The 281,427-nt window shown below is 54.8% G+C and overlaps 4 protein-coding genes across 5 annotated transcripts; 2 read left to right on the top strand and 2 right to left on the bottom strand.

Annotated features, from left to right (window-relative positions):
• Window positions 1-63,529: 63,529 nt before the first annotated feature.
• ADCY1 (adenylate cyclase 1) lies at window positions 63,530-180,326 on the top strand. The gene is made up of 20 exons (XM_064575510.1): window positions 63,530-64,165; window positions 82,462-82,611; window positions 99,595-99,713; window positions 103,791-103,902; window positions 113,116-113,243; window positions 117,134-117,292; window positions 117,960-118,101; window positions 120,075-120,230; window positions 136,871-137,065; window positions 137,238-137,335; window positions 138,156-138,240; window positions 145,729-145,818; window positions 146,815-147,071; window positions 147,349-147,475; window positions 162,918-163,034; window positions 164,629-164,775; window positions 165,291-165,389; window positions 171,878-171,992; window positions 174,061-174,185; window positions 176,367-180,326. Exons 1-20 carry the CDS (start codon window positions 63,530-63,532, stop codon window positions 176,703-176,705), a joined length of 3,396 nt encoding a protein of 1,131 aa, XP_064431580.1. The 3' UTR covers window positions 176,706-180,326.
• A 5,669-nt stretch (window positions 180,327-185,995) lies between these two features.
• CCDC201 (coiled-coil domain containing 201) lies at window positions 185,996-192,212 on the bottom strand. Its single transcript, XM_045865160.2, has 3 exons — window positions 192,051-192,212; window positions 188,456-188,932; window positions 185,996-186,766 (listed from the first exon to the last, which is right to left on the bottom strand). Exons 1-3 carry the CDS (start codon window positions 192,177-192,179, stop codon window positions 186,680-186,682), a joined length of 693 nt encoding a protein of 230 aa, XP_045721116.1. The 5' UTR covers window positions 192,180-192,212; the 3' UTR covers window positions 185,996-186,679.
• A 13,794-nt stretch (window positions 192,213-206,006) lies between these two features.
• On the top strand, window positions 206,007-208,390 carry IGFBP1 (insulin like growth factor binding protein 1). Its single transcript, XM_045865158.2, has 2 exons — window positions 206,007-206,479; window positions 207,639-208,390. The coding sequence occupies exons 1-2, from the start codon at window positions 206,026-206,028 to the stop codon at window positions 208,106-208,108; spliced, it is 924 nt and encodes a 307-aa protein (XP_045721114.2). The 5' UTR covers window positions 206,007-206,025; the 3' UTR covers window positions 208,109-208,390.
• A 12,285-nt stretch (window positions 208,391-220,675) lies between these two features.
• On the bottom strand, window positions 220,676-228,144 carry IGFBP3 (insulin like growth factor binding protein 3). Of its 2 annotated transcripts, none has more exons than XM_045864976.3 (5): window positions 227,610-228,144; window positions 224,251-224,477; window positions 223,814-223,933; window positions 222,995-223,134; window positions 220,676-222,008 (listed from the first exon to the last, which is right to left on the bottom strand). In XM_045864976.3, the coding sequence occupies exons 1-4, from the start codon at window positions 228,022-228,024 to the stop codon at window positions 223,009-223,011; spliced, it is 888 nt and encodes a 295-aa protein (XP_045720932.1). In that variant the 5' UTR covers window positions 228,025-228,144; the 3' UTR covers window positions 220,676-222,008; window positions 222,995-223,008. The 2 variants fall into 2 exon arrangements, with proteins under 2 accessions (XP_045720932.1, XP_045720933.1); XM_045864977.3 differs by lacking the exon at window positions 220,676-222,008 and adding an exon at window positions 222,590-222,737.
• Between the last annotated feature and the right edge of the window lie 53,283 nt (window positions 228,145-281,427).

Raw genomic sequence — 281,427 nt, 5'->3', positions numbered from 1 at the left:
TGATTCTGTAATTTTGTTAATTCTGTCATTTGTGGTACTTAATCTATTATTCCACTGGAATCAAAATTCAGATTCCTCTTTAATCCCTACATCCAGGGCCTGTCTTGGTTTTTATAGAAAAATCACACGAAATTCTACAAATGTGCATTTCTCTTGGTGGCCACTCACTGGAACTCTAAACAGATGCAAATCTCCCGTGCGTCCCTGAGGTTGAAATTACTCGCTTGGAGAGAGAAGGCTTTATGATGACTGTCACTTTAAGCTGGTCAAGAATTTCACTTGTGATATTCGTATTTTTTACATTTAAATCACTAAGGATGTTGCTGCATGATTATTAATGCCGTTTGTTCAAATCTGGTGAACGTGCAGCTGTATATGCTTGAGTCGTTTGGGTTCGGACTTTTCCAGTAAGTAGACTTGAGACTTACGTCACCGCCGCTCTTCCTGATCGAGGGAGATAAGTTTTCATTGGCATGGTGACACGCGACTTCGACTCTAGCTCCCCCTTCAGGGGAAATCGGGCCCTGGGGGCGACAGCTCCATTTGTCAGTAGAGACTCTGCGGGGAGGAAGGGCAGAGATGCCGCATCTGGTGACCCCGGTTCCGATTCGGGGTGCACATGGGCCTGTGCACCGTCGAGGAGCCATCTGCGCCTTGCTGGACGGCAACCAGAGCCCACACGCTCCGCTCCTGAACGTGCGTCTATGTGCTCCACACTGACATGGGGACATGCGTATCTGCTCAAGCCCCCGGCGTCTGCCCTTCACGCGTCGGTGACCCAGCCCCAGCCAGACTGGCGAGGACAGTGAGGGGAAGCAATGTGGATCGTGTCGCAGGGGCCCAGCCAGGTGCAGACCCCCGTCCGTGAAATCCCAGCAGAGCCCGGCCTGGGCAACGGCTGTCCGAGCACACGGCCCGGACGCTGGTGGACCTCGGGCCCAGGTCCCAGTTCCTGGAGGAGCCAGATCTGATGCACGTTTATGGATGCTGGCATGTGTCCATGGCTTCAGACCGACAGAGTGCCCGAGGTGTCCACCCTCCCTTCTCTTTCCGGTTTCTTCCCACACTCGCGGGGGGCCCTCCCGAACCACAGAGCAGTTTACGGGAGCTGAGTCTGCAAACCCTGTCCTCACTCCCCGGAATGCCCACTCACCCATGTGCCTGAGTCTCCTTTCCAGTTCCCATTTATGGTGCAGCCTGCCCATGTTCCAGAACCTTCCGCCGCTCGTGCCATTCCCACCCCTTCCTCCCCACCCCGCCCCCACTCTGCACCGCCGTGTAGGCACGTTTTGCCCCCCGGGTCCCACAAGCGGCGGGCTTCTTCAGGGCGAGGGCCGTCCCCGAGGCCCATGAAGTCCAGCACCAGCAGCGCCTGTCAGAGGACGTGCTCAGTGGTGTTTGTTTGGTGTGGTTGAATCCGAGTTCTTGCCCCGGAACAGGCATGGTGAATTTGACGGGTCTGTGCTGACGCGCACCCTTAGGCAGGGCTGGAATGCGCGCGGTGGTCAGGCGGGTGGGAGCTCCTGAAGCCGAGCCAGCACCATCTCCTTTGGTGACACCGACCGTCACAGTGGGGCTTTCACACTTTCCAGCCACCAGCCCGGACCCTCCTAAAGCCAGAGAATCGGCGATCGATTGGATCTGTACTTCCTGACACATGCTGGTTCCAGGTCTCCCCGACTTCATGTTCGTGGACACCGACCCCACGGAACTTGAGAACAAAGTGGCGTGAGACGCGGTGACTTTCCCGTGCCGCATTCGTCAAACAGCTGTGTCACGAGGAACCAACGGATGATGAACCGGGAAACTCCCCCCAATAACGTGCGCATGAATTTTAATGGGTGCTGGAAAGCGACGGCAGCTTGCAGGCGCCCTTACAAGCTCACGAGGCATTAACGTCCCATTAAAGATGCATGTCTTCTTTCAGAAACCTCTCGGAAGTGGAGGTTCCTGCTGAGCATGGTGACATCTGCCACCGCGGGACAAGTTCTGTGCAGGACCCATGTGCGTGCGCGGCGGGTGCCTCGCGTCTGGGGGCCACCCCACCCCGGGGAGCACTAATGGCAGATGACTCAAGCTGTGAGAGCAGCAAACACCATCAATGATGGAACGAGCTCAGGTCCATGGGCACAATCCGCTTTGACAGACGCGAGGCATGCAACCAACCGAGAGCGCACCCTGAAAACCACCGACTGGGTCCCTTTACTCCCTGTTGACACCGACACTGTCCTCGCAAGCCTGGAGAAGGCCGTGTGAAGCTCTCTTAGTGCAGACAGTGCCCAGAAATGAATGGCCAGGTCCACGATGTTGGGGACGCAGTGTATTTTCAAGGCTTGAGCCCTAGAAGGGGGGTGAGGAAGCAGAGACCCGCCTGTGGGACAGGGATGGAGGCGACGCTGAAGCTTGAGCAAAAGCCTGCCAACCTCATCCTCACAGTAACAGCAAAGTGTTTAAATCGAGTGAGGGCACGTCCCAAATTTCCCAAGACGATCCTATTGCCCTGGAGTCCCATGTAGCTCTTTATTGATCCTGGTGTTTTTTTGTTTTTTGTTTTTTTTTTAGAGAGAGAGAGAGACCAGGAGCAGGGGGGAGGGGCAGAGGGAGAAGCAGGCTCCCCGCTGAGCAGGGAGCCTGATGCAGGGCTCCATCCCAGGACCCTGAGATCATGACCTGAGCTGAAGGCAGACGCTCAACCCACCGAGCCACCCAGGCGCTCATATTCACCTTGGTTTTTAATTTAATTAATTAATTAATTAATTAATTAATTTTTAAAGATTTTTATATATTTATTTGAGAGAGAGAGAATGAGAGACAGAGAGCATGAGAGGGGGGAGGGTCAGAGGGAGAAGCAGACTCCCTGCCGAGCAGGGAGACCGATGTGGGACTCGATCCCGGGACTCCAGGATCATGACCTGAGCCGAAGGCAGTCGCTTAACCGACTGAGCCACCCAGGCGCCCCTCACCTTGGTTTTTAATTTCAATTGCTTTATTATAAATAAGCATGTCACAACATGCTGGGATAGCTCAGTGGGCCACCCTGTGCGGGTGTGTGGGGATGCAGGATGAAGTCCGAGGTCGGGCAGGACAGACCGCCAGTCTCCATGAGCACAAGTCTGCTGAGAAACCATCCGCTTGTGCCTCAAAAGTTAGCAGTTATTTTAAGAACCATAATGCGCAAAGGTGAGAAATTAAGATGTACGATGTCAGAGGCTGCTTTTAGAAATTGCTTTGAGAGGCATGACTTTTTCGATCAAATGGCTGTCATTGTACATTAATTTTTTCACTTCTATTTCTGGATTTTCTGCCTGTATCAAAAGCAAAGCCATATCTGTTAATATGTGGCCTCCGTTTCCAAAAATAAAACTTCAAAATCAGTTGAACGATGTCAATTTTGTCAGAGTCATTAGATCCTTTAAACTAGAAAATAACTTCATAAAAATTACTTCAATTTCTTCATCTAATTCATGGGGTCAAAAAAAAGCTTTCACAAGTTTATCTCATGGACAATGAAACATCTGACATGATTCTGAATGCTATCCTAGATTTAGTTTAAAAGTCAATGTTGAAGATAAAATGAGTTCTGTGGTGCTCATGTAAACCCATCTTCGTCACGTGCACACCGTGGAAAAATAGTGCCCGCGCTGAATGATGAGACCACAGCCTGGAATGTTCTTACTGGAGCCCATGACCCGTCGTCCAGGAAACGGAGTCTCTGCACAGACTCACGGAGGGAGCGGGTGCAGGTGCGGCTTGGCCCAGCGCCCGCGGCCCACCAGGACTCCCTGCCGATGCATCAACCCAGGCCACGTCAGTGCCCCACGCGGGTGGGAGCAGGACTTGCTGTGATAATGACAGAAAGACCCCAGAACAGAGACAACCGCTAGGGGCAGAGAGGGACGGAGCCAATAAAAGGCGTGAGAACCCGACATAGCGCACGACGCACGTTATGGGGACACATGACAGAAGGTGCCTGTGATGGAGGGGAATGCCACCTTCCCGCCCTGGAGGCTGGGACGTCGTGGAAATGTCAGCGCCCTCCAAATGAATCTGCTGGTTCTCCAATGAGGACACCTGTGGTTAGTGTTTATGGAAAACAAGCCGATTCTAGACTTCCCACGGAAATGTAAAGGGTCGGTAAAAACCAAGACACTTTCGAGGAAGCAGAGCACGTGACACACAGAATAAAAATACTCTAAACGGACTCACATGTATAGGGCCGCTAGATCGATGACAAAAGAGGAAAGGAAATGATTTTTAATACATCACTCTGGATCGATCTTCCATTCTATTGGAAGCTATGCGAGCGATATTGTGGAGCTAATAAGAGTGTTTCTTGCACAGAATAAAGGCGGGGAGCAAGGGTGCTCCTCTCAGGCTGGTCGGGTTACAGGTAAGTTCCCGTCCTTCGTCTTTCCGTGTATTTCGAGATCCACCACACAAGTATGACTTTTTATTTTTAAAAAATTTACATGTTCTCTTTCCGAAAAAGAATGACAATTTTATCATTCACATTTTTTCCCTAACTGATAAAGTTCCATGTGTTTTTTTCTTTTTCTGCCAATCCCCAATTTTTTTGGTGTCTCTGCAGGATACTTGCTGGCATAGAGATTACTTCTGAAATTTGAGTTTAAAATGCATTATGAAACATTCTACATAAATTCTGGAAAGAGAAACTGCATCTCATTCAAATAAACATCCCCATTTCTGTGCTGTAATTCAGAATAATAAAAAAAGTCTCATCATGCAAATGAGAAGAAAATTGCCCCAGGCGTCCAGCCGATGAAAAATAAGTGATGATAAACATCACGATATCCAGCAGAATCGATCGATTGATGTTGTGCACGCAGCTGGGGCTTTACTCTAATATAGCATTGGCAATAAATATTTTGTCTTGTGTCCTTGAAGAGACAGAAAAGAAAGGTGATAATACGAAAATCAGATTTTGACAATTCAGACTCATTCGTTTCTTCTCCGTTGCTGTAAGAGCGCTGAGTGGAGTAATTCAGTGGGGCCAAGATCAAATCCTCAAATGTTGGGGCTTGAATTGCAGCATCGAGATACCTGACTTTCACGGGCCTCCTGTGAGATCCCCCGACAGTCTGGGCATGTGCCGGACAGGCGGGACCCAGGGCTTCCTGAAGAGGGGCGGAACCCAGGGCTCCCCAAAGAAGGGCGGGACCCAGGGGTCCCTGAGGATGAGAGGGACCCAGGGCTCCCTGAAGAGGGGAGGGACCCAGGGGTCCCCGAGGATGAGAGGGACCAGAGCTCCCTAAGAGGGGTGGGACCCAGGGGTCCCCGAGGATGAGAGGGACCCAGGGCTCTCTGAAGAGGGGAGGGATCCAGGGCTCCCCAAAGACGGGTGGGACCCTCGGCTCCCCGAAGCTGGAACTTGACTGGAGGCTTCTTTCCCATGCTCCTGACTGACTCACGGGGGTGAAGGTGAGGCTGCTAAGGGCCCCTTGCAGCTGGAAGGGGCTCACGGGCCAGGTTATTGTGTCTCAGGGGCGCAGCTGAGGTTCCAGGACTCCATGGGGCATGGGGCAGGCGCTCACTCCAACCTCAGGCACTTCTCAGGGCAGACGTGCAAACCAAGAAGGTGGTGGCGGGGGGTGGGCTGCCAAGAGAGGTTTTCCCACCCCTGCCACCAGCTGCTCTGCCCCTCAGACCAGCAGCCCCTCCCCATCTCTCCAGGATGCTCAGGATCACAGGGAACCACATTTCACCACTGCCCGCTGAGGTCCAGGCTGGGGCTGACCCCGGGGCTCTGCTTCTGATGCTAACGCCCAGCCTGCTCTCCCGCACTGCTGAGGCCCCAGCTTGGATCCGCTTCCACCCCGTTTGGGTGCGGGGAGATTTTACCTATTTGGCCTCCAATCCATTCCTGGACAGTGCACGCCAGGGACATGCCCTTCACTCCCACGCAGCCAACGCAGGTCAGATGGGCTAATTCCTTCCCCCCCACCTGCCCGGGGCTGCCTGCCAGGCTCCCCTCCTCCCCCCGCATTGACCTGCGCCCTGGGCCAGCTTGGGGACGCTCCTCCTGGCTTCCACGGGCTGCTCCCCAACCTCATCATCCCTGGCTTGGCTCCCTCCTGAGTCTGCGCCCCAGCACCTAGTCCCCGTGGATTGTCCATCGGTCCAATTACGTGTGCATTTATTGAGCGCCGAGTGCATCATGCCAGGTGAGCCCCGGAGAGGGATGAGGCTCCCCCGGCATATATGGTTAATCGCTGTGTGGCCTGTGACTTTCTGTTTCCGGTAGTGACAATCCCTCGAAGGGCCCTCAGTGGACGCTGGCAGCTGCCGCCGGCATCCCCAGCCGTCCCTGCAACCAGTTCTTAGCACTAAGCTCTCACCCGGGAGATGGGAGGCAGTGAGTGTGCAACCCTCACTCCTGGTCCTCCTGTGTGCCCCTTACTACCCCACCGTGGGCAGGGTCTGCAAAGCCCCATACAGGGTTGGAGAGCAAGAGAGCCATACGGCTCCTGTCACACCTTCCCACTCTACCGCCTCAGCCGGGAGTCGGCACAGAGGACGCGAAGTCCCCAGTGTCTCTGTGCCAATAAAACTTGGTTCACGTTCGCGGAAATCCGAAACCCATGTGATGCTCATGTGCCGGGAACAGTCTTCTCTTTGGATTTTCTTCAACCATCTGAAAACGTAGAAACACTCTTCATTTACAGGGCTGCACAAGACAGGTGGTGGTGGAGTTGGGCCAGGGGCTGTCCTGTGCTGACCCCCAGCCGCACGGCCGACCTTGTGGAGGTCCCGAGGGTGGCCCTGGGCCACTGCTCCAGGAGCCTGCTCAAACCTCATGTCGGAGCCCCCTGCTCAAACCTCACTGCAGCCCCCGGAGCAAACCCTGAGTCCCTTACAGAGTGGGGGCGCTGGATGAGTTCAGTTATGCATCCCATCCCCCAACCCCAAGTCCCCGTGTCACCTCCTTCGCACAGCCCAGTGTGACCCGGCTCCTGACTCCTCTTCAGAGGCCCAATTGTCCCCCCCAACCAGCAGTCCTTCATGTTAGGGCAGAGGTTACCACTTTCTCATCAAGATCTTGGAAAGCAGCGATGCAGAACAGAAGATCCTCGCTCTCCAGCAAGCTGTCCCTGGTCCTCTGGGCAGGACGCCTGCCCCCAGTCGGGGGCTCTGTGCCCGCTCCCATGGGACCCCAGGCTCCAAGGCGGCAGGGCCCGTCGTCCTGCAGTCACGCCCGGAGCTGGAGCGACCAGTGACTGGGCCTCAGGATCAGATGAGACCCGTTGCATGGCACCGGAAGGAGCTGACAACCCTGTCATTCCAGTGGTTGGTTTGACATTCATTCAACGAACCTTCATCGTATGCCTGCTATTACCCATCCTAGGGCCATAAACTGGTGAAGCAAACAAACGTCTCTGCCCTCACAGAGTTTGTGTTCTAGAATCTTCTTCCACATCCTGGCAGGAAAACCTGGCTGCTGGAGGCAGCGAGAGCCTAAGGCGGTCCTCATTCAGTCCCTCACCCGCCCACCCAGCTGCAGAGGAGTTCCGGGCTCAACCCCCTCCCCGGGACACTGTTCGGGTCTCCTTGCAGGGTCCTGGAGTGCCAGCCCGTCGCTCTGTCCCTCCTCCAGCCAACCCCCATCCCTCCCGCCATCCCCCACGCTGGACTGCGTCCCTGCTCCCGCCTGCCTCCTTCCACAACAGATCCTAGTATGATTAACCAGGCAGAGTGCAGTCAGCCGCCAAAGCCCTCCCCGTGCAGTGCTGCACCCCTGCTCCCCGCTTTGTCCTCGCTGTGTGGGCAGACATCTGGGCAGACCCCAGCGTTTGTGGTTGGTGACGGCCACCCTGCAAGACCCTGTGAGTTATTTCCCTTCCAATGCTGGGGCTTCTCAGAAATTCACTCCTGCAGAGCTCCGAGAGCTCTGTTTTTCCTTGGTTGATAATAAATACTGAACTTATTTAAATCAAATCAAACTGTGTGAATGTGTATGGAGCTTCATTAGTGCCCAGGTGACTTCCTAGGATGGTGGGAGCTGAGAAGATAAATAAGTCGTGGTTACTGATCTCAGAAGACTAGCAGCCAGGCTGCCAGCTGGTTACTCAGGGACTAGTAATAATGCAAAGGCAACAGTGACAGGTGGTGCCTGGAGCCAGGCTGATGGGAGTGTGTCTGCACACAGGAGATGAGGAGCGCCATCTCTGCACCAACGGACCCCGTGTGGTTCTCAGAGGTTCCCAGCATGTCTCGGGGCCAGGTCTGGAGGAGCCATGGGGCAGAATGTACATTTGGAAAAGCACATATCCTTCTGATTATAAGAATAGAAAATAAAGGGAAAAAAATCTGAGGAATAACATTTAAACTGTCGATAATACTTCTACCCAGAGATAACCATAGTTACCAGTTTCCTAGAAATTTTATGTAATGTGTAGAATTTTCACATATTGAAGCCTACCCTAAAGCAGAACCTTACCGACCACACGGTATGCGTGGCTGGTGTGCCACAGTGCCTTTGCACATCCATCTGCTGTTGGGCATTTACATTGTTGAATTTTATTCCTACAACTCACACTTGTGAGAACTTCCTCCTACAGGAACATTTCCCCTTGCTTTCTCTATCTCCTCGAATAGACTCCCAGGAGTGGGATTACCTATCAAAGTTTACAGTCATGGCAAAGCTCTTTTCCATATTGTACTTGCTTCCCACGAAGGGAATGCTACGTTCCTCCTCCAAACAGGTGTGGAGGACCCTTCTCATTGTAATCACCAGTGTTGAACATCAGCACCTGCATGTGTGTGTGTGTGAAAGCATGTGCATGTGAGTTCCTGAGTGTGTGTGTGTTTGTGAATGTGTACATGTGAGCATGCGTGTATGCATGTGTGAGAGTGTGTGCATGAGTGTGCGTGCATGTGAGCACGTGCATGCAAGCATGTGCATGTGATCATGTGTGGGTGACTGTGCACGTGTGTGGGAACATGTATGGGTGTGCATGTGTGTGAGTGTGCGTGTGCGTGTGAATGTGTACATGTGAGCATGCGTGTATGCATGTGTGAGAGCATGTGCATGAGTGTGCGTGCATGTGAGCACGTGCGTGCAAGCATGTGCATGTGATCATGTGTGGGTGACTGTGCACGTGTGTGGGAACATGTATGGGTATGCATGTGTGTGAGTGTGTGTGTGAGTGTGTGCATGTGTGTGAGCATGTGAGCGTGTGCATGTGAGCATGTGCACGTGTGAGTGTGCATGAGTGTGTGCATGTCCATGCGTGTGCGCGAGTGTGTGCGTGTGAGTGCATGGGAATGTGTGTGCAAGCATGTGCATGAATGTGTGCATGAGTGTGTGCATGTGGGTGTGAGCATGTGAGCATGTCTGAGTGTGTGCATGTGTGCGTGTGTGAGTATGTGAGCATGTGCATGTGAGTGTGTGCACGCGTGAGAGAGCATGTGCACATGACTTTGCACAAGTGTGTGCATGTGCATGCATATGAGCATGTGCATGAGTGTGTGCGTGCACATGAGCGTGTGCATCCGAGTGTGTACATGTGAGCATGTGCATGTGAGTGTGTGCATGAGCGTATGAGTGAGGAAAGATGAGTTGCAGGAAAGTGGAAACATGACCCAGCTCTGCAGAGACCACTGCTGACTGAGCTGCTCTGTGCTTCTGTCCCACCGCAAAGTACGCCTCCCCTCTCTCCGCCGGTTCGTCACAGTCACATGACGCCAACGCCGCTGGTATAAAGGTGAGGACTTGGCTCACTCACATCTCGCACCTCTACCTCCTCCTTGCTGCTCCCGAAGTTTGGTAGAAATAGCGTAGCTCGTGTTAGCAATCTGATCTCGCCTGCTCACCCCGACCCGCGTGTCCTTTGCCTTCCTCCTCCCCCGCGTCTCTGGACTCAACTCCGCTCTGCTGTCACCTTCGTGGGGTCTCAGTTGGTAACATGACAGTCTTTTCTGTAACTGAGTTGAGTGCTGCGTGCGTTATTTCTAATAGGTTATGACATTTAAAAACCAGGCAGCAAGTACCTGTAGATCAACACGGTCAAGGAAATTTGAACTTTAAAACCCTCTCTGTTCCTGCGACAGAAAAAACAAGAGGGAAAGTAAGAAGAACGAGTAAGAGGGAGAGTAAGAAGAGGAAGAGTAAGAAGAACGAGCCAAAATACAAGATGTGTGTATCTCTGTCGACAAGGAGAGAGCACGATGGGATTTCTAGTGGCTGCTGAATCCGTGGGTCACTGGGCTCCAGTCGGGGAGGAGCCGGGCCGGCCGGGGCTCAGCCTCCCTCTGATTGTGGGTGAGAAGGGGCTCCACCAAGCTCCCGGGGCCTGTGTTGGGGGACGTGACACCACCTGCCCGCAGGGAGCCATGTTGTTACCAGGAACTGCGGGCCGTGGGGACTGGGGGACCAGCTGGCGGCCAGAACCACGAGATCCCCACGTGGGCTGGAGGAGGCGGCTGAGGGCAGGTGTTCACAGAAGGAGAGAGAAAAACACCCGCCCTCACCAACTGTGCCTGAAAACCCAAATTCCAAAGCATGTGAAGGGACCAACCGTCACAAATGTGGCAGCAAGTGCTTTAAAATACAGGCCTCGGGGTGTTTGGCGTCCAGATGGGCTCTCTCTTCTCACACTCACCGGTTGTGCAAAATCAGGCCATGCTGCAATTCGCGCTGTACATTCTGTTCTTCCCAGTGATGACATTCTAGTACATGTTGGGGCTGAACTGTGTCCCCCCAGGACCCACATGTGGAAGCCCTAGCCCCTCGGACCTCAGAGTGTGGCTGTGTTTGGAAATGGGGTCAGTGATTGAGGTAAAATGAGGTCACTAGGGTGGGCTGTCATTCCACAGGACGGGTGTCCTTGTGGGAAGGGAACATCAGGACACAGACCCGCACAGAGGACAGCCACGTGAGGACACAGGGAGGAGATGGGCCCAGAAGAGGCCTCAGGAGCCCAGCCCAGCCATGTCTGGATCTTGGGTGTCCACCTCCAGGACGTGAGGAGTGACTGTCTTGGATCGTGCACAGACCTGGTGTTCTGTTACTGTGGCCCCCGATGACTGCTGTGGTCTGGATGTCTCCCCTGGAGACTTTGCTCATGTTCTGGAAGCAGAGTGGTGTGCTTTCGTCCCGAGAACCTGCCCTCCCCACCTGCCCCAGGAACTGGGAGAGGTGGCCTGGGACACGTGGGGACATGGCCAAGGGCAGCCGAGAGCCTCGGGTCCTTGCTTTCTCTCCTTGGCTTTTCTTCTGTTGCTACAGCACATTTTCAAGTCACTTCCACGAAAGGTGTAAACCCAGATACTTCTGGAAGCTTCTGTGCGTCTGGTGGTCCCATGGCGGGCCCTCGGCGTGGCTCCTGCCTGGGTACAGAGCTTGGGCTGGGCCTCCCTGGGAGTCTGGAATTTCTGGCGACCCCTCGCATGCCTGCTCGGTTCTGGTCCCTCTGCCGGTGACCTGCTTATTTTCTGTGGCAGCTCCTAGAATTCTGCCTTTATCCTTGGCATCCGCCCAGTCTAACAAGAGGCTGGCTTGGTGGGCCCGTTCCCATCAGTGCGGTCACCTCCTGGTGGCCTCCAGGACTGAAGCTTCTCCGTGTTATTTCAGGGGTGGACCAGAAACCCTTTCCTGTCCAGCACCGACTTTCCATCTGGCTTCAGCCTCTCCTACTCTCTGTACCGGCTCTCAGCCCCGTTTTTCCCCAAACAGTTGGTTTTGTTTCTGAAAGGTCGCTCTTGTTCTCCGAGTGTCCCTTTCTCGTGGTATCCGATTTTTATGTTTGTTCTATCTTCCTGAATAGCTCTGAAAACACAAACTCAAATACTCTGGAAAGAGCCCTTCTGTTGCAGAACAGTTGACTCTTCTGAGGAGGTGGGTGTTGGTGGGTCTCTCTTGGCTTTGCCCTCGTGCTGTGGGCTCTCCCCTGGGGTTGCCTCCTGGGCCCGGGGTGGCCTCTTTTGGGCCCTGATGGCGGGGGCCCATCTTCCAGAAGCTCTGGAGCTCCCCACCAGCTCCATTCTTCAGAGGGAGCCCTCTGGTTCTGCCTTTTGGTGAGTGGCTTGTGCAGGCCCATCCCGTCAGAGTGACCGGGTGACAGGGCAGGGAGACGTCGAGGGGCCTGACCGCACACCGGAGCTGGCGCTGGTCCTGGGTGTCTCCGCCATCCCACACCCAGCCTCACTATTTGTGCTGCCCTTGACCTCAGTGCACTGCCCTTGACCTCAGCACATTGACCCTGAGCTCAGCGCCCTTGGGCAGACCTCCGGGTGCTCCTGCCTGTGACTTTCCTCGCTCTGTTCCCGCGTCCACACATGCCTGTCTGCCTGCCTCAGGTTGCCCACTCGCCTGGGCGCACCTTTCCCTCCTTCTTTGTGCTGTGTGTGCGTTCTTTTCTGTGCTTCTAAGGGGCCATTCAGTGTGGTCTCCAGAGGAATGAAGCGAAGACAATATCATCGGCTTTTACTGCTACAGGTAGAGATGATAAGAAGGCATCTCTTCGGGGCATTTCTTGGCTTACTTTTCTTCCGAGATGTGCTAGTCACTCGTATTCCCTTGGGACATGGCTCTTTGCATCCTCGACAAATATTTCGGTCTTCATGTTTTTCTTGACTTATATGAGCTCTTTATATATAAAAAGTTGTTCACCCCTGTTGTAATTTTTGCTTAATGGTGTTCACAGTGTGACTTAGGAATATGAAGGAGAGTAAAACCATGGCGAAAACTGCATCCTGACAAGTCCCCGCCTTATTTGTGCCTTAGCTAGGATCCCAAAGCCGATCATGGATCCCCTTGAATTTAACCCGGACATCTCCTGCACACCATATTGAGAGCCCCCAGAGTAGGACAGAAGCCAGGTGGATCCTGGGGAGTCCGGGTTGCCCGAGGAGAATGTCATATGTTCCCTGTAATTACTTGTGACTTGAAAATTTGATGTTTTTATATTTGTTAGAATCAGGTGGTGCCAGTCTGGTTCAAGAAAAAGCCACTTGATGGCATTCCATGTGGTTGCATATGGGCTAATTACATAAATCGGCTATTTGTGTTCCAAATTGAGCTTTGAAAGCTGTTCTGACTCCTTCAATTGTTCCCCACAAGCAAACAGAATTATGCCCAGAAAGCCAAACTGCCTAAAATACTCAAGAAGTCACCAGATCATGATGGTTGGCTTTCTGCCCCAAGAGTCCACTCCTGAGTGTCGTCATCCTGTCCGTCAAGTGGGTTTGTACCACCTCCCTCCCAGAGTTACCAGGCAGATCCACCCAGGCGGCCTCCGCATCTGTCAGCTCGGGCATCCATCACAAAGCACCACAGACACGGCCTGAACAACACACATGTACTCTGCTTGTCCTGGAGGCTGGAGGTCCAAGATCCAGGTGTGGCAGGGCTGGCCCCTCCCGAGGCCTCTCCTGGGCATGCAGATGGCCGTCTCCTCCCTGTGTCCTCGTGAGGTCGTCCCTCCGCGTGTCTGAGTCCTAACCTCTTCTTATAAGGACCCCAGTCACATTGGAGTAGAGCCTATCCTAGTGACCTTGCTTTATTTCAATCACCTCTTTAAAGACTCCTCTCCAAGTACAGACCTGTTCTGAGGTCTTGGGGGTGGGAGGAGACACAATCCAGCCCACCTCACCTGTGTGTGCCTACTGGGATTTGGTGTGCAGTGTGTGCCCCCTACCTGTCTGCAGATATTTGGAAAGTGTCCCTTAAAGGGGTGATGTAAGGGACACAGATGATCCTGGTCCCTCTCCCAAGAACTAGTGATCACTAGAACAATGGCTGCTGTTGGGCCCAGGAGCCAGGCCTGTGGCATCTGGCTACATGGTCCCCCCCTTCTTCATAATGCTTGGCATCAAAATTTGCTGATGATAAATCATCATGGCGGCCATGGTGGCCTTTGAAGCAAATTTCCCCGATCTTCCCTAAAACAGCAGTAGGCTGGTGACCATGGAGGACGATGTCATTGACTCATGAAATTTTATAAGCAGATGGCTTGTAAAGTCCTCAGGACGTAAAGCTCTCCAGCTTGAGGTGGGAGGTGATCCGATGTGTTGGTCCACACGCTTAGACGGAGTGGGGCCTCCTGCGCACCCAGCTCATCGTTCGGCTCCCCGAAGCCTCGTTCATCTGGTCTGTGTTGTGGGAAACTCTTGCTGTGTTGGCTGCCATGAGACTCACAACACAACCGTTCTCAAGAAGGAATTCTGGCCTCCACTCCCCGTCATCTTGCCGTGTGACCTCAGGGGAGTCCCCTGCAGCACGAGCCTTGGTGTTCCCATCTGGAAAATGGGGATGTTGGCCTCTGAGGGCTTTTGGGTTTCCTGGGTCAGGAGAGAGGCGTTTGCGCCAGTCCTCCGTCGGTCCCTCCTACCTGCATCCCTGCCCCTCCCCCGCAGGCAGAAGCGGGGCTGGGGGTGATGCTGGGTCTCACGACAGGATAGGTCCCCTTCCTATCAGGAGCTTGGCCTTAAAACTTTGAAATCATTGGGGAAACTCCTTTTGAATGAATGACTTTACTTCCTTTCCAATTTTATTTAGTGGGAAGGGAATACTTTTCCTGATGCATCTAGAACTAGGTTTTAGAAGGGTCTGTCTACTCCACCTACAAACGGGAAATCCTGATTTTTCCTAGAAAAGCAGCATTCTGTACCTGACAACATGAGAGCAGGATTGCTAGATCATGTGATTGTTCTAATGTTAACTATTTGAAGACCCTCCATACTGTTTGCCAAAGTGGCTGCACCAGCCTGCATTCCCACCAACAGGGCACGAGGGGTCCCCTTTCTCTGCATCCTCGCCGGCACCTGCTGTTTCTTGTCTTGTTGATTTTAGCCATTCCGACAGGTGTGAGGTGGTATCTCATTGTGGTTTTGATGTGCATTTCCCTGATGATGAGTGATGTGGAGCATCTTTTCATGTGTCTGTTGGCATCTGGATGTCTTCTTTGGAATAAATGTCTTTCTAGGTACTTTGCCCATTTTTAAATGTTTTCTGTTTGTTTGTTTGTTTGCTATTGAATTATATAATTTCCTTATATATTCTAGATATTGTCCTCTTATTAGATGTACGGTTTGCAAATATTCTCGCCTCTTCCACAGCCTGCCTTTTCATTCTGTTCCCTTCGCTGTGCAGAAGCTTTTTCGTGTGATGTTGTCCCACTTGTTTATTTTTGCTTTCGTTGCCTTTGCTTTTGGTGTCGAATCCAAGAAATCATGGCCAAGACCGATGGCGAGGCGTTTTTCCCGATATGTTCTTCTAGGAGTTTTATGGTTCCAGGTTTCACGTTCAAGTCTTTAATCCATTTTGAATTGATTTTTGTGTTTGTTATAGCGTCCTTCACAATCGATCAAGATGTGGAAACAGCCTGAGTGTCTGTAGACAGGTGGATGGATAAGGAGACTGTGATTTATATACTAAATATCATAGAAAAAATACATATGATGGAGTATATATATCCATAAAAAGAAGGAACTGCTGTCATTTGCAACAACGTGGATGAACCCGGGGGGCATTACCCTGAGTGTAATAAGCCAGACAGAGAAGGGTAAACCCTGTGTGGTATCACTCCTATGTAGGATCTAAATAAAACAGTGGAACTAACAGAAGTAGAGTGTAATTGTGGTTGCCTGGGGCTGGGGGCGGTGGGGGGGACATTGGTCACAGGAGACCGACCTCCAGCCACGAGGTAAGTGTGGGGAGTGACCGTGCAGCCCGGCGACCTGGCTAGCAGCATAAGCTACATACTGGAAATGGCAGAGAGACTCGATCTGAGATGTTCGCATCAAAAGAAAATAAAAGGAAACTAGGAGAGGTGACGTGTTAATTAACTCGCTTGTTGCGATTATTTCAGTGTGTGTGTCTATCAAATCATCAGAGTGCACCTTGACATAGATTACAGTTTTGTCAATTACACCTCAATAACGCTGGAAAAAACAGCAAAGTCAGCAGACACTCAAACTTCATCACTTTCTAGTTATTTTATTACATCTTACTATTTTCTCGAGGTTGCATCTGTGTGGTGGACATACTCTTCAAGGGCGCATGATGTGCATTCCTTTATTGCTGTTATTTTTCTGAGAAGTGGTTGTTAAGCTTTTACTAGCACACGACTGATTATACTCTTAAAACGCCTTAGGTCGCTTTCTTGCTTGGGAATTGTCCTTGGCCTTTCCCTGCTAAGAGGGGAGACGTTAATCTCAGTGGATCATCCAGGAATCGGTCTGTGTTGGCTCTAACTTCCTGCCCTCCACTACCATCCCTAAATGTCTTCTTCCTCGGGTATACATTCATTCCAGTCCCATGAAACTCTGATTGACGATAACTTCCAACTCCGACCCCCCACTCAGGGGCGAATTGCCAAAGTACAGTTGCTACTCTCTTAAGTTGGATATTAAGAACATGTGTGTGGGTGCCACGTGGTGAGGGTTAATTTTATGTCAGTGGGCTAGGCTATGATGCCCAGTTTTTTGGTCAAACAAATGTTGCTGTGAAGATATTTTTTAGATGTGGTTAACATTTACATAATGTACTCCAACCTTGAGTAAAGCAACTAACTGTCTGCGATGTGGGTGGGCCTTGTCCAGTCAGGTGAAGGTGCTCAGAGCACAGACTGGGGTTTCCTGCAGAAGAAGTCCTGCCTGAGGTTCCAGCTCGCTGACCTGCTCTGCAGACTCGGGTGGCCCTATCCTCACATGAGCCAGTTCCTTAAATTCTCTCTCTTGCTGCCAACATCCTGTTAGTTCTGCTTCTCTGGAGAACCCTGACAAATACATCAAGCAGAGATCATTGAGCTAAAACACAAAGAAAAAGATGAAGGAAGGAAGAGGCAGAACTGCTGGGCAGTGCCAGATGTGTGATGTGTGTGGACCTGGAATACCAAAAACGCAGAATTCCATCGCTGGAGAAATAATCCTTTAAAAAGGAAGGAGAAGTAAGTAATTTTTTTTTTTAGATTTTATTTATTTATTTGACAGAGAGAGACAGAGATAGTGAGAGAGAGCGCAAGTGGGGAGGAGAGGGAGAAGCAGGCTCCCCGCAGAGCAAGGAGCTTGGTGCCAGACTCGACCCCAGGACCCCGGGATCATGACCTGAGCCGAAGGCAGATGCTTAACCGACTGAGCCACCCAGGCGCCCAGAAGCAAGTAATTTCTAAGACAAAACTGAGGGAACTCATTGCCACCAGCCACGCCACAGGAGAGTGTCAGAAGGGATTCTCCAGGTAGAAGGGAAGTCACATAGAGCAGACGCTCGCCTCCTCACGGTGATGAGAAGGCTGCTGGACAGGGTGTGGTTGAAGGAGAGACACAGCCTTTACTGGTCTTGCTCTTAGTTGATCTGAAGAGTCATTATTTTTCAAACCAATAGCAACAAGGTATAGGGTGACTAAGTGGAAGAAATGATAACAAGGCAAAGGGACAGTTTGGGGACAGGCAGCACCTCTGTGCGTGTGGAGCGGTAGGGTATCACCTCAAAGGTCAGCTAGGATTAGTTAAAACTGTACAGTGTAATCTCTAAGACAACAACTAAAATCCTAAAAAGATGTATAAATGTTATGCTAAGAAAATACAACACCCAATCATATAAAATGCTCAATCAAACCCACAAACACACCAAAAGAAGGGGAAAAAAGAGCAAATAAACAAATAATATGAATAGAAAACTGTTACGAAGGTAGTAGATGTCAATCCAACCATGTCGATAATCACTTTGACTGGGACAATTAAGAGCCAGATTCACAGGGTGAACCGCCAGAACCCAACAGTATGCTGTCTACAATGAGCCCATGTTGAATGTAGATATTTAGGTAGATTTAAAGAAAGACACGGAGAAAGAACTGCCATGTTGCTAGTCAGAGACGAATCAAAAGAAAGTTGGAGGAACTGTATTAATTTCAGACAACATTGACTTCAGAGCAAGAAAGAGGATCAGGGATGAAGAGCAACATAAGGATAAAGGGGCTGATTCTCCCAGAAGCCACAGTAGCACCAAACACATATGCACCTAACAACCTGTGAAAAGTACATCAAAACACATAAGTCAAACAGAACTGCGTGGAGAGGCCTGCACACCCACACCTGCAGTTGGAGACTCGACGCCCTCTGTCAGTAAGTGACGCACCAGGCAGACCAAGGTGCATTCAGTGCAGATGACCTGCAGAACAGTAGTGATCACCTGGGTCCAGGGGACACCTATGGAGTTCTCCACCCAACAGCAGAACATGCGGAGCATTCACCACGACAGACCGCATTATGGGGCCATACAACACACCTTAGCCAATTTAAAAGAATATAAATCATACAAAGTATGTGCTCAGACAACAGAGGAATTAAACTTGAAGTGAATAACAGGACGATGGATGGAAAATCCCCGAATATATGGAGAGTAAGGAACACACTTCTAAATAATCCATAAATCAAAGAAGACTCCAGAGAAACTGCAGAATATTTCAAACCAAATGAAAATGAGAAGTATCAAAATTTGTTGGAAGCAGAGAGAACAGTGCTTACTATGAAATTTTTCATACAGAAGAGAAGAAAAATCTTAAATCAATAATCTGAGCTATAAGAACCAAGCTCAAGAACCTACAAAAGAAGAGCAAAATAAATTGAGAGCCAGCAGAAGGAAGGAAGTAGAAAAGACAAGAAGAGAAGTCAGTGAAATTAAAACTACAAAAGCAACAGGGAAGACACCCCTCACATCCACACACACACACACACACACACACACACACACGTGCACACACAAACCCCTGAACATCCTGCTCTCCTCCGGCCTTCCAAGAGCTGGGGTTCCTCACCGTCCTCTCGCATCTCCCCTTCCCACCAGGGGGAGGCTCTGCTTGGAAGGATCAGGGTATTCTCTATCCTCTGGGAGCTGGGGGGATGGCCATGTCCTCTAGGCCGGGCTCGGGATGTGCAGAACTCACAAACAAGCCGGCCTCCTCCTCGTGGGTATTCACATGTCACTAGGGGCATTTTCCACATCAACTCCAAACCTCGACTCCTTTTCTGTTAAATCCACTGGGTAGAGACTCTAATTTCACCTCCCTAACCCCTCCCATCCCGGGTGCTGTGGGTCCACAAAGCCCAGATTTCAGAAACACAGGAGGGATCACCGGCCCGTAGCTCAAGCGCTTCCCGCTGACCTGAGCACCGTCCAGGAAGACGTGTGGTGGGACTGCCATTTCCGGCTGGGCACCGAGTGGGGGCCTTCCCCACGTCCCTTCCATCTCAGAGGCAGGACACCTAGCTCTGGGGTGTGCCAGGCTGCGCCGTCTCGCTGGCCCACACCCGTCCCCCACCTCGCAGGACACAGAGCGACCTCGCCTTCCGTCTGGCGGCCGCTGTGAAGTCAGCCACGTCCCTTAGTCTCACCTTTGTTTTTACTTTTTGTTATGAAATTGTCCAGACGTGCATTGCCGTGACTATTCATTGGCCCCTCATGCCCTCATCACGTAGATTTCTTTGTTAGCGTGCTATTCTCTGCTACATGAAGCGCGTCACACACGGTGGCAGCCGCCCACCTTGCTTTGGCGTTGTCCCCTCAAAATTAAGGACATTTCCTATCATCCCAATCCATTGTCACACCTGATAAAGTTAACAATGGTGTGGAGTATATGGTTTGCGCAGATCAAGGACAGAGTTTGGATTTTGTGTTTCTGACATCCTTCTTCATCACCGTGACTTGTTGGCAGGCTGGTCGGTCCCCAAGGCGCACTGTCCTGACCCCTGTGTTTCCTGTAGACCGGGAGGGTCTCCCAAGGCCCTGGGGCGGCTCTGGGGGAGCAGGTCAGGCAGGAAGGCTGCATGGGGATGCCCGGACGCCTGGCTATTGCTGGAGCTGAAGCAGCTGTCTGGGCTCGGGAGCTGAGACGTGCAGGTACGCGTCTGGAACCCCAGGCGCCCCCTGCCTCAGCGCCCCTGGCTGAGCCTCACCTGGGTCAGGTGCTCATCAGGGGACAGGAAGGGCGATCTTCTCATCAGCCGCCTCTGGTTATGGTCTGGCCTCATTCTGAACAGAAGGATTTTTTTGTCCTCTAGGCAGGTGAGGTGGGCGCTTCATTGTTCCCCGCTGAGCCGTGTGTTTCCAGAGGAAGCAGTGGGAATAACTCTTGTTTCCAACACAGACAAATTAGGGCCGCTTTTGTTCTCTTTCTTTCTCTCTGAGAGTTACTATGGACTCATGGATTTTATACAGACAGCACGTGTCTGAGTCAACCAGTCGTTTTTCTTGCTGACGTCCTGGTCGTCCCTGCTTCGATCAGTGGGAGCCCTGTGAAGCTCACTTCTGCATCCTTAGTCCTCATTTGGGATTTGTCACGTCGGACACTTTTGGGGAGCAAATCTTAAGACTTTGCATTTATTCCAATTAGACATGATCTGTTGTTCAAGGCTGTTAAGGTAGCGTTTTCGGTCCAGGGCAAGTGCCGTGGCCCACGCCCCACACCCTCCAGCCGATGGCACCTACCATCTCGGTGAGCGGCTTCACAGCAGCCCCACAGGGGACACATGTCCGCTCACCCCGATGGGGCACCTCGGGGTCCGTGGCACCATTCGCCTTCAGCCTCATGGAGCGTGAGATTTCCCCGTGGGCTGGAGGAATTTCCTCCTGGCCGGCATGAGGAGCTGCAGTGAGGGGGTCCAGGTGAGTCCTAGCCAAGGGAATTATAAGCCAATGTCACACCAGAGTCACCCCCGTGTCCCCCGGGAGTGATGGGTTAGGTGTGTGGCCCAGGAGCCTGGGGGACAGGCTGTGGCCAGGCTGCCCGTAATGGGGGTCCGGGGCAGTGCCGCTGGTGGGCTGCTCGGCATCACTGCGACCCCGTGTGACAGGGACGGCAAAGAAGCAGGAGCGGGAAGATGGTGGACGCGCTGGTGTGTGGGCCGCGATGTGGAGGCGGAAGCACGCACCATGCACCAGGCCCCGAAGCCTCGTCCTCCACTTCCAAGGGAGGAGACGGGGGCCCAGGCAGGAGGGAGAGGTGGGGCCCACACCTGCCACCTGCTCTGACCCTCCCCATGGAGCCAGAGCCCGCGGGGTGGCCGCCATACAGGGAGCTCTTTCTGCGGTCACCCCCCAGCACCGTGACGAGGGGGGCGCTGTTTCTGCAAGTTACACCCAGAAGCACCTGCACTGAAGTCTGCGAGTGCATGCTGTCACCCGGTGTCTGCATGCCATCACCCAGTGTCCTGCATGCCGTCACCTGGTATCCTACACGCCATCACGCGGTGTCATGCATGCTGTCACCTGGTGTCCTGCGTGCTGTCACCCTGTGTCTTGCACGCTGTCACCTGGTGTCCCGCATGCCGTCACCTGGTGTCCCGCATGCCGTCACCTGGTGTCCTGCATGCCGTCACCTGGTATCCTACACGCCATCACGCGGCGTCATGCATGCCGTCACCTGGTGTCCTGCGCGCCGTCACCCAGTATCTTGCACACTGTCACCCGGTGTCACGCATGCCGTCACCCAGTGTCTGCACATCGTCACCCTGTGTCCCGCACATCGTCACCCTGTGTCCCACACGCTGTTACCTGGTGTCACGCATGCCATCACCCTGTGTCTGCACGTTGTCACCTGGTGTCCCACACACTGTCACCTGGTGTCACTCACGCCGTCACCCAGTGTCCCGCACGCCATCACCCAGTGTCTGCACATCATCACCCTGTGTCCCGCACATCGTCACCCTGTGTCCGCACCTTGTCACCTGGTGTCCCACACGCTGTCACCTGGTGTCACTCACGCCGTCACCCAGTGTCCCGCACGCCATCACCCAGTGTCTGCACATCGTCACCCTGTGTCCCGCACATCGTCACCCTGTGTCCGCACCTTGTCACCTGGTGTCCCACACACTGTCACCTGGTGTCACACACACCATCACCTGGTGTCATGCACACTGTCTCCTGGTGTCTTGCATGCCATCACCCTATGTCCTGTATGCTGTCACCCAGTGTCTGCATGCCGTCACCCTGTGTCCCGCACATCGTCACCCTGTGTCCCACACGCTATTACCTGGTGTCACGCACGCCGTCACCCTGTGTCCTGCACGCTGTCACCTGGTGTCCTGTGTGCCGTCACCCTGTGTCCTGCATGCCATCACCCTGTGTCCACACGTTGTCACCTGGTGTCCCACATGCTGTCACCTGGTGTCCCACATGCTGTCACCCTGTGTCCCGCACATCATCACCCTGTGTCCCACATGCTGTCACCCGGTGCCCGTATGCTCAGCGACCTGCACAGAAAGCCGTCCAGCAGTCAGCTGTCCTACTGCCCGCAGGGACTCAGAGGTGCTTCCTCTTGGTGGCTCAATGTTGTCTGCAGCTTTGCAGCACATGGGCACTCTTTCTTCTCTTTCTCTCTCTCCACAAAGAGAATTAGGAGGTTCGTCATTTCGTGTGATGTGCCCAAATATGCCCATTAGCTTCGGCAGGCTGCGAGTGGCGGGCACACACATCGGCCCAGGGGCTGCATTTATAAACCTCAGAACGTTTGTGTTCTCAAGTGTGGCCTGAATTCACCTCTACGGACACAGTCATGCAGTTTTCACTTAGTTTTTATTTTGTAATGTCAGTTTAAGATTTTCTTTTTTTTTTTTTTAAAGATTTTATTTATTTATTTTAGAGACAGAGCACAAGAGGGGGGAGAGCGGGAGAGGGAGAAGCAGACTCCCTGCCGAGCAGGGAGCCCGATGTGGGACTCGATCCCGGGACTCCAGGATCATGACCTGAGCCGAAGGCAGTCGCTTAACCAACTGAGCCACCCAGGCGCCCCTGGTTTAAGATTTTCAAAGTGGAACACAAAATGGTTTCAAACATATTTTAAAACATGGTTGTTTCCGTTTAGATGAATACACTTTGTTTTTTTTAAAAACAAAAAGGGTGTGTGTTTTCTAGGATTCCAGTCCCTGTGGAATTTATCCAGAACTCTCCAGGGTCTTTGCTATCTGCCCTTGTTCTGTATCCCCCACACAGGATGTGCTGGGCACCGCCGTCACCTGGACCTGCGACACCATCACTGTTCGTAGGCTCTGGGATGTTTGCAGCTGAAGCTAACACAACAGCAGCTCTAGAACTTCAAATAAATCAAGAGGTCGGGGTTCGGCTCAGCAGCCCTACCGGGTTGGCGAGGTTGTCCTAGCAAGCCCCTGGTCTGCTCCTCATCGCCACAGGGTGGCCACTTGGGCTCCAGCCATCACATCACCTTCCTGGCAGGAATGCATGGCTGACTTCTGCTCACCTCTCAGCGCTCTTCATTGAAGGGGGGAATTTAGAAAAAGGCAGTGAACCATTTGACTTTTTAATTGTTTTGGAAAAAATTATATTTTTCAAAACCCTTCTGAAATGTTCTGAAGGATAAAAGAAGGGAAAAGCTCTGCACATAAATCTCAGGCAACAGTCTGACTATCAAATCTTTTATTCATTTTTCCTAAATTGGAGACCTTAAGAATAATTTATGAGGTTGGTCAACAAGTCCTGCTTAAGGTGAGATTTAGCTACTATTTATTATTTTTTTCTGTATCAAGGCCATCCTGCCTCTGGAGCATATGGTGTTGGGCGAGAAGTAGGATCAGGGAGCACAAGCTCCGGGCATCGGTACCCCAAGGCCTCCAGGTGAAGGGCCCCCGACAAACAGTAACCTGGGAGGGAAGAAGGTCACCCCCCGCCCCCGCACACTTCCTAAGGCTTTAGTGAAGTCAGGGCTTATGGAGAATGCACAGATTACAGAAAAGACACGACTACTTTTTTGAGTAAAATCTGGGAAGAAGTAAGAGACCGTATAGATTTTTCCTAACAGCTGCTGTGTCTACTCGGGGTGACAAAGCCATGATCACCGCAGGCCAGGATGTGTCTGCATGGACAGGAACCTCGGCTCCCCACCCGCAAATGAGGAAATACACTCCATCCACACAGTGGACTATCATCAGAAGGAAGGGAATTCTGGTAGCCGCTTCGACGTGGGTGGGCCTGGAGGGCATGGCGCTCAGAGACAAGCCCGTCACAAGAGGACAGATCCCACATGGTTCCACTTCTGTGAGGCCCCTGCTTTCCAAGCCATAGACACAGAGAGTCGGGCTGAGTGAGGCGAGCCAGCTCCCGGGCTCTGCTGGACTCGGCCACTGCCAGGTCGGCACCCCCGAACCTGACACAGAAACATCTGCTAGGAGGAGGGCCTCACGTGAAGCGTTCCTGTCACGATAAAAGTGAAAGTTGGAAAGATGAGAGAGAAAGATGAAAGCCCTCCAGGCCTAATTCTGAGGCCGGGGTGCTCTGTCCGTCCTGTCGCCCGTGGGGCACCCCCGGGGGTGGGTTAAGGAGCCGGACACTTCCATCCTGCCCCCTGTGGCCAGGCCCTGGGGACCTCCCCCGGCCCAGTTCTGTGATGTCTCAGCGGTGGTGCTGAGGCCCTGAATCCCATCAGGGGTAGGGTGGGGGGGCTGCCAGAGTGTCACAGGAAACACTCTCTAATTACCCAGGTGCGTGCGCCCTGAGATCAAAGAACATTGCCAGGGACGTACCTAGACTCAAATTATCCGTTGCTTATCTGACATAAATGGAGAGTGTCTAAGTTTCGCACCTTTTAAGTTACATCTCCACGATGACTCGGCTCTCCTCGTCAGTGCTTTGAGCTTGCAGAATTCCTTGCATTGCGCCTTCCACTTCCGGGGTCACGCACCTGCTGCAGGGTCACACGCCCCCGCTTTCCTTCCTGTGCCCGTTGACCTGGCACTGACGAGAATACACGCTTTGCTTCAGCACTGGGAGCTGGTCTACTGCACACGTCCTGGCGTCATGCAGGCAGGGGCTGCCCCGGGTTGGGTTTCTGCAGGCGCACACTGCCCCCTTCTATGGAGTAACTCACTTCTCTGTTCTCCAGGACTGCATTGCATCTCCTGTTCAATACATTTTTATTTTTTATTATTTAGGTTTTATTTATTTGAGAGAGCATGAGTGAGAGAGTGCACGAGTTGGGGGGAGGAGGAGGGGGAGGGAGAAGCAGACTCCCCGCTGAGCAGGGAGCCCTATGTGGGGCTCGATCCCAGGACGCTGGGATGATGACCTGAGCCGAAGGCAGACGCTTCACGGACTGAGCCTCCCAGGCGCCCCTCAATGACTTCTTAACATGCTGTTCACGGACACGCACAGAAAGTGAGCACTATGGTCAATTTTTATCCCTTTGCCCTCAGCACTACACTGATGCTCTACTCGTCCCCGTGTGGGAGGGGTATTTAGTGATATCCACGCACAAGGAAAGAATCATCAAAGAGGTGAAATCCATTTCAAACGTAGTCACGGCAAATGCTGTAATGATGATCTGTTTCAAGTCAGAATTTCCTTTTCTGCTCATAATTAATGTTGTTTCTTCACAGAACAGCCTTGACACTTAAAGGAATAAATATTTCTTCCATTATTTCTTTAATGTATTCAGCGAGTTCCTTTAAGGGGTGGAGCGTTTCAATAGCGCTCTGGGAGCTTCTGTCAATTTGCATAATCCCATTGCTAACGGGGATATTGAAAACTGCACTAGAAATAAGTAGGCTTCACTCAGTGAATTATTTATAAAATCAACGTGAATTTTGGGGCTGTTCTTCAAATGGAAGTATGATTTCGGGGCCTCAGATAAAGTGAGCGTGTTTTTGACTGCACCCAGAGAACCCACCATTTCCGAATGTGAGAAGAGGACACGAAATGCCAACAAGGTCACCAAAGTCCTTCCGTTGCTCGGTTGGAAGAGCGCCACTGCATGAGGATGACTTTGACGGCAGCGGGAAGCACCAGATGCCACGGGAGCAGGATCCCACGGAATCCGGGAAGCGTGGCCGCCCATGCATAAACACCTGTTGTTTGCACCTTTATGCAAATTCCCAACCAAATTTGTATTTGTATTGTCTTCACCCAAAGCAGGACAATTTTCCACATTAGCTCCTAACTCAGTGAGACCATCTGCAAAAATTCACGGTGATGACCCGAGTCACCTCTGGAAGAGCTTTTACTCACAACAGCTTTTTTTTTTTTTTTTAAAGATTTTATTTATTTATTTGAGAGAGAGAGAATGAGAGACAGAGAGCATGAGAGGGAGGAGGGTCAGAGGGAGAAGCAGACTCCCTGCCGAGCAGGGAGCCCGATGCGGGACTCGATCCCGGGACTCCAGGATCATGACCCGAGCCGAAGGCAGTCGCTTAACCAACTGAGCCACCCAGGCGCCCTCACAACAGCTTTTTAAGCAAGGCCTTTCCGGGAGAAGAATCATGCACAAGCGAAGGGGAAACATTTCCGTGGCATGTTTGTGTCCGTGGCTGCGGCGTCCACGGTGAGCAGGAGCGATCTGCTGTCCTCTCCATGACGGTACGTGGAGCGTTATGCTTTCATCATTGCGGGAGTCTGTTTTGGCGCCTGAGCACCTCCTTCGAGGCTGGAGTTGGAAGACACTCGGGCCGTGGTGGGCGGGGGCGGTCGTTCGGGTGAGAAGACGGACGGCGACACACAGCGCGGAAGTCAGTTCAACGTCCGCTGCAGGCATTTGGTCTTCATGTGCATTTCTTTTTTTTTTTTTTTTAAAGATTTTATTTATTCATTTATTTGAGACAGAGAGAATGAGATACAGAGAGCATGAGAGGGAGGAGGGTCAGAGGGAGAAGCAGACTCCCCGCTGAGCAGGGAGCCCGATGCGGGACTCGATCCCGGGACTCCAGGATCATGACCTGAGCCGAAGGCAGTCGCTTAACCAACTGAGCCACCCAGGCGCCCCATGTGCATTTCTGTTAAGCAAAATAACCAAAAGTTATTTTATGACTTTTGTTGGTACTCATCAAGGGAATCATCCATGTTTTGACTTAACTGCTGGTCTACGATGGCTTACGTCGGACTCTCCACCATTTGCATATGGGATGGGCCATGTGTCCTGAACAAAGAGCTTCAAAGAACTTTTTTTTCTGCTTAGCAGATGTTCACTGTTCAACAAACTTGTCGTGGTATTTACACTTGCATTCTGGTATCTGGGGCTCAAATATGCAAACTAAATACAGGTAATAGGGAGCACAGCAAGAATGGAAAAGACCAAGTGGGATTATCACATGGCTGCCTGGGACTGGTGGCCTTGGGCAGCCCCGGGCTTGGGACTGGTTCCAGGACAGGGCCGGTGTGGACGGTCAGGGAGGGGGTCCATCCTTGGCTGCCCCTCGGAGGCTGCAGCATCAGCGACCTGCTTGCTTCCAGATGTGGGTCATGGGGGGGTGGGGGCAGCTCAGAGCGCATGGGCCGGTCTGAAGTTGGCTCTTGTTGGAGGCGGTGACGTGTTTGTGGCTTGGGGCTTGGCCCATACCACAGCCGTCCTTTCTGGAGTACGAGAAACAAGTGAACGCAGTTCAGCACTCCGGGGTCCCACCCTCGGGAGGGGCCCCGAGGGACGGCCGGACCCTCACCTGTAGAGGTCTGGCTTTCTGTGTGTGGTGCCCCTACGCGATTCAGGCCTCGAGTGCTGAGCTCGCAAAATAGGTCCACTGCAGAATTTTGGTCATGTGTTGAAAGTATGGAATATGGGGCAATTCGGGTGTCCTGAGAAAGGCAGAATGGGAGTTGGGACACAGCCAGGAAATACGGGTCGTATCTTGTATCCTCGGGGTGTCTGGCTACCCCAGGTTAGGGCTCTCTGGTGTGAGCGGGTCATAGCACTTCCCCTCACTATGGTGACATAAATGTAAGGTTTAACAACAAGGCAGGCTATGCTTCAGATCCTTGGCCTCTTGTCAGACAGGATGGACGGCTTGGTGTCCCCACCTAGAAGGTGGACCTTTCTGGACCTGTGGGGCGCAGGGGCTGAGGCTGCAAAGCAGGACTTGGGGTCTCCTTCCCCGACTGCACACACCCCCCCTCCCCCGGGGGCTGGTGTGGCCACCAGGGCTCCTCTGGACAGCGTGTGCCCAGGGAGTTCTGGGGCTCCGTCCGAGGATGCCGTGTGGCAGGTGCCCACCACAGTCCTACAGAAACAATCAGACTCTGTGAAAGGGCCGAGCGAGAAGAATAGCTTCACGGCAAATACGCTAAATAAGAAGCATTCTCTTCCCCAGGAACACTTGTCAGGGCGTGATGAGAAAAGGCATCCGGTTGGGACTAGAAACAAAAACCACACTAAGCATGAAATAACAAGGTTAATGAGAGCTGTCCCGGCCCCCAGCGCCTCCCAGAACACATCAGAGGACACAGAGCCCTGGGCAGGTTCCCTGACAAGCAGGCCGAATATTGCAAGACGTGACGGCTTGCTTCAAACTCATCTGCGTCTTTAATGCAAAGCCAACTCTTTCAATGTCTTAAAAGGATTTGGGAATGGATGAAATATTCGAGAAAAGAGCCTAAAGACACAGGCGAAACATACGTGCGAGGTTATCAAAGCTTCTGAAGCAAAATAGATAAGATCAGGAACTCAGTCCTGGAAGATGGTGCTGCCAAGTTAAAATTTATAAGAGAAGGTCTAGACAGAGGTGTAGGCACGCAGAGCAAAGGAAGACCAAGGAAACAGGCCCCATCTGAGACTCCGAGATGGAGTTTCCAAGGAAGGACTTGTTAATGAATGTTCTCAGAACAAGTGGGTAGCAGCCTTGAGAGGGAACATATTGGATCCGTACCTTCTATCCCTGAAATTAGATTCAGCTAAATTTAGAATAAAGAATTGCATGGGGAAAAAAATGACTTTAAAAACTAGCAGAAAGCATAAAATTATATTATCATGGAAGACGATTTCTTCAGCTCTGAAGCAATGGGAGAAATCACGGAGGAAAAACTAGATTTTTAACATAAAGACGTTAAATTAGAGTATCATTGGAAAGAGCTGAAGGCAGAGGGAGGAAAGCTGATTGTGGAAGTTTCCGTTCCTGGGATCGTGGAGGACATGAACACAGTGATGGACAGAAAGCATCTGGAGCGCAGACGCTAGCAGAGCTCCCGGCCATGGCCACGCTCGGGGTCTGTGGCACATGGAGCTGTCACCGACCTGTTTGTGGGAAACACCATAACCCCATAGAAAAACGGGGCAAGGGCTCGAAGGGACGAAACTGTCCTTTCCCTGTTTATCCTTCTATTTGAATTCTTTGTCTTCGGTCTAAAAAGAGAAATACAGTAAACAACCATCTGATAAATCGGTCGACTCCTTTAGGGTTTCTTTTCTTTTTTTTTTTTTTAAGATTTTATTTATTTATTTGAGAGAGAGAGAATGAGAGAGAGAGAGCATGAGAGGGAGGAGGGTCAGAGGGAGAAGCAGACTCCCTGCCGAGCAGGGAGCCCAATGTGGGACTCGATCCCGGGACTCCAGGATCATGACCTGAGCCGAGGGTAGTCGCTTAACCGACTGAGCCACCCAGGCGCCCCTCCTTTAGGGTTTCTTAACGGACAAATGAAAGCTTCTTTGGTTCTTTCAAGCCAGTTCAAGTATTGTGTAGAAGTATAAGGAAGGAGACAGATGAATGCTCAATGCTTGCATTGAAGCGGATGCACACCCAGACTGCCGTCCATTCCTACAAACCATCGGAAGCAAAGGGCAGAGTGTCGCAGCCCAGAGAGCCCCGGGGACAGGGACGTGTCATCCCGACCCTGGAGGATGGTGTCTGGTGGGCACTGCAACATAAGAACCAACTTAATTCTTTAGAAGAGGCTTCATCCTGCCCATAAAAACAAGGGAGAGACACCCTCCTCCCATTCCCTAGAGCTTGTGCTTGAGAAAACTTGCAATTGTAAGTTCTTTCTCTGCCCTTGGAAATGTATGGAAATCCTTTTTCAAGCAAAATAAGCCTCTTGCCAACTCCACGAACCAGGGGTATCTTTCTCAAGGACCTGGGGCAACCTCTTTGGGTTGTAAACACCCAAGAGAGACCGCACCCGGCATCCCAGTGTCGGTGGGAGGCTGACTACGGTGGGCACCGTGCAATCTCTACGTTGAAATCTCCGCTCCGTCATAAAAACAGGAGGTGTTTACTTGTGCGGCTCCCCTCTAAAGGAGTCGGGACACCTGCAGGAAGCAGGCGGCTCTGGATAGGACCAGAGCTGCAGATGGCGTGGGCGCCTGCCTGGCGGGGCCATGGGGGCTATGGTGCTGAGGAGTGCGTGGCTCCCGGGCCCTGGGGAGGCCTGGCTCGGCACAGTGGGGACCCACAGCCTTTAGATGCACCTGGGCCCACTGCACAAACATTGCTCTGAGCGGTCAGTGCTGGAGAGAAGACACACAGGGCCCTGCACAGGGCGGGGAGGGTGGGTGGTTTCGTTCCAGACCCAGATGGCTCCTCCGAGGGGGGTGAGGAACCACCAGAGGCTTGCCAGCAGGGAAGAGACTCCATCTCCTTTTATGTTTTCGGGAACATCTGTTGGGTAAGGTGGCCATGGGGTGCAGGTGTGGTGCGCTCAGGGCGGGGAGCGGGTGTGGGTGGACAGGTGAGGGGCTGCTACAGCGTGCTTTCAGGGGTTAGCACAGGGAGCCCCATGCCGTCCTCTGCGGCCTCGCATCAGTGTGAGGCTGGTCCGCCCCTGTCTGTCCAGAGGGGCCTGGAGGACATGCACCGTATTTAAGTCAAGTGGAGAATATCCGTAGGTCAGGCGTCCGCAAGAAGCCAGGCTGGGAGGGCGAGGGAGTGTCCTGCTGACAGCGCCCGGCACCTTCTCTGGGGGGGCGGGGGGGAACGTCTGTGCTCGGCAGACCCACCTCCTCCAGGAAGCCCACCAGCCCAGGGACAGAGGGCCTGAAGCTGCTCCCTCTGCTCCCCGTCTCCTGGGTTCTCCACGGGGTCGGACCCCCTTCCGCCTCCCACGGCCTCCCAGAGCCCCCGGCTCACAGGAGGAACATGGCACATTTTCGTCAAATTGGGTTGAGCCCAGCAGAGATTTAACTGAGTCCCCAGGAACCCTGTCTCCAAAAGCCCTTCTGCCCCTTGGGTCCCAGAGACAACTATTTTTAGTGACTATTTTCGTTTTGTTTCCTAAGATGAATGAATGTGGTAAAGGCCCGCTGAGGGTCTATCTGATCACGATGCTCTTGGAAGTGTTCCCTCCAATCCCTGCAACCGCTATTTGGTGGGGGGTCTGGCAGATCCTTCTTCTTGCCCCCCCTTCCCCCCGGGGGAAAGCCGGTGCCCGGCCTGCAGAAGGCACTGCCTGCTGGGGCATCCCTGGTCCTACCCTGTGCCTCCCCTTCCTTTAGAGAAACCCTCCCGGGGAGTCCTGGCCCCAGAGCCCCCCAACACGCTCATGCACCCCACCACACATCTTACACGCTTTCATGAACCGTGGTCCCTTGCGTGGCACAGAGGTGATCCGTGGACCCGTGCACACAGAGGTGATGGCATCATTTAATGTTGCTGACTGCAGACCGGGACAAGGACCCTCTCCCCTCACCCTGCTGCCCCCCCTCTCCCACCCCTGCTCCCCACCTGACCAGGCTGGGTTCAGAGCCTGTCCTGAGGGCTCCTTTCCCCGTGGCAATGATGCTGGAGTAAAATCCGCCTTCACCACTTTAACCACCTGGCCCTGGTTCTCTTCAGCAGACGCGGGCACAGAGGTTCTTCCCCTGGAGCAAACGCCAAGATGCTTCTTGGCTCCAGGAGGCTTGTGTGTTCAGACAGGATTCTCTGACCGCAGTGTGTGTGTGTGTGTGTGTGTTGGGGGGGGGGTCCCGTGCTTCGGGTACGACCTGACGTGACCTCCCCAAGTTCGCCAAGACCCCACAGGTTAGGGGCAAGGTCCCCAGGGAGTTGGCCCCCAGCTCTGACACCGGGTCCCCACCTCGGCCCGCCGACTACGAATTCAGGGGTCCCACCACCCCTGCCCAGGTTTGATGATTTGCTAAAATAACTCACAGAACTTGGGAGGCACTGTACTTGCCATCATGGCTTTGTCGAGAAGGCCACGGGGGGCAGCGGGAGGGGTGGGGAGCCTCTGTCGGGGCCACGTGTGTCCTCACCCAGCCCGGAGCTCCCAGCCTCTTCAGTGTGAGCGGCCTGAGGATCTAAGCGCTGTCCTTGGCGCCCCTGACCACGCCTGGTCTTTCCCACCGGCAGCGCCGTCCGTGGCTGCGTGACATTCCGGTGACAAAGGGAATTGCCGGGGCTCCTGAAGCGCGGGGCGCCCCCCCAGGGACAGAGGCCAGGCGTAGCCTGGATGGGGCGAAGTCTCTAGAAACATGAGAGATGCACACCACCTGCTCGACACCCATCCACGGAGGTGGTGGTGGTCCTGCCTCAGTGATATTGGTTGGTCCATGTCCCCCAAAGCCCGTGAGGCCCTGACCCCAGGACCTCGGACGGGCCTGTATCTGGAGACAGATTCTTACCAAGAGGTAATTAAGGTCAACGAGGCCACTAGGACGGGCCCTGCTCCGCTCTGGCTGGGGTCTTGCAAGAAGAGGACATCAGGACGCAGACACGCACGGAGGACGATGAGAGGACCCGGGGAGGAGGCGGACGGCCGTCTGCACGCCCAGGAGAGTCCTCGGGAGGGACCGGCCCTGCCACACCTGGATCTCGGGGAGAAGGGATGTCCCCAACTGTGGGACTCATTAAGGTCAGCCTGGGAGACAATAGGAAATGTGACACTGAGCTCCGCCCCTGGCTCCAGCACAGAGTTCCCTAGTCCTTGGGATTTCCTGGGTGACCCCGTCATGTTTTTTTCTAAGGAGGTGACTCTGCGTGGGCCCCTGGACGGCCTCAGGTCAGGGCCTGCTCGCCAGAAAGACTGAGGCAGGATGAGAAGCCCAGAACGTACCTGTTTGGGTACCTGCAGGGTTAATAACGGATCCCGCCTCCCTGAGACCCTAAGTCCAAGGCTTGCAGAGATTCTGGGCTGGCGCATCCAGCCGCCTACTGGAGGGTGCGGCCCCCCAACCGCCACTCGGAGGCGGCACGTGCGGCCGCCACTCAGGTGCTGATGGTGCGGTCTGTGCTTGTTGGGAGACACGGTGAGCAGGTGCAAGGCGCTGAGGCCCCGGCTGGCTGGCGAGGACCGCCAGGAGAGAGCGCGGGCCCGGGGGCAGGGGGATGTGAGGGCCGAAGCCACAGGGGACAGCTCTGTCCGGGTGTGGGAACAACTTCTCTCAAGCGGACGTGGTCTCCGAGGCCTGGCCCTGGAGGCCGGGTGCCCCTGGGGCCGCGAGTGCAGGAAAGTTTCAGTGACCGTCAGCCAGCGGCAGGGAGGTGTTCTGCGTTCAGAGTGGTCATTCCGCTCGGGGACCTGCGCGGTGACCGTTGGACAGCCTTGCCCCGAGCGGACTCACAGACCTGGTTCCCGGCGTCTCACGCTCAGGGATCATGTCAGGTCTCCGTGAGTTTCCACTGACTTTTATCCTCAAGAGTTTTAACGTTCCGAAACTTGACATTAACCTTAATGTTTAAGTTTCCCCGACATCCAGCAAACTACGCAGATTCTGTAAACACGGAGGGCCACACCCACGATGCTCATGCTCAGGGGGCTCCTTGTTCCCGGGCACCGTCCTCTCCCATGACCCGTCCCTGCCTCGGGAACGGTGGGACCACGCTTCAGCGTGCAGGACGCCCGCGGTGCCTGCTTCCCAGTCACGGCCGAGAGGGGTCTGCACCTTCACATGCTGTCATCGCACATTTGCGTCCCTTCATCACGTGTCCAGCAGGAGGCCGGGCCTGTCGCTGGTGATCAGTTTTATCCTGACTTCCCTCCTGGCCGAGCAAAGATGTGGGCATCTCCCCTCGACCTCGGGCGTTGGGTCCGGGGACGATGGAGGGACGTTAGCAGAGAGGGGCCACCCCAGGGCCTTCGCTTCCAGCCCAGCCCTGTGACCTGCAGGTGATGAGTCGTGTGTCCTAATCCTCGGCATGTGCCGGCAAGCCGGCCACTCAGGCCGCACACAGCACCTCTCCTTCTAGGTCTGGGAGGGGGCTGCGCACGGACACCTTCTCTCTCCTACCTTTGCCGCCACTCCATCCCCCTGCTGCTCCACCAGCCTGAGCAGCACCTTCACGTCGTCCCGAGAGCCCGCCTGCTCCGCCGTCCACACTCATTCTGCCTCGAAAATGTCTGGGCGTTGTGGTTACTTACTCATCTGCGTAAACTTTTAGATGACCTTGCCAGTGACTTAAAAAAAGGTATTGCGTTGTAATTTTCTGAGACATTTGCTCAGCTTCCAGATGAAGTGTGTGCGCGGAGGAACGTGTGGAGAGACAGCACGTGTGTGCTCCGCGTGCAGGGACATGGGCTCGTGGGAGTGCGGAATCACGTCTTACTCCTAACCCCGAGACTAACGTCATCAGGATAAAGATCGAGTGTAATAAGAAAGCCCAACAGGCATAAGAACCTTCCGCCGGCGTCTCTGCTGAATGAAGACGTGAGGTCCGCGGAGCGGGGACGTGAGACTGTGAAGAGCCGTGATGGTGGCCAGCCCGTGGAGGGGACAGGACGCTGGAGCACCATAAACCAGCACTAGGTTCCTGGTCACCTCCCTCCCTCACTGTCCCCACCTGGGCCCCGGCGGCCCCAACCTAGGTGGGGATGCCAACAGAGAGAGCTTCAGGGGAGCTGGCTTGGAGAGAAAACAGACAGGAGGGGCAAACTCTCCCTCTCTCTTCCTTTCCTCTCTTTGCCTGCGACCCCCAGCATCGGAGTCTGCAGGTGCTTAAAATGCCAGAGAAAGGGCCCTTCCTTCAGGAGCACAGGGTGTCTGCTCTGCTTCTCGGCTCCCATTGCCCTCCATCCTTGGTGCAGGATGCAGGTGCTGGCTGGGGAGGGACAGGATGGAGCGGGTAACTGGAGGGCGCAGACCCACAACGGGATCCGTAGGACGTGCCAGGGAGATCATGGGAGGGAGGGGAAGCCGTACGGTCGTCTGTGAGCTTTGTGAACCCTCACCGCCCACAGTGTGCCCAAGCACTCGAGACCCGGGAGGGCCACGGAGCAGAGCCTCGGAAAATGGAGCGCACATGGAGGCCACAGGGCACGGCCTGGAGCTTACAGCCGGAACCCGACCGGATTTCACGGGTTCAGGACACAACCCCAGCTGCTCAGCACGCAGGACAGGGGGCAGCGTGAGACCGCCCATGGGAGCAAGTGCCACGGTGACAGAGGCCGTGGGGTCGCCAGACCTTGAGGCTGTCGGCAGGGACACGCCCCAGAGGGTGCCAGGCTCCAGACACAGGGACATAGAAAGGCTCAGAGAAGCTACCGGAAACACGAAGGACAGCTAGTGGGGAGCGCAAGCCCGGGAAACACACATCCACGGGGGCAGATGCAGCGCCAGCAGAGGCTGGAGAAGGAGCCCTTCGTGCTGGGGATGGACGGATGGACGGAGAGGGGACGGAGCCCAAGCCTCAGTGACGCACGTCAGGACTGAAGGGACCAACGTTTTCGTCAGGACCCCCAGAAGGGGACACGGAAGACTTGGCGGGCCAAAGATAGACATGGCAGGTGGCCTGAACCTCGAGGTTTAGGAAGTGAAGCAAAGCTCGGGCCGGATAAACCACAGGAACTCTAGGGAGACGTAAGACAGGAACGACAGAGGAGAAGGTCGCGGTGGCAGCCCCTGAAGACGATGCCACACCGACAGATGCCACGCGGATGGACCGACCCCAATGGACGCCATGCGTATAGACCCCACGCGGACGGGCCCCACCCCAATGGACGCCATGCGGATGGACCCCACGCGGACGGACCCCACGCCGATGTATGCCACGCGATGGACCCCATGCAGGCAGACCCCACGTGGGCGGACGCCATGCTGACAGACCCCATGCGGGTAGACCCCACGCGGACGGACCTCACGCCGATGTATGCCACGTGGATGGACACCACGCAGGAGGACCCCACAAGGACAGACCCCACGCGGACGGACCGACCCCAGTGGACGCCATGCTGATGGACCCCACATGGATGGACCCCACAAGGACAGACCCCACGCCGATGGACCCCACGCCTGAACTGATCTAGGCCCAGAGCCAGACAGAAGTGGGGAGCAGTTCTGAAAGGAAAAAACCGTGGACCCACGAGTCTGCAGGGTCGGAACGTCCTTCAGCAGTGACAGTGACAGAGACGTCCCAGTGATGGGAGACCAGAGCCGGGGCTGGCCGCGGGCGCTTCTGGAACAGTCTGCAGCCTCGGCCATGAGCAGGACGAAGAGATACCAGCGATAGGGGCAAATAGACTAACCGGCTACTCCTCTCTCGAAGTCTGACCACGGGCCACTGCCGAGAGCAGGAGTTACCACGGCTCGACAGGGCCGTTGGGGTTCACACTTGTCATTTATAGACGATGGTGAAGGGGGCAGGGGTTTCGGTGGCAGCAGGGATTTGATATTCCCTCGGAGGGGATCCGAGTGGTCCAGGAGAAGGGAGGTGTGTGCTGTGTTCCCCAGAGCGGTCGGCGGCAGCCTCTAGGGACAGGCATGCTGAAGAGCATTGTTAAAAATGCTCCAATAACCGGGGCGCCTGAGTGGCTCAGATGGTTAAGTGTCTGCCTTCGGATCAGGTCATGGTCTCAGGGTCCTGGGATCGAGTCCCGCATCGGGCTCCCTGCTCTGCGGGAAGCCTGCTTCTCCCTCTGCCTCTCTCTGTCTCTAATGAATAAATAAATAAAATCTTTTAAAAAAAATGCTTCAATAACCGACGGGAGGAGGAAAGGGGAAACCGAGGGAGAGAAGCAGAGGGACAGAGAGAACACAAGTAACGAGATGGTCGTGGCGTCGGGGCCGCGTGTGTGAGCGGCTTATGCATGTCAGTGGAAGCACCGTGGGAACGGGCGGGACCGGGGCCGGCCCGCGCCGTCCGGAGACGTGCTTCCCGAGCCGAGACAGGCTGGCGGACACGCGGGAGGCAGAGCATCTGGAAGCGATGGAGCACGCAGGCACCGGTCCAGAGAGACGGAGCAGCGGTGCTATTTTCAGGCAGGGTGGACTTCAGGGCAGAGAACGGTACTGGCGATGATAAAGGGTCAGCAATCCTAAAGCACGTGCATCCCAACCAGAGGTCACAAGCATGTGGAACAAAACTGCAAGCTCTCATTACGACTAGTACATCCTATCAAACGTTCCCTGTTCAACACGCAGTTATATGCGGGGCGAGAGCGGACACAGCCGGGCAGACAGACAGATCCGCGATGGTAGTCAGAGGCTCCTGCACTCCCTGTGCGGTGGTCTATGGAACGGGGACGAGGGGGGTCAGCAGGAACATGGCCTGGACAACGCAGTCCCCCTGGGAGCCCGGAGTGGCCGACTCACATCAGCTATTCCACGCCCGCCACGCAGGACAGTCACGGCGCTCGGCCACACCCCGAGTCACAGAGACCCCGCACAGCTGCGGGACCACTGGAATCACACCAGGAAGACCGTCTCTGTATGACGGGTCTGAACAGAAATCAAAAACAGACAGGAAAGAGGAGAAGCCCCAAATGCTTGGAAAGGGAGCAGCTTAGTTTAAAATCATCCGTGATCACAAGGAAATCTTCAAGGGAGCTAGGAAAATATTTAAGACCGAACAAAAAGGAAAATATACAGTATTTGTAGGAAGCGGCTAAGGCCGTGCTGGGAGGAAGAACAGACCATTAAAGGCTTGAGTTAAAGAAGGAGAAAGTTGAATCCGTAACCCAGGCATTCACGGTGGAAAACCAGAAAAAGACGAGCCGAGTGACCCAGGGAAAACCTGTTCTGAGTCGGTATTTACATCATTGCAAAAATGCTGATTTCTCCTTTACCACATTTGTACTCTGTCACCTCTGTCCGTCCTTTCAGATGGCAGTGGTCAGGCTGCCCAGGAAAAATCCCACACGTGTTAGGGATGGGAAATATTCTTGTTGTCTCCCAGACCCTTAGTGGGTCACCATCAAGTGAAATGTGAGAAGATCTCTTGGAATGGATTACCCTTTATCATGTTAAGTGATGCCTTTCTTCGATTACTAGTTCAATAGAGTTTTTAAAAATTAAGAATGGATATTGAATTTAATTTTATTTGTGTATTGCTGATCTTGGAAGGAAATAGGTGTGGATGGGCACAGAGGGGTGGCTCAGTCAGTTATGCGTTTGCCTTCGGCTCAGGTCATGATCTCGGGGTCCTGGGATCGAGTCCCGCATCGGGCTCCCTGCTCAGCGGGGAGCCTACTTTTCCCTCTGTCCCTCCCCCTGCTTGTGATCTCTCTTCCTCAAATAAATAAATAAAATCTTAAAAACAGGAGAAAGAACGTATAGAAAAATCTCCAAGAAATCTGAGATCGAGCCCTTCGTCAGGCCCCACGCTCAGCGAGGAGTCTGCTCCTTCCTCTCACTCTCCCTCTGTGCTCTCCCTGACTTTCTCAAATAAATAAAATCTTTAAAAAAAAAAGGAGAGAGAACGTATAGAAAAGTCTCCAAGAAATGTACAATTTCCTTTAGAGGAACTTTGAAACCAAAAGAATAATTTATACAATAATGTGTAGAGACAGTAATTGAAAGTCCATTCATAAAATCTGTTGCAGTTGCCTAATCTACATATTATAATCTGCATATTCTTAGTATTTCAAGAGGGACTCTTCAATCCCGGTCATCATCTCAAGTTATTTCTCTGGAACTGTTCTTACAGTGGACACCAGTTAGGTTCCAAACAGAATCAGGAGTGAAGTAATTTAGGACGTTAGCAGGTGGTGCAGCCCGGCTGAGCCTGGCTCCACCCCGGGGTGCAGTCTGCTCAGCCACACCCCGTTGTCAGGAGCCGGAAGGGCTCAGATGAGCGCAGCGTGCTCACTGTAGAGTGCTGAGTCACGCTGCCCACACTTACCGTGAACGTCAGGCTGATGGGTGCTGGCCACGGGGCCGGTGCCTCCAGGGGCCGTGGTGGGCGGTCTTCAGCTGGGGCAGCCACGGACCCGGGTTTCTTGCAGCTCTGGAGGCTGGACATCCCTGATGGAGCTGCCAGCCAGTCGGGTTCCTGGTGAGGGCCTCTTCCTGGCTTGCGGACGGCCGCCTTCCCACCGTGTCCTCATGTGGTGGAAAGCGTGATCTCCTCTCCTGCCGGGGCACTAATATCCCACCATGGGGGCCCCGTTCTCAGGGCCTCTTCCAACCTGGACCGCCTCCCACACCATCTCACCGGGGTTAGGGTTAAATGCACGAATCTGGCCCAGAGCCCTGGGCGAGCCGGAATTGAGGTGCACGAGGAGCACAGGTGTGGCTCACACCCAGCTGCAGTCTGCGGGTCCGGCCCCGGCTGAGCGCTGAGCACGGGGGGCCTGGGTCCTTGCCGCGCACCCGCTGCTTGTCTAAGTGCTGGGCTCCGTACACCTGCCGGGCCTCCTGTCTGCCCACGACGGCCCACATACGGGGGGCCGTATTGTGCTTTGTGGGACATTCTGTCGAATCCAGACCCGGGACTGGCTGATTTTGAGTCCATGGCTGGACGTGCACAATCCTCCATTCCTGGGGCTGCCAGAGCCAATGAACACAGATTTGGTGGTGAAGGCAACAGAAAACTGTTCCCTCACCATCGGGAGGATGGAGATCCAGGTCTTCCTGCGTCCTCCTCATAAGGACCCCAGTGTGGATTGGGGCCGCCCTAAATGCAGCATGGCCTCGTCTCAAGGTCCTTAATTACACCTGTTTCCAGATACAGCCCTGCTCTGCGGTTCCAGGTGGATGTGAGTTTGGGGCGACACGGCCCACAGATACTTGGGGCATCTTTCTTTCTGCCGTTGTCCTTAGGCTCCCCCACCGTTTACCTCCACACTGAACGAGGGGATGTAAGGTCGGTTCTTGCGTTTACGCTCTGGTTTTCGCGTGCATCCCTCTCCTTACTCCGAATGACTCTTCTGCTCTTTTCCTTGTCCGTCTTCCTGTCTCCTAGTCTAGCTCCACCACGAGGGCTGCCGCGGGCCTTGGGGCAGTGATATTGCTGGGAAGGGGTGAGCAGGGGACCATGGGCCCCGGGAGGGTAGGGGTCTGCCAGGCCAGCCTGATGTGGCGAAGCCTCGTCTGGGAAGAGTCCACGTGGCCGTGGCCGGGGAGCAGGAGGGCGTCGGTGAAGGGGAGGCCGAAGCAGAAGGCTGGGTGTGGCTCACGCGTCTGGGCGGCGGGAAGCCCGGCTTTCCCGAGAAGAGTCCTAATGCCGTGGTGCTACACCGTGGACACGGTGGCCGGCCCGCAGTGGGAGAGGCTGGGGCCTGAGAGAAGTGCTCTCTGCTCAGGCCTGGCTTTCTGAGTCTCACAAGAGCTGTCGGGCGTGTGGAGCACGGCGATGTCGGTAGAACGAGAAATGAGGGTGAGGGACAGCAGGCAGGCAGGGAGCGCAGCCTCGTGGGGCTGGCCAGGGTTCGAGCATGGGGGAAGGGGCGTGGGGACAGGTCAGACGTGAGGGAGATGCAGAGGGGTGCCGCCCGAGGAGGCAGGGCTGGCTGCCGGCCACGCTTTCCCACGCTTCCCCCCATCCCCGGTGGGTGGCCCCCAGCTGCGTCCCTCCCCCAGCCGAGACACCTGCGGGCTAAGCTCCACCTGCTGCCCTCTCCCTGTGCAGAAGTCCCCGCCCCAGAGTCCACTCCAGGCCGCCCAGCCTACAGCAGGGCCTGGCAATGAAAGCATCTTGGGGCGGGGGTGTTGTGAGGACCAAAGCCAGGTGTGGATGGAATATGAACGCCCCCACCCCACAGGTTGTCTTCCGGGGCAGCTCTAGGGGAGGCAAGTGGATGTTGAGCGGGGGGCCAAGGACTGAGGGCGAGATCCCCCTTCGTTAGCTGAGAGGCGGCTGGGGGCTGCGCCTCTCCTCCCTGGCGGCAAGGAAAACAGTGTCCCGGTCCCTCTGTTGGCCACGGCTTTGCAGCTCCGGGATGCGGCCGGCCGTGGGGCGCAGGCCCTAATTAGACCCCACGCAGGTGGTCACAGAGCAGGAGGCCGGCGGGAGTTGAGTGCCGGGTGGCGTGTGGGGACGGTAAAACCACACACTTAATCGCTCCAGAAAGCGCTGTGAGCGTCAGATCTATATTTGGATTGGAATGGCTTATTGGCAAAATATTGGAGCAGATGCTGGGAGGGAGAGGCTTAATTGGGGGAGTCTGCCTGCTCAGTCTCCAGACTTTCTGAGTTCGATGCAATTTAATTTTTATGAAATATAACATCTTTTAAAAGGTCGAGAGCTACAATATAAGCCATTTGTAGCTGTTAGAATGGTATTTTTCTTTTCAAAATAATTTAAAGTGATCTGTAAGGACTGGAAAAGACAGCGTGGTTTCTGGGAGCCCGGGGAAGGACACACTGCAGCCGGTATGTCTGCCCCACGATTTAATTTGCCCTTCACACTAAGCCCCCCAAAATTGAATAATGTTCTTGCTCCTTTCAAAATGAATCAGGCATCATAGAGAGCCAGTGAAGAAAATTGATTCTATCATGTCTAATGCACCTGAAAGCCACAGGATTTTCGAGGCACATTTGCAAACATTTCCCAGGATGTGCAGTGAATGTCAGGTGGTCTCCCCAGCCTTCTTCTCTAGGAGCTGCCTCGGCCGTCTCGAGGCTGGCTCCCCTTTGCTTTCTGACCCCCATCCCGGCTGCAGTTGGACACAGAGGGATGCCTGACAGACTGAAATCTGGTTTTCTCTGCTGGGCGGAGCAAGAATAGACAAGGAGAGGCCACGAGCCGGGCAGCGATCTTGCAGAGAGGACATGTTTGTTCCGGGCTGAGGGGGCCTGCATGCCCTGCATGCAGCGTGAGAAGGAGAGAGTCTAGATCAGAGGTCCTCAGATGTCACAGAGCCACCCGGATGGCGTGTGGCTGGGCCCAGCTCCACGTGTCTGATTCAGCAGGTCTAGCTTCGGCGTTTCTGGTAAGTTCCCCGATGATGCTGATGCTGCTGGCCTGGGAACCACATCGGAGATCCATATTCCCGACAAATACGATGACGCTTCCCATTCAAATATAGCAACACGCACGATGAACACAGAGATGCAATCTGGAACAGGGGACATTCTGGGAGGGAAGAGACAAAGTCATTCCTCTGCCCTGAAGTCAGGATCCTGACGCAGAACCGGGGCAGGACCCATGAGGGAGTGAGAATGAGCTGCCCTCAGGTACGGCCCACTCTGGCTGCTCAGAAGTTCGTAAAACAAGCTAAGATGAGGTTTCCAACTTCAAAAAAAGAAAATATCATAAACACACATGCTTCTCTTAAGTCTTCCAACTTTTTCAAAGATTTCATTTATATATTCGAGAGAGAGAGAGAGAGAGAGAGAGAGCACAGTGGGGGAAGTAGAGGGAGGAGCAGAGCTGAGCAGGGAGGCTGATGTGGGGCTCGATCCCACGACCGGGGGATCATGACCTGAGCTGAGATGGAGTCGGATGCTTAACTGACTGAGCCACGCAGATGCCCCCTTACTGACTTTTTTAACCTTTGCACCCCGTGATACCACCCTCGTGAAGAGCAACTGAACATTTTCATCACCTTGTACATCATCTTCCTTCCCCGTCCGTCTCTCCAAAATGGAGGCAGCTGTTGTCTGATTTAAATCTCCGTCGATGCGTGTGATGCTTCTTGAACTTCCCCAAAACGGAAAGCCTGCGGCTGGCACCCGGCCTGGCTTCATAACCTCCCGAGATCCAGCCACGTGGTGCCAGTGACAGCAGTTTGATCTCTTTAAAGGTGTGCAGCGTTGGCTTTTAAAAAAACTTTCCACTTTGAAATAACTGTAGATTGGCAAGAAGTGGCAAAAATAGTACAGAGAGGTCTTGTGTGCCCCGCAGCTGGTTTCCCTGGTTACAGCCTGCCTAATGGTGCAGGGGCGGCCGCTGGAGGCTGATGTGGGTGCTGTGTGCACGTGGTTAGAGTTCTGTCCTTTATGTCGTGTGTGGACCCCCGTGAACACCCCTGCAAGCACATCACAGAGCCGCTGTGCATGGGCGCGGCCCTCCCCGTGACCCCCCCTCGTGGTCACACCTGCCTGACCTGTGGAACCCACCAACCTCCTCCGCATCGGTGCAATGTCGTCCTTTCGCGAATTACTGATCATACACCGTAATGACGCATTATATAAATGGAATAGCGCGATCTGGGCCTGCCTTTCTCCCCGCGGCTTAGTGCCCTTCGGATCTCTCCCGTTCTTGTGTTTCAATCCCTCAAACTTTCCACGACTGAGTGCTGTTCCACGTCCTGCTGAGGGACGTGTTGGTTGTTTCCGTTTGCGGGGATCACCAGCGAAGCTGATATTTGCGTACAAGCCTTGGTGTGGATCGAAGTGTCCGTTTCTCCGGAATACGTACCCGGAGGTGAGATTGTGCAGGAGGTCCTGAGTGTGTGTCCAGTCCTCTGAGAAGCTACCAGGCCGATTTTCAGAGTGGCTGCCCTATTTGTGAATTCCCATCAGCAGCACGGGAGACCCAGGTTCTCCGTAGCCCTTGCTAGCCTTTAGCAGTAGCTGCATTAACAGGTGCGAATGGGTAGAGCATTGTGGGTTTTGTCTGCACGTCCGCGAATGGCTAAAGATACCAAGCTTCGTCCTACGTGCTCTCAGCTCTAGAACATCCTCGCTCTCGATTTCATATGTTTGTTTACTGCCGAGTTTGAGGGGCTCTTTGTATATTCTAGGTGCTTGTCAGATACGCTTCATTGCAAATATTTTCCTACAAGTTTGTAGCTGGTCTTTTAATCCTTTTGATGGCTTTTTTTTTTTGCAGAGCTAAGGTTTTGAATTTTGATTCAGTTCAACGGATCAATTTCTTTCTGTTACGGATCGTGTTTGTGGTGTCAACTCTGAGAACTCTACAAGAAACTCTGGATCCCGAGGATTTTCTTTTCTTTTTTTTTTTTTTTAAAGATTTTATTTATTTATTTGAGAGAGAGAGAATGAGAGACAGAGAGCATGAGAGGGAAGAGGGCAGAGGGAGAAGCAGACTCCCCGCCGAGCAGGGAGCCCGATGCGGGACTCGATCCCGGGACTCCAGGATCCTGACCTGAGCCGAAGGCAGTCGCTTAACCGACTGAGCCACTCAGGCACCCCCACACTGAGGATTTCTTTTCTTTTTTTTTTTTTTTTAAGATTTTATTTATTTATTTGAGAGAGAGAGAATGAGAGACAGAGAGCATGAGAGGGAAGAGGGCAGAGGGAGAAGCAGACTCCCCGCCGAGCAGGGAGCCTGATGCAGGACTTGATCCAGGGACTCCAGGATCATGACCTGAGCCGAAGGCAGTCGCTTAACCAACTGAGCCACCCAGGCGCCCTCTTTCTCTTCTTTATAATTAAGTCATCTCTATGCCCAACGTGGGGCTCGAACTTATGACCCTGAGATCAAGAGTTGCATGCTCTACTGACTAAGCCAACCAGGCACCCCCAGAAGACTCAGTTCTTTTTTTTTTATAATTTATTTTTTTAAAGATTTTTAAGATTTTTTTTTAATTTTTTTTTTAAGATTTTTTATTTATTTATTTGAGACAGAGAATGAGATAGAGCATGAGAGGGTCAGAGGGAGAAGCAGACTCCCTGCCGAGCAGGGAGCCCGACGCGGGACTCGATCCAGGGACTCCAGGATCATGACCTGAGCCGAAGGCAGTCGCTTAACCAACTGAGCCACCCAGGCGCCCTCTTTCTCTTCTTTATAATTAAGTCATCTCTATGCCCAACGTGGGGCTCGAACTTATGACCCTGAGATCAAGAGTTGCATGCTCTACTGACTAAGCCAACCAGGCACCCCCAGAAGACTCAGTTCTTTTTTTTTTATAATTTATTTTTTTAAAGATTTTTAAGATTTTTTTTAAATTTTTTTTTTAAGATTTTTTATTTATTTATTTGAGACAGAGAATGAGATAGAGCATGAGAGGGTCAGAGGGAGAAGCAGACTCCCTGCCGAGCAGGGAGCCCGACGCGGGACTCGATCCAGGGACTCCAGGATCATGACCTGAGCCGAAGGCAGTCGCTTAACCAACTGAGCCACCCAGGCGCCCCTCCCGAGGATTTTCTACTGTTTTCTTCCAAAGGTCTGGAGTTCATAGTCTTACATTTTACACTTAAGTCCACAGTCTGTTTTGAGTGAGGCTGAAGTCAAGGCTCATTTTGTTTCTCTTTGCTGGTGAAGTGTAACTGCTCTGGGAGCACGTTGGAAACACCATCCTCCCTCCGTGGAATTGCTTCTGTTACTGATCTTAGAAGCCACGGGGCTGCACCGAGTGGGTCTGTTTGTGGCATCTCTGGTCTGGTCCACTGTTGTCCGCTCTCCCTGCACCCCACAGTCCTTGTCCCCAGGGCTGTACCCGAAACCTTACAGCCAGGCAGAGTGATTTCTCACACTTCCTTCTTATCAAAATCGTCCTTCTATTTGAGTTTTTGTGCCTTTCTATGTAATTTTTAAATTCGTCCTCTTCCCCTCCTCGTCCTCCTCCTCCTCCAACTTCTTCTTCCTCTTCTCCTTCTCCTCCTTCTTCTCCTCCACCGTCTTCTTCTTCTTCTTCCTCCTCTTCTTCTTCTTCCTCTTCTCCTTCTTCAGAGAGAGTGAGAGAGCACACCCAAGAGAGGCAGAGGGAGAGCGAATCTCAAGCAGACTCCCCCCTGAGCACGGAGCCCAACGCAGTGCTTGATCTTATGACCCCGAGATCGCGACCTGAACTGAAACGAAGAGTCAGCCACTTAACCGACTGAGCCACCCAGGTGCCCCACTATGTAAATTTTAGAATAATCTTGTCCAAATCTTTGAGAGGTCTTGCTGGGATTTGGGTAGAATAACAGCAAACCTGTATCTCAGTTTGGGAGACAATAACCTCTTTCTGTGCTGGGTTTTCCAACACAAAACACCGTGTTTTGCTAGCAGAGAGAACACAGTTGCATTTCCACGTTGGTCTTGCATCCTATGACCTTGTTGAACGCCGTCCTTGGTTCTAGGAATTTATAGATTCCTTGGGTTTTCCTCGCAGTCATGTCATCTGCAGATAGGGATGCCCTCATCCCTTCGTTCGATGTCTCTGCTGTTTCCTTCCTCTCTCACCGTATGGCCCCAGAGTGTCTGCGCTTCATAGAGAGTGAGCGGTGGGGACTCATGTCTTCGGGTTGGTTTCCACCTCAGGGGGAAGCGCTCCCGATTCCCCTGTGAACTACAATGTAGGTTTTTATAAATCCTGATTATGACGTTGAGAAAAGTTCCCTCTATTCTTAGTTTTGTGAGTTTTTTTTTGTTTTTTTTTAGTTTTGAGTTTTTTGAGGGTTTTTTTTTGAGTTTTGAATGTTGTCAAATGCCTTTTTCTGCATCAGTTGATACGATCTAGTGACGTGTCTTCATTAGTTTATTAATACTGTGGTTACATTGGTTGATGGTCTTTTGAATATCGAACCACCTTTGGAAACCCGGATTGAACCCCACTTGGTCATGGTGTGTACCTTTAAAAACAGAAAAAAATATTTACTGGTCTTGGTGATTTGCGGCTGCTTCTGTTTTGTCACGGGTTTTGCATCTACCCCCATGAGGATGCTGGTTTATTGTCTTGTCTTCGGGGGAGTGCTTGTCTGACTTTGGTGTCAGCATGATTCTGGCCACACGGATGAACTGGGGAGAGCTCACGCTACTCGTTCTCCAAAACCTACATCAGCTGTCACATTGGAGCCGGATTGGTGGACCCTTGTGCAGACGTCTCTGCAGCAGATCCCCGTAAGACCCCCCCAGACACTGAGCTCCCCTAGGACGGCGCCAGTCCCGAGGCATCGAGGTAAGCAGACAAGCTTTTGTACCGAATAGGGGAGCAAACACACACCGGATTACAAACTGGAATGTGGCTGGGCCCGAACTAGAACCCAAATATTATACTGGGTTCTGCGTCTGGCCCAGGTAAGGTGGAGAGGCTGTGCTGGGGGCGAGGGCTTGGTCGTCAGGTCACCCTGAGCGGGTGCGGGTGAAGAAGCCACTTCCAGCAGAGGAGGACCCAGACAGAGAAGAGGAGGTGCCCGACGCTCACCCGCGGAGGCAGGGCTGGCCTCGTTTTTCATCGGGGGTCCCAGGAAGTGGGGCTGTTACAGGTGAGGGGGGCCCTTTCAGCCGCTGCGGCTCCAGCCCTGGAAGGGGTCTTTGGGGCTTTGGGGCCCAAGCACATGAGGACGCCGGCCGGCTCTCAGGCTGCAGGCCTTCTGGGTTCTTCTGGGAACTTGACAGGACTGCAGAGGATATTTGGGGCCGGCTCTAGGGACAACACTCCTCTTCGTTGTAGCCTCCAGAGAACATTTCACGAGCAGACTTGTTCAGGGCCACTTTCTGTGCCCTGTGGTTTTCCCTTTATCATGGGAATAAGTTTAATTCTGCACGAAGTCCTGCCTCAGTCAGGGGACTTCATTATTCCTGCAGCTGGCAGCTGACGGAGAGGAGCAGAGATGACAGACCCAGTCCGGGTGTTGGAGCAGGAACATCGGAACCGGCTGCAAACAGAACCCTCGCTCGTCTGGGTTATGCAAGACGTTCAGACCAACACCAGCTCTGGAGTTCCCGGACCGCCGGCCCAAAGTGGGCATTCCTGACGTCCAAGCTTCTGTGGGATTCCCGGTGCAGCCCAGGCCCGAGAGCCCGCGGAGCCACGGGGTGCTGAAGTTAGGGAGGGTCATCCCCGAGGCCCCTGACACTGTTCTTCCTCCGTCTCTGCGGCGTGTGGGACACAGCCTGGCGTCCCGGCTAGGGTGACAGCGGGGTGAACACAGTGGGGCTCTTTACTGTGACTTCATGTGTCATCCCCCCAAGGGGCCTGGAGGGGTGGTCAACACAGTTCTCGCTCTTGGGAATGGGGACACTGCTCCAGCCTGGGAACAACTTCATAAAACATGAGAACGGGGGCCCTGGGGGGCTCAGTCGGTTAGGTGTCCGACTCTTGATTTCAGCTCAGGTCACGATCTCAGGGTCCCGGGATCAAGCCCTGCGTCTGGCTCCGCGCTCAGCAGGGCGTCTGCTTGAGATTCTCTCTCTGCCCCTCCCTACCCTGCTCTCCCTCTCTCTGTTAAATAAAAAAATAAATAAATCTTTAAAAAATGATGAATTTTATGGTATGTGAATCATACCTCAGAAAAGTAAACACAAAGTAAAATTCAAGGTAAAGAGCCAGAAATTATTTGCCACATTTACAACAAACAAAAAGTTCATATCCTTAACATACATAAAGGGCTGCTGAAATCCATTTTTTTTTTAAACAGCACTAGAATCATCAGCAAAGGACACGAAAAGACAGCCTCGCGTAAAAATAAGGCAGGACATAGATGGAGAGACTTCTGTTTCACTAGTAAATGAAAAGGAGATACACATCACTGATCTGTTCTCATAGTTCTCTGTATTTCTTTTTTTTTTTTTTACATCTTCTGCAGCGTGTGTTAGTTTTCTATTTTAGAACCAGGAAATTAATCTTTTAACATGCGTGGTGCCGTTAACTCCGGCCTTGGGGACGGGGCAGGGAGCTGGAGCAGCTGTGGAGGGCGGGGCCTGCCTGTGCCCATTTCTGGACGACGCCTGCCTGCCAGGTCCCATGTACAGGGGGCCGCACGCAGCCCTACAGCAGTATGGTCACCCTTGTGCACGGGGTGGGGGAGCTGAGGCCCCACGTACACGATGTGACACGATGTGACTTGTCTTGGCCATGCAGTGGACACCTGTGTGGGAAAGCGGATCGCCAGGGTCACGCTCCTTCTCATGCTGTTTCTGTCCCCGTTCTCCTAGACACAGAGACTCCTGTCATCGGCCACCCCTGAATCGGCCGTCGCAGGGGCACCCGGGCTGAGGGGAGGGGCTGGTGCCCAGGCGGGTGCAGGAGGGTGTCAGGTAGAGGGAACCTGCACCCCACAGTGGTGGAGACCGCACGGCCCCTCACGGGAGTGAACGCAAGGACGGAAAAGGCAGCACATCACGGGGTGGCAGTGGCTGTGGGGCCAGGAGAGCCCAGGAGAGCCCTGGGGATGAGTTACCCAGAACCCGGGAAGACCGAGCAACAGAGAGGTGACAGACAGCCGGAGCACCCACCTCCGGCTGGGAGCAGGGACAGAACCGTAGCAAAGATTGAAGGCCTGTTAAGGTGCAGCGGGGTGGCCTTCCAGGGAATGCGGGTGCATGAGAGGGGTGTGGCTTCTGGGCCGTCCTGCTCCTGGCGCTGGCCCGGCCCACATGTGTGTGCACGTGTGTGTGTGTTTGTGCTTGGGTGTGCATGCATGCATGTGCATACCTGGGTGCACACATGTGCCCGTTTGAGAATGTGTGTACCCATGTGCGTGTGTGTGTGCCTGCCAGAGACGCACCTGGGCCGGGGGGAAGGCCCTCACTGGGAACATGTTCTCTCACTGCCCGCGTAGCCGGGGCCAGGCTGCATCCCCCAGCCTCAACTCCCGACCCCAAAGTGGAGCTAACGATCCCCCACCCTGAAATGATTGAGTGTGGGTCTCTGGGGCAGGGGCCCCCTGCAAAGGGCTGCTCCCATGTGAAGGACCCCCGCGCAAGGCCAGGAGGCCGAGGGGCCCCTTCCCGGCTCTCCGCGATCTGGCCCAGAGAAAGGCCCCCTTGGTGGTGCCTGAGCGCGGGCGGGGCTGAGCCAGCTGGGCGCAGCGGGAGCATCCGTCACTGCCCTCTGCACTGGGCAAGTTCTCCCTCCGTGCTTCCTTCTTCCCAGTTCCCTAAATCAGGAAGGGGCTGGTGCAGGATGGGGCCCTGACTGCTGCTGTGGGACTGCGGGCAAACCCCTTGCCCTTCAGTGTCCTTGCCTGTCCTCGCTCGGGGATCCTGGGGAGGACGCGATGGGTGGGGATCGGGATCCATGCACCGTAGACAGTGCGACAGTGGATGCAGGGAGCTGTAACTCCCGTACAGGGAAGGGTTCCACTGCCCTCAGAGTCGCCCTGAACGCACACGTCTGACCTTTATGTTTCCCCACTTACCATGCGATCACGAGAGCCCGTCGTGCCATTAATAATTTTATGGCTGTAGATGCGCCGAGAGCTTTCTGTTTCTACTTGTACGAAGGTCTGACCTAGAAACGGGGGAGACCTGTGTGTCCTCCCGTACCTCTTCCTGAAGACTTCAAGGTGAGCAAGCGCATTTGGGCAACACAGAAATTCTTGCTCTGGCTCCCGCCCCGCTGTGCTGGGTGCAGTGGGGTCAGCTGGGTCCTCTGCGCCCTGGCGGCCACGCTGTGTGCTGGTGAGCGGACAGGAAACGCACAGCCCCCTCGACATCGCGATGCTCCTATCATTGTATGTCTAGAACACGCCTTGTCTGGCAGGTAAGATGCTTAATTTCTACTCCTGTTCAGACCACAGCAAATGCGTATTTGAAGGATGAAAAATATTTTCCCAACTGTCCAGAGGTCAGTCCTTTTATTTAATAGTCTGGTTGAGGAAGCATAGATGCACAGCGTCCTCGGGCAGAAAGACATATACACTGGCAGCTCTGGGAAATTGGTTAAAATTCGCTCTCTGGCCCCTGCCCAGACCTACTAAATCAGAAAGTGGGCTGGCAGAGGGGACCCTCCGGGGCACGTGGGGCAGGCGCGAGTTTCCCAGGCACTGAGTTACAGCACGGAACTGGGGATGAAACTCCCGCTTACATAATTCAGCAGCACATACACGCACATACACACGTGGAAGGCTCTGCGTGACCGCAGCTAAAAGCAGCGAGCAGGTTGTCTGCGAACGAGGGACAGCCTGAACTTTGCTGCCCCTTGCTTCCCCCACCCCTGATCTTGTGAAATAGGTTGTTTTGTTTGTTTCTCACATGTGTGTGCATCCCTCTCAATACTATATAGTCTCAATGGACTTGTTTTCAAGTTGTGTGAAAATGGTGTCATCATTCTTCTGACACACCCATGCTGTGGTGTGAAACTGTAATGATTTTCTTTTCTTTTTTCCTTGTTAAGATTTTTTTATTTATGAGAGAGAGAGAGAGAGAGAGAGCGCAAGAGCACAAGAGCAGGGGGAGGGACAGAGGCAGAGGGAGAAGCAGACTCCCCGCTGAGCAGGGAGCCCGACTCGGGGCTTGATCCCAGGACCCTGAGATTTTAACCTGAGCCGAAGGCAGACGCTTAATGACTGAGCCACCCAGGCTCCCTCCTTGATGTTCTTTAAAAAGCGCTAAAACATTGCCTTTCATGTTCATCTTTATTCTAAAGAGACTGAGTTTTGGGGGTGCTGTAGACAGCATAAGAACCAATTTTTTATTTCCTAGCTATTGAATATCTTAGTTATTGATACTGAATGTGTTAGTTATTAAATATCTACCGTTTTCCTAGCGATCAATCACGCTGCCTTTGTCACATGGCTGGCTTCCATAGTCACATGGGTCTGTTTCTAGGTCACATTGTTCCTTCCCGCGCCTTGTTGCCCCATCTTTGTCTGGAGCATCTGAGCTCCCCGTCGTGCTCTGCCCTTGCATGAAATTTAGAATCAGCTCGCCAATTTATTTTTAAAAACTCGTTGGGACTTTCATTGGCATTGCAATAGGTTTATAGGCTAATTTGGGGAGAGTGGACATTGGGTGTGGGGTTTTCTTACCCACGCATGTAGCATATCTCTATCCATTCATCTGGGTACTCAGAAATTTCCATAAAGTTTCGTAATTTTTCCTTGCGGGACTCACGCCTCTTTTGTTAGATTTAGTCCTTTTTAATTTTTGCTTTTATTGTAAATGGGCTCATTTGGAAATTTTTGTCTCTCCATTTCAGAGACAGAATAAATATATTGTTACATTTTTAGGTTGATCATTTATCCAGTCATATGATTATAGGCTGATCACTTCCAGTAATTTAGGTCTAGAAATTACTGCATTTTCTTTGTGGAATATCAGATAATATTCAAAGAATAACAGTCTGGTTCCTTACAATTTTCCAGTGCTTCAGACATCTGTTTTTCAGAGTTGTTTTCTATTCATTACACTTTGCAAGGACCTCCAGTAAATTCTGAATGTAAGCTATGAGACAGCATTCCTTGTGTTCTTCCTGATTTTCAAAGAAAGTGTTTCTAAGATTTTATCATAAAGAATAATGATTTCTGAACATTTTTGTTAGGCACACATTACCAGGTTAGGATGCTTCCTTCCATTTGTGTTTAATTAGGTTGATTGTGAATGTGTGATGAATTTTATCAAAAGCTTTTGCTGTATTAATTAAGATGATCATATGGTTTTCCCCTTATTAATCTGTTTATTTGGAGAATGATATTAGCAGATTTTGCTCATCTTGGCAGGCAGAAGAGCCCACAGAAGAAACTGGCGGGCGTGTCTTCTTTGTGGTCTGGAAGAGTGTGTGAGTCTGGGGGGGGCTGACCGCCCACGCCCTGGCCTCCTGGCCCCTCAGCTACCGACCCAGCCATCGGCTCAACACCAGTGATGCTTGTTTCCTCGGGAGAGGTCCGCAGGTCACATCTTTCCAGGACCGGTTTGGTGTGCTTTCACATCTATTGGCACTAATTTACTCCTGGTAGCATCTTAATTTTCTCTGAGCTGCGGTTTCTGTGATTAGGGCCTTTTTTACATTCCTGATGGCCCCTTAAAGACCGTTCATCTCTGCAAAGGATTCTCAGTGTTTAGTGGTCTTTTTAAAGAACTCATTTGGCTTTGTTGATTCTTAAGATTGAGTACTTGCTTTCTATTTAATTTTAGACTTTTTTTTGAGTTTATGCTATAGTTCTTTTTTTAAAAAAGGATTTATTTATCTTGGGGGGGAGGGCCTGAGGGGGAGGGAGAGAGAGAAACCGAAGCAGACTCCATGCTGAGCATAGAGCCTGATGCGGGGCTCGATCCCAAGACCCTGAGATCATGACCTGAGCTGAAACCAAGAGTTGGAGGCTTGACCGACTGCGCCCCCCAGGGTCCCCTATTCTATAGTTCTGTATCCAGCCTCTTAAGTGGAGTTCTCAGCTTTTTATTTTCAGCCTCAATTTCCCATTAAATACTGTGTCCACCATATCTCTGAGGTGTTGGTAGGCAGTATTTTTTATTATTTATGTATTTATTATTATTTTAAGTATTTAATTGTTTCTGTTATTTCATTTTGAGTCATGAGTTACTTAGACATTTGGGGACATCTTAACAACCTTTTTCTATTTGCATCTGTTTTCCTTTTATTGGGGCTGGATGACCGGTCTGGGATCATTGAGGTTTGCTCTATGTTGGGTTTTTGCCAATGGGGCGTGTGTGCCCAGAACCATGTATAAGGAATCAAACAGGACGGTTCACGGTGTTGTTCAAATCTCCTCTATCTTTACAGACTTCCTGTCACCTTGATAATGGAAACAGGTGGATCGGCAGGTGGATGATAAGTTCCTCGATCTCTCCTGATAGTTCTGTCAATTCTTACTTCACATATTTGGATCCCCTCTCTGTGGGTAAGCTTAGGGTGATTACATTGTATGGACTGAATGCTTGTGTCCCTCCCCCAAATTCATGTGTTGAAAGGGGACCCCCAGCGAGCCAGTGTCAGGAGGTGGGGCCCCTCGATGGGGTCAGCGCCCTAGCAGGAGGGGCCCCCGAGAGCCAGTGTCACCTGTTCTTACCCAAGGTGGAGGTGGCGGCCCAGAAGGGGCTCTCAGCAGACCCCAAATCTGCCGGCACCCTGCTTGGCGGCTGCGGTGTGTGGGTCCGTGGGGATCAGCCTCTGTCTTCTTGGTCTGTGTCCGAGCTGAGCCGACCCAGACCCGGATCTCCCCGGTGAGTCAGAGCGGCTGTCCCTGTGTGTGAGCGTGTCCAGTCTCCCCAGCGCTTGTCGTATTAAAGGTCATCTTGGTTGGAGCTTCTCGTCGTTGTCCTCTGAAAGGCCTGCTCTTGGTCCCCTGTGGTTCCGCTGTCGGTGGCCCTGCTTGCGTCCGGCCCCCCTAAGATGCAGTGCCTTCAACAGCTCAGCTGCCTGCTCACTTTCTAGCGACACCTCTGATTCCTTGGAAAACGCGCTCACCGCCGGTTTGTGCTCCCTGTGAGATCCTCACGAAATCCCAGGTCCCTCAGGCTGCAAAGCCACGTTTGCTTCTCCTGCTGACGTCAGCCTCCGTCGTTGTCTCCCTTCTGCCGTTTGTGTGGACGCAGGCCGGCTTGTGTCCATCTGAGGACACCCAGGGCCACCTGAGAAGCCGGCTCCCGGGGCCTGCGTCCCTTCCCTGGCTGCTGGTGTCAAACATGCAGGAAAGGGGAGGGAGGTCGTCGCTGATGGAAGCACTTCAGTGAAAGCTGCAGGTGCTGCGTCCCGAGCACGTGGGCCCCCGCGACCCGGGTTCAGGACACGCCTTCACTGTGCCACCCTCCGTGAGGAAGGGCAGGCCGGGGGCCACTCACTAAGGGCTCGGAGTCGTCCGAGACCCTCGCCGTCCCCTCGGGTTCTTTCGCGGACTGTTAACAACTAGCACCCAGCAGGGCTCCTGTGTTGCAACTGGTCCTGGTGCCTGTTATTCTAGAACAATCCCCAAGCCTTTTCATATAGAAGCCTTACTTCCCCTCACACATCATTTCCCGAAGGGGGGTCCTCAGGGGCTGGGAGCGAATTTCCCCCCGGGACGCCGTGGCTAGGGGCCCTGTTCTCCCAGCCGCAGGAAGGAAGCCGGGGAGGTGGAGGACGGCTCTCAGGGCCGTCCACAGTGGTCCGGGCCCCCGTCAGCAAGGACGCCTCCTTCTTTCAGATGACCGGGTCGAGTCCAGGCGCGAGGGGTGGCCGAGCGCTCCCTGCGCTGGTGAAGGGCTTGCTCTGGGAAGGTCCACGGCAGACCCAAACCCGTGGAGTGTGCAAGGCCAGACCCTGAGCTCCGTGGGTTTTTGCCAAGCGGATCGTGCCCCCGCCCTGGTAACCACTGCCCACATCAAGGTGTGCCTGGTGGCCTGGCATGCTCACAGGTGCAGGTGTGCGTGCAGGGGGCTGGGGGCCACACGCCGTTACCCCTGCCCCACAGCCGTGTGCGGGAGATGAGACACGCACTGTGCCCGTGTCCTGATGTGACCCCCCCGGGGGGGGACAGTGATGCCTCCTTGGGGTTTTGATCCCCCTCCCGTGATGACTTCTTGGCATCCCAACTCTCTCCTTGGGGACGTTAATTCACGCGCCGTAACGAAGCGGTTATTCCGGGGGCAGAGGCACAGGGAGCGGAGCTGGTGGGAGGTCACGTGACTGTCTGGGGGGCGAAGGAAGGCCCACCTGTGTCTAGTCAGACAAGGTCTCATCGGAGGAAAGGCGCATTGACCAGACTCCCCCGGCACACCAGGAGCCGGGTTCCATAATGTGCACTGGGTAAACGCCAGAACAGGCCTGCTTTCCTCTCTGTTTGCCACTCGCCTTGACCTCAAAAGAAATATTTTTACAGTCATAGTGTATGTTTGCTTTCGCTTTGCGGTGGCCAGACTCCTTTCCTGTGCGTCGATTTATTCACCGGTCCTCACAACAAACCTGCAATGTGCTAGATCTCGACCAAACCTCCTCGTAGTAAATTACAGTTTTCTCATTATAAAAATTTATCGTAATGCTTTTGTAAACCAGGAACTCGTACAGGAGGAAGGAAAACATCCATATTCTCACCCAGCAGAGACCCGTGGACACAGGGCTTCATGCTCTGTTGCCATTCCGGGAGCTTTGCCACAGTTCCCGGGTCTTCGGCACGTCATCGAGGGCAGGGCCCCCTCGTTGGGCGCCGAGGACCACGGGTGATTGAGTCACTCGCCCTGACTCAGTGGCTCTGGACCCTCGAAATGCTGGACCCTCAACGTTGTGAGACTCAATGCACCTTAATCCATGAGCATTCGCCCGGTGCTGGGAGCTGAGCCCTGGGGCCGAGGGAGTGGGACTTGTATAAAAGTGAGTAGGAAGAGGTCTCTGTGCTCAGGAGCTCACAAGGGAGGGGCAGGGATGAAACTAAGTAATTGTCATTCGAGACTCTAAGAGTGTCCTGGGCTGCCGTGGAAAAGATCTCCAGAGCGGGTGGCTGTTCAACCACGCAAGTCCGTTCTCCCACCACCTGGCGGCCAGAGGGACCGATCCAGGTGTGGCAGGGCCACTGCCCGGGAGCCTGTGGGGACCCCTCCCCACCCCTTGCTGCGTGCGTGGTGCCGGCCGGCCTGGGGCCTGTAGCCTCTGTCCCGTCCCCTCGGGCTGCTTCCCTCTGCGTCTTCTCCTCCTCCTCCAAGGACACCTGTCCCTGGACTCGGGGCCCACCCTGAATGCAGGATGCTGGCAACTCGAGGCCCTTAACTACTTTCGCCTGCCAAGACCTTATTCCAAGTAGTTACATTCTGAGGTTCCAGGCGGACATGAGTTCTGGGGGTTCCTGCTCACCCACTGCAAAGACAGACACTGAAGAGCCGTGGGGCAGAGGGAGTGTGGAGGGGCCCCTGCGACACCCCCCTTACCTCAGGGTGGACATGGGGCCCCGGGCTGGGGCTCTGGGAGCAGCGACTGCCCCAGGAGTGAGCTCTCGGCCCCGGCAGGGCCCGGAACGCTCTTGGCCGAGAGCCCAAGTGCATGTGCAGTGGGCACCCTCCCCTTCAATGGTCGACCCCGAGTAGGAGGCTGGGGCCGCTGGGCTGTCTTCTCGGGCACGTGGACAGAGCTGACCTGGGAATGACCCAGGGCACAGGGGACACTTCTCTGTGTTGTGTCACTCCTGCTGCAACACGAAACACAACTTGGGCCAGCACCTGTCACAGACGTGCGTGAATGAGCCCCGAGGCTCTGGCTTCCAACCCTCTGGCCATTGCAATGGGCAGAACTCTGCAAGGCAGGGGTGGTTTGATCCCTGGCCATGCAGGGATGTCCGGGAACATTTAAAGAATCACCAGGAGGGCTGGGGCAGCTGGCAGGGACGTGGGGCAGGGGTGCTGGGCAGGGCTGCAGGGCAGGGCTGCAGGGCAGGGGGTGCTGAGAAGGGGTGCTGGGTAAATGCAGAGGGTAAGGGTGCAGGGCAGGGGTGCTGGACAAGTGTGCAGGGCAGGGGTCCTGGGCAGGGGTACTGGGTGGGGATGCTGGGCAAATGTGCAGAGCAGGGGTGCTGGGCAGGGGTGCAGGGCAGGAGGTGCAAGGCAGGGGTGCAGGGCGGAGGTGCTGGGTAAGTGCAGAGGGCTGGAGTTCAGAGCAGGGGTGCAGGGCAGGGGTGCTGGCCTGCCCAGACTTGTGCAGAGGGCCCTCACGATACTCAGTGCCAGCAGGTGTCCGGGTCAAGTCACTGGCAGGCTGTGTGAAACCGAGGTCAGTGGGGCCTCGCCCAGGGCATCTCCCCAGTGCATGGGACACAGCCTAGCTTCCCTGAGGGTTTTCCCGAGGACCCGAGCGCTGCCAGAACATGCCTGGGGAAGCTCTGAGGCAGAAGGAAGCCTCTTTCTTTTTAGAGCAAGGGATGGATAAGACCCTCCCTTCCTCTACGTTTTAGGGAAATGGAGCAGGCGACTGGGTGGCGGGAGGGAGGGCGGTCCCCGGTCCTGGCAGGAAACCGCGGGCCTGGATGGAGGACCGCCTGCCCCCTGTGCGGGCGCGGGAGGAGGCTCCTGCGGGTCCGTGCGCCGGGGACGCAGACTGGAGGGGGGTGGGCGGGGCGTGAGGGAGGGTCCCGGGCTGCGGTGGAGGGGATAGCGGCTGAGCCCCGCTCCCGGCAGCAGAAGCCGCCGCTCTGCCCCGCCCCCGCCCCCCGGCCTGCGCCCGCCGGTGTCCGTCCGAGCACCCTCCCCGCAGGGGAGCCGCAGAGCGCACCGCACCCCTGCGTCGGGTTTGGTTTTCCTGCGAATCCCAGATGGCCTTCTCAGCCTCTGGCTCCTATATTTAACCTATTTAATGAGATTTCTTTTCCAGTAATTCCTGAAACTGGTAATCTCTAATTGGGTCAAATTCTCTACCCACAAGCCAGCGATGTTATTTTTAGAGCAAATCCTCCGGCTGAAGCTTCCCTGCCTTTGGGGGGGCGCAGCTGTCAGAGCCGACTCTGCATTGGGCTCTCCCAAGCAGGCCTTATTCTCAGTGTTCACTGGGCGCGGTTCAGGGGAGCCTGCCGGCCTGCCTCCCGCCTCCCCACCTTCAGCCCCGGGCCCCCAGGAGCGTTGACACAAATCCACTTAATGCCCACTGCCTGGTGCCGTGTCACTATAAATAGCCGAGTCGGGAGGCTTTGGGCAAGGCCGAGAGCACGCCTCTCCGGTGGCCTTTTGTCCCCACCAGGGATGGTCCCCAGGAGACCGAATACTACAGCATTGTTTTGTGAACTGCAAGGACCCTGAATGTCCCCAGTGACCACGCTGACTGGCATTAAGTTGAATTCGTAGAAGATCCTGTCCTTGTCCTCATTCAACCAGGGGACCCCACTGTGTTCAGGGGCACACCAGCCCTGCCTCCGGGGGGGAGACCTTCGTCCTCGCTGATGGCCCTGTCCCCTCTGGCGGCACGCTGCCCGTGTCCCCATGGCCTGGCTTGGGTCCAGGAACAGAGTGGGCTTTCAGGTGCAGCCCCCTTGCCCACCGATCCCCAGTAGGACCACGCAGCGTCCTTCCTGAGAGAACAGCGGGGACGTGGTTCTACATCCGCCAGCAGGTGCTGGAGCTGCATCTGTGTTCTAACTCTGCTCTCGGACGATGCTCAGGGCGAGACCCGACTCCCCCGACTGCACCTGCCCGGCACCTTCCAGCCTCCGTGACCCAGGAGTCGAGGATCGCTGTCCCTCGAAGCCACACTCAGGCTTCAAGGCACACGTGACAAATATTGGCAGCATTCATGGAGTCCTTTGTCATCCCCGGGATAACCAGGGACAAGCGAAAACCCATCCGGGCCCCGGGAGCCTGGCAGGGACGGAGCCACTGCCCAAGGAGGGCACGCGTCTCTGCACGTCCACCGCCAGGCGGAGAGTCCCCTCCTTCTCGGAAAATGCCTGCCCGGAATGTAACGCCTTTTGGATTTAGTAGAAGGCAGTGTGGTTTGGAGGAACCGGCAGGGGATACGCTTGGTTTGGCCTCTTGAGGGAGGCGTGGTTACATCTGGGAGGAAGCCTCGTCCTTAGAAGTCCCGAGTGGACGGGGATGGGCTCGAATGAGGTGCGTCTCCATCTGAGAGTGTCCACTCCGACCTCCCTCCAGGGCCCATTCGACCCCTCCGGCTAGCCTGTGGTTGGTGTCCACCATCCTGGGGTCATCAAGAACCTTCCACCCTGCCCTTGCTGACCTCCATCACAGCCTCACCCCTGGGCTCATTAGACCCTCCTGCCCGGCCCACGGCCAGCATCCACCTCCTTTGAGGCCACTTGTCCCCGGAAGGGGGGGAGGGAGGAGGACACAGACCTCACAGGACCCCTGGCTCCGGGGAAAAGAGGCCAGCGCCCGCGGCCCTGTGTCCAGATTTGTTGTCAGGGTCTCCAGAGCTCAAAGTACTATTTCTGCCCACTGCCTGCAAGAGCTCACCCTTCTGGGGGCTCAGGTGCCCCACTCTGCCCCCTACAGAGGGCACGTCCTGTGGCTGCTTTCTGTGGGAGCATTGGCCACAGTTTTGAGCACATATTTATCTGTGGGATTCCTGCGCTGGCCCTGGCCTCTCCCACTGGCCAGGGGTCCTGCTCTGCTTGGGGCCGAATCCTGGTGACAAGATTGCCTCGATCACGAAAACCTCCTCCTGCCAGCTGGGTGTCCCTGCAGACAGGTAGGCAGTCGGTGTTATCTAGTGCCTGTCGCTCTGGGCTGGCCTGAGACCCTGGCACGGAGGTGAGGAAGCCAAGTCCCTGGGAGCCCTGAGGCCAGGGCCAGGCGCAGGAAGGTGGCAGAGCCCCTGAAGCCCCAGTTGGTCTTTCTAGCCATCAAGGTATGGGGACAGCGATGTGTGAAGGGACAGATGAGTGGCTCCCATCCTGCCGCTTCTGCTGTGTGGCTCGGTGATCACCCACCTGCCCGTCCAGCTACGGCCCCTGGTTTAGCTGGAGGGCCCTCTTACTCTCGTTTTCAGCCTCCTGGGCCATGCGCCCCGGTGGCCTCAGCCAGACTGGTCAGCGTCCTGCTGTGGGTGGGAGAGCGTGCGGCCCCTTGCTGCCCAGGGTGGTCCTGGGTCAGCCATCCCGGCCTCCAGGGAGGTGAGCAGACATGGCCTCCAACTTTCGGGTTAAGGGAGCTGAGCTGGAGTCCTGTCCCGTTCTCCCTGGAGGAGTCCTGAACAGACCCCTGCGACCGTTTCCAATCACCGTCCACACTGCACGCCCCCCAGCAGCCAGCCCAGCAGGATGTATCTGAGAAAGGCGCTTGTGGGGCAAATGCCACATCCAGTCGCCAGGGGACAGGAGGAGGCTGAGCCCCCATGTCGGGGTTCTCCTGGCACCCTTCGATTCCTAGAGACAGCTTTGGTAAAATCAGCTTTCCTGAATGCACTTCCCTGTTGAGGACCAACCGCCTCTTCCCCGAGCGGCCTGCATTTCCATAGGGTTCCCAACAGACCCACAGGGGAAATTTCACCCCAAATACAGAGTGGGAGTCCGGGAGAAACACTCTTTTGGAAGCCGCATCTCTGGCAGAAGTCCCAGGAGCTCGGCGAGCGCCCCCAGACGGAAGCTGGCTTATGGCAACTTCCCTGGCGGTTGCGGCCTCTGTCCGGAGGGCCTGACGTTCACACCTTCAGCTCACAGAGTTAGCATGACGCTTGCCCGGTCCTGCGTGCACAGAACACGCACAACAGCAGCTGTCCCTGTGCTAAGTGCAGCCTCCGTGTGCATTTGGGCCTCTCTCCGCACGGTAACCCTGTGGGCCAGGCGCTGTTACACAGCCCAAGGTCACACAGCTGGGAGGGGTGGCACGCGTCTGCACGCTTAGCTGTGACACCACACAATGCTGGACTGTATCCTGGGCCGGGCCCCCGCCACACCACGCCACACCCGCGATCCAGGGCAATTCCGGGGTTTCTCTGAAGGACAAGGCCTCAGCAGCTGGGAGCCTCGAATGCAAAGAGAGAGCTGTGTGATCGATGAAAAGTCCAAGGGATGCCTGGTGGTGCTACCGCTTTGGGAGGCCTGCATTCCTGTCTCAAATGAGGTGCCGGCGATTCCTGATGGCTTCTTCCCAGACCAGCAGGACAGAGTGACCACGATGGCTCCCCTCCATCTGCTCACCTCCCACGGGGAGGTGGTGCTTCCGGAAAGAGCAGCACTTCCCATCTCGGTCTGCGCTCTGCGCCACCCCTTTGTTGTTGGTCAATATTGACGCTCTGGGAGAGGCAACGTTCTCCAGGGTAGACCATATGCTGGGGTGCTAGCTGGCCAGGGCTGTCCTTCCGAAGCACCAGAGCCCGAGCTTGGACAACAGACATGCCTTGTCACAGCTGTGCAGATGGGAAGGCTGGGATCGCGGGGTCTCAGGGCCCTGATCCCTGGGGAGGGGGCGGGGGGGTGCTGGGGGAGGAGCCTCCTGCCTTCCTGTGGCTCCTTGGCTTACCAGGTGTCACCGCCTTCAGGCTTTCTCTCCTCCACATGTCCCCTTTGCATAAGGACACCACTTATATTGGATTAGGACCCACTCTCCTCTAGGGTGGCCTCATCCTAATGATGTCCGCAGTGACCTTAGTCCCACAGAAGGTCACATTCTGAGGTACTGGGGGTCAGGACTTCAGCACATGAATTTGGGGGGGACATGGTTCAACCGATGACACTTTCGAGAGCATGGGGCGTGTGCACTGTCTCTCAGAAAGCTTGCCCATCATCCCTGGTGGCAAACTGCCCACTTGAGGCCTTGTCCTTTAAACCCAGCAGACAGGAGCTGAGAAGATGAATGCAGCAACAGCCCCAGCCACGCTTCAGACAGCAGCACCCTCACCCCACCCCACGGGGGTGCAGTGGGAGGCTCCCACTGGAGGCCTGGCACCTCCCATCTCGGTGAAAGAGGTGGATGCCAATCCCTCCCTGTGCACGTGCTGGCGAGGGCGGAGGGCGCTGTTGACCTGCGACCTTGACCCCAGGACACCTTGTCATACCTTCCTTCTCAGGTGGCTTGCCCAATTTTGGGACAGTACTCCGCTTTCCTTCCATACTATCATTAGGACAGGAAAATACCTATTTAAGAAGAGAGTCTATGCTTGATCCTCGATGCTTGAAAGATCATGCAGACTTTGCTACCACTGGGGACAGGTGGGGACAAGATGAGGAAGACGGGCACTTTGCCATGTCAGCCAAGAACAGGCGGGGCAAGCAAGTTCCAGTCCCCGCCCCCGTGGCCCCAGGGGCTGCCATTTCCAAGTGGGGATGGGGACAAGTGACCAGGTGAGCAGGTAGAGCACCGGGTACTAGGGGGACTGGGAACTGGGGTGGTTGGGGAGTCAGGAAGGCTTCACAGAGGAGGTGCCCCGCATGGGGAGGCCTGTCCAGGAGGAGGGACCGGGTGGCCACCAAGCGTGTGCTGATGTGAGCTGTTGGGGATGGACCAGTGAGGGCTCCTGGCCAGGCCGACCGCGAGGTGCCACCTCTATACCTATCAGAGCTGATGGGTGACCACGGTGTGTCCTGTATAAAAACGGCCACTTCACCTGGCCCGACTAACACCAATGCCCCACATTCTAGACCTTGAGCCTGTATAACAACACATGGTGAGCCTCCTGAAATCCCTGGAGTGCCTGAAAAACAGACCCACACCTGGGCCACACCAGCTAAATCCTGGTGTCTGGAGGTCACCTGGGAAGGACCTCCTGCAGAGGGGCTAGCCTCCTGCTCTCTGGTCTCTGTGACTTTAGGGGACCCCTAGGTCCCGCTCCATGCATATGGAGGGGTGGACAAGAAGTAGCGTGGGCTACCTGAAGGGTCAGGGCTTTTGCCCAGAATCCTTACCTCTCTGCAAGCCTCCTGGGGCCAGCTGCTTACCCCCTTCCTGGTGTGCAAGGGCGGACAGAGGCACCCACCCCAGGGGCCACTGTGAGCGCCAAGGAAGGCAATGTGGTTGAAGCGCTGCACAGAGCCCCTTCCCTTGGAGTGAATGAGCATAGGCCGCGGGACGGGAGGCGCTGGGTGGGGCCCACACACGCGTGGAAACCGCACCTACAATTGTCCCGTGCTGGAAGCATACGGCCCGCCCTCACTTCGGTTTCCAGGCGCCCCCCCCCGCCCCGTAGGGCAAACTCAGTGTCCCTTTCCTTGCGCCTCCCGCCCCATCCCTGCACCCACAGCTTCGCCGCCAGCCAGGACTCTGGCCTGACTTGTCCGTCTGTGTGTCCGGCAGCCGGGAGGTGAGGTGCCACGCCGCGCGCCCCCGCATTCGTTCACGGGGTTCGCAGGACCAGGGCGCGAGGGTCCCGCGTGGGGGCGCCGGGGGCGGGAGGGCGAGCCGCAGGCCCCGGGGTGCCACCCCCGCGCTCCTCTAGAGCCAAGGGGCCTGGTCTTACTTGGGGGGGAGGGGTCACACGTTTGGCAGGATGGAGCCCCCTCCCCCGCCCCAGGGCACGGCGCAGGATTCCTGCGTTTTCCCCGCCCCGAGAGGCGGCCCCGCGGGCTGCGCCGCCCGGCGGCGGGGAAACTGAGGCTCGGGGCGCGGCGGGGCTGTCGCAGCGCGGCCGCCGGCGGCCCGCGGCCGGGCGGGCGGCGCAGTGCGCAGGCGCGGCGGCGGGAGGGGACGCGCTCGGGGCGCGCGCGCGCGCGGGGCAGCCGGCGCCCCGAGTCTGCCCGCCGCGCCCCGCGCCTCCCGCCCGCGCCCGCCCGCCCCGGCGCCCCGGCCGCCGCCGCATGGCGCTGAGATGGCGGGGGCGCCGCGCGGCCGAGGCGGAGGCGGCGGCGCGGGCGAGCCCGGGGGCGCCGAGCGGGCGGCCCGGCCGGGCGGCCGGCGCGGGCTGCGGGCGTGCAACGAGGAGTTCGCGTGCCCCGAGCTGGAGGCGCTGTTCCGCGGCTACACGCTGCGGCTGGAGCAGGCGGCCACGCTGAAGGCGCTGGCCGTGCTCAGCGGGCTGGCGGGCGCGCTGGCGCTGGCCGAGCTGCTGGGCGCGCCGGGGCCCGCGGCCGGCCTGGCCAGGGGCTCGCACCCGGCGCACTGCGTGCTCTTCCTGGCGCTGCTCGTGGTCACCAACGTGCGCTCGCTGCAGGTGCCCCAGCTGCAGCAGGTCGGCCAGCTGGCGCTGCTCTTCAGCCTCACCTTCGCGCTGCTCTGCTGCCCCTTCGCGCTCGGCCGCCCCGCGGGGACCCCCGCCGGCGCGGCTGCGGGGCCGGCGGCCGCCGACCAGGGCGTTTGGCAGCTCCTTCTGGTCACCTTCGTGTCCTATGCCCTGCTGCCCGTGCGCAGCCTGCTGGCCATCGGCTTCGGGCTCGTGGTGGCCGCCTCGCACTTGCTGGTCACGGCCACCTTGGTGCCCGCCAAGCGCCCGCGTCTCTGGAGGACGGTAAGTGCCGCTGCGCGCCCTCCGTCGGGTCTGGGGTACGCGCCTGCCCGGGAGGGACCGGGAACACAGAGGGCCGGGTGCGCATCGACAGATGGGGCAGGTGGGGAAACTGAGGCCCCGAGTGTGTGTGGGGGGGCGTTCAAGGTCACTCAGCGAGCTGAGGACGCGGTGGGGGCTGCTAGGGCCGGGCTCTCTTCCGAGTTGCCATCCACAAAGCTCCCCTGGGTGTGGGCTGTGAAGACGGGAGCCTGGAGAGGGCAAGAATTGGCCCAAGGTCAGGCAGCTGGTGAGCCGCCAAGCCCCGCCAGAGCCCAGGTTGGCGCTTTTTGGCCGCACGCATCCCGCAGGAGGGACGGAAACTGGGCGCGGGATCGCCCGGGTGGGCAGGGCTCTTGCTGGCTGTGCGCACAGCTCCGGGCTCCTCTCCAGTGTGCCTGGACCTCGTGCAGGGCTGGCAGAGTCTCCCTCCCAGCCTGCGGCACCCCGGGGATGTGGGGAGGGGACAAGAACTGGGGTCCCCATCAGTCTCTCTGGTGCCCGTCGTGGACCCGTCTCTGGTCTAGAAGAACACGTTTGCCAAGGTCGAACGGGGCTCTGGTCCTTGCCGCCCCCGCCCTGCTGGGGCCTGACCAAGGCTGGCCGAAACCGAACTTTGTCACTGCCTTCGGGGCGGGCCAGTGAGACCGTAGCGAGGACAAGGACGCTGCCTGCTTCCCATGGGCTCCTCCCCAGCTGGGGACCTGGGAGGCTGGAGGCAGATGTCTTTGGGGTGTGGGGCTGTCTGAGCCTGTCTGGGCAGTGTAGCCCAGCCCAGCCCACTGGGGCTCCGAGGACCCTGAAGGAGGGTTTTGTTTCGGCCTCTGGCAGCATTTTGGCAGGAGCATGGGGGGGAATCTGATGGGGTGGGCGAGCCCATCTAGCGGGAGAATGTGGCAGATGGAGGCCATGGGGGAGATGGGGTGAGGAGGGGAAGCTGGACAGAGCAAGCTTTGGGAAGGAAGGGGGGGGCGAGGGGAATCAGACAGCAGTGTCTGGGGGACCCCCTGAGGACCCAGGGAGGTGCTCTCGGATGGTGATGCCAGGGACACCCATGGTCAGAGGGGCCATGGACAGGTTCCTGCAGCAATCCTGCACCGCCCTGGTGTGTGGAGCTCTGGGATGTAGGCCCCATACTTTGGGGACCCTGTGGCGCCCGGGCTGGCCCAGACACAATGCTGGACGTACATTTCAGGGCCCAGAGAGGCCAGCACGTGCTGGGGGCTGGGAGGGGGAGGAGGAGCGAATGGGGGAAGGGAGCTGGCAGAGGGGGTGCAGGGGAAGGGGCCTGTGGAGGTGGGAAGAGAGGGAGAAAGCAGGGGTGAGGGCCAGAGACAGAGGTGAGGCAGAGAAAAGGAAGGAGGGCAGAGGGCACCCTGCACCCAGGGAGGGGAGGGGGGTTCCGTTCTGGAGGGTTTTCCAGCAGACCTCCTGCTTGTGGCCTTACTTGGTCCTCAGGAGGTGCTCCTGTACCCCTCCCCCTACAACCCTCCCATCTGTTGTGTGTTTGGCCCTCACAGCCGGAGGAGGGGGGGTGGCCCAGCAGGACGACCTCCCCACCAGGACCAGAGGGGGAGGCCCAGCGGCCAGGTCCGCTCCAGGTGGGGAGGGGAGGCCCGAGATCTGATGTATTAGGGGTTCAGCTGGCTCAGTGAAAGGCTGTACTGTTGTCTATTTCTGAAACCATTTTTTTATACAGTTTCTGGTCATTCCTTCTGGAGAACTAAGCGAGAGGAAAGACTGTGTATAGATGCCTTGGGCCCAGGGGGCTCTGCTCCCAGGGTAAGATGAGCCCCTGTGTCCTCGGGGGAAGGGAGCCTATCCTGAGAGCATGGATTCTTAGGGAGCAGACATCTGGGGTTGGCTGCTGCTGGCTTGCTGGGCAACGCACAGCCTTCCCGCACAGAGCCTCAGTTTCCCTGACCTGCAGAGCCTGCATGCAGGTGGAAAACTCCTGTTGGAAAAGCAAACATTCAGAGTCTCCTGCCTCCTCCAAGTTGTTCTGGCATCTTTAGAACGTCCCTGTTCAGGTCCGCGCGTCGCTACCGGTGGTGGGGATGTGGACAAACAGATGGGGTGGGTGCAGACAAACGTGGTGAGGGGCCTGGGTGCTGCCCCGGGGATGGAGTCTGCGCGTGGGCCAGGAGGCCAGTGGGCGAGGTGGGAGCCACGCCACTCCCGGCTGCTCCATCCCCTCCCGGCTACCCTGCAGTGTGGTCATGTGCAGACGGCCGGCCCCTTGTTCTTCGTGAGCTGGTTTGGGGCAGGACATGAGGTGGAGGCCCAGAAGGACTGGGTGACGGGTGACCGAGGCCCTCTGTGCCTTTGCTGTACCTCCTGGGCGGAGTGTCCGAGCCACGGGAGGGACAGAGGTGCTCCTGCTCGGGGCACTGAGGTCGGGGGTCACACGGGAGGCCCCCAGAGCCTCTGCCCCTCCACAGGGAGGGTCCGGGAGGTTCCTGCAGCAATCCTGCACCGGCCTGGTGTGCGGAGCCCTGGGATGCAGGCCGCATGCTTTGGGGACCCTGTGGTGCCCAGGCCGGCCCAGGCTGACAGGCTGAGAGCACCCAGGAGGTCGGGGACTGCACGGTTGAAATTCGGGGTGCTGCTCGCCGCCCTGCCCCGGGAGGGGCTCCTGCTTCTGCTCTCAGCTAGGGCGCAAGGAGTTTAGGGAGAGGGTCTCATCCCCACCCCCAGCCCAGCCCAGTCCCCAGGAGGAGCCTCGTAAATACTGACCAGACTGGGCCCCTTCCCTCTTCCTGCCCCTTGCCCCCTATGGATTGTATCTACGTGAAGCACAGAAATTCGTTTTTATTTAACTGAGCCATGTGTCAGAACTGAAGGCATCATGTTGGGGAACCCCTGAGGTCTGCTCTGGGGCAGTAGGGCGGGCATGCCCGGCTGGGGCAGGCTGGAGACCTGGGGTGGGGCAGGGGGGCATGGGGGGTGAGGAGGAGGAAAGGGGGAGACGCCACGCCTCTGACCCCTGCTCCCTGGTGGTGGCACTCGGGGACTTGCAGGGTACAGCTTGAGGGAGGGAGTGACTGTGCTTGGGGACTGGGGGCAGTGGTGGGGAAGCAGAGTCAGAAGTGTGCATGCCAAGGTCATGGCCTTGGAGTGGTGGTGGGGGCAGCGGGGTGTGTCTGGAGAGAAGCAGATGGCTCAGGTGCCCCTACAGGAGACCCCCTGGGGCCCTGCTCCTCACCGGCCCTGCGTGTGCGCCTCGGCCAGCTCCAGCTTCCTCCTGGGCGGCCTCTCCCTCGCCCCCCCTCCCTCCCTCCCTCCCGCGGCCCCCAGTGTCCACTTCTTGGCCAGGGTGGGGCGAGACTACTGTATCTTCTTGGACCCATCCGGGGGCCACTGCCCTGTGCAAAATGGTGTTGTTTGGTTGCCTGTCAATGTAAGTGACGTATTTCGTGCCCCCTCCCTCCCCAGGTCTGGGACTCAGGCAGGGCAACAAAAAGCACCATCGTCGTGGGCAAGTGGAGGCTGGCGGGAGTTCCCCTGTGCCCCTCCAGGTCATCTGAGCTCTGGGGAGAGCTCGAATGCTGCAAGCAGGTGGAGCGATGGCACCGCCCTCAGAGCCCAGGTGCCCAGGCTGCTCACAGCAGGGCCCGCCCCAGACGTGCGCTGCCCGCTTCCCCCGCTTCCCCCACGGGCTGTGCCCACTCCCCGCGCTCCCGCTCTCCTGCTCCCGGGAGTCGTCCCGACCTATGCCCCGCCCCCGGCCGGGCCGCTCCAGGCGGCCACCCCCCCTCGCTGCCCGTAACTCCCCTTGCCGGCCCCCTCCCCCGCCGCCTCCCTGCCACCCCGCCGGCCCCCCTCCTCCCCCGTCACTCCCTCCGCCGCGTCCCGCCCCCCCCCAGGTCTGGCCCCGCCCCCACGACTTCCCCCGTCACTCCCTCAACCCCACCCCGCCCCCGGCCTGGCCCCGCCCCCTGCCTCCTCTAGGTACCCCCAGCCCGCACCCCGCCTGGCTGGGCCCCAGCACCGCTCCCCTGGCCCCCACCCCCACAGGCCGCGCCCCTGCTGCCTTCGCTTCCCGGCTGGCCCCTCACCCAGCAGGGCCCCTCCTCCAGCTAGGCTCCGCCTCGGCTGGACCCCCTCTGCAGGCCTCCTGCCCCCGCTGCCCTGCATCCGCAGGCAGCCGGGCCCTTTACCCAGGCTGGCCTCTCTCCCCCGCTGCTACCTCCCTCCTCCTCCCCCATCTTGCCTGGGCCCCCGTCACTTTGTTTGCTCACCTGCCGGTGCATCCACCTGCCTTGGCTGACCCAGGGCTGCTAGGTTGGGGCTGGAAGCGGGAGGGAGACAGGTGGGTCCTCCTGGCTCCCACCAGGCCGTGTGAAGGCGAGGAGTGGGTTTCTCTGCCTTGGTGAGGAGTGACCCCAAAGACAGCCTCCTTGGCCTTGGCTGGACCCTCTTTCTCCAGGCCTCTGGTCGCTGGACAGGGCTCAGCTCTTTCCACCTCGGGCTTCCGTCACTCTGCACACTCAGGGCCCTGACACTCCCTGAGCCCCAGGTGGTGGTAGGTGTCTCCTCCAGGCCTGCAGGTCCGTGTCCAGCGGGCGCCCCACTAGGAACACCCGATCCCCCATGGGCTGCACTCCCACATCTGCCCGGGGGGTCCCTGGGTTCCCTGCCCATAACCTGGTCTGCTTCCTTGGAGACTCCTGTTAGCCTCCCTCCAGAGCAGTTGGCCCTAACGTGAGGAAGTACCTGGAATGGCTCAGGCCGGGGCACAGGAATGGGGCTGACGGGAAATAGGGCCTGGACGCTGAGGGGACACATCCCGGCTTCAGACGAGGGCTGGCACCTGCTCGGAGCAGAGTCCTGGGGACTATTTTTTGCTGCCCCAGCAGGTGCCAGGTAGGGGTGCTTCTGCCGCTGCAGGACCCAGGGACTGTGCCTGGGCTGGAGTCCAGCCCCACCGGTGGACCCGCTGGGGGCGCCTTTTCTGGATAGCTCTGTGATCCACGCTTGGGGGCCAGGCCCCGGGCTAGGGGCTGGGGGGCCCAGTGGGACCGAGACCCCTGCGCTCCGGGAATTTATTGTTTGTGGGGGGGATGCTGGCCAACACCTGGGACTGCAGTCTGTGTTGGGGGGGAGTCCGTGTGACCTTTGAGGGCGTGTGAAGTGGATAGGGCAGAGGGAAGGCTCAGGGTGGCTTTCTGAAGTCAGTATGCTCCAGCCAAGATCCTGGACAGACGAGGCCTGGGGCTCAGCCAGGGAGGTGGGCGTGCAAGAAAGGGCAGTTGGGGGGGCACATAGAGCGTTTCCTGTTTCTTTGTAAAACAGTGCCGGGCCCTGCAAGCCTTTTTAGCAGAGGGGTCTGATCGGGTTTCTGTTTCGGGGTCCCTGGGATGCAGTGGGGAGCAGGGGTCCCACAAGTGGGCCTGGGTGCTGCTGCCTGGCTCAGACCAGAGTGGTGTCCTTGGGGAAATGTCTGCTTGCTACGGTCCCCACCTGCAGTGACACCACCATGTTCTCATAGGAAGGGTATGGGGCGCAGGGCCCTCCAGTCCGTGACCTTGGGAGGCATCAGAGACCACCCAGGAAGGGAGCCAGCCTGGGCTTCATCTGGATGGGGAGGTCGGGTGAGCGGGCTAGAGCGTGAGGACAGTGACAAGGGCCAGGCCCCCTGCCCAGCCCGGGTCCATGCCCCTGAGGCTCCCATCCTGTGCCCCCCTCCCCGGTGCATGGGGTGAAGGGTGGGGCAGGCTGTCCCTTACTGCGGTACCTGGATCCTCCCTGGATCTTCCTCTGTTCTCTAGACCCTGGACCCTGTGCTCCTGGACTGGGGGTGGCAGATCTGCTTTGGTCTCTGAGGTGCTGGGGTCCAGGCTGCCTCCAGCCCTCACTGGGAGGAAGGCACCCAGCTGATGAGGGAAGGGCTTCCTGCTTCTCAGTGCTGTCCGCTGGGTGCCTCTGTGTGTGCACACGTGAGTGTGTGTGTACATATGTGCACATGCATGTAGGACTCAGCATACATGTAATGTGCATGCAGCTTAGTGGGCACACGGTTGCAGAGGGACAGGACGCCCATGGAGGGACCTGGGTGCGGGGGGACGGGATGCCCATACGAGGGTACCCAGCCCACAGGGACAAGATGCCTGACCAGGTGAGGGACCTGAGGACAGGGGCCGTGACCCGTGGTGTGTCGGGGGTCACCAGAGGTGCAGCAGCCCCCCTCCGGCCATCACATTCTGCAGCAGAGCATGGGCACGTCGTCCGTAGGCCCTTCCCAGCGTGAAGGCAGCTTCCTGTTTTGATTCTAAAGGGCAGAGCAGGTGTCTGGGCCCCGCTTTTCCTTTGCTCAAGTAGACCCCCGGCCTTCCAGGGGTGTGGCCGCCTCGGAGGCAGGGACTGGCCTGGTGGTTGGCACAGTGGCCCATGTGGGCCCCGAGGCACCACATGCCCAAGTTTGGGGACACGAGACACGGCACTCTGGATGAGAAGAGCATGGCCGGGCCTTCCCCCCTGAAGCTGGGCCGTGCCTGGGACCCCAGCCCTCCTGGAGCTCCTCCTGCCGCCTGGCGCTGACTTGTCCTCGGGAGGCCCTCCCCGTGCGCGGGCTTCCCAGTGCCGTCTGCCTGTGTGAATGTGAGCTCTTCTGGGGGGGCGGGGGGCTTGCACATCTGCACTGGCAGCCTCGCGCCGTGCTCGCGTCTGGGCGAGGGCGTCCGCTCTGGAAGGTTCTCCAGCCCCGTGCCACGGTGACCCCGCCCGGTGACCTTCTGTGGGGTGGTTGGTGTGCGTTTCTCCGTGTCTTTGCCGGGTTTCCTGTGTGAGGGAGGTGCTCTCTTGTTAACGCCTTGCCTTCGGGAGGCAGCTGTGACCAGAGGGATCTGGGATCCTCACTCGTGGACGGCGGACCGCGCCCAGCTGCATGAAGGGCCAGCCAGGGAGCACGTTCCAGGATGCATCCGTTTAGCCTGAGGGTTTCAGAATATCTCTGATTCTTATTTTGCAGCAGACCTGCACTTGCCAGACATCAGGGGCATCTCCCGCAATCTGACTGCTCTGTGGGGGCCATGGGGTGGGGCTCACTTCCAAAGTCCATTGGGGTCAGGCATTAGACATGGGCAGTGACAGGAGAGCCCCTCTGTGGCTAGAGTGAGTGTCTGGGGGTCCAAAGGTACAGGAAGACATTGAAATGTCCCAGGGCTGTGGCCAGGCGGTTGGGGACCCAGAGGCCCAGCTGTCCCGTGGCGTGGAGGGGGCTGTGGCCCAGCAGGTGGGTGAGCCTGGGCTGGGGCAGAAGGCCCTCACGCCAGGAGCAGCCCTGGTAAAGCCGTCAGGGGCCACAGAGGAAACCCCACCCTGACTTCGCCGGGAGCCCCTGGGAATCGGCCCCTGGGTGTGGAGGCCACAGCCCCAGCGGTCCTCCGCTTCAGGGGATGGGAGACCCAAGGCAGGAGCTCACGAGAGCCCATTGGAATTGTTTTTTTTTTTTTTTTTAAATAACCTGTTCTTGTTTTGTTTTTATCGTGGAAACGTCAAACACACACTGAGTAGCGAGGTCCGCAGGGCGCCAGCCCCAGCCTGGACATGTCTGCGTCCTGCCCTTCCTCTTTCAGACGATGCTCATCCCAGGACACTCTTATTAGTTCAACCACAGAGAAGCTCACAAGCAATGACGTTAATTTAGAAACACTCGTGAGTGATGTGGAAAAGCCAGACGCGGAGCGCCAACCCGCCGGGGGGGACATAGGGAGGCAGGACTGGACGGGTCCCCTCTGAGTGCATGCGGGGTGAGAGGGAGCCCACCGACCAGACACACGACACTTTGTGTGGCTGGGGGCAGTGTGTTGATTTAGCAAATGGGATGCGTTGTGTGTGGTGGGGGCTCTGGTGTGTGGGCAGAGCTCCCCCTCTTTGTCCTGTGGACGAGCTGCCCTGAGTGAGTGCGAGCTGGCCCACCTGCGCTCCCCGAAGGCGAGGCCCCCGCCCTGTACTGGGCGGTGTGCAGGGCAGGTCGAAACTGGAGCGAGTTCAGGGGAGAGGTTTGAGTGCTAAAGAGGGGTGATCTTGGGGTGCCTCGGGATTGGGGTCAGGAGGCTGCCCGGTGGACAGAGGGAAACCCTTCAGGCAGAGGCCGCGTGGGAGGGGCAGTCCCAGGGGAGAGCACAGTCTCCCCAGAGCTGCACGCTGCATGCACGGTGGGGGCACATGCTGTGTGTGCATGCACGTAATGTGACCATGCCCAGCACACAGGTGAAGGGAGAATGTGCCAGGTGAGAGGTCAGCCTGGAGAAGTGGGCAGAGCCCAGGGTTCTGCTATGGGGGGGATGCTGTCCTGGAGACCACGGAATGTGGGATGCAGTGACCATGGGGGTGTTGGGGGAGCGACCAAGGGGGTGTGGGGGGAGTGACCACGGGGGTGGGGGCAGTGACCACATGAACATGGGAGCAGTGACCAGGGGGTGGGTGCAGAGACCATGGGGTATGGCGGGAAGGACCACGGGGGTGGGGGCAGTGACCACGGGGTGTGGGGGGTGCAAGGATCACTGGGAGGCAATGAGCAGTGACTGGCTAAATTTTAAGGTGCTTTTTCTCAGTTGGTACAGACGTGTTTTGGGTTATGTTTTTGTGTTATGTTTCCCCTTCCAAGGGGCCCCTCTGAGAACACACACGGCCGTCTGGGAGAACGCACATCAGACAGCTTCTTTCCTGTGTCCCTGTCCAGCCTGTAAAGCCCGAGTGTGGCCCCCGGGGAGGCTGGGCAGTTATCTGCGTGCCCACTGCCATCTGTGGGCCGGGCCCTTCCTCCGAAGCAGCCCGGGGCTCACTGGGCTGGGCCAGGGTGGCCCACGTCCACTGGGGGCACTTCTGTCTGGACAGCTGCTCACTCACCTGGTCCAGGTGCTGTCCTGGAGAGCCCGCTTGGTGACCTCTGCCGTGTCCTTCCTGTGCGAATGGTGACCTCACTGTCCCTGTGGACCCACGGACTGGGCCCCTTGGGAGGGGGGCCCAGGGTGGCATCTGGGCTGTGTGGCCAGTGATTCCTCCTCCCCTCTCATGCCTAACGCTACAGCCTGGGGTCACCTTTGTCTCTGGGAGGCTCATAGTGACCCTTGCCCGCCTCCCTTCTCGTTTCTGTGTGGCAGGTGCTAAGCCACACGGCCACCATGTTCCGCACACCTGTGGCCATGAGTTCAGACAGTGACTCTGGGGAAAACCTCTGGAGTGGTGGGTTTGTGTCATTAGGTGGCTGGGGGATGTGACAGTTTACTCTCTGCGAAGACATAGGGACGCCAGGTCCCAATGGTTGACGCGGAGGGGCGAGCCGCGGGACTCTCCAGGTGGAGTGACCCCACCCGGTCTTCCCGAAGTGTACCTGCTTCCAAAGATCTCCCGTCACAAGAAATCCCTCTGAGGGGCTCTCCTGTGCGGGGTGGGGGACCCCTAGCTCACTGGGGGCGGTGGTCTTCCAGCTGGGTGAGCGGGCCTCTGGACGTCTGAACATGGAGTTTGTTGGCGAGGACGCCCCTTGGATACCCTAACTGCGGTGGGTTAGAACCCCTCCAACCAGGATACTTCTGTAGCAAATAGACGTGGCGGGGGGGTTCCTGGGAGGAATGGGGGCGGGGTGGGGGACAGGCAGCCCTTGGCTGCTCACTGCACTCGGGAGGGGGCCCAGACCCTGGCAGATGGGGATGGAGCACTGACCGGTTGTGCACCTTGACAGAAGAACACACTGGCTGTTTGTGCCCAAGGGACTCCTCGTTCACGTTTGGGACCTCACTCCAAAGATGGGAGGAGGGAAGCTAGGAGGATGAGGAAACTCTCGAGAGGGAGGTTTCCGCTTCTTTACAGTTTTTATTTCAAGGGCTGGGGGTCAGCGTTTGCTTCCTTTAGAAGACGGCCCCTGGTCTCCCGTGTAAGCCCCTCCGGATGCCCCCGTGGCCCCAGCTCCCTCCTCCAGCGCTGACCCTCCCTGCCCCGTATCGTGTGTGCTTCCTGACTGCCCAGAACTTGTGACTGGGTCCTCATCCCGCGTCCGCTTGGCCTGAGAACATCTGCTACCCCTGTCCCGGTGGTCCCTCCTCTATTACTCTCAGCCTGGCGCTCACTTGGGCCTTGACTGCCCTGGGCCTCCTTACTCCCAGCCTCCACTCCTGTCCTGTGGGGAGGACAAGGGAGCGTGAGGCCATGGCCATTCTCCCCCGCCAGCGACAAGCCTGGCAGCCCCGAAGCCATGGGAGCCCCGGGGCCTGTCCACCCAGTGCCTGGACCCAGAGATGGCTCGGGGGGGAGCTGGGGTTCCCTGCCTGTGTCTGTCTGTAAACCACATCTTCCCTGCTAACTGTGGTGGGCTCTGTGAATTCCAGAAGCCGTGCGTGCCTGGCCCCCGGCACCCCTGGGCCACGGTGTGTCCAGTCGGTCTGCAGACACTTTCCACCCACCCTGGGCCCGCACCTGCCAAAGCTCGCGGTCCCTGCTCGGCCTCCTGGGCGTGGCAGGGCCTGAACAATGGCCCGTGGGTTTTGAAGCTTGTTCTCAGTTATTTATCTCAAGCTTCTCAGTGATTGTAAAATTCAAGATGATGCCTCTGGCCAGCACAATGCACATCGCTGTGGGGCCCCCGTGCAGCACACGGTTTATGGAACGGGGCGCGTACCCCTGGGGGCGGGGAGCCCCGGCCTGCAGGTGTGAAGCCATCGTGCTGAGCAGGGCAGGCACTGCGGGGAAAGCACCTGTCCCCACGCTCCGAGAGCTCCAGGACCGTGTTAAGAGGCAGGGGAGGCTTGGGGGCAGCTGGGTGGCCCAGGCCGCCGGGACAAGGCATGGCTCCGGGGTGAGCTCAGAGAGGCGGGAGGCGGTGGGCCCGGGAGGCCTGGCGGGGATGCAGGACGATGAAATGCAGACCACTGTTCGGAATTCCTCGTGTGCACCACATGCTCACGTGACCCGGGCTCCCAGCCCTGCCAGAGAACTTGGTCGAGAGCCGGCCCGTGATCCCGGCCCTGGCTGTGGGGGCGGTGGGTGAGGGCCCCGCCTCCAGAGAGCAGTCCCGTGCGTTCCTGCATGATGGGGGAGGGTTCTGCTCTGCAAGCCAACTGTGGGGACGCGAAGGACAGGGTCAGAGGCGTACCTGCCGGGATCTTTGCCCAGCACCCTGAGAATGCCACGGAAAGATCACGGGTGCAGGGGGTACCGTGGGCCGCCATGTCCTGCGGTGATCGAAGCCGTGCTTCTCAGTACCGTCCCTGACCGGCAGCACGGACGCCTGGGAAGCCCCCAGCCTGGCCCCTCAGGGCAGGAGCCCCAGACACAAGGTGGTCTCCTGCTTTCCAATAACTACCGACCCAACTTGGCCCTCAGGTGGTGGCCCTTAACCTCTTGGTTGGGTCTGTAGCTCTGGGGTCACGGCGGGAGTGGAATCATTTCCACGTGCCAGACCCAGTCCTGGTCACTTTTCATCCCCGTGAGGCTCTACTCAGAGCTTGTGTCCCCCACACAGTCATGGCCAGGGCGAGAGGGGACTGCCCGCCACGGTGGACATCGGGACAGTTCATGCTGGCCGATGGCAGGGGCCCCGGGCACCTGCTGGCTTCTCCTGTCTCTACACCGGCCCTCCCGACCATCCGAGGGACCCAGGTGCCCACTGCGGGATGGGGGTTGGCTGCTCACCTGGGGCCAGAGGGCTGATGAGCCTGCCCGGCCGTGCACACCTGTCTCCGGGTGATCCCATCCTTCTCTCTGCAGAGCCTGTCCCCCTGGCAGTTTGCCCAGGTCCACAGGGCAGGGGTCTGCTTTGACCCCTCCCTGCCCCTCCTAGCAACACAGGAGGGACCCCGAGCGGCTTCCCCGCTGCTGTGGCCACGGCTGCCGCCCGTGCCCCCTACAGTCCGTGTGCCCGGCTGACGATCCAAGGCTGCATCTCTCAGTCAGCGCTCAGTGGAGCTGACGGGAGCAGGACTTCCTGCTGAGGCAGCGGAAGACCATGCTTTCCAGTCCCGTGGTTCCCGTGCTCTGCAGTCAGGTGGGAGGAGGACAGAAGATGCGGAAGTGCTGTGGGCTGCTTTTCCTGCAGCAAGCAGGCGCCCTGGTTGACGGCTTTCAGGGGTTTGGTCATTCACAGTGATGCCGGTTCCCTGACCAGAGTCCGCTTCCCCATGTGCCATGTCCATTCCCGCTTCAGACGTGTCCTGGATAGTTCCCAGAGAGGTCGGTGTGGTGCCTACACAGCAAGTGGGTTTGAACAGCCTGGAGTGCACACGTCCAAAGCCCAGCTCATGTTGTGTTTGAGTGGATGGGTAAATGGGTGTATGTATGAGTGGATGGGTAAATGGGTGTGTGTATCTACATATGGTTGGATAGATGGGTGCATAGATGGATGAATGGATGGATGGTTGGATAGATGGGTGCATGAGTGGATGGATGGGTGGGTGGGGTTGGATGGATGGATGCATGGATGGGTGCATGAATGATGGATGGATAGAAGGAATGATGACATGGCTAGGTGGGTGCATGGATGGATGGATGGGTGGGGGGATGGAAGGAGGATGGATGGATGGGTGGATGGATGGATGGTTAGATGAGTGGATGGAAGTATGGATGGATGATCTGGATGGATGGATAGTTGCATGGATGGGTGCATGAGTGATGGATGGATGGGTGGGTGGATGGATGGATAGATGAATGAATGAATGGATGGGTGGATGGATGGGTGGATGGATGGATGAATGGATGGATGCATGGATGGGTGGGTGGATGATTGGAATGAGGGGGTGTATCTCTACAGATCTGATTGTAGCCAGTAAAACCCTGATTATTGAAGGAGGTAATGTGGTGAAGCATTTCTTTGTTGACGTCTTCATTCACTGGGAAGTGGCCGGGAACAGGGTGTGTTATCCCATGTCAGCACTTCGCAGGTGAAGGTGTGTGGTCCCGCAGCAGTGGGCAGAACTGGGTTTGAACCCGGGCCTCTGTCTTCATGGCCTGTGATTGTCCGGAGAGTTCACTCGATGCAGGGACCAGCAGGAGGATGCAGTGAGGAGTCTGAGCCCAGATGGGCCCAAGTCTGCTTGCTCACCAGGCTGTGAGAGCCGGCCCACGGTCACACCCCAGCCCTGGTTTCACCTCCGGAAAGGAGACCAGGCGGGAGCGTGGAGAAGCCAGGTGGGGTGTGGGCTGAGCATGGGGACCTTATTTTCCCCCACCTGTGACCTGTGGGACCAGAAGTAAGGGAAAGTACTCTGGATAGGTTCGTGCTGACCCTGCTCCTCCCCGTGAGGAAGGGCCATGGGGTGCTGGAGCTTTCGGGAACCAGGAGAGGCCTCAGGCCACCAAGTCCCCCTGTGCCAGCACAGGTCTGGAGTTCTTCCCGTGGTGTCCTTCATGGCCCACGTAGGAAAGGTGGGGTGCAGGTGGAAATTGAGAGTCTCCTCTGTCTTGCTGGCCTGCAGGGGGCAGGCAGGGAGGGCCCAGGAGGGACAAGGACCTGCCCTCCCCCAGTGCTGATCCCAGGGCTGTGAGATCTGGTCCGTATACGCACGTGTCTGCGGGCCGTGTCCCCACGCCACCCGGGGCTCTGCCCAGGCTCAGCCTGCTCGAGAAGCCGTGTCACTTCAGATGTCAGGCTGGTCGAGGCCTTGCCTCTGTGCCCCTCTGTGGGTCATGGGAAAGTGGGGGTCACTGCCCACCCACCCACCTGATCACAGATGTGAGGACTGGAACACATCTCGCGGGGTCCCATCCGGATAGCCTGGAGCAGTGCAGATCTGCCCTGCCAGCAGTGCCTGGCCTGGCCCCTTGCTCCCATGTGCCCTTAGTTATTCATTCAACAAACACCAGGGCGCCGGTTTCACGAGAGGCTCCATCCCAGCCTCGGGGGTCCGTCGGTGGGCTCCACAGGCTGAGACCCCCTGGAGGGGCAGACAGCGGGTGGGGAAGGTGGTAGGTGAGTGAACCATCGTGTGTTGGAAGCTGGTAACTGTTGTTGAAAACAACAGAAGGAAGGAGCACAGAGCCAGCTTCCAGGAAGCTCTGTGACGCCCAGGTACTCAGGGTCCCTTGCTCTGAGAAGGTCATGTCTGAGCTGAGCTCTTGGAGGCTGGGCGTGAACTGGGTGCCATGGGAAGAGGGCCCCTGCCCAGGGAGAGGCTCTGAGCAAGGCAGGCCAGGACAGGAGGGCTGGGGGCCCAGGGAGCTTCTGGACCAGGTGGCTGGAGCAGAGGCAGGCCCATCTGAGAAGGGGTGTCTCAGGAGCATGGCAGGAGGTGGTGGGCATGGGCAGGCGGCCCATCTGTGGAAAGTGGAGCCCCGAGGGTGTGTGATGGTGGAAATGGGCCATGCCTGGGGGTTCTGGGGCCCTGGTCAGTTGAGGCGGGAGCGGCTGCTGGGGTGAGTGGTGGAAGGGGTCAGTGCCTGTCCCATGCAGGGCTGAGTAGACACCCAGCAGGAGAGGCGCAGTGGCTGGGGCGGGACCAGGATGAAGGTGTGGACTGGGGATCTTTGGCCTAGGGGTAGGGTCCCACCTCCGCAGGCTGGAGCAGGTGGTGCCAGGTAGGCGGCACAGGCCAGAGGGGCCTGGAAGGGGCTGGAAGGACAGGCTGGGCACTGGGACCTGAGCCTGGGCTCAAAGCTGGGTGGCTGTGAGGGAAGGTGGGCTGGTGGGGCCAAGGAGGGCTGAGGACAGGTGCGTAGGGCTGGCGCATGGAGGCCAGGTGCATGGGGCAGCTGCGTGGAGGCCGGGTGCGTGGGGCAGGTGCGTGGAGGCCGGGTGCGTGGGGCAGCCATGTGGAGGCCGGGTGCGTGGGGCAGGCGCGTGGAGGCCATGTGCGTGGGGCAGGCGCGTGGAGGCCGGGTGCGTGGGGCAGGCACGTGGAGGCCGGGTGCGTGGGGCTGCAGCATGTGCACGGGCCCCTTCAGCCTGGGGCCGGCCCCTCCTCAGTGCTGGTGTGTCTGTGGAGTGGATGCTGGTGGGTGCAGTGAGGACCAGTCCTCGGCCGGAGGATGGGTTCGTGCAGCCACGTACCATGGGCTCTGGAGGTGTTGGCTGGGACAGCAGCTCAAGGAAGAGGCCAGGGCACAGGGCCTTCCTCACCGGGACCCCCTCGTGGGGGTCTGCTGGTGGAGTGCTGAGCAACCAAGGCAGGAGCGAGGAGCGGGAAGGATGCGGAGGGGCGTGGCAAGCCCGTGGGCAGCATCCCAGGGCCTGATTGGGTGTCCTGAGTCGGGTGTGGGGTCAAGGAGCAATGAGGAGGGGCCGGGCCTGGCAGCCCTGAGACCCCCGGAGTGAGCAGCTGGAACGGGGGGGGCCGGGGGGGCTGGGTTTCCTCAGAGCGAGGCGGGGAGGAGGGGGCCTGTGAGCAGCGTCTTAGGGCACTGACCTCCCGGCAGAGCCCCAACCCCAGAGGCCAGAGGGGAGAGGCAGCGGCGTTGCGGCTGACCCCCTCCCTCACTAGCCCTGAAGCTCCTGCCCCAGCCTTGCCGTGCGGCCCTGCCAGCCTGTGGCTCTTGGGGTGCTCGGTCTGGACCCCAACACGCCCTTCCCCGAGCTCGGGGTCCCCTCGGCCTGTCTCGCCCGGGCAGTCCCTTTGGCTGCCGGTGTGAACCGACACCCCGTCTGGGCCACACCTGCCGGCAGGTGACTCTGGGCACGCTTCTCTGCGTTGTCACCCTCGTCACTGATCACTGATTAGGTGGCCGGTGGTGAAACCTCTCTGCGGCCCGTTGGGCGGTGGCTGCGCCTGATCCCGGGGGAGGGGGTGAGGGAGGAGGGAGGGGACAGCAGGTGGGCAGGCGGTGGGGCGCATGGAAGCCCCTGGCTGGGTCATCATGGCCGGAGGGGAGGGCAGGAGTGACGAGGGTGTGTGTAGAGGGGTGACCCGGTCTGCCCTCACTCTGCTGGCCGCTTCTCCCATGACCCCACGGTCTGCCCCGTGGCCCGTGTCCCACCTCTGCCCCAGCCTCCCCGGGGACACCACATTCCCCAAGTGCCACTCCTGGCCGGCTGAGGCCTTACTTTGTGGAAGAGCCGTGTCTGGTGGCGACCCGGCCCCAGTGCGGGGCTGTCCGCGGTGCTGGCCCCTCGGTGTGGGGACTGGGGGCGCCGGGATGGAGGGCGTCTCGTCTCAGGAGGGTTGGTGCCGTGTCCCGGGAGGACGTCCTGGGTCTCTCTGGTTCCCTTGCCTTCCAAATGGCACATGGAGGCCGGGCGGGGGCGCGCAGAGCCAGACCGGTGACATGTCGACCGGGAAAAGCCGTGTGCTTTGTGCGGTGGGCGGGCTTGTTTGGATGTTTGGAAGGGCGCCCACGACCGTGCCTGTGGGCGTGTTAGCCACGCGCAGCACGCGTTTCAGTATTGAGTCGTTTCTTCCGTGCCTCCGACCTGCGGCTCCTCAGTGAGCACGACTGATCCCCAGGTGGAGCAGATGGTCTGAGAGGACAGAAAACACGGCCCGGGCCCCGGGACGGCCATGCTGAACCCGCCCCCGGGGAGGCCAGGAGGTCCTCCCAGCCCTGCACCTGCTTCAGGCGATGCGTGCTCCAGCGAGGGGACAACAGCAGGGTTAGAGGGTCACAGGAGGATGGCCGGTCACACGGGGGTGACGGGCTCAGCGTGGTCACAGGACTCGGGCGGCCCCCTGGACCCTCACTGGGACGGCAGTTTCCTGACTGCTCGGTGTGGAGGGGCGCTGTCCTGATGGTACGTTCCCGCGTCCTTTGAGATGTGAGCTTGGCAGGTGGACGTGAGCCTGGTGTCCCCGGTGTGCCGGCAAGCTCACCCGTGTTTGGGGGGAGGACGGTTCTGTGCGAGGCCCTGGGGATTCGTGTCCCTGTCACCTTCTTGAACAGCTCTGTTGTCTGCAACCGCGGCCCCGTGTGTCCCTCCTGAGGAACATGTCACACTCACCGGTCCTCCGTGCCGCAGTCTGTCCTCAGTGCGCCCCACACGGTCCTCGAGGCTGCAGCCCGCCCTCGCCCGGTCTGCGTCCCCGCCTGCTCCCTGCCCCCAGCCTCTGGCAGCAGCAGGTGCTGCAGGTTCTCCGTCCACGCGGCCTCGTGGCCTGCCCTCCCTTGTCCTGCCGCTTGTCCCAGGACCGCTGCCCGCCCGCCTCCGTTTTGATTCATCCCATGTAATCGTGTGCAAGTCGCAGCGCCCGGTGGAGAGCGGCAGTGACCCCCAGACCCTGCAGGAAGTGCGTGCTTCCCGTCTAACCTCTTCACAGAGACTGAGGGCAGTGGCTTTGGGCGATGCTCATACACCTGCAGCTCCTTGGGGAGGTGGGCCCGGGGCCCGGATCTGTGCTGTGGTCCTGCTGACCCTGGGCCCGAGAGCGGTGGGACAGACCAGCAGAGGAGGCTGAGTGGGGAAGTGGGGTCTGATCCTCCCCGGGTCTGCTGCGACCTGCGGTGTGGCCATCGTGGGCCCCCGGGCGGTCCGGACTGGCCTCGAGTTAAGGCCGCTAAAAGCAGACATTCTGCAAGGCCCCCCTCCTGGTCCCCCAGGTGCGAGCCTCCGAGTCTGGGCTGTGGCTGGCGCCCCAGGCGGGTCTTTCTCGCTGGCCCCTTCCTCGATTCCCATCCTTTGAATGGAGTGGGAGCCCAGGGGTGCGGGCCGAGCAGGGAGCTCTGGACGCTGTGTTCCCTGGATGGTCACTCATCTCAAGTGCTCGCTTCGTGCTCGAGTATGACGTGGTCCTTTCTTCCTTTTGCTTCTAATCGGCTTCCCTTCGCTGCCTGGTTCGGGAGCATCTGCTCCTCCCGGCGTCGTGTTTTCTCGGCTGGCGTCCTGGGGTGGCTGTCACGCGCAGCCCTGCCCAGCAGCCTGAGCAGCAGAGTTCTGTCCCTCCCAGGCCTGGAGGCCGGACCTGTGGGTCCTGGAGTGTGGGGGCCGGTCGTCCCGAGGCCTTGCCTGGGCATAGACGCCGTCTCCTCCCCGGGTCCTCACAGGCTCGTGCATGCATGCACCTCTGTGTCCTGGGCCCTTCGTCTTAGGAGGATGCCAGTCACACGGCCCTCCCCAGTGACCTCGTTTTAACATAATTACCTCTCGAAAGACCTCATGTCCAAATGCAGCTACACTCTGGGGTGCTGGGCGACAGGCTTGCACGTGAATCTGGGGGGCGCTCTCTGCATGCTGGTCTGCTATATGACCACAGGAAGTCAGCTGTGCACGGTGGGTCCGGCCGGCGCCCCGGCCACCCTGGGCAGCGTGGTCGTTCCACGGGCTGCTCGTCGGAGGGTGTGGGAGCCTCTGCCGAGCTAGCGCCCCACGCACATGGTGCTCTGTGTTCTCTCCCTTCCAGCTTGGTGCCAACGCCCTGCTCTTCCTCAGCGTGAACATGTATGGAGTGTTTGTGAGGGTCCTGGTCGAACGCTCCCAAAGGAAAGCCTTCCTGCAGGCCCGGAACTGCATCGAAGACCGGCTGAGGCTGGAGGACGAGAACGAGAAGCAGGTTGGTGTGGTGGGGCTGTCGGCTGCGGGATGCGGGGTGGTGGGGATGCAGGGTGGTGGGGAGCATGGGGTGGGGAGCACAAGGCGGGGAGCAGGGGGTGGGGGAAGGGGGCACGGGGTGGGGAGCACAGGGTGGGGAGCACAGAGTTGGGTGGGGGGTGTGGAGGAGGGAGTGCGGGCCTGGGGTGCGGGGCAGGGAGCACAAGGTGGGGAGCACAGAACACAGGGTGAGGATGGTTAGGGACATCAAGCCCAGGTTGGCCCCCTCCCCCGAGGAGACAGGGCAGCGGCAGTGGGGCCTCCCTAGACCTGGAGATGGAGGATCTGCCATGCTGTGTGGCCCCCAGCCTCAGTTTCCCCATTGGTGAGACAGGTGCACCCAGGTGACGCTGTAGGGCTGGGAGGAGTCAGGGAGAGCTGCAGAGCTCACCCCATGGGTTTGTTGCCCTGGAGGGGGCTGAGCTGCTTGAAAGCACGGAGTGGGGGGTGTTTTGCTTGGGGGGGACGGGTGTTGGGGTGGGATTCAGCTGGAATCAGTTTCTGCAGAGCTGGGGGGCGGTGGTGGGGGGATGAGGCAGGTCCTGGCTGGCCCTGGCGCAGATGTGGTGGGCCCTGACCTGCCGGCCAGAGTGACCCACCGCGAGGCGAAGCCTCCCCTGACCCCGAGGGTGTCCCTGTGACGGTGGTCGTCATGGTGACCGCGCACCAGCAGCTGGGCTGTGAAGCTGGGGTGCATCTGCCCGGCTCTTGCCACAGCCTGCTGGGGCAGCGGGACCACTCACCCCTGTCTAGAGGGTGAGCTGGACCGGCTCCCACCGCCCAGAGCCACTGTCAGCCGCGTGTCCCTGGGCTTGTCCCTGTCAGTGGTGTCTCCCGGTCCGCTGCTGTCCTGGGCCCACGGCATGGTCTGGGAGCTCCAGACAAGGCCCGTAATGGGGGGGGGTCCCAGGCTCTGCTTTACCAGAGTGTCGGTGACCGAGCCTTGTGCTCGTAGGGGTGGCAGATGGGATTGCTTGGTACTCGAGAGCCCGCTGGGTTCGAGCGCAGGGCGCGGAGTATGGGCTGTGCACTTAAAACACCCACGCACGTGTGTTTATTTATAGATACTCTAACGATACCTAGTGTTTACAGTGAAGGTGGGTTACAGCTTAGAAGCAGATGACGCACGTGTGTTTAGGTCGTGTGTGTGTGTCTGTGGATGGACGCGTCCGTGGGAGTTACAGATCTCTGTGTAGATGTATGTGCACGTGTGATATGCATGCGTGTGTGTGCGTGTGTGTCTCTGTGTGTATGTACATGTGTGGGTTTGCATCCATGTGGACTGTGCATGCCGAGGTCTCTGTACATGCGTGTGTGCATGTGTGTGTATGTATGTGGGGATTGTGCGGATAAATGTGCGTACACATAATCGGGTCTGCATGTGCATATGTGTGTATACATGTGTGTGTGTGTCCGCACGTGTGGGAGTGTGCATGTAACTGTGTGGAGGTGAGCATGCACGTGCGTGGCCGTGTGTATGATCGTGAGTCTCGGGGGCTGCGCCCTGAGCATTTCTGCTGCGGTGTCACCCCCACCAACGGAGAGGCTTTTAACCGCTTCTGAGACGCTCGAGTTTGGTGTCGTCATCCCCCCTTTGTCGCCTCCCCGATGTCCTGGAAGAAGTGACATCTGGGGCCGTTCCCGTGTCTTTCTGAACCTTCCTTTGCTCTTCCTCCTGGTTTCTGTCTCCTCTGCGTTTCCTTCCCAGTGTCTTTCCTTGCTTGCTGTGTGTCTATTTTCATTTCTTCTCTTACGCTGGTGGCCTTTTCCGTGGACTGTGTAAGGTCCCGGCCCTAACGTGTCTCCTAAGGCTGAGTGCGATGCTCATGTGGTGGCCGCCATGTGGACCGCGCTTCTGTGCACAGACTCGTGGCGCCATGTCTTCTCATCCTGCAGAGGAGTGCGCCCAGACTCACGGAGGCTCGGGGCTGGGGTTCTCACTCGGGAAATCTGCGACACGGTAAACGCCACCCAATCCCGTCAGCCCAGTGAGACTGCGCTCTGTGTCCTCCAGGTTTGGTCTTTGTGCATCTTCTTTTCCCGTATCGTTGTCATGTTGGATAATTCTGTTTTCTGCATTTTTGCATGGACGGGTCCACCAGTGCTGTAACTGTAAGTTGAGGTAGCTGCTCCTTTTCCCTGTGCGTGCGTGTGCGTGACTGTGTTCTCAGCAGACTCCACGTTTTAAAAATGTTACTCCTCACGAGCATCTTTGTTCACGTAGACTGGACGTATTCCTCGGTCATGTTGTTGAGAGAGCAAATACGACGTCGTTTCTCTGCCTGGGCTTGGGGGTCTTTTCCAAATGATGCTATGCTCCGTCTTATAAGTTACCCCCGATGACGCTCGGCTCTGGAGGGCCCGCCATCGGTGGGTGGGAAGGCTGAGGTGGGCCCGGTGGTCGGGGTTCTGGGGCGCGGCCCCGGCGATGAGTCTGGTCCTCTTTCTCCGTCCCCCACTGTGTGTTAGGTCTGTGCCTCCTGGCCGTTCAGTAACGCAGATGGCCGCTTCTCCACGTGTTCACGTGCTTCTCCGTGGCATGTGCGTTTGCATCCCTCCCGGTCCGTGCTCTCACTGTGCCCGTGGGCGCGAACGAGCTGCTCACTGTGGGGAGGCCGGTGCTTCTTCAGGAGGGATCCCTGTGTCCCTAGCTCTGTTTCCCTGGCCTTGCTTTTCTTTGTGTAAAAATGCAGTTGTTCCTATTTTCAAACATAGCAGTTATTTCTCTTGGTGGTTTCATCTGGTGCTTTAGGAACAGGAGGGTGAGTGCGGACAGGTCACTTCCATGCGTCCCTGGCCGTCCCAAGACTGGCTGAGTCAGGACCTTGACCCGCACGCCTTTCCTGTTGCAGCCTGTGGGTTGGTCCCTCACACAGCAACGGCTTTCTGGGCTGCCCCGTCCCCTGACCTCGGGGTCACTCCCTGCCTCCCGCCGGCCCAGCTGCTTTTAGCTCATGAAGCCCAGTCTCTGGGATGGCTCAGATGGGCTTGCTCAGACGGGCTTGGCCGCCTCTCGGGGGCTCTCAAGTACCTGCAGGCACCTGGTGCCTCCACTGCCTGGGGACCGCCCGGCAGGCCCAGGACAGCAGGAGGTGCTGAGGCCAGCTGAGGGACCCCCGACCGAATGGCCTGGTCACAGTCTGTGTGTGTTTTCATGTTTGACTCAATTAGCAAAGAATTCAATTTAATAGCAGCTTCTAGGGCCTTTTCCAGACCCCGAGCCCGTAATAGGGCACCCTGGTGATGTGTGAGAGGATATTGGCAGATGCACCCCGATTCCAGGAGGGGGTGCTGGGGCCACACCCCAATTCTGAGAAAGGGTCCGGGGATATGCCCCAGTTCTGGGAGGGGGTCCTGAAGGGATGCACCCTGATTCTGGGAGGGGGTCTCGGGGGGACACACCCTGATTCTGGGAGGGGGTCCTGAGAGATGCACCCTGATTCTGGGAGGGGCCTTGGTGGGTCGCACCCTGATTCTGGGAGGGAGTCCTGGGGGGATGCACCCTGATTCTGGGAGGGGTCTTGGTGGGTTGTGCCCTGATTCTGGGAGGGGGTCCTGGAGGGATGCACCCTGATTCTGGGAGGGGGTACTGGGAGATGCACCCTGATTCTGGGAGGGGCCTTGGTGGGTCGCACCCTGATTCTGGGAGGGAGTCCTGGGGGGATGCACCCTGATTCTGGGAGGGGGCCCTGGGGGATGCACCCTGACTCTGGGAGGAGGTCCCAGGGGGATGCATCCTGATTCTGGGAGGGGGTCCTGGGGAGGACATACCCTGATTCTGGGAGGGGGTCCTGAGGGGACATGCTTTGGTTCTGGGAGAGGATGCTGGGGTGTCCAGCTCTGGAATGACCACTGTGTGGTGGCAGGTGAGCCCACTGGCTTCTGCAGGAGGTGGCAGATGTTGGGGGGGTTGGGTTTAGGAATGGGGTCCTGGGTGATGTGAGCTGGGGGAAGAGCATAAGCAGAGAAGCTGAGGCCCATGTGCGTGGTGCGTGGTGGTCTTTGAGGGGGGTCCTTTATTTGTTGTGGCCTCAGCTGGGAGGACATGGGAGATGGGGGGCAGGCAGGTGGGAGATCGGCCGCGTGCAGGGCTCCGACGGGTACTGGCAGGAAGGAGCAGGGGTCAGGCAGAGGTAAGAACTTGGAGGCAGGGATGGGGGCCATGAGTGTGCACCCAGCAGGCCCGAGATGGGAAGCTTCCTAGAACAGGAGACATTGTGTGTCAGAGTGCAAACCAGGTGCTTCCCCCTCCTCAGGGCTGTGCCCGCAGGACGGGCCTGGCTTGGGTGACACCCCCAGCCACCAGGCTTGCGGGAGGGGCAAGCGGGAGGGGAGAGCAGGGCCCGCCCTGAGATGCAAACCCCCAGGGTTAGAACCCTGCCTGTCCCAGCGGCGGGACAGGACACCGTGGGATGCACGGCTCTGCTCCGGAATCTGGGGCCGGCGGGCTCTTGCCCACTGTTTGCCAATCTGATGCCAACACCTTCTTGCTCCACGTTGGTCAGTGCCGTTTTGGTGCGGGTTGTAGGGTGTTCGGTGCCTGGGATGCCCCCAGGGAGGAGCTGCTGATCACTCTCCTCCCCCCGTGTCATTTAGAACGAACAGCCTTCTGTTTGCGGAGACCAATCTAGAAGAAAGTACCCAGCTCTGCCCGCAGAACCTGAGCGTGTGTTCATCTCCTGCCCTGCTGGTGGAGCCACGGGGTCTCGGAGACGGTGGGCAGGGCTGTCTGCTGCACTGGACGCCTCCTCTACTTCTAGAAGCTTCTCTGCTGTACGTTGGAGAAGCTCCCTGAGTTGTCAGTGTCCCCGAGGCTGACTCCTTTGGGAGGGACTTGGGTGTGTGGAGACCACCCCTCCCACCAAATCAGCACCGACGCTGGCAGCCACGGCCCTTGTGCAGGGTCGTGGCCAAGCACAAGGAGGTGCGTGATCCAGAAAGTTTTTCCTGCCTGAGTTCACACCCCGATTTCAGGCTTCTGCTTTGTGTGCAGCCTGTAAGGACTTTCTTCCGTTTTGCGAACCTGGGGCTGGCTCAGGGAATTTCTGACTCAGGAGGGACAACGAGGTGAGGGACAGGGTAGCTGGTGGCAGAGCTGGCTGAAGCCCAGGAACCCCCAGACCAGCCACACCCCCTCTCCAGCCCCGCGTGTCCTGAGCCATGCTAGGCTCAGCAGAGGGCTTGGGCTCACAGATCCCCGAGGTCAGATCCTCCAAAGGGACTGGGAGGGTCCTTTAACAGGGGTCTTTCCTTTTCAGAACAAAAGTGTCCAACGTTGAGTCTTTGAAATACGAAAGTCTTAGAGCGACTGATCGGGAAGAAAGAGTGGGCACACAGAGGTCTCAGGGTTGGGAAACGCGGCTGCAGGCAGAGCCGGGCTAAAAATAGATATGAGGGGAACACTCAGGATGCACTGATACCAGGAGATTTGGACACTTAGACGAGATGTGTGAATTCCCACAAGGTGTCCACTCTCGAAACTGATTCAAGAAGAAAACGAAGGATTTGGCAACCCCGTGACCGCTAACTTGTCGACTTGGTGCTAATAGTCATCTCCAGGTCCGGGGGTTCACCCGTGAGCCATGTGGGTGTTCAGGGAGGGCGCCATTCCCGCCCTACCCGTCCTGGCGATGCACACGCAGGGTGACCCTCCAGAGTCGCTGAAATGCAGGTCGCACACACACATGGGGAGTGGCCCCTGCTCCCAGTGCTGTGTTTGTGGGTGCAGTCACCCCGAGGCCCTTTGCCTCCTGGTGCCGAGCGGGGAGCGGGTTTTGTCTGGACCCCTTGGCGCATCGATGTGCAGGGTATGAGGCTCGGCAGGGGCTGGCACGACCCCCTGCGTTGTCATCCCCACGATTGCCTGGACTCCGTGGAAGCAGAGCTGAGGCCGCCGTGCTCCGCCCCATGCCCCCTGCAGCGCCCCTGGCTCAGGCCGGCACCAGACCTTCTGACTTGGGTTGTGGGGCAGGGGCAGCCTGGGACACCCTCCGTCCCTCCTCCTGCAAGATCCAGCTCTGGAAAGCAGGGCCTGCCCAGCATTCCTTCGGCCGAGCATGCAGGGTGCTCATGGTGGGTGGTCCCATGGGAACAGGGCGACCATCCCTCCTTCCTGCTGATGCTTCATTTCTACCTGCACAAGAGGCAGGTGCATCCCACTGAGTTCTTAAAACCCCTCGCATGGCCTTTTCTCGGTGCTCGTGTGCAGAGAGAGATACCACATTCTCTTCTTAGCAGGACGCTGGTCCTGTCAGATTAGGATGCCGCCCTTTGGCCTCATTAAACCTTAATTACCTCCTGAACGCCCTTTTTGCAAATACAGTCACATGGGAGATTAAGACTTCAACCCAGGAATTTTGAGGGGACACACTTCAGTCCGTGGCACCTGCCAAGTTCACGCAGAAGCCGGGTGCGTGGTTTGAAGGTGAGGAGAGGCCGGCCGGCTGGGTCGCGGTCGAGAGGCCTCGCGGTGCCCAGGGCTGGGTGAGCCCCGGCCCCAGAGCTCCTTCCGTGGCCTCTTTCCTGGTGCCACGTGAAATCGCACTGGTGCAGCTGGAGGTGGAGAAGTAGGCCTGGGCCGATGGAGGAGGGGTCCTCGGCCAGGAGTCGAACCGCGGGTCACGGGGTGACTGCTACGCGTTTCGAACGCGGCTTTACTGTTTTCCGTTCCCACCAGCAATGTGTGAGGGTTTTCACACCCAATTCATTGTTTTCTCTTCATGGAGTCTTTTTAGTTTGCGCTAATTACAGATGCACATGTGGTCGTGAGCAACAAGACAGAGGCACCCCATGTCCCCTTCACCTCGCTTCCCCAACAGCAGGAGACTGACAGGTGCGGCCAAGACACAGAACATGCCGCCACCGCGTGCACCCCCGCACCTCCTCCCCACTTCCATCCTGGAGCTGGCAACTGCCGATCTGTTGTCTGTGTCTGTAAATGTGTCATCTCAGGGACGTCCTGTGCGTGGAGTCCTACAGTGTGTACACTTTCGGGGCTGGCATTTTCCACCATCCGCCGGAGATCCATCCAGGTCCTTGCTGTGTCCGTGGCTCACCCCCTTTTCTTTCAGTTGTGTTCCGTGGTGTGGATGGACCACCGTTGGCCTGACCGCTCTCCTGTTGGAGGACATCTCGGTGGTTTTCAGTTTGGGGCGATCACAAACAAAGTTGCTATGAGCATTCCTGTGGTTTTTTGTGTGAACGTGAGTCTTCACTGCTCTGGCGTGAACGTCTGGGAGTACAGTTGCTGGGTCGTGTGGTAGTTGCGTGTTTAGTTTACTGGGAAATCGTGAGGCTGCTTTCTAGAGTGTTTGGATCATTTTTCACTCCCAAGAAAACCCGTTTCTCTGCACCTGCGCCGGCGGGTGCTGTGTCGCTGTTGGCTGTTGTAACATTTCTGATAGGTGTGTACTGATGTGTCAGGGTGACTTGAATTTGCATTTCCCTAGTGGCTGTGATGGTGAACATCTTTTCATGTGGTTATTTGCCATCTCTGTGTCCTCTTTGGAGAAATGTCTGTTGATGTCTTTTGCCCATTTTCTAACTGATCGATCTATGTATTGTCTATCTGTCTATGATCTATCTATTTTCTATCTATCTATCTATCTATCTATCTATCTATCTATCATATCTATCATCTATTTTTCTATCATCATCATCATCTAGCTTTTATTCTTGAGCTATGAGAGTTCTTTATATATTATAGATACTAGTTCTTTGGGAGGTATGTGGTTTGCAAACATTTCCTCCCAGTCTGTCGCTTGCTTTTTCATCCTCTTAATGAGGTCTTTTGCAGAACAAATGGTTTTGATTTTGATGAAGTTGGGTTTGTCAACTTGCCCTTTTATGAATTGTGCTTTCAGTGTCAAGTCTAAAACTCTTTGGCCCTAGATCCCAAAGATTTCTCTTATGTGTTTTCTAAAAGTTTTAAAGTTTTATATTTTACATTGAAATATATGATACATTTTGAGTTAATATTTGCATCATGTGTGAAGTTTAGATCCAGGCTCATTTTTTTTTTTTTTTTTTTTTGCCTGTGGTTGTCCAGTTGCTCCAATGCCATCTGTTGAAAATGCAATATGTCCTCCATTGCTAGTTTTATTGAGATATAATTGACATATAACATCATATAAGTTTAAAGCATACCACATAATGATTTGGTATATGTATATGTTGTGAGGTGATCACCACAATAAGTTTAGTTGCATCCTTCACTTCACATAGTTATACTTTTTTTTTTTTTTCTCTTGATGGGAACATTTAAGATCTACTCTGAGCAACTTTCAAGTATTCAGTATGGTTAGCTACAATCATCATGCTGTACATCACATCTCCAGAACTTACTTATTTTATGATTGGAAGTTTGTACCTTTTGACCCCCTCCTGCCCCGTGCCCACTTTGCCCACCCCCCCCTGACCTCTGGCAACCACCAATCTGTTCTTTGTATTTGTGAGTTCAGTTTTTAAAGATTCCACATGTAACTGAGACTCTACAGTATTTGTCTTTCTCTGTCTGACTTATTTCACTTAGTGTAATACCCCATAGGTCCATCTATGTTGTCATAAATGGCCGGATTTCCTTCTTTTTTATGACTGAATAATATTCCATTGTATATATGTACCATACTTTATGTATTCATCCATCAAGGCACACTTAGGTTGTTTCCATGCCTGGGCTGTTATAAGTAATGCTGGATTGCATGGTAGTCCTGTATACCTCCTCCACTGAATTGCTTTTGTACCTTTGTCAAAAATCAATTGGGTGCATTCGTGTGAGTCTATTTCCAAGGACTGTGTTCTGTCCCTTTGCTCTGTGTGTTTATCCTTCCACACAGTCTTGGTAATTGTGGCTATATAATAAATCTCAAAATCAAGTAGAGTGATTCCTCCCACCTTGTTGTTCTGTTTTAAAATGATTTCAGTTATTATTGTTTCCTTGCTTTTCTATATAAGTTTTAGAATAATCTGGCCTATGTCTACTAAAATCTTTGCAGGGATTTTGATAGGATTTGTGATAAGCCTGTCTATCAATTTGGGGAGTATTGACATCTTTACTGTTCTGAGACTCCCAGTCCACGAACATGGTATGTCTCCCCATTTATTTAGATCTTTTTTAAGTTCTTTAACCAGTGTTTTGTAGTTTTCAGCATGCAAGTTCTATATATGTTTTGATATATTCACCCTTATCGATTTCATTTTTTGAATGATTGTAAATGATAAATTGTATTTTTGATATCATTGTCCATGTGGTCATTCTTAGTATATAGAAATGCAACTGATTTTTGTATGTTGATCTTGTATCCTGCAACCTTCTGAGCTTTTGTTTCTGTTTTTGTTTTTTGATATTGTTTTGTTTTCACATGGTTTTTCAGTCCTTCATATTTCTTACGTGGACTATCATGTTATCTGCAAATATTTACAGGATTATTTCCTTTATTCCAGTGCATATGCCTTTTATTTCCCTTTTTTACCTTCTTTCACTGACTGTGCTTTCCAGTGCTATATGTTGAATAAAAGTGGGAAAAGCAGATATCCTTGGCTTGATACTGGTGAAAGTGTTTAGTTATTTCACCATTAAGTGTGATACTAGTTGTAGGTTTTTTCTGGATGTTTTTTTAATCAAGATGAGGAAGTTACCCTCTCTTCGTATTTTTCTGAGAGTTTCATCAGGAATTGATGTTGAATTTTATCAAGTTCTTTTTCTGAATCAATGGTTATGTGATTAAAAAATAGCTTTTAAAGTATATGTTATAGTTGCAACGTCATTACAATGTGCAACAATGTACAGTGTTACATTAGTTTCAGGTGTAGAACATAGTGATTTGACAAGTTTATAGTTTATAAACTATACTGTAATTTATAGTATATGCTATGCTCACCACAAGTGGAGATAGGTGATTTTTATTCTTTATCCTGTTGATATGGTATATAACATTGATATTTCAATATTGAACTCGCATTGTGTCCCCTGATTAAACTTGGGTCAGGTGTTATTATGTATTGCTGATATGCTAATATCGTGTTAAGGATTTTTACATCTGTATTCTCCAGAGACATTGGTCTGTAGTTTTCTTTTTATTTTGATCCGTTTTGGTGTCAGATAATATTAACTTTATATAATGAATTAGGATGTGTTCGCTTGGTGTAAGGTGATATCTCATTGTGGTTTTGGCCATCTGTATGTCTTTTTTTGAGATTATATATCCAGATTCTCTGCCCATTTTTAATTGCATTATTTGGCTTTTTTGATGTGGAGTTGTATAAGTTCTTTATATATTTTGGATATTAACCCCTTATTGAAGCTATCATTTGCAAATATCTTCTTCCATTCAGTAGGTTTCATTTCATTTTCATTTTGTTAATTACTTCCTTTGCTGTGCAAAACTTTTTATTTGGTATAGCCCTAATAATTTATTTTTGCTTTTGTTTCCCCTGCATGAGGAGACATATCTAGAAAAATCTTTCTAAGGCTGATATTTTCTGGATGATTATAGGTAGAATTGCTGCTAATTCTTCTTTAAGCAGTTGGTAGACATATTTAGTAAAACCATCTGGATCTAGAGATTTCTTTTATATGAGTTCTTAAATTAAGAATTCAGTTTACTTAATAGATTACAGAGCAATTCAAATATTTTATTCATAGTATTTATTTCTTATTGGGTGAGTTGTAGTGGTTTGTGCTTTTTGAGAGAATTTTCTCTTTTTTAATGCAAGCCTATGGTCTCATAAATTTCCCTTTCAGAGCTGCATGCCACAGATACTGATATGTTGTATTTTCACTTTCATTCAGTTCTTTGTATTTTTAAAATTTTCCTTTAGGATATCCTTTCGACTCCTGGATTGCTTAGAATTATTTTGCCTAATTTCTCAATATTTGGGGGTTTTTCTGTTGTTTTCTGCTATTGATTTCTAGTTGGAGTCCATGATTTTCCATAAACTATTATTTGAATTCTTTTAAATATGCTGAAGATTGTGTCATGATCCAGGCAGGATATGGCTTGTCTTGGTGGGTCTTCTGTGGGTGCTTGAAAAGAATGTGTATTCGGCGCTTCCTGGGTGAGGTGTTTTATAACTATTGATTACATACTGTTGGCTGATGGTCTTCTTGAGTGCTTCTGTATCAGTGCTGAGCTTTGTCCAGCTTTTCTATCACCTATTGATATATGGGGTATTGAAGTCTTCAGCTAACATTGCAGATTTGTCCCTTTTTTCTTTTGGTCCTATCAGGTTTTGGTTTATGTATTTCAAAGCTATGTTGTTTGGTGCATGCATATTTAGGATTGCTGTGTCTGGGTGGATTGACTTTTATCATATGTAGTGTCCCTTTCTGACTTACAGTGTTTTTCCTTAAAGTCTAGTTTATCTGATAGTAAAATAGACACTCCTGTTCTCTTTTGATCAGTGTTTGCATGGTGTATTTTTCCCATCCTTTTCTGTTCAGCCTATTTTATATGTGAGTTTCTTGGCAACTCCATATAGCTGGGTCATGCTTTCTTAATCCAGTCTGCCAAGGTCTGTCTTTTGTGTGTTTAGAACACTTATTTTTCATGTAATGAAATGTTTCATTTTATGTTTTGTTTTCTGTTTTCTTCTCTGTTTCTTTTCCCTGCCTTTCTGCGTGTTAATTGAACTCTTTTTTAGAATTCAGTTTTGATTTATTATTGTGCCCTTGAGTGCCTATCTTTCTCAGTGCCATGGGAGGTTTTACACTCTATGCACATAACATCACTTTCTACTGTTGTTGACATCTTACCAGATAGAGTGAGGTGCAGAAACCCCCCTCCATGTCCTTCAACCTCATCTGTGACAAAACTGTCTTAAATCTTTCTTCTGCATACATTTATTTATTTATTTATTTTTTAAAAGATTTTATTTATTTATTTGAGAGAGAGAATGAGAGACAGAGAGCACGAGAGGGAAGAGGGTCAGAGGGAGAAGCAGACTCCCTGCCGAGCAGGGAGCCCGATGCGGGACTCGATCCCGGGACTCCAGGATCATGACCTGAGCTGAAGGCAGTCGCTTAACCAACTGAGCCACCCAGGCTCTCCTCTTCTGCATACATTTAGAACCACACCGTGTGATGCTGTAAATCTTGCTTCAACCAGCACATAAAGGAGAAGGGAAATATATTGTACTCATGTGTAATTGCTCATACCATGTTATTTCCTTCCTTCCTGATACCCAGAGATTCTTCCTTTTCTCCTTTTCTTTCTGGTTGAAAGACTTCCTTCAGCCATTCTTTTGGGGCAGGACTGCTGGTGACAAATCCTCATACTTTCCCCTTGTCTGAGGGCATCTTGATTTCTTTCATTCCTGAAGGGTTCTGGGTGGACAGTTCTTTTCTCTCAGCACTCAAAAAACGTGCCACCTTCTCATGGCCTCCATGATTTCTGATGAGAAATCTGTTCTAATTCAAACTGTCTTTCCTCTGTGGGAGAGGCATTGTTACTCTCTCATTGCTGTGAAGGCTTGTCTGTTGTCTTTAGTTTTCTGACATTTGACTATGTTGTGTCCTGGTGTGGGTTCCTTTGGTTTGTCTGCATTGGGGTCTTCCCAGTTTCCCAAGTGTGGAGGTTTACATCTTTGTTAAATTTAGGGACTTTTCATCCATTATTTCTCTGAATACTTTATTTATTTATTTATTTATTTATTTTTATTCTTATGTTAATCCCCATACATTACATCATTAGTTCTAGATGAAGTGTTCCATGATTCATTGTTTGTGCATAACACCCAGTGCTCCATGCAGAATGTGCCCTCCTCAATACCCACCACCAGGCTAACACATCCTCCCAACCCCCTCCCCTCTAGAACCCTCAGTTTGTTTTTCAGAGTCCATCGTCTCTCATGGTTCGTCTTCCCTGAATACTTTTTATAGCCATTTTCTTTCTTGTCTTTGGTGATTCCTTTGACATGAATGTTGGATCTTCTATTACAGTCCCATGGGTTGCTGTGTTCTGGGGATTTTTTCCCCTAGTCTCTTTGCTCCATTTTTTCAGTTTGGGCAATTTCTTTCATTCTGCCTGCAAGTTCACTGGGCTTTCCTCTGTTCTCGACCACCTGTTGACCTTTTTATTTCATTATTTTTTTTCAGTTCTAAAATTTCCATTTGATTCTCTTTTGTATCTTCTATCTCTTTGCTGGAGTTTTTTTTTTCTTCTTCTTCTTTTTTTCAAGTGTGTTTGTGGCTGCTCATTGGATTATTCTTACAAGAGCTGCTTTAAAATCTTGTTAGTTATTCTGATTATTCTGTTCATCTTGGTGTTGCTGTTTGTTGATTGTCTTTATTCACTTGTTGAGACTGTTCTGGTTCTGAGATGCTGAGTGGTTTTCGATGGGAACCTGGACATTTGGAGTATTGTGTGTGAGACTCTGGGTCTTGTCTGGACCTTGTGTTTCCGCTGGTTTTCTGTGACTTCACTTGGCAGGGAAAGGGGCCACCACCTTGACACTTCCAGGTGTGGTGGAAAGTCTGGGCGCCACACTGGGCCTCTGTTGGGGCTCGTGGTGGTTCCACCTTACTGCCATGCTGGAGAGGGGGTCTGGCTCCTGCCTGGGAGGGAGGAGCAGGAGAGCCCTTGGTCTCCCCTGACTCTGAGCAGCAGGGAAAAGGCCGGGCTGCTGGTGCCCTTGTGTGCTCGGTGTCTCCTCACAGCGGGGGGAGTGTGGACATGTGCAGGAGTTTCGGTTGTTTGCCTGGAGTAGGCCTGCTGTTGTCTACAGTTTTCCTCTCATGAGGCTGCCCCTCTCCTGGCCCTTTGGCCAGAGAGAGCTGGGTTTGGGGGGAGCATACTGTGGTGCCTGCTGGTGTTTCTGGATGTTTCTGGGCTGCCCTGTCTCCAGCAGTCAGTCTGGGGGATGAGGTGAACAGAATGCCTAGGGCCTCACCTCTGGGCTGCTCCCCAGTCCCCACATCTGTGCCTCCTTCCTTCTGTCTTTCAGAGTCTTCTCATGACTTTCACATGTAACGCCCAGGACTTGAGTACACGTAGTGGGAGAAGGGGGACAAAGTCTCCTGGAAGCAGAGTCCTCACAACTGTTACTTAAATATCGAATGACTTTTAGGAATACTACATTTATTTGAAGTCATGTTTTGATAGTCAAGAGCAATGTAGTAATGTTCATAAGACGCTGGGATGCTTTGTCTGATCCATGGATACTTTGTAGGCTCCATCTTCATAAATCTGACCTTTTGATTTCTGGCTTTGTATTTTATTTTGCCGGTTAGAACGCATCAGTGTTGTGTGCTCCTGATGCAGTGTTCACAGTGTTTATTCCTGCTTGGGGCTTTAGGGCTAGGTTTGAGATTGGATGTGGATTTCAGGTAATATCTTTATGATGTCAGAGAACGACTTTGTCCTAGGTTTTGCTGTTTTTAATCGGGGATGGGTGCTTGATCTTGCCAGATGGTGCTTTGCTCCCTGTGGGAAAGTTGCGTGCTTTTACTCCTGGTTATGTGTGTCGGCTTTAGGTACTATCGCTAATCTCGTGGGTGGAGCTGATGCTGAGCCTTTGGTCAGAAGGACAGCCTGCCCTTAGGAATTTCATATGACTACGGCTTATGCACAACGAGGGTGCTCTTTCCCCCTCACATATGGGTTCCAGGGAGGCCCTTTATGGTTGATGTGGCAGAGCTGATCCATGCCACCCTGACAACCCAGTCTCCATCTGTTAACTAGTCTGCCATTGTTAATGCATGGCCCTCATCCTCACGAATCAAGAAGGTAGGTAGAGGACCAGACATCATGACTGTATCCCCAGCAACAGAGGGAGACAAGGAAGAACAGGCTGTCTTTAAGGAACATTCCAGTAGCTCCCACGTGACCTTTCAAGCCCTATCTCATGGGCCACCTCTAGTTGTGAGGAGAGGCTGGACCACAAAGTGTTTATTTTAGGTTACCAAGCCCCAGACGAGAGTGAGGGGCTAGACGATCATGCTAGAGGTGGAGAAGGGGTCCGGGGACAGTGGCCAGTCTGCCCTCGCCTCTCTCCCAGCACCTGCCGGGCACTGACCAGCATTCCCAGCACATTGCCCTCCTGTCCCCTCTGCCTTTTCAGGTCCTCCTTCCCTCCTGATGCAGCCCTTGGTCTGTGGCTGACTCAGTTTCCCTATCCTAACTCCAGATCGTGCAGGGCAGCTGAGGCGAGGAGAGACCAGGTCCCGGAGATGTGCCAAAGCCTGGGTCCTCAGAGAGAGAGTGGTTCCAGGGTGTTAGGAGAATACTGATGGGGAGGAGAGTGTGATGAACGCGGGGGGAAGCAGCCTCCCTTGTTTGATCTGATGTTGCGTTTTTGTAGGTGCTGATGAGGGATTTAAGAGCCGCGCCCTGAGCAGTGGGCCTCGGAGGTGTGGCAGGCATGGTGGGGAGTGGGCCCTGCAGTACAATGACCCCTTCTCTGAGCACCTGCTGAGGAAGCTGTGTGCCTGTCTCCCTGTCTGATGTGATGGAATTCAAATAGGGCTGAACTGACCCAAAAAGGCAGAGCTGAGATGCAAGGCCAAGCAGCCATCCTTTTCCCCAGGGACCCTCTGTGCAGGGCACTTGGGGGTAGGTGTCACCCCCTGAGCCCCTAAACAGGGCTCAGTGGCCTGGGGTGTAGGGCCCCATGACATTGGGTCTTCCCCTGGAGAGAGTGTGAAGCTGTGTATTTTTCGGGCCCTTTGTGGGTGGCCTTCTGTAGTGTCCAGCTGCATCTGTGTCCCCACCTTGTGCCTCACAGCATTTCCAGAAGCTTCTGGGTGTGTTCGCGTTGCTGATGCTGCTCTTGGCCTGTCCATGTGATGGCCCGAGCGAGCCCTGCCCCAGCTCTCTCCCCCTCCGGCACCGCCAGCCACGGCAGACTGTGTCTCAGTCTTGTCCCAGAGGCCCCCCGGCCAAGGAGGGGGTCAGCTTCCATCGGCCAGACCCCAGTCATCCTGCAGCTCCCACACCCTGTGCAGTGGCTTTTTAGCCCCTGGGGCTGTCCTCACGTGCTCAGCCTGGACACTTCCACGTCTGGAGTCGTGTGCTCTCCCGGGACCCGGAGGCCTCTCCCCCCAGCTGACCCGATGTCAAGAGTGGCCATAGGCCATTGCACTATTGGGATGTCTCTCTTCTGCATCAGAGCCTGTCCCTTTGGAAGCTGTGTGTGTGGACCTCAGGGTGGATCCAGGCCTCGCTCTCCTTTGCTTTCTAAAGCAGGGTGGGAAGGGGAGTGAGAGGGACCAAGGGATGGGCCTCTGATGCAGGTGAGGCCGGCTGGTCAAGGGCCAGTGGGGTTGAGGTCAGGCTAGGACCCTGGGGAGGAAGAGAGGCAGGGTCTGGATGAGGAAACCGCGTCCTCAAAAAAGCAATGGAGTCTCCAGGGCAGCAAGGCTCCTCTGGAAAAGCCTAGATGTTGATTCCATTCTCTGGGGGAGGGGGGGAAGAAAACATCTGACCCCCATGGAGAAGGAAGAAATCAGAAGACAAGACCAGGGGGGAAATGCAGTGTTGTCTGTCTGTCTCTGTGAGATCAGGGGACCCCTGTTGGTCCTGGGGGATGGGTTTCTACAGCCCATCTTGAGGTCCCTCTCAGGCCCGTGTTGGGCAGTGGGGTGGGGAGTGAGGCCGGGCCATCCTGTGTTTCCTGCCTGTGACCTCTGCTTAGTGCAGCTGGGGCACACGGGTGGGGGGGCAATGGGGGAGGGTTGCCATGGTGGCCTGGGTGTTCCGGAGGTGATGCCGGCCCCTTCCCAGTGCTCGGGGAGCAAGTCACCTGTGTAATGACAGGCCAGGCCTGGGCACAACCTGCCGGGGCTTGGGGGCCAGGCAGGATCTGCAGGACCAGACCGCATGCTGGTGCACATGAGGAGGGTCTGCAGCCCCTCACGCAGGGCAGCTCGTCAGCACCACCCTCAGGGGAGTGATTGAGGACTGGCGGGGAAGGCCCCGCTGCATCACATGGGCCTGTCTCTCCTGTCCAGGAGCGGCTGCTTATGAGCCTTCTGCCCCGAAATGTTGCCATGGAGATGAAGGAGGACTTCCTGAAGCCCCCCGAGAGGATTTTCCACAAGATTTACATCCAGCGGCATGACAATGTGAGGTAGGGCTGACGCTGGCCTGGCGGAGGTGGGCCTTGGGGAGCTCAAGTGAGGGTGATGGAAATGGCAGGCGATGGTGGGGGTGGGGGTGATGGAGGAGGGGGGAGGCCACAGGCAGACGGGGGTGGAGGGCCCCCGTTTGAGGGGAGGAGGGGCCAGGTGTGGGTCGGGAGGTGCAGGTGAGCACCTGCCGGCTGGGAAGCAGGTCCCATGGAAGGTGTGACTGGAGAATTCTTGGGTGATGGGTGTCACAGCTGCTCTGTCCCACTATTCCTCACCTCCCGTTTCCTGCGTGGGCTAGACAGAGGGTTGGCACTCTGCCCCTGAACTGGCTTGGGTGGTGGAATATGGGCTGGGACTTGGCCCTCATCAGGGTAACAGCTGAGCATTCTTCTGCTTGGTGCCAGGGCCTGGGGTAGGCGTCCTCTTCCTCACTTGGTTCCTCTCATGGCAGCCCCAGGAGGTAGGGAGTGTTCCCGTTTTGCAGGTGAGGAAACAGTCCTCGGGTGAACCAGCTCGCCCCAGACACACTCTGAGGTTTGTGTGCTTGTTTTTAAAGATGCAGCTAAAAATAACTTGGTTCCACTCAATTGTGCCTTCTCTTTAAGAGTGCTTACGCTAGCTGAGTGTTGCACTTTCCATAAGTGTCAGGCAGGCGGTGGTGGACGACCCTGGGCCCCCGCAGACACCACAGGATCAAAACCTCCTTCTGTTTGAGTGCTGTGGACTAAGTCCCCACAAGCTGGTGCTTGTCCATCGGGAATGAGCTAAGTAAGGCCTGCGGCTGCCGGCCCCTCCCCATCAGGGTCCGAGCCACCCGTGGCTCGGACAGTGGCCAGCCGCTGTCTGCTGAGCATGCTCACCCTGCTGCTGTGCTTCTCGGGAAGGACCGGTGTTGTCCTCCTGTGGAGGACGTTGAGCCCAGTGAGGTTAAGGCCCCAGGGAGTGGGGCCAGCATCCCAGTCCTGGCAGCGCAGGCACTGTCGCTTGTAGATGAGGAAACTGAGGTCGAAAGTGAAGCCCGTGAGTGGTGGGGCTGGGGCCGGGCCTGGGACTGGCTGCTTCTGACATCCACCTAGACTTCCCATTCACCCACCGACTCTCCTTCGTGAGTAAGGACGTGGCGCAATGACCCAGCGCCCTGCTGACACCAGACCACCAGAACAATCCAGGGAGTGCCTGGGGGGAGGGGTGTAGAGCGTCTGCACCCACAGTAGGGAAGGCATCAGATGTCAGGGACCTCCTGGGGCGGCAGCTGGGAGTGAGCCTGGTGCACGATGCCCTGGGACAACAGACACATATGTGGAAAGTCACCGTTTCCCTGTGAGGCTGAAAAATCTCCACCCACATCACCTGGTAGGTGCCTCATTCCCAGCAGGTGCAGGTCTGACAGCTCTGAGGTACGAGGGGAAGCCAGGGTGAGAGATGGCTTCCTCCAGCCCAGATGTGAACATTTCACTGTTCTCCTCACCGTCCTTGTTAGAGTCCCTCACTGGTCCCCATCACTCCAGGATTAAAGTCCCGAGTCGGTACACCATTCGCAGCTGATAGGCTGATGCCACCAGGAACAGTGGGGTAAGGCCATCTGAAAATCCTCTCCTCCATAGAAGCAATGACAATACTGACAAAAACTGTCAGAGTCAACATTGTCAGGACACTGGAAACGAGCCCAAGCCTTGCAGGAATCCAGGAATGTTTACTTAAGAAAAATGCCTAGATCTTGGTAAAAACAGCAAGCTTTGTAGAGTTCTGACTTACCCAGTTCCACCGTTTTTAGCTCCATGATAGCTTTGAAAACCAGCAGCTGCAATCACAGGGAAAACCTGTCCACTGACAGCCACCTGAGGGGACAGAATGAGGTTGGGGCTTTGAAAAATCCTCAGAGAACTGTGTCATTATTTGACTGTCTGGGAATTCCCTGGAAAACCTTGCTCAAGGCTTGTCTTTATTTGACCTGACTCGACACTCAGTGTGAACAGCTTTTGCCCTGGGACATTTGTTAAAAACAATCAGTGACAATTGTTTAACATCATAGCTGTCAGAGACAGTGAAAGCAGCTGAGGCAAGCAGCAGAGCACTAAAAACTTAAAACTGGGGAACGAGATGTCTGTCAGGTGCTTTGAAAGGCTCTGGGGATGTTTCTGGGAATCAGAAGACCGTGCACAAGGGTAAGGCTGTGTGCGTGCTCAGGAAAGACCACGAGGACCCTGGGCTGTCCTTGAGGTCTTGAGGCTGACCTTGAGGCTGTGTGCAAGCAGGAAGAGCAAACTAAGAGTTGGAATCTGCCTGGCTGAGTGCCCATCATCAAAGACTGAAAGACTTACTGGCTGCAGGCATGTGAGGAAATTTCTGTCCAGTCATTAGCTGACCACTAGGCTAACCAACCAGAGATTTTAATGGCCCCACATGAGAAAGAAAACACACTTTACAGGATTTGTCAGAAAAGTCACTGAACAAATAACATAAATAGCAATAAGAACAACCCCAATCCTGAGGTGGGGGGGGTTCTGATTTTCAGAGTTGCCACATTGTATTATCTAGTTTTCCATAAAAATATGTGCAACATGCAAGAAAACACAAATGTTTGCCTCACACAGGAATGAAAAAAAGCAGTCAATAGAAGCTGTCCCAGAGGAAGCCCACACATTGGACTTTTCTAGACAAAACTAAATCACATATATTTTTTAAAGATTTTATTTATTTATTTGAGAGAGAGATTGGGGTAGGCAGAAGGAGAGGGAGAAGCAGACTCCCCACTGAGCAGGGAGCCTGATGTGGGGCTCCATCCCAGGACCCCGAGATCATGACTCAAGCCGAAGGCAGACTCTAAACCTACTAAGCCACCCAGACACCCCTAAAGCACCCATTTTAAATATGTTCAAAGAACAAACCGTGTCTAAATAAAGGGGAACATGAGAAAGACTTCCAGAAATTCCAACTTTGAAATATACATTAAAATGAAAAGGTCACTAGGGGAGCTCCACCTTGAGCAGATTTGAGCAGGTTGAAGAAAGAATTGGTGAACTTGAAGACAGACAGTTGAGGTCATGAAACCTGATGAACAGAATGAGAAAAGGGTGACAGAGAGAGAAGAGAGGCTCAGAGACTCCAGGGACACCGGCCAGCCCAGCAACACACCCATAATGAGTCCCAGAGGAGAGGAAAGGGGCAGAAAGAATATTTGAAAAGAAATATGGCTCAAAATGTCTCAAATTCGATGAAAAACGCTCACTTACACATTGAAGAAGCTCAGTTAGGACACACACAAGGAGAGCCACCCCCAGACACATCGTAATCGAACTTTAAAAGCCAGATACTAGGAGAGAAGTGGGAGAGAAGTGATGTGTCACATGCAGGTGACTGCCAACAAGACCATCGTGTGATTTTTCATAGGGAGTGGTGGAGGTGGGGGCTGGGGGTGGCACGTTCCAGGGCTGAACTAAACAGTCAGGAATTCTGTATGCAGCAGAAATCACAGTGACGGCACCGCTGTGCTGCGTGAGGCTTCATGGCTGTAGAGTGTCCAGGAAGGAGGCTGTGCTGGGGGGTGGGCACCCTTGTTTAGACTTGCCCAGCTCTGTAGCAAACAGATGCCCACACATCAGGCTTCCATCCCACCAGGTGAGGCCCTGTCCCGATGCAGACCCAGTTGGCCCCTCCGTGAGGCTCGGGGATCCACAGCGGGGCTCCAGCAACACCCGGGCTCTGTCACCTTGTTAGCCGGCAGGAGGGGAAAGGGGCGAGGAGGCCAACTCACTTCCTACAGGCACATCCCTTGTGCTCACTGGCCACTGGTCACAGGCCGTCCTGGGCTGGGGGCAGGTCTGGTGGCCGTGGAGCTGTGCCCCGCCCGTGTCCTGGGGGGTCAGCCGGAGCTCCGCCTGGCCCCAGCGTTCACTCCCCCCGTGGCCGTGAGGGCGTCCCCCACTTCCCTTCCAGCCCACCCCGAGGAATAAACAGGTTTATTTTGGGGTGTTCGTAAAGGCAGCCCTCGGCACGGCTCTGGGGGCTGCGGTCCGCCTGGGAGGCTGGGCCCCGCGTGCCCGCGGAGGAGGCAGCCTGGTGCCTTTTTCTTGCAGCATCCTCTTCGCGGACATCGTGGGCTTCACGGGCTTGGCGTCACAGTGCACCGCGCAGGAGCTGGTGAAGCTCCTCAACGAGCTCTTCGGCAAGTTTGATGAACTGGCCACGGTAAGCGCAGCCCCCCGTTGTGCACGGGGCACTGGAGCTGCCTCTGGGGCAACAGCGTGCCGGGTGGGCTCCCGTGGTGCGGGTGTGACCTGGCGGACCGCCCGGCGCTTTCGCCCCGCCCAGCTGTCAATCACCCACAGCTCCCGCCTTGCGGACCGCCCGGCGCTTTCGCCCCGCCCAGCTGTCAATCACCCACAGCTCCCGCCTTGCGGGCCGCCCGGCGCTTTCGCCCCGCCCAGCTGTCAATCACCCACAGCTCCCGCCTTGCGGACCGCCCGGCGCTTTCGCCCCGCCCAGCTGTCAATCACCCACAGCTCCCGCCTTGCGGACCGCCCGGCGTTTTCGCCCCGCCCAGCTGTCAATCACCCACAGCTCCCGCCTTGCGGACCGCCCGGCGCTTTCGCCCCGCCCAGCTGTCAATCACCCACAGCTCCCGCCTTGCGGGCCGCCCGGCGCTTTCGCCCCGCCCAGCTGTCAATCACCCACAGCTCCCGCCTTGCGGGCCGCCCGGCGCTTTCGCCCCGCCCAGCTGTCAATCACCCACAGCTCCCGCCTTGCGAACCGCCCAGCGCTTTCGCCCCGCCCAGCTGTCAATCACCTGCAGTTCCTTGGCGCGAAGGAGAGCGCTCTCCCTAGCGCAGCCCGAGCGCCTCCAGCTGGCTGGGTCGTGAGGCCCTGCGCGGGCAGCTCTGCCTTGAGGGTCACGGCTGGGGCCAGTTGGTGACGTTTGAGGATGACAAAGCCCCTTGCCTGTGGCAGGAGAGCGCTGGCGTTTTAAGACCTTCCTGGGGCAGGTCACATTCAGCCCTGCGGAGGTCAAGCCCAGGCCGGGCTAACAGCCTGGGCTTTCGGAGGCAACTGACCGCCCGGTGTCCTTGGGCCTTGACACCTGCCTTCCCTGCCCTGCAAGGACTTGGGCGGGGACACAGGGACGTAGAGCCACGCCCACCTGCCCGGCCAGCCTCCCTCCAGGTGGACGGAGAGGGTCCCTGAGCCGGTGGCTGTGGGGGAGGGGTAAACTCTGCTCAGAGTCAGAACTTTTCTCAGGGAAGGTCACAGTTAAAGGGCTTGGTAGAAAGAGCGGACAGACATCCCCTTGGTGGGGGAGGGGGAGGAGAGGTCCCCTGCCCGTGTGGCTCACACAGCGGAGTCGTGAGGATGTCCCTGTGTGTGCAGGGCGGGGTGAGGGTGCCACGCGGGCTGCAGACTCGGGCTGGCCCCTGGGCGGGACAGAATGCCAGGCCCCAGCATCTGCCCGTGACCTGCAGGCGGAGTGGGTGGTGGTCACGCTGGCTGCAGTTTTTGACCGGGTGCAGGCGGGAGAACACTCGGCCTCGGGGGTGGGCGGCATGTGGGACCCGGGCGCCGCCCCCCGTCCCCCGCCCTCCACCCTGCAGTTTCCCTGAGGGGTGGCAGGGATCCTGAGACGTCCAGTTGTAAGGTCCCGCTTGCTCCAAATCGGTCGGCGCTAGAACCCTTTCTCCTGTGGCACCCCGTTGATGTCCTGGGCCTGCGCTCTGCGGGACCCCATGTGGGGGAGGCTGCTGCTTCTCTCCCCAGGATGAAAGTAGGAAGCGGCTGTCCACCGGGGGCGGGCGCTGCTTCTGGCCGTCACGTCCGCTGGGTGCCCTGGCAGCCTGTGCTCGGGGTGGGGGGTCTCTGGGCTCGTGCCCTGGGGTGCCGCTGTCTCCGCCCACACGAAGCCTCTCCGGGGCCTCCTCCCTGCCTGACACCTGTGGTTTTGGGGAAGTATAAAGGAGGAGTGAGGAGTGTGAGCGTGTCCCCTGTGGCTTGTGTGACTCGCTGGCCTGGTGGGAGCTTAGCACCTCCTGTGTGCGGTCAGAACGTGTGTTTTGTCCGGGCCCAGGGTGCCTGGTGGCCCGGGGCTCTCTTGGTGCTGCTCTGAGCTTTCCTGGGCCTGCACCTTCCTCCTGCGCCTCCCGAGGAAGCTTCTGGATGAGGGTTCTGCCGGCCACTGGGGCTGTCTGATGGAAGGGTGTGCCTTCCCCCCACTGTCGGAATCGGTCTTTCCAGCGTCCAGACATCAGCATCCTGGTCCCGGAGGGGACACATTCGCTCAGTGACTCAGTGGTTAGCAGTGCCACCAGCCTGGCTGCCCCCCCCGCCACCGCTGGCCCCCAGAGACCTTCCCCACCCCCACTCCCGGTCTCTTACAATGGCACCTGCCTCCTGCCCCCAGGACAATGGGAGTCTGTAGACTCACCTTGATCTTCTTCAGGCGGTGCTGCTCATGTTCTCAGTCTGCGTCTTTACGCACATCCTGGCTACTTGTTTTCTTAGTTACTGGGCGAGGGCTGTTGAGCTCTGCGATGTAATTTATAGCTCTGTCTGCCAGTTTTGCTGCCTGTGTTCTCAGGCTCTGCTATTCGATTCCTAAACATTTAGGGTTCTTAGGTCCTCCTGATGAATTAGCTCTTTGTGTGTTTTTTTTTTTTTTTAGAGAGAGCTTGAGTGGGGGAGGGGCAGGAGAGAGAGAGAGAGAATCCCAAGCAGACTCTCCACTGAGCTTGGAGCCCAACTTGGAGCTCGATGTCACGACCCTGAGATCATGACCTGAGCCGAAATCTAAAGTCGGGCCCTCAACCAACTGCGCCACCCAGGGACTCCTAATTAATTCTTTTTTCATTAAGAAATGACCCTCTTGGGGCTCCTGGGTGGCTCAGTCGGTGACACGTCTGCCTTCGGCTCAGGTCATGATCCCAGGGTCCTGGGATGGAGCTCTGCATCTGGCTCCCTGTTCTACGGGAAGCCTGCTTCTCCCCCTCTCCCACTCCCCCTGCTCGTGTGCTCGCTGTCTCAAATAAATAAATAAAATCTTAAAAAGAAATGACCCTCTTTAACTGGAAATCTAGTTTTGTCCTGTGTGCTGTATTAGTGTGTCCAATTCAGCTTTCCTTTGGTTATTGTCAGGAAACATGTCTTTTTCCATGCCTCCCCCCCCCCCCCCGCCCCACCGGTTTGTGTCTTTTTACGTAAAGGGCTGGGTTTGCCATTTCTACCTCGAATCCCGACAGTCCACATTCGAGGGCTGTGCTGTCGGCTCCCTGGGGTTCGTCCCATCCGTTCCTTGTTGTTTTACTTCTTCTGCCGGTTTGTGGGTTCACGGAGTGTGTTCTGTGACCCGGCCCTGGTGCCTGCGTGGGCTGAAGGGTGAGTGCTCTTGGCACTGTGGGTGCGTGTGTGCTCTGGGGTCTACGGCACATTCCTTGACTCCGTCTGAGAAGCTTGCAGAACGCGCCGCCCTCCTCGGCCTTTGTGAAATCGTGCATCTTTTACTTTTTGTCATAAACCCCGTTCTGCATTGTTACCATTTTTGTTTGCACAAACGCGCCGTTCCCTTTGGAGGGTCTGTTGCTCTCGGGGCGTGTGGGATTCGCCAGCGCGTCTCCACGGGGTTTCTCTGCCGAAAGAAGGACGGGCCAGCTGGTGATGAATCCTCTCTGTCTCTGTTTCTGGGAAAGGTCTTTGTTTTGCCCTTAATTTTTGAATTTCTTTTTACTGGGTATAGAATTGTGAGTTAACAGGTGTTTGCTCGGCTGTACTGTATCCAAGGACGACACTCTGGTCCTCCGTCCAGAACATGTAAGTGTCTTTTTTCTCTGACTGCTTTCAAGATTTTCTCTTCACCGCTGGTTTTAAGCAATTTGATTTTGATGTGCCTCCATTTGGTTTTCTTCACAGTGTTTGGGCTTCCCACATCGGTAGGTTTATGGCTTCGTCATCTTGGGGAGAAAGCCCTCAAATACTCCTTATGCATCTCCCCCTTCCTTTGGGGACCCCGGTTCACCTGTGTCCAGGTCTTGACGTCCCGCAACTCAATAGAAAAGGAGGATCCTTTTCTATTTTGGGCTCCTTTTCCTTTTCTTTCATTCTGGATGGTTTCTGCTGCTGAGCTGCCCAGGTGACTGGCCTTGTCCAACCAGGCACTTCCAGGAGGCCGTGGCGAGGCTGGAGCCCAACTTTGCCGGCTGTGGAGGCCAGCCTGGCTCCCCGCCTGCTCCTCAGGGTGACAGGTCCTTAGTTGGGGTCGTGACCCCAGGAACCCTTCCAGGGACTGTTTCCGGCGCGAGCTTGTTGTACTGTTGTAGGTTTTCAGGCCCGAGGTGGCCTTTGTCTGGCCCATGACAGGGGATACATTCAGATTTAGGACACCATAGGCCGCACACCCGGGCAAGGCGGCTGATTCGCACCCAAGCCAGTGGGCAGTTGGCGAGGGTGGACAAGCCCAGGAGGCCTTTCCTGTCGGGTGCGCTGTGTCTGCTCATGGGCTCTCCTCGGGGACCCCACCCTGGGCTGGGCCAGTCTGCACTGTCCCCGACTCACACACAGCGGGGGCCACCCGACCCGACACGCAGGAGCACTGGGACAGAATGCAGGGGTTGGTTGGGACTGTGAGGGAAGACAGGACGGTGCCGAGGGTGAGACTCTGGCCACCACGGCGAATGTGAGGCTTGAGCACAGTCTGGCTGTTTTGCTCAACCTTGAGTTGCTGGAAGATGACTATCGTGACTTGTGTTAGTGAAGGTGTTAGTTATCTGTGTTAGCCTGGGTGTTCCCATGGAAACCAGTCCGAGAGCTGGAGCTCGCTGGGGCGTGTGCTCATGTCTGTCCTTCCCGTGCCCCGGCCTTCCTCCTCCTCTGGCTTTCCTTGGGCTTGATCCAGGGGCCAGGACTCGCCGGGCGGGCAGCCACGAGGACTCGGGGCACCCTCGAGTCTCATGCCTTGGTTTCCTGGCCTGTGAAACGTGAGGATACCCAATGGCCTGCTGTCCCTCCCTGCCCCGACGCCCTCGTCCTGGGAGCCGCTCCAAGCTGTCGGTGCCGCGTGCCCGGGCGCGCTCGTCCGCCGACGGCTTGTTGCTGCCGAGTGGTGCTCTTTCCGTGGACGTGCTGTGCACACGCCGTCAGGACTGCACGCAGCGGACCGATGGGGGAGCGCAGGGCTCTGCCCGGGACGTCCAGCGCAGGAGGGAGGCCGCAGCTGGGCCAAGTGTGGTCAGGGCTGCGACCAGCTGGGAGGAGGAAGCAGCACGCGTGTCGTCCGCGCTCAGCTGGAGAGGCTGACCCCAGCGGTCAGAGTGTGCGCGGGATGGCCCGTGGGGTGGAAGGAAGCCCCGCTTCCAGAATGCGTGCACACACAGGGTGCGTGCTGTTGGGGGACGGCTGGGGGGAGGGTCCCAGAAGGACTGTGGTTCTCGCTGACTCGTGCATCCCCAGTTTTAATTTTCGGAGCTTCCTGCATTCATCTAGGATGAGCCTGGATTTCTTTAATTACTCCTTAATTAGCAGGAAATAAACATTGTTTCCTGAAAAACCAGTAGGTGTTTGGAATTCAGAGGAACCTGTCGTTTCTGTGCGGTAGAAACTCGCCCCACCCTGCCCGCCGGCGGCCGCCCCGTTCAGGAGCGCGGTCCCTGGGAGGCGGGAGCTGGCCGTGGGAATTGGGATCTTCGGGCTCCAGGCGCTGTTTCCCCGGGTGGAGAGTGCCTTTGCTGCTGGAGGGCAGGCTGCGTGCCCACAGGCCACGAGGGGTTGCTGTGGCCCGGGGACCACCCAGGACCGTGGGAAGATTTGTCCCTTTCGTGCCACTGAAGGTGTAGTTGCAAGCAGACAGCTCGCACCTCGTTGGCGTGTCCTTTCTGGGAGGAGGTTCCGTGCTGTCCCTGGAGTGTGGCCGTCACTGCCCGGACCACGGGGGTTGGCCTTCTCCCCAGAGTCACTCGCCCGGTGCTCCCCACTCTGCCTGCTCATACTCTGGCATCTCAGGATGCAGGGATGCGTGTATTTTTTAGAGGAATAACAACAAATTCTGCGTTTGTGTGGGTATTTCCAACTCCCCGAATAACTTCACTCCTTCGATTTTCCTTCCCGTGTCTCCCCTCCCCCGAGGCTGGAAACTTTCCCGCCGACGATAACGCCATTTACCGGTTTCGTGTGTTTAGATTCCCTCAGTTCAGAAGAACGTTGTCAGCGTCAACACCCACAAGACCGCTGCACGCGGTTTGGGATTCTTCTAGCATTTCTTTGTTTGGTCCTTGGCTGACATCCCACTGCACACACGGTCACGTCACCTGGAATAACTGTGGCGGTCACGCTCCCGACGTGGTCACCCTTAGGCTTATTTCGTTCTGGTTTTGGTTTTGGGGCATTGCTGTTTTCAACTTAATTTTTTAAAAAAGATTTATTTATGTATTTGAGAGAGCGGGAGAGGGGGAGAGAGAATCTCAAGCAGACCCCCATGGAGCACAGAGCCCGATGCGGGGCTTGAACTCATGGCCCTCACCAAAATCAGGAGTCGGACACTCAACCGACTGAACCACCCAGGCGCCACTCAATTTAATTTTTTTTAAGTGAGTAAACTATTTGCATGGCTCGGTTCCTTAGTGTTAGACCTGAGACCAGATGCGTGGAGGGAGGGCGGCCTTGCCCGCACGGTCAGGCCTACGGGGCTGTCCCTCGGGCACTCTCCATCCTGGGCATCGGGAGCTGATGCGCTGCCGGGAGGTGCCTTGTCAGGCCGGTCTGGGGCTGCAGAGACGGCCCCGCTGCAGGACAGACGTCTGCTCCTGGGCGGTCCCTCCTGGCGGGTGGAGGCTCCGGGATAGCAGGACCCCCATCTTACCCAGGGGCCGGCACAGAAGGGCCAGATGAACAGAGCCGCATGCGGATGCGTTAAGTGGAATGGAAGTCGAAGCGAATGGTGGTGTGTGCTCCTTCCCAGCGATCACGATTGCTTACGTCATGGGTCCCTGCCCTCCGAGGCCCCCACGGCTGCCCCACAGCAGGGCTGGTGGGTCAGAGCTTGTCTGCGAGCCTGCAGACCACACCTGGCAGGCTCAGCATGAGGCCTTCCCCCCTGGGTCCTCCTGCCACCCCTCTGGGCCACCGGCCACTCTGTCCCCCAGCCTGGGGGGAGGGACAGTTTGGACGCTGTGGGCGGAGGTCTCAGGAAGAGCTGTCCAGTCATCGTAAAGGCTTGGGCTCAGCTCCAGTGCTGGTGTTCCGGAACCACCGGGAAGATTTTAAATCAAAACGCACCAAACTCAGTGAAAACACCTCTTTTGGTCTCTCAAGCCAGCTAACGACAGCCAGGACATTTGAGATTAGAAGGACAAGATGAAGGGTTAGCCGCTTACTGCCCCAGTCTGCCGTGGGCTGTGTCCCTGGCCCGGCCTTGCGGGGCCGGTGAGGAGGGGCCATGGCTTCGTGCTGGGGGATGGTCACCAAGGACACATCTGCTGCTGACAGGCTGTAATTAGGAGGCTGTGGCCCCTGGACGCTACCTGCTAAGTGACTTTGCCCCCCTGCCCTCACTTGGAGATCGGCCACACGGGGCAGCTATGGTCACACTCCTGCAGCTCACACGCACCTGCCTGTCCAGAGACAGGACACGCAAAGAAGGACAAGAGGCCGCCGGGAGCACCTCGGGACACACCAGGGGCACAGGAATGCCCTGTGGTGGTGCTGATGGGCACACATCTCCCTTGAGGTACCCAGCTCCGGGTATGGGTGCCCTTCCCGAAATCGTCTGCAAAAATAGCGCTGTCATCTCCGTGGGCTCCTCGGGGGGTGGGTCTGGAACCCCAGACTGATTGCTGGGAGGACGTCCTGGCAGCCAGGAGAGGGGTGAGGCTGGGCAGTGGCCCCTGGTGTCATCCCTGGGTCTGGGGACAGGGGAGGTTGGGAGAGGGGCTCTCTGTCCCTGGCCTGCTCTGACTGTTGGGGACAGGTCACCCCCAGCATGGCCTTCCCCTGGGACACCAGGAGGACCCCTTCCATAGACAGGGAGGCTGGCGTTCTAACGGTTAAGTGGCTGCCCGCCCCGCGGTCACTTGGAGGCTGAGTGGCCAGACCCGGACCTCCCTGAGGTCAGCTCGCAATCAGCGGGGGGAGCCCGAGGGCTCTGCCTGCTGAAGGGTCCCGGGGCTGGGTGGGCGCCCAGTCCTCTGATGTGGGGTTGTGGCCCGGGCCCGTGTGGGCATGCAGGAAGTGGGAGCTGAGAGTTCTCACTGTGAATTCTCAGGTTAACGTGTCTCGTTGGAGGAAACCCGCAGGAGGGAGGTCTTCTGTGACGGATGGAGAGCAGGATGGGACAGGAGCTGTGGGATGTGCTCTCAGAGTGGGGGCCGTGGGGCTCTGGGAGTGCAGGACATCTTGGGGCCTGGGGGGTGCTCCTCACCCGGGACGTGCTGGCGAGGCCGGCCCCTCGCAGACACCCACGGGCCCACGCGACCCACGCAACGTGGAAACAAGCCACGCTTCTCACTGCGTGTGTTTGTTCTGGGAAACGTCATAAATTTTCATGAAATTTGCTGCTTGCGTTAACGTAGAGAGGATTTGCTATCACCTTTGAGTGTGTTAATGCGATTTGAAGAACGTCTTGAACGTCCAGGGGCAGGACCTGCTCATGGGAAGGAGTTTTGTGAGGCTGTCTGCTATTTTAGGGGCATAAAGGGGAGCTTTACGGAAGCGTCTGAGAAGTAAAACTTGAGTCATGGCCATAATCACAGCCGAGACCGATGGGCTAGCGCACGACGGGCGCTAGGAAGTCCTTCCCCAGCGGGACGGCGAGGTGGGTGCGGATGCTCTCTTACTGTCGTATAAATGCCAGAGTGGACGTTCTGGGTGTCCCTGTGGGCGGCCAGGTCAGGGTGCAGACCCTGGCTGTCCCCTTGGGGCTTGGGCCCTGGCAGGTGACTCTCTGGTGACAGCCGCCCACGTGTCCCACGGACCTCAACCTCAGGGACACTCAGGTGCGTGCACCTGCCCGTCTGGAGCCGGTGTGTGCGGGGCTCTGATGTCAGGCACGGTGGTCAGGAGGGGCGCTGTGCCGGGCCCCCAGCAGAGAGAACGTCCCGGGAAAGGCGCTGGCTCTGGACTTGGGGCAGCTTCCCAACCTTGGCTGGTCTGCGGGTTTGGCCAGGTGGTCTGAGGGACGGGCGGGGCGGACCCCTGCGTGGGTACAGGCCTGAGTGCAGGCGTGGGGGCGCGTGGGTGCCCCCAGTGACCCTGATCACTGCGTGGGGGCTCTTCGTCCTCCTGAGGCTGCCCTGGCCTCGGAGGGGGTCCCTTGGGCGGGGTTGTGGGGCCGGGTGCCCATGGTGCCGCCTGCTCTGTGGCCACCGGCTCCGTGGTGGCGAAGGTGCGCCCCGGGCACGTCACTAACGTGCGATCTGTCCTCTCGTCCCCCAGGAGAATCATTGTCGCCGGATCAAGATCCTCGGGGACTGCTATTACTGCGTGTCTGGCCTCACCCAGCCCAAGACCGACCACGCCCACTGCTGCGTGGAGATGGGCCTGGACATGATCGACACCATCACGTGAGTATCCGCGGGGACGGGTCCGCCTCGCACCCCCATGGGCCCTGCAGGCCTCAGGGGCCACGTGTCCCCAGGCTGCGGAGAGCCAGGCTGCATGGCGAGGCTCGGGTCGGGGATGCGTTAATGACGCAGGAAGAAGTCAGCTTCCTGGCTTAGCCAGACAAGACTTCCAGGGAGTCAGCCGGGGAGGGGGTAGGCTCAGATCCAGCCGAATTCCACCGAAAGGAACGCACGTGCTTGTCTTCACGGGCGTAGGTGTCCAGGGGCTCCCTGCTGGAGGAGCTTAGAGGGAGCAGGTGTGCCTTCCGGGGACACCGTGGGCCGGCCGCACTTCTGAGCCAGCCTCCTCGCGTCCCATCAGAGAGCGGGATGAAGAATCAGGGACCCTCCGTCGGGGCAGGGAAGGTGTGGGCTGGGAGGTTGAGCTGGTGCCCACATCTCAGCAGCGTGGAGGGGTGGGTGCAGTCCGGCGAGACGGGGTTAGCAGGGACGGGTGTAGACGTCCACACTCGGAGCCGAGACGAAGTTGTATGAGGAACACGGGAGAACAGAGAGCGAGAGAGCGAGAGAGACCCAGCCCTGGGGTCGGGGGCGGAAGAGGCCCGGGGACTCCAGCGGGGGGGTCCTCTGAGTGCACAGGGGGATCCAGAGCAGGGGACGGTTGGGGCCAGTGCATGCGGACCCTGTGTGTGGTTCTGGGGTGCTCAGGGTCGGGGGTGGTGCCGTGCCGGCCGCGCATCCAGGAGGGTTGCTCACTGCGCAGACACGACGGTCCCCCGACGTGTGCACTCAGGACGGGCTTGTGAGGGGCCGGGCGTTCGCTGCCGCTGGACGGAGGGAAGGAGTCTCCTCACGGGCAGGCGCGTGCAGGCCCCGGCCGCCTGGGTTCTGACCTGTCCTGAGGCTGGAGGGATCGAGGACGTGTTCCCGGTCCGGCGGGTGGGGAAGGATCTTGTGTTGCACTTGGTGGGAAGTGTGTCCCTGTGGGAATAACAGGCGGGAAGGTTTACAGGCTCCGTGTTAAAGACAACACAAGGGTGCCGATGTGGAAGCGAAGGCCCGGGGCTCCCACCCCATGGCAGGTGCAGCTCGCGGGGCTGGGGGATCTCCCAGCGGGTCCCCAGCTGCTGGAGCATCCATTCCCCCACTCCGCAGGGAAGGGGCCGCTCAGCACAGGGTGCAGGAGATTCCTCTGCTCCCAAGCGTCGGGATTCTGTGCGTTTCCAGTAGCGCGAGATCCTCGTCTGTCACAGGCCTTAGTGAATCGTGCATCGGACCGGCAAGCGTGCGGGGCGAGGTCTGGGTGTTTTGTTTTTCGGTATTGGATCAGGGGAAGTGATGCGCGGCTTACTGAGACGTGAGTGTCCAGGTGACCGTGTATCTACTGCCACCAGGATCCAGATGTTTGAGGCAGCACCTTCCGTAAGAGGTGAGAGTGTGCAGGCTGCAGGATTTGGTCCCTGTGACCTTTGCCCCTTCCTGGCTGCGAAGGTGGAGATGCTGTAAAATGGGCAGAAACACTGTTTGCAGCTCTTCTCGTTCACGTCTCCCTGTGTTCCTTTCCTTTTGCAAATATAAAAAAAAAAAAAAATCCAAAATTTTAACCCTGTTTTGTTTGCTTCGGTGCTTCTCACTAGAGGTTGGTAAATGACTGAGAAAAGTTCAAATTGAGAGAAAAGATGTTCAATGTGTGTAAAACTTAGTAGGTGTCGAAGACACATCCACAGACTCCTGAGTCGCCTTTGCTGAAAACCCGTGACACGCGGACTTCCGGATGCGCACCAGGGACCTTGGACCTGACGTGAAACGCTCTGGTCCTAGGGGCCGGGCCCTCGGTGGACACAGAGGTGGTGCTGGGCTCCCGATGGTCCAGGACGGCTTTGATGGGGGCGAGGCGGTGTGGCGGCGGGATCCCGTGGGACCGCTGGGCAGTCTGCTCATGGACGCCGGGGCAGGGCAGGCAGGGCCGAGCGGGACGCTGTCCTCCCGGGCGGGGGTGCTCCAGCCAGGTGACGGGACCCAGCAGCCGCGTGGAGTGGGGTCCACGGCCACGAGGACTGCTCGGGCCGTCCTGCAGTCGGGGTCCTCACGGACCCTCTCCCGGTGTTTCTGCCCCTGTGTCTTCCAGAACAGGGGTTAGTGGGACATGGGCTGTGGCCTTGAGCCTGGAGACGCCAGGGTAGCTGGGCGGCTGTCAGAGTCTGTTGGCGCTCATTCAGCTCCGCCCTGGATTGCACATGGGAAACGGAGACGCGGAGAGGGCAGAGGTTGGCCTGGTCACCTTGCTGGGCTGATGGGACATCTCTAGAAATCAGGGGCCGCCCTGCTCACGTGTGCTCCCCACGCGGAGCGGCGCCTTTGCCCATCTGAGGTTCTGAGAGCCAAAGCCTCTGGACGCTCTCCTCAGCAGCCCCTGTGTGTGTGTCCTGGGCATACATTCTGGACAGAAGACCCCAAGCTCTTTATTTTGTCCTTAAAGCCCCTTGTTTTCTTTCAGGATTTCTAACTCAGATGTTTTAAGGGACCCAGGCACCCCCGAGTCTCTGGTGGTTTGGGCCAGACTGCCTGGTGGTCAGGGCATGGCCGGAAGCGGTCTCTGACAGACCCTGTTGTACCAGCACCAGTGATGGGTCCTCAGGGATGGGGGTGAGGATCTGGGAGGGCTTTCCGGAGGCTGCATCTCAGCTGGGCCACGTCATATTAGGACCAAGGCGGGTGCACACGAATCCACCCCAAGTTCTGAAGTAGGAGGGAGATTTATCATTGAGCTCACGGGTGGCCTGCTATCCTGGGTGGGGTGGGGGGTCTGCATGTGGCTGGGCCGCAGGGCACCTTATGCTGGGAGGGGATGGAGGGCGGGTTGTCCAGTGGGCCGGCCCCGGGTGGCAGCCTGGCGACCCTGTGTGTCCGATGTTTCCTGGTCTCCCTTCTCCCTCGTGACAGACCTTCTAACCACGGGGCCTTGTGTCCTGGGCCGCGGCTCAGCCTCCTGGCCCTTTGTGGTTGGGCTTTGCTGCGGGCGGGGGAGCCGCATTGGACACGCCTGCTGTGGGGGCCACCTGTGGACAGGCGGGGTCACGTGGCTCAGCGCTCCCTCCCACGGAGCCTCGTTGCACTCCTGTCCCTTGGAGCCCATGGAGAGCCGCTGTCGCTTCCGCAATGCCCTGCTTTAGCATTTTCTGTGATAATATAACTTCTGCCCGTTGGGCAAGAGCGGGACACACAGGAGACGGCATCGGAGGGCCTCGGCACGGCTGCTGTGTGTCCCCTTTGGTCTGACATAGTGCGTTGTGTACCTCTGAGCATGGCAGTGAGGCCTAGAGTTGGGGAAACCATGCGTGGCACCCTGTGGGTGCCCCCACATGATCGCTCGCACGGAGCTCCCTGCAGCGGGCGGCGTCCCCTGGGTGCTGCTGGGACTCATGCTGGCCCACGTTCCCCAGCCGCGGGCGGCCTGCCCACCTGGACCCGCCGCCTGATTTCGGCATCCACACGCTTGTCATCCCGTAAAGTCTACTCGGGGTCATGTCTGGAGCTTGGGGTCAAACCCTGGCTGTTCCCCGGATGCCCCTGGCCAGCAAGTGGGCACGAGCCCCCAACCGGGTCAGCGGGACACAGAGGGGATCGGAGGTCCCAGGCTCATGTCCCCCTGGGGGCTGCCCTAGGTGGGGAGGGGCAAGGGGCGGTGTGGACACAGCGTGAGATGCCCAGTGGCCAGGGAGCTGGGGGGCCTGGCCCAGAGCAGCCCTGCCCACCTGGAGCCGTGCTCGGGGATTGGGCTGACTAGGTCCGGAGAGCCCCGTGCTCCCGCCTGTGCAGACTCCCCTGCGTGCGCAAGCTCACGGGTATGGGCAAGGGCCCAGCCCCATGCCATGACGTGTCTGTTGCAGGTCGGTGGCGGAGGCCACGGAGGTGGATCTGAACATGCGTGTGGGGCTGCACACCGGCCGGGTCCTCTGCGGGGTCCTCGGCCTGCGCAAGTGGCAGTATGACGTGTGGTCCAACGACGTGACCCTCGCCAACGTCATGGAGGCCGCCGGCCTGCCCGGGTGAGTCAGGGCGAGGCAGTGTGCTCTGGGGTCCAGAGGACAGTGTGGGAGGGGCCCGCGCCGCTTCCCCAAACTCACGTGCTGGGAGCATGGGCCGGGCGGCCGCAAAGCAGACGACACCGGGTCCTGAGCAAACTCCACCTGCCCTGGGGGTCCTGGGGGAGCCACGGTGGGAGCCGTGGCAGGAGCCACCTGCACGTCCCCCAGCTCCAGGCCTGCATCCCCTTCCCCTGCCGTCTGGGACCGTCACACGCATAGCTGGGCCTTCGGTCCTGCAGGACTGAGAGGCAACGGACGCTGGGCAGCCCCACCCCGTCTGTGTCCGCGGAAGGGGCTTGTGGGGCTGACCGCGTCCGGGCCGGCCAGGCCACACCTTGGCTGGGACCCGCGGTGGCATCCACTCCCACTCTGTGCTTGCACCCGAGACCCCTCTGCTGCCCCAGAGCCTGGAATGCTCCCCTCTGCTCCCGCTGATGCTCGGCCCGTCCCCGGTCCCGAGCCCTCCCCAGCAGCTCCCCCCTTGCTGGGCTCCCTCCGCCTCTTCTTCCCAGGTGACCGGCGCTGCCCGGTGACAGGGAGCCCGAGTGCCCCTCCTGGACCTGCCCATGGGTGGGCCGCCAGCGCTGCCTTGGCAGGCCCTGGGCACCGTGGTGCTGCTGTCTTGCAGGAAGGTCCACATCACGAAGACGACCCTGGCGTGCTTGAACGGCGACTACGAGGTGGAGCCGGGGCATGGGCACGAGAGGAACAGTTTCCTGAAAGCTCACAACATCGAGACCTTCTTCATCGTGCCGTCACATCGGCGGAAGGTGGGCTCTGGGACTGGGACGGGGTTCCCGCTCACCTGGCTTGGGCCAGGCCAGTCGGAGCCCGGGTCCTCTCAGGGGCTGGACTGTCCTGCATCCTCTGTCCCCACCACCTCCCTGGGCCTTTACCGCCCGTTGCAAAACAGGCCAGGGATGGGGGAGCACTGAGCAAAGGGGTGCTGTGCACACAGGGGGCCTGTGACCATCGTGTCACTGTGCTTAAGGAAACTGAGCTGGACATGATCAAGGGAGACCTAGTCTTTTCAGGGTTCAGGTGAGGGGTGGAGGGCCTGGGGAAGGGCTTGGGGCACACATGAGGGGTACAGGGCCTGGGAAGGGCTCAGGGCACAGGTGAGGGGCTCAGGGCACAGGTGGGGGGTGCAGGGTGCAGGTGGGGGGTGCAGGGTGCAGGTGGGGGGCTCAGGGTGCAGGTGAGGGGTTCAGGGTGCAGGTGAGGGGCTCAGGGCACAGGTGAGGGGTTCAGGGCACAAATGAGGGGTATAGGACAGAGGTGAAGGGTTCAGGAAACAGGTGAGGGGTGCTGGGCTCAGGGGAAAGTGAGAGTACAGGTGAGGGGCTCAGGACACAGGTTAGGAGCTCAGGGCGCATGTGAGGGGCGCAGGGTGCAGGTGAGGGGCGCAGGGCACAGGGGAGGGGTTCAGGGCGCAGGTGAGGGGTGCAGGGCACAGGTGAGGGGTTCAGGGCGCAGGTGAGGGGCACAGGGTGCAGGGGAGGGGTTCAGGGCGCAGGGGAGGGGCTCAGGGCGCAGGTGAGGGGTGCAGGGCGCAGGTGAGGGGTTCAGGGCGCAGGGGAGGGGCACAGGGCGCAGGGGAGGGGTTCAGGGCGCAGGTGAGGGGCTCAGGGTGCAGGTGAGGGGTTCAGGGCTCAGGTGAGGGGTTCAGGGCGCAGGTGAGGGGTTCAGGGTGCAGGTGAGGGGTTCAGGGCGCAGGGAAGGGGTTCAGGGCGCAGGTGAGGGGTGCAGGGCACAGGTGAAGGGTGCAGGGCGCAGGTGAGGGGCGCAGGGCGCAGGGGAGGGGTTCAGGGCGCAGGGGAGGGGCTCAGGGCGCAGGTGAGGGGCGCAGGGCGCAGGTGAGGGGTTCAGGGCGCAGGGGAGGGGTTCAGGGCACAGGGGAGGGGCACAGGGCGCAGGGGAGGGGTTCAGGGCGCAGGTGAGGGGCTCAGGGTGCAGGTGAGGGGTTCAGGGCTCAGGTGAGGGGTTCAGGGCGCAGGTGAGGGGCTCAGGGCGCAGGGGAGGGGTTCAGGGCGCAGGTGAGGGGTTCAGGGCGCAGGGGAGGGGTTCAGGGCACAGGGGAGGGGTGCAGGGCGCAGGTGAGGGGCTCCGGGCACGGGTGGCCCCAGTACTCCTTCAGGACATAGCAGGTGGGATATGAGGGAGAGCTTCAAGCTTCTCTGTCCTGTGTGTCCGTGGATCGGGGCTGTGCTGCCCCTTGTGACCTGGGGACCGTGGCTGCTGGGGGCTCCAGGGCAGGACAGGCTGGGCTCAGTGAGCTCACTCCTGAAGAACGGGAGAGAGGGTATGGCAGGTGTCGGTGGGCTTGGAGGAGGGCCGGGTGAGGGGTTGGCGCTGGACCCCAGGACAGCAAAGGCCACCCATGTGGGAGTGGAGGGTGGGGTAAGAAGGGCAGGGACCCCAGGGGTTGGTGGGTGGTGGTCCTCAGCCAGCTGCTGGCCCAGCCAGTAACGTCCAGGCTCCAGGGTCCCTACCTGGCCTGGCCCCAAATCTTCCCACGGCTCCTCCCCAGGACTGGGGCCTTGCTCTGGTTTTCAGAGGCCCCAGGGTAGCTGCGAGCTGTGTGCTGTGGGCCCGGCTTGCTGGTTCCATCCACGTCTGTTTGGCCTTGAGCACACGGTCCCCATGATCTCCCTGTCCCCGTCAGGTGCCCGCTCCCAGCTTGGGGGCATGGGGGGCAGCATGGGTCTGCTGACGGGTGTCTCCGTGCCGGCTGTCGGCACAGATATTTCCAGGGCTGATCCTCTCCGACATAAAGCCTGCCAAGAGGATGAAGTTCAAGACTGTGTGTTACCTGCTGGTTCAGCTCATGCACTGTCGGAAGATGTTCAAGGCGGAGATCCCCTTCTCCAACGTCATGACCTGTGAGGATGATGACAAGGTAGGAGGGCCACCTCCCCGCCCCAGGAAGCCTGGCCCTGCATGCTTTCTAACCGTGTAAATGCTGTTCAGAGCCAGGCTGCTTTTGCTTTCCTGGAAAAATCTTGCTATCATCTTGCATTTTTTTTTTTTTGCAATTTGGCCTTCCACATGTTTGTGGGTCAATGCTTGCCCAGACCCCCAGCAGCTGTCTGAACCTTCCCTGAGGATATTCATGCTCATCAGATGATCTGTCGTGAGGTCTGGAACCTCAGCCATGGCTTGCGAGCCCGGGTGCCGTCAGGCAGGCTTGTCTCTGGCCGCCCCCACCCCCTGGTTCTCCTGCTGCGCACCTGTTCACTCCCTTCCTGTTCAAAGTTGTCCAGTCCATGGAAGGTGGCCTCCTGGAGGTGCCTGCCTCGTGGCCTGGCTGCCAGGATTTTCCACTTTTCCTCTTGGGTTGGTCAGAATTGTCTTTGGGTGTTCTGGTCTTCTGCTGGGTTTGGGGGTGGTGCTGCTCTGTGGGGGTCCCAGCATCCCCTTCAACCACATGGGCCTTGCATCTCGGGGGGCAGAGACCCCAGTCGTCTGGGGCAGGGGTCGTGTCCCAGGAGGCTGGGACAAGCCTGGAGTGCCGCCCCTTCCCCTCCTGTGTCCTCGTGTCCTGGGGCCCCCAGCCCAGCGTGGCTCTGTCCTGTGACTCATGTCTGGTTCCTGAGACCGCTGTCTGCTCACTCCTGTTTTCCCTGCCATTCCGGGTTTTGTGACGTGGCAAGGAATTCCATCCCTGCAGTCCTGGGGGCTTTTCAGGAAGAAGCAAGAATCTGCTGGTGCTCCTGGGGATTCTTGCCTCGCAGGTTTTTTGTGGTTTTGACTGTGAGCTCACATTTGTGAGAATTTTGCTGGAAATTCTTCAAGAGCGGTGCTGATGTGGGTTCTATCAAGATTGGCCTTCCCCTCGGCCAGGTACCTGGGGGCTTCACGTGCTTGCCCAGTAGATTTTAGATGTCTCAGCTGGGCAGACGTGTGCAGATGTGTTCCCGGGGGTCCCCTCGGTGCAGAGCCAGGTTTAAGACTGTCCCCCGTGTAAGGGCTCCCCATGTGAGTGTTTGCTGAAGGGGCCGCTGGGGGCGTGGGCCCCGGCTAGAGCTTTGACCTCACTGCCCACCGTGCTCAGGCCCCGCGTTGCTGCGGTTGGCTCTTGAGGGATGACGGGCTCTCCAAGCTCTCCAGGTCTCAGAGGGCAGCGACGCATCAGCCACCTGCCCGGCCTGGGTTCCCGCGTCGGATGTCCTCTGGTGGCTTCCCTTTCTTACCAGCTTCCTGTGCATTTGAAAGTGTGTGTGTGTGTGTGCGTGAGTGTGGGTGCACATGTGTGTATAAGTGTGTGCATGTTTGTGTGCGTGCATGGATGAGTGTGCACACGAGTGTGTGCATGCAGGCATGTGCGTGCATGAGTGTATGAGTGTGTGCGATGCATGCACGTGTGTGTGTGTGGGGGGAGATTCCTCACCCCGTCCTCTTCCTCCTGCTCCTCCTGGGAGCGCAGAGCCATGCTGGGTTTCTTCCGGTCTCCCACATCCTGAATCCTGGCCCAGCCCCGGACACCCCAAATCCCTGGAGTCACAGGTCAGGCTCTGCCCACCTTGAGACTCTGGTCCTTCATGTGTGTGTGCTGGGGACAGTGGGTTCTGGCCCTCCAGCCTCCCTCCTTGGGGGCCACTTGCTGCCTCATGCTATACCCGGTGCCTGAGTGCGGCGTGCGGGCGTGCACCCTTGCCTTCATCCCTGTCGCTGTGCCCGGCACCCCAGGTCCAAGGCCGAGCCCCCCAGCCATCGTGTGGTTTCAGGGCTCCTCATCTGCGCCCAGCTCCCTGACCTTAGAGGGTCTCCCTGCACCACTGGTGAGCTGCCTGCGAGTGTGTGGGACTCCTGCACCCCAAGCTTTGGCCCCACGTCTGGTCCCTCCCCACCAGCCGGCACTTCCAACCTCCGTGGCCCAGGCAGTTCCCCTGCCGGGGAGACAGAGGGGCAGGCAGGTAGTGGGCTGGGGAACCGCGGCTTCCCCTCATCGCCATCTGCCTTGTGAGCGGTGGAAATAAGCCACAACGTGCAGGATAGCAGTGTCTGCACCGTGGGAGGCCCCCAGCGGTTGAGACAGGGCAGTGACAAGGCCGGTGGTCCCGAAGGATGGGGTGGAGAGGCGCAGAGGCAGGGCCGGCCCGCCAGTGAGGGCAGCTCGGGAGGTGGCCGTCGAGTGACCCGCGGGGCAGGCCCTTCCGCCTGTGGGTGCTGTCCCTAGGGCTCCCCCAGAGCCTGCGTCCCCTTCGGGATGAGGTCTCCCATTGGCCTTGTCTTCCCTCCTTTGCGTCCAGGCCTCACTCCCGTGCAGGTGCCCTCGTGTGTGGCCAGGGTGGGCCCCGCGGACGGCACTGGGCTGGTCCGTCCCGCTGCGCACCTCGCATCACACGTGTGGATTTAACGGGTGTCGCGGGATGATCTACGAGTAGCTTGGTCGCTTGTTCTTGTCACTTGCCGGTACGGTGTCGCAAACGTTTCTCATATTAATAAACGTTCCTCCGAAATGTGATCTTTATGTCGCCATGTGCATCTCCAGCCTGAGGAGAAACTGTGTGTTGATTCCAGGTCCGTTGACGTTTAGGTCATTTACGATTTTTCGTTTTCTGGTCAGAGTGAGTAACTCAGCGTTTCTCTCATGGAAGTGCGTGGACGTCTGTGATCACGTCTGCAGGTCCCAGGTCAGCGGGAGCGGGCATGCGGTCGGTGTCCACGCAGCCCCCCGCGCCGTGCCCAGCGCTCCGGTCCACGCACACCTCTGCTGTCCGGCTCCCTCCTCCTGACCAGCAACTTTTCCAAAATGTCGTTTCTACCATTTCTGTCTGAATTTAACAAAGGTAACGTTTCAGCTCACATTGAAACTCATCCTGGTAACGTCTTCCTCAGCTCAGCTCACGTCGTAGTCGTGACTCTGACCCTTCCTCCACCTTGTATTAACTGTTGCTGACGGGAGAGCCACGCTCTTTCCTTCTGGCTGTTCACTGTGATGCTTTGGGTTAGAAGCGGCCGCCCCCATGAGCGAGTGTTTGCACTTTTTGACAATGAGGAGTAGATGCTGAATTTCAGAAACTGCATTCAGTATCTACGGAGGTGACCCACCCGGTGGCTTTCTCCCCGACTCGCACGGTGACAGGTGCCCGGGACCCTCCGGCGTCTCTGGGACACTGAGTAGCTGCTCCTCACTGTCTGAGCCGCCGCGTCAGGATGCCCGAGCTGGGCATCGGGGCTCGTCTTGTGCTCTCTGCCTGGGACAGCACCGGCTCCTCTCTCTGCCACCACAGCCACGCGTGGGCCCCTCTCTTGTGGCTTTCAGTTGTTGCCAGAGGGAATATTGCAAGCCCTGAGGCCGCCGGCTGCCCCGGGCAGGTCTGTGTCTGTCAGCCACAGATGGGTCAGCCCAGGACCCAGTCTCCATCAGCCGCTCACCTCTGTGCACCGGCTCAGGCAGGCGCTCCCTGACCGTGGTCGGGTCTCAGGCCAGGTCTGCCATCTGGTGACAGCGTGCACGGGGCCAGGAAAGCAAGGCTGAGTGTGGCGTCTTTCCTTCTCAGGCCCCAGCAAGGACTGTTTCAAGCATGGGCATGGAGTCTCTCACCTGGGACTGTCATCGACGGCCCGGGCCCAGAGCTCTGTGCCCCCAGCGCCTCCTCCCTTCCTGTGTGTCCAGCCCGTTCCAGTAAGAGGTTCTGCTCCTCCTCGCTCCCAGGGGCCTGTGTCCATGGAGCACATTAAACCCAGAGGCGTCAGCATGGCGATTCAGCCAACGTACCCACACTTCCCGAGTCCCGGTGAGCAGGGGGACATCGCAGAGACCCTACGATGTTACCAGTGAGAGAGACGTTGGCACCTCTATTACAAACCGTCACAGTTTTGAAGAGCAGAGCAGATTCCTGATAAATGTGAGGAGAGAAGATCCAGGCAGGAATGTAAATCTGTATGCCCTTTGGGGCGTTCCTGCAGCATGGGGGTCGACTGCAGGGCCCTGAGTGGTCCGGGGAGAGCGTATAGAGAGGGAGACTGGGGTACAGGCTGGGAGGGAGCAGCCGCTTGCTGACCACAGCCCGGAGGGGCCAGTGCCAGGCAGGGCCACGTCTCACCAGGTGCTGTCCCAAGCTTGTGTGTCGTGGGTGGGAGATGCTTTTGCTCGTCTCTGCTGCTCACCTGCCTCAGGGAGTGGGGTGTCCAAGCTGAGCCCCAGAGAGCACACTCCTGCCCAGCCCCACCCAGATGAGGCCGTCACTGGGCACTGCCGTCCTTCCTGTCCCCCAGCTCACCACCCGTCTCTCCCGGCAACTGCATCCCATGGCAGGGAGCGGTCAACTGGGAATGGAGGGGCAGACAGGCCCCAGCCCCCAAGGATGTCAATTTACACACGTGTGTGCTCAGGGGTCCTGCTAGTCAGCAGCAGGCTTGGTGGCATTGAAGAAAACCCCAATTGTGGTGACTTGAACGAAAGGTTTCTTATGGTTAAAGTAAACCTGGATATCGGGCAGGACGGAGCTAATGTGGCGGCTTCATGATCTTCTTGAACCAGACCTCTTCTATGATGCTATTCTGGCTTGCCTGCTATCACCTCATGGCCCAAGATAGATGCTGGGGCTCCAGTCATTGCGTCCACATTCCAGCTGGCAGATGGGGGGGGCAGGCAAGTACATTTCAGCCCCCAAGCCGGCTTTCCTAGGTGAGGCCTGCCTGCCCAGGCCAGTTCCTCCATGTGCCCACAAGCCCTGCCGGCGACCAGAGCGGGTCACCTCTCCTGCCCTGGGTCAGTGAGCAGATGCATCGACGGCCACCGGCCTCCCAGGAACCCGCCCCGCAGTCTGGCTCATCTTCCCAGCTGTGTGAGCAGCCCATAGTTCCCGGCGTGTCTGCCTCGCCTGGGCCTCCACGTGGACTGGGGTTCCAACTGACCCCCTCTGGCAGCACGGGGGGACCTGCTTACTGTCTCCACTGAGGACAGGGAGAGCCAGCTCGAGGACTCGGTCTGGGCCAGCGTGCTTCCAGCTCTTCACAAGCATGAGCGTTCTGCGTCTTTTGAGAACTCCCCTCGGGGGCCACCTTTGTTCTCGTGTTACAGACCAGGAAGCTGGAGCACAGAGAGGTTAAGCAGCTCACTCAGGGTTGCACAGCTGCTGGTTTTCAGGTCTCTGCACTGAAGCCACCAGCCTTCCCTTTGGCAGGTCCAGAAAGAGGCTCGGGCGGCCAAGTTCCACAGCAAAATGAGCAACAAGTTTTCTCCTAAACCTGATTTTGATTCGGCTTCCAAGGAAATACATGTTTGTTGTGGAAAGTCGAGAAAAGTGTGAAAAAGAGCGAGACTGGGATCCGGGCCCCAGGAGGTCACATTACCGTCCTGTCCCATTGAAGGAGTCACTGCCCAGGGTCCCCCAAGTGCCCAGGATGGCGCCGCCCCCCAAGAGGTCAGCCCTGTCCCCCTCTTGGCCTCTGCAGACCCGGGGCTGGTGGACAGACAGGTGCTCCTCCTGGGATAACTGAGCGCTGTGGCAGAGATCCAGGGGCCGTGGTGCCCACCGGCCTTTCCCTGCACACCGATGCTCATGGGAGCTGATCTGGTGTCACGGGAGGTGGCAGGGTGCAAGTGTTTTTATCGTGTACAAATGCTTTAGGTCCCGGGGGAGGGCCCATTCGTGGGAGTGCATCAGGGGTTTGCCGGCCCTGCGGACCCTGCGTACAGGTGGGTCTTCCTGCGCTTATTCTCGGGCCCGGGGAGGCCGGGGCTGTGGAAATGGAAGGAGCACGTTCACAGGCGGGTGGTTGCGTGGGAGCGATCTGCAGGCTTCCCCGCAGAAGGTCAGTGGCTTGTTTCCAAGCAGGGACTGTGCGTGGCGGATTTCTGTCCGTACCTGTTAAGGTTTCTGCAGCTTTCTGGAGGTGGGGGTGACGCGCTGCCCCGACCGCACACGCGTCCACCGCGGAACCAAGCAGCGTGCCCAGAGAGGCCTGGGGGCCCCCAGTGGCCTCCCCCGCGGTCACAGCTCGCCCGGCGACCGCACGGACCCAAACAAGGGAATGAGCTTTGGTGGTTGGGGTGCGTGTGGCTCTGGCCTGCTTCCTCCCGGCAGCCACACTCGGCTCCGGAGCAGTTCCTTCACGGCCACAGTCCCCCTTCTGCTGGGGTCACACGGCCGCCCTCCCCAAAGCCCAGCTGCACTGACTACTCTGCGTCCCGTGACTCACACTTGAGGGTGTTGTATACGCCCTGCGACCTTGGCTCTCTCTTCAGTCTCCGCGCAAAGCCCGCAGGTCCCTCCAGGCTGTTCCTGCGTCAGTAGCTCGAGCCTTGCCGTGGCCACGGGCGTTCCGCGGTGTGGAGGGACCACCGTTTGCGTGGCCTGTTGAAGGACCTTTTGGTTGTTTCCAGCTCTGACTGTTGCAAATAAAATTGCAGTCAGCGTTCACGTTCAGAGTTTGGTGGGGACATAACTGCTTATTTGCTGGGAGAGACGCCCGACCGTGCCATGGATGGGTCTTGGTTTTTTGGTTTTGTTTTTTAAGAAACTGCCAAACCGTTTGTGGAGTGACTGTCCCGTTTCACGTTCCCAGCAGCCACGTGTGAGAGATCGGGCTTCTCTGTGTCCTCGCCAGCCCGTGGTGCCGTCACTGTTTTTAGAACATTTTGACTGTTCTAATAAGTGTGTAGTGACACCTCATGATTTTATTTGGCATTTTCTGATGGCTAATCATGCCGATCGTCATTTCAAGTCCTTCTTTTCTTTTTTTTTATTCTTATGTGAATCCCCATACATTACATCATTAGTTTTAGATGAAGTGTTCCATGATTCATTGTTTGTGCACAACACCCAGTGCTCCATGCAGAACGTGCCCTCCTCAATACCCACCACCAGGCCAACCCATCCTCCCACCCCCCTCCCCTCTAGAACCCTGTTTGTTTTTCAGAGTCCATTGTCTCTCATGGTTCGTCTACCCCTCCGATTTCCCCTGCTTCATTCTTCCCCTCCTGCTACCTTCTTCTTCTTCTTTTTTTTTTCTTAACATATATTGCATTATTTGTTTCAGAGGTACAGCTCTGAGATTCAACAGTCTTGCACAATTCACAGTGCTTACCAGAGCACATACCCTCCCCAGTGTCTATCACCCAGCCGCCCCATCCCTCCCACCCCCCACCAATCCAGCAACCCTCAGTTTGTTTCCTGAGATTAAGAATTCCTCATATCAGTGAGGTCATATGATACATGTCTTTCTCTGATTGACTTATTTCGCTCAGCATAATACCCTCCAGTTCCATCCATGTCATTGCAAATGGCAAGATCTCATTCCTTTTGATGGCTGCATAATATTCCATTGTATATATATATACCCCCTCTTCTTTATCCATTCATCTGTCGATGGACATCTTGGCTCTTTCCACAGTTTGGCTATTGTGGACATTGCTGCTATAAATATCGGGGTGCACGTACCCCTTCAGATCCCTACTTTTGTATCTTTGGGGTAAATACCCAGAAGTGCAATTGCTGGATCATATGGTAGCTCTATTTTCAACTTTTTGAGGAACCTCCATACAGTTTTCCAGAGTGGCTGCACCAGCTTGCATTCCCACCAACAGTGTAGGAGGGTTCCCCTTTCTCCGCATCCCCACCAACATCTGTCGTTTCCTGACTTGTTAATTTTAGCCATTCTGACTGGTGTGAGGTGGTATCTCATGGAGGTTTTGATTTGGATTTCCCTGATGCCAAGCCATGTTGAGCACTTTTTCATGTGTCTCTGGGCCATTTGGATGTCTTCTTTGGAAAAATGTCTGTTCATGTCTTCTGCCCATTTCTTGATTGGATTCTTTGTTCTTTGGGTGTTGAGTTTGATGAGTTCTTTATAGATTTTGGATACTAGCCCTTTATCTGATATGTCATTTGCACATATCTTCTCCCATTCTGTTGGTTGTCTTTTGGTTTTGTTGACTGTTTCCTTTGCTTTGCAAAAGCTTTTTATCTTGATGAAGTCCCAATAGTTCATTCTTGCCCTTGCTTCCCTTGCCTTTGGCGATGTTTCTAGGAAGAAGTTGCTGCGGCTGAGGTCAAAGAGGTTGCTGCCTGTGTTCTCCTTTAGGATTTTGATGGACTCCTGTCTCACATTGAGGTCTTTCAACCATTTGGAGTCTATTTTTGTGTGTGGTGTAAGGAAATGGTCCAGTTTCATTCTTCTGCATGTGGCTATCCAATTTTCCCAACACCATTTGTTGAAGAGACTGTCTTTTTGCCATTAGACATTCTTTCCTGCTTTGTCGAAGATTAGTTGACCATAGAGTTGAGGGTCCATTTCTGGGCTCTCTATTCTGTTCCATTGATCTATGTGCCTGTTTTTGTGCCAGTACCATACTGTCTTGATGATGACAGCTTTGTAATAGAGCTAGAAGTCCGGAATTGTGATGCCGCCAGCTTTGCTTTTCTTTTTCAACATTCCTCTGGCTATGCGGGGTCTTTTCTGGTTCCATATAAATATTAGGATTATTTGTTCCACTTCTTTGAAAAAAGTGGATGGTATTTTGATGGGGATTGCATTGAATGTGTAGATTGCTCTAGGTAGCATTGACATCTTCACAATATTTGTTCTTCCAATCCATGAGCATGGAACGTTTTTCCATTTCTTTGTGTCTTCCTCAATTTCTTTCATGAGTATTTTATAGTTTTCTGAGTACAGATCCTTTGTCTCTTTGGTTAGATTTATTCCTAGGTATCTTATGGTTTTGGGTGCAATTGTAAATGGGATGGACTCCTTAATTTCTCTTTCTTCTGTCTTGTTGTTGGTGTATAGGAATGCCACTGACTTCTGTGCATTGATTTTATATCCTGCCACTTGACTGAATTCCTGTATGAGTTCTAGCAGTTTTGGGGTGGAGTCTTTGGGGTTTTCCACATAAAGTATCATATCGTCTGCAAAGAGTGAGAGTTTGACTTCTTCTTTGCCGATTTGGATGCCTTTGATTTCTTTTTGTTGTCTGAGTGCTGTGGCTAGGACTTCTAATACTATGTTGAATAGCAGTGGTGATAGTGGACATCCCTGCCGCGTTCCTGACCTTAGGGGGAAAGCTCTCAGTTTTTCCCCATTGAGAATGATATTCGCTGTAGGTTTTTCATAGATGGCTTTTATGATATTGAGGTATGTACCCTCTATGCCTATACTCTGAAGAGTTTTGATCAGGAAAGGATGCTGTACTTTGTCAAATGCTTTTTCTGCATCTATTGAGAGGATCATATGATTCTTGTTCTTTCTTTTGTTAATGTATTGTATCACATTGATTGATTTGCAGATGTTGAACCAACCTTGCAGCCTAGGGATAAATCCCACTTGGTCGTGGTGAATAATCCTTTTAATGTACTGTTGGATCCTATTGGCTAATATTTTGGTGAGAATTTTTGCATCCATGTTCATCAGGGATATTGGACTGTAATTCTCCTTTTTGATGGGGTCTTTGTCTGGTTTTGGGATCAAGGTAATGCTGGCCTCATAAAATGAGTTTGGAAGTTTTCCTTCCATTTCTATTCTTTGGAAGAGTTTCAGAAGAATAGGTATTAATTTTTCTTTAAATGTTTGGTAGAATCCCCCTGGGAAGCCATCTGGCCCTGGGCTTTTGTTTTTTGGGATATTTTTGATGACTGCTTCAATTTCCTTAGTGGTTATAGGTCTGTTCAGGTTTTCTATTTCTTCCTGGTTCAGTTTTGGTAGTTGATACATCTCTAGGAATGCATCCATTTCTTACAGGTTATCTAATTTGCCGGCATAGAGTTGCTCATAATATGTTCTTATAATTGTTTGTATTTCTTTGGTGTTGGTTGTGATCTCTCCTCTTTCATTCATGATTTTGTTGATTTGGGTCATTTCTCTTTTCTTTTTGATAAGTCTGGCCAGGGGTTTATCAATCTTGTTAATTCTTTCAAAGAACCAGCTCCTAGTTTTGTTGATCTGTTCTACTGTTCTTTTAGTTTCTATTTCATTGATTTCTGCTCTGATCTTTATTATTTCTCTTCTCCTGCTGGGTTTAGCTTTATTTTCTGTTCTTTCTCCAGCTCCTTTAGGTGGAGGGTTAGGTTGTGTACTTGAGACCTTTCTTGTTTCTTGAGAAAGGCTTGTATTGCTATATACTTTCCTCTTAGGAGTGCCTTTGCTGCATCCCAAAGATTTTGAACAGTTGTGTTTTCATTTTCGTTGGTTTCCATGTATTTTTTTTAATTCTTCTTTAATTTCCTGGTTGACCCATTCATTCTTCAGTAGGATGCTCTTTAGCCTCCATGTATTTGAGTTCTTTCCGACTTTCCTCTTGTGATTGAGTTCTAGTTTCAAAGCATTGTGGTCTGAAAATAGGCAGGGAATGATCCCAATCTTTTGGTACCGGTTGAGACCTGATTTATGACCTAGGATGTGATCTATTCTGGAGAATGTTCCATGGGGACTAGAGAAGAATGTGTATTCCGTTGCTTTGGGATGGAATGTTCTGAATATGTCTGTGAAGTCCATTTGGTCCAGTGTGTCATTTAAAGTCTTTATTTCCTTGTTGATCTTTTGCTTAGATGGTCTGTCCATTTCAGTGAGGGGGGTGTTAAAGTCCCCCACTATTATTGTATTGTTGTCGATGTGTTTCTTTGCTTTTGTTATTAATTGCCTTATATAATTGGCTGCTCCCATGTTAGGGGCATAGATATTTACAATTGTTAGATCTTCTTGTTGGATAGACCCTTTAAGTAGGATATAGTGTCCTTCCTCATCTCTTATTACAGTCTTTGGTTTAAAATCTAATTTGTCTGATATAAGGATTGCCACCCCAGCTTTCTTTTGGTGTCCATTAGCATGGTAAATGGTTTTCCACCCCCTCACTTTCAATCTGGGGGTGTCTTTGGTTCCAAAATGAGTCTCTTGCAGACAGCATATCGATGGGTCTTGTTTTTTAATCCAGTCTGATAGCCTGTGTCTTTTGATTCCGGCATTTAGCCCATTTACATTCAGGGTAACTATTGAAAGATAGGAATTTAGTGCCATTGTATTGCCTGTAAGGTGACTGTTACCGTATATTGTCTGTGTTCCTTTCTGGTCTATGTTGCTTTTAGGCTCTCTCTTTGCTTTGAGGACCCCTTTCAAGATTTCTTGTAGGGCTGGTTTCGTGTTTGCAAATTCCTTTAGTTTTTGTTTGTTCTGGAAGCTTTTTATCTCTCCTTCAATTTTCAATGACAACCTAGCTGGATAGAGTATTCTTGGCTGCATATTTTTCTCATTTAGTGCTCTGAATATATCATGCCAGTCCTTTCTGGCCTGACAGGTCTCTGTGGATAGGTCTGTTGCCAATCTAATGTTTCTACCCTTGTAGGTTACATATCTCTTCTCCCGAGCTGCTCTCAGGATTTTCTCTTTGTCTCTGAGACTCGTAAGTTTTACTATTAGATGTCGGGGTGTTGACCTATTTTTATTGATTTTGAGAGGGGTTCTCTGTGCTTCCTGGATTTTGATGCCTGTTTCCTTCCCCAAATTAGGGAAGTTCTCTGCTATAATTTGCTCCATTATACCTTTTGCCCCTCTCTCTCTTTCTTCTTCTTCTGGGATCCCAATTATTCTGATGTTGTTTCGTCTTATGGTATCGCTTATCTCTCGACTTCTGCCCTCGTGATCCAGTAGTTGTTTATGTCTCTTTTTCTCACCTTCTTTATTTTCCATCATTTCATCTTCCATAATACTGATTCTCTCTTCTGCCTCATTTATCCTAGCAGTTAGTGCCCCCATTTTTGATTGCACCTCATTAATAGCCTTTTTGATTTCTACTTGGTTAGATTTTAGTTCTTTTACTTCTCCAGAAAGGGTTTCCCTAATAACTTCCATATTTTTTTCAAGCCCAGCTAGTATCTTTAAAGTGATGATTCTGAACTCTAGATCTGACATCGTACTAATGTCCGTATTGAGTAGGTCCCTGGCAGTCGGTACTACCTCTTGTTCTTTTTGTTGAGGTGATTTTTTCCGTCTCGTCATTTTGTGCAGAGGAGAATAGATTAATGAGAGAACAAAATGTTAGCAGAGTAACCATGTCCCCAGAAAATATACTCTAAACAAATCAGAAAAGACCTGAAGCAGTGGGAAAAGAAAGGGAAAGAGAGAAAAAAGAAAAAGAAAAAAAAGAAAAAGAAAAAGATAAAGATAAAAACAAAAACAAAACAAGACAACAACAACAAAAAAACCCCAGAATGTGATCAAATATGATCAGGCTGGTATATAGATCATTGCCACACACTAGATTTGGGGTGTATTTTGGTCTTTTAGAAGAACGTGCCTCCCAAAATTTTAAAGAAAGAAAAACTTATATTATGTAAAAAAATAAGGGTTGATATGATGAAGGGATGGAATATGACTGTAAAGATGGAAATTATAAAAAATTTTATAAAAGGAATTGATAAGAAGTTGTTTGAAAAAAGAAAGAAGAGGATTTAAAAAAAGAAAAAAGAAAAAATAAAAGGGAGAGAATGTGATCAGGCAGGGGAATAGAAAATACCATATACTAGAGATTTAGGGTATATTTTAATCTGTTAGAAGAAACTATCTCAAAATTTTACAGAGAGAACAACTTATATATATAAGCCAAAAATACGGGTAACTACTATGAAGGGATAGAATATGACTCTAAAAATTAAAAATAAAAATGTTTTTTAAAAAAAAGGGATTGATAAGATGTTGGTTGAAAAAGGGAAAAAGAAAAATGCAAAAAAAAAGAAAAAAACAGTTAAAAAAATTAACTTTGAAAGACTAAAGAATCATGGTAAAAAAGCCGTGAATTCTATGTGCAGTAGTCCTCTAGCGCTGGAGTTCTGCCGTTCTCATTGATTGGTAAACTTGGCCTTGGCTGGCTGTTCTCGCTGATCTGGGGAGGGGCCTGTTGCCGTGGTTTCCAAATGTCTCTGCCGGAGGCGGAATTGCCCCGCCCTTGCCCCCTCCCGGCTAAGGAATCTGCTGGGGTTTGCTCTCCGGGCTTTTGTTCCCTGCGAGCTTTCCGTACAGCGTTGGAGGCGGAGAGTGAAAATGGCGGCCTCCCAATCTCCGCCCCGGAGGAGCCGAGAACTCGGGCCCGCTCCTCAGTGAGCCCCCAGAGAAAAGCCGTCAGTCACTCCCGTCTCCCCGGTCTCCGGCCGCACTCCGTGCTCACCCGGCCTGTGACCGCGCGTTTCTATCCCCGGCACCCAACCCCGGGTGGAGTCTCCAAACCCAGCAGATCCCCGCAGTGCGCTCCCGCGCGGCTCCTCCCAGGGAAGGAAGGGGAGTCTCCCCGGATCTGCCGCTTGTTGGGTCCCTGCTGGAGGAGCAGGGGCCCGACTGTGCCGCGGATCACGGTCAATGGCCACCCTGAGCTGAGAGCCCGCGCCTGGGCTCCGCCTCTGCAGCCGGCTTCCCTCCTCCAATACCTGGGAGCTCTGCCGCACTCAGGCACCCCCGGTCTTTCTGTGACCCCGAGGGTCCTGAGACCACACTGTCCCGGAGGGTTCCACCCCCTGCTCAGCCACCAGAGTGACGTCCCTCGCGGAGCGGACTTTTAAAAGTTCCGACTTTGTGCTCCGCGGCTCTATCACTTGCCAGAAGCGGCCCACGGAGGCCCCTCCCCCGCCGTCTATCCTTCCGAATATCGCAGCGGATTCACTTCTCCGCACGTCCGACCTTCCAGAAAGTGGTCGCTTTTCTGATGAGAGAGTTGTTGCTCTTCTTTTCTTCGATCTCCTGTTGGGTTTATAGGTGTTCAGAATGGTTTGATCCCTATCCAGCTGAATTCTGAGAGGAGACGAAATCCAGGTCTCCTACTCCTCCGCCGTCTTGCTCCGCCCCCCCAAGTCCTTATTTTCTGTCCACGTATTTTTCTCTTCTTTTTTTTTGGAAAAATGTCTGTCTTGATTTCTAATCTGAGTGACTTCTTGGTACTGTTGACCTTTGAGAGTTCTTCAAATTCTGGATCTGATTCTTCTGTCAGATGTGTGGTTTGTACGTGTTTTCTCCCAGCGTGTGGCTTGTCTTTCACAGGACAGATGTTTTAAATTTTGAAGATGTCCAATTTACTGATATTTTTTCCTTTATGAACTGTGTTTGGTTTTGGTGTTGCAAGAGATCTTTAAGTAGCCCAAACCCCAAAGATTTTCACCTTTCTTCTAAGAGTTTATACTTACATGTTTTATAGTTAAACCTGTGATGTGTTTTGAGTTAATCTTTTATAAGGTGTGAGGTTTAGGTCAAGATTTACTTTTTGGGGGGCGCCTGGGTGGCTCAGATGGTTGAGCATCTGCCTTCAGGTCAGGTAATGATCCCAGGGTCCTGGGATCAAGCCCCACGTTGGGCTCCTTGCTCAGTGGGGAGTCTACTTCTTCCTCTGCCTCTCCCTCTGCTTATACTCTCTCTGTCTCTCTCTCCCTCTCAAATGAATAAATAAAATCTTAAAAAAATAAAGATTTACTTTTTTTGCGTGTGGACGTCCATTTGGTCCAGCGCCATTTGTGGAAACGACTATCCCTCTTCCATTGAATTGCTTTTGCATTTTAGTCAAAAATCATTGACCATACTTGTGTGAGGCTGTTTCTGGGCTCTCTAGGGTGTTCCGTTCCTCTGAGAACACCCTACTGTCCTGATCAAAGGAGCTATACAATAAGTCTTAACATTGGGTTGAGTGATTTTAAGAAAAAGAATGAAGGGGGGGAAATTGGAGGGGGAGACGAACCATGAGAGATGATGGACTCTGAAAAACAAGGTGGGAGGATGGGTTAGCCTGGTGATGGGTATTAAAGAGGGCACGTTCTGCACAGAGCACTGGGTGTTATGCACAAACAATGAATCATGGATCACTACATCAAAAACTAATGATGTAATGTATGGGGATTAACATAATAAAAAATTTTAAATTAAAATAAAAAAAAAAGAAAAACATCTTCTAATCCATGAGCATGGGTATCCCTCCTTGTATTGAGATCTTTGATTTCTTCCATCAGTATTATATAGTTTTCAGCATACAAGTTGTGTACGTGTTTTGTTAGAGTTGTACCTAGGACTTCATTTTTTCCCCCGTGATTATAAATGGCACTGAATTTTAACTTTGGTCTTCACATGCTGATTATTAGTTTAAGAAATACCTTTATTTATTTACTTATTTATTTTTAGAGAGAGAGCGCATGTGTGGGAGCAGGGGGAGGGGCAGAGGGAGAGAGAGAACCTCAAGCTGACTCTCCACTGAGCACGGAGCCTGACGCAGGGCTTGATCCCACGACCCTGAGGTCACAACCTGAGCCAAAACCAAGAGTCAGACGCCTAACTGACTGGCCACCCAGGCGCCCCAGTAAATACCCTTTTTATGTTTATCTTGTTACCGGTGACCTTGTGGATTTCATTTGTTCTAGGGCTTTTCCTCCCCTTGGAATTTTCTATGTAGACCATCCTGTCATCTGCAAATAGGGCCAGTTTTAGTTCTTTCTTTCTAATATTTGCCTTTTATTTCCTTTTCTTGCCCTATTGCAGTGTTTGCAGTCTCTAGCACCGCTGAAAGTCAGGGGGAAAGCACTCCGTTTTTCACCAGAGACTATGATGCTAGCTATCGGTACTGTGTAGATCTTCACCAAGTTGGGGAATTTCCCCTCCCTCCCTAGTTTTCTGATCATGTTTATCAAGAATGTGTATTGGATTTTGTCAAATGCTTTCTCTGTATCAATTGACACAACCATGGGATTTGTTTTTATGGTGTTAATATGGTGTAGGCATCGACGTACAAATATGTAAAAAGACTTGCATCTCTAGAAATGGTTATGGTGTATGCTGCTATTTATATACTGCTGAATTCTGTTTGCTGACATTTTGTTAAAGATTTTAGCATCAGTAGTGAAAGAGATGGCCTGTGGTGTTCCTTTTTTTGTACTGTCTTGGTCTGATCTTGGTATCAGGATAATACTGACTTTATAAAGTACGTTGGAAGGTGTTACCTTTTCTATTTTCTGGAAGATATTGTATAGAATTGGTGTTAATTCTTATTTAAATGTTTAGTAGAATGTCTCCAGTGAAACTCTCTGGGCCTGGAGATTAATTTTTCAGGAGTTTTACGGTTATGAATTGACTTTCTTTAGTAATTACAGGGCTAATCTAATAATCTTTCGTGTTGGGTGAGTTGTGGTTATGTGTTTTGAGTAGCTTTTTGATCTGAGTTGTCAAATCAATGTGTATAATTGTTCACAGAAATTCCTTGTTACCTTTTTGATGTCTGCAATGTCTGTAGTAGAATCACATTTCATTCCCGAGTTTGTTATCGCCTTTCTCTTTTTTTCTTTGTCATGCCTGCTAGAGATTTGTCCATTTTATTGATATTTTAAAAGAACCAATCTCTGTTTTATTGCCCTGTGCTGGGTACCGCCCCCATCCACATGGGGTGCCACATGAATGTCACGTGCCCCCATTTGCAGACGTGGGAGTCCCAGGCGGGGTAGCTGGGACTGCATCCAGCCCCGAACCCGGCCCCCCAGACTGCAGTGGGCGAGCACGCAGGCTGGAGGGAGCATGAGAGCTTCTTCTTCAGTAAGTGGAGGATTTGCTAACATTTCTTTCTTTCCCCCGTGGCTGCAGCGGAGGGCGTTGAGAACTGCGTCGGAAAAACTCAGAAACCGCTCGTCCTTCTCTGCAAACGTCGTCTACACCACCCCGGGCACGCGCGTCAACAGGTACATCAGCCGCCTCCTGGAAGCCCGTCAGATGGAGCTGGAGATGGCGGACCTGGACTTCTTCACCCTGAAGTACAAGCAGGCTGAGCGTGAGCGCAAGGTAGGTGACCGGGACCTCAGGAGCGCAGAGAACCCTGGGGGCCCCTCGGCCGTGGCCCCCCGCCCTTGCTCTTGTTGATGCGGCTGTGGTTCCTGGTCCCGGGTGTCCCCAGGGGACCCCGCGTGTCTCCCAGTGGCCACAGCCACTGATGGTGGGTCTCGGTGTCCCCTAGTACCACCAGCTGCAGGATGAATATTTCACCAGTGCCGTCGTGCTCGCGCTCGTCCTGGCCGCCTTGTTCGGCCTCGTCTACCTTCTCATCATCCCGCAGTAAGTGTGGCGGGCCCCGCGGTCAGCGGTTGGGGGAGAAGGGCCGGGGGTCCCTTCCATGTCCGCTGGCATCTCCCCCGTGGTCCCCAGCTCGTGGGGATGGCGCCGGCCACGGCCAGCTGTCCGCGGGCTCCAGGGAGCCGGGAGGGCAGGCCCCAGCTGCCCGCGTGTGGGGCACTCACTCCCAGGTTCTCCGTTGTCATGCAAACAACCCTAAGACACCAGCCGTTCCTAGCGTTTCCATCCACACAACGTGTACCCTTGACTCCAGGACAGATTTCGAGGGAGAAAATGCACATTGGTTTCTGGGTGTGCGTCATTTTCAGATACGTCAAAATGAGGAAAAGTGGCCTCTGGAAAAGAAGAAAAGTGTAGTAATTGAATAATATTCAGTTATGCTAAGTCAAAGTGAGCTTACAGTGTTTGTTTTTGATGGGAAGATGCATTTTCCTTCCAGACAGACAGCTTTCTTGACAAGACCTCCCTAGCGGAGTTGTTCCCCTGTGAGTTTCCGGGGTTCCCAGAAAGCACAGGAAGCTGCCCCGTCCCCGGACACTGGGAACACGGTGACCACCTGATGGCCCTGTGTGGGGATTCAGCTTTTTCTACAGAAGCTGCTCTCAGATGACATCCAAGGGGAGGGCAGCATCCAGGGGCCTGTCCTTCAGGAGGGAGGACCTCGTGGCAGACCCAAGTGGATAGAAGTCGGGGTGGAGACAGGAAGGGACTTGGTGGAGAGGTCAGGCATTGGAATCGCAGGCTCTTCTTGGGCACACCTTGCTGCGCCCAGCCCGCAGTGAGCCTGTGTCTTCTGTCCTAGGAGTGTGGTCGTCCTCCTGCTGCTGGTGTTCTGCATCTGCTTCCTGGTGGCCTGTGTCCTGTACCTGCACATCACCCGGGTCCAGGTGCGTGCGTGTGCGTGTGTGTCCCGTACCTGCGCATCCCCCGGGTCCAGGTGCGTGCGCGTGCGTGCGTGTCCCGTACCTGCACATCCCCCGGGTCCAGGTGCGTGTGCGTGCGTGTCCCGTACCTGCGCATCCCCTGGGTCCAGGTGCGTGCGTGCGCGTGCGTGTGTCCTGTACCTGCGCATCCCCCGGGTCCAGGTGCGTGCATGCGAGTGCATGTGTGTCCCGTACCTGCGCATCCCCCGGGTCCAGGTGCGTGCATGCGCGTGCGTGCGTGTCCCGTACCTGCGCACCCCCCGGGTCCAGGTGTGTGCGTGCGCGTGCGTGTGTGTCCCGTACCTGCGCATCCCCCGGGTCCAGGTGCGTGCGCGTGCGTGTGTGTCCCGTACCTGCGCATCCCCTGGGTCCGGGTGCGTGCGTGTGTGTTTACACGTTGTTTGGAACGGGTCATGTGCGTCTTGTATCTGTGTGTCCCCTGGACAGCTTGTGTGTATGCCTGTGTCCTGTTCCTGTGCATCACCTGGACAGGTACACGTATGGCCTCCGCCTGCCCTCTCGACAGCACAGGTGGGGCGGTGGAGACCCTCGCCCTCTGGAAGAGCAGGAGCTCATGAAGCCCTGTCGTGTGCCGGGTCCTGCTCGGAGTTCTGGGGGCACACGGGGACACAGGGCAGGCAGTCGGTAGTGATGGAGTGAGGCCCACACGGTGTGTCGCCCTCTCCTGAGCGCAGAGTCCCTCAGGGCAGGGGACCAGCGGTCTGTGGTGCACTCACGTGGTGGACAGGGCAGCTGCACTGTGGAGGGTTCTCCGTTGGCTTTGCTGTTGCGACCTTTGGGGTGGGGGGTGTGGGATGGCACTGGGCAGCTGTGCTCCTGGGAGAGCCCTCGGTCCCAGCCCTGTGTGGCCTCCGTCCATGTCTCCACACACCCCACTTCCCCGTGTGACTCCACCGCCACATCCAGCAGACCCGGTGTTGTCTTTGTATAATTGTTGGAAGCCGCAACTTTTTTAAAAACTAAATTTGGTTTTATTCGCTTAACTTTGTTGTTATTCATAGATAACTTCTTGTTTTTTTTTTTTTTAATTGAAAAAACGCTATTTATTTAAACCATACTTCCAGTTTTTGGATCTTCGTAGAGTCACACTTGACTGGAAACTGCCATTTTCCTCTTTGAGTAAGACGGTGTATTCACATAATGTTCGGTGAGCACGTGCCAGGTGGAGCCAGCTTCTAGAGCCTGCCACAGCCCGCTGGGGAGCTGGGAGCCGGGAGCTGGGGGGGACACGCTCCTCCTGGCGCAGGTGGTCTCAGCCCGAACCCTGTGGAGTTCAGTCTCACGCGCCCGGCGGTGTCCCCGAGCAAGCTCTGAGTGTCCACCCCGGGGTGTGGCCCGGAGACCGTGGGGCACAGGTGGTGGCAGCAGGCTGGGGAGGGGGTGGTGGCCGGCAGGTGGGGCCGGGCCATCACCGGAGGCCGACATCTGCCATGGAGGACAGGTATGGGTGGGCAGGGCTGTGCATGCGGGTGAGCCCGGGCCCACGGTAGCGAGGCCTCCATGGGAAAGCGTGAGTCAGCTGGGCAGGTGCTTTCTGCTGGGACAGGGCAGGCGGCCACAGCCAGGGCATCCGGGCAGCTGGGCCAGCTCCGTGGCCGCCCGGCACCTTCATCCCCCCGCTTGGCTCCCCCATTGCTAGGGGCTGCTGGCCCTGGGGCCTCCGAGTCCCCGTCTGTGACACGGGGTGGGAATTGAGCTGATAAGCATCAGTAGCAGGAGCCTGGCACACGAGGCGAGATGCTAGAGAACAAAGGGACGGGGTCAATGGGGCCAAGAGGGGGCCAGGAGGCCGGAATGGGGAGGAGGGGCCCGCAGTGCTGTGGGCCAGCAAGAGAGTGGGCTTGAGGGTGCGGGGTGAGAGCTAGGAGGGGGCTGAGTGGGACCAGCCGGCTGCGAGGGGCGGTGAGGCCAGGCTGGCTGGGCCGGGCAGGAAGGGACTGTTAGGCAGCCTCTTCAAGGTCAGGTATGCTTTGCTATTGGGGGCTCCCCGCCCCAGGGCTAGCTGGGGGCTAAAGGGACAGACACAAGAGGAGGACAGCCTCGCCCAGCAGCAGCTGTAATCGGGGCTCCGGCAGGTGGTTTCAGCTCTGTCCGTGCCGTGACAGCCCAGAGATTCTCACCCCGATGCTTGCTCCGACTTGCATAAGCCCTGCCCCTGGTGGACACGTCATCCTGGGCCTTAACCCCCAGGCGCCGGGAAAGCAGGCTGCGTCGAGCTGAGTGGTGGAGGCCACGGCTGCCACACCTGCCTCAGTCTTGCAAACCCTCGGCTGTGAGGCTCAGGCTCGGGTCACCTGGCAGAGTGTGCCCAGGTTGGTGCACACGGACGTGGCCTCCTCCCGGTGTGTCCTGGGCATGGCCCACTCCACAGAGAGGCAGACGTCCCGTGGTGCTCTGTGGCATTGCCCACTGGGGCCTTGGGGATGTTCTGCATCTGTCGTGCTTGCAGGTGCTCATGTGGCCGTGGCTGGACTTAGCGTGGATGCCTTTTGTGTGGACGGTGTGCCCGGAGGGTGTGCAACCCCCGACAATCCGCTGGGCCACGTTTGATAACTGTGTTTCACGCTCTGGGGTGGTTCGCCTGGGTTCAGGGCAGATCCGCTGTTTTTTCCCGGATTACAACAATTTTCCATGCTCGTTTTTGCTCCGTGGATATATAATCAAATTAACTGCCAGGATAAGTAGGCCACGGGTCTTAAAGCTAAGACAGGCCCCTTGGCGTCCATGTGTGGCCCACAGCATGCAGGCTCCGCCCCACATCAGTCTTCGTGGCCAGCATTGTTCACTTTTCAGAAAAGCGTTTCAACCCTTTGCATTTGAGCAAATACGTTTCTAGGATCAGGTATTCGCGTGGAGGGAAGGTCTCAGCAGCCCGTGGCTGGCAGTCAGGGCTCCCGCCTGGGGTGTGGGCATGGTGGCCTTAAGGAACGTGAATTTGCAGGTCACAGAAGAGCCAGCTCACGTATTGGTCTTGGATGCCAAAGGGAACTGATTGTCTCGCCTATTCAGAAACAGCCGTGGGGTGGGGTGGGATGACCCAGGGCTCGTGCTCTCCAGTGACTCCGATCGGCAGCTGAGACCGGAGACCTGTTCTCTGGGCCCTCTCCTGCCCGTTCGGGCCTGCCTGAGCCCACGCTGGCCTTCCTTGTGGGGTCCCATACAGCCAGCTGTACCTCCATTCGCCACTCCCCGAGCAGGGAAGGGACCTCTTTGGCTTCTCCCTCCAAGAACCCACAAGCTTCCCTCCCAGCACCCTGGCTTCTGCCAGTCAGAGCCCCCTAGGAAAGCAGCACAAAGACCATACATCCGACCGCCCCATGTAGAAGGGATCCCTTCCTGGGGTTTGGTCTTCCTCCTTTGCCTGATGGGTTTCCGTCCCTGGGGGAGTCTGGAATCTGCAGGGCAGGAGAGCAGAGGAGACAAATATGAAGCAGGGGCGGGGCGGGCATGGCTTATGAATCCTGTGCTCGGACTCCCACCCCCACCGCCTGGTCTCGGGCGCTCCCCACTTCCAGCATCCGTCCCCTCTTCCTTTTGCTGCCTGACAGCCTCAGGGGTCCGAGGGCAGGCACGGCCAGCTGGCTCCCAGCTTTGGGCAGTGCGCGGCCAAAGGGAAGGTGCCCGCAGGCTTTGTGGGGGCTCCTTCAGGCTGTCGGTGAGATCTGGCTTGGGCGGTGGGGGGACTGTCACCCCAGCTCCTGGTGGCTCCTCTCCAGTCTCCCCAGGCCAGCACCAGCGTGTGGAGTCCCTCCCGTGCCCCCAGCCCGCCTGTTCCCCCTTCTGCCACCTGCTGGCTTTAAGACCTGGTGTGGTTGACCTGGGTCCACCCGCCTGTCCTTGGTGAGTAACAGAGTCCGCCCACTGCTGAGGCCGACCACGGCTGCAACCCTCCGCCGTGGGCTGCCACGTGGTCGAGGGACCGTGCTCCCCCCGGGCCCAGGCAGTGAGGGAGAGACCGTGGGGACCATTTTGTGCCCATCGCAAGCGTACCAGATGCACACCAGCCTCACTGGTTTTTATCTCTGGCTTTATAAACAACAGTAAGAGAGTTTTGATGTATTTTTTAAGTTAGTTTTAATTCAGTTAATTAACATATAGTGTATTATTAGTTTCAGAGGTAGAGTTCAGTGAATCATCAGTTGCACATGACACCCAGTGCTCGTTACATCACGTGCCGAGCGTCTTGATATTTTAACGATCATTTTTAAGGGCCATGGGACAATCTGTGGGAACACTGCGCTGTTTCCATTGGCGCGGTGTTCTCCACGGTCCCGCAGTGTGCCACGAGGCCAGGACCGCGCCACGGGGACCAGGAGGACGTGACCCCGGCTCTGCGAGAGCGGGCACTCAGCCTGCACCGTAACTGAGTCTTCAGAAGGGCGTTTCACCGTCCGTGAGCCGTGTGCTTTGGGGGGGGGGGTCGTGGTAAGACCAGGGGGGTCCAGCAGCATGCACCTGCTATGTCCCCCAGTGAGAGTGGAGGGAGGCTAGAGAGTCTGCTGCGGCTGGGCCATGGGGTGAGGCTGGTGGTGTGACCGGCCAGCAGGGGGGCCGCGTGGCTTTGTGCCTGTCACCTGGGCCCGGATGGATGCTCCTTCCCAGAGTCCCTTCCCTGTGAGTCCCGTTAGGAGAAGGGTGCCGTGTCGGGGGCTCCCTATTGGTCTCTGCTGGGATTGGGCAGGATCGGTGGCTGTGGCCAGGTTGGCCTTGGTGAGTGGGTGTCCTTGCTGCTGAGCGTCACCTCTGTCCCTGCCCCCACGGACCCTTTGTCCATGAGTCCATGGGCGGTGGCAGGGGCAGCTGGGGAGAGGGGCTGACAGGTGTCCCCAGAACAGGCCTCCCCCGCCGATTATTACACTCCTTGTCCGCCGAGGTCCCCCACTGGTAGCATTCACACAGGACACCGTGTTTTCCGCCCCCCAGACGTGTGCCCCAGTGGTGACTTCCTTGTCACTGTTGCAGTCACGCTCCTTGTGCGTCCCTAACCGTCCAGCCGGACCACGGGCCAGCGCCCGCGAGTCAGCGAATGACGGCACATCTGGCCCCTTCTCCTTCCAAGCAGAACACCCGGCAGGTGCTCCGCCTGACGTTCTGCCCGTTGGCAGGATTTACCGTCACTGTCCTTCGGGGACAAGCCAGAGGGGGTCATCGTGGCTGCAGCTGCCCACTCTGGGCGGTGCCTTCAGGTCGTGTAGAACCTGCTGGAAGCTAGTGGAGTCTTCTCTTCCTCCATCAGCTGATCGTGAATGATCACAGGTGTAACAGGAGTGGGGACCGTGGTGTCTGGGTCTCTCCTTGGTGTGATGTGTGTGTGCCCCCAGGGCCTGCCTGGGCCCGATCACATTTGTGCCTCTCCCACTCGATGACGGGGGGTTGCCGTCCGTGCACACCCACCTTCCAGGCTTGGAGGGTCACACAACACCCCGCTCAGGAGGTGGCTCAAGGCCCCTGGCACCTTGCTGGCCCGTGGCCGAGACCCGGGAGCAGGACCAGAGTGTCTCCAGAGAATGACCGGGCTTTGCTCTGAACCCCATCCAGAGCCTGAGCTGTGGTTCACGTATCGGGGCAGCTGGTCGCTCCGCTCCAGGGGCTCCCCCCGACCCGCAAGCTCACGAGTTAGTCCGTGTCCGCTGTGGTCTTGCCTCTGATGGGCCTGGAAGCCCCCAGGGTGGGCCGAGGGGAGGGGAGATGCCTGTCTAGTGGAGTGAGCAGGAACCAGCGGGGTCCTGTGCGTGTGAGCTGGCGACGTCCCACGTCCCCATGCTCATGCAGCGGGGCTCCTGGCGCTGAGCACACAGCCGGCCAGGGTTCGGCGGCCCTGAAGCAGGGCCCAGAAGGGTGACGAGGTCACACAAAGCCGCAGCACCCCTTGATTCCTGCTGGCCCACGTCACGGCTCCCGGCGTGCCCTCCTAGCCTGGCGGGGCAGTGCGCCAGGTCCTGTGGGGTCAGCTGGGCTCAGTGGCCCCAAAGCCTGGGTTTTAGGAAAAGATCAGATCCCTGGATGAGACTCCTGTGCTGTGGCAGGAGGGGGGAGGAGTCAGTGCCCGGGACTCAGTGGATTCCCACCTGTAAATAAAGCATCACGTGAGCAGTTAGCGTGCACTCTATGTAGAGCTCAAAGGGAGGGACCGGGCCCGGAGGATCCATGTGGGCAGCTTGTATGGAACCTGCAGGAACCCGCCACCGTTTGGCCATTTGCCACACAAATGGGAATGGTGTGTTCATCCTGGCAGGCTGCCTGTGATTCTGTGCCCCTGAGCCTTGCCTAGCTGCCCTCCCCCCACACCGCAGACCTGGCTCCAGGCCGCCTTCCACTTCGGCCCCTGTGCACCCCGGGCAGGGCTTGCTGGGCCTCGGCTGGCGGCCACCCACTCACCGCCTCCCCGAGGGACCTCTGTGCTGTTTCTGCCTCTGCCAGGGCACCAGGGGCCAGGCTCTGGGCAGTGCCCCCACGGGGCTCCTGACGTCCACCGCCGGGAGGAGCCCCTCCAGTGTTTGCTGAGTGAATGCGTGAGCTGTGTGTGCCTTGTTGGCTGGGGGGCGAGAATCCCATGGCCACATCCTCAGCCTTGTCCCAGGGCTGACACGAGATTAGACGGGGAGGGAGGCGGCGGGCACCAGGTCCGTGAGGCAGTCGGGGCTGGTGCTGCCGCAGATCTCTTCTCTCTGAGATCTCGGGGGCCCAGCCTGTCTGCACAACGCAGCAGTGTTGGGGCTCAGGAATCCTGAACGGGACCCAGATCCGTCGCTGCAACTGCGTGAGCTCCATGGAATGAGGGAGGCTGGCTGGTGGGGCCGTGTTTGCTCGCCTGCAGACCGGGGACAGCGAGGGTCCTCACTTCCCGGGGGAGGACGGCGGGTAGTCCCACGGCGGCCTGGGCACCCTGGCTGCCTGGGGGTCTCGTCAGCATCCTGTGCGGAGTCCCTGCCGTCTTTACTTTAGCTTTTGTTTCCAATTTCACGAGCGTGAATCTAAAAAGAACTTGGCACTTTTATCCATAAAGTCAGTTGCGTGTTGAATCTCACAAAATGTACTTAAATAGATTTACAGTAAAGTTTCTAATAACAAAAATGACGCCAAGCCTCTGTGAAGAAAATGACGGAGCACATAAGAGAAAACACAAATAAACGTAAATCCTTGTTTCTGAGATAAGATGTCACATTCATGGATGCGGTTCGTTTTAGTGCCTCAGTCACAGCAGGGCTACGTGGTGGCAGGTGTGTTTTTTTTTTTAATTTAAAGACCTTAGTTTTTGTTTCTTTTGATTTGGGCAGTTTGTTGACTTGGGAGGTGGAGCCTGAGCTCAGCAAGGAGTGCGTGTGGAAGGGAGCCGTGGGTGGGGGCCCAGCAGCCTTGTGCCCATTTCAGAGCACGCGAACCAATCCTTAATAAACGCCCGTTTTTACAGTAACGTGTTGTGCTGTTCAGTGTTTTCCAGGATGCCTGACGATCCAGATCCGCACCATCTTGTGTATTTTCATAGTGGTCCTAATCTACTCTGTGGCCCAAGGATGTGTGGTGAGCATCTTAAGAGGCAGCAGGGTCTGGCGTGGAGGCGTGGAGTGAGGTGTGGAGGGGGATCGAGGGGGATGCCGTCTCCTGGGGAAGGGACACCCAGCCCCTTCACAGTGTGTAGATGATAGAAGCTGGGGCAGAGAGGCAGGACAGACTGGGGCAGGAGTAACAGGAGGGAGGTGGTGGCGGGATAATAGGATGGAGGTGGAATGGGGAGCACCAGGAGGGAGGTGGGGGAGGAGAACCAGGAGGGAGGTGGGATTGGGAGTAACAGGGGGAGGTGGGATGGGGAGTACCAGGAGGGAGGTGGGGGAGGAGAACCAGGAGGGAGGTGGGATTGGGAGTAACAGGGGGGAGGTGGGATGGGGAGTACCGGGAGGGAGGTGGGGGAGGAGAACCAGGAGGGAGGTGGGATTGGGAGTAACAGGGGGAGGTGGGATGGGGAGTACCAGGAGGGAGGTGGGGGAGGAGAACCAGGAGGGAGGTGGGATTGGGAGTAACAGGGGGGAGGTGGGATGGGGAGTACCGGGAGGGAGGTGGGGGAGGAGAACCAGGAGGGAGGTGGGATTGGGAGTAACAGGGGGAGGTGGGATGGGGAGTACCAGGAGGGAGGTGGGGGAGGAGAACCAGGAGGGAGGTGGGATTGGGAGTAACAGGGGGGAGGTGGGATGGGGAGTACTGGGAGGGAGGTGGGATGGGGAGTACCAGGGGGGAGGTAGGGGAGGAGTAACAGGAGGGAGGCAGGGCTGCAGTAACAATAGGAGAGGGGCAGGAGCACCCAGTGGGGGCTGGCGGTCTGGGGAGGATGGCAGGGGTCTCCATCCCCCTGGCCCTGCCCACCCTGCTGTGAGGAGTCTGGAAGGCAGAGCAGGAGGGAGGGTCCAAGGCCTTCTGGTGGCACCTGGGGGGCGCGGGTCCGCAGCCAGAGGCTGTAGTGGGCTGGAGGTGGAGGGTGGGCTGGTCCTGAGTGGGCGTCTCTCTCCCCTCTGTCCCCTCCAGGTGGGCTGCCTGCCCTGGGCCTGGAGCTCCAGCCCCAACGGGTCCCTGGTGGTCCTGAGGCCTGGCGGCCGGAACGCAGTGCTGCCCGCCGCCCCCTGCGAGTCGGCGCCCCACGCCCTGCTCTGCGGCCTCGTGGGCACCCTGCCTCTGGCCATCTTCCTGCGGGTGTCCTCCCTGCCCAAAATGATCCTGCTCTTCGTGCTCACGACGTCCTACATCCTGGTCCTGGAGCTCAGCGGGTACACCAGGGCCTCGGGGTAGGTGCGCTCCCCCCACTGGGATACACCTGGCTGGTGTTGCGTGCGCCCGCTCAGGCGCTGCCTGTTCCTGTTTGCGCGTCAGGAAGCACACTGGTTCTGTGGCTTCTCCACGTGTCCATTTAGGGCCCGGTTCCGGCCAGGCCCTGGGTTTCCCGGCGAGACTGGCTTTAGCCCGGGTCTGTGGCATGTGCTGCTGAGTATGGCGTCCAGGGGCAGGTGGGGCCGGGTCTGGGGTTCCCCGTGCTGACGAGGTTTCCTTCCTCAACCCGCACAGGGGCGGCGCGGTCTCCGGGCGCAGCTTCGAGCCGATCATGGCCATCCTGCTGTTCTCGTGCACGCTGGCCCTGCACGCCCGGCAGGTGGACATCAAGCTGCGGCTGGACTACCTGTGGGCGGCACAGGCAAGATGCGCTCTCTCTGCTCCATGGAGGGGGGCGTGTGGCAAAGGGGCCCCTCGGGAGGGGAGTCAGGGGCTCCTATCTGGACACCAGCTGGCGTGCGGATGGAGCACGCAGTGCTGGGGCCGAGGAGTAGGACGGGGGCCAGGGGAAGGCAGCGCTGGGGAGCAGGCGACTGCCTCGTGAGCCCTGCCTGACGGGTGCCAGAGTTTGGCGGTGTTTCGAGCAGTGAGTTCCCTGTCCCAAAGGCATTCTAGCTCTGGGGCGTGGTGCAGAGTGGCTCAGCCTTCCCCGGGCTGCATGTGACAGCGGGTCTTCGCAGGGTCATGGCAGACTCCAGAAAACACCGACTCCTGCACCGTGCACCCCAGATTTAGTAGGTCTGCAGGTGGGGGAGGGCAGGACTCTCCATTATTACCAAGCACACTGGCAAATTCTGGCACAAGAGGCCTGAAGGGGGCTGAGGAGTGCAGATGTGGGAGCTGTCCCTGGGCCTCAGCCCCAGGGAGGGAGGGGACGACCACCAAAGGCTTGCACTGTGCACCTGCCGAGCGACCAGCACACAGGTGCACTTCTGGGCCCAGCCCAGGATGCGGGGCTGGTGTCTCTGGGACCCCCTTGTCACCTGCTGTGTCCTCAGCCTTTGGGCGGGGAGGCCATCTGGCTTTCTGGGCCAAGTTCAAACTCCGTCTGTGCACCGTGCAAACTTCTTGACCCTGGGCAGGTTGCTTCCGCTCGGCTTCCCCATCTAAACTTGGGGAGGAGGCGTGCCATAGAATGGAGACCCACAAGTGTTAGCTCTCAAGAGTCTTCTTATTCTGACGTATTAAGAAGCAGCTCTTTAGTGTCCAGGGCATTTAATAGTGTTTGTTCTCATAGCAGCCTTGCCCAGGGTGGGGCCTGCAGGTGGGGAACGGGGCACAGATGTGAGGGGCCCAGGTGGCGGGGACACGGCTGAACCGGGATGACCAGGGGTCCGAGTGGTGTCCGGGGCAGGTGGGAGCGTCCTCGTCCCAGGAGCCCCGTGGGCAGCCAGGGGCCCCGCTGGGGTCCAGGGCGCAGGGATAGCTGCGGTCCGACCCCGGACAGGTGAAACCCAGAGGATTGGGGGGGTAAGGGCGCCCACGCTGAAGAAGGCCATCTGCGTCATTCAGTCCAGCCATTCAAGTGTTAATCCCTCCAGAGACCAGCAAAGACCCCCACAAACGATGTTCGCAGCCCTGTGGCCCGGTCCAGGTGACACGTAAAATGTTCCATCCCGGGGGGGATATGGTCACTGTAGTTTCCTACGCGGACAGGCTTGGCGGCGGGCCTGGCGCAGGGCAGGGGCTCGGTGTGGCTGCGCGGCCTTCGGACCCCGCCTTGCTCGCCTCCGGGGACGTTCCACCTGCAGTGGCCAGTCTGATACTTGCTCTCTGGTTTCGTTAGCCTGGAAAAGACAGATTCGGGCTAAGGACGTCAGGGCGGGACGCATATTCAAGATCACGAAGGATGAATCTGTTACTTTGGGTAAACAAAAGAGGGAAGACGCATGTGTGCACACGCACGCATATTCCACGTACATACGTGTATCTGTGCGTGTGTATACGCACACAAATACGTACGCTGGGGAGAACACAACTTAATTATTCTGTTTTACCTAACAGCCGCACTGAGGTAGAATTCACGCTCCGCACAACTCGTTCCTGTAAAGGATACAGTTCAGTGGCTTTCGGTGTATTTACTGAGTTGGGCAACCGTCACCATGGGGCTAGAACATTCGCATGTCCCCAGGAAGAACCCTGTGCCCATTAGCGGTCACTCTCTACTTCGGCCACCCCAACCCTGAGCAACAGCTAGTCTCCTTTCTGTCCCCGGGGATGTGCCTGTTTCGGTCCTTCTCCACCCGGTGTGCTCAGTTTCTTCTCTGGGCAGTCCCCACCCCCGTGTGCTGGGGGGACCCCTGCTTCTGAGGGGCCTGCCGCCCAGCGCCGTCTTCCCTGCACACCTGGATTCTGGAGTCGGGGGGGCAGAGGCCCCTGAGATGCTGAGCCCCTTGGCCCCCTGTGCGTGGGGCTGGGACACGTGGGCTGGGCTGTGTGGACAGTGCCGGCCAGAGTCCCCCCGCAGACTGGGGAACACCCCTGATGCTGGCTCCGCCCCTCAAGGGACTTGGGCTGCCACTGTCGTCCCGCATGACAGCCTGACCACAGCCCAGGTGAGCTCAGGGGCGCTGAAGACCCTGGCAGGTATCGGGCAACCCCGGGCTGGTGCGGTGGCTGTGGGCCACCAGATAAGACTCACGGCCTGCAGCCATGGGACACAGCCAGCCCTCAGTGACGTGCGGGAAGGGACCCAGCCGTGCTCTCCCTGCTCCTGCGGACGCTCCGCACTGACCAAACCTGCTGAAGAAGGTGGCAGGGGCCTGTTGGCAGAGCCCTCCGGGAGGTCTCGGGTCCGAGTAGAAGCCAGAGCCGATGGCTGTATACGTGGGCTCCCAGAAGGGAGGCCTGACCACGGCCGTTTGCCAAAACCTTGCCAGGTAACAGAGAACAGCCTCTTTTGTGGGCTGTGCTAAGGGACTTGGTCTTGTCTGGCTCCGGCTGGCTCTCCAGGGTGACCGGGCCAGCTGGTCCCCGGAGATGCCCACCCCGTGGTCAGCTGGCCCCTCTGGTTTCTGATCTTTGAGCTGTGAATAGCTACTCAGAGCTTGAGAAGAACAGACTCAGGGTGAGCCGGAGCGCCGGGCTGGACCCCAGACCTGGGGGTGTGCCAGTCTGGGCCCCCAGCCTGTTCACCGGACACCTGCTCCGCGGCTACCCTCACGGACGGAGGCCGAGGCGGCTTTTGCACTGCTCTTGGCATCGGCGTCCCTTTAACTGTTGGTAAGCCTGGGGGTTGATCCTGCCCTGAGGTCCTCCACCGCCAGCACCCCGTGCCATGCCCGGCCCCCACCTCCAAGTGAGCTTTCCAGAGACTTCAGTGCCAGAGAAACCCCCCCCTGCCCCGCCGTTGTTTGTAGGGTTGCCTACACACAACACACTGACATGTTTTTCCAAGGATCTGTAACGAGAAATGCCACGTCACTTTCCCGTAAACCCAGCAAAACAAGGCAATCTCTAGACTTTGCCTGTTTGCCCTCCGGGCATGTCAGCCTGTCTTGCCCACACCACGGTGTCTCACGCTATTGTGAAACGGCCAGGCCAGAGCTGGCTGGGGGTTAATTATTTACCGAGCCCGGGCTGGTCACATAAACCTGCATACTCGAGCTTGCCTCTTCATCGGTGGCCCTCACAATGCTTTTGTCCCAGAGCGGTGTTTTCCTTGGGCGCGCCAGATAACCATGACGCCAGCTGTAGTTTCGATGATAATAGAGCAGCTGATGTCTGTACCAGTGAATGCTTGACTCAGGAGGGTGATTCCCATCAGCGCTGGCGCCATATTGGTGGCGCTCCGAAGGGAGGCGGCCCAGCGTGGGCTTGCCTGTGACGTAGGAACGGTTCTGTGTGTTGTTGGATTCACTGTGCCAGAATTTGGTAAGAATATTTGCATCCCCATTCATGAATGTTGTCGTTCCGTAGTCTTGTAGGCCAGACAAGGCCTTGAGGTCAGAGTGAAGCAGGCCTCAAGTGTGTTCCTTCCTTTTCGGGTTTCCGGAAGAATTCGTAGAGTTGGTACCATTTCTTCCTCAGATGTCTGGCGATGTGAAGCCCTTGGGCTTGGATTTGTATGTATGTACTTAGAATGGGAAGGTTTTAACTAAAATCAGTTTTTCTAAAGATAAAGGGCTATCAGGTTTTCCATTTCTTTTTGAGGTATCTTTGGAAATTTGTGTCATTCCCCGAACGTTGTTCATTCTATCATCACGACATTGTTCATACCATTCTCTTCTTCCCCCTTTACCATTTATTGGATTTTTGATCAGTGTGACAAGAAGTTCATACATTTATTGATCTTCTCAAGAAACATCTTTTGGTTTTACTGATTTTTCTCTGTTATTTTTGAGTTTCCCATTTCACTGGATTCCACTCTGATCTTTCTTTTCCTCTGATGACTTTGGGTTTAATTTACTCTTATTTTCTAGTTTCTAAAGATGATTTGTATCTTCTCTGACTCAGGGTTTTTTTTAATCCATTTTCCTCCAAGTGCTGCTTTAATCCCACAAATTTTGGCATTATATGTCATTTCATTTTCCTTTGGTTTGAAGAACTTTCTGAGTTTCTTTCAAAGTTCTTCTTTGGACCAAAAGTTATGAAGAAATACATTCTTTTATTGAAGATTTCCCAGAGATCTTTCTGTTATTGACTTCTACTTAGTTATACTGTGGTCAGAGATGATGCCTCGTGTGCCTTGAATCTTTTTAAATGTCTTGAGAATTCTTGTATTGTCCATGCTCCATTCTGTCGCTGTTGGGTGGTATGTTTTTTAAATGTCCATGACGTCAAGCTGGCTGAGACCGTTCATCGGTCTCCTATGCCCTTACAGACTTTCTGCCCAGACAGTCTACCAGTTTTTGAGAGAATGGTGTTGAAATCTCCCACTATACCTGTGGACAGAATTTTGTACAGTTCTATTAGTTTTGCTTCATGTATTTTGGCGATCTATTATTAGGTGCATAATAAAGGTTTAGGATTATGTCCTCTTGGTAAGTTGAAACTCGTATCCCCCTTATCACTATGGAAAGAGCTGCTTTTCCCAGGTGATGTTTCCTGGCTCTGCAGTCTACTTTGTGTGAAATTATATAGGTAATCCAGCTCCCATTATATATTTTTTCCATCATTTTATTTTTAACCTATTGATGTCTTTTGCCTTAAAGTGGATTTCTTACAAGCAACATAAAATTGGACCTTGCCTTCTTGATTTTTTTTTTTAAAGATTTTATTTATTTATTTGACAGAGACAGAGACAGCAAGAGCAGGAACACAAGCAGGGGGAGTGGGAGAGGGAGAAGCAGGCTTCCCGCCGAGCAGGGAGCCCAATGTGGGACTCGATTCCAGGATTCTGGGATCATGACCTGAGCTGAAAGCAGCCGCTTAATGACTGAGCCACCCAGGCGCCCTGGACCTTGCCTTCTTATCCAGTTTATAAATCTCTGCCTTTTTAATTGAGCTATTCAGAACATTTACAATTAATGTGATTACTGATGCAGTTGGATTTTAATCTTTTATCTTGCTGTCTCCTATTTGTCCCAACTGCCCATCTCTTCTTTGTGTTTTTTTTTTCTCTTTTTCTGCCTGTTTTGGGTTATTTTTATTCTATTAAAATATAAAATAATCTTTATTATTCCATTAATAATTATTATTGGTTATTTATTAATGATAATTATTATTATTAATTCATTTATCTCTCTAGCTCTCTCTCTCTTCCTCTTTTTATTACCTGCAATTCTTTGTTGTATTCTTTCTTTTTTTTAGTTTTAAATAGAAACTTTAAGTTTTTATTTAAATTCCAGTTGGTTAACATATATTATAATATTACTATTTCAAGAGTACAATTTAGTGATTCATCACTTACACATAACACCCAATGTTCATCACAACAGACACCCTCCTTAACCCATCGCCCTGCTCACCTCCCCTCTAGCAACCCTTGGTTTGTTCTCTATAGTAAAGAGTCTGTTTCCTGGTTTGCTTCTCTCTCGTTTTTCCCCTGCTATGTTCATCTGTTTAATTTCTTAAATTCCACATATCAGTGAAATCATATGGTATTTGTCTTTCTCTGATGGACTTATTTCACTTAGCATAATACTTTCTAGTTCCATCCATGTCGTCATTACAAATGGCAAGATTTCATTCTTTTTGATGGCTGAGTAATATTCCAGTGTGTGTGTGTGTGTGTGTGTATCACATCTTCTTTATCCATTCATCTGTTGATGGACATCTGGGCTCTCTCCACAGTTTGGCTATTGTTGATAATGCTGCTATAAACAGGTGCATGTATCCCTTCAAATCAGTGTTTTTGTGTTCTTTGGGTAAATACCTAGTGGTGTGATTGCTGGATCATAAGGTAGTTCTATTTTAACTTTTTGAGGAATCTCCATACTGTTTTCCAGAGTGGCTGCACCAGTTTTCATTCCTACCAACAGTGCAAGAGGGTTCCTCTTTCTCTGCATCCTCACCAACACTATTCTTTCCCGCATTGTTAATTTTAGCCATTCTTACAGGTGTGAGGTGGTATCTTATTGTGGTTTTGATTTGCATTTCCCTGATAAGGAATGATGTTGAGCATCTTTTCATGTCTCTATTAGCCATCTGTATGTGTTCTTTGGAAAAATGTGTATTCATGTTTTCTGCCTATTTCTTAACTGGATTATTTGTTTTTTGGGTGTTGAGTTTGATAAGTTCTTTATAGATTTTGGATACTAGCCCTTCGTCAGATATGTCTTTTGCAAATATCTTCTCACATTCTATAGGTTGCCTTTTAGTTTTGTTGATTGTTTCCTTTGCTGTGCCGAAGCTTTTTATCTTGATGAAGTCCCAGTAGTTCATTTTTGCTTTTATTCTCTTGCCTTTGAAGACATGTCTAGCAAGAAGTTGCTGTGGCCAAGAGGTCAGAGAGGTTGCTGCCTGTGATCTCCTCTAGGATTTTGATGGATTCCTGTCTCACATTTAAGTCTTTCATCCATTTTGGATTTATCTTTGTGTATGGTGTTAGAAAGTGCTCCAATGTCATTCTTCTGCATGTGGGTTGTCCAATTTTCCCAACACCATTTGTTGAAGAGACTGTCTTTTTTCCACTGATTATTCTTTCCTGCTTTGTTGAAGATTAGTTGACCATAGAGTTGAGGGGCCGTTTCCGGGTTTGTTGAGAGTTTTTATCATGAAAGGATGCTGTATTTTCTCAAATGCTGCTTTTTCTGCATCTACTGAGAGGACCATATGGTTCTTGTCCTTTCTTTTGTTAATGTGGTGTATCATGCGGATTGATTTGCAAATATTGAATGACACTTGTAACCCAGGAATAAATCCCACTTGATCGTGGTGAATGATTCTTTTAATGTACTGTTGGATTGGATTTGCTAGGATCTTGTTGAGAATTTTTGCATCCACGTTTGTCAGGGGCATTGGCCTGTACTCCTTTTTAGTGGGGTCTTTGGTTTTGGAATCAAGGTAATGCTGGCTTCATAGAATGATTTTGGAAGTTTTCCTTCCATTTCTATTTTTTGGAACAGTTTGAGAAGAATAGGTATTAACTCTTCTTTAAATGTTTGGTAGAATTCTCCTGAGAAGTCATCTGGCCATGGACTTTTGTTTGTTGGGAGATTTTTGATTACTGATTCCATTTCTTTGCTGGTTATCGGTCTGCTCAAGTTTTCTATTTCTTCCTGTTTCAGTTTTGGTAGGTTATATGTTTCTAAGAATTTATCCATTTCTTCCAGGTTGCCCAGTTTATTGGCATATAATTTTTCATAATATTCTCTTATAATTGTTTGTATTTCTGTGGTGTTGATTGTTATTTATCCTCTCTGATTTGTGATTTTTGTTTATTTGGGTCCTTTCTCTTTTCTTTTTGATAAGTCTGGCTAGGGGTTTATCGATTTTATTAATTCTTTCAAAGAACCAGCTCCTGGTTTCATTGATCTGTTCTACTATTTTTTTGTTTGTTTGTTTGTTTGTTTCTATATCATTTATTTCTGTTCTGATCTTTATTATTTCCCGTCTATTGCTGGTGTTAGGTTTTATTTGCTCTTCCTTTTCTAGCTCCTTTACATATAAGGTTAGGTTGCATATTTAAGATTTTTCTTACTTCTTGAGGTAGGCCTATATTGCAATATACTTCCCTCCTAGGACTACCTTTGCTGCATCCCAAAGGTTTTGGGCCGTTGTGTTTTCTTTTCATTTGTTTCCATGTATTTTTTATTTATTCTTTAATTTCCTGGTTCACCCATTCATTATTTTTTTTTAAAGATTTTATTTATTTATTTGAGAGAGAGCGAGCGCATGTGCAAGTACAAGCCTCGGGGGAGGGACAGAGGGAGAGGGAGAGGCAGACTCCCTGCTGAGCAGGGAGCCTGATGCAGGGCTTGATCCTAGGACCCTGGGATCATGACCTGAGCTGAAAGCAGAAGCTTAACCAACTGAGCCATTCAGGCACCCACCATTCATTCTTTAGTAGGATGTTCTTCAATCTCCATGTATTTGTGGCCTTTCCAAATTTTTCTTATGGGTGACTTCAAGTTTCATAGTGTTGTGGTTGGAAAATATGCATGGTATGATCTCAATCCTTTTGTACTTGCTGTGGCCTGATTTGTGATGTGATCTATTCTGGAGAAACTCCCATGTGCACTTGAAAAGAATGTGTATTCTGCTGCTTTAGGATGGAATGTTCTGAATATATCTGTTAAGTCCATCTGGTCTATGGTGTCATTCAAAGCCATTGTTTCCTTGTTGATTTTCTGCTTAGGTAATCTGTCCATTGCTGTGAGTGAGGTGTTAAAGGTCTCTACTATTTTTGAATTCTTTTATGTTTGTTATTAATTGATTTACATATTTGGGTGCACCCAAGTTGGGAGCATAAATATTTACAATTGTAGATCTTGATGGATAGACCCCTTTATTGTGATATAGTGCCCTTCTTCATCTCTTGTTACAGTCTTTGGTTTAAAGTCTAGTTTGTCCGATACAAGTATGGATACTCTAGCTTTCTTTTGGTGTCCAGTGGTTCTCCATCCCTTCACTTTCAGTCTGCAGGTGTCTTAAGGTCCAAAATGAGTCTCTTGTAGACAGCATATCAATGGGTCTTATTTTTTGTATCCATTCTGATATCCCATGTCTTTTAATTGGAGCATTTAGTCCATTTATGTTCAGAGTAATTATTGATAGATATAAATTTAGTGCCATTGTATTACCTGTAAAGTCTTGTTTCCAGAGATTTTCTCTGTTCCTTTCTAGTCTTTGTTGTTTTTGGTCTTTCTTTCCCACTCAGAGTGCCCTTTAATATTTCTTGTCTGGCGGGTTTAGTGGTCATGAGCTCCTTTAGTTTTTGTTTGTCTGAGAAACTCTTTATTTCTCCTTCTATTCTGAATGACAGCCTTGCTGGATAGAGTGTTCTTGGCTTTAGATTTTTCCCAATGAGCACTTTGAATATATCATGCCACTGCCTTCTGGCCTGCCGAGTTTCTGTGGTCAGATATGCTGTGAACCTGATTTGTCTTCCTTTGTAGGTTGGGTACTTCTTTTCTGTTGCTGCTTTTCAGATTTTTTCTTTATTTCTATATTTTGCAAATTTAACTATGATGTGTCTTCATGTTGGTCTGTTTTTGTTGATTTTGATGGGAGTTCTCGGTGCCTCCTGGATTTGCATGTCTATTTCCTTCCCCAGATTAGAGAAGTTTTCAGCTATGATTTCCTCAAATAAACCTTCTGCCCCTTTTCCCTCTCTTCTTCTGGAATTCCTATGATACGAATGTTATTATGCTTTATGGAGTCACTGAGTTTCCTGTCTACATTCGTGATCCAATATTTTTCTTTCCCTCTTTTCAGTTTCATTATTTTCCATAATTCTATCTTCTGTATCACTTATTTGTTCCTCTACTTTTTCCATCCTTGTAGTCATTACATCCAGTTGGTTTTGAAACTCAGGTATAGCATTTTTTATTTTGGTATGACTAGGTTTTAGGTCTTTTATCTCTGCAGTAAGAGGCTCCCTGGTGTCTTCTCTGCTTTTCTCAAGCCCAGCTAGTATCCTTATAATGGTTGCTTTAAATTCCGGATCAGGCATATTACTTATATCTGTTTTGATTAGACCCCTGGCCATGACCTTTCTTTGTTGTTTCCTTTGGGATGAATTCCTCTATCTTGGTATTTTGTCTAGGTATCTGGTCTTCTTCTCTGTGGTAGGAAAGCCTGGTACATCTCCTGCTCCTGAAAGTAGTGGCTTTGTGAAGAAGAGGTCATATAGTGTCCGGAGCCTGGCGCGTCCGGAAGTGTCTCTAGTGTGTGTTGCATGCACTGTGCTGTGGTGTTTTGGCCGCTCTGTCCTTCAGACCAGTCGTGTGCAGAGGCTCTCCTTGCCTGCAGTGGGCAGTGTTTGGACCTTGTCCAGTGTTGGGTGAGTTTTAACTAGGTGTGCTTTGTTCTGCTTGTTAAAAGAGATTAGATCCTGTTTCCACTAGAGCTGAAGCTTTGCAGCACTCCGTGGTCAGTAGATGTGGTGCATGCAGGGGGTTTGTGATAATCCCCTGGGGGAAGGACCACTGTTCTGGTTCTCAGGGACACTTGCCCAAGAAAAGCAGCACCTGCAGAGCACAGGGGGGCGGGGCTTGGTTTGGGCTGTCACTGTCGGCGCTGGTGCTGCTTACTGAAGTTAGTTTATGCTGAGGGGCGGAGGAAAGAAATGGCGCCCATCGGTTCTTTTGTCCCCAGAGAGAGGCAATGCCACCTCTCCCACATGTGCTCCAAGAAGGGGGAATTGTCTGTCCCTGTGTGTCCCAGGGGATCCTCAAATTGTGCCATCTGCTCTGGGGCTCTCCACCCTCCTTCCCCACAGGAGCATTGCAGTGCCCACCAGGCTCCACACTGGCCACACTGTGGACCTTAGAACTCCAGTCTTTGAACCCCGCTGGTTGTAAAATCTCACAAAAATCAGCCTCACCTGTTTTCCCAGCCAATGGCTTTGAGAAATTGTTCTCCTTGTGCGTAACCCTGTGCGCTCCTCTCTCTCACCTGTCTCTGGGACCAGGGCTTCTTTCCCTCTGCAGTACCCACATCTGTTTCTCCCCCCAAACCGTATCTCCCCATCTCCAACCTTCCATGATGTGGCCTCTTCCTCCCTTTCGCTGTGCAGTTTGTTCTGTCAGTCTTCAGATCAATTTCTTGGGTATTCAGAATGATCTGATACTTATCTAGCTGTGGTTGAGGGATGAGGTAGGCAGAGGGTCCTCCTACTATTCCACAATCTTAGCTCCTCCCCAGATGGATTATTTCAGTGGGTACTTATCACTGTCTTCAGCTGATGGTATTCTACCTTGCAACGGCATACATATTTCTCCCATCCTAGGTTTTTGGTATTGACATCATAGATTTTATTTGTACATATATTATAAACCCCAAAATATATTTTTCCATCATAAACACTTAACTATGTTTTAAAGATATCTTATGAGAAGAAATTGTATTTTTTTTTTAAAGATTTTATTTATTTGACAGAGAGAGACACAGCGAGAGAGGGAACACAAGCAGGGGGAGTGGGAGAGGGAGAAGCAGGCTTCCCGCCTAGCAGGGAGCCCGATGCGGGGCTGGATCCCAGGACCCCGGGATCATGACCTGAGCTGAAGGCAGACGCTTAATGACTGAGCCACCCAGGTGCCCCAGAAATTGTATTTTTATGTACCCACATAGCTGTGATTTCTGGTGCTTTTCGTTCTTTGGTGAAGATCCAGGTTTCCATCTGGTATCTGCCTTTTTCCTGAAGGACCATCTTTAACATTTCTTCCAGGTCTGTTGGGAATTTGTTCTTTCATCTCTTGTGTGTCTGGACAGGTTTTATTTTGCCTTCATGATCGAAAGATATGTGTGTTGAGGATAGGACTGTAGGTTGATGATCTTTTTCCCTTTCATGCATTAGGCCCCTGGAAGGGGTTCCACACCTCACTCACGCTCTGTGCATGCTCTGCTGTTCCCTCTTCTTAGTGCCTTCCATGTTTGGTGCTTTTCACTGCTGTTTTCACGTTTCACGTTTATCCTCATTTCTGCTGCAATACTTAGCCTTTTGTTAATCCCACCCGTGCATTTCCCATCTCAGATTTTGTAGTTTTCATTTTTAGAACTTTGATTTGGGTCTCTTTCATATCTCCTCTTTCTCTACTTACCATGTTTCCTCCAGCTTTTTGAATGAATCATCTAACTCAGCCCACTGACTGCACACCTGTAGATCAATATCAACTGATTTGTTTCCCTCTTCGTTTTGAGCTATACTTCCTGCTTCTCTATATCTGCTAGTTTTTAGCTAGATGTTGGGCATTGTGAATTTTAGTTTCTGGGGGCTGAGTATTCTTGTATGCCACAAATATCACTTTGATCCCTTTTTGGGGACCTAGATAAGTTCAGGTTGAGGGCCTGAATAGAACAAAAAGGCAAAGGAAGATTTCAGCCCCTCCTGCTGGACGGTTGAGCTGGGATGTTGGTCTTCTGACCTCAGTTCCCCTGGTTCTCAGGCTCTTGGGTTTGGACGGGAACCACCACTGGCTCTCCTGGGCATCCAGCTTACAGAGAGCAGAGGGTGGGACTGCTCAGCCTCCATGATCTCATGAGCCACATCCTGGTAATAAATCTCTTCTCGTGTCTGCACGTGTCCTGTTGGTTCTTCTCTGGATGACCCTAGTGCAGCATCAGCAGCTCTGTTCATGGTGAGTGTTCTGGAAATTAAGAAATGCACTTTCCTACTATTTGAAGTATGAGCTGGCAGTGCCATCTGCCTCCGGCCACATGTCACCTCCAGGGGGAGGCAGGGACGTCACTTCCCAGGCTGAGTGTGACCAGCTGTTCATTTTGAGGGAGCATGTCCTTGATTCCAGGTGCTGGGAGAGGTGTGCTGGTCTGGTTGGTTAGATAAAGAGTCTTGGCAGCACTCTGGGGGGGTCATGGTGACAGTCACTGCACATACAGCCCCCAGTCATCTGTGTCAGCAGATCCGGGACTTGTCAGGTAATGCTGTTTTGTTTTGTTCTGTTTATGGAGAGACCGTGCCCCCAGCCCGTGAGCCCTTCTCAGGTGCCACGTACCTGTCTGTAGGTGCACCCCAGGAAGTAATTTCTGAGATGTCCACTCCTACATTCTGTCCCTTAATGTCCCAGGTCAGATTCTGACGTATGAGAAGGGAAATGCCTTTTGAAACAGGTTCCACTGCAGAGGGAACAGCTTGAAAATGGGGTGTTGTTGGGGGCGCCTGGGTGGCTCAGTCATTAAGCGTCTGCCTTCAGCTCAGGTCTTGATCTCAGGGTCCTGGGATTGAGCCCCATGTCCGGCTCCCTGCTCAGTGGGGAGTCTGCTTCTCCCTGCTCGTGCTCTCTGTTGCTATCTCTGTCTCTCTCTCAAACAAATAAATAAAATCTTAAAAAAAAAAAAGAAAATGGGGGTGTTGGTCGTGTCTCTCATGTGGTGACAGGAATTGTGGATGTCACCTACACCAGCTCTTTCTCACCAATACTTAGGGTTTCTTGGTTGGTAGGAAAATCTCACGGACAGAGAATTTCAGCAGGTTTTCATCATATTTGTTAAAAATACAATAATACAACTCCTTCTGCTTAATTTGTAAGAAGATGGACATTTATCCATCACATGTAATGTAAACGTGGATGGATTAAAAAACAGAATGGTTTTTTGCTACTGATGGGCTATCAATGTCAGCGAATTCTAAGTCAGTTGAAAGACACTGAACTTAGAACCAAAGCTTTTGATCACAAAGTGATAAACCAAGATTCTTTATTTTACAACGTTGAAGTGCCTTCACTTACATTGCTTTCTTTAAAGGATCCTTAACACTAATGATATTTGGGGGAGAGCAAAACTTTTAGTGCCATTAACAAATAAAACCGCTCTCTTAAAAATATCAACTTCCTCTTTATCTTATCCTGCAAAGGACTTTCTTTTGTGTCTGTCAGGGCACATGCGTTGAAAGGTAATGAATCGCACGCGTCCTAGGAGAGGTTCCCGGCTTCCTTCTGGTATTTCCCTTTCTCCCACAGCTGCAGCCTCCCTCCTGCGGAGGCCGGCTCGTCTCCACCGGGTCTTGGAGCTCCTGGGCTCCTTCTCCCATGCCCCACCCCCCACCGCTGCCTGACTGCACGCTGGGAGGAGGAGGATGAAGCCCATCCTGTTGCCAGGCTCCTTGATAACTCATGGTCCTGTGGACTGCCCATGGTCGTTTCCCTAGCACGGCGCCCAGAGGGGGCCCAGGGCTGCTGGCCGGGCCCCTCATCCTGGCCGCGCTGTCCCCTGTGCTCCAGGCGTCCTCGTCCTCATGCTGGTGTCTGCAGCTCTGTCTCTGGGAGTTACCCCTTCCCACTTTAACTGGTGGAAATCGTACTGAATTAACAGGAACGGACAATTCCAGGCTTAGTAGGTAGCACATGCTCTCCTAACCCTCGATAAGTAAGACCCTGAAATGGAGGGTTTTCCATCCATTTTACGACGAGGAAGCTGGCCATGAAGCGGGACCGGACTGGGGAAGGGTGCCTCCAAACCGCAGCTTTGACGGGCAGGCTGCAGGCTGCCAACAGGCATCCCTGTGTCCCTGTCGTCACTGCCAGAGGCCAGTGTCCACAAGGCTGAGGCAGCCCTAGAAATGTTCCCCAAGCTGCGCCTTTCTCCAGTCGGCCTGGGTGCCAGGTTTGGGAGCTAGGGTGAGTGACCGATGGCCATCTGGTGGCTTCTGTCTCTAAGGGCTGGTGTGGCTGCCACAGGCCAGGGGGGCATTGCCGCTGGTTTCATTAGTCTGTGCAAAGGCCCTGTGGCTCAGAGGTCCTCCACCTGCCCAGCAGCATACCCTGGGAGGGCCCCCTTGGCCCACACCCCCTGCTCCAGGGAGTCTGCACTCAGCTGAGTCCTGTTGGTGCTGTATCTGTCCCCAACCCCAGGTCCCTGCAGGTCCCCCTATCTCAGTGCCCAGGACATGAATGCTGCTGGAGGTGGGGAGATTCTAGAGGAAATGGGGTTGGCTGCCTGGCTTTGGGAGTCCCGAGTGACTGACAAGGTGGCAGGTGCCCGTGAATGTTCTGGGGCACATCAGAGGCTGCCTGGGGGCCAGCGTGACCTGGTAGCAGGCTCGTGTCTCAGCTGCTCCGGTGTCTGGGTCCCAGAAGGTGGTGGGGCGTATACCCCGGAAATGGGGTGAACCCCCCACTGTCTGTCCTTTGGAAGTTCCAGCTGATCAGGGTGGGGAATTCCCCAGAAATTCGTGGCTGAATTGGGATGAAGTTGGGATGCAGCGGCTCTGCCTGGGGAGGGGGCGTGGAGTGGACCCTGTGTAGACCATGGATCTGCACCCTTGCAGTCTTGTTCGGATGATTGGAAAGACCTGGGTGTTGTAGGAAAGGTGACTCATGGCACTGTGAACAGTGTGAGGCAGATGTCATTTAGAGCCACTGGGACAGGTGTGGCCCGGGCAAGTGGGGGCTTATCGCCAAGGAGCAGGTAGGGGTCAGCAGACAGAAAATCACCAAGGGGAAATGTCAGGGGTGAGGGGTCTGAGGGGTCTGACCTAACAGGCTTCCGGCTGAAGGCGGTGCAGGGCATTAGGTGTCACCTGGGAGTGAGAGGCTGACGAGCCCCGTCAGAGGTCCAGGGTGGGCGTCTGGCTGGACTCCTGGTTCTGCTGAGATCGGGTGATGCCCAGGCACTCAGACGCCCACACAGGGCCTGGCTGGGAGGCGTCAGGGGTCCTGGTCGGCCTGGTCTGGGAGAGTCTGCCACAGGGGATGCTGAGCGAGGGGAAGAAGCCGAGTGGGTAACGGAGGGTCTGCTCCCAGGCAGAGGAGGAGAGGGACGACATGGAGAGGGTGAAGCTGGACAACAAGAGGATTCTCTTCAACCTCCTGCCGGCCCACGTTGCTCAGCACTTCCTCATGTCCAACCCCCGGAACATGGTGAGTGCGCAGTACCTGCCTCCCGCTTCGCCAAGCCGGGCTGCTCTGGCGGGGCTCACAGGTCTGCGGCTGGAGGTCCCACCCAGAGGGGCCCTCCCGTCACGTCTCTGCTTGAAATTGCAAAGCATGGCTGTTTCTGAGCCCTGGCCGCACCGAGGCTTGAGTGGGGCTCCCTCTGCCCAACCCTGGGCAGCAGGAGGCTCCAGGGGCGAGGAAGTCCCCACTCTTGGTCCCGGGAGAGAGCAGAGCATCTGTCACCCTGCATGGGGGGAGAATGGGCTTCAGAAAACCCATGTTCAGGGCAGCCGGGTGGGTCCGAGCTTCCTAATCGCGGCGGCCACAGAGCAGGGCTCACACATGCCGACTCAGAAATAAAGAGGCCTGGTTAGCATTTTAGATCCTAAAGGCACGGGGCCCACGGCTCGGCCTGACCGGCTTTGACCGGAAGCTTCCAGGGCTTTGGGTCCATGGGGCTGGGTCCCGGGGCAGCTCAGAGCCCGTGCATCCTTGCCCGCCGCCCTCCTCCCCTGCCCACACCTGCTGTCCCCAGGGCAGCTCAGAGCCCGTGCATCCTTGCCCGCCGCCCTCCTCCCCTGCCCACACCTGCTGTCCCCAGGGCAGCTCAGAGCCCGTGCATCCTTGCCCGCCACCCTCCTCCCCTGCCCGCACCTGCTGTCCCCTTGCCTGCCACCCTCCTCCCCTGCCCGCACCTGCTGTCCCTGGGGCAGCTCAGAGCCCGTGCATCCTTGCCTGCCGCCCTCCTCCCCTGCCCGCACCTGCTGTCCCCTTGCCTGCCACCCTCCTCCCCTGCCCGCACCTGCTGTCCCTGGGGCAGCTCAGAGCCCGTGCATCCTTGCCTGCCGCCCTCCTCCCCTGCCCACACCTGCTGTCCCCGGGGCAGCTCAGAGCCCGTGCATCCTTGCCTGCCGCCCTCCTCCCCTGCCCGCACCTGCTGTCCCCGGGGCAGCTCAGAGCCCGTGCATCCTTGCCTGCCGCCCTCCTCCCCTGCCCGCACCTGCTGTCCCCTTGCCTGCCACCCTCCTCCCCTGCCCGCACCTGCTGTCCCCGGGACAGCTCAGAGCCCGTGCATCCTTGCCTGCCGCCCTCCTCCCCTGCCCGCACCTGCTGTCCCCGGGGCAGCTCAGAGCCCGTGCATCCTTGCCTGCCGCCCTCCTCCCCTGCCCGCACCTGCTGTCCCCTTGCCTGCCACCCTCCTCCCCTGCCCGCACCTGCTGTCCCCGGGGCAGCTCAGAGCCCGTGCATCCTTGCCTGCTGCCCTCCTCCCCTGCCCGCACCTGCTGTCCCCTTGCCTGCCACCCTCCTCCCCTGCCCACACCTGCTGTCCCTGGGGCAGCTCAGAGCCCGTGCATCCTTGCCTGCCGCCCTCCTCCCCTGCCCACACCTGCTGTCCCCTTGCCTGCCGCCCTCCTCCCCTGCCCGCACCTGCTGTCCCTGGGGCAGCTCAGAGCCCGTGCATCCTTGCCTGCCGCCCTCCATGGGGCTGGGTCCCGGGGCAGCTCAGAGCCCGCCGCCCTCCTCCCCTGCCCGCACCTGCTGTCCCCAGCGCTGCGGCTGACCTCGCCTTTGCCCCCAGGACCTGTACTACCAGTCCTACTCGCAGGTGGGTGTCATGTTCGCCTCCATCCCCAACTTTGACGACTTCTACATCGAGCTGGATGGCAACAACATGGGGGTGGAGTGCTTGCGCCTCCTGAACGAGATCATCGCTGACTTTGACGAGGTGAGGGCCGCCCCTGAATGGTGCCCCACAACGTGGCGCATCCCCCCGCACACGGAACTGGGAGGAAGCCCGCACATTCTGTCCCCTGGGGGGGTCCAAAATGACCCCGACCGTGGAGGAGGGGCCTTTGCCGCCCGCAGGCTCTGAGTTCTGGCGGCGGGTGCTGACACCTGACCCCTGCCTAGTACAGGCTGGCTTGGCTGGCGGCCTCACCTCCAGGACGGGTGGGCAGGAACCTGGGGTCTGCACTAGCCCTGCTCCCTGCCCCGGGGCATCTCCTCCAGGGTAAGCCTGAGGTTGCTGCTGCAGGACAGGGTGCTCTGCATGGTCCCTCCTGGGCTCCTCTTCCCCACGCCCTTGCTGGCACCCCTCAGCTCGGCCCAGACCTTGTCTAGTGCCCACAACAGAAGAGATCCACTGCTTCCCAGAACAGGCTTGTCCGCCCTGGGGTGGCTCCCACGGTGGCTTCTCTCGGATGTTAGGTAACGTTTAACTGTTTTGTGTTTTAAACAAAGCTCATGGACAAAGACTTTTACAAGGACCTGGAGAAGATCAAGACCATCGGGAGCACCTACATGGCTGCGGTGGGGCTGGCGCCCACAACCGGGACCAAGGTGAGTACTGTCCGGGGTTTTGCTGCTCAGGGACTGGGTCTCAGCTCTGCCCCAAACATCTCTGGGACTCTGGGCAGGTTCCCTGCTCTGAGCCCCAGTCTGCCCTAGCATTGGGTCAGGGCAGGGGCCTTTGGGCTGTCCATTCAGTGGCCAGCTCTCTCCAAACAGTCTCCCATGGAAAGTCAGCACCGAGGCCAGTCTCGGGGGCTTCCTCCGGCCCTGCCCTGCCCCACTGACCTTCCCCCACCAGCCCTGCCTCTTCCTCACTGGCCCTGCCCCCTTCCTGCCAGCTGCACCCCAGTCCTACCAGCCCAGCACCATGGAGTATTCCCCTTTCCCAATGCAGAATTGTGAATAAAGTCCTCAGGTTAGCCCTAAAAAAAAAGGCAGGGAAAGAACGGAAGATGTAAAAAAAGAAAATGCAATGAATGGAAAACAGTTATAAATATGGGAGATACTAATTCAACTATTTCAGTAATCACTTTAAATGTGAGTGTAAATATGCCAATTAGAGGAGACTGACAGAGTGGCCAAAAACACAAGACCCAACTAGGTTTGCCACAAGAAACACACTTAAAATATAAAGACAGAGATACCTTAAAAATAAAGGATGTAGAAGGAGGTACCATTCTAGCACTAATGAAACAAACTTTAGGTAGCAATCTTAAGACAAAGCAAACTTCAGATCAAGGAAAATTATCAGACAGATAAAAAGGGAGACTGCAAAATGATAAAGGAGTTAATCCTCCAGGAAGACATAAGAGTCTTTAACATGTATGCACCTAATAACAGTGGGTCAGAATATGCAAAGCAAAGCACAGATGGAACCGTGAGGAGGAATAGATGAACCCACTGTTACAGTTGGAGACTGCAACACCCTTCTCAGTAATTGGCAGATCCAGTGGGTTGTGCATCTGCAAAGATGGTTGAAGTGAACAACATCATCAGGCACCTGGATAAAATTGACACCTACAGACAACTTCATGCAACAACAGCAGAACACACATTCTTCTCAAGCTCATGTGGAACATTTACCAAGATGGAGCACATTTTGGGCTGCAAAACACACCTTAAGAAGTTTTTTTTTTTTTTAAAGATTTTATTTATTGAGGGAGAGAACACAAGTAGGCAGAGTGGCAGGCAGAGAGAGAGGGAGAAGCAGACCCCCCGCTGAGCAGGGAGCCCGATGTGGGGCTCGATCCCAGGACCCTGGGATCATGACCTGAGCCGAAGGCAGACGCTTCACCGACTGAGCCACCCAGGTGCCCCCAAAACACACCTTAAGAAGTTTAAAACCACTGAAATCATATAAAGTGTGTTCTCACACCAGAATGGAATTAAACTAGAAATTGATCGATGGGGAGATAATTGGAAAATTCCAAAATATTTGGAGATTAAGTAACACTTACCTAATGACACGAGTCAAAGAAGAAATCTCAGGAGAATTTTAAAAGTGTTTTGAATGAAATAAAAATGAAAATACAATTTATCAAGGTCTGTGGAATGCAGCAAAAGCAGCCCTTAGAGGGAAATTTATATCACTGAAGTCCTCTATTAGAAAAGAAGAGCAATCCAAAATCAATCCTCTATGCTCCCACTTTAGGAAACCACAGAAAGAACAATATAAACCTCTGGTAAGCATAGGGAGAAAAAAAATCAGAGCACAAATCAATGAAATTGAAAACAAGCACAAAAGAAAATCAATAATGGGGCGCCTGGGTGCCTCAGTCGGTTAAGCATCCAACTCCTGATTTCGGCTCAGGTCATGATCTCAGGGTTGTGAGATGGAGCCCCGCGTTGGGCTCTGTGCTCAGTGTGGAGTCTGCTTGAGATTCTCTCCCTCTCTCTCTCTCCTCCTGCCCCTCCCCTTGCTCATGCTATAAATAAATAAGTAAATAAATAAATAAAATCTTTAAAAAAAAAAGAAAATCAGTAAAACTCAAATCTGGCTGTTTGAAAAATCAATAAAGTTGATAACCTCTATCCAGGCTAACTGAGAAAAAGAGAAAACACAAGTTACTAATATTAGAAATGGAAGTCAGCCCACTTGTACTGAACCAAAGGGTGAAAAGGTATGTTGTGAACAACTCCGTGCCCACAAATGTGATCATTTCAATCAAATGGACCAATGCCCTGAAAGCCACAATCTACCAAAACTCAAACAAGGGGAAATAAAAAATCTTACCAGGCCCATATCTATTAAAGAAATTGAGTCAGTAGTTAGTAACCTTCCAAAACAGGAGTGGGCCCAGATGGGTTCACTGAACATTTAAGGAAGAAATTATACCAATTCTCTAAAATCTCTTCCAGAACGTAGAAGTTTCTAACTCATTTCTTTCTAACTCATTCTATGAGTCCGTAGAGTACCACATAATAATATGAAATAATATGAAAACCAGATAAAGAAACTACAAGAAAGGAAAATCACAAGCCTGTATTCGTCATGAGTAGAGATGAGTAAGTCTTCAACAAATATCAGCAGGTTGAAGCCAACACTGTATGAAAAGAACAATAGACCACAAAGAAGTTGGAATTAGATACGAAGATATCAAGAAAAATATAGCTTTTTCCTCTAAATGGTTAAAGATCTACTAGTAGTATCCTACAGATTTGTTGTATACTAACTTTTTAAAAATTTACCATGAATTAACATTTTCTCCTCTAACACCTCTTAAATCGGTGTACTTTCATAGTTCAGAGAAAGCTGTTTTGTAGTTTTTTTTTTTTTTTAAGATTTTATTTATTTATTTGACAGAGAGAGACACAGCGAGAGAGGGAACACAAGCAGGGGGAGTGGGAGAGGGAGAAGCAGACTTCCCACGGAGCAGGGAGCCTGATGCGGGGCTCGATCCCAGGACCTGGAATCATGACCTGAGCCGAAGGCAGATGCTTAACGACTGAGCCACCCAGGCGCCCCTGTTTTGTAATTTTTTAAACTCTTTGTAAAGGCTCTCTTGAGGCCTAGTATGGGGTAATTTTACATATGTGTTTTTTGAAAACTTTAATATAAAATAAACTCATTTTATTAGTGGAAAAAAAAAGATATCAAGGCTGGGGCACCTGGGTGGCTCAGTTGGTTAAGCGACTGCCTTCGGCTCAGGTCATGATCCTGGAGTCCCGGGATCGAGTCCCACATCGGGCTCCCTGCTCAGCGGGAAGTCTGCTTCTCCCTCTCCCGCTCCCCCCTCTTGTGCTCTTTCTCTCTCTCACTCTCTCTCTCTCAAATAAATAAATAAAATCTTTAAAAATAAATAAAATTAAAAAAGATACCAAGGCTGGTGCAACATTTCGAAGTGAGTTCATGAAATTTACTATATCAACAGGATAAAGAAGAGAAATCATATATGATCATGTCAGTTAATTGATGCAGAACAATCATTTGACAACATCCAGCACCCATTCCTGCTTTTAAAAAAACACAACTGTGAGCAAACTCTACAAATAGAAACTTTGTCAACTAGGTAAAGAACATCTATAAAAATCCGGTAGTTTTCCATCATACTTGATGAGAAACAAAGCCTCCCCCTCAGATCAGGAGTGTGGCAAGAATGCCCCTTGTCATCACTCCTGTTTGACATTCGTACTGGAAGTCTTAGTGCAGTAAGACAAGAAAACGAAATAAAGGTACACAGACTGGGGAGGAAGAAATAAAACTGTCCCTGTTCACAGATGACATGATTATGTAGAAAATAAAAAAGAATCCACAAAATGTCTATAATAAGCAACCATAGGAAGGTTGCAGGAAGCAAGATTACCAAGTAAGTCATTTCCCTACACACCAGCAATAAGCAAGTGGAATTTGAAATTAAAAACACAATGCCATTTATAGTACCACCCCCCAAATTAAATACTAGGTACACGTTTAACAAAATAACTACAACAGTGTCTCTGTGAGGAAAACTAAAACTTTGATACAAGAAGTCAAAGAAGATCTAAGTAAGTGGAAAGGTAAGGTTCCTCTGAGCACAGGAAGACTCATGGTCGAGAGGTCAGTTGTCGCCAATTGATCTTAAAGATTTACACAATCCCACTCAAACCCGACAGTTTATTTTGTGGTGTTGACCAACTGATCCTAAGTTTACATGGAGGCAAAAGACCCAGCATAAGTTAACACAGTACAGTAGAAACAGAACGGAGTTGGAGGCTGGCATGACTGGCTTCAAGGTCAACTAGATAGGGTGAGGTTGGGGAGGAACAGACGGCTAGATCAGTGGAACGGAATAGAGAGCCAGACATAGACCCTTATCAGTAGAGTCAACAGATCTTTGACGAAAGAGCAAATGGAGCAAAGGTAGCCGACAACACACAGTGCTGAGACACCTGGACATCCGTCTATATTTAGCAGAATGTTAACACAAAATGTGTTAACTTATAATGGATCATAGACCTCGATGTAAAAGGCAGACGTATTAAACATCTAGAAGATAGCGTAAGAGAAGATCTAGGTGCCCTTGGGTTTGGTGATGAGTTTTTAGATGCAACACCAAAAGCACGATCCACAGAAGAAAACATCGTTATGTTGGATGTAATTAAGAATCTAAAATTCTGTGTGGGAGATACTATAATGAAAAGACAATCCACAGGCTGAGGGAAACATCTTTGTAAACCACTATCTGATAAAGGACTTGGATCTAAAATATACAAAGAACTCCTGGGGCACCTGGGTGGCTCAGTCGGTTAGGTGTCCGACTCTTGAGCTCAGCTCAGGTTTTGATCTGAGGGTTGCGAGTTCAAGCCCCACTTTGGGCTCCACATGGGCGTGGAACCAACTTTAAAAAATAAAATAAAAACAAAATATACAAAGAACCCTTAAAACTGAACAATAAGAAAACAGACAATCTGATGAAAAAGTGGGCAAAAGATCTGAACAGACCTCTCGCTGAAGAAGGTACACATGAGACGTAAGTGTAGGGAGAAGCTTCGTATTACGTGTTCTGGGGAAATGTAAATTAAGACAACGAGACACCACTACACCCTGATCAGAACGGCCAACATCCAGAACCTGGAGGACGCCCAGCGCTGGCGAGGATGTGGAGCGGCAGGAACGCCCACCCATTGCTGGTGGGGATGCAGAGTGGTGCAGGCTCTCTGGAAGACAGTCTGGCCATTCCTTACAAAACAAAACATACTCTTACCCTACGATCCAGCTGTCACGCTCCTTGGCATTTACCCAAGGGGGCAGACAACTTTTTTTTTTTAAGATTTTATTTATTTAGGGGCGCCTGGGTGGCTCAGTCGTTTAGTGTCTGCTTTCGGTTCACGTCATGATTCCAGGGTCCTGGGATCGAGCCCCGCATCGGGCTCCCTGCTCGGCGGGAAGCCTGCTTCTCCCTCTCCCACTCCCCCTGCTCGTGTTCCCTCTCTCGCTGTCTCTCTCTGTCAAATAAATAAATAAAATCTAAAAAAAAAAAAAAAGATTTTATTCATTTATTTGAGAGAGAGAGAGAGAGAGCACAGAGGGAGAGTGAGAGGGAGAAGCAGACTCCCCACTGAGCAGGGAGCCCGATGCAGGCCTCGATCCCAGGACCCTGGGATCATGACCTGAACCGAAGGCAGACACTAAACGACTGAGCCACCCAGGCGCCCCAGGAGCGGACAACTTACGTCCACAAAATATCTGACATGGATGTTTATGGCAGCTTTATTCATAATTGCCAAAGCTTGCAAGCAACCATGATGTCCTTCATTGGGTGAACGGATAACGCAGTGTGGTCCATCCAGACAAGGAGATGTTATTCAGCGCTAAAAAGGAATGAGCGATGACGCCATGGCAAGATGTGGAGGAAACATGAATGCAAATTACTGAGGCAAGAAGCCAGTCTGAAGAGGCTGATGCTGTAGGATTCCAATTATGGAACCTTCTGGAAGAGGCACGACTGTGGAGATGATAGAAGGATCAGGGATTGCCCAGGGGCTGGGGGGGGGGGGTTGAACACAGGGGTGTGCAGGGGTGCAGTGAGGCTGCTCGGTGTTCTACTACAATTGTGGGCGCACCAAGTTCTGCATTCGTGGAAACCCACAGGACGTACACACATACAGGGAAGCCTAGTGTAAACTGCGCACTGCGGTTAACCATCGTGCGTCACTGTGAGCGCTTCAGTGGTAAGGGAGGTCCCACCCGGAGGTGACCAGGAGGGGACCCGTGGGAGGGAGGGCAGCCGACGGGACTCTAACCAAGAGAAGGAAATTGCCCGACGTCCTTGTTTGGCACGAGAGAGGCCGTGAGAGCCGCACAAAGCAGGGGGGGCCACGGGCTCTGTGTGGGGACACTGGCCTGCTTCCCTGTGCACCGAGGCTGCCCCCGCCCCTGCCGCAGGGGGTCCAGCTGTCGAGGGGCTGGCGCCAAGCCTGCAGGCGGTGGGCGCACTTGTGCCTGTGGGCTCTGGTCCCTGATCCCGCGGGTATGGCAGGGCCCTCCTGAGCGTCCCCGGCCCCCAGCCTTGCCCTTGCACCCCCAAACGTGGTAACCCCCGTCTGCTCGTGCGCAGGCAAAGAAGTGCATCTCCTCGCACCTCAGCACGCTGGCGGACTTCGCCATCGACATGTTCGACGTCCTGGATGAAATCAACTACCAGTCTTACAACGACTTTGTGCTCCGCGTCGGTATGTGGCTCCCGGCGGTGGCCACCGAGGCCAGCACGCTGCGCCCACCCGACCCGGGTCTCAGGGAGGGGGCGGGGCCTCCCAGGAAGGGGCGGGCCTCCCGGATAGGGCGGGGCCTCCCGGATGGGGGTGGGGCCTCCCAGGAAGGAGGGCGGGGCCTCCCGGATAGGGGTGGGGCCTCCCTGGAAGGAGGGCGGGGCCTCCCGGATAGGGGGTGGGTCCTCCCTAGAAGGGGCGGGACCTCCTAGGAAGGAGGGCGGGGCCTCCCGGATAGGGGGTAGGGCCTCCCAGGAAGGAGGGCGGGGCCTCCCAGATAGGGGTGGGGCCTCCCAGGAAGGAGGGCGGGGCCTCCCAGATAGGGGGTGGGGCCTCCCAAGAAGGGGCGGGGCCTCCCAGGAAGGAGGGCGGGGCCTCCCAGGAGGGGGCGAGGCCTCCTGGATAGGGGGTGGGGCCTCCCAGGAAGGAGGGCGGGGCCTCACAGAGGGGGTGGGGCCTCCCAGGAAGGGGCAGGGCATCTCGGATAGGGGGTGGGGTCTCCCAGGAAGGGGCGGGACCTCCCAGGAAGGAGGGCGGGGCCTCCCAGGAAGGGGCGGGGCCTCCCGGATAGGCTTGGGGCCTCCCAAGAAGGGGCGGGACCTCCCAGATAGGAGTGGGGCCTCCCAGGAAGGAGGGCGGGGCTTCCCAGGAAGGGCGGGGCCTCCCGGATGGGGGTGGGGCCTCCCAAGAAGGGGCGGGGCCTCCCAGGAAGGAGGGCGGGGCCTCCCAAGAAGGGGCGGGGCCTCCCAGATAGGGGTGAGGCCTCCCAGGAAGGGGCGGGGCCTCCCGGATGGGGGCGGGGCCTCCCAAGAAGGGGCGGGACCTCCCAGGAAGGAGGGCGGGGCCTCCCGGATAGGGGGCAGGGCCTCCAAGATAGGGGTAGGGCCTCCCAAGAAGGGGCGGGGCCTCACAGGAAGGAAGGCGGGGCCTCCCGGATAGGGAGGGGCCTCCCAGGGGCGGGCCTGGGAACGCAGGGACTCTACCTCTGAAAGTTGGCAACTGGGACCGAGGACCCAAAGGGGCGCTGCCCAGCTCTCGAAACACCTCTAAGTCCACATGCAGCTGGAGGAAAGTGCCCCCAAAGTGGTGGTTCTAGCCGGGATGGCATGAGGACGGTAACAGCGGGGCCCGCCAGAGCGGGGGGGTGTTCTCCCCAGCACAGCTCTGCCTGAGGCCGGGTGCCTGCCAGGTCCGCATGCCCACGTTCCGGCTTTGTCCTCAGCTGGAGCTCCACCATCCGTGTAGTGATGTTCCAGGAAACAGACACTGTTCCCGCCCCCCTGGGGGACCTGGCGGGGTGAGAGCCCAGGCCCTTCTACCCAGCAGGCAGGCTCTGTCTGGTCCGTGCCCCAGCAGGCATGGGGGAGCGGCCCCTCAGGCCCCTGTCTGGTCCCCGGCTCCACCCCAGGGCCATCCCGCTGCCAGGCCTGAGGCACTGACGAGGCTGGTGGCCGAGACGTCATTAGCACCCCTGCCTAACTCAGAAAGTCTGTGCACGGGTGCAGAACGGGGACACAATGGGGGCATGTGACGTGGCGTCATCAGGAAGCCCCATTGGGGGATGGCTACAGGGGTGATTGGCACTCTTCGGGCAAGTCGGCCCCGGAGCCACGTAAAGAGAAGGGGACCTCTGCTCCCCTCTTCAGAACATCCCGAAAGGCTGAGCAGTTCTGGGCCCCACAGCTTGAATGCCCTGCAGGGTCGCAGCCAGGGGAACCATCAGGAGAGACTATCCCTCCTGGAAAGGGACTGCGGGGGGACACAGTCCTACAGCCTGAAAGGCCAGGCTTCCTAGCTGCAGGGTCGGTGCGGGGTCGCTGGCCCGGGAAACAGGACTCTCTCCATGCCCGGGGGTCCATGTATGAGCAGACACTGGGGGCCCCCTCTTCCCAACCAAGTGGTGGGTCTCTGCTTCAGGAAGGGGCCCTGTGCTAGATGCTAGATGACCCCAGGAATCCATGATCCCGAGAGGGGCAGCTCATTCCCTCGGAAGCCTTGCTGGTGCCGACGGCGCTCCATGGCTGTCTTCCAGGCATCAATGTTGGCCCCGTGGTGGCCGGGGTGATCGGGGCTCGGAGGCCGCAGTACGATATTTGGGGAAACACGGTCAACGTGGCCAGTCGGATGGACAGCACCGGCGTCCAGGGCAGAATCCAGGTCGGTTCACTAGAGATGCCCGAGGCACATCCTGCAGGTGCGAGATGGTGCAAAAGGCCGGGGGGCCAGCCCGGCCTCCCTCTTCTGGGCAGGGACACGAGGCCGCCTAGCACAGTGTGTCTGTGACCTGCAGGGCAGGACCCGAGACCAGGGGTGGTCTTGGTTTGGTTTGTCCTGTGGCTTTGGGGGTCAGCTCCCACGTGGCCATGTGTGGAGGCAGGGGCACGGTGGGTGCTGGGGTCCCAGCGGGCCCGTCCGGCATCCAGGACTCTGCCCACCTGCCCAGCTGCTGTAGATGGAGGGGCTTCCTTGGGTTTGGAAGGGCGGGTGCTGTGGGCCTGCCTGGCCGGGAGCCTGTGGGCGACCCTGACAACCTGTAGCAGCCCCCCAAAGCTCCGGGACAGAGGCTGCTCTTCCCAAGCGTGCACAGGTGTGGGCAGCTCTCGGGGCCCCCCTTCCAACCATGTGAACCCAGGTCTGCCGGGGCGCACGCTGCAGTCCCTGGGGGCCTCGGGGGAGATGGAGCCTGTCCCCCAGTGTGGCCGTGGCTGGCCTCTGGGCACCCACGGGGCTGGGGCGGAAAATGCAGGGCGCTCTGTGAGCGGCACCAGGTCCCGCGCTGGCCTCTCCCTCTGCCCTGATCCCTGACAAGGTCCCCCAAGACCCGCGTGTACCCGGGTGCAGGCTGCCAGCTCTCCTGCAGCCGTGTGTTCGGTCCCCGCCTGCCTCTGGCAGGTGCCTGCTACGCCCTTGGATTCCTCGGTTTACCCGTCAGGAGACTCTGCTCAGAGCGGAGGCGTCTGCAGTCTTTCCTTCGAATTTCTTGTATTGTCATGAAACACACACACGTTTACAATCCTCACGTGCGTGAGCGTGCGACTCAGAGGCGCTAAGTGTGTCTGCATCATCCCGCCACCATCCCACAGCCCGTCCCAGGACACCGCGCCTTCCCGGGCCGGGTCACCCCCAGGGGGGACTGGGCGAAGGCCCGTCCACTCTCCAGCTGGCCACTGTCTCACGTGAAAGTTTGAAGTTTCCACGACCAGATAGCAGCGAGCCCCTCCCCTGCTCAGCACCAGGACTGTTCCCTGTGGCCCCCGAGGGCTGTTCTCCATGACGTGGCCGCTGCTCGTGGCCTGGCCTGCCCTGGCTGCTGGGCTTCCGGCGATGTGCCTCCCAGCTCTCTGTCCCCTGGCTGCACTGCAGGGACCCCCTTCCACGGCCCCCACCCTCGTGCCTGTGTGTGGGTCCCCGCATGGAGCCAAGAGCGCAGGGCAGATCCACAGGGGTACTGTGGATGACCACAGCCCCGTGTGCCCCCGTTCTGAGCCAGGCGCCCACCTCATGGGGTCCTGGGGCTCCGACAAGCCTTGTGACCCCCCCCCAGGCGGCCACTCTGCGTGCTGGAGCAGTTCTTCGCACGCCCCCCACGGCCACCTCCCTGCGTGTCTGTGTCTGGACTCCCCGAGGCACAGAGCACTCGGCTGTCCCGTGAACGCCCCCGTCCCCCAGAGGACCTGCGACAGGGGAGCTCTATGCAGACGGGGGCCCCTTCCCCTGCATCAGGCCCGGGGTCAGCGTCTGGGGTGCGTGCCCCAGGGCAGGACTGCCGTCAGCGTGGGTAAGACGCGGTCCGTCCGTCGGGGCCCCCGGTGCTGCCTGAACCCCTTCTGCCGAAGGACTACTCCCGCCCGCGGCCCCGTACGCGCACCTCCTCCCGTGTTGAGGAGAAGCACGCCCCACCATTGCTGCTTTTACAAGTTCTTCCTCTGCTGGGCCCAAATTAGACATCTGGTTCTTTCCTGGAAGAAGTGCGCGAGGGACTCCGATGTTAGCCATCCAGCTTTGCCTGTCCTGCTTCTCCCTGTCCAGGCCTCTAGCTGGTGCCTGGGGTGCCCCGGGGCTCCCACCTGGGCCTGCTGCCACGTCTCGGTGCCCTGTCCAGCCTGCTGCGCACCCTGGGCCCTCCCCTCGGAGACCATGGCTTCCCCAGGCTTGTCCGGGGCTAGCGGGCGGCGCAACCCCCAGGCTGTCCCGGCCAGGGCCCCTCGAGTCCCCTGGCACTGTCTGATGTTGGGGACAGGTCGCGGGGGGTGGAGGAGGGAGCCCTCTGTGCGGCCCTGCCCCCGGCATCCTCCCCTGCTGACCCCGGGGACGCTCGCTTGCTTTCCTCCGCTGCAGGTGACCGAGGAGGTTCACCGGCTGCTGCGAAGGGGCACCTACCGCTTCGTGTGCCGCGGGAAGGTCAGCGTCAAGGGCAAGGGCGAGATGCTGACGTACTTCCTGGAAGGCCGGACCGATGGAAACGGCTCCCAGGCCAGGTCCCTGAACGCAGAGCGGAAAATGTGTGCTTACGGACGAGCCGGCCTCCAGACCAGACTGGCCACAGGCCCGCCCCCGGCGGCCCCCACGGCCGGCCTCCCGGTCAGAGCCGGGCTGGGGGCTCTGCAGGGCTCGGGGCTCCCCCCGGGCCCGCCAGGCCAGCACCTGAGCCCCAGAGCAGCTGGGAAGGAGGCTTAGCTGGCTGCTGGGGGCTCAGGGGCTCCAGCAGGGACCAGCCCGGCCCACAGAGCAGGGCCGGCGGCCGGCGGCTGGGCTGCAGAAGGGGTGCCGTCCAGGCGTGACCCGAAGCAGCCGGGCAGCGACGGGCCAGGGGAGCCCTGCCCGCCTGGACGCTGAGGCTTTCAGGGGACTGTGCTCGCTCGGTCCTCTCCTCGGTGGCCGAGGAGCGACTGCCGGGGTCGGTCAGCTCAGCGTCTGGCGTCGGGATCTTGTGAACATGCTCCGCGGCCGCAGGCTTCGCTGAGCCAGAGCCGTGGAGCTGTGGCCGGCAGAGCGGGAGCGTGCCCCGAGGGGGCCCACGGCAGCCCCGGCTGGAAGCCAGGCCTCCCGCGTGCGGCAGGGCCGGAAGGGCAGGCCCGGGGCCCAGGCGGGCGGTTTGGGGAGAAGCCCTGCCGCACAGAGCGGGCCCCGCTGGCTTCCTTCGGGAGCGGTTTCTGCCAAGACCCAGAGGCAGGTCTTCTGGAATTCTTGGGGCCCCGAGCCACGTCTCTGTGTCCCGACCAGCATCGTCCCTGCTCTGCCTGCCCGTCCCGCGTTGTCCCTCGGCCCCCGGATGGCCTCGGCCCTACAGACCCTGGCCTCTCTCGTCGGGGGAGGAACCGAGGTCGGGGTCGCGGGCCCCTTGCTGTCCCCGCGTCTGGGGCTCCTGCTCTTCTCACAACAGCACAAGCTTCCCGGGCGGATGAGCCTGCGCCCCGGACGTGGGATTCGGGGTGCGTGTGGGTTGCACCCGTGTGGAGAGCTCCGCAGGTGACTCTGGGGAGGTCTGGGGTCTCCCGCGCACACAGGTGCAGACCGAGGACACGCGGGATGTGCTGTTAGGGGTGCGGGGCGGCGGCTCCGGCCGCAGGAGGAAGGCAGCTGGGCACCGGCGGGCGGGGCTGGGCTCACTCTGGCTGAGCCCCCGTCGATGTCCCGGGGCTGCTCCCGTGGTGGGCTTGTGAGGCGTGGCGTCCTCTGGGGGGCTCAGCCCTGCCCGGCCGGGTTGCAGCCAGCCTGGGCAGCCGCCGGGCCGTGTGTGGACAGGCCAGCTGATGCGGGACTCTGCACGGAAGTAGGTGGGCCGACGGCCTCCCTCCTGAGAAGCAGCTCTGCGCTGAGCCACTGAGTCCTTCTCAGCCTTTAGAGACATGGCGGGATTCCATCAGGGGAAACCGAGTCATCCTGAGAGTCCTGTGAGCATGCGGCCCCCGTGGTGAGCCTGTCTGTGCCGGGCTGCAGGGCTGAGGACCTGCCCGGGGTCCTGGTGCCCGCCTGCTGGTGGCGGCCAAGCTGCCTCCGGGGCAGGGCAGGGGGCGGCAGACCGCACCGCGGCCCCGACTCCGTGCTCTGCCGCGCGGCAAAGGGACTTCACAGACGGAATTGAAGGTACGGGCCTTAAGCTGGGGCAGGATCCTGAGCTCTCTGGGTGGACCACCTGCCCCCCTCGAAGTGGACAGAGCGGCAGGGCGGCCCGGATGGCCCAAGCATGAGGTAGCTGCTTAAAGATGCGGGGACCCGACATCAACCATCGGGGAGAGGAGCTGGTCGCCCCCGCGGACACACGCCACGGATCCCGTGTCGACCCGGGCGAGCCGGGGGGCGGGTGGACGCCCGTGAACTCTCCGCAGCGCCCCCAGCCCTGCCGGGCCCGGACCTGGGGTCTGCACAACCAGGAGCTCTGGAGCCCTGCAGGCGTGGCCACCGGTCGTGGCAGCGGCGGGAGGCCGTGGGACCCGACGGTTGTGGGCCGGCCGCCGTGACCACCCACGGCGGCGCCGCGGCCCAGCTCCCAGGAGCGCACACTTCTGTCATCAGCAGTCCAGACCCTACCGCCCCGAGGGCGCGGCAGCCCCCACAGCGGCCCTCGGAGGCGGGTGCGCGATGTCTTCCTCTTTATTTGTGATGAGACCGTATGATCTTGCCTTATTTATTTTTAATCTTGTACAGCATCCACGGACAAACGTTAGCCTTTCGAGTAGGGTTCTCTCTGAATTATTTAAGATGCTCTGTAAATAGTGAACTGTTTCAGGGGACGCCTGTTCACTCCCACCAAAAATGAGAACAGCCCCCGCCCCGTGCGAACGGCACGCTTTACCCAGACGTGTGACGTCCCTAAGGCACCGCGCCCCTGCTTGGGGAAGCCCCGGCACTGGGGGGGCCCTGCGTGTCCCTCGCGTGCTGCTTATGCCCAACCTCAGTAGCGCAGAGGCAGCCCCAAACTTCCAGACGCTTCCACGGACCACCGGGCCCGGGGGGTCCGCTGCATGGGGTGTATGTGCTGCAGCGTGGAGCCCCCCGCGGACCAGGCCCCCCGAGCCTGCACGTTTGTCAGACCCCAGAGCCAACAACGCTTCAGACCCTTTCTGTCTCCAGAAGCAATAACTAACTCTCAACTGCGGTCCAAAGCCAATGGTGATTCCAGCATAAGCCATGTGCACGAGTTTGCCCGAGTTCAACCACGCTGTGGGGGGCCCGACACCCCCACGGCCCCCCAGCCCCTCCTGCAGACCCAGCTCAGGCCCCACGCGCTGCGGGGTTTGCCGTCGGTGCGCGGGACATGGGAGGGGAGGGCCTGCCTCAGCCCCGTCAGTTAAGTCGCCCTCGGGGCGAGAGCAGGTCTGTGCACGCCTGTGACCCTCCTGACCCGTCTCAGCGCGTCCACGGGGTGCCGTGAGCCTCGGGGCCAGGACGCCATCCTGCCTGGTGAGCCTGGTTGACGTGTGGGCTCTGAGCCCCACCGGACCCATCCAGCCTTCAGGGGCACCAGGCGCTGGTTCCACCTGGTGGGAATGCCGTGCTCGTCCCATCAGCACCCAGAAGTAGTATGAACCCCCTCCTTTGTCCTGCTACTCAAGAAGGAAGGGTCCTGTGGGCCTCGCGCGTGTGTGTCCCAGACAGGTGGACCGTCTCCGCTCCCGCGTATGGTCCTGTGATTCCTTGAGTCGGGGGGCCCTGCAGGCCCCTCCCGTGTGGCAGGCTCGCCCACAACACGCACACAGCCTGCGAGGCAGGTGCTCCCTCAGCGTGCGCCCGCCGCCACGTGGGAGCCGGGCACGGGGGCTGGCGGGCGCCCCGCCACGCGCCCAGCAGCCCTGGCCTGGCGGGTCACAGGGCACTGCCAGCGCTTGTAATTCTGAGGCATGTGGGCTGTTGGCTCCGTAGAAAGTCACCCCGGAAACCGACCTGACCTGAGTTTGTAGTGGCGTCAATGAAAAAAACGACAGAACTTAAAAAGCAAAAAATCAACCTTCTTAGAGGCAGTTGATGTCAAAATGTTTGGTTCGGTGAGAGGAATAAGGGGCAAGCTGAGGCCCGCTGGAAGCTGGAGGGCACAGCCATGTCCCTGCGCCCGGACATCCTGCCTCCCCAGCTGCGCTTTGCTTTGAAAGCTGCCTGGGACATGGAGCCCCAACACCCTCTGAGGGGGTGTGGGGACCACGTGAAGATGTGACCTTTCCCCTCACAGTGTCTTGGGGTTTGCATTTGCCCCCATGAATCTTAGGCTGGGGTGGGTTGAAGTCTGGTTCAGGGAGTGGATTGCTAGGGGTGGCCTGAGGACTCCCCTCCTGGAGGGCAGGGTGGGGATGGGGCCACGGCCTGAGGACCCCCCTCCTGGAGGGCAGGGTGGGGATGGGGCCATGGCCTGGGGACCCCCTTCCTGGATGGCAGGGTGGGGATGGGGCCACGGCCTGGGGACCCCCCTCCTGGACGGCAGGGTAGGGATGGGGCCACGGCCTGAGGACCCCCCTCCTGGACGGCAGGGTGGGGATGGGGCAGATGGCCAGGAAGGCTCAGTTTGGCTCAGCCTGAGGAATAAACTCCCAGCTGTGAATTTTGCCAAGATGGACTTGGGAGGTGGGGGGTTGGCGCTGAAAGGCAGGCCCCTGGGGAGTGGGGCGGGGTCCTTGATTCTATGAAAGCATTCTACTTGGCAGCCCACAGAGCACCTTGCCCATGTGTCACCCATTGGCCACTTACAGCCCCCACGGTGTCGTGAGGGATCTGGGGCTCAGAGAGGTTATTGACTTAAGCGAAGTCCCACAGCGCGAGTGGCAGGACCAGGATTTATGCCAGCCTGTCTGTCCCAAGCCCTTGGTTTTCCATCGTACTCAGTGGCTCTTCGCTGACGCCGAGTTGGGTTTGAGGGAGCCCCCTTGCTGGTCTGCACCCAGGTGCCCACTGTGGTGGGGGGACCCTGGCAGGCTGGTTCGGAGTGTTTGCCCCACAGCCCGCCCCGGGTATGCCCCGGGGAGCTCAGTCAGAACGCTGTCCTCACAGTGGACTCCCAAGGACAGTCTGAGTTAGCCTGAGAAGTCCCACCTTGTCTCGCTTTCCATCCTAAATCTGTCGTGCCCACAGCCTGTCCTGTCTGAGAAAACACAGACCCCCCTGCAGCAGGGAGGATGGTTGCCCATGTCTTTCTGCATGGTCTCTCTGGCATCAAACTGGGAGACGGAGCCCCCGAGGCACACACGCTTCCCCACGTCCACGGAGCCGGGTGGCCCCCGAGTCCCGGCCGAAGGCGCGTGAGCCCCGGGAGGCCGTCGGTCGAGTCGGCCGTCTCTGCTCCGTCTTGCCTGGTGGAATGGCCATCTGGTGCCTCACGCCACGGGAGCGGTATGGGCGGTGAACGTCCCTTCCTGCAGGTCGGGGGACGGCCAGGGCAGGTTTCCGTGAGAACGCGTGGAAGGCAAGACGGGCCCCGACTCCTTCGGCTCCGGGCAGCTCGGACGTCGTTCGGAAGCTCGGTTTGCAAACAGCTCGCATCACGTGCTGAGAGCTGATGTGTAAACAGAGAGGTGGTCCTAGACCAACGGCCAAGAGAGCTGGGTGAGTCTGGGCTCCCTGACCGCATATGGTGTGCGGGACCATCTGCAGAGCGCCGTGTCTGTGGCCTCTCGCTCCCCACGGCGCGGGCCACGGGCCCACCAGCAGCCAGAACGGTTTCTTGCCTCCCACCAGCAGCCCCAACCAGCCCCCGGGCCCCGGGCACGAAGCACGCGTCTCAGGGGACCGTTCCCCAGTTGCGGGATCCCGAGGAAGCCCGCTACCTACCACCTTTGCTCACTCCGGGGCGCCCGCGCAGCCGAGCTCCCGTCCCGGAGGGGCGCGCGCGGTCTCGCCTTCGCCCTGTACAAACTGTGGGCTCGCACGCACGTGCCCTCTGAATTGCATGCCCTGAAATCCCCACGTGTGTGAAACCCACTTTGAACTTGAAAACACGCAGCATGCGCGGAGGGACAGGCCCGCCTCGGGCCATCTGCCGGCTGGCCGCAGAGCGTCCCCGCGACACGGTGCAGCCTGGGGCCCCGGCCTGTGCGGCCAGCGCCTGCAGTCGTCACGCAGCGTCCCCCAGCCCGGACGCCCCTCGTCCCTGCCCGCCCTCCCCCCCCGGCCACACGATTGCACACCACCTTGCACAAGGAAGGTAACGTATCGATCGCGACCACCTTAGAGTAGCTTCCATTCTCACCGAAGGTAAACCCAAAGCCCACCCTTGATTTTCTTTCCTCGCCGAGAAAGGCCGGATACGCCCCTGCGCCCTCCCGTGTCCGGCTGGGTGTGGCTTTGCCGCTCGATGGCATGCAGGGGTGGGTGGGCACGGGGACATGCTCTCTACCCACGGAGCTCGCTCGAGAATGGTTCTGCAGACACGGAACCAGGTGACGGGGTCAGAGTGACGGCAGCTCACGGTCACCAGGTAGCTTCTCTCGATAGATTTGTATAATCAATACGGGTCTATTTTTACGTCAGCCCCACACTGTACCTTCCAGTCTTTTCCAAGATTGTTCGACTGAGACAAGTCACTGAATAATTGGTCCTATTTTTATTAACAAACCAGTGAACGGACTGAAATGTTAACGTGAATGTACATTTCTTAATTGCGACTTTTCTACTGAGTGTTTGCACTATACTTTCTGGAATCTTATTTAACAAAAATAAAGGAAAAGATTGCTTGACTAAAAACCCGGTGGCCGTTTTACTCGCGAACCGCGGGGTTTTGTGGCTTGTGGGAAGACGCGCCTCCCTGCAGGGGGACGGTGGTGTCCTCTAGTGTCGGCGGCCCGTCCTCTGGGCCGGACTCGGCTCCTCCTCTGGCCGCGGGGCGGGGGGGTGTGGGGGCTCGGCTTCTGCTCCCAACCGGAGACTCCGGGGAGGACGATGTGTACCTCCTGTGGTTCTCAGACTGCTCTCGGACTAACCGGTCAGGGACTGTTGTTGAAGGCAGACCAAGGGTGGACAGCAGGGGTGGGGGTGCGCCACCAGCAGGCTGAGCCAGGATGTTCCCTAAAACCGGCCTCTGCAGCCCAAGGTCAGGCCAAAGTCAGGGCCTAGCAGAGAAGAGGCTGTGAGGCATCAGACCAGAATGTTAGGGAGGGTTTGCCACCGGCCACCCTCCACCAGGACACACCTAATGCCACCGTCCAGGGAAGCCCCCTCCTACCCAAAGAGTGGGCAAGAGAAGAAGGGTTGGTGCAGGGACCCCGCAGCTGGTGGGGAGGCAAGGACTGGGCCAGACTCTGGGGATCATGAGAGCGTGGCCTGGGCTTGGCACATCCCGTAGAGCCTGAGACCCCGTCAGCAGGGGAGGGGGGTGGAGGGGCTGCCGGACTCTGCCCCCTCTGAGGACGCCCTGAATCCCAGGGCAATTTCCAGACCCCACTCACTCGGCATTTTCCCTTAGAGGTCTGGCAGACACATCAAAGGGAACACACCACCCTGAGGGGTGTGAGTGGGTGAGAGGGGGTGTGAGTGGGTGAGAGAGGCTGTTCTTTGAAGGAGTAGGTCCCCCAGTCACGGGGCTGCTAAGTCCAGTCTGCAGGGCAGGCGGCAGCTGGAGACGCAGTGAGGAGCGGAGGTTGCATCTCAAGTCCGATGGCTGCCTGGAGGCAGAATCCCCTCCTCCCCTGGGAGGACCGCAGTCTTTTCCTCTTAAGGCCTTCAACTGATTGGACGAGGCCCACCCACATTATCGAGGGCGATCTGCTTTAATCACAGCCCACTGCTATAAATGTTGATCTCACCTAAACCAGACCTTCACCCTGACATCTAGCCTGGCGTTTGACCAAACTGGGCACAGTGGCCCAGCCAAGCTGACACATAAAATGAATCGTCACAAATGTGTATCTTTAAGCTCAAACGAAATCAATCCAAAGTAAAGGAATTTAAAAAATCCTTATGAAAAGCACAATATCCCCAGAGAAACAGGACATTTACAGAATCCTCTGAGAAAGGGATACAACCAACCAGGAAGCAGGTGGACACTTGTCCAACTTGTCCAACAGAACCATCCATGAGGGAAACGCGCATGAGAACACAAGGGTACCGTGTCACCTTTCCAGCTGGTACGTGACTTAATTATGATTATTTTTTATTTTTTGGTATGTGTTTTAAAAGCTATCGTAAAACTAGCAAAGCTGCAGTGAGCGCTCACTTGGACACCGCTCACGGGCCCCGCACCTCGCTGGGTAATACCCAGCAGGGACCACACGATGGGAACACCGTTTAACCCACAAAAGGACTTGGAGGATTCTAACAACACTGGTAGACATTGGTACAAAATGCTTTGTTCCATGCCCGCATCCCCAATCCTGTGAGTGGGGTGTGGTATCACCCTGCTTGTGCCCTTGGCGAGGCTGCCTGGCATGCTGGACCCCACCCCAGCCCTCGAGCAGGGGATCCGCAGCACGGACAGTCTGTGTCCCACCGAGGCGGCCACGCACACATGGGGCCTGCGTGCAGCCCCGTGGCGGCCAGCAAAGGAACGGGGCCCCCGGTCCGGCACCCCCACACGGAGCCGGGTTCCCACTTTCCCGCTCAGATGCGCCGGGCGAGCACCTGCTTGGCGTCACCTGCAGGGAGCCCAGGTGGAGGTGCAGCCGAGCCACCAGAACGGAGGTGAACACGGGTTGTTTTGAGTCTTTGTTTCGCAGTAAAAAAAAAAATTTTAAAACACCAGGCGCTAAGACTTTACTGGAAAGTGATGCACAAACCAGACCCTGCAGCGAGGCCACTGAGCAGCCCCTCAAACCAGGTTTCTGACACGGTGACAAGGGGTGTGAACGTCAAATAAAGACACCCCGGATAAATAGCTTATTTTAGGAAGAAAACGTATAGTTTTGAAGATTAGATTAGAAAGGGATCACTTCTCATTTCACGCTGAACAGAAACTGCACGAGGAGAAGCATGCTACGGGGCTCGCTGGCTGTGACGCGGGCGCGTTCCTGAAGAGGACCCTGGTTCAGAGACCCCAAGGGGTCCCCGTCTATGCAGCCCGGACCGGCAGTGCCCGCGTCCCGAGCGCCGGTCTGAGGCTGCCCTCCCGCCCGTGCACAGCTCGGGTCCCGAGGACACGGAGGTCATGGAGGTGGTGGGTGCGGCCAGGACGCCCTCCCGGGCACCACGTTCCGGCTTCGGGCACAGGACTCGCTCCTTCCTTGGGCTACTTGCCGGCCACATCTTCCCGTGGCTGGAACACGCTCACAATCCACGCTGTTTTATTTGTGAAACGCCCCCCCAGGATTGCATTTCAAACACCAACTAGAGGGCCTGTGACCTACGCTCTTTTGCACAAATGCAAGAAGCCGTTTTGCTAACACGTGGGGGAGAAAACGCAACATGAGCATCTAGGAAAGTAGCTTACGAACAAAACGCTTCCTTCTGAGCACCTGTAATTCCCAGGCTTTCAAGAACAACCTCCCCGAAGTGCCCCTGTCATGCCTTCCTCCTCTCTGGCCTCATTCTGCATCTGAATTTGTCAAGGGCTGTGAGCAAGACAGAGAAGCCACTTGATGACCCATCAGAATCACTTTACATCAGACACAGATGCTCAGCAGAATCGTTCACTGACTTCCAGTATTGAAGGTGCGAAGGGTTTGCACTGAAGTATTTTTCCACGGTATGCAATTCTAGGCAGACTTTCTGCTTTATACTTTTGTGCTGTATTTGAAAAATTCATAAACTTATCATTTCCATAATCCGACAATAAATGTTATAACAAAGGGAGAAGTGAACACGTTGAAGAGTCAGCTTACGAAGGAAGAACCGGGTCAGGACACACAGGACTGTGTAAGCCCACTGGACAGTAAATCCGCTCTTCCCACACGTAGTCATTTGAAGTGACTCATCCAGTGACGGCAAACCACCCCCACCCCGGGAGGACTGTCCTCCTTCCTTGTTGGAAACCTCCCAACAAACACAGGGAGTGCCCTGCTTTAGGGCTGCCTCCTGATTCTGTCCAGCAGTGAGCTTGATCTGCAGCCCTGAGAGTGGGGCCACCATGGCCAGGCCTGGAGGGGCAGCCCTGGAGATGGCCCGGGGTAGGGTTGGAAACAAACGCTCTTTTCGTTTTCGGAAGGAAAAAAAACAGAGCACAGGGTGTAAACACCTCCAGCTTTTCCGTGGGACCCCAGCGAGACTGCACAGGGACGGGGCAGAGACGGCCTGAACCATGGCACAGGGTCGGATTCTTCACCCCACCCCCACCTTTCGGAACCAGCGCCTGCAAACCGCCCGAAGCGCCTCCCGCTCAGAGTCCCAGCGCCTGACTCTCCCGGAATGGCATCCTGAGCCCGCTGGGTGTGTGGCCCCAGCCCTGTGTGGGCGGCTGGGTCGCCACGCTCCCTGGTCTCTACGTGCAAAATGTCATCCTGTGCCCTGGGTCACACTGGGGAAGCCGCAGGGGTGGCAGGCACCCCCAGGGTGGCGCAGTGGGCGTCCACCTCCCCCGTCGGCTCCCTCTGGGCCCTGCGCTCTGGTGGTACCTTGGAGAGCCTCGTTAGCTCGCCCCCACCCGACTCGAGGGACGCAGCGCGGGGAGGGCAGCGGTCCAAGCGGGACCTGGGCAAGCCCTGAGGAGGGCTGGGGTTTGCAGACAGACAGAGGGCCGGGTGAGTCCGGCCGAGGTGCGAGCTCCAGAGCATCGCACCCCCCCGCCCCGGCCCCGAGGGTCAATCGTCCTGGATGGTGAGCTCATGCTGAGTGGCCTCCTCGATGTCCTGAAGCTGGCGGATTTCCCACTGCCTCACGCGCTCCATCTGTCGGAGGAAAGGCGTCTCTGAGAAGGCCCGCGTTGCAGGAGCGCCCGCCACAGCTGCCCGTGGACAGCAGAGGCCCAGGCGGGCTGCACGCCCCTCCCCACCCGGCCCCGCCCTCGGCTCTCGGGCACCCCTGCTTCCACGTGCCGGGCATCACAACCACACCACGGAGCGGCAACCGCCCAGAGGGCCGAGTCTGGGTGGGCACCGGAGGGCTGGCTGAGGACCCAGGGGAGTGGGGCAGAGGCGGCCGGAGGGCTGGGCACAGGGACAGGGAGGGCCAGCCGGGGGCGTGCTGGGGACATCCCCGTGGGGTGGAGTAGACAGGCGGTCTTGCGGGGCTGCAGCAGGGAGAAGGGCCCAGGCCAGGGTGGGGAACACGGGCAGGATGAGCCCTGCTCCTGACCGAGACGCGGGCTTGGCCTCATAGAAGCCACGGCGGGGGGGCAGGGTGGCGGAGCCAGACCGCACAGGGGCGTGTGCAGGGGCCGGATCGAGGACAGGGTTGGCGGTGGAAGGAAAGACTGGGTCCTCGGCCCCCCATGGCGGGTGCCCCACAGATCATGGTCCTCCAAATAGCCTGGAAGTGTAAAAAAATGAAGCAATCCCTGGGTGGGGGCAAATGAGGACCAGGAGAAGCTGGTGTTGTCAGCAAGGGTGTGGGCAGATGGCAGAACGAGTGGGGACAGCAGAGCCGGGGGACGGGCCACCAGCAAGCACATGAACCCCTCGCAGAGCCCAGAGCAGTCAGAGGGGCTGGAAGCTGGGCGCCTGCATGAGGGCCCCCACGGGCCCAGGGCCTGCCCCACCTCTGGGACCATCTCTGCCACACAGTGAGACCCCCAGGCCCCTTCCCTTTGTCAGCTCCAGAATATTCCAGCCCCGCTCACACCTCTCCTGGCAGCAGGTGGGAACATCATCAGCCCGTGGGGACAGGGCACTAGGGAGGCATTTGGGGCTCGGGGGCAGCCCCGCACTCGGGCCCCACCCAGAAACGCAGGCGGAGCTGTGGTCAGCTCTGCAAGGCCGGGTTCCCAACTACGACCAGACACAGCCACAGAGGGCGGGGTGGGGGGGCCATCAGGAAAGCATCCCACCAGCAAACGCCCCAGAAGGGCGAGTGGGGCCAAGCAGAGAGGACTGGAAGGCCAGTGAAAGGAATCAGTGGGAGAATCGAGGCATCCTGCGGCGACCTTGGAAAGTGGAACCCAGCACCCCTCCGAGGGGCGGACAAGGGGTGAGAGAAGAAAGAAGAGATGGAAAGAAGCCATCCAGGCTGCCCCACACCTGACTTCCACCTGACTTCCCAGCAGGTGGAGCGGAGCCACGGGCCTCAGAGGCCACAGAGGGAGGGGTGAAGGTTTCCCAGAGGGACCCAACAGACCGACGGGCGCCCAGCCCACGAGCCAGGCCATGCACTGCACACGTCCCACCTCTGGGCAGCAGACCTGGACAGCCGGGGTCAGCTGTGGCCCCACGTGAGGGGCAAGGTGGAAGTCCCCCGACCGCGCCCTTCTCAGAACCTTCTAGAACAGCAGGGCGTCACAGGAGAGGTGAACCAGCTGAGGGGCCAGGAGGCAGTGCTCCGAGCAGGAAAGGGGCCCTAGGGACGGGGTCAGGGATGGGGTCGGGGACAGGGTCGGGTCGGGGACACAGTCAGAGACAGGGTCAGGTTGGGGATAGTCGTACCACAGTGGCCAGCTTCTTCAGGTCCTGCTTCCTCCTCCTGGCTGTGTTGGGGATCCCGGGCAACCCCACGGATCGAGGCCTGCTCCTTGCTCCGCGGGACTCCGCTCGCTGCTGCCGCCGCGTGACCGAGGCCGCTGTGGGCGGCTCTTCCCTGGGAGCCCGGGGGTCTGGGTTGGGCCCTGGCTGCCCACTGGCCACCCTGGAGGCCCAGATGCTAGAAAGCTGCGGGGTCTGGAGGGCGGCCGTGGAGCTGAGCCCTGCCTGGGGGGCCGGGGGGTTCCAGGAGAGGTGTGCAGGCAGCGGGGATCCAGGCTCAGGGCCCTCGGCTGGGTGGGAGGGGACGGGGCCTGCTGGCCTCCTGCGCAGGCTGGGGGAGGCTCCCAGAGGGGTGCTGTGCTTCAGGACCCTTCTCAAGGGCAGCTGACTCCTCAGTGAAGAGGGGCCCTCGTCTTCCTCAGAGGAGCTCACCCTGGAAAACTGCCGAGACAGGGCACAGATGTCGGCTCCCTAGAAGGTCCCGGCAGGAGCCTCAGGACGGGCACCAGAGCCCATCGGGCACGTCCTCCTCCCCCCCGGCCTCTGCCCTGGGCGCAGAGCCTCCAGTCCCACCCCGGGTGGGAGCGTGCGGCCCAGAGCGCGCTCCCACCGTACCTGCCTTTCCACCCAAGTCGCCTGTTCTATTTTTTGGTCAAAAGCAAGCATTGGTCCAAAATGTGGTCTTAATAATGGAATTGAAAAAGAAGGGGGGGCGCCTGGGTGGCTCAGTCGTTAAGCGTCTGCGTTTGGCTCAGGTCATGATCCCGGGGTCCTGGGATCGAGCCCCACATCGGGCTCCCTGCTCAGCGGGAAGCCTGCTTCTCCCTCTCCCACTCCCCCTGCTTGTGTTCCTGCTCTTCGCTGTCTCTCTCTGTCAAATAAATAAATAAAATCTTTTTTTATTCTTATGTTAATAAATAAAATCTTTTAAAAAAAAGAAGAAAAAGAAAAAGAAGCGGTTTTCAGGTAAAAAGACTTCTTTCTTTTTTTCAGGAGAAAACTGTAAAACATTGTCAATGAAATCATCTTAACATTTACGCTCAGCATAAAAGAGCAGAACAGCGGGCGGACGCAGCTGCTCTCTGTATGATGGGACGGCAAATCAGGCAGGGGTGTGGACACCCAGCGTCCTGATCCCGAGCCCCCCGCCCCCAGCTTCCGAGCCCCCGGCCGGCAGCAGAAGCTCCTTCAGAGTGTTTTTCCATCGAGAACAAAGCCCCTGGGAAAACCCTCAAACTCCTGTGCTCACGGCCTTTCCCTGATGCTGACAAACTGTCTTCGGCAAACAGTTTTATTGTCATCCTAAGGTCATGGTCGCCACAGCGCTCCTTGACAGGTTGTCACGTCAAAAGGACGTGACAGACTGAGCAGCTTGGTTTTTGAAAGAAGCCCTCGTCTGTCTTTTAGAGAGGTATTAATTCACACTGCGGTGCATCCGAGCCAATCCCCTACCAGTCTAGGTAACTTTCAGAGGAATGCTGATTTTACGTTGAATGCCACGGATGGAATGGGGGAAAGTATTCGCAAAGTACAAATCCAATAAGGGGATACTCTCCGAAGTACGCAAGGAATTCATACAGCTCCATAGCAAAAAGCCAAATAATCCAATTAAAACATGGGCAGAGGACGTGAACAGACATATCTCTAAAGAGGATATCCAGGTGGCTGACAGACACATGAAAAGATGCTCCACATCACTCAGCACCAGGGAAATGCAAATCAAAACGACGATGATCTGTCACCTCACACCTGTTGGAATGGCCAAAATCAACAACACAAGAAACAGCAGGTGTCGGTGAGGATGCGGAGAAAGGGGACCCACCGTGCACTGTTGGTGGGAATGCAGGCTGGTGCAGCCACTCTGGACAATAGTATGGAGGGTCCTCAAAAAAATGAAAAATTGGAATATCACGTGCCCCAGGAATTCCACGTCTGGGCATTTGGCCACGGGGAAGGAAACCATCATCCTGAAAAGGTACCGACTGACCCTGCCACGTTCACTGCAGCCGTGTTCACGCTTTGCTAAATCCCACTCTCGGGGTCCGATCTCATGCACCTGTTCGCTAGTGGGAAGAACAGTTTCTGGTGATGATATCCACTGTGGGCCCTGCTTCCCAAAAGTATCAATCAAGAAAGCCACTGTCATGCATGGTGCGGGAGGGACTGGAACTTTTCTCCAACAACAAGTGGATAGAAGTGTGAAGATGGGGTGATTGGGACATGCCCGGACATGTTGGCGGCCCACCAACTGGCTTCCGCTTGGGGGTGGGGGGAGAACAGAGCCAGCAGTCAGTGCAAGATACTACTGCGGGGTTGTCCTTGAATTCCTGCTGTGCATTTGCACCTGAAGGGATGTATCCGGTAGTGAGTTTTTGGGGAGGCAGAGCTGAGAAGCATAGTCATGATAGTGAACTAAACTTTTCCTAGAACAGAGGACAGATGCTTATGTTGCCTTAAACGTGAGCCTGATCAGAAATGCTCCAAGGCCGTGGGAAAGCGTCTTAGCCATCGTTTGCTGCGTGACAAATCACGCCAGCACTGAGGAGCGTAAGACAGACATGGGTGGTCGCGGTTTCCGTGGGTGGGGGGCTTGGGCTCTCCCATGGGGCTGCTGCCCTCCTGTCCTGCTTAAAATCAAAGCATAGAGGGACAAGTAAAACTAGAAAGTCTAACGTCAGCCTTGCTGCCACCCAGCTCCCCTAAGTAGCTACCGTTAGCAATTTGTAAGAAAACAAAAAGCACGGAATGCGTGTCCTGTATACAAAAGAAGTTCACGTTTCATAAATGGAATCCTGATGTGCATGGCTGTGTGGCTTTTCACCTCACCGGTGAACAAAGCACGTCAAGTCGCTTATTTGAGCGTGGCAGAGTTGGGTGTTTAAATTCCCCAGAGGGGCTTTGAGGTGGGCCAGGGCAGAAGAGGTCCCTAAATACGGTCTGGCGGGAAGGGGTTGTTGCTCGCGGAAACGCGTTCAGTGGAGCGTGCTGGAGCATTCCGAATCGGGTCCCAGTGAGCTCTTAGAGCATTCTTCCGAGGTGAGTATATCATGACCAGGCAGCTGGGCGAAGTGCCAGCCCAGCTGAAACCGAAAACAGGTCGGACCATGCGGAACGTCCCCAGGAGAGTCTCCCAGTCCCTGGGCCAGAAAGCCAGTCGGGAGTGTCCTCCTGGGGGGTGGTCAGTTCCCGAGCTGCTACTGTGTAGGTCTCAGGGTGCTCTTGCTACATTGTTTCCCATCGCAAAACCCGTAGAGATTGATGAATGTGAACTGTAACCACTCTGAAGAGCTGGATTCGCTCCAGAGAATGAGTCCGCATCAGTAAGTGCCCAAGTGTTTCCCAGAGTGGCTGCGCGGTCCTCCAGCCTGGCGGGCCCGCATGGGCAGCCCAAGTCGCTCCGCATCCTCACCGGCATTCGGGGTCGGCAGCTCCTAAGGTGTTCTACTGTTTGCTTTCTAACAGGCGAGCAGTAGTACCTCACGGCAGGGTGGTTTTAATGTGCATTTCTTCCACGACCGGTGATGGTGAGCATCGTACCCTGTATTTACCACCTACTTACCGCGTATACATCTTCTTTGCTGGTTAGAGGTTGAACACCTGAGCCCTGTCGACAAAGGCAAACAGAATCAGCTCGCTTATTAACAGACTGGCACTGGGTCAGAAAGCGCATCGGCTCCACACCATCCATAGGAGGCTGCGCCGGAGACAAAGGGCTTTGGAAAGATCCACAGTATGGCAGCAAAGACAACCCACGGGGGGGACGTGTGAACACGGGAGCACCTCTGCTGTTAAGAGGCCAAATTCATGGAAAAATGCACTAGATGAGTTGAAAAACAAAAGCACAGGGTGATTAAAAAGCCTAAATGTTTTCCTGCTTTAAGCACCTTGGCTCCAGATGCTGGGGCATCAACACAGAGCAAAATCCACAGAGAAACACGGAGAAACAGAAATAAACTAGTAATTGAGGCTACTTCACGGTGTGGGTATGTTTTTCTTTCTAAGCCTATGGTAGATCAAAGAGAAAAAGAAGAGAAGTGATCCAAATCCCATGGAAGGTCATCAGCGCTTGTAAAGGGAGACAAAGTCATTCTACTTCCAAGAGGGACCAGGCTCAGTGCAGAGGAGGGGTACGCACCAGGCGGGGCCTCTACCAGAAAGGCACTGAGAGCGAACAGGAGCGTATTTTCTGATTAGCAGGAGCTACCCTGAACTAACTTACGCATGGAAGTGAACTGAGAACCAATACACAATTAGACGCTGATACGCTTTTCCATAAGAACAATTTGAGAGCTGCCTGGGTGGCTCATCGGGTTAAGCGTCTGCCTTCGGCTCAGGTCGTGATCCCAGTGTCCTGGGATCGAGCCCCGCATCGGGCTCCCTGCTCTGCGGGGAGTCTGCTTCTCCCTCTCCTCCTGCTTGTCACTCCCCCTGCTTGTGCTCATTCTTTCTCTGTCAAATGAATAAAATAAAATCTTTAACAATTCGATACATTTTTGATAGAACAATACTGTAGCACTAACAGCTTACAGAAAGAACAGTGTGGGTTTTCAGATGCGTACTCAGCACAAACAATAGAGACATACATCTGGGAATATTATACAGGAAGAGATGGGTTTTAAATGAGCAGGGAAGGGCGCCTGGGTGGCTCAGTTGGTTAAGCGACTGCCTTCAGCTCAGGTCATGATCCTGGAGTCCCGGGATCGAGTCCCGCATCGGGCTTCCTGCTCGGTGGGGAGTCTGCTTCTCCTTCTGGCCCTCCCCCCTCTCATGTGCTCTCTCTCTCTCATTCTCTCTCTCAAATAAATAAATAAAATCTTAAAAAAAAAAATGAGCAGGGAAGGGAGGTTTTTTTTTTTTTTCTTTGAGTGTTGTTGTTCCAATGGGTCAGCCATTTAGAAAAAAAAAAAGTAGCAAAGCCAAGTCCCTACCTCATACCCTACATGAAAATAAATTACAAGGGACTGAATAGTATACTCTTTAAAAATTCAGATTGCGAAAAAGAAACAGGATAATTTTGAAAAATCAGAAACAAATTGGATTCTTATATCATTCACCAAGATCAATTCCAACTGCATATAAGATGCAAATGTTGTGAGACATGACGTGAAATGGGGTCACTTATTTTGAGGGGTTTAGATGGAGCCGGGAGGCCATCAGCAGGGGGGCTCATCCTTGTTCTCTGTCCTCAGGGTGAAACTAGAAACTTGAGCCCCGCCAAACCCCCCATACCCTGAGCCCCTGCAACTTGCTGCCCTAAGAGATTTTACTCCAATTCTGTTCAACTAACCCGAATTTTCTGCTGCCAACACCAGTCAAAATTCTTTCTAAGCAACATATACAAACTTTCCCCATTATTTTTAAAAACCCCTGAGTTTTGTCCCCTAAGGGGACACAATTTGGGTTGCTCCCCGAACTGCAATCCTGAGACCCCACATAAACGCTTTGTTTTAGGTCAGTTCTGCCTCTTTGCTGACAAGGTACAAACAGAACTATCAAAGCACTGGAAGGAAATGCGGGTGGCTTGCTCTGTAAACTGGTAAGGCCTTCAAATGATAACTCATGACACAGAAGCCGTAAAGGAAAAGAAGTTGAAATATAAAATTTTGAACTTCTGTAAAGAAAAACAGATGACATAGTCAGTGAAAACAAACAGCCCACAATTCTTATGAAAGATAAACAACAGGCTAATGGTCCTCCAACCCAGGGGAAAAAACTAAACCCTTAATGGATCAACATGCAAGGACCCTTAGTGGTTTTTTTTTTAAATATCAAATGTGTTTTTAATATATTGATAAGAAAAGATGTCTATGTTCTGGGTACAGGATCCTTTTTTTTTTTTTCCAAACTGAGAAAAAATAAGGATCTAATGTTCCAGAAGAAGCTAAAAATAACATTAGGTTATAGTGGGGGCTAGGGAGGGCGGCAGGGGCCACTCCATACCTGCTTGGCCCTTTTATTTTGACACCTAGCCTACAAATGAAGAAGGGAGAAAGGTCCCTGCCTGGGGAGACTCGAGGAGACCTGGGCAGCCCCCCTGGCTGGGCTGGGGAGTGGTTAGGGTCCGAGACTCAGGACTCTGAAACTCCCCCCCACCGCCCCGGGACCCTACCAGTCCTGCACCCTGCCTTTCTTTGCACATACGGAGCAGGCATGGCGAGGGCTCCCCTCCTGCTCCTGGTGCTGGCCCCCTGGCCCCCCGCAAGGCCACCCCGGACCCAGCCCCGCAGGACAGGCTGGGGAGGGGAGGGCGGGCGCGGTGTGCAGGACCTGGCAGCTCACGGATGTGTCGGGGGAGGGCGTGTCGGGTCCCAGCGCGGGGCGCCCCCCACCAGCGGAGGCGGGCAGTGGTTCCTGTGCCCCGGGCTCCATCCTGCCTCCACGCGGGGACGCAGCCGCCGCACCCCAAGCCGGCGCCCAGAAGCCCCCGCGGCGCGGCCCGCAGGCGGCCCGGGCTGCACCTGGCGCTCCCTGGGGCGCACGCGCAGGGCGGGGCGCGGGCGGGGCGCGCCCCGGGGGCCTCCAGCTGGTGGCTTCCCACGCGCCCCTGGGCGTGTTTCCGGCCTTCGCGAGGTCGGGGCGCGGGCGGGGCGCGCCCCGGGGGCCTCCAGCTGGTGGCTTCCCACGCGCCCCTGGGCGTGTTTCCGGCCTTCGCGAGGTCGGGGCGCGGGCGGGGCGCGCCCCGGGGGCCTCCAGCTGGTGGCTTCCCACGCGCCCCTGGGCGTGTTTCCGGCCTTCGCGAGGTCGGGGCTGGACGCCCGGGCCGGAGCCATCGCGTGCGCCCCTGCGTGCCCGACGGTCGACCTGCCTCTGCGCGACAAGCTACAGGAGCGGAGACCAAGGCAAGGCTCGTGTCCCCGTGTCCCCGAGTCCCCAGGCAGGGAGCGGAGAGTGACTCCCAGCTGTCGGACTCCCAAAGTCCTTGGCGCTGCGAGGAGCCTTCCCAGCCTTCGTGGGGTGGACGTCCGGCCCCCTGCAGGGCCCCAGGCGGGGCAGCCCCCGTGGGGCCCGCACGCGCATGCGCTGCCCGGGGGGGCTCCTCCCCCGGCCAGCGGCTTCGGGAGTGGGCGGCCGCAGGGCGGGCGGGAGGCCGGTGCCCGCCTGACCAGCGTCTTCACGTATCGTTAGTGAATAACAGTTGAAAAAACCCATCTCGCCTGGTACAGTGCATCCTTTTCCAGCTGGGGAAAGTGAGGGCCCCAGTGGGGAAGAGTTTGGCCCAAGTCCCGCGCGGAGCCCGGGGGGGCTGCCTTGACGACATCCCGGTGTCCTGTTGTTTCCTCACGGTGTCAGGCCATCTGAGGGTCCCCTGGCCTGCTGGCACCCCGGGTCCCCTGCTCTCCTGACCCCAGCCGTCCCCCTGACCTCCTGGCACTCAGGCACGCTGCTCTGAGTGTAGCATACGGCTCTTTTGTTTGCGTGCGCGGCTAAAAACAATTTCGAAATCTGCAGTGTGTGTCGAGGGTCACGTTAGTCGGGCACGCCAACGTCATCTGTCACCAGCACCCTTCGCGGCCGCCCTGGGCAGCGCTCTGCCGGGGGAGTGTGGGGGTCTGGGCATGCGCAGGGGCCCGGCGCCGGCTCCAGGCCAGGCTGCGGAGGAGTTGGCCCCATAGCCTGCTCCTGGTCCCTGCTGGGAGCCCCGCATGTTCCTAGAGCTCAGAGAGGCTGCGTGCCCGGAGCTGGATGCCTCTCGCTGTGCAGAGGCGACTTCAGGCGTGACTCGAATCCAGCTGCTGGATGCACCCATGCGCCTGCTGGTCTGCCACACGGAAACCTGCATCGCGGGTGCAAGTACTGCTCTTGGTGCGGGCAGTCCGGTTCAGAGCCCGGCTCTTGTTCCGTAGAAGGCGCGGGCTTTGGACGAGACATGCAGACGGTCCAGGGCACTGAGAGCTGCCTCTGGGCTTACAGATCGTGTGCGGGGGATGCCCAGGAGCGCTGGGCCCGCAGGAAGTACTCAGCAGCTGGTGGCATCTGCATTCACTCTACCTACTTACCTTCCAACAGCCTTTCCATTCCACCTTGCTGGGGCTTTCGGAACTCCGGCAAAGCAAATTACCCATTGCTTCTGCACTGCACGTTTATTTTCTGTGTGTTATGATGTTTTGGCCTCTTAAGACCTTTCTGGCTGGGGAGAGGTTGTCCCGCGTGGGGTTAGCCAATCCTTAAAGATATAAAAGGACCCAATGGGAAGCATGTCTTCCATAGGGGAACCAAGCAGCCCAGAGCCATACCTCCTCCATCTAGACCGAGCAGCCCAGGGGACAATATTCTTTTTGGGCCAGGTGCCAGGCGACTAGGGACACCCTACAGCACCCTACTGCTGGAATTATTCAAGGTAGCCAATGCTAAGCTGCTCACACTGTCCTGCTCTGCCCTTTCCCATGGAAACCCCAGTAAGGGTTATGGCCTGGGCTCTCTCCTCCTCCTGCTTCTGCCTCCTGACCACCCTGACACTTCCTTGTGGCCCTGTGTGGTATGCTGTGCCTCCTGTCTGTAGGACCCGGAATATAATAAACTTTCCCTCTAAGCCCCATTCCTGTCTAGGCCTGTGTCCCATTGACTTTACTATCCCATACCCAACACGTATATTCCTAGAACAGATTCTACACAACCAGTATGCTCAAGGTTGCATCTGACCTCAGGTTGTAAATAAGAGGTTAATGGCTGGTACTTTTTGTAAACCACTACAGAAAAGGAAAAAAAACCCTGTAAATTTCATTAATAATCAAATAAGTAAATTTCATTAATAAATAGCACAAGTACTGCTTTAAATTCATTAACATTTGTAAAGATAAACTGTCAAAATACCTTCCAAGACAGGAAGTGCCAGGTTTACTTGTGAATCCTACTGAACATTTAAGAAAGAAATTATACCAATTCTTTACAATCTCTACCAGATTTAAACAGAGGAAACAGTTCTTAACCCATTCTTTGAGACCAGCATTACCATAATACCAAAAACAGATGAAGACATTACAAGAAAGGAAAACTACAGATCAAAATCTTTCATGAACATAGATGGAAAAATCCTCAACAAAATATTAGCAAATCAAATCCAACAATGTATAAAATAATTACATGCCATGACCAAGTGAGATTTATTCCAGGTGTGCAAGGCTGGTTCAAGAGTTAAAAATCACCTAATGTAACCCATCACACCAAGCTAAAGAAATATCACATGATCATATCAATAGAGGCAGAAAAAAATTTGACAAAATCCAGTGTGCATTCATGATAAAAAACTCAGTAAACTATGAATACAGGAGAACTTCCTAAACTTGATAAAGAATACCTATAAAAACCTAAGTAAGATCACAGCTAATGGTGAGAATCTCAAAGCTTTCCCACTAAGATCAAAACAAGACAAGGATGTCCTCTCCCACCAGTGCTTTCTAATATCATGGTGGGAGTCCTAGCTGATGCAATAAGACAAGAAAAGGAAATAAAATGTATACTGATTGATAAGGAATAAATAAAATTGTCTTTGCAGATGACAAAAAGAATCAATGAAAAAACTCCTGGAACTAATAAGTGATTAAAGCGAAGTTGCAGGATACCAGGATACAGAATCAATCCTTTGTGAATATACCAGCCGTGAATAAGTGGAATTTGAAATTAAAAACACACCACTTACATTAGCACCCCCAAAATGAAATACTTGTGTATAATAAAATATGTACAAGATCTATATGAAAAACTACTAGACTGATGGATGATCTCACATAAGAACTGAGTAAATGGAGAGGTGTCCCATGTTCACAGAGAGGAAGACTCAATTTTGTCAAGATGTCGGTTCTCAACTTGATCTAGAGATTCAATGTGATCCCCGTCAAAGGTGCAGTACGTTATTTTATAGATATCGATAAACTGATTCCCAAGTTAAAAAAAGAGTCAAAAGACCCAGAATAGCCAACCGTAATATTGAAGAACAAAGTGAGAGGACTGACACTACCTGACTTCAAAACTTACTGTAAAACTATGGTATAATAATATGTGAATCTATAGCATAAAGAGGGGTATTGGAAATTAATGGACAAACAGTGCAATGGAACAGCTTAGAGAGACCAGAAATAGACCCACGTAGATACAGTCAGCTGGTCTTGGGCAAGCAAAGATAGTACAATGGAAAGATTATCTTTTAACAAATGGCACCAGAACAACTGGACATCCACATGCAGAGAAATGAACCTAGACAGAGACCTTACACCTTTCACAAAAATTAAGTCACATGGATCGTAGACTTAAGTGGAAAATGAAAAACTATCAACTCTGAGAAGACGACAGGGGGAAAACCCAGATCGCCCTGGGTATGGTGATGAGTGAGTTTTTTGATGCCAAATGCATGATCCATGAAGCAAAAGTGTAGAAGCTGGACATCAGTAAAATTTAAAACTTCTGATCTGTGAAAGAAAATGTAAAGAAATTAGAAGAAAAGCCACAGACTGGGAGAAAATATTTACAAAAGATGAATCTGATAAACGACTGTTATCTAAAATGTTAAAAGAACTCTTAAAACTCAAAAGCAAGAAAACAAACAACCTGATTAATAAATGGCCAAAGGCCTTAACGGAAACAGTCCCCAAAGAAGAAAAACAGATAGCAAATAAGCACATGAAAAATTGCTCCACATCATACGTCATCTGGGGACTGCAAGTTAAAACAAGGAGATATAAGTAAATACTTACTAGAATGGCCAAAAACAAGATACTATCAACACTAAATGGGGAGGAGCATGTGATGCCTCTTGTGGTGTGACCAGGGTGACAGCACCCCCATGTTGTATATCACTCACGCTATGATGGAAGGGAGATACCCCATGATGTCTGTGCTGTGATGTAGGGGAGACACCCTGGCATCATGTCCTCACTGTGATGTAGGGGAGACATCCCCATGATGTTCACACTGTGATGTAGGGGAGACACCCCCATGATGTCCACGCTGCGATGTAGGGGAGACACCCCCGGCATCATGTCCTCACTGTGATGTAGGGGAGACACCCCCATGATGTCCACGCTGTGATGTAGGGGAGACACTCCCATGATGTCCACGCTGCGATGTAGGGGAGACACCCCCGTGATGTCCACGCTGCGATGTAGGGGAGACACCCCCGTGATGTCCACGCTGCGATGTAGGGGAGACACCCCCGTGATGTCCACGCTGCGATGTAGGGGAGACACCCCCGTGATGTCCACGCTGCGATGTAGGGGAGACACCCCCGTGATGTCCACGCTGTGATGTAGGGGAGACACCCCCGTGATGTCCACGCTGCGATGTAGGGGAGACACCCCCGTGATGTCCACGCTGCGATGTAGGGGAGACACCCCCGTGATGTCCACGCTGCGATGTAGGGGAGACACCCCCGTGATGTCCACGCTGCGATGTAGGGGAGACACCCCCGTGATGTCCACGCTGCGATGTAGGGGAGACACCCCCGTGATGTCCACGCTGCGATGTAGGGGAGACACTCCCATGATGTCCACGCTGCGATGTAGGGGAGACACCCCCATGATGTCCATGCTGTGATGTAGGGGAGACACACCAGCATGATGTACTGGAGACTGTAATATAGGACACGATCCCCACTTTTCTGCACAGGGTCCTTGCCCTTTGAGCAGGTCAGAGAACAGGCAGAGCTGTGTTACCTCCTGCCTGGTGGGCACCAGAGCACATTGTTGCCGCCTCTGGGGGTGGGGGAGGTCCCGCGGCCCCATGGGTGGTTTGTTGGGCTGGTGAGGGGATCCTGGCCATGGAGGTTGACCGGTGGGGCTGTAGACACATTAGTGAGTAGGTGCAGAGAGCGGCCCCAGGTCAGATGTCAGAGTGGGAGCCCCTCCCCCCAACCCTGCCCAGGAGGTCCCAGGGCCAATCTGGTGGAGCATGTTCTCATCAGAGTCATGGACACTTATGACCATCTAACGAGACCACCGACCTCATCTCCAGGAGATGATCATCAATGCTCAACCAAACGAATCCTGCCTGAGAGCCGAGCAGGGACCCGGGCAGACTCTTCTGGTTGCACCTCTTCCTTTATACGTGGGGCAGTGAAGAGCAGTAATGACTCGTGGGACTCCATCTGGGGAGCACAGGGACCGAGGCGGGTGTCTGTCAGCTCCTGCAGAGTTCTGTCCATCACCCACCCACCGCAATGACTCCTGACCATCGCCCTCTCCCCAGCTGTGCACCTGGTTCTTGCAGGCTGGCCTTCAGCAAGAGTAGAGGAAGGTTTGCTGAGTCCACGGCTCAAGCTGGAGCAAGCATCGGGGTCCCCCGGGAGCTTGGGCACCTGCTTCAGAGCTTGCCAGTTAAGGTCCGGGTGGCTGGGAATGTGCCTCTCTACCCAGGCCCCAGGTGACATGAGGCTGGTCTAACCCATGACACTTGGGCCGTAGATTCAGGTGAAGGTCAAGGGAATGAACACATTTGGGCACCCCCCCATGTGCCTGGCACTTGGTACCCCAACCCCAGCAGTGCCCCAGGGTGTACATGATTTGGGTGGCCTCCATTGCGGAGGGAATTCCTGTCCCTTCCCAGGGCCCATCAGGCACTGGCCCCGGGCACACCTGTGAGCTCCTACGTCTAGGATCTGGACTGTGTGGCCGTGACAGGAACGAGGTTACTTGCATGGATTTACATCATTCCGGATGTTGATGGAGGAACACGATGCAACATCTTTTTGTTTTTTTTCCCCCGGGGTTAAAAACAGCTTCCCTTGGAGGGGCCTCTGTATTACAGCGTTCCCTCCCTTTGAAGGTTCGACTTCGCCCTTGACCCTTGCATTGTTTTTTACAGCTCCGATTGCCCAATTTCCCCGCCGCTGGTGAGTAAGTGGCATGCTGTGTGCGGGCGGAACTGGGCCCACGGGGTGACGGGAGGGCCTGGCAGTTTCATCATCTGGAGACGCCCCCGCCTCTGCCCAGAGCAGCCGAGGGAACACTGCCGCTCAGGATGGTGGAGGCCCCTTTGTTCAGGGCTCCCAATGCCCTCCCACAGGCCAGGAGACTGAGGCCCAGGGAGGTGGTATGATGGGCCAGGACATGGAAATCCAAGGTGCCCCCCCCCCGGTGGACTCGCCAGGCAGGCGCCGTGTCTCCCCGACCTGCCCCCGTCCCCCCCGCCGCGTCCCACACACAGCGGGTGACACCTGTCCCCGCAGCTCCTGCAGCCAGGGGGCTGATGCGTGTGCGGTGTCAGGAAGGGACCGGCAGAAACGCTGGGCAAGGTCGGGGTCGCCTTGCCCAGGCCCGCCCCTGGGGTCGCACCGAGGGGTCACTCTACAGGTGGAGGACGTACCCCGGGAGGCAGGTGGGCGTCTCTCTGTGGTTGGGGCTCCCCAGGGCTGATGCTCTTTCTTGCCTAGTACATATAACACATTCCATACTTGGCACAGAAAGCTTCCCCTGTGCGCCCCCACACTACCTTTCCACCCTGCCCCCCAAATACACCCCTGATTGCCCTTGAGCTTGCAGTTGGCCGCCCTCCCTGACATCAGATGCTTGCAGGCTTCGATTCGGGCCAAGTGGGCTTCACCCCAGATGGTGGTGCGAAGCCTTACCCCGTGAGATCCTGGGAGGGTCCCCTGGCAAAGCTGGTGAGCACGGCGTGGTGCCAGGTGCATAAGGCAGGTCTGTGAAACCCCGGCTCCCCACCGCCCCCACCCCTGCTCTCCCTGCCCTGGGGCTCCTCCATCACTGGTCAAATGGGTGGGGGCGCCTATCGGTGTCCTCGGCAGGGTGCGGGGTGAGGGGGCCGTGAGCCCCGCGCTGCCCTCCCAGCCTGGCGGGAGACCCACAGGCAAGGGCAGGCCCCTTCAGCACGGCAGGCCCGGCGTGTCCCACGCTTCTGGGACACAGGGGAGCCCCTGGCGAGGCTCCTGAGAGCAGAGGACCTTCAGTGGGTCCCAAGGGCTGGCGAAGGGGCAGCAGGGAGTGTTTCAAATCCAGACCCATGCGGGGGAGATGGGGCCGAGCCGGGAAAGGGCCCGTGGAGACGGAGATGAAACCGTGCACCGCTTCCCCAGGGACGGGGCGCCGGCCTTGGCTGTCTCCCCTCCCACTGTGTCTGCTCGGCCCTGGCCCCGCGGGACCCTCCCTCCGGCAGCACCCCTCCCCGTCCCCGGGCCAGCTGCCCTTTCCTTCCCGCAGACGGACTGTTCTGCGTTCAGACCTCTGAGGGCAGGGCTGTAGCTCCGGAGTGACTGGCCCACCTCTGTCGCGGGGTCTGGCCTGCGGCTGGTGCCCAGCCTGCAGGGACATCGGCAGGATGGGCTTGGCACTGGTGTCTGGTCTGCAGGCCTGCCCCCTGGATTGTTCGCGAGCTCCCTTTTGACCACTGCACCCCTGGCCCCCCTAAATCCTCCCACGGTCGCCCAACAGTACCTACAGCTTCTCCCTCCTGTTCCCCCTACTGTCATTCCAGCGTCCAGGCAGGAGAACTCTGGGTCCTTCCCCCAACACACCGCCCCCTTCCCGGTTCCCTGCCTTACCCACTTGTCTGCCCTGCGGGGCCATCCTCTGCTGTTTGGGAGGCCCTTCTCCCCTCCGACACCTGCCTTGGCTGGCGGCTTCTGTGGGAAGCGCCCATGCGTGGCTCCATGCCCTGTGGCCTGCTGTTTGCCACCACACTCTGGACTCTCCAGGAAAGTGCTTATCTCCAGGACCAGCTCATAACTGGCCCCGGACGGGGCGTACCTCCTGCCCGGCGCCGCAGCCCGCACCACAGCCGGCCCCCATCCTCTGCATGTCCTCTGCTGCGGGAAGGACAGGGTGCGAGACCGAAGCTCGAGAACGTGCCCTGTGAGGGCCCTTCCTTCCCGAGGGGTGGCTGTTGGAGGGCGTCAGGGAGAGCCCGGGAAGAACGCGCTTGCAAGGTGGACGGCGGGATGGTGGCGTGGAGGGAGGTGGACCGGGGAGGGGCATGGAAATGCCGGCAGGAAGCACAGCAAGGAGGACATCAGGAGACGTGGCAGTGACTTTCTCTGGCGTGGGGTGGGGACACAAGGGCCGGACGCTGAGCAGGAGTCCGCAGGACTGGGGAGGCAGGAGCAGCTCTGACAGCGCAGCGCTCGAGTCAGGAGGGGCTCCCTGCAGCGCCCGGGAGGGGTGACTGGGCCTCTGACGGGGGTCACGGAAGTCGAGGCGCGGACTTGGGGGCGCGGCAGGCCGGGCGCCAGGGGCAGCAGGGCCCGGGACTCACGGGTGCATGCAGGAGCAGGCACCGCAGGGTGGACAGACAGGCAGGGCCCACAGAGGCCTCCAGGAGGAACTGCCCCGTTTGTGTTGTTGTGGCCGGGGAGGCGGAGATCTCTCTCTCTGGGGTTTGGTTTGTGGCTCCTGTGAGGCAAGCAGTGGAAACATTTGGGAAATCGATGTACACGGAGAGGAACTTCCATTACGTGCTGAACGAGGGAGACCTGGGGTGGGGGTGGGGGCCTCACCGGGCAAGTGCACAACAGGGTGAACTGTCCAGGGCTGGCACAGACCTGCACACAGTAGGCGGGCCCTGAATGTTTACCCAGTGATGCCCTCTTGTGTGTGTGTCATTAAGGGACCATCTCAGGTGGACACAGATCCTAAATGGAGGAAGTCAGAGGAAATTCAGAGCACAGATCCTTCTTTTGGAAACGAAATCATTTAGGAACCTACACCAAAAATAATGCTCAGCTAGTCGAAAGCCATGGTCAGCTCCTTAACCAGACACTGAACTTTACTCCATAAAAATAATGACAAACATGACCTTGAACTTCCAACTGCAATGATTTCCGCTGACCTTGTTTTGATCGTAGCTGGTGCTGTGGTCAGGGACGGAGCAGAGCAGAAACCCAAGCCACCGGCCCAGTGAGGCGGCTACAAATTCATGGTAAATTCATGGTAATGTGGTTTCTCTTGAGATGGATAATAGACAGGATAATAAAAGTTACGATCATACGAAATAATGTAGTATTTACTAGATACTGTAAATCCAGAAAGATGGAGGTGTGCACAGGGCAAAGCAGTCCCTCCCTCAGTCCCTGATGTCATGCCCCTCCCCACCAAGGAGGCCCTGACATCAGTGTCTTATGTATTCCTCCCAAGATAGTCCATAAATTTAGAATCACGCTGACATGTATGTTCCTATTACTTTTTTGTACACAAATTGCGTATTCTGTACCTCCTCGTTTTTTAAAAATGATTTTATTATTAGAGAGAGAGCGAGCAAGAGTGGGGAGGAGAGGGAGAAGAGGACTCCCCCGCTGAGCAGGAAGCCCAATGTGGGGCTCGATCCCAGGACCCCGAGATCGTGACCCGAGCTGAAGGCAGACGCTTCACCGACTGAGCCCCCCAGGCGCCCGTGTACCTCTTCATTTTACTTCACTTGGAAATAATACTTAGCTTGCAAAACTTCATACATCTTGGACGTTTTCTCTATCAGTAAGTGTGAGCTGCCTCCTTCTTGTGAATAGGTGCCTAGTTTCTGGGGACCAGGTGTCCACAAGAGCACCTGCAGGTGCGGGGACAAACGGACCCATTTCCCACGGCCTTTAAAGATACAAGGACATTTTTCTTGCAACCCCAGAGAATATCTAATAGGAATTTTCTCAAAAGGAAAAGACTCCTGATAAAAATTTGGTCTCATGGGGCGCCTGGGTGGCTCAGATGGTTGCACGTCTGACTCTTGGTTTTGGCTCAGGTCTGATCTCAGGGTCGTGAGATCGAGCCCCACGTCAGGCTCTGTGCTCAGTGGGGAGTTTGCTTGAGATTCGCTTCCTCTACCCCGCCCCCCAGCTCTCGCTCTCTCTAAAATAAATAAATCTTAAAGAAGTTTTTTTTTTTTTTGGTCTGAGACAGAAAGTTAGAGGAAGAAGCCTGGGGTCTGGGCTGCATTCTGCGGCCTTGGCCCTGTGTCTTCATGGGCCTTGAGCCCTGCTCTTCTCTGGAAGCCAGCGAGCAAGGTCAGCCTCTGGAGGCTGTGGTGACATTGGGGAGCTTGGCACCAGCCCTGGGAGGAGCTGTCCCTTTCCCTCCATCCTCCCTCCTGGGAAAGGCTGTGATGTGTGCAGGTCCGTGGGCTGGAGGCCTTCCGCCCGCAGAGGGAGAAGCAATTCAGGGCTTTGCCCCTGAAAACTGGCCAGGGGTCCCTCCCTTCCTCTCCCCGGGCCTCGGTTTCCCCGTTTGAATACTGGCCGCGAGGGCTGGCTTTGCCCAGCTGATCTCTGCGGAGGAGGAGCCCGCTGATGCTGGGCAGGGGATGCCGCTTGAGCAAAACAAGCGAGACCTGGCCGTGCGCTCCTGGTTAGAATTGCCCTTTGGCTCCAGGTGGGAGCCCTAGCAGGACAAACAGTCGGAAACCTGGACCGTAACCCTCCCTCCGCCCACCATTTGCGCAGGCTCTGGGATGCACGAGCAAAACAAACTTTTTCTTTTTTCTTTCCCCCCCAAACTTCTATTGAGCGCCAGCCACAAAGCACGCCGCGCCGTCAATCATTAACCGCGCGTTCAGCGGGGAGGGGAGCGCGGGCCGCACCCTTCATAAGGCGCGCGCGGCTCCCGGCGAGCATGGAGCGGCGGCCCCCTCGCCGGCACCCGCTACTCGGCCCCGCTCGCTCGCAAGCGCGCCCACTCCGCTCCCGCCCAGCCGGCGCCGACCCCGTCCGCCGCGCCTGCTCCACGATGCCCGAGGTCCCCGCAGCCCGCGCCTGGCCGCTCCTGCTCCTGCTGGCCATCCGGCTGGGCGCGACGGCGGGCGCCCCGCAGCCGTGGCACTGCGCGCCCTGCTCCGCCGAGAAGCTCGCGCTCTGCCCTGCCGTGCCCGACTCCTGCGCTGAGGCCGCCCCGCCCGCCAGCTGCGGCTGCTGCCCGACGTGCACCCTGCCCCCGGGCGCCGCCTGCGGGGTGGCCACTGCGCGCTGCGCCACCGGGCTCAGCTGCCGCGCGCCGCCGGAGACCCCGCGGCCGCTGCACGCCCTCATCCGCGGCCAAGGCGTCTGCGGGCCCACCGATCCCGAAGCAGGTAGGACCAGACCCGCCACGGGGTCGCTCGCCCCCCGCCCCACCCCAAGACAGATTGCGGGGCGGGGGGTGGGGGATGGACAGTGTGGAGCAAACCCACCCAAGTCCAGAGCTTGGAGGGGAAAGCATCACCTAGATGAGCCCCGTCGTTCATTCCATGGTCCTGCGGCAGGTGCCCAGGAGAGGGCCGGAGAGGCAGGAGGGCCTCGCACAACTTGGTGGGAGAGCTGGGGAGCAGGCCCAGACCTGGACAGCAGCCCACTAATGGGGGTGTAACCCAGTCCCCCGAGAGAGGAGGGAGGCCATGGGGGGCCGGCCCTCCTTTCTGCTGCTGAGTGGCCGCCCCCCATGGAGGGGGGGCTTGTCCGGAGCCTCTGGGAAGGCCTGGTTGGGGATCCCTCCCGCCCCAGGGCAAGCGTTTGGAATGTCCTTTGTAATGGACTCCCGTGGAGACAGCCCGAACTTGACAACTGTTTACAGAGCTCGTGTGAGCAGAGGCTATAAACTTCACTTGCATTCATTGCGATAGGAAAACAGCATTTGACGTGTGTGTTGCCCCTGAGGACTTGACAGTCAGATCTTTGCTGAAATTTGCGGGGATTTATTTGTAGTGGGAAGCAGAGGAAATGCCCCCACTCCCTACCTCCCCATCGGGCCGGTGGCTGCCCTGTCCTGTGTCATTCTTGGAAGAATCCCGTGGTTCCATGCCCTGGGAGGGGACCTGCCGGAGCGCGTGACCCTTGCAAGGAGGGACACAGTGTTCCTGCGGGGTCTCTGCCTTCAGAGTCAGTAAAATGGGGTCATCTCAATGGTCCTCAAAGGAGTTGGATCCCCGGGACCCCCTCAGGAAAGCCAGCTCTCTGTGACTCTGTCCACACACCGAATCCAAACGTGCACGTGGCTTCGCTCTCCTGCTACTTTAGAAGCAAAAACACAGGGTACCCTTGCAAGAACCCCCAGCTTACAAAATTGCCTGTTGGGTCGTCTGATTCCCCGGACATTGTCAGAAGCTCTGTTAGAGAGCAAGTGGGCATAACTCAGGGTCAGCATGACCACCCTTCTGCCCCAGCCTGGATTCTTGGGAGAGGAAGCCACTCCCAGGGGGGACAGGGGCGGAAGCTTGGGGAAGGCTCACGGGTCTGCGGTGCTGCCTTTTTCAGATGCCAAGGAGTCCTCGGAGAGCTCTGAGATCACCCAGGAGCAGCTGCTGGAGAACTTCCATCTGATGGCCCCGTCGGAGGAGGACATGCCCGTCCTCTGGAACGCAATCAGTAGTTACAAGACCATGCGAGCTGGGTATGCCTTGGACTCGGACTCCGACAAGTTGAAGGTGAGGCCCCGGGGCAGGTGCCAAGCAGACCCGGTGGGCTTCCCCGGGGCCCGAAGGCCTGGGAATGAATGCTTTCCTCCCCAAGGCCTGATGAATGGACGTTTCCCACCTCAGCTTTGTCCAGCTTTTCCCGCAGGGACTTCGAGGAGGAGAGCCTGTTGGGTGGAAAGCCAGCCCCTCTGCTGTGTGGCTTCAGATTTGTGTCTGTCATACCCCCCTAAAGCTCAGCCCGGGACTTTACACTGCTCCCCCAGGACCTCTGCTCCCTGCTTTCTAAAAATTGTGGTCAGATATGCATAACGTGACATTTATGATTTTAACCATTATACAGTATAGTTCTGTGGTATTGATTCTGCAAGCATCACCGCCATCCATCTCGAGAACTATTTTATCTTCCCCCCCTGAAACTGTCCCCACTAAACGCTAACTCCGCCGTCCCGCCCGATTCGACGGCTGTTTTTCATCCAACCACTTGAGGGCGGCTGGGAATCAAGCTGGAGGGATGGGCGGGTGTGTGAGGAAAAAGAGAGAAAATGGTCCCCACAAACACAAGCCCCCAGAAAAGTGGGGGTCTGACCCACTTCCCGGACACTTCAGGATTCTGTCTGCACATGGTGACCGATGGGGAAAAGTTCATTCTTATCTCCAAGTAGCCAGATGGATGCCTCGATCCTCGCTTGATCTAGCTTCTGTGAAGTAATGGCATAGAGGAAAGGGGTTCACAATCTCGAAGTCTCTGCTGCTGGAAGGGCTGGGTCCTCCTTCCCGTCAAATGGCTGGGGCGAATGAACACAGGGCAGAGGCAGAGGGGAGCACCTGGGAGATGGGGAGCTCCGGTCTCCCTGTAGGTGTTTAGCCAACGTTCAGGGAGGGTGGGTGTGCCCCCCCAAATCTCAACAACTCTCACATACACTAACCCCCTCCTCACCCCCAGGGCAGGTCTGACCCGCCCCCAGAGCCCCACAGAACTTCTCCCGCCAGTCCTGTTTAGGTGGACAATTCACTTTTCCTTGTCATTTATCGCAATGTCAAAATGTTCTTCTAGGAGCCTTGCCGGCGAGAGCTCCACAGGATACTTGGACAACTGGCCGAGGAACATCAGTCGCCCAGGCACCTTAACAATTTCTACCTGCCCAACTGCAACAAGAATGGATTCTATCACAGCAGACAGGTGTGCATCTTGCCCAGGGGCATCCTGGTGGGGACGGCCCCGGCTGGCACATCCCTGCAAAGCCACCCTTTCCTCCAGCAGGGCGTCCAATCCCAAATAGGCACCGTAAAGCCCCCAGCTGACCATATTAAGTAAGAGCCACCCCTCTGGGGCTAGGGGCAGGCAGCCCCTGGGAGCCTGAAGACCAGCTCGGTGGTCACGGCCAGTGGGGGACCCCGCACTGGGCCAGGGGCTCTGGCTCAAGTGTGACCCTGCCCCTCGGCAAGCCCGAGCAGGTGGGCGATAGGTCCCAGATCTGTTTCCCGTCTGTCCCACCAGAGGAAGGGGATAGCTCTTAGGAAAGCGAGTGTCTCCTTGGACTTCTGTCACTGCTCTCCTCCCCACAAAGGGAGACAACCGCTCAGTGAAACACAGTAGAGTTTTCCAGCTTACCAGATAATAAAGGAGATCAAAACCAAACCAAACACTTAATTTTGAGGAGCTCCTTAGGACCCAGTGAAGCACGGGGTCTGGAGGGGTGTATAACCAGGCTGTGGTTTCCTGATGAGGAGTCTGCCCAGGGGTGGGTGGGGCGTCCAAGGTGATGGCGGCCACACGTGGGACATGCTCCCTCCGGGCTCAGCAGCCTGCTGTCGGGGCCACAAGCCAGACACCTGTGCTCACACGAGGCCATTGGACACATGCACGATGTCCTCATCAACTGGACACTCGGCCTTAGTCTCTATTTTACGGGGAGAACTGCAGGCGAACTTGTTGGGCGTGCCCTCCCCGGCCATGGTCATGGCGGCTCCGAGCTCCACCTTCCCCCAGCTCCACCGGGGCTGCTCCTGACCTTGCCTGCTGTCTGTCTTGCGTTTGCAGTGCCGGACGGCCACGGACGGTCAGCGGGGGCTCTGTTGGTGTGTCTACCCCTGGAGCGGGGAGAGGATCCCGGGATCTGTGGAGGTCAGAGGCGACCCCAACTGCAATCAATATTTTGCCATGCACAGCTGAGAGCACGTGCCCTGTCATCTGTCCCTTCACAGGAAGTATTTAAGTACATAGCATATTTATAGTCCAGAAATCATGCACACCTATCTATATATATATGTATATGTGTGGGAACCACTTTTATACGCCACATGCTCGTGGACACATAAATCTGTAGTTTATTTATTCACTGTACATGTATTTTTTCAACACAGTCCCTGTGCTCTGTTACTTTGTAAATCATGAAACCTGTCACGTCGCACTGGGTGTAAATACTTGATTGCAGTTCCTCAAAGTTCCCTGCTTCTGGTTCTAAAGAGCTGGGGGTGGGGAAATAAAGCCTGGAAAATGCAAACCTGAAATGTGTAGCAGGTGCTTTTTTTTCTCAAGTGACTTAACAGGATGCTGAAGAAGGACTCCCTCTGCAGCCAGAGATCCGAGTCTGTGTAAACGCGCAGGGAGAGTCGGGGGGGATGACGGGACCAGAGTGGGACGTGGCCACGTTGCTCCGAGTTCCGGTCAAGTTGGCCATGTTGTCCGACACACCTGCACAGTGCAGACGTAGTGCAAAAAAATGTTCCACCTGGGGGCACTGTGGCTGCCGTGAACGTGGACTGAATGTTCCCTCCTTGTCTCTGAGATCCCTCTCATGCACCCCCTTCTCACGCAGCTGTGGTGTTTCAGGCTCCCAGGCCTGCTGCTGGCAGGTCTGCTCTTCCCCCTACCCCTACTCCCCCAACCTGGGTCCTAGCCTCTGATGACTCATCCCTTCTCTGCCTCTGTGAACAGGATCTTAAATGCGGGACACAAGCACTTCCTTCACTTGCCCCTCACCCTCTCCTGCCTCTGTCCTCGGCAGGGCTCGACGGTCTGTAGGTGGGCACCTGCTTGCCCCTTCTGTTTGGATGGCTGAGCCCTGAGTGCATGGGGCTTCTCTGCTCCTTGGATCCCTTATTCCTTCAACTATTCCTTGTTTGCTCTTCTGGAGGCAGCCCTGCTGACTGTTCCTTCCACATTTCTCCAGGGATGGATATCTTATCCATCCCAGTGGGTCCCACCTGGCCTCTTGGCTGCCTCCACCCCATCTCCTGGGGGCCCCCTACCTTGGCTGTGGGAAAAGCCAGAGTCTCCCCATCTCACATCCCCCTCACTCTCCATGGTCTGGGCTCCAGCTCCCCATCCTGGGTCTCTCCTTTCACCCTCTGACCCGTGGCTGCCGTCCCCCCTCTGCCAAGCCCCCAGGAGTGGCCTGTGAGCTCAACATCCAATATTATAATATCTTAAGACTATGGACACAAACTCTTCAACAAAATACTAGTAAACTGAATCCAGCAGCATATTAAAATAATCATTCATTGGGCGCCTGGGTGGCTCAGTCGGTTAAGTATCCAACTCTTGGTTTCGGTTCAGGTTGTGATCTCAGGGTTGTGAGATCGAGCCCTGTGACAGGCTCCATGTTGAGCTTGGAGTCTGCTTAAGATTCTCTCTTTCCCGGGCGCCTGGGTGGCTCAGTTGGTTAAGTGACTGCCTTCGGCTCAGGTCATGATCCTGGAGTCCCTGGATCGAGTCCCACATCGGGCTCCCTGCTCGGCAGGGAGTCTGCTTCTCCCTCTGACCCTCCCCCCTCTCATGTGCTTGCTCTCTCTCATTCTCTCTCAAATAATAAAAAAAAAATCTTTAAGATTCTCTCTTTCCCTCTGCTTGTCCCCCACTCATGTGTGCATGCTTGCTCTCTCTTTCTCTCTTAAAAAAAAAAAGTCAATCACTATGACCAAGTGGGATTTATCTCAGGAATGCAAGGTTGTTCCAACACCCTAACATAAATTAATGTAATAAATCACATCAATAGAATAAAAACCTAAAAATCACATGGTCATCTCAAGAGACTCAGAAAAAGCATTTGATAATATCCAATACCCTTTCATGGTAAAAAACAAAAACAAAAACAAATCTCAACAGACTAGGAATAGAAAGAACTTCCTCAAGCTGACTAAAGGGATCTAGGAAAATCCCACAGCTGACAATGTAGTTAATGGGGAAAGTCTGTGTGCCTCTCCCCTTCCCTCTGCAGATGGGGAAAGAAGACAAGGATGTCTGCTCCCACCACTTCTTTTCAACATTGTACTGGAGGTTCTATCAGTTAGGCAAGAAAAAAAATAAATGGCATTCACATAAAGGAAAAGTAGAACTACCTCTTTTTGAAGATGGTCTGATCTTACATATAGAAAATCCTAGGCAATCCACTAAAAGACTATTCAATGAGTTTAGCAAGGTTGCAGGATACAAGAGCAATATAAAAAATCAATTCTATTTCTATATGTTTACTTCATTCAACCTAAAAAGAAAATTAAGAAAATAACTTCTCTCATTTTTTAGCATTAAAAAATATAAAATACTTGGTAATACACTTAACAAAAGAAGTACAAAATAAAAACTACAAAATATTGTTGAAAGAAATTAAAGGAGATCTAAATAAATGGAAAACATACCATGTTCATGGAACAGAAGGCCTGACATTGTCAACATTAAACACCCTAAACTAACCCACAGATTAAACACAATCCTTTTCAGAATCTTAGCTGACTTCTCTGTAGAAACTGACATGCTGACTTTAAATTTCCTACAAAACTACAAGGGGTCTAGAATAGCCCAGACAATCCTGAAAAAGAACAAAGTAGAAGGACTCACACTTCCTGACTGCAAAACTTATTACAAAGCAATGGTAATCAAACAGTGTGTTACTGGAGTAAGGCTAGACATATAGATCAATGGAATAGAATCAAAAGGCCATTAATAAACCCATACATTGCTGATCAGTTGATTTTCAACGAGGGTTGGAAGGCCATTTAATGAGGATAAAGTTCTTTTTCAACAAATGGGGCTGGGAAAACTGGATAGTCACATGTAAAAGAATGAAATTGGACCCCTACCTCACACTATAAAAAAAGATTAAATCAAGGGGCGCTTGGGTGGCTCAGTTGGTTGGGCGACTGCCTTCGGCTCAGGTCATGATCCTGGAGTCCCGGGGTCGAGTCCCGCATCGGGCTCCCTGCTCGGCGGGGGGTCTGCTTCTCCCTCTGACCCTCCCCCCTCTCATGTGCTCTCTCTTTCTCTCTCAAATAAATAAATAAAATCTTGGGGTACCTGGGTGGCTCAGTTGGTTGGGCCACTGCCTTCGCTCGGGTCATGATCCTGGAGTCCCGGGGTCGAGTCCCGCATCGGGCTCCCTGCTCGGCAGGGGGTCTGCTTCTCCCTCTGACCCTCCCCCCTCTCATGTGCTCTCTCTTTCTCTCTCAAATAAATAAATAAAATCTTGGGGTACCTGGGTGGCTCAGTTGGTTGGGCCACTGCCTTCGCTCGGGTCGTGATCCTGGAGTCCCGGGGTCGAGTCCCGCATCGGGCTCCCTGCTCCGCAGGGAGTCTGCTTCTCCCTCTGACCCTCCTCCCTCTCATGCTCTCTGTCTCTCATTCTCTCTCTCTCAAATAAATAAAATAAATAAATAAATAAGAAAAAAAAAAGATTATATCAAAATCCATAAAGATGTAAATGTAAGAGCTAAAAATATAAAATTCTTAGAAGAAAACATAGGGGTAAATCTTCATGACCTCGGATTGGGCAAAGGATTCTTAGATATGACACCAAAAACACAAGTGACAAAACTAAAAAAGATAACCAAATTTTATCATAATTAAAAACTCATGTGCTTCAAAGGCCACCATCAAGAAAGCAAAAGGACCACCTGCAGAATGAAAGACAATATGTGCAAATTAGAAATCGGATAATACTGGTATCTAGAATATATAAGGAAGTCTTACAACTCAGTAGTATAAAGACAAACAACCCAATTAAAAAACGGGCAAATTATATGAACAGACATTTCTCCAAAGAAGACATACAGTCACTGAGTGCACGAAGAGATGCTCACCCTCATTAGTCATCAGGGAAATGCAAATCAAAACCCCAGTGAGTCACCACTTTGCATGCATTAGGATGGCTGTAATCAAAACATCAGGTCACAAGTGCTGGTGGGGATGTGCAGAAATCAGGCCCTCATACTGCTGGTGGGAAAATAAAATGGTGCAACCACTTCGGAAAACAGTCTGGCCATTCCTGAAATGATTCCACATCTATTTACCATAGGACCTGGCAATTCCACTTCTAGAGATATATCCTAGATATGTGAAACATATGTCCGTTGCAAAAACTCGTACACAGACGTTATGTTCTAGATGTATTATTTATAATGGCTAAAAGGTAGAACTAATCGAAATGCTCATCAGTAGATGAATGGATAAACACGGTATCGTGTATCGATACCACAGAAATACTACTTGGCCATAAAAAGGAATGATGCATGCTACAACATGGATGGACCTTGAAAACAGTATGCTCAGTGAATGAGACCCGTCATAAATGACCTCACGTTATGTGATTCTGTTCACGTGAATGTCCAAAATAGGGAAAGCTGCAGAGACGGAAAGGAATGAGTGGTTGCTTAGGGCTGGGATGAGGGGCTGGCGGACGACAGCCGATGGGTACGGGGGTTCTTATTCAGTGATGGAAATGTTCTGAAACTGAGCGAGGATGATGCCACATGTTGGTGAATACACTCAAAGCCATGGAATTGCATACTTTAAATGGGGGCATTGCATGGTCTATCTCAACAAAGCTGTTAAAACAAAATTTCCTGGGGGCAGAGGTTATGCTGGATTCCAGGAGAAGGCACAGGAGCCGGAAGACCAGGTGGGAGTTGGCTGGAACCACGGAGAGCTAGCGACTCTCGGAGTCACCTGCGCTCCCCAGCTCCAGCCTCTTTCCGGGCTGTCTTTGAAGCATTCTAATCAGCTGTGAGGATTCATCACAATCCCCGGTTGATAGCACCCTCCCATTATGGGTCTGCATTTGGCTCTCTTATTATTTGTTCTATTTTTAATAATGCAGGAAGGATCCATGGTCTCGTGTGCCAACTTGAAAACCACAATTCTGGCAATTACTTAGAGTGAGGACATGGCTCCTTGCTTCACTGTGGATATAGTTGTATATCATCTATGCTTATTTTTTTAGTATGTTTTTTTTTTAAAGATTTTATTTATTCATTTGAGAGAGAGAAGAGAGAATGAGCAGGGGGAGAGGCAGAGGGACAGCAAGAAACAGATTCCCCACTGAGCGCAGACCCCAACTCGGGGCTCGAACTCATGACCCTGAGATCATGACCTGAGCCGAAATCGAGAGTCAGACGCTTAACCGACTGAGCCACCCGGATGCCCCTTAACAGTTTTTATAGTGCTGAATTTTGTCAACTGTTCTTGATGTCTGTATGTCTTTTTCTCTTTAGTATACTCATGTGATTAGTTATATTTGTTCTCTTTGTAGAGTTTCTAATATTAAATTATTTTGTATGCCTGGAATGAACCCAAGTTGGAAATGGCATAATACCTTTTATATGAACTGTGGGATTTGATTTAGTAACAATTTCCTTGGGATTTTTATATCGATGAGCACAATAGGTGGGTACTTTGCCTTTTTGTCCTTGTGTGGTTTTGGTTTTGGGGTTATACTGCTTTTGTAGGATGAATCAAGGTCTTTTATAGCTTCTTAAGAAGTTCTTGTTGATTGGGACGCTCTGTTCCTCAAGCATTTAGTAGGACTCGTGAGACCATTTGGACGTGGTGTTTTCTTTGCGGGAATATTTTAAACCAGTCCTTCAAATGCTGTCACAATTACAAGAATCTTCAGGCTTTTTTTTTTTAAGATTTTATTTATTTATTTGTCAGAGAGAGAGAGAGAGAGAGAACAAGCAGGGGGAGCAGCAAGCAAAGGGAGACGCAGGCTCCCCGCCGAGCAGGGAGCCCAATGCGGGACTAGATCCCGGGACTCCAGGATCATGACCTGAGCCGAAGGCAGACGCTTAACCGACTGAGCCACCCAGGCGTCCCAAGAATCTTCAGGCTTTTGATTTGTTCCTCAAAATTATAACTTCTATGGAATTTTGTTTTATTTGTGTTTTCGAAGGTGATAGTGTACAGTTTTGATAGTATTTTCTAATACTATACTAATAATCTGCGGATTTCCTGCTTTATCTGCTATATCTCCTTTCTCTCATAATATTAGCTGTGACTGCTTTGTTCCTGACAGTCTTTTTAAAGGTGTTTGCCTCTTTTGTTCGGTGTTTCAAAGAAGTTTTGACTGTATTGATCTCATTTCTTCTCGGAGATTGCTTTCCACCCTTCTCCTTATGAACTCTGCTTGTGTGGTCTCTGGGTTTGCTCTAAGCACCGTAGGTAATCACTTAGCTGATTTTCGGCCCTTTCTTTACCTGGTGTAGGTATTTCGAGCATGTATTTCTTTTGATCTTCTTGCTTGTCATTATCATTAACATTATCCACAGAGTTTTAATTTCAAGATGGTTAGTTCCTCCTTCAATCCTGAGTTATTCATCTCTGTGCTTTTCCATTTTTGAAAATGTGGGGATCTAGGGAGATTATTCCTGTCATTAATTCTCGATTTAATTACATTATGGTCATAAATTATCATGTACATGGTATCTATTCTTTTAATTCTGAGGCTTTCTTATGACTTGATACGTGATCGATTTTTCAAAGCTCTGTAGGTTCTTGAGAAAGACGTGTAGTCTGTAATTTCCCCACGTAAATTGGTTCCGCTAAGCTGGGTAGTTTGGAGGTTCCAGATCTCCTAAATCCCCGCTGATTTTTTTTTTGTCTGTTTAACAATCAATGACGAAAAGAGGGCAAAAATTCTTGTTATCATATTAATTTTCAAATAAGGTAGTTGAAAGATACCTTATTAGATGCACGTGGTTAAAACAGCTAACTACTGCTGGTTAATTTACCCTCTTGTTACCTTGTAGCGACTTTCCCTACCTCTAAGAAACCACTCTTTTTTTTTTTAAGATTTAATTTAATTTATTTATCTATTTGACAAAGAGATAGAGAGAGAGCACAAGTAGGCAGAGAGGCAGGCAGAGGGAGAGGGAGAAGCAGACTCTCCACCGAGCAGGGAGCCCAATGTGGGGCTCGATCCCAGGACCCTGGGATCATGACCCGAGCCAAAGGCAGCCACCTAACCGACTGAGCCACCCAGGCGCCCCAGAAACCACTCTGTCTTAAAATCTGTTTGTTCTCATGGAACTAGCTGCTATACTTTGTGTTGGTTGGTTTTTTTCCCCCTGGTATCACTTTTCTACCCTTTAACTTTTAGCCTTGTCTGTTGTAATAAAATGTATCTTGATTTTTAACAAAGGAATCTGCCTCTCTCTGTTCAACTGGCAAATCTTAACATCTGTTTAAATCAGTTTCTGAATGTCGGCATGAGTGACATCTTGGGTGGGATCATTGCTCGTGGCAGGGCTGTCCTGTTGTGGGAAGCTTGGCAGCATCCGTGGCGTCCACCTGCTGGACGCCAGGGCACCCTCCAGGTGTGGGGCCAGATACCTCTGTGGACACTGCCCACTGTCCTGGGCGAGGGGGGCAGGGGACAGTGCTGGCGCCACTGGGGAGTCACTGATTTCACGGTGCTGACCGTGGAATCCGTTTATAGCATTTCCGTTTGTTGTTTGCGTTCACCCCCCTCCACCTTCTACCTTCAACATCCAGGATCCGTACTCTCCCACAGGAGGTCTTCCTCCAAAATGCTGTCAGTGTGCTTCTCTGGGGTGGCACGCCTCCCGGGGGGGTGTCCTCAGTGCCTGAGACTATTTCTCGAGTCATTCCTTTGTCCTTCCTGCATCCAGAGTCGTGGTCACACACTTGTTTCTGTATCTGGGACTGGCTCTTTCTCTCTCGAAGCTTTGATATTTTACAAATTCACCATAATGTATCCATCAGTGTTTTTATTTCTTTTCCTTTTAAAGATTTTATTTATTTATTTTAGAGAGAGCAGGGGGAGGGGCAGAGAGAGACTCTCAAGCAGACGCCCTGCTGAGCGTGGAGCAGCCGAATGCTGGGCTCGATCCCACGACCCTGAGATCATGACCTGAGCTGAAATCAAGAGCCAGACGCTTAACCGACTGAGCCACCCAGGCGCCCCCATCAGTGTTTTTAAACTGTATCCCCTTGTACATTCGGTGGAGCCCATCAACCTAAAGTCTTTCTCTCTTTTTTTTTTCTTACAATGAGAAATGTATCTCTTATTTCTTTAAATATTCGCCAGGACTTCTGTGGTCTGGACGCAACCTCCCTGCTTCCAGCCTCCATTCCTCTCAATTGTTCCTTTTATTTTGCAGTTTCTGTGTTTCCTGCTTCCTTGTAGGACAGGTGGTCAACTTGATCTTCACTAAGTCAGCCTCTGGCTCTTTATCCCACATATTTGGTCTTTGTTTCAACCATTAGAAACTTCATGCCACCCTTGCCATTTGGTTCTTCTTTATGTTTCCTGTTCTACGTGGTGATATGATACCTTCCCTCCGCTCTTCACACCTGTGCTGGAGGGACTGTTATGATTTTGTTTCCAGTGGAAATGGTCTACTTCTTTTTTTGTTTTTTTAATAGATTTTTTTTAATTTAATCATTTGAGACAGAGAGATACAGAGAGAGAGAGAGTGAGTAGGAGCAGTGGGGAGAGGCAGAGGGAGAGGGAGAAGCAGACTCCCGCTGAGCAGGGAGCCCGATGCAGGGCTCGATCCCGGGACCTGGAGATCATGACCCGAGCCAAAGGCAGACGCTTAATGACTGAGCCACCCAGGCGCCCCGGTCTACTTCTTTGTTTACCTTCTGATACAATTGTGCTGCTCAGAGGTCTTGCAGCTTGTGAACCCTCGTTGCCTAGGGCATCAGCGACCCCTGCCGTGTGGTTCTGTGTCCCCACCCGAAGCTCACGGCTAAGGTGCAGGAGGATGGGGCCGAGGGAAAGCGTCCGGCACCGGGAGTCTGCAGTGGGTCACTCACACCTGCCTGGCTCGGGAGAGCTGCCACCTCCCCGTGTGGAAGGGACCCCCTGCGCTTGTGACCCATCGCTGCCCTGCCTTGCCTTCACTCCTTCGGGACACCTGTAGCAGGTGGGGCGGGTGCTGACAGTTCCCGAGCCATGGAGGGGCACTGGCGGGGGCAGAGGGAGAGCGGCCCCTTTCCTGGGGGTGCCCGCTGGAGCATCACTGGCCTGGCTGACTCCTGCCCAACACGGTGACTTGGGGCACCCCCCTTAAAATAGCCTCAGGCTTCCGGCTCCCCAGGGGCAGACAGCATCTGCTCTCGTGTTCACCCACACTGAGCATTTTTCCGTATCGCTGGCAGCAATAACAGGTGGGTGACGTCACACTCCTTTCCAAGGAACGTGTTTCAGTTGAAAACGTCCCGGTGCCACGTGCAGGCCTCCAGCACCTCCTTCAGGCGCATGTCTGGGAGGAGTGCTGGGTCCCAGGCGTCCGGCCGAATGAGGCGAGCCTCTCTGGACAGCTTGCCATGGCGGAGAAGCCCCTTCCATGACACCCTCCTCAACACCGGTGACGGTCACGCTTTCGCGTGTGGCTGGCTGGTCGGACCCCGGGGGACCCCGGAGAGCCGCTGGAGCGGCTGTGTCCCCCGGGCCCAGTGACACACACGCCCTAGCATGCTCATTTCTGTGTATTTGGGGGATGGCAGCTGGGGACACGTGGTGTGGGGGCTGGAGGGACTCCCAGGGGCTGGTGGGGAGGAGAGCAGAAGTGTGCAGCTTCACGTGTTTGTCAGACATGACAGGAGGGCAGGGAGTGGGAAAGGGGTCAAAGTCGAGTGGGGCTTCAGGAGGGCACAGGATGCCGCGCTCCCAGCAAGGCCGGCCCAGGGGCCTAGAGAGTTGGCATCACACGTGGCTCTCACCTGCAGGGGCTTTAAAGGCCCTGTGGCGCTCAGGTCCTGGAGGCCCAGACACCTGCCGGACTCGTGCACCCCAAGCACCCCATGCCCCCCGGCACCTGCTGCCCCCGTGGGCCTGCTCTCCTCCCCGGCTCCCTCCCTCCTCCCGGTCAGCGCTTGGCACGCTCAGCCCCCACCCGCCGGTGGGTGGCCGGTGGATGGTGGACCGTCTGTGCCACGCTCCTCCTCTCCCATGCTCTTCCTCGTGTGTTCTGCGAAGACCTACGGAACTTCACGCTAGCTACAGAGCTCGATACAGCTCTGCAGGGTGGACCCATCTCAGGTGCTTCTTTAAAGGGTCAGTTACGGCTCTGGACAGGCCATTCTGTGACAGGAGGCTCGCCATCCGTGCCTGAAGGCGTCCGCATAATTATGCCAGGGCCACCAAGGTGGGAGCCCACCCAGCACCCTCCGGGTCTACCTCTCCTCCGGCCTCGTCCACTGCCCTCCAAGCAGAGGGGCGAAAGAGAGGGCCACAGGGGAGGCCGTCCAGTGTGTGCTCCATGCCTGCCCTGCTTGGCCCTGAACGCTGAGTGGTGACAAGATAGGTCCCCGGTGGGCACCCCCTAAATGCAGTAAAGGCCAGACAGCCACGGAGGGGTACCTGCTCATCTGCTGCGCACTCCTGCAGCGGGAATGAGCCCACATCCGCCTCCTAGAACCGCAGGTCCCCAGCAGGTGTGGCCCAGTGCCTCCGTGGGCACCAGCAGAGGCCTCCCGGGGGTCCTGCTGGGCTACTATCCCCGGGGGTGGGACAGGCAAATGCATTTGTCTACGGAGGGCTTCAGCTGTGCTCAGAACATCTTACTCTCTCCTGGATTATTTCCCTAGTAACGAGACGCAAAACCCAGAGCCAGTCACTAATACGGGGACAGGGGTTTCCTTATGGTAAAAACTTTATTTACTATTTATAAATACATTGCAAGACAAACTTTTCAAAAATACCTTTTTTTCCCCCAAAAAACTTAATTAAAAAAAATAAAGGAAAGCTCACAGGTAGGCAGAACGTCTCGAGACCCCCCTTCGTGCTCTCAGGGAGGGCTGTGTGCTGTGCGCATCCACCCTGGGGTGTTCCTGCTCACCTACCCTGAGGCCCGGCCTCCGGGAAAGCAGCCGGGCCCGGCCCCAGCGCCCTCCCTCGGTGGAGGCCGTGTTTCTCTTCTCTAGCACAGGTCCTAGCGTATCTGGACTAGGACGTATAGGAGGGTAACACCTCATGAAGAACATACTTTCTCTGCATATATGTGTGACTTAGAAAGAGAAGTGGGGGTGGGGGTCCAAGTGCAGTGGGCACGGGATTCTCTGGATGGCCCCAGTGTCCCTGACAAGCCATCCCTCTTTGCTGGGTGATAACAACTATTTTTACTCTTTTTATCTCATGCCAAGGAGGACAAGGGAGAGACAGAAAAATAAACATTTTTGCCTTTAAGAAGTTTATCTTCAAAACTAAAGTCGTTCTTGAATTGCTAAATGGAAAAATGCTATTGTCTGCAGTCATTGAAAAATCCTACTCTAATTCCGTGGCCTCTGAAAAGGGCGGAGTCAATGGCAGAGGCCAGGCCGGGGGGGGGGGTGGGGGGGTGGGTGGGAAGGGGTGGGGGCGGGTCAGAAACACCTGTCTTCACAGGTTCCCAGACTTCCCGGGAACATTCTTGGTCTTTTTTTATTTTTTACATGTAAGACTCCACTTATTCTCTCTGCTGTTCCCCAGGGCGCCCACCTGAAGATCCCCAGGATCAGCGGGGCGGGGCCTCCTGGCTGTAAGCCCCGCCCCCGGCAGGTGCACCGGGACGTCCAGACACCAGGCTGCGGGGCTCCCCGTCCTCGCCGAGGCCTGTGCTCATTTACCGAGTGGGGACGAGGCGTGCACTCTACAGAAGCGACACTCGCGGGGTCTGGAAGTGGAGGGTGGGCTGCGTGGGCGCGCTCCGGGACGCGGGAGGGCCGGCCGCGCGATGCTGCAGGGTACGCGTATGTTTGGAGGAAGCAAGAAAAACCCGGCCGCGTCTCATCGACTCCTGCGAAGTGGAAGACGCTCCGGTTCACCATCTACAAGAACCCTAGGCGCTGCGAACAGCTCCTTCTAAACTTTGGCTAAAAGAAAAATCAATTCACCACAAAAAGAAAGATAAACTGAGGCTGTAGCCAGATGCTGATCGTGTCCTTGGCAGTCTTTTGTGCAAAATTAGGCGTTTCTGAGCTCCACATTAACTAAAACAAACAGAAAAAGAAATGTATTGAAATAACTCCCCGACCTTGGAAGGCTCAACTCCCGCCGGGAGACACTGGGGGCGAGACCCCCGGCTGCGGGTGGGTGGGGGGCTCCCCCTACACTGTCACCAAGGAGCACCTGCCAGAGGGGAGACTCAGGCAGAGGCCACCGACCCCGAGTCTCACCCAGAACCTTGAATTTCCTTCCGATTTGTGGGGAAACAAAACTTGTAACTAAGAATGAAAATTTTGGGGCACCTGGGTGACTCCGTCAGTTAAGCATCTGCCTTCGGCTCAGGTCGTGATCCCGGGGTCCTGGGGTCGAGCCCTGCACTGGGCTCCCTGCTCAGCGGGGAGCCTGCTTCTCCCTCTCCCCCACCCCCACGTGTGCTCTCTGTCAAATACATAGATAAAATCTTTAAAAAAAAATGAAAATCTCTTCTGTTTACTTAAATTTGTCTTGCGGAGACGAAACACATTTATTCTGTTTTCTCCAATGGCTCTCCCGTTTATTAAAAGACAAAGGAGTGTCAAGCACGACCGCAGTCTTCGAAGTCATAAATCTCATTTAAAATCTCGTATTTGTGTTAGGTGAAAATAAACTTTATTACAATGGTATCAATCACAGACTATCAAAATATCCGGAACATTTTACAGAGAAAAACCAGCCACACTTGTGAGGGAGAAGCGTGTTCCTTTCACAAGTCCTCGAGGGTTAGAACAGCCTGCCTGTGAAGATAAGCCACAGCAGCGGTGTGGGGAAGGCTGGGCGTTGGACTTCGCCGTATGCGTGTGTGTGAACGTGCACAAGTCCAAGTCCAAGATCTTCCAAGGGTCTCCAAGCACCTCTGAGACAACCTGACCACAGGCCCTGTTCCCTGGGCTGCTGCAGGTGGGTCGGGGGGGCCCTGCACCCTCCTGCGGGGTCTGTCCCCGCTTCCCGAGACGCACCGCCGCGGCCCCCGAGCCCAGGCCCCCCGGCTTACGTGGCGAGCAGCGTCTACTTGCTGTCCATGCTGTAGCAGTGAATGTCGCCTTTCCCCCGGGCGTCGAAGCCGGGAAGAGGCTGCCCATACTTGTCCACGCACCAGCAGAAGCCCCGCTTCCTGCCCTTGGAGGGGCGGCACTGCGGGAGAGCACAGGACACAGGTGAACCCTGAGGGCGGGCCAGGCGCCCAGGGCCAAGGGCACAGCAGGCTCTCACGCCCAGGGGGAGGCGGCTCTCCGGAGAAGCGGCCGGGGCAGTTCTGTGCCCCTCGGGGATGAGAACGTCCCACCTGCCGGGGGAGGCACCCGAGAGCGCTCGCCGAGGCGCACAGATGGGCTCTCAGCGCGGCTTTGCTGAGCAAGGGACTGATGGGAATACGCAGGCGGCAGGTAAGCTGCTGCCTAATGGCTGGTGGCAAACAGCTGCGACAGAGACCAGGAGGCCCATGGCCCTGCTCATTCTGCAGCCACCATGGTGGGAACTGTCCCAGTGCAGAGCCGCCTGCGATGCTGCGGTCGCGGAACAGTTCATCTCCGGAGATGCACTCAGCCTGGCCTCCATCGTGCCAGGACTCCTCAGCCTGGCCTCCATCGTGCCAGGACTCCTGGGAAGGATGGGCCGGAGGGGGACCAACAGGGGATCCCAGGGAGGCTTTTTGGCCCACGACCTCATGTCCCTGTGATGGTTATTCACAACGTCACCCCGTGTCCCTTCAGTTAACCCAGGGCCCCGAGGCAGCGGTGCCCGGCTCTGCGGACCAGAGGGGAGGTGTGGACGGAGGGAGCGGGGGAGGGAGGCTGGGGAGGATGCCACTCACCTGCTTCTTCTTGTAGAAGCCCTTCCTGTCACAGTTGGGGATGTGGATGCCCCTGGGGCTAAGCATGTCCAAGAACTTGAGTCGGTTCAGCGTGTCCTCCACCTCCCGGCGGCAGGGGCCCTGTGGGGCGAGCCACGGGTCACTCGGGAGCGCGCACGGCCTCAGAGAACCCCACGCACCCGTGGAGGGACCTGCCATGCGATCCCCACGACTCCCCAACCATGGCTCCCCTCTCCCGTGAGGTCCCCAGAGCGAGGCCCGGGACTGGGGGGGAGGGAGAGGCCACAGGCCAGGGGACTCGGAGAGCAGGTGAACAGAACACCGCCAGCCCCGAGGTGCTCCTACCCACGTCATTCCACCTTGACCCCCGTGGGATCCCACAGTGGGAAGGGTCCCTCCACACTCAGCCCACCGCCCACCGGGAGGAGAAGGCTCACGTATTCCGTCTCCCGCTTGGACTCGGAGGAGAAGTTCTGGGTGTCCGTGCTCTGGGACTCGTAGTCCACCTTGTAGCGCTGGCTGTCCTTGGCGTGCCCTTTCTTGATGACGTCCATCTTGGTGTGCAGGGGCTGGAGCTTGGCATCGGGCACCCGGTGTGTGCTGGGGAGGGCCTGGCCCTGCATGCTCCCGGCACTGTGGTCTTCCTCCGACTCACTGCTGTTTCCTTGAAAAGTGCAAGGAGCATACAGGTGTGATGGCCATCCGCACTTAGCAACGGTCTTTTCAAAATACTACCACAGCGACCAAGTCCCAGCTAGGTGGAAATGTCATCCAGCAACTCCAGAACACCTGGATAAAGTTCTGTTCCACGGTACTAGCAGAGGACGGCTGTCACTCTACCGGAAGCCCGCTTTCTAGAAAGGAATCTGATGTGTGCTTTCTGAGCGGTGGTGGTGGTGGTGGTGGTGGGGGGGGCCAGGGAAGGGTTCTCACCGCCGAGCCGGCAGCATCTGTCACCCTCCGCCGGCAGGGGGCACGCCTGAGCAGGGACAGTGCCCAGGATTCAGACCCCAAAGGCCACCCCAAGCGCAGCCTCCCAGGACTGGGCGACCGTATACCCTCTCTGCCCCACCCGCCGGCCCTGCTGAGTCAGAGGCGCCAGGTGGGGACAGCCACCTGGGTGGGGGTCCACAAGCCCCGCAGGGACTCGGACTCCCCCGCTGTCCTGTGCCACCAGGCCGACTGGCCCCAGGGAAAGCTCACTCCCCTTTGAAGCCTGGCTGCAGGTCCCCTGGCTCTGGGCATTGGGTGGTGTGTGACGGGTCCCGCTGTCACATCTCAAACTCACTGTCCACACATGGGCTGGAACGCCCCGAGGAGGTGCACAGACCCTGTGCATGCTGGAGCACTCACTCCCTCAGGGACCCCCCGCCACCCCCAGACACCGTTCTGTGACCAACACGCTAAAATGAAGAGAACCGAGGCCCTGACACTGGTGTTGGATGTCCGCAGCTGTCACTGGGGCTTCACGTGCACGGACTACATGCAGGGCTGATACGGAGCCAGCACGCTCTCGGGGTTCCTTTTCCAGGATGAACAGTGGGGGTGGCTACGGGGGAAGAGCTGCCGAGGACCCCCTGTGGGTCACACGATCGCTCCATTCAACGAGCAGCCCGCCTCCGTCCTGGGAGGGGCTTGGCTCACCATCTGGTCCTGAATCTACCATGCCTGGGGGTGCCGAGCGCCCTCCAGGGGCTCCGCCCCTCATGCACGGTGGCAGCCCACAGGGAAGCTGGCTCAGACCTCCGGCTCTAGGGGACAGGGGCAAATGTCTCGTGGAGGACGCTCCCCAGGCTGGCTGAAGGACAGAATCTCTGCAGGACGCGCCCAGGGCAGGTGCACTCACCAGGGGTTGGGGGACACCCTCTCCTCCTTGGGGACTCCACTTCCTCCCCTGGGAAGAGAGAGTCCCTGGAGGTGGAGGGGTGGCTGAGCTCCCAAGGAGTTTGGCGTCTGGGGAAGCACAGATCAGCCCAGCGCCAGAGACAGTCGGTTCTTAATTGGCAGATTTTGGTTTCAATGTCCTTTAACCTTAGGGTTTTTTCCTTCCTTTTCAGGGAAGTGCTGGGGACAAAGGAGATGCTAAGGGTATGTAAATAAACATATTTGCATTTCTTTTCCAAGAACTGAGTAATTTCTTCAACCTCCCAGGTTATCTTTCTAATGCCTGCGGACTTCAGCAGGAACACCAAACCTCTGCATTCAAGCAACAGATAATCTTAACTTTTGACTTCCATTTAAATGTACCTCCCCACCCCCACGGGTTTTAGAAGTCTCATAAAATCCTAGGCCTGTTAACCGCGTTTTAGTTAAACACATCAACCCATGCTGCGGAACTACTACGATAGTAATCATAACGTACCCAGTACCGGGTCACTGAAATCGGCAGCATCTGTAAGAGCTTCTCAGGTCACTTTTCGAATACCCAGAAAACACGCTAGAAGAATAAAGGGCACACAGCAAACACCAGAGTTGCCCTGAGAGACAAATGCACCTAGCGATTTTAAATCCACTATGATACAGCGGCACACGTTTTAGGCAACTGGAATTTTGCCTTCTCACCAATCCTGGAATGGTGTTTGTTTCTCTGGGATCCACAGAGCCAGCCCTGCCTAGCAAAGACAGAGCCTCACCCGGGAGTGGAAATGTGCAGAACCCGAAATTACAAGGGGACTGCCCTCCTGCCAGTCCAGGGTGGGAGCCTGCCCACTAGCTCTGTCCAGCCTGGTGCCTTGGAGGCGAGCGCAGAATTCTCGCGGCCTCCAGCTCTGCAGGAGCTCCACTCACAGAACCCAGGGAGGCTGGCTGAGCCTGCTGGAGAATTTAGAGCAACAACTGCAGACTCCATTTACACTGCTTTCTCGGAACAGCGTGATGTCCTTCACCGAGCCTGGCGACGGGCAGTGGGCGAGCCTCTGTCCTCTCGGGGCTCCCAGGAACCGGACCCCATCCCTTCCACTTCGGATTAAGGGCCAAACAGTCCTGAGGCTTATTCCACTCCCCTTCACCATCACTGAAATCTTTTGAGTCCACAGTCCCTGAAGCCCCCGCACCTGGCGTTGGTCTGGGGCCATCCAGGCACCGGGGCGGATGGGGCGCCCCAGGGGGACGAGGCAGGACGTGGCAAACCGGGTTCAGCCCCCACGTTCCTCCCTGCCTCTGGGGGACTTTGGGGAGGCGCTGCGTTCTGGACGTCAGGTTGCCCAAACGCAAAAGATGCCAATACCCGGTTCCCCCCTTACTGTTTCTGGCGCACGCCCAGACGTGCCATAAGTCTGCGCAAATGTTGGCACTTTTAAAGACAAGCACCATCTCCTACAAAGGTGCCCGCCCACCTTCTCCAGTCCAAATGCGCCCCGCCCGCCTCCCTGGTCCTCCAGCTCCCCCCGCATCCTTGGCATAAACACGCTCGCTCCCAGTTTGTGGGACACGGAAGCCGCGTTCCCGAGGTGGGCCGCGCGGTCCACGCCCACGTTGGCTGCCGCGCTGCGCCCGCACCGAGCGCGGGGAGATGCTCGTCGGCAAGGGATCGGTCATGACAAACCTCGCATCCTCCCCCTCCCTGCCCGGGAAACCTCCGACCCAGTTGTGCCGAAAGCGCTTAGCAATTTGCAAGCGCTCCGCGCGCGGCGAACGCAGCGCGTGCACGGCCGGCTGCAGACCGCGCCGCGGGCGGGCGCGCTCGCTCGCGGGGCCCCGGCTTCCGCGCCCGCAGCGCCGGGCGCGCGGAGGGCAGGGGGCCCCGCAGCGGCGCCGCCCCAGCCCCCGCCCGGGGCCGACGGCGCCGGCGGCTCACCTGGCGCGGACGACGCTGGCAGCAGGTAGGCGCGCAGGCGGCCGGCGGCGCTGGCGCTGGCGTTGGCGCAGAGCCCGCGGCCGTCCAGCAGCGCCTGCAGCGGGCGCGGCTCGGCGGGCGGCGGCTGGCAGCGGAGGCCGGCGCCGCAGCGCTCGGTGTAGACGCCGCACGGCTGGCCCTCGCGCAGCGCGCACGTCAGGCAGCAGCCGCAGCCCGGCTCTCTCACCAGCTCGGGGCACGCGGACGCGGCGGGCGGCGGCGCGCACTGCGCCAGAGCGCGCGCGTCGCACGGCTCGCAACGCACCACGGGGCCCGCGCCCGCCGAGCCCGCGCCGGCCCGTGCGGCCGGCGGCCCGCGGAGTAGCGCCAGCGCGGTCAGCGCCGCGGCCCAGAGCGCGGGGCGCGCCCGCTGCATGGCGCCCGCCGCGGGGGCCCGCTGCTCGGTCAGCCGGGGCGCGCAGGGATCGGGCGGAAGCGCGCGGCGCGAGGCTGCGGGCGTGGGGGAGGCAGCTAGCAGTGCCGAGCGCGGCGCCGCCGTTTTCGCATCTGGGCGGCCCGAGCGCGCTGGCCGCTATATAGAAGCCGGGTGGCCGAGGACACGCCCCGGAACGGCGCGCGGGCTGGGGGGAGGGGGCGGGCCGGCGCCCACGAGGCTCGGGCTCCCGCCGCACCCGGGGCCGCCGGGCTGGGGGCGGGGGCGCGCAGCGCGCGGGCGCCCAGGCACCTGCTCCCCGCGCGCACTGCGGTCCCTTCGCCACCACGCCGGCCCGGGGCCTCGGCAGCCCCGCCTCCCCGCCGTCCCCGGCGCCTCTGGCCACCCGGGCGCCTCGGCCGCCCCTGGCCAGCCCGACGCCGCCGCCTTTCTCCCTGCGGGCCCGGGCGAGGTCGCCCCCGTGGAGAGCGAGCGGGTGTCCCGGAGGCCGGCGTGCTCCGCACCTCACCGAATGTACTTTGCGGAGCTTCGCAAAATTTGAGTCCACGGGTCGGGAAGGCCGTGGGACATTTCCGAGTGGGACTACCTGATGCGCGTCGAGGGCTCTGGATTTCTCCGCGCCCGCGGGGCCGTTCGCTCCCGCTCCCTCCCCGCCTCCCGGGACATACAAATGCGCTTCTGCAGGTGCGCACGTGGTCTTCGCGCGTTCCAAGGCAGCCGTGAAGCCTCCCTGGGTGTTGTGCGCGAAGCCCCCAGCTGGCGATGGGTCCTTAGCAGGCCTCGTCGGGGCCCGGACGTCACCACTGTTCTGGTCGTAGGTCTTCTCCCTGCTTAGTGTTGTCAAGTGGAGTTTACTGCCCGAACAAAACAGTGATAAGAGCCGTAAAACGAGCACTGCCGAGGTGTCGTTAATAACAGAATAGTCCTCGCAGCTGGTTATTTTTACCACCGTTTTCCCAGGCCACCTTGTATCCCTGTACTGAGTTCTCTCCGGGGCGTCGAAGTGGGGATTGTTTGGGATTCTCCCTTCTCTGCGCGCCACGCTGAAGTCCTGACCGGCGTTTGCAAAGGTGTCTGCGCGCCCCTTCCCGAGGTGACCGACAGAGGGCGCCGGGGGTCCAGGATTGAACCGGGAACTGCCCTTTGCGAGGCTCTTTTGCCGAGAGCGTGTGGGTCGGCATTGCTGACCGATGAGACCCCCGCGGGCGGGGACTTTCCTGGATGGTGTTGGAAAGGGAGTCTTGCCCTAGGAGGTGGACAGGTGTCTTGGGGGCGCGTTGCGCAGTTTGCAGTAGGAACCGCGCCTCAGGACCCCCGTGCGTTCCCCCTCGTCCCCGGGCCGGCCCCCTGCGCGGCTGTGGGTGAAGCTAGCATGCACCCCGGTCTGTCTGCCCTCGTTGCGTGGAGGTGTGTGTGTGCGTGTCCTCCCTTAGAATGGGAAGACCAGTTGGCTCCACGCAAATACACAGACAGTCATACTTGAGGCTCTCCAAGGACAGGGGATCAGAGACACACGGGGGCCTGCGTCCCCTCTCCGCAGAGGCGCGCACTCCTGTCCCCTCGGTCCGGCGCCCGGGCTCTGGAGCCCCGCCCTGCTCGCCGAACACTGCGCGACCTGCCCGCCGCCCCCCTCCCATGCAGCCCTGCTTGTAGCTGTGCGCCCGCTGCTTTGACCCCCGAGGACAGGGTCTCCGATTGCACTGGGAAATTGGGGCAGCCGAAAATTCCCTGAGGGTTGCTCCATCCCCGGAGACCTCGATTCTGAAGCTAGGGCCGGTTGTGCAGCCAGAGATCCCTGAGGTCGGCCTTCGCGTTTAGGACAGTGTCCCGGGAGCCGCGCCGGCCACCTGGTCGTCCGGAGCGGCGGCTGGGAAGCTCCCGGAGAGCACCTGGGCCCTGCCCGGCCCCGGCTTCCCAGCCCCCGCCGGGCCGTGGCGGGAGAGCCGGAGCCGGTGCGGCGCGGAGGCCCTAGGGGGCGCCGGAGAGCCGGGCGCCGCGCCCGCGGGCGGCCGCAGCCTCCGCCTAAGTCTCAGGAGGAGTGACGACCACGGGTGGTGGTGGGACTGTCACCCCTTCTCCGTGAAGTCGTGCACCAGCCACGCGGGTGCGCGGCAGCGGGCAGCCGCTGCGAGATTATGAGGCTATGAGAGAGCCGCTCCGGGGCCCCGAGAACTACGTTTCAATATGCGCTCATTTTTATGGCACGACCTGCAGGGATCCCCCTACGTCCCAGACTGTAGTTGTTGGCGGGGGGACTTGGATGCGCGGAAAACTAAATTTTGCATCAGGCTGTTGATTCTGTCCGACTTTGATTCATCTGCCGGTGGTGGTGAATTAGGATACACTAGGGCGGTCAGTGGAAAGATGGCCCGCCGCCCCCTGGAAGTTACCGGGGTGCGGTTGCTTCACGATTGTGCAGTCATGGACAGCCGTGGGGAGACGGACAGAAGCAGGCTAGATGCTTCTCCCCAGTAAAATTCAGTTGGCCTGATTACGGTTGGTGACCACGGGGTCAGCCTGTCATCGGAAGCACAGGACGTGAGGCTCTCGTGTTTTTGAGCCCACTGCTGCTGATCACAGGCACTTGCACCCATTATGACATCGGCCTCCTGGTCCCCCCTCTGCCCAGGCCTGGCTGACCCGCCACCCCCTCCAGGGTCTCCTCCCCACGCAGTGTGGACGGACGCCAGGAGCTCTGAGTGCCCCTCTCTGTGTTCCGCCGCTGTGGCCGGCAGGCTCACTTGCCACAGGGGACTCTGAACAGGAAGGTCCTAACTCCCAGAGGCAAGGAACGTAGGGGATCCCGTCTTAGAACTCGGTGGCAGGCTGTCTGAAGCTTCAGTGCTTCCTGCTAGGGGAGGTATGGGCGGGGACAGGGAGCCTAATTGTCCCTCCATCAGATCTCCTGCTGGGTGACCCCACCAGGTCTGTGTTCGGGCTTTGGGGGTGCATTAGGGCGTTACTGCTGATAAGGACGCTAGAAATGGCCATAACCTACAGATAAGGCAGGAAGGGTCCAGCTGTCCATTCAGGCCACAGTTACCGAGCACCTCCTCACGCTGGCCAGACCAGACTGTGGGGGGCAGTGGGTGTTTGTCTCCGGGGAGGGGCTTGCCTATGTGGTTAGAAGTAGCTTCAGAGGGATGGTGGCATTCCAGTGCAGTCTTACCAGATGTGGAAGAGCCTGGCTGAGGGGAAAAGCCGGGAGGAAGGGTGTGTGTACGCAAGGACCATCGCTTTGTGTGCCTGGAGGGGTTGGGGGCTCGGAAGGGATGGTGTCTCTTGAGGGACATGGAATTCTGAGGTTCAGAGGGAAGGAACTTGACAAAGTGGACTGGGAAGGGGGTGCTACTGGCCTTGAAAACCCGCAGTCTGGGCCCAGGGACCTCAGAGTCATTGTGTCCTGGTTGGTCCAACAATTTGGAGATGGATGAAGGGCCTCCAGAGAAAGACAGAAAACAAGTCTTCCTGGGACCCCACCTGCTCAGTGGGGGACTCACCCAGGACCCAGGACCCTTTGATTCCTTCTAGCCTCTCCCTTTTGGAATGGGAATGCCCAACTTCTCCCACTCTGTCTTTTGGGAGCAGATCCCATGTTTTTTAGTTTAAAAGATCCACATGTGACGAGGAATTTGGGTCAGGATGAATCATATCCAGTGTCAGCCATCCACGCCATTTGGACAAGTAGGTGATGAGACTTCGAGCTTTTTGAATTGATGGTATTTAGATGAGCTTTTGGATTTAGAGTTAATTCTGGAGTGGAGAGTAATGAGGTGAGCTGAGTGGGTTCTGCGTGTGGGACGGATGTGGAGTTTTGGAGGCAGTGGGTGAACTGTATGGGGTTGAATAGTGTCAGCCGAAAATGAGGTGCATAGAACCTCGGGATGTGTCCATGTTTTTAAATAGGTCTTCGAGGATGTAATCAGTTAAGAGGAGGTCATGCAGGCTTAGAGTAGGTCCTAAATCTACTGACCGGTGTGCATGTAAGCTGAGGGACACTGAGGTACATGGAGGAAAGAAGGGCTGGTGAAGAGAGGGACAGAGATGGGATGACGCAGCACGAGCCGCCACAGATGTTGGGGTGGCCGACCCCACCTGAAGCCGGGGAGTCAGGACGACCCTGCACAGAGTCTCAGCAGGAGCGAACCTGCCAACACCTTCTTTTCAGCCTTCTGGCTCCAGAACTGGAGGTAGTAAATTTCTGTCATTTTAAGTCACCTGGTTTGTGGTAATTGGTTGGGGGGCCTTAAGAAACAAATAGATTTTTGAACTTGGAACAGTGAGATTGGATGCAATGTCCAAAGCAGTGAGTCAGGCCATGCTGGACAGAGGACCGGTTACAAGCCTGAGGCTGGGGAGGTCAGAATAACGAAGGCTGAGCCGTCAGAGAGGAAGGAGAAGAGCCAAAATGAGCATGAGGTGGAGGGCTGAGAGTGGGAGGTGGCCCGGGAATGTGGAGCAGCGTCCTGGCAGCAGGAAGGACGCACTGGGATGTCATGAGTTTCAGGTAAGATTGATCAGCCTGGCCGTCCTGGTCCCCATACGCAAGCAACAGGTGCCGGCCCGGAGCAGTGGGAGATTGGGCTTCACTAGGTGTGGTTTCCCCAAGAGAGGAGACAGAGCTCTGAGCGGGACCAGGGACGGGGACAAGCCAGCCGAGGGGCCACGGAACGTAGGCTCCAAAATCCACTCTCCTTTCTGTCTGATCGCATGTATTTTGAGGCTCTGAGTTCTGCATACACTTGTAGAATTGCTGTGTTCTTGGTGAATTGACGCTTTGACCCTGTTATTAATGTTCTTCCTTGTCCTGCTGATTTCTTTGCTGTATAATCCACTCATCTGGTACGAGTTTAGATACTTCTGTTTCTTTTGATTTCTGTTTGCATGCTGTTTCTATCCCTTTATTTTTTAATTGGCTTACTTAAGGATTAGATAATTATTCTTTTAGAAGTATTTGAAATTAGACAATATGATCATTCTTCTTCAAAAAGTATGGGGACATCTGTTTTCAAAGACCAATTCCAGATACTTAATTTATTCAAGCAATTTTCTGCCAATGATCATCAAACTTTTAAAATCATCACTAAGGGGGCGCCTGGGTGGCTCAGTCATTAAGCGTCTGCCTTCGGCTCAGGTCATGATCCCGGGGTCCTGGGATCGAGCCCCACATCGGGCTCCCTGCTCGGCGGGAAGCCTGCTTCTCCCTCTCCCACTCCCCCTGCTTGTGTTCCCTCTCTCGCTGTCTCTCTCTGTCAAATAAATAAATAAAATCTTAAAAAAAAAAAAAAAAAGATCACTAAGTGTTCCCTGAGAGATGATCAGTGCTGAAGAATAAGCTGTCATGAGTATTTGTGTCTACTTTATAGTAAGATGCTGAAGAGTTTTTATAAAAGATATAGATAATTTGCCTCAAAGAGCTTCTGAGAAACACAATATAAACATTTACATTAGAGACAGAGCCCACTGTCTCCACTGGGACTCGCCACAGAGTCAACAGATTTGCCTGAAAGCCAGTACGATAGACAACAGCACGAGATTTGATCGCAGGACTTTGTCCCGGAAGGAAAGAGTGTGCTCGGTTACACGTGGCCTTTAATCTTGAACTACAGCTAGGCTGCAAATCCCAGGCTCAAACCCAGAGTCAGCCACATGGAGATGTGCATGCCCTCCAAACACTGTCCAGACTCCTGGGCGTCCCAGCTCTGATGCGGACCTCAGGGGCACTCAGAAGGGCACGTACTCAAGTTCAGAGCAGGATGAACCATACGTTCCCATTAGTGACTAGCCACAGGTCCCAAAGTACGCATGCCCACATCTGGGTCAGCATCTGGCCACGTGGCAAACCTGCCTGACTTTATCTAGTGCATTTTTAGTTTGTATGCTGCATTTCTCTCTTCTCCAGTTTTCAGTGGGTTCTTACAATTCCCGTCATTGGTGAGAACTTCAACTTTTCTTTCACTTAGAGTCTTCCCTTCGGCCTCACAGAGCGTGGTGATAATAGTAAGTCTGATCATTTCTGCGTCCAGGTTGTCTGGAGGCTGGCCTTCCCCTGCCCACTGTCTTTCCTCTTGAGATGTATTCGTATTCTCTTGGTGTTTCTAACTCTGTCCTCTGCGTGAGGAATGTTACATTCCCCAGACTCTCCGTGCAGGGTCCTGTTATCATCTTCTGGAGAATGTTGATGCTTTTGTTTGTTTCTCTTAGCGGGATATCAGCTTGGTTATCAACCACAAGTTTTGTTTCACCATCTGTGGCCAGTGGTTCTAATCTCCGCTCTGCTTTTCAAGCTTTGCTGTGCTGCCTTGGGTCTTCCCCTTGTCCGAATCACAAGGTATTTGCTATGCTGCCTTGAGCCCCTACCACTCGTGTGCCACTGGGCTGGGTCTAGGACTTGGGCACGTTCGTACTCAGAAGCAGGCAGTCTGTGCCACGCCAGCCTTTCTCTGGGGCTGCCCGCCTCCTCTGGCCTGCAGAGGTCCCTTTCCTCATCTCTAGCCAGAAGCTGGGTGGCTTTTCCTGCAGTTTGGGTTCTCTGTGCTCCAGCTGCTCCAAGATGGGGCCACGTCTTTGGGCAAAGCTCAGAGGGAAAAGAATGGAAGAAAACAGGCATTTCCTGCAACCCTCTTGGCTTTAGGAGCACTTTCTCTGAGTTCCTCTGGCCAGAAAGCCAGCATTGCACCTTCTGTGCTTGGGCCTGCCCTTGGGGCAACACCAGAGATGAAAGAGGAGCCTTTACACCAGGAAACATTCCATCGTGGGCAACCTTTCCATGCGTTGGCTCCCCTCTGTGTGGGCCGGCTGTGGTTACTCCACATGTCAGTTGTGGTCAGCGGCTGGTAGAGGAGCTGGGGAAACCTCACTCCATCGTAGTCACATGGCGTCCTGGGTGGTAATTTTCATGATTGTACTTTTACTTCTTCCTACTTGTTCAGAGTTATTCTTTAGTCATTTTGCAGTACTCCCTAGAAATTACGAAGGTCTTCTTCATTTATACAGTTCTCGTATTGGTTGGTGCTTTGATCCTCTTTCTGTGCATTGAAAGCACATTCAGATGTTTTAGTTCTGTTCGTGCCTTCCCTGATTTCTGGGCTATTGTTGGTATGTCTCTTAATTCTGTCCGTAGATTCCGAGTCCCAGAACATGTTAGTGTTCTTGTTTTAATACAGTTAGTTTTCCTTTGGATCTAGTCTCATAATTCTTCTGATTTCTTCCTTCCTTCAGTTTTCTATCTGTAGCCTTCTTATAATCAGTGTTTACCAGGTATGTATATTCCACCCTTTTAATCTAAACCTAGTAGTGCATTTATATTTAAAGTTCATCGTTTATATAGCATGTAGTTGGGTCTTGCTTTTTATTTTTGACCCCAGTCCAATGATCTCTGTCTTTTAATTGGACTGGTTTTTGTTAATTAACATTAATAGAATCATCCACAGGATTGGGCCAAGTCTACCATTTTCCTGTTTGCTTTCTCTTTGTCCCATTGAATCTTTGTCCTGCTTTTCTTTCTCTACATTCTTTGGATTCATTAAATATCTTTTGGTATTCCACTTCATGTCCTCTATTGGCTTTTTTGTATTTTTTTGATCGTTGATTTTAGAGATTACAATCACCATGCTACACTTTTCTCGGGGTACCATGGGTTAATATTGGACCACTTCTGTAAGATATAAGAGCTTTAGAACAACAATTCTGTTACCAGGACCGCCCCCACTCTTGTGCTATTGAGGTAATATATTTTGCTTATGCACATGTTATAAAACACACAGCACAATGTTATGATTTTTGCTTTAAGGAAGTAATAGTCTTGGGGTGCCTGGTTGGCTCAGTCGGTTAGGCATCTGACTCTTGATTGCAGCTCAGGTCATGATCTCAGGGTCATGAGATTGAGCCCTGAGTCAGGCTCTTTGCTCATTGCGGAGAGATTCTCTCTCTCCCTCTCCCTCAGCCCCGCCCCCTGTATGCTCTCTCTCCTCACGCCCCTAAAAAAAAAAATAAGACCTTAAAGAAAAGAATTAATAGTCTTACATATGTCTTTTTATATTTTATCTTTGGCCACAGTTGACTTCTGCTGGTGCCTTGTGTTCCTCCCGGTAGACTTGTGCTTTTGTCTTGGACCATCCTGATGGCCTGAAGGTCTCCCTGTGGTATTTCTTTCAGTGTAGACCTGCTGCTGTGGATTCTCTCAGCTTTTTCTCTGAAAATGATTTATTTCGGCTTCATTTCTGAAGGGTATGTTTGCTAATTATAGAATTTAGGGTTGGAAATGTTCTTCACATTTGAAAAAATATTTCATTTTCTTCATTCTGGTTTCCTCTGTTTTTAGGAAAAGCCACCTGCCATTCTTTTTGTTGTTGCACAGAATACAATTATTTTTCCTCTGGGTGTTTTTACCCAGTTTCTTTTTGGTTCTCAGACGTTTGACCAGGACGTAGCTTGGTGTAGATTTTCTGTGTTTATCCGCCATGGGATTTGTTGAGCTTTTGAATTGTTGGTCTGATGACCAATAGCATTGGGAAGTTCTCGCTTGTTTTCTGTTCAAATACTTCTTCTCTATTCCCTCTCTCCTTCTGTGAACACAGCTGAGTTATACCAGAGTGTTGGACTTTGTCTGCGTCTGTGACAGGATCTATTTCTGTTTTTTCTGTGCTTCAGTGTGAATCCTTTCTCTTATTTTTCAGTTCACTGATTGTTTTGTTTTGCTCAGCCTCCATTAAACCAACTGAATGTTTCCTTAATTTTGGTTATTATATCTTTTTCATTCTAAAATTTCCATTTGGACCTTTTCTGTGGTTTTCATTTCTTTGCTGGAATTGTCCATCTTTTAATCCATTCTCATATTTTTCTTTAATTACGTTAGTATATTTATAACAGTTATTTTAAAATCCTGCTAAGTCCGGGGTACCTGGGTGGCTCAGTCAGTTAAGCATCTGCCTTGGGCTCAGGTCATGATCTCAGGGTCCTGGGATTGAGCCCCGTGTCAGGCTCCCTGCTCAGCAGGAAGCCTGCTTCTCCCTCTCCCTCTGCTGCTCCCCAATGCTTGTGCTCTCTGTCTCTCTCTCTCTGACAAATAAATAAAGTCTTTAAAAAAATAAAATAAAAAATAAAATCTTGCTAATTCCAAAATCTGTGTTATTTCTCAGTGTGGCTGTATAACTGTTTTACTCTTTATGGGGGCGGGGGAGGGTCTCGTTTTCTTGTTTCTCTGAATATCTGATAAGTTTTGATTCTATGCTTGACTTTGAATATAAAGGACAGTGGGGAGGATGTGCATTGTGCTTTGTTAGGTAGCCAGAGTGAGCAGCCCTCACTGTGGTCCATCCAAAGTCAGGGGGGCCGTGGTGGGTCCCCATGTTATGTAGTTGCAATTCATCTCTGGTCTCGAATGCCTTGAGGGCCACACCAGATTCCTCTCTGTAGTAAAATCTTTGGCTCTAAATACCTCAGAACTGTGGAGATTGCTCTCTCTCCAGATTCTTGAGTAGGACAGTTGGTGGGACATGTGAGCTGGCTCCGTGTTTGGGGTCCTCCAGATTCCAGCCCCCCACATACCAACCCCTTAAATCTCCTCATTCTGGCAGACTTGTTCATTCTCTGCTCTGCAATGATCTCAGGAAGCAAGTGGCCACTGGTCTTTTCTCACGGGGGAAGGGATTAGAACCTTCTAGAATTTAGTAAATTTAGACTTTCTTTTGCATCTGTGTTATTTCTGAAGGGGTTAAATGAAATATTATTTTGTTTAGAAGTGCATTTTCTTTTCTTATTGTTTGGGTAGGAGTGATGGTCTTTTTGCATTTTCTACATCCCACCTTGAGGCAGACAGCCCACCCATCAGCACAGTGCCTGGCTCTCCATCCCATGCAGTGTGAAAACTCACCCAGCTCCTCCCGAGGGATGCACATTTGGGCTGCTTCTACTCTTTCCTTTTCTGGCCTTTTTCTTTTGTGTTGTTGTAAAATAGGGCTACCATGTGTAGCTCTGTGCATTTGTCTTCTAACATACTTGCCGGAATATTCCTAGACGTGGCACTGCTGGGTAGAAGGTAACTGCATGTGTGATTTATCTCCCTTCCCCTCTGCAGGAGCTGCACCATTTTACGTCTCCCGTAGGCGTATGTGAGAAAGCATGTCCCTCTGTCTTACCTTGTTGTAGGTGATCAGTCTTTTGGGTTTTTGCCAGTTTGGTAGGTGAGAAATCATAACTCAGTGTGCACTTGACTCTTGAACAGCATAGGGGTTTGGGGTGCTGATCCTCTATGTATATAACTCTTGTCTCCCCCCAAAACTTAACTATTACTAGCCTATTGTTGACTGAATGCCTTATAGATAACAAAAAGCAGTTGATTAACATGTTTTGTATGTTATATGTATTATATACTGTATTCTTACAATAATAAGTAAGTCAGAGAAAAAATGTTATCAAGAAAATCATAAGGAAGAGAAAATACATTTACAGTGCTGTACGGTATTTATAGAAAAAAATTCCTGTGTAAGTAGCCCATGCAGCTCAAACCCAGTTGTTCAAGGTCAGCTGTCCCGTGACTGGTCTTCCCGACAACCCCGCGTCGTCACTGGGCCACACGGAGTTACGTCCTGAAGACACAGCTTTTCCTTTTGTAGAAGCCCTCAGTGCCTTTCCCGTCCAGACGACACAGGTATATAAAAGTCAGGGGCAACGGGGAAGCCTGAGCCTTGATTTGGGGTTGGGATCAGTGTGGGTTGCTGCTGTATCATCTGGTGGCTAAATCGTGGGGGGCAGATATGGGGAAGTAAAAGCAAGATCAGTCGCTCATGGGATGCTTCGGATGTGCCCGTCTCTGTGCTAGACACCTCAGCTGGTTTGTAATATTTAACCCCTGCAGCATTTTGTGAGTTCTACAGGTGAGGAATCAGACCCAGGGAGCTCTCTGAGAAGGCCGTTAAGATGGGTGGTTGCAACACCAGGGACGCATTCCGTGTTTTCCTAGCCCGGAGTGCATGCTGACCTCTCGATCTCTCCATGATCCTGCCCTCCTATGTGTTGTTTTCCAATGTGATTGCAAGTAGCTCTTCTCAGTGCAGAGGCCACTGTTCTTCACCAAACTGGGGACGTTGCAGTTATTTTCTGAGTTTGAAGACATAGGATAAAAAAGGAAGCCAGATATTTACAGGGTGAAGCCGGGCAAGGAGTTGGGCATGGGTGGGATGGGTTTTCCCATGGGGCTTAGCTACGAAGGCTCATGGGCTATTCTTTGAGACTGCCCCTCTTTTCTCTTTAAAGCAGATGTTTCTTTTTTTTTTTTTTAAAGATTTTATTCATTTATCTGAGACAGAGAGAATGAGAGAGACAGAGAGCACATGAGAGGGGGGAGGGTCAGAGGGAGAAGCAGGCTCCCTGCCAAGCAAGGAGCCCGATGCGGGACTCGATCCAGGGACTCCAGGATCACGACCTGAGCCGAAGGCAGTCGCTTAACCGACTGAGCCACCCAGGCGCCCTCTTTCTCTTCTTTATTTTAATTAAGTCATCTCTATGCCCAACGTGGGGCTTGAACTTATGACCCTGAGATCAAGAGTTGCATGCTCTACTGACTAAGCCAACCAGGCACCCCCAGAAGACTCCGTTCTTTTTTTTTATAATTTATTTTTTTAAGATTTTTAAGATTTTATTTATTTATTTGAGAGAGAGAATGAGATAGAGAGAGAGAGCACAAGAGGGGGGAGCGGGAGAGGGAGAAGCAGACTCCCCGCCGAGCAGGGAGCCCGATGCGGGACTCGATCCCGGGACTCCAGGATCATGACCTGAGCCGAAGGCAGTCGCTTAACCAACTGAGCCACCCAGGCGCCCTAAAGCAGATGTTTCTTATTGCACAGACCACCTGCCCCTGATGGAGGGGGGCAGAGAGACCCCGGGGTGGGCAGCAGTGACCCTGGGTGGGAGAACCGGCTCTCTGGGGGTGCCCATGCGCAGCGAAGGAATGGCCCCTCACTGCCTGCAGCTGGGGGGGGGGGGGCAGGAGGGCCGAGCTACAGCAGTCCCAGACTACAGAGGCCTCTGCCGGGATTCCGTGGGTGCCTGGGGCTCGCTAGTGTATGGTGAGAGCAAAGTTACAAGGGCCCAACCCAGGGGGCAGGTCATCTATTTGTTCCCCCTTGATTGCTCTCTCGAGAATTTGTGTTGACGTGGGGGGCATTTTTAGCCAAGCACACATGCAGAATGTCGAGGGGGATCCTCCCCAAGTGACTTGCCCACCGCAGATGCACCCATGTGTGGTTGGGAGGGTCCGGCGTCCCGGGGCCTGGGGAGAGTATGTCTCCTGTGTGTGGGTCCCGGCTGGCCAGGGAACCTGGGGTGTCGGGTGATGGAAGGGTGTCTGGGCAGGTGTTCCGAATTAAGTCTTTCCCTGTTGCGTGGGCACAGCAGCTGCTTTTCAAGAGTAGGCGGAACGTTTGTCGTTGGACGAGATGCTGTGTCTTGGCGAGGCAGTGGGAAAGGTTTCTGATGTGAGATACTCTCCCTGAGGACTGTGTGCGTGGGTGTGAGCGTGTGCACACGCATGTGCGTGTATGTGCACGAGCCTGTCAGCGAGTGCGGTTGGTTGGGAGTGTGTGTGCGCACGCGCGTGTGCGATGAACACACAGACCCACATTTTCTGATTATATCGCTTGTTTTTACTTTAGCAAAGTATGAGCTGAGGCCACAACGGAGCAGTAATTATCAAGATTGGCAAAAGGGCAAGCATCAATTCCAGTTGGAAACAATTTTAATGGCCAAAATTCGGTTGTATTTTGTCGAGATACAGGAAATAATTATCATTAATTTTAGTTGGAGGGAATTAAAAAAAGAAAACCCGTGTCAACACTTGTGATTACGCCCCCCTCCCTTTTCCCCGCTTGTTGCTGAAGTCTCAGGGTAACAGGAGATTATTTAAAACAAGGCATCGTTGCTTTCACGAATTCAGCAGCTTCTAGCATGCAAAGAAACACCGAAGTACATAAAGTAAACCAAGAGTAAGAGCAGGTAGTTTCTCTAACAAACTCGGAAGGAATGAGCACATCCCCAGCCCAGCGGAGGCAGGCCGAGGGGACCGGCCATGCAGGGCTTTTCCCCCAGTGTGGTTTTCGGCACTGCTGGACCAGATTAAGATGACAGGTCTCTGAAGGAACCCCAAACCTTGCCTAAATTCCAAACTTGTGAGCACTTGGGATTCCGGTTAGCCTGATGAAAGTCAGGTAATCAGCAAGTCCAAATCCCGCTGCTCTGAAGGCCAAAGTTCTTTAAAGCTGATAACCGTGCTAGACCCCCCATGCCCTGCAGCCTTGCCTGTGGCCTCTCCTTGGGGGGGGGGCTCCAGACTGGGGGTCCCCACATGGAACTTCCCCACTGCGTCCAGGGCTCTGGCCATTGTGCTGCAGTCCCCCAACCCGGACACGTTTGCAGGTTTGGGGCCCTAACCACAATACCCCACCTCCCCACAGGGGGTTCAAAGTAAAAATATCCCTTCTGAAGCATGGAGGCGGTGTGAGGAGGCTTGGCAGCAGTATTTGGAAGCCCTTTGGGGGGCGCAGATGGCACTGGTCACCCGGAGTGAGGCTGGGGGCCCAGGTCACAGGTTGGGTCTGGGCTAGCCCAGGTAGGGGAGGTGAAGGCAGAGTCTCTCAGGGCAGGGCACCATGCGGGGCCAGGAGGGACTGGCGTCCGGCCTGTCTCCCTTCCCCGGCCCTGCATGGTGAGGCCTCCGAGCACCCCACCTCTCCTTGCTCCGTCCCAGTGTCTCTGGAGGTGTGTCTCATAGAACTTTGCCCCCGGCACACCCGTGTTGGCCCTGGGTTCTGGCCCCCGAGTCTGTCGTGGGTCCCCATCTCTGGGGTGGCCGAGCTCACACAGCCTTTTGGGGGCCTCAGGGCTGACACTCTTCTCCAATCGGACCCCCCCCCCCCAGTAAATAATTATAACTTTGTTTTTGTAGCAATTGTCCTGGAGAAGTGCTCTCAGTGGGGGGTCAAAACCTGCCAGCAAAAACCCACTGTGGGGGGACTTTCAGCTTCCAGGGAAGCTGGAAGCAAGTGGAATCTGGCCACCTCTGCTGGTGGATTGATTGTGGGTCTAGAACTGGCTGGATGAAGGCGTTTTGTCCATCTGTGTTGCTGGCTGCCAGGTGGGAGAGAATGTTGGTTCCAAAGGGCCCTACAGATGCCGCTCAGGAGTAATCCTGAGAAGGGAACAAGGCTTTTCTCCTCGTTTTGCAAACGAGTGCCTTTCTGCGGTCCCACAGCAGACGTGGAAACTCGGGTCTTGGGACATCTCAAATACTGTGGAGTCACCCAAGTTCAGCTCAAAGACATTAAAATGCCGGCTTACCCTTCAAAAACATTTTAGAAAGCACGAAGTACCAGTGTATATGGAAGGGTTTTTATTTCCACGGAGGTATTTCCAGGAGGTAATGGGTGCCTGCGATCATAGATTCCGCAAGGACTGCCCGGGCTTGCACTCCCGGAGTATTTTGCTGGACGTCTCGCTAGTGGGATGAACGGAGCCCCTTTCCCTCGACTGTCAGTTCGTTTACTGTGTCTTCCGAGTCCTGAAGGGCAAGCACTGTTGCTCTTGTTACAGGGACCGTCTGAAGGAGAAACAGGTTTCGTTCGACTGAAGTCTAAGGAGGAGACTCCGCACAGGCGGCCAAGTCCGCGGGGCGGCGCGTGGGAGCAGGTTCTCAGGGGCCCAAGCGCAGGTGACCGTCCGGTGTCGCTCTTGCGCGAGGCCGGGCGGGCCCCGGGGCCGAGGACCCGCTCCCGCACGTGGTTTCTGTGTGTGCCCGCTGGCGGGAGCCTCTGCATGAGCTGCGGACGCACCGGGGGAGTGGACTCGGCTGGGTGGCCTGTCCAAGCTGTGGACCTGCCGAGGCCCGGGGCTCCGTGGCCAAAAAGAGGATGAGTGATGCAGTTTTTCAGACAGAGTGGACACACGTCGGCCTGCTTTTAGCCTCTGCCTGCATCCTTTTTTTTTCCCCAAGCCTGGGACATAGCTCTTTCGGATCCAAGAATCCACCTCGTTCATGTAGAGAGGAGGGGTTTCATGTTAGCCGGTGTCTTCTGTGATGCGCCACCATGTCTCAGGTGGCGCTGGGCCAGGGCAGGGTGCAGAATCCATAGGCAGGGTGTCCTCTTGTCCGGGGGGGGGGCCCGTGGGGAGGGGGGCTCTGGCTGGTCCCACAGCCCCACTGGCAGAAGCCTGTGAACAGCCTGCCTCCAGGTGGGTCCCCTCGACTCGGCATCACAGGCTCACCATCACACCTGCCTAGCACCTGCTCCAAAATTCCAAAACACAGAGGAAAAGAAGCACCATGTGTGAGAGTCAGCAGAACCACAAACACCAGAATTGGGCTCCTGAGAGTTTCAGGAAAGGGGATCAGAACGTTTAGTAACAGAGATGTTTTCTGTTTGGAGTATACTTTCATTTCAAAAGTAGCCGAGTTTCATCAGCCACCCCCTTCTGTGCATGGTTCTTTGGGACAAGGAAGCTCCGCTGTTTGCCCCCATTGTGACCTCCAGCCACCAGGAGTCTGGAGAACTCTCTGGTGGGTGAGAGGTCAGGAAAATAGGCTTTCCTGTCATGTTCTGGGGTGGCCTGATACTCTCTGTGGGATCATAACAGAGACTGAGCCGTGAGACAGAAATCCCTAATTCTTTGTGTCGGGTTTACTCACATCCTCATCCATCTCACTTGCCAAACCACAGCTTGTGGGCTGGTCAGCAGGGTCGGAACCCATGGCCCGGGAGAGTGCTGGAGAGCGGGCCAGCAGAGGCTGGGGGGCACCTGGAGCCCAGTGTGGTCACCTGTGCTGGCTGAGGGCCTCTCCGTGGGAGCAGGGGCGTTCCTGGGAGCAGCCCCGTGTCCCTGCTGGAGTCTACACCTGCAGAAATAAGTGCTGGCCCAGGAGATGGAGAAGGTCTTGGAATGGGGCCACGGCAAGTTAGTGACAGCTGTCCAGCTATGGGCAGGGAGGGCCAGCCTGGCCCATCCCCCAGAGGGGCTAATCTCCATCACATTCCCCCAAGGGGCTTGTCTCCATCATATACCCCCTGAGGAGCTTGTCACCATTCCTCCATGAGAACAGAACCTCATTCTCAGGGCATTAAAAATTCATATTCTTGGGGGAAAGGAGTTCTTAGCCCACAGGGCTCCTGTCTGTTGTTCCAACAAGGATGCTAAACTCTCCAGGTTCATGAAGGCCAAAGGGATTCTTCACTCAGAGTAGCAGAATGGGCTGCAGCCATTCCCTTCAGGATGTGTGAAGGTTTGCTTCAGCAGAACCCAGCCATCCTGTCCCCACCTGTCCCTACTTGCCCCCACCTGCCCCCACCTGTCCTCACCTGCTCTCACTTGTCCCCACCTGTCCGCACCTGCCCCCACCTGTCCTCACCTGTCCCCACCTGTCCCCACCTGTCCTCACCTGCTCTCACTTGTCCCCACCTGCCCCCACCTGTCCTCACCTGTCCCTCACCTGTCCCCACCTGTCCCCACCTTTCTCTACCTGTCCCTACCTGCTCTCACCTGCCCTCATTTGTCCCCACCTGTCCCTAGTGTGTTCCTGGTTCTTTCTATGAGCACACACATACCTACTTCATCCTTTCTTTTTTCTTTTCTTTTTTTAGTTAACACAGAGTGTATTATTAGTTTCAGAGGTAGAGTTTAGTGATTCATTAGTTGCGTATAAATAACTCCCAGTGCTCATTACGTCATGTGCCCTCCTTAATGCCCACCACCCAGTTACCCCAGTCCCTCCACCCCTCTCCCCTCCAGCAACCCTCAGGTTGTTCCCTAGAATTAAGAGTCTCTTACGGTTTTCCTCCCTCTCTGTTTTTATCTTATTTTATTTTTCCTTCCCTTCCCCTATGTTCATCTGTTTTGTTTCTTAAATTCCATATATGAGTGAAATCATACCGTGTTTTTCTTTCCCTGACTTGTTTCACTTAGCATAATACCCTCTAGTTCTGTCCACGTCCTTGCAAATGGCAAGATCTTGTCCTTTCAATGGCTGCAAGGCATTTCCTGTGGGGGCCGAGCCCCGATACCTGAAACCTTCCCCCTACCCTGAGCTTCCCAAGTGGTGTTGTCCTTCCCTTCTGACTCCCCTTTTTCTGATCAAAGTCCACATGTAAGGAGAACTCCGTTCTCTGTAGACAAAGACTCAGTATCGGAGATGTGTTCAGGTGAACATTTTGAGAACCACGTTGCAGGGAGATGGGGACACGTCATGCTCCATATTTTGCTTTTCTCTGCTCCTCGTGTCCTTTCCCAGGGTTCGCGGAGCTGCCCTCGCTCCCCAGCGCTTTGCGGGAGGAACCCCGGCCCTCCTGAGGAGGCTCTGAAGTCGGCACAGACTTTTGCCACTTTTAAGAGCGCGCACCTGTTGTTACACGGCAGTTCTGCTGAGAAATGCGTGAGGGTGAGGAATACTCGGACGCCACCTACCTGTCCTCACCCCATGAACCACACAACACACCTTGTTCCAGGGAGAAGGGGAGCTTCCCTGTTGCAGATGGAGGTTTCTGAAGCGTCGTCCACTCCGACCGCGGGGAGTGCGTGAATGAGTTAGTTGTGTCTGCCCCTCACGGCAGGGCGAGGTGGCACAGTCTGCCGGTCTGGTCTGCGGGGTGTCTGTCGGAGTTTGCTGGCCCCTGGGGAGCCGGAGGGGAGGCATCCTGTGCCCGCTGCGGGGCAAGTGGTGGGCGCAAGTCTGATCACCTGACGCTTTCCTTGGCCATCTTCCGGCGAACCGACTGAAGCCCCAGGCTGCGGCGAGATCCTCACTCGCCGCTCTGTCTCCGGAGGGGACGTGGCCCCCTGGCTGGGGCAGAGGTTGGCGAGGCTGCCGGCCCCTGTCTCATTGGTGAGTGTCCACAGTGAGTGGATTTTCCCGGTGCTGTGTTCATTCTCAGACAGGTTGGCAGCAGATGGTGTGGCCTGGAGCCCCTGAGCGGCCCCTGCAGCCGGGGCCTTGAACTGTCCCCAAACAGGTATGGCATGTTCGAGGAGTCCCAGGCGCATCGGGTGTGGGGCCAGAGCGGTGGGAAGGGGCCCGTGGCCAGAAGGGTCCTGAGCACTGGGGGGGCGACCTCAGGGCCCGAGATGCGAAGTCCAGGGAGGCCCAGGTGGGACAACCGGGGAAGGTGCGTGTGTGGGACGAGGGGCTGAGTCCGAGGGGCACGGGCAGAGGCCCGGCCTCCAGGGCGGCCTGCACGGACTTCCATCCTCATTTCCAACGTGCTCCCAGGAATTTTGATATGATTGCCTTTTGTTGCATGTTTAGTGACCTGGCCGAAGGCTCCACAAGGCGGGACGGCGATCCTGCCAGGGTCCCAGGCTGCCAGGTCAGACCCACTTGAGGCTTTGGGGAGAAGCGTGGGTGGATTCTGCATCCTGCCCTCGAGGAGGAGGGTTGGTGGTGGGTCCAACGCCTCTGTTTAAAGCAGTTGGGTCCGTGCCGGGAATAAGGAGCCGGGCAGATTGGGAGCCCACATGGACGACGTGGCGCTGGTGCCTGGCAGGGACCCACTGGACCCTGAGTGAGCCGCGCCTTCTCTCCTCCCGCCCCAGCTCTGCTTACTTTGTTTTGGGTTTCACGCCCTTTGTCTGCATCTCTAATTTCTGAGAAACTATCCTGGCTCCTTGGCTTACACTCGGTGACCCTGTGCACCCACAGGCCCTGCTCTGCTCTGAACCACCGTCTGGGGGCTGGTTTCCTTGGGACTTCTGGGGGTCCCAGCACGGCCCTCAGCCAGATCCCGGGGCAGAAGCAGTCCGGGAATGCGTGTGGGGCCGCCCGGGGCGCCAAGAACCTCTCTGGGGAGCTGGCTGGGCAGACCTGCTTCCTCTGTGGTCGTCAGGGAGGACAGGCCCAGGCTCGAGGAGGACAAGAGCCTCCCTCCCCGAAGCGGAGATGGAGGCCCTCCCCGATCGATCGCCTGGGCCCGCACCTGCCCCTCGTTCTCTCTGACGCATCCGTCCCGCCCTCCTCCCGGCTGTGCACTCCTCAGGCCACTTCTCCTGACTGTAGTGTGAGGTCTGGACTCTCGCAGCGTCCGCAGTACTGCCCCTCCTCCCAGGGCACCCCCAGACCCGCTCCGGCGTCTTCTTCCCTGAGCTCCTGTTTGCTGACTGTCCCTGGACCCTCCCCGGGGCGGGAGCCTCGCCCTTCCCAGCCCACTTCTGTGAAGCTGGCCTTGCTCCCCAGGGAAGCCCCCCTCACCCCAACCTGGAGTCCTGGTGGTTTCTCTTAAGGCGGTCCCTGTTCTGGACTTGCCTTTTTAAATAACCACAGTGCAAATTTATGTATTTCTTCTTTACACGTTTGGATGTGGGTGCAGTTCACACCCGTGTTCGGTCAGCTTCAGGTGTGGGACACAGGGACTCCACATCTCGATGTCATGCTCTGCTCCCCATCTGCCACCTGTCACCATAATCTGTCTGTCCCGACACTGTTGACTTTCATCCCTGTGACTTCCTCATCCCGCAGCTGGAGGCGGGATCTGTACTCGCCTTTTTCTGTGCCGTCTGTGGGAACCCACCTGTCGGGGACCCCCTCAGCCGTGGGTTCCCCAGGTGGACAGAGACACTGGCTGGGTTAAACTTAGTGAAACTGGAGGCATCATCTCTGGGCTGGACCCAGGGGACGGCCGGAGCAGGGTGGCCGGGACAACTGGCAGCAGGGTCTTCTGCAGGCTCCAGGCTGAGCGTCCGACCACATGAGCGCCCAGTGTTGTGGGACTCAGAGCACCCGCCGGGGGGTGGGGGTGGGGTTTGGCAGCCCAGCAGGGGCTGCAGCCACTGGCCCGTGGGCCTGAGGAGCTGGGGCAGGTGAGGGTGTGCACGTGTGCCTTTGGGGAGGTCCTGGATGTGGGGGGACAGGTGTGGCAGGAGGGCTGGGGCCGCCATCAGTGGTCCGTGTCCACGTGGGAACTGGTGGCCGCCCCCAGGCCAGGGCCCCTTCCGGAGGAGGGGACCCAGAGCCACATCAGAGGAAGGCGCTTACCTCTTTCTGAAGTGGCTGCTCGATCCCCTTTTCCCTGTAGGTCCCCCCGCCCCCGACAGGTGCACTGCTCTGGATGAGTGTGTACATCTGAACGCGGGTCCTCAGGCAGAAGGGCCCGGGCGCTTCGAGACACAGACTGCAGCTTCCGTCCTCCCAGGCTTCCCAGCCCAGCGGTTCATGGAGCCTGCGCTGTGCAGAATGTTCTGGAATGCCCTGTCCCCACGGCACACCCTGGTGAGGGGACACAGAGCTGTTATGCTCACCATCCGTCTTAAAGATGGTCACTGCAATGTGTTAGACTACCGGGGTGCTGTCTGGGAGTCCCCCACGTGGGGACTTCCACGACTGCTGTCATGTCCACGGGGCCCGTGCTCAGATTCTCAGAGCAGCTTTGATTTTGGAGAAGGTCCGAGAACTCCCTGGCTCCAGGCATCTGAGGCTTTGCATTCAGAGTCCTTAAAACAGCAGGTGTGGTGGGAGATGCCCGAACCCCTTTACTGCTGCCACCTGCTGGGGTTTGAGAAGTGGCAGGGGGGTGTCTGAGCTGCCCCAAGGGAGCTCTTTCAGCCAGGAGGAGCTCAGGGATCAGACCCGGGCCTCACCTTCTGTCCACACGGCACAGCCTCTGTCTTTGGGCCTCCTTGCCTCCTTGGAAAAGGGGCCGAAGCATAGAGCCTGCTTGTTAATTTATTTCAGGTGCACTTGTACCCACTCCAGGCAGGTGCACGGGGCAGCGAGGTTGGAAGCCACCCTGGCCCCCACCTGGTAACCATCAGGGCGTGCCCTCTGCTGGCTGTCCTCCCGTCCAGTGCAGGCACCCCCCCCACCCCACCAGGGTCTCCGGCGTCCGCCGCCCCTGCTCAGGGCTGGCCCCCTTTCTCCTGCCATAAACTCCAGCTTTTTCTGCAATCTACATTACAGCTCCCAGGATTTCCCCCCTGCAAGAAGCCCCCTCTTTATCTGAATATTTGCTGAAAAGCGGGTCTCTCATAAAATAGAAATAGATCCCACTCTGAAGAATGCAGGCCGTCCAGTGCAGCCTGAGAAAAATCATAACCCGGGAAGAAAAATCTTAAAAAATATTTTCTTAGCTTCTTGATTAATGGAGCTGAGTTGGGACATTATACAGAGCCAAGGGTAAAATCTGTTGTTATTTAATATTATTTAATAAGAAAGATCTGCCCTCCCCACTAAGTGATGATTTGAATATTGGCTCTCTTGAAAGGGCTTTCTGCTTTCAGCAAACCTAGTGCCAGCTTGATTAGGTGATTATTTTGCTTCAGATTCTCAGGGGGCTCCTGATGCCCTTGGAAGGAAACCCCATGCCCTGAGCAAGACTCTCACCGTGTGGTCCTGCTGTCAGCCTCTGTCTGTGCCCTCCACCCCGGCAGGGAGCTGGCTCCTCTCTGGGGCCCTGGTGACCTCTCACATGTCCACACAGCCCACAGGGCGGGGCTGGAGCTGTGCCTGAATGCAGGGTTTGCAGAATGTCTTGTGGTCCTCCCAGACCCCGGGATCGATCTTGGAGGCCTGTAGGGAACTGCCATCTCTAAGTCGCTTCCCTGGGTGGAGGAGGCTGTTCAAGGGTTTCTCACGGCCTCCCGGATCCTGAGGAGGGATGAGACCTTCTGCCTGCCCCCCACTGGGCATAGCTGCAGGGGACAGAGCTGCTTCCTGCCCTCCCCTGCCATGGCCGTTCTGCGGCCCCGTGTCTCATGGCACCCCGCACAAGGACCTCTGGCTGTGCTTCCTCCCACCCTGCTTGCAGGTAGCAAACTGTCTGAGCTTGAAGGGACCTCCTGTTTCCCCCGCTGCTGAACCAGCCATGTCCGGCCCTGCCTTGTGCTCAAGACCCTCTGCTCCCCTGCCCTGAGAGTCAAGACCCTATGTGCGCTTTCTGGTAGGAAAAAGGTCGCTGGGGGAGCGCACAGAAGTGGGGAGATGCTGGTGCTGGTGTGTGCCGGGCATGGTCTGTGCTGCTTCTGTGACCCCTTCTCACGCCGAGAAAGGGACATCGTCATCCCACATGAAGAAGGAGGAATGAAGGCCCAGAGGGGAAGTCCCCGTCCGTGTGATCATGGCCTGTGGACCGCAGGGCCCTGATGGTGAGCTCTCTTGAGCTTTCCAGCGTCTCCCACTGCATTGCCGAGGGGTGTTAAGTCCGCAGACAGGTTACCGTCCTGTCCCGACGACTGGAGCAAGCCCACGAGAAGGCTCTCGACCGTCCTGCCTGTGTGGCCTGGGCAGCTTTCTGGAGCAGAGAGAAATTCAGGCCGCCCACAGGAATCCAGGACAGGGCGGCCAGCCGAGGAAGGGCCCGGTGCTGCAGGGGATGAGAAATATGGCTGGGGCCAGGCCAGAGGGCATGTGCCCAGGGCACCGGAAGGCTGTGTGGAGCTGTGGCACAGCTGAGAGGCCCCCCACCCCGAAGGCCCCGGAGGCCAGTGTGGGGACCAGGGTCTGGGGGTCTGGGCGTGGGGGAGCATGGGGGGCCCATTGCGGAGCTGGTGGTGGACCTCCATGCACCTCGGGAGCCGTCCAGGTTCTGCCCGAGTGGACCCGCTAAACAAAGGCCTCAGGTTGCCAGGTTCTGGGAGACAGCGGGGTGACCGCAGGGCGGAGGGTGGAGAGGCCGCAGGGTGTGGGTGAGCCCCGAAGTGTGTGACTTCGCCCTCCCTCGTGGAGGTGCGTGGTGATGGACCCGAGGGCCTGCCGGGGACTCCAGCCCGCTCTGCAGTGACCTGCTGGCAGCCCTATGGACATGGGGAGGGGGTGGGGTGGAGGGCTGCGGGATGCCCCACGTGAGCCCCCCGTGTCAGGAAGCGTTTAAACCACAGACCCTTCCCAATGACCCCCAGACTCAAAGGATCCAAGTTGAAGGCGAAGTGGCTCCACTCGCGTGCTCGGCGTAAAACCGAGCCGCAGCCCGCCCCCTGCGGGCCCCACCAGCCCCCCAAGAGCTGGGCGGGCAGGGGGCCCCCACGCACGGCCCCAGTTCGTCCCTCTGAGCCACCCCTGCTGGGGCGCTCCGGCCCCCCAAATTCGCTCCCCGCCTGCGCTTTCAGAGACGACTCGCTCTTGTTTGCACACTCACCCAGTCTGGGGGTCCACGAGGCCCGGTCGCCCCCTGATGCTGAGCGCGCAGGAGGAACTGGGCGGGGAGGGAATCGCAGACCCGCGGCGGGCTCGGTGCGCGGGTGCCCGCGGAGCCGCCGCGTGCGCCAGGCGCGTGGGTGTGAGTGCAAGTGGGGGGCTCCCAGCGTCGGGGGCGGGGCCGCCTGCCTGTGCACCCCTCGGGGGCTGTGCTGAGAGTGGACCTTGGCGGGCAAGGCCCAACAGAGCAGAGCGGAGGGACGGTTGTCACGGTCTCGCCAGCACCTGTGGCTGAGCGTGGGGGTGTCGGAGGCGTGTTCTGGGGAGCCCCTCAGGGACGGCATCCAGGCGGCGGGGAGGGGTCGCCGCAGGTGGGGTGGCCCGGAGGAGAGGCCTGGTGTCGGGCTTGGACACGGTCAGTCCCCCGCAGGGAGGAACGGGGGCGGGGAGGGGGACGGTGCGAGTCGGAGCTGCGCGCGGGGCTCTCGTGGGTCGGCCCCAGGGGGAACCGTGACAGCCGCGCTGACCCACCGGGCTCGGACCGAGGTTCATACACCCACACCGTGGAGTGCACCCATTTCCATCGCACAGCTCCATGGCCTTTTTATACTCAGAGTTGTGCACCCATCCCCATAATCTCATTCTAGAACGTTCTCGTTACCCCAAAGAGAAACCCCGCATCCACTAGCAGGCACTCTCCAGCCCCTAGTGGGGTGCCTTTAAATACTGATTATTCCTATTTTTTAAAGACTCTAAGTCTCTTGATAAAGAGCAACATGGTGTTTGCTTTGGCATTATCAGTCTGTAATAATTAGTCAGAAACAGCTTTTGCAGGAGTGAACCACACTTTTAAATATAGACGGTTTTAAAGATATGACCAGAGGATGTGTGTCTAATTTAAGGGGGGGGGGCTGGCCCCCCGGGCACTTCTGTGCGGTCGCTCGGCGGCCCGCACTGTTTTTCACTTCTACTTGAGAAGCTGACAAGAGGTTATGCAGATAAGTGAGGACTGCTTTTTTCCTTCTTGGCTGTATTTCTCTAGCATCTGTTATAAACAAAACAGAGAAAAGAGTCTTTCTAAACCTGCTGCAAATATCTCAAATGCAAGGAAGCCAATGAAAAATGTAATATCAAAGTTCACATTGTTGTAACTACATGGCATGAATCACATCTGCTCATTAAACTTAATTCCAAGGAACAATCACAAAAGCAAAGAGATGTCAGAAAGTCTCCTGGGAGAAATAAAGTACTTGATGAATTCTTGGTTTTAACTGTTTTATGTCATGGGGGTGCTCTGTGTCTTTTTGGCCAAGTGTTTATGGACTCAGACTCCGCACTGTTGGAGCTGGAGGGTACCACACAGAAGCCTCCCACCCCTTCATGTTGGATCAGGACCTTCAGGGGGATAGTGGCAGGCCTCCAACGAGCTGGGGCTAGAGTGTAGGAAGTAGGTTCTAACTCAGCCTGTAGGGTAGACCAGCCATTTCTCCCCCACCCCCATTTATTATTCAATTTACTTAAACTAAAAAAACAACAAGCAATAGTTCACTCATTTCCCCCACCCCTGACTCTTGGCAACCACCAATCTGTTCTCTGTGTCTATGGGCTTGGTGGTTTTTTTGTTTTGTATTGTTTTGGTTTTGGATTCCATGTATAAGAGACATCATATGGTACTTGTCTTTTTTATAGCTGAATAATATTTGTGTGTGTGTGTGAGTGTGTGCGTGTGTGTATCCCACAATTTCTTTATCGATCCATCCAACCACTGATGGACGCTTAGCTGCCTCAGTCTCTTGGCTATTGTGATAATGCTGCTATGAATATGGAGGAGCAGATATCTTTTCGAGTTAGTGTTCTCATTTTCTCTGGGTAAATACCCAGAAGTGGCATTATTGGATCACAGGGTAATTCTATTTATTTTTTTATTTTTTATTAAAAAAAAAAATTTTTTTTTGAAGATTTTATTTATTTTTCAACAGAGAGAGAGAGAGAGACAGTGAGAGAGGGAACACAAGCAGGGGGAGGGGGAGAGGGAGAAGCAGGCTTCCCGCGGAGCAGGGAGCCCGATGCGGGGCTCGATCCCAGGACCCTGGGATCATGACCTGAGCCGAAGGCAGACGCTTAACGACTGAGCCACCCAGGCGCCCCACTATTTTTTATTTTTTGAGGACCCTCCATACGGTCTTCCAGAGGGGCTGCCCCAGTTTGCATTCCCACCAACAATACATGAGGGTTCCTTTTTTTCCCACATCCTCACCAACACCTGTTATTTCTCGTGTTTTTGAGAAAAGCCATCCCAACATGTGTGAGGGGATATCTATCTCACTGTGGTTTTGATTTGCATATCCCTGATGATGAGTGATGTTGAACACATTTTCATGTGCCTGTTGGACATCTGCATGTCTTCTTTGGAGAAATGTCTATTCAGATCCTCTGCCTTTGGATCTTTTTTTTGTTTTGTTTTGTTTTTTGCTATTGAGTTGTATGAGTTTATTATATATTTTGGATATTAGCTCCTTTTCAGATATATGATCTGAAAATATTTTCTCCTATTCAGTAGATAGATGTCATTTTGTTGATGGTTTTCTTTTCTCCTGCAGAAGCTTTTTTAGTTTGATGCTGTCCCACTTGTTTATTTTGCTTTTGTTGCTTTTGCTTTTGGTTCACATTAAAAAAAAAAATGACCTCCAGGACCAACGTCCAGGAGCTTACTGCATGTGTGTTTTTCTAGGAGTTTTATGGTTTCAGGTCTTATGTTCAAGTCTTTAATCCATTTTGAGTTAATTTTTGTGTTAGACTAATTATATTTCAAACATAATTTTAAGGCTCAGGAATTTTTTTTTTTTTTTTCAAATGAAGCTTTATGTGGACCAAGAAAGGATGAGGGCAGAATCGTTCTGGTGGGGCTGGGAACTGCCTGGCTCCCCTTGTGACTAGTGACTCTAGGTTTAGTGAAGCCTGAGAATGTCCTGTTGACATTCCTCCCATGCTTGTCTGCAGCATGGGACCCATCCTTTGAATACCATCGCTGGTGTGCTGGTTTCTCTTCCCTTCTCAACCATGGAATCTCTGAGCAGAATGACTGTGTCTCTCATGAGACTGTGTGTCTCAGTTTGTGAGCTCAGGAAAGATGAACTTAGCTGTCCTGTCTGCAGGTACTGTTCAAAGTGGAGATACAAATGTGAGAAAAACAACTGTCTCGTGCGCACAGAGCCAACATCCTGTGGGGCAAGGGAATGCAGAGGGATAATAATCAAATAAAGAAACAACCATATGACGCATGTTGTGATGACAGGAACTAGGAGAACATGTAGAACAAGGGGAGCAGGAGTGGCTGAGTCTGCTGTTTACACAAGGCGGTTGGGGAAGGCACCTCTAATAAAGTGGCATTTGCCTAGATACATAAAGAAGTGGAGAAGGAGCCAAGCATATCAGGGAACACCAGTGCAAAGGTCCTGAGGCAGAAGCTTGATGGTGAGTGGGAGGAACAGCAATGAGGCCAGGATGGAACAGACTGAGTGGGTTAGGAGGGGAGGTCTCAAGGAGCCAGATTTTGCAGGGCTCTGCAGGCCATGGTAAGGACTTGGGAGAGGGCACTGGAGCTGAGGAATAACATAACCTGATTTGGTGTTTGAAAGGCTCACGCTGGCTGCTCTGTTTAGAATAGGTGATACAAGTTTGAGCTGGGATCAGGGAGAACAGTCAGGAGGCTCCTGCAGGAATCGGGTGAGTCGTGGCAAATCCATCCCTCCAGCTCCAGAGTTGTCATGACCCACATTCTACCGCATCTACAGATCCTTTTGTCTGTCCCTTCTCAGTGTGCCGAGTCTGATTGCCTCATCTCAGTGTTACTCCCCTGGCCCTGCTTATTATGTTGGCTTTAGGCATTTAATGACCTCTTTGTTAAATGACCAGGTGACCACTGGGCTAGCAGAACTGGGACTTCAGTAACCGCACATGACAAGGAATAGTCTTACAGAAACAGTTTAGAAGGCACTTTAACAACAAGAGTCCACAAAAAGCAGCAACAACAAACCCTGGGGAGAGGGAGATTTTGATTTCCAGAGTTACCATATTATGATATTTAAAATGTCCAGTTATCAACAAAAAATTACAACATACACAAAGAAACAAGAAAGTATAGCCCACTCACAAGAAAACATAAATAAACAGCAAGTGTCCCTGAGGCAGCCTGGACATTTGATGTACTATTAAAATACATTAAATCAATCATCTTAAATCTGCTCAAAGAGCTAAAGGAAAATTGTAGACAAAGAGCTAAAGGAAACTAGGAAAATGATGCCTAAATAAATAGAGAATATCAACATACAGAAAGGAAATATGAAAATAAACCAAATAGAAATTCCATAGCTGAAAAGACAATATTGAAAAACTCACTAGAGGGGTTCAACACAGATTTGAGCAGGAATAAGAAAAAAAATCAATAAATTTGAAGATAGCTCAATTTAGATTATCCAGTCTACAGAACAGAAAAGAAAAAGAATGAAGGAGAATGAACAGATCCTACTAGACACATGGGACACCATTAAGTGTAGCAACATAGGCATAATGGGAGTCCCAGAAGAAGAAGAGGGAGAAAAGGAGGGAGAAAAAATATTTAAAGCAATAATTGCCCAAACTCCCCCAAAGGATGAAATACATAAATCTATGCATCCAAGAATCTCAGTGAACTCCAAGCAAATAAACACAAAGAGATCCATACCACGACACACTGTAATCAGATTTTTCAAAAGCTAAAGGCAAAGAAAGAATCTTGAAAGCAGTAAGTGAGAACAATTTGTCATGTTCATTAAGAGGGATTCTCAATAAGAATAACAGCCAATTTCTCCTCAGCAAGCATGGAGGCCATGGTGGAAGGGAGGTGACAGATTTAAAGTGCTGCAAGAAATGCAGTTGATCCTTGAACAATGCAGGGGTTGGGGCATTCACCGCCCCCCCCCCCCCCGCCCATGCAGCCAAAAGTCCATGTACAACTTTTGACTCCCCCAAAACTTAACTACTAACAGCCTACTGTTGACAAAAAGCCTCAGCAATAGCATAAACAGTCAACACATATTTTGTGTGTTATGTGTATCATATGCTGTATTTTTACTGTATAGTAAGCCAGAGAAAAGAAAATATCATCAGGAAAATCATAAGGAAGAGGAATTACATTTATAGTACTGTATTTACCCCATATAAGTGGACCCTTGCAGCTCAAACCTGTGTTGTTTGAGGGTCAACTGTAACTGTTAAGGATACTATTTTTTTAAAAATAGGCTTCACACCCAGTGTGGAGCCCAGTGTGGGCCTTGAACTCACGACCCTGAGATCAAGACCTGAGCTGAGATCAACAATTGGGCGCTTAACCAACTAAGCCACTCAGGTGCCCTGTCAACCCTTAACTGTTAATCAAGAATTCTACATCTGGCAAAAATCTCCTTCAAAAACAAAGGTGACATTAAGACATTCTTGGATAAACAAAAGCTGAGGGAGTTCATTACAAGTAGGCCTGACCTATAAGAAATACTAAAAGGATTCCTTCAGGCTGAAATAAAGGGACACTAGACAGTAATTCAAAGCCATGTGAAAAAATAAAGAACATGTGTAAAAGTAACTATAGAGGAAAATACAAGAGCTAGGGTACTGTATTTTGGGTCTGTAACTCCTCTTTCTTTTTTCCTATATGGTTTAAAATCCAAATGAATAAAAAGCCAATATAAATTTATGTCAGTGGGCACTCAGTGCATAAAGATGTATTTGCAACAATAGCAACATACAAGGATGGATGGGGCTGTATCACAGCAGAGATTTTTTTAATAATTGAATCTAAGTTGGTATTATTTAGCTACATTGTTATATATTTAAGATGTTAATTATAATCTCCAGGCTATGAGGTAGGAAATAACCAAATAGAAATTAATTAAGAAAATAAACAGAACCTATTAAGAAAATGAGAATGAAATAAAAATAGTACACCAGAAAAAATTAATTAAACACAGAACAAGGTAGTAATGGAGGAATTGAGAAAAAAAAAGGATATAAAACATGAAATATAAGTGAAATGGCAGAGCATCTCTTCCTTAGTCTTAATTACTGTAAATGTAAATGGATTACACTATCCAAGTAAAAGGCAGAGATTTACAGCATGTATATATTTTTAAAGATTTATTTATTTATTTTAGAAAGAAAGAGAGAGAGAGAGAGGGAGGGCACACAAGTGTGGGGAAGGGGCAGAGGGAGAGGGAGAAGCAGACTCCCTGCTGAGCAAAGAGCCTGACTGGGGCCTTGATCTCACGACCCATGAGATCATGACCTGAGCCAAAATCAAGAGTCAGATGCCCAACCAACTGAGCCACCCAGGTGCCTCCAGCATGTACTTTTTTTTTTTTTTTGATTGCTCCAACTTTGTGCTATCTACAAGAGACTCACTGTACGTACAAAGACACAAAATAGTTGACATAAGAGCATGGCTCAGATATTCCATTGCAAATACTAACCAAGAGGTAAATTGAAGGGAGAAGGTCCTGCGATGTGGCCAGTCATGAAGGGATGCTGAGCTTCTGGAACGGATTCTCCCCTGGGACCCCAAAGGGAAGTAGCTGTGCAGACACCTTGATTTTAGCCCTTGAAGGCACATTTTAGACTCTTGCCCTCCAGCACTGTAAGAGGGTCAATTTGTGTTGACTTAAGACCCTAAATTTGTAATAATTTGTTACTGCAGCAATAGGAAATGAATACATAATCTCAGTGAAAACAGGGGTTTTGTCTCTTTTTTTAAAATTTTTTTATTGTTATGTTAATCCCCATACATTACATCATTAGTTTTAGATGTAGTGTTCCATGATTCATTGTTTGTGCATAACACCCAGTGCTCCATGCAGAACGTGCCCTCCTCAATACCCATCACCAGGCTAACCCATCCTCCCACCCCCCTCCCCTCTAGAACCTCAGTTTGTTTTTCAGAGTCCATCGTCTCTCATGGTTCTTCTACCCCTCCGATTTCCCCCCCTTCATTCTTCCCCTCCTGCTACCTTCTTCTTTTTTTTTTTCTTAACATATACTGCATTATTTTTTTCAGAGGTACAGATCTGAAATTCAACAGTCTTGCACAATTCACAGCACTTACCAGAGCACATACCCTCCCCAGTGTCTATCACCCAGTCACCTCATCCCTCCCACCCTACCCCCACTCCAGCAACCCTCAGTTTGTTTCCTGAGATTAAGAATTCCTCATATCAGTGAGGTCATATGATACATGTCTTTCTCTGTTTGACTTATTTCGCTCAGCATAATACCTTCCAGTTCCATCCATGTCATGGAAATGGCAAGATCTCATTCCTTTTGATGGCTGCATAATATTCCATTGTATATATATACCACTTCTTCTTTATCCATTCATCTGTCGATGGACATCTTGGCTCTTTCCACAGTTTGGCTATTGTGGACATTGCTGCTATAAACATTGGGGTGCATGTACCCTTTCGGATACCTACTTTCGTATCTTTGGGGTAAATACCCAGTAGTGCAATTGCTGGATCATAGGGTAGCTCTATTTTCAACTTTTTGAGGAACCTCCATACTGTTTTCCAGAGTGGCTGCACCAGCTTGCATTCCCACCAACAGTGTGGGAGGGTTCCCCTTTCTCCGCATCCCCGCCAACATCTGTCATTTCCTGACTTGTTAATTCTAGCCATTCTGACTGGTGTGAGGTGGTATCTCATTGAGGTTTTGATTTGGATTTCCCTGATGCCGAGCGATATTGAGCACTTTTTCATGTGTCTGTTGGCCATTTGGATGTCTTCTTTGGAAAATGTCTGTTCATGTCTTCTGCCCATTTCTTGATTGGATTCTTTGTTCTTTGGGTGTTGAATTTGATGAGTTCTTTATAGATTTTGGATACTAGCCCTTTATCTGATATGTCATTTGCAAATACCTTCTCCCATTCTGTCAGTTGTCTTTTGGTTTTGTTGACTGTTTCTTTTGCTGTGCAAAAGTTTTTTATCTTGATGAGGACCCAACAGTTCATTTTTGCCCTTGCTTCCCTTGCCTTTGGCGATGTTTCTAGGAAGAAGTTACTGCAGCTGAGGTCGAAGAGGTTGCTGCCTGTGTTCTCCTTTAGGATTTTGATGGACTCCTGTCTCACATTGAGGTCTTTCAACCATTTGGAGTCTATTTTTGTGTGTGGTGTAAGGAAATGGTCCAGTTTCATTCTTCTGCATGTGGCTATCCAATTTTCCCAACACCATTTGTTGAAGAGACTGTCTTTTTTCCATTGGACATTCTTTCCTGCTTTGTCAAAGATGAGTTGACCATAGAGTTGAGGGTCCATTTCTGGGCTCTCTATTCTGTTCCCTTGATCTATGTGTCTGTTTTTGTGCCAGTACCATGCTGTCTTGATGATGACAGCTTTGTAATAGAGCTTGAAGTCCGGAATTGTGATGCCACCAGCTTTGCTTTTCTTTTTCAACATTCCTATGGCTATGCGGGGTCTTTTCTGGTTCCATACAAATTTTAGGATTATTTGTTCCATTTCTTTGAAAAAAGTGGATGGTATTTTGATGGGGATTGCATTGAATATGTAGATTGCTCTAGGCAGCATTGACATCTTCACAATATTTGTTCTTCCAATCCATGAGCATGGAACGTTTTTCCATTTCTTTGTGTCTTCCTCAATTTCTTTCATGAATATTTTATAGTTTTCTGAGTACAGATGCTTTGCCTCTTTGGTTAGATTTATGCCTAGGTATCTTATGGTTTTGGGTGCAATTGTAAATGGGATGGACTCCTTAATTTCTCTTTCTTCTGTCTTGTTGTTGGTGTATAGGAATGCCACTGATTTCTGTGCATTGATTTTATATCCTGCCACTTTACTGAATTCCTGTATGAGTTCTAGCAGTTTTGGGGTGCAGTCTTTGGGGTTTTCCACATAAAGTATCATATCATCTGCAAAGAGTGAGAGTTTGACTTCTTCTTTGCCAATTTGGATGCCTTTGATTTCTTTTTGTTGTCTGACTGCTGTGGCTAGGACTTCCAATACTATGTTGAATAGCAGTGGTGATAGTGGACATCCCTGCCGCATTCCTGACCTTAGGGAGAAAGCTCTCAGTTTTTCCCCATTGAGAATGATATTCGCTGTAGGTTTTTCATAGATGATTTTTATGATACTGAGGTATGTACCCTCTATGCCTATACTCTGAAGAGTTTTGATCAAGAAAGGATGCTGTACTTTGTCAAATGTTTTTTCTGCATCTATTGAGAGGATCATACAACTCTTGTTCTTTCTTTTGTTAATGTATTGTATCACGTTGATTGATTTGCGGATGTTGAACCAACCTTGCAGCCCAGGGATAAATCCCACTTGGTCGTGGTGAATAATCCTTTTAATGTACTGTTGGATCCTATTGGCTAGTATTTTGGTGAGAATTTTTGCATCCATGTTCATCAGGGATATTGGTCTGTAGTTCTCCTTTTTGATGGGGTCTTTGTCTGGTTTTGGGATCAAGGTAATGGTGGCCTCATAAAATGAGTGCAGAAGTTTTCCTTCCATTTCTATTTTTTGGAACAGTTTCAGAAGAATAGGTATTAATTCTTCTTTAAATGTTTGGTAGAATTCCCCTGGGAAGCCATCTGGCCCTGGGCTTTTGTTTTTTGGGAGATTTTTGATGACTGCTTCCATTTCCTTAGTGGTTATAGGTCTGTTCAGGTTTTCTATTTCTTCCTGGTTCAGTTTTGGTAGTTGATCCATCTCTAGGAATGCATCCATGTCTTCCAGGTTATCTAATTTGCTGGCATAGAGTTGCTCATAATATGTTCTTATAATTGTTTGTATTTCTTTGGTGTTGGTTGTGATCTCTCCTCTTTCATTCATGATTTTGTTGATTTGGGTCATTTCTCTTTTCTTTTTGATAAGTCTGGCCAGGGGTTTATCAGTCTTGTTAATTCTTTCAAAGAACCAGCTCCTAGTTTCATTGATCTGCTCTACTGTTCTTTTGGTTTCTATTTCATTGATTTCTGCTCTGATCTTTATTATTTCTCTTCTCCTGTTGGGTTTAGGCTTTATTTGCTGTTCTTTCTCCAGCTCCTTTAGGTGTAGGGTTAGGTTGTGTACTTGAGACCTTTCTTGTTTCTTGAGAAAGGCTTGTATTGCTATATACTTTCCTCTTAGGACTGCCTTTGCTGCATCCCAAAGATTTTGAAGAGTTGTGTTTTCATTTTCATTGGTTTCCATGTATTTTTTAAATTCTTCTTTAATTTCCTGGTTGACCCATTCATTCTTCAGTAGGATGCTCTTTAGCCTCCATGTATTTGAGTTCTTTCTGACTTTCCTCTTGTGATTGAGTTCTAGTTTCAAAGCATTGTGGTCTGAAAATAGGCAGGGAATGATCCCAATCTTTTGGTACCAGTTGAGACCTGATTTATGACCTAGGATGTGATCGATTCTGGAAAATGTTCCATGGGACTAGAGAAGAGTGTGTATTCCGTTGCTATCGGATGGAATGTTCTGAATATGTCTGTGAAGTCCATTTGGTCCAGTGTGCCATTTAAAGTCTTTATTTCCTTGTTGATCTTTTGCTTAGACGATGTGTACATTTCAGTGAGGGGGGGTGTTAAAGTCCCCCACTATTATGGTATTGTTGTCGATGTGTTTCTTTCCTTTTGTTATTAATTGCCTTATATAATTGGCTGCTCCCATGTTAGGGGCATAGATATTTACAATTGTTAGATCTTCTTGTTGGATAGACCCTTTAAGTAGGATATAGTGTCCTTCCTCATCCCTTATTACAGTCTTTGGTTTAAAATCTAATTTGTCTGATATAAGGATTGACACCCCAGCTTTCTTTTGGTGTCCATGAGCATGTAAATGGTTTTCCACCCCCTCACTCTCAATCTGGGGGTGTCTTTGGTTCTAAAATGAGTGTCTTGCAGACAGCATATAGATGGGTCTTGTTTTTTAATCCAATCTGATAGCCTGTGTCTTTTGATTGGGGCATTTAGCCCATTTACATTCAGGGTAACTATTGAAAGATAGGAATTTAGTGTCATTGTATTGCCTGTAAGGTGACTGTTACTGTATATTGTCTGTGTCCCTTTCTGGTCTATGTTGCTTTTAGCCTCTCTCTTTGCTTAGAGGACCCCTTTCAATATTTCTTGTAGGGCTGGTTTTGTGTTTGCAAATTCCTTTAGTTTTTGTTTGTCCTGGAAGCTTTTTATCTCTCCTTCAATTTTCAATGACAGCCTAGCTGGATAGAGTATTCTTGGCTGCATATTTTTTCATTTAGTGCTCTGAATATATCCTGCCAGTCCTTTCTGGCCTGCCAGGTGTCTGTGGATATGTATGTTGCCAATCTAATGTTTCTACCATTGTAGGTTACATATCTCTTCTCCCGAGCTGCTTTCAGGATTTTCTCTTTGTCTCTGAGACTTGTAAGTTTTACTATTAGATGTCGGGGTGTTGACCTATTTTTATTGATTTTGAGAGGGGTTCTCTGTGCTTCCTGGATTTTGATGCCTATTTCCTTCCCCAAATTAGGGAAGTTCTCTGCTATCATTTGCTCCATTATACCTTTTGCCCCTCTCTCTCTTTCTTCTTCTTCTGGGATCCCAATTATTCTAATGTTGTTTTGTCTTATGGTATCGCTTATCTCTCAAATTCTGCCCTCGTGATCCAGTAGTTGTTTGTCTCTCTTTTTCTCAGCTTCTTTATTTTCCATCATTTGGTCTTCTATATCACTGATTCTCTCTCCTGCCTCATTTATCCTAGCAGTTAGCGCCCCCATATTTGATTGCACTTCATTAATAGCCTTTTTGATTTCTACTTGATTAGATTTTAGTTCTTTTACTTCTCAGAAAGGGTTTCTCTAATAACTTCCATGCTTTTTTCAAGCCCAGCTAGTATCTTTAAAGTGAGGATTCTGAACTCTAGATCTGACATCGTACTAATGTCCGTATTGAGTAGGTCCCTGGCAGTCGGTACTACCTCTTGTTCTTTTTGTTGAGGTCATTTTTTCCGTCTTGTCATTTTGTCCAGAGAATAGATTAATGAGAGAACAAAATGCTTACAGGGTAACAATGTTCCCAGAAAATATACTCTAAACAGATCAGAAAAGACCTGAAGCAGTGGGAAAAGAAAGGGAAAGAGAGAAAAAAGAAAAAGAAAAAAAAAAAAGAAAAAGAAAAAGAAAAAATAAAGATAAAAACAAACAAAAACAGAACAAAACAAAACAAAAAAAGAATGTGATCAAATATGATCAGGCTGGTATGTAGATCAGTGCCACACACTAGATTTGGGGTGTATTTTGGTCTGTTAGAAGAATGTGCCTCCCAAAATTTTGAAGAAAGAAAAACTTATATATGTAGAAAAATAAGGGTTGATATGATGAAGGGATGGAATATGACTGTAAAGATGGAAAGTATAAAAAATTTTATAAAAGGAATTGATAAGAAGTTGTTTGTAAAAAGAAAGAAGAGGATTAAAAAAAAAAGAGAAAAAAAAAAGGGAGAGATGTGATCAGGCAGGGAAGTAGAAAAAAACCATACACTAGAGATTTAGGGTATATTTTGATCTGTTAGAAGAAACTATCTCAAAATTTTAAAGAGAGAACAACTTATATATATATGCCGAAAATATAGGTAACTACGATGAAGGGATAGAATATGACTCTAAAAATGAAAAATAATTTTTTTTTTAAAAAAGCGATTGATAAGATGTTGGTTGAAAAAGGGAAAAAGAAAAATTAAAAAAAAAAGAGAGTTAAAAAAATTAACTTTGAAAGACTAAAGAATCATGGGGAAAAGCCATGAATTCTATGTGCAGTAGTCCCCTAGTGCTGGAGTTCTGCCGTTCTCATTGATCGGTAAACTTGGTCTTGGCCGGCTGTTCTCGCTGATCTTCTGGGGAGGGGCCTGTTGCCGTGGTTCCCAAATGTCTCTGCCGGAGGTGGAATTGCCCTGCCCTTGCCCCCTCCTGGCTAAGTGATCTGCTCGGGTTTGCTCTCCGGGGCTTTTGTTCCCTGCAAGCTTTCCGTACAGCTTTGCAGGCGGAGAGTAAAAACTGTGGCCTCCCAATCTCCACCCTGGAGGAGCCAGAACTCGGGGCCCCGCTCCTCAGTGAGCCCCCAGAGAAAAGCCGCCAGTCACTCCCGTCTCCCCGGTCTCCGGCCACACTCCGTGCTCACCCGGCCTGTGACCGCGCGTTTCTATCTCTGGCCCCCGACCCCGGGTGGAGTCTCCAAACCCAGCCGATCCCTGCGGTGCGCTCCCGCGCGGCTCCTCCCGGGGGAGGAAGGGGAGTCTCCCCGGATCTGCCGCTCGTTGGGTCCCTGCTGGAGGAGCAGGGGCCCGACTGTGCCGCGGATCCCGGTCAATGGCGACCCCGAGCTGAGAGCCCGCGCCTGGGCTCCGCCTCTGCAGCTGGCTTCCCTGCTCTGTTACCTGGGAGCTCGGCCACACTCAGGCACCCCCGGTCTTTCTGTGACCCCGAGGGTCCTGAGACCACACTGTCCCGGAGGGTTCCACCCCCCGCTTAGCCACCAGAGTGACGTCCCTCGGCGGAGCAGACTTTTAAAAGTTCCGATTTTGTGCTCCGTGGTTCTATCACTTGCCAGAAGCGGCCGACGGAGGCCCCTCCCCCGCCGTCTATCCTCCGGAATATCGCCTCGGATTCCCTTCTCCGCACGTCCTACCTTCCAGAAAGTGGTCGCTTTTCTGATGAGAGAGTTGTTGCTCTTCTTTTCTTCGATCTCCTGTTGAGTTTGTAGGTGTTCAGAATGGTTTGATTCCCATCCAGCTGAATTCCTGAGACCAGACGAAATCCAGGTCTCCTACTCCTCCGCCGTCTTGCTCCAGGGGTTTTGTCTCTTTATTTCCCCTTTGCTATAGAATTTCTAGCACTTAGAAGAGTCTTCAATAAGTATTTGTTGGGTGAAATGAATGAAGCCAGCTTTTATGGGCCAGATTTAATTCGGTCGGCTACATGTGGGGAGGAGGACAAGTCAGAGTCCTCTTGGCATCGCTTCTGCCTGCATTGGGGAGCACTATCATCAGCTGAGAATAAGAGTGAGGGGGTTGTGGGCATGCAGGGAAAGGAGAGGGTGTGAGGATCCCCCTAGCACAGTGAGAGGTATCTGGACTGGGTCTCTGGCCACTGGTAGAACATAAATTGGCATCACCACATGGGTGTGGAATTTCTCCCATTGGGGCAGTAGGGAGGCATGGAGTTAGTAAAGCCACACTTTTAACCAGACTTGGGGTGTTTCTATGCTCCTATGAGAGAGGCAGGCATGCAAGGGAGTTGACTCATCATAATGACGGACATGAGATCTAAGCTGGGGTGGGAGCGAGGGGACCAGCACTCGGGTCTACGGGTGAGCATTCATACCGGGGCTGACATCTTTTTGGAGCTGTGGTACCGGAGGGCATGAGCGTGAGTGAGAGCAGGGGACGGCAGGTGTGAGCTTTGAAACTGAGTGGACGGAGGAGCTGCTGAGCCTGGTGACTCTGGGTCTGGGGTGTGCTGGGGTGGCAAGGACAAGCTCTTTGAGAAGAGGACACAAAGGCAGGGAATGCGGGTGCAGAAGAGGTCTCTTCTGGGGGTATTACAGAGAGACTGGGGAGATGAGGATGATCCTGGAGCGCATGGAAGGAAGGAGCAGTCTGGACATGGCTGCAGAAGGAGAGGGGATGGACGCCAGCCATGCATCTGACAAAACCCCCACCAAAGCAGCAAACAGGGCAGCTGAGCGGTTCGGGGTCAGCTGGAGCACTCCCACGAGGAAGGACACTGAGGCCAGAGGTGGAGCGTTTCCTCATGAAAGACTGTGCAGGACTGGGGAGGGGCATCCGCAGGGCCACAGGGGGACGTACAGGAGAGTCTGGTGGGGGTGGGGGAGTGATGACAGGGTCCTGGACTTCCTGCGGTCACTTGGGGACACCTGTGCCTGTCTGAGAAGTCCCAGTCCTTGGTCTGGGAGCGCCCGCCTCCAGGACGGTGAGAAGTAGCTCGTAGTTAAGTGAATGGCCAGACATGATGATGTTTGCTGCTTTGGGCTGCCCCTTGGGCGCCCCCCCAGCTCCCTGGGGGGCCTGGCTGGCCAAGCTTGTCCCTCCTGGACCACAGAGCCCCCTGTCGGTTCTGGGTCATACTGGGGATGTGGGACACGAGTGTGCGGAGCGAGGGAGCAAATGCATGGCAGTGCTGAACAGAGGTGGGGATGGAGGGTGATTTGTCACCGAAAGCATAGTGGTCTGTTTCAGACATGGTGCCGCCCTGCCTGGCCTTTTGGTTCGAATCAACAGCTAGTGTCCGTGATGGTCCAGTTCACTTTGCCTTCCTGACGTGGCTGGAACTTCAGTCAAAGATAAACAGATCCACCTTCAGGGAGGACATACTTGAACGGGGGCCCGCAGAGTGCTATTCTCGTTTTGGGTGCCAGTCGAAATGTCATGTTGACTTTTTTCAGAAAGCAAAGATGACATCATAGCCTCCTGAAGCAGTGTTATTTATGATTTCCAAGGCATGCAGGGAATTTTTTTTTTCTTTACTAAGTGAGAGAAGAGCTTTGTCATTATGATACAAATTTGGGATGAGAGGCGAAGCATCCCTCATTCCTGTCTCCTTTGAAAGTGGAAAAGGCAAAACAGGTTACAGAAGGTAAATGCCACCGAGGTGGTAGGGAGTCTGAGCCCCCACTGCCTGCTCCCTGGGTGCAGACCCCGGTTGCACCAGGGCCCCGAGGAGCCTGGGCTGCTGCCCGGCTGGCCCCTTCACTCCCAGTCTGCAGGGCTTGGGGGCTGGGCTGTAGCCTCTTCATGAGCCCCGACCCCCACGACCTGCAGACAGCTCCGCTCTTAGGTCCTGGGCTCCCTCTGTAGTTTGTATACAGAAGGAATTTGAAAGAAGGAAATCACGTAAAACCACGTTTATCCAGCTCTGCACGGCCCTGGGCATTCCTCACTCTTGGAACCTGTATGGAGCTTTTCACAGCAATTAATGGCTTAAGATTTTACTTGCTGGTCTGTGGTCTTGATGACGACTGTCTCCCACGAGACTGACCAGAGGAGGGAATGAGAAACATCCCAGACACTCTCTCTCCGTGGTGGGCAGTGGGGTCTCCAGTTCAAGCAGGAAAACAGAGGTTGGGGTGGCCGGTTTGGTCTCTCACTGCTGCCATGTGAACCTCCCTCTGTCCGTGCCCGGGCTCTGCCCCATGCAGGGTGCACGCGCTGCGGGGCACTTTGAACGCACCGCAGACTGCCCCATGACGTGCTGTTACTGCAGAGTGACCAACTTCCGCAGGGACGCCCCATCCCACGGCCACGGAGCACCCGCTGGAAGCGTCCAAGTCCATGATGGTAACAGGGATTGCGCAAATCGGAAACAGCGAGGCCAGCACAGAGGTGTCGTGGACGAGGACCATCTGAGAGCTTCCTGACCCTCCGCAGGCCTCCGTTTGTCCCCCTGCAGCTGAGACCGGAGAGTGTGTGTGTGTGCCCCGGGTCCTGCCCGCCAGGGGCCGGCTCCAGTCCCCGAGATGGTGCACAAGGACGTTCTGCCTTCGTGCATCAGGTCTTTCCGCCTCGAATGTTCCGTGTGTGCGGTGGGGAGGGCGCCGACCCCCGAGCCGCACAGTCCTGGGTTTGAAGGCGGACTCTTTCTTCTCCTGACTGTTGTGCGGGGAATCCCACCACCCTGCCGAGTCCCAGTGTCCTTCTGCAGAGGGCAGGCCCCTACCTCGCTGGGTTGTTTTGGGGGCGGAAAAATACCGGGATGCGTTTAGCACGTTCCTGGCAAATCGAACGTGCATAATTCTCAGTACCTGTTACTGTTTTTAGAATAAAGTGCCTCCCGTCGAATCCTCCAGACAGGACTGCCGGAAACACAGACATGTTTCTGTTTGCTTTCTAGGACCGTCTTATGCCGAATGCTCTTGGGATGCGGGATTCTATTTTTCTGGAAATGAGTTTGTGTTGCCGAATGTTCAGCAGAGGAAAATGTCTTTTTTTTTTTTTTTTATTCTTTTACTCTCTTCTCAAGGTAAGAAACTGATCTCTGGTAGCCCTAATTTAAAATAGCGCTAAACATAAAGTATATGTTACCGTGCCTTTCAGTTTGGGGCTTTCAAACTGTGCCCAGTGAGAAACGCCCCAACCCAGGGGTCAGCAAACGCTCCTGGAGAGCTCCAGATGTCTTAGACCCCGCAGGCCCTGTCTCCGCGTGAACGATTTGCCAGTGACACTTCGCTGACAAACCAGACCAGAGGCCAGATGGGGCCTGAGGGCTGCCCTTTGTCAACCCCGTTCATCCCCAGCCATCCCGGGTCATCCGGTTCAGCTTCTTACAAACCGTGTGACACTGGCCCGTCACATCGTCCCTCTGAACCTTACTGTCGTCCTTTCAGAAGAAGGGCAGGTCTGAGGACTCCAGCGCAAGGTGGGAACCGTGCCCAGCACCACGCCAGGTGTCCACTCTGGTCCTCTCCGAGCTGGGGCCACAGCCCACGCTTCTGTTCACGATGAACTTCCTTCTGGAGCTGCGAGCTCATCTGTCTGTGTGCGACTTGGGCTCTTCTGCTTCTTCCCCATCCTGGGGAGACTGTTGTTTCTCCCAAGTTGCCTGGAGGCTGAATTTGTCTGTCTTAAAGACTTTCAATATCTTATATTCAATATCTTATGTATATTCAATATCTTATAAAATCAGTATATTTCATCCCAACGAGACCATGAAATCATTGGTGGCCTTTCTGTGTTTTGTACAACACTCAGCTCTTCAATAGGTACAGTTTGGGGTGCCTGGGTGGCTCAGTTGGTTAAGCGACTGCCTTCGGCTCAGGTCATGATCCTGGAGTCCCGGGATCGAGTCCCGCATCGGGCTCCCTGCTCAGCAGGGGGTCTGCTTCTCCCTCTGACCCTCCCCCCTCTCATGCTCTCTCTCTCATTCTCTCTCTCAAATAAATAAATAAAATCTTTAAAAAAAAATAGGTACAGTTTGCCTCAGTATCTAACAAATACTCAGTACATTTACTTTATGAATGTCGGGCGTTTCCATTGTCAGGTCCGCCCTGAGTGTGTGTGTGTTTCTGTATCTGGGTCGTGGAGAGTAACCCTCTTTTCTCCCTCTTTACTGTTCCAGACCCACAGAAGTAAGCATTATTGAGTTCCAACCATGTCACTCTCTTAGCCTCTGATTCCTACCGACTCAGTCTGCTTCACGGTGTATCTGTCCCACACGAACCAGGTGGAAGTCTCGACTTATGCTCAGACCCAGAGGTGTTTAAACATCCTAGCTAGGTAAGAGCATTATTCGGGTGGAAACATCCCAGGTTTGGGGTTTGTAGTCAGCACTATCTGCATCTACAGATTCCAGAAGATTTGTGTTATAATATTTCTTATCTTTTCCTAGGTAACATTTCAACTGTTTGTATCCAAAGTATTAAATCTAAATATTATTAAATATTGATATGAAATATAACAAGTCTGTTGTACATTCTTTTTTTTAAGATTTTATTTATTTATTTGACAGAGAGAGACACACAGAGACAGAGGGAACACAAGCAGGGGGAGTGGGAGAGGGAGAAGCAGGCTTCCCGCCGAGCAGGGAGCCCGATGTGGGACTCGATCCCAGGACCCCGGGATCATGACCTGAGCCGAAGGCAGACGCTTAACGACTGAGCCACCCAGTGCCCCCTACTTGTACATTCTTTATTGAAATGCAAATGAGATCATAGATGCTGTGAGTTCTCACAAAGAGTCGACATTATTAGCGATTACCTTCAATCTATGTCTTCTTCAAAAATTAGTGATCTCCGTGGGGCCCTTGGGATTCTGGCAATACTCATTTCTTTATCTGCTTCGTGGTTTCCCCAGGGTTGGTTTATAGTTATTTATTAAGGCAAATATTTGTTGTATTTGACCTCTCTTTATGTGTGTCATATTTTCTAATATAAACATTTAATAAAATACATTAGATACAGGTGTTTCTTTTATTCTTGTTCCAAAATTAATGTATCTTAGGACATTCGAAAAATAATGATGTACAAGGAGAAAATGATCACGCACAATCCCACCATGCCACTGGACCTGCTCTCCCCGTGCCTTATCATCCCCGGGGGTCAGCACGTGCTCCCCACCCTGGCTCCACTCCCCCAGGCTTTTTAAACAGAAGACCTTAACACCTGCTACTAAACTATTAGCTAAACTGCAGGCTTGTGCGGACGTCGCCTTGCTCCCAGTGGGCCTCACCCAGGAGAGCACCTTGCAAGTGCCCATCGTGTTCCCAGCAGGGTCACCCCCTCGACCCGGGGGTGACACTCCACGTCCTGCATCCGGGGACACCTGTCGCTGGTCTCCCCATGACTTAGTCTTGTGCGGTCTGTGACATTTCCCAGTTTTCCCTCATCCGTCATGACCTTGACCGTTTTGAAGAGCAGTGGTCAGGCGGTTTATAGGATGTCGCTTAACTGGGGTGTGTCTGGTGCCTTCTCAGGATTGCAGCATGGATGTGGATTTGGGGAAAAGGCCACTGAGGTGACACGCCCTTCTCATCACACGGCATCGGGGGCCCAAGCTGTTATCACAGCCCAGTGCGGTGATGTCTCAGGGCTTGGCTGGAAGTCAGGGCGTCTTCACGCTCATCTGTACCCAGACTGACTTGCCTCATCGGCGGGCCACACCCCACCTCTGTGCCGAGAGAAAAAGAGAGAGAGAGAGAGAGACAACATGAGCAGGGTGAGGGGCAGAGGGAGAAGCAGACTCCCCGCCGAGCAGGGAGCCCGACACGGGGCTCGATCCCGGGACTCCAAGATCAGGACCAGAGCTGAAGGCAGACGCTCAACCGACTGAGCCGCCCAGGCGTCCCAAGAGTCAATGCTTTCTCAGGGAAGGGAGAACAATGGTAGCTGAAAAAGTGCAGGGTTAACAGGAACGTTAAAAATGGAAAAATAAAGTTAGATATCACGATGTGATCAAAGTGTAAAAATGTTTAAAACCTTTTGTGTGGTGCTTTAGGGTCATCTGGATGCCAGGCGATGTGCCACCGTGTGGGACCCTCCTCCCGGGCCCTCCCCATGTTTGTGAAGACTGCAGCCTCGAACCCAAACTGAGGTCCCCAAGGGACAGGGATGCCCCTGAGCCTCTGGGACAGGTCCCATAAGCTTGGGAGGGCGCTGGGCCCAGGCCGTTCACGGGGGAGGAGGTGCGGTGTTTCCCGCGTGGGTCTGGAGAGGTGAAGTAGCCCTCAGTGGGGTTTCCAGGAGGCCCAGCGACCGTGTGTGCACAGGAGACGTGGGCACTTTGTGGGCTCTTAGACCCCAGGCCAGCTGAACTTCAGTTTGCTCATCTGTGAAGTGGGCTGAGCAGGACCCACCAGGTGCGTAGTAGACGGCATGCGCCAGACATGCTTCTCGGAGGACAGCGCCCGACAGGTCCTGGCCTATTCTAGTGGGGTTCAGACTCCCGGTGGCTGGGGGAAAGCAGGAAATACACACGAAAACAAGGGAATACCTCAGTTGCTTCCAGAGGTGACTCACGAGAGGGAGTCAGATGTGTGCCAAACGGGTGGGAAGAGCATTTTTAGTGGAAGGCATGGCGATGGAGCAGGACCCACAGAACCGCTGAGCGGCCTCGGCCGGTGTTCCTGCCCCTCTGCTGCCTCCGGATCCCTGGGGGTCTTACGGAGACACCGAGTACAGGGCCCCAGACGTCCTGATTCAGCAGGTGTGGGCCTGGGGGGTCTGCATTTCTAATCAGGTTCCCTGGTGGTGCTGATGGTGTTGACGTGACGGGTCTGGGCTCCACGTTTTGAGGAACACGGTGTCACAGGGACAGAGAGAAGGACAGAGTGGCTGAGTCAGAGCAGGTGGCTGGGGTGGGGGACCCGGAGGGACGGGCTGGTGCAGCAGAAGCAGGGGATGACTGAAAGATGTGCAGAGCGGGTGCTCTGGGGAGGATGGTCCCGAGCGCGGAGGGGCAGATGGGTGGGGTGGCCGCAGAGCCCCGTCGGCACCAAGGGCGGCTTGGACTCTTGGGCTCCGTGGAGACAGACGTGTCGAGTTACATTTTGGAGGCAGAGATGTCGGACGGGATCTGGGAGGTGAGGGAGAGAAAAGCTGGATCCGAGGGCACGAGTCCCCTTCTGTCCCCTCCAGGCTGTGGCTCAGACGAGCTGACCAGCAGGGACGAGTAGCCCCCCTCGGATTTCCCATTCCTATGACCTCACCAGGACGCTGCCCCAGACTTGCAGGAAGAGGTAGTTGTCAGCGCGAGGGAATTCTGGTAGTGATAGGATTTTGGCACTGTGGGGAGAACCAAGGGAGGATAGCAGGCGTGGGAAAGGGTGTGCACCGTTTTCACTGGTCCACTTTCTGGATACGGACCCGTCGAGTCTGCAAGCAATTTGAGGATTGGGTTTTGTAAGGAAAATGTAGTTGCACGTGGGACCTCACTGGACTTGAGAAAGGAAGGCATCGTCAACCCTGTAAATCTGTTTCCCAACCCTGTAATTCTGTTTCTGGTGGAGGAAGAAGTCTGGATGGACATTCAGGTGGACACATAGGCAGCTCTGTACCCCGGGACGCCACCCTGCCCGCGGCCGCCTGGGGCGGGTCTCCTGAAACTCCTGCCCCCTGGGCTGACCCATCTCGGGGTCTGTTATGGTCTTGAGAACCTCCCTGTGCTGAGAATTCCCACCTGCCTTGTCGTGAGCCTAGCACTGAGCCGGTGAGCCAGGAGCTGGAGCTGGGGCCCCCCTCCTTCTGTAGCCGAGCACGCGGGGGCTCAGAGGGGTGGAGTACCTAGCTCTCCCCGACTCAGACCCCTGGGCTCCCTGGTGGGAGACAGACTGGAGAATCCACCTGGGGACAAGTCTCCACAGACGAGCAGGTGTCCGCACGAGCCACCCAGACGTGGAGTCAGCATCTCAGAGATGGTGTGCCCGTGGCCTCTCCCTAAGTCCAGCCTGGTGGTCCCCGAGCCACACCCGGTCCTGGACCCTCAGCCTCTCCCGGGAGAGCCCTGCAGACTGCGGGTGGTGTGGGATGCTCCAGGAGAAGCCTCCTGTCATTTTCTGAGCGTTACCAGCTCTCTCCTCCGGTTTCATGTCCGCGGAGATACTACACGGAGGGGCTTCAGCCCATTCGGTAACTCTTATCTGACCCGCTCTGATCACCATTTGATTCCTGCTGCTTCTTGGACATGACGTTCCCGTACCTATGGGTGCCACATTTGGGTTGTGTTGTGAGCCCAGCATGGGGAGGGGTTGCAGAGTTACGTCGGCGACGTTTTCTCTTCCGCCTGAGATTCGTGCTTGCTCCCAGCGGATGGGTTTCCACAGGGATCCTGAGTCGCGCTAACCCGGGGGCTGAGGTCGGAGGCTGGGACGATGGCCCTTCCACCTCGGTGCCCCCCCTATCCTTGCCTGGCCTCCCATCCTGTTCCTCTGCTCTGTGTTGGCCGAAGCCCTCCGTCTGGTCTCTAACCAGGTCACGACATGCGTGCACAGGTGGACCGAGGGTGTAATGTGGGGTTTCCATCAGGGTCTGATGCAGTGATAACCCATCTGTCTGTAACACAGAGACAGTGTGTGTGGTTTTGAAATCCTGTCATTCATTTACCCCCCAAATCTGGGGACTCATGGGCCCCTCTCCACTTCTTTCAGTTAAAATTGCATTAAAGCATTGAAATAATTAAATTACAAATGAAAAACCTTAGTGAACAATAGGAAAAATGGAAGAAGAGCGAAAACCCAGAAACACAAGGGCCCCTGGCGGTTCTCTTCCCAGGAGGAGGGGGCGGGAGAGGCCTGGCCCGGTGCCGGACGGCCCCTCCACTCTCCGGTGCCGAGCCCACAGAACAGTGCGCTCTATGTCCTTTAGGGGCTAGGCACTTTCTGTTTAATGTTGTTTCATTTCTTTAATTAAAAAACTATGCACGCGCACAGAGGGGAGGAAACCCAAATGTCTGTTGCCTTCCTCGGGGCTGATGGCTGTTAACAGTTCCTCTGTACCTGTCACCCCATCCCGTGAGCCCCGTCCCCGCTCATCCAGATTTCCACATGAGGGCCACTCAGATATCACCTTCAGAATTCAGGGTACTTCCCAAACGAACCCGAGCTACTCTGGAGAAATTTTGTTGTAGAATCAAAAGGCGGTGGACTTTGGTCGCCCTGTGAACTGTGACCCTAATAAAACGTAACGTCCTAACATCTCCTCCCCAGCACTGACACTGGATCCCCCCAGGCTTCGGACTCGCCCCGGGTGAGGGAGGGAGTCAGGCTGGGCAAAGGCTCTGTGTGGGCAGGGAGCCATGGGTCCCTGGCTCTGGGTCCCCTCGGGCAGGCCCACGGGGTCGCGGGGGCTCATCCTTACCTAAGCAGGAGGTGGCCCCACGAGCGTGGGCAGTGGGACACAGATACCCACGTCTGTACAATGAGAGGAGGTTTGCATGGTGGGTGTTGGTGGACCCAAGGCGGCGCCCCCAGTGACGGCCAGCAGGTGGGTCTGTCATCCCAAATGCCGGGGAGAGACTGGCTGTCCCCCGTGCCATCTCTGTGTATTGGAGCAAAACCACACCACCTTGGACACCTCAGCTCCCCCAGCAGCAACGCGGAGGTGCCGGAACCGTCACATTAACCAATAAATATTCTCCTTAAGATAGATGCTCTGGGTGGCACTTCATGACCGCAGAGTGTAAGGTGGGATGAGCAGAACCCTCATTCCCAGGGCAGGAAGGATGGAGTGAGGTCTCACCGCCTTCTCCCAGCCGGGCAGCCTGTTGGCCGGGCCTAGACAAGCAGGCTTCCCCTGCCATTCCTGGACCTCATACAGGAAAACCCGGAGGGCACTTAACGGTGGTGCACCGTCCTCACAGCGCATCCTGACCCGTTTCGGAAAGTCTGGAGAAGCTGAGTAATGGGCCCTGCTCCCCGGGGACCCAGGGCTCCTGGGACGACAGAGTCCATGCCTCTCACCACTTTATTATTATTTTAAACCCTACGTGTTCTCCTTAAAATATAGCTTTAAAATACATTTACTCCTGTTTCAGTGTCGTATTTACAGCTGTACCAGATTCCCTTCCCCTATCGGAACTGTTTGGAATGACCCAACTGAAGAAGTATGCGGAACGCCGTTCACGGATCCCTTACCGCCAAAATATGGTTTCCACTGATTTGGAGAATGAAACGTGCCCCTTAATTTGAGCTCACAGGGGGAGCATAAACGCTGTCTTCACTTGGCATGGTGAGCTGGTTTCTTGGGATGGCCTTTCAATTCGCGCTCAGCGGCAGTCTCGTGTGGATGTGGTCTCCCAGTAGAGTCTTCTTAAAGTTTAATGTGCACAGTAACTCAGCGTGGACAAACTCACAGCTTCAAAGACTTTGGAAGACGTGTCGTGGGGCCCGAACGGTGACGTGTAATGAGCTCGATGAGGTGATAGGCCAGAAACAAAGGCACGGCCCCAGGGGTGTGTCTAGGCGGGACTCCGTAGGTCGTCCACACGAAAACCCGGAGAAGGCAGGTGGCTCGGGGTGCGCCCTGTGAAATGGGTGAGCTGGCCGGGCCCCCCAGACCCTGCTGCACTCTCTTCTCCGACACCCTACAGTCAGCTTCTACCAACCGAAGTGCCTGCTCAGCTTCGGGAAATAATGAGCAAATGCCTCGCATCCTTTGAGCCCTGCCTCTACCGGACGGGTGGTGATCAGACCTCTAGCCTTGAGAAGCAACGCAGGAGGGTGAGGTGTTTCCAGGACAGGGTAGCCTGAATGCAAGAAAAATTACAGGCGGCAGAGCAAGGCGGGTCTGGCTGAGAATGGGGTGCAGGGCAAATTCAATAGCACAGTAAACAGAACAACTGAGGGTAAGAAAAACAGCTGAGTATTAAAGTTGAAACAAACTTTAAAAATACTTCTCGAGGGCGCCTGGGTGGCTCAGTTGGTTAAGCGACTGCCTTCGGCTCAGGTCGTGATCCTGGAGTCCCGGGATCGAGTCCCGCATCGGGCTCCCTGCTTGGCAGGGAGTCTGCTTCTCCCTCTGCCCTCTTCCCTCTCGTGCTCTCTGTCTCTCATTCTCTCTCTCTCAAATAAATAAATAAAATCTTTAAAAAAAAAATACTTCTCGAGCACAGAAAGTATGTAACACAGACATATTAATAGTGGCCCTAAAGTCTGGATTATACTAATGAGTCTCGAAATTCAGGCCTTGCAGAAAGAGTCTCAGTTTCTGGCATGAGGCAGAAAGGCTATAATGGGTCCGATTTACTTTTTCTTAATAGAGAGGAGGGATGTTTTCCTTTGCGTCTCATCCTGAGTGAGAAGCACTGAATCAGACAAATACAGTTCCAAACTGTTTTAAATATTAAAGCTTTTCGCTGGTAGAATACTCAAAGCTTATTTGATCTCGGAGTCTCCCAAGAAGTAAATGAGCAAAAATAGAACGGATGCGGGGGAGAAAATGCGCTATCCATTAGAAGCCCCCCTCGGCTGCAGACCAGGGTATTGGTATGTCATGTGCGTGTGTGTCTGTTTTCATTCACTCAGAGTACTTTCTGGAGCCCCTTGTGATCTCTGTCTGTGTATTTTTTTTTGATTCCCACACATCTGTGAATTTTGCAAATTCCCTTCTACTGATTTTTAATTTGATCCCCTTGTGGTTGGAGAGCATGCTTTCTATGAATTTACTCCTCTCAAATTTATGGAGGCTTGTTTCATGGCTTGACACATGGTCCATCCTGGAGAACATTCCAGGCGCCCATGGGAGGAGGGTGTAGTCGGCCCTGGGCAGGGGGTCAGGTGGAAGGTCCCCTGGATGCTGGGTCTACTGTGGAGCTTGTTGTTCTGACCAGCTGCTTGACCCGCTATTGAAAGCGGGGTCCTGAGCCTCGACCCTAGGTGGGAACGCCCACTTGTCCCTCCGTCTGTCAGTCTCTGCTGCCTGCATCTTGAGGTTCCGTTTCGAAGTGTGTGGATATGTAGAAGTGTGACATTTTCTGAATGACTTAAGTTTTCATCCCTAAAGATGCGCTTCTGTGTTTCCAGCCAACTTGAGAACTGCCGAGACACAGGATCGTAATTGTTCCCACCGAAGAAAGAAGTGACAACCGTGTGATGAGACAGAGGTGTGAGCTAATGCCCTGGGGCCGTCACGGGGCGATTCCTCCGTGTATCACACTGACGCACGGCGCACATCACACGTGCAGAGTGTCCCATGCCACTTTATCTCACTGGAAAAAAGACATGTTTGTCCCTAAGTCTGTCTATTCTTGTGAGCACTCCAGCTTTCTTTACATCACCCTTGTGTGGGGCACATGGTTCGCCTTTTTTTAAAATTTAATTTAATTTTATTATGTTATGTTAGTCACCATACAGTACATCATTAGTTTTTGATGTGGTGATCCACGATCCATTGTTTTCGTATAGCACCCAGTGCTCCATGCAGTACGTGCCCTCCTTAATACCCATCACCGGGATAACCAATCCCCCCTCCCCTCTAAAACCCTGTTTGTTTCCCAGAGTCCATAGTCTCTCATGGCTCGTCTCTCCCTCCAGGTCCCCCCCCTCATTTTTACCTTCCTTCTCCTAATGTCCTCCGTGCTATTCCTTATGTTGCACAAATAAGTGAAACCATATGATAATTGACTTTCTCTGCTTAACTTATTTCACTTAGCATAATCTCCTCCAGTCCCATCCATGTTGATGCAAAAGTTGGGTATTCATCCTTTCTGATGGCTGAGTAATACTCCATTGTATATATGGACCACATCTTCTTTATCCATTCATCTGTCGAAGGGCATCTCGGCTCTTTCCACAGTTTGGCTATTGCGGACGTAGCTGCTTTGAACACTGGGGTGCATATGGCCCTTCTTTTCACTACATCTGTGTCTTTGGGGTAAATACCCAGGAGTACAATTGCTGGGTCATAGGGTAGCTCTATTTTTAATTGTTTGAGGCACCTCCACACTGTTTTCCAAAGTGGCTGTACCCACTTGCATTCCCACCAACAGTGTAAGAGGGTTCCCCTTTCCCACAACCTCTCCAACATTTGTTGTTTCTTTCCCTGTCCATTTTTGCCATTCTAACTGGTGTAAGGTGGGATCTCAATGTGGTTTTGATTTGGATTTCCCTGATTCGCCTGTCTTTTATTTGCAACCTGCGTGTGTCTGGAGTGTGTCTGTTTTACCCGGCACGTGGTCGGATGCTCACTGTTTAACACCAGAGCTTGGCGCTCTGCCTTTTGATCTGGGTGTTTATTAACACTGAGAGGTGTCACCAGGCAGCTAGGGGTTCGTTTTGCTATATACCGCTCGCTTTTCATGTCTTATGGCATTTTCTTTCCTTTACACCTCAGACTAATTCTGTGAATTCTGTATTCCCTGCAATGTGGGTCCACAGAGTTCTCTGCTGGCTTTTTAGAAAGTTTCTTAGTTTTTTAATTTTGAAATAGACTTCCTGGGGCGCCTGGGGGGTTTAGTCGGTTAAGCGTCTGCCTTCGGCTCAGGTCATAATCCTAGGGTCCTAGATCGAGTCCCACATCCGGCTCCCTGCTCAGCAGGGAGTCTGCTTCTCCCTCTGCCCTCGGCCCCTCCCCCCTGCTCGTGCTCTCTCCCTCTCTCTCTCTCTCAAATAAATAAAATCTTAAAAAAAAAAATGAAATGAACTTCCTGGGGGTGAGACAGGGTCGATGTAATTTAGCTGTGAGCCAGTGATGGTCACAGGTCCTTAAACACCTTGCCTGTGTGTCTTCCCCACTTTGCCACAGGGGTCTGGGTGGGAAGCACTGTCTTCAGCCTTCAGGGATTTCAAACGCCGGCTTGGTTTCATCTGCTGCTGGTGGAGGCTCTCACTTCAGCCAGGGCGGAGAGACTGGAGTCTTCTCATTTTCTTGGTCGTGCATGAAACCTAGATGTCCAGGAATACGTTGGAGCTTTTCAAAGCTCCCTGTGGTCATCCACTTTCCAGGATTTTCTTTTTAAATTTCTTTTTAAATTCCCAGCCAAGCTCTTGTTTGCCCCGACTCGTATCATGGCCTTGGGCAGCTGAGCGCAGCCAGCAGAACCACTGTGGGGGTGCCCTGTGAGCAGAACCCCCACCCTGCTGAATGGAGCATCACATCATCTGCGTCAAGTCATCACGCTCCAAGAATATCGATTTTCCACGGAGCTGCAAGTCCAGACAAAATATTGGCTGCGATCCGGGGATGGTATTTTCACAAAGCTGCTGTGTCTGTGCTCCCTCGCCCCCCTCCCCGTCCCCGACCTTGGGGTCGGTCTTGCTGAGGATTGGTAGCCTCCCCGGATGGGTGATTTCCACCTTGTTCTGAGCACTGTTTCACGGCCGATGCTCTGAGATGGTAAATGGCATTTGCTCGGCTATGTGTGGCTTCTGTGAAAGAGCAGGTGTACCAACATGCTCACCCCTCCAGTCCGGAAGTCCGTCTTGAGATGGGTCACTTTATCATTGGAAACATTTGGTAATTTTTAAAGGGTCTGTTCAAAAATCAAAGGAAAGGCTTCCTCTGTCTATTTTGCTGAGTTGATATTGGTTGGTCGACATAAAAGCTGCCACAACCCATAATTTACTGAGATCGTTTATGTGACCAAGCACTCAGGGTGCTGGACCAGTCCTTCCTGGGTTATTTCTGTCTTTAAACTTTTTATGTTCAAACCATTAATTTTTCTGTATAGCAAATTGGAACTCTGGAATTATTTGTAAGACTGGAAATGTGTAACTTCATTATAAATCAAAATATATTCTTTTAGAAATTATGAACACACACGACCAGAATTTCAGTGCCCAGGTAGCCGCGTATGACATGTTTAGAAAATGTGAACTGTGCAAACGCTTTAAATTTGTCCCCCGCTTTGAAGACTTCTGACTTAAACTACACTCTCTTTCCCCAAAAGTAAATGCTGTTCAGCCTTTCGGATCAGTTTGCATGTACTAACATGGATGTTTTCAGGTCAGTTTAAATGCACACATCAGCATACATCTCAATATTCTTCATTTGTGCATGCATCCGCCTTCCTGTCAAGGGGAAGATGAGAGAGAGAGAACACACTCAGGTGTGCTCAGCCTCCCATCCTGCTGTGAAGACACAGAATGTTCCAGCGGGAAAGTTGAGACAGTGTGGATGGGAAGGTGAGCTGTTAATTCCACCCTTCCTGCCTGCATGGTGACAGAACAGTGTGTCCTTTTTTGTTCTCAGCCGGAAAGGAAAGCTATCTCTATGAGTTAGGGTGGCCTGGGGATGCCCACTGCCTCCAGGGCGGGTGAGTGTCCCCATCCTGCTTAGGCAAGTGCTCCCATCCGGCGTGGGTGAATGCTCCCATCCAGAGGGGGTGAATACCTTCATCCGGAGCAGGTGAGTGCTCCCACCTGGCGTGGGTGAGCGCTCCCACCTGCTGTGGATGAGTGCTCCCTCACCATCCGGAGCAGGTGAGTGCTCCCATCCGGCACGGGGCAGCAGCCTCTTCTCCCGCAGAGCTGCGCCTCATGATGATTTGGGGCTTCAGAATCCCTCCATGCTCCTAAAAATTGTTGAGGACACCAGAGAGTTTGGTGTCTGTGGATTATGTCTGCTGATATTTACCAGCGCAGAAACCAACACTGAGATCCTACATTATTAATTAAGAGAAACAATACACAATATATTCTTAAAAGTACATTTTCTAAAGAAGGAATGACAGACACGTCTTTGTTTTCTACCTCTGCTGATCTCTGGCTCCGCAGAAGACAGACTCTCACACCCGTGTCTGCGTTCAGGCTTTTGTGATGTGCGTCAGGGAGCCTGTGGGAACCCCCACTGTAATCCCCCTGAGGACAGGACTGGAAAAGGCAAAGCGTGGCTCATTGTTACTGTGGTGACCGCCCGACTCCCTGCGCTCCTTGCCGGCTTCCCGAGCATCCCTGGGGACTGCAGCTCAGCGGGACCAGGGGACCCTGGTGTCTGCTACTTCATCCCTCCATGCCCAGGACTTAGAAGGGAAAAGAGTCATCATATTCTTATAGCTGAGGTCCTGTATCGGTATGAGGACTAGCTGCTTCTCTCCCAAGTTGAATGCTGTGTCTTTTCCTTCAATCCCGTGTAAGTGGCTCCCCCCTTTTAGGGAAGGCGCTAATTTGTATCACTGGTAGATCTGGATAAGCTTGTATGGATCTCTCAGTCGAGAGGTAAATGACAGTTCTATGGGACGGAAGTTATTTTATACATTGGACAGTATAAAACATGTGTTGATCGTATGACCAGAAGGTTTTCGGAGGAGGTGACTGTATTCTGTCTGCATGCCCTGTAGGGCTCAGT

Source organism: Mirounga angustirostris, unplaced genomic scaffold (genome assembly GCF_029215605.1).
Source record: "Mirounga angustirostris isolate CCGP_5_RB_7025 unplaced genomic scaffold, mMirAng1.0.hap1 SCAF_12, whole genome shotgun sequence".
NCBI classification, from domain to species: Eukaryota; Metazoa; Chordata; class Mammalia; order Carnivora; family Phocidae; genus Mirounga; species Mirounga angustirostris.
The sequence above is the reverse complement of the archived record's forward strand: the minus strand, read 5'-3'. Positions and strand labels throughout refer to the sequence as shown.

Coding starts and splice junctions, on each gene's coding strand:
- IGFBP1 (XM_045865158.2), top strand. CDS start 206,026: ATGGAGCGGCGGCCCCCTCGCCGGCACCCGCTACTCGGCCCCGCTCGC. Junction 206,480..207,638: donor GCCCACCGATCCCGAAGCAG/GTAGGACCAGAC, acceptor TGCCTTTTTCAG/ATGCCAAGGAGTCCTCGGAG.
- IGFBP3 (XM_045864976.3), bottom strand. CDS start 228,024: ATGCAGCGGGCGCGCCCCGCGCTCTGGGCCGCGGCGCTGACCGCGCTG. Junction 223,934..224,250: donor CCAAGCGGGAGACGGAATAC/GTGAGCCTTCTC, acceptor CTCGCCCCACAG/GGCCCCTGCCGCCGGGAGGT. Junction 223,135..223,813: donor GCTTCTACAAGAAGAAGCAG/GTGAGTGGCATC, acceptor GCTCTCCCGCAG/TGCCGCCCCTCCAAGGGCAG.
- ADCY1 (XM_064575510.1), top strand. CDS start 63,530: ATGGCGGGGGCGCCGCGCGGCCGAGGCGGAGGCGGCGGCGCGGGCGAG. Junction 118,102..120,074: donor TGCCGTCACATCGGCGGAAG/GTGGGCTCTGGG, acceptor CTGTCGGCACAG/ATATTTCCAGGGCTGATCCT. Junction 137,066..137,237: donor AGGCTGAGCGTGAGCGCAAG/GTAGGTGACCGG, acceptor GGTGTCCCCTAG/TACCACCAGCTGCAGGATGA.
- CCDC201 (XM_045865160.2), bottom strand. CDS start 192,179: ATGGATGGTGTGGAGCCGATGCGCTTTCTGACCCAGTGCCAGTCTGTT. Junction 188,933..192,050: donor GCAAAGAAGATGTATACGCG/GTAAGTAGGTGG, acceptor CTGTCTCGGCAG/TTTTCCAGGGTGAGCTCCTC. Junction 186,767..188,455: donor TGAAGAAGCTGGCCACTGTG/GTACGACTATCC, acceptor TTCCTCCGACAG/ATGGAGCGCGTGAGGCAGTG.